Here is a 257140-nt window from a genome sequence, read left to right on the forward strand (position 1 = left end):
TGTATCTCAGTTTTGTTGTCTTTGAATGATTTTGTATATAATCAATCATTCATTTAGCAAATATCATAAGGTATATTTTCATTCATTTGAAAGTTCTACCTGTTGGCAAGAAATAGTAAGAAAACTTAATCTTTTTACACTGGGAAGAAAATTATTAAGGATCTTGTTTTACATTTTTTACCTTAATTAATGGCAAACACTTTTAAAAACATGTTATACTTTTGGTTAATAAATAGCCCTATCGCTAATGCTTTAAATGTGCCGTTAGTTTAGTAGTTAAACGACAATTATTATGCTTATTAAAGGTTTCATTGTAAAATGGCCAGTGTCAGTTTACTGAAATAAATTCTTTTATATTTTTTTTTAATTTTTATTTATTTCTTGTTTTATTTACAACCAGTTTCCCAAATAACGAAAATATAAGTAAGTCGTATAAACCAACAATGACGTGATAGAGAGAGTGGAGGTATCCAGTGATACCTCGCAAGACAATAAAGTAAAAGTGTGAACAAAGAATAATAAAATTAATTAAAAATTCAACCAATAAAATAGAATTAACATCCTCACAAATTTTGAAACAAAGCGCCATAAATCAATAAGGAATAATACAGAGAAAAAATGATGAATGGTCTACCCAAAAGTTAAATAGTTATTAAAACAAAGAAAGTATAATATTCACCGCACAAGATCTCAAATTGAAAGGTCACAAGTTTCAAGATCCAGTACATGCAACCTTTTCAGCTTTCTGACATCCATACCCTTATAAAACAGGTTAGCAACCAGATGGATTTCATGCGTGTTAACCTTAAGTATATACTTTGAACTTAAGCGGTGAATTTCTTCATGGATAGATGGCATTCGTAGATAATCGTGGATCTCCTTGTTCTCACAAACCATGCCGCCTCCGATACATTTCTCAGGATTTTTTTCTGAAACGTTTGGACGATTTCAATATTACTGTTGCTTGCCGTATCCCAAATTTTTATCCCGTAGGCCCACATTAACTTTAAAACGTCTTGTACATCACTTTGTAACTTAATGACAACAAGGACCTCCTTCCTAGTAACCAGTTCTACCGTCTAAGCATGATATTTAAATGCTTTCTTTTTTTCTAGTGATTTTTCCACGCTAGGCAGTAGTCCAAATGAAGTCTAGGTATCGTACATTGTCGGAATGAGGAATGTAAACTCCATCTAGGCAGACTCATGGACAGACTCCCTTCCTCATTGCAAACGTTACATTACTCGACTTTGTAGTATTAACAAGTACCTTTCATTTAGCATTGGCTGAGAAGGTAACTGATATTACCCACAATGTTTACTTATAAGCTTGCGCCGCAAAGATTTTCTGAAATTCCTGTTGAAACATATCAAAGGTTCTCGTTTTTGTTTGTTTGAACATTCGTACTCGAATTTAATAACACATCGTTGTTTTTAGTATAAAAAGACAATCATCTGACAGCTGATCCATAATAACTCCTAAAGAGAACAATTATAGGTTAGGTTGGTTAACCTGAAGAGCCTATTCAAAATGATTTAATTTTATTTAAAATGTAGAGTCTTAATGGTAAAACAGACAAATTTTAATTATGATATACTTCAAAAACCAGAATATTATATATTCTGGTTTCCTAATTACGGAACCTTATTCTCTATAGTGTGTAATTCAATACAATAATGCAAATCACAAGAGTACATAAATAACAAACAAATTCAAATATACATTAACTATTTAGATTTATTTTAACACGTTTTGTTTAATAATAAAGAAAAAAAACATTTGTTCAGGATATAGATAATACATTAAAATACAGTGTATTTTACTGGTCATTTTATTTTTATTTTAAGTTCACTGAAGAGGCATATGTTCTATAATTTTGGAGATTATTTATCAAAAATAACCGAGTTTTTTGTTACTACATATATTCAACTAGCTAAGAATTTATTATTTTTCGGGGAGTCCATCATTTGCTCTATGATTTAAATTATTTTAGTAAAAATATTAAAGCATAAGAATGAATGCAATTAATATTTTAACCAAGCATAAGTAGATGGCGGTAGAGTGTATTCTGCCAATGCATGGATGAACAGGCGATTTTAGGTATTTTATATAAATTAGAAATATTGTCTGCAAAAAAAAAATGAACTATAATTTTTGTAGTAAATTATAAGTTTTAGAAATCCCATTTGCGTAGACAAGAGCAGGGGAAAAAGAAATTGGCCAATCTATAATTTTATTATGTAATGTTGTATAATTTTCAATCAAAATTGTATTGAAAGAAGATTATTTTTAAAAAATATACTGTATATTTATAATCTCCGATGTTTCAAATCATTTTCAAATAAAAATTATACATTTAACGATTTTTTCATTCTCCAGTGGAATCTGGCTAAGTAGTATGTTTTCAAACCCTTAACAGTTTTGTTAGTGGACAAGCATATTTTCCTTTAGAAATAAACGAAAATATATTCATGTGTATCTTTAATTTCAAGAAGAAAATCAATTTTTGCTGTAGCATATATTTTACTTTACCAGCGGAAAGTCTTGACAAGTGACACTTCCATCCATGGTAAAAATGTTATGATTTCCCCAGGGCTTGTGGGAAGGATGTGCATTCAATGTGGTTGAGAAGGCCTTGAATTATCTTCTCAGTTATGCTGTCTATGTCTTACTGCGGTTTCAGAATACTAGATTTTTTTATTTATTTGCAACTTATCTTTTCACTAATCATTGACGGAAATAAAATTATTTTTACATCTGGACTCTGTAGAGTTATAGATCGGACCTGCAACGTCTCTCCTGTAGATACATAGAACCAAATTATAATTTGGGTGATCTGATGATGAAAACGTTGGCGGCTATCGGTAAAGCAATTTGAAGACTCAGTTTCCTGATCGAAAGAACAGTAATCCTAATGAATGAAGTGACTGTCAAGAAAAACCGGATTTCTAATGTCTTTTAATATACATAATACAAATTTTGTTAAACACACGTTGAATTTATTATTTTTAATTTTTTGGGCAAGTTTTCTATTTTTCGTTCGCACTTTTTATTTTACTTTATAAAAAAAACCATCGCTCTACAGAAGTCTTTAATGCAAATTCCAGTGCTTGTTTTTCATTAATTTATTTAAAAAACTAAATTTAACTGAAATAATTCGCCGTTCAAGAAACTAATAATTATAAACTTTTTAAAGTTAAAATAAAACAGATATGTGTGATAGTAACAAAGGAAACTCATAAATATTGAAAAATCCAAAGAACAATAATATATATGAGTAATTTATGCATGATTGTTTTCAGTTCTCGCATGTTAATGTGTCGTCAAGTGAATACAGCTGAATATATTGTCACTAGACTGCACATCAAATGGTATAAGAGTCGGAAAAGACCGCAATGCAGAGACGAATACACGCTTCGTTAATTTAAAGTCTTTTTAAACTAAACTCTCTCTATACGTTTATTCAGCAAAGTAAAATCGATACTATAGCAACTGCATTTGTAATTGTAAAGGTTGTAGTAATAAAAACAATAAACAGAAAAATAATAAAGAATGTATATTATTTTTTTTTTTAAATAAAAAGATTAATCACTTAATAATTTCCATAATCTTGTATACACGTACCTATGATTAATGTAACTGTATACAAAGACAAATCAGTAAACTCCGGTGATCTGAAATCTTCTTTTGACTAGTAAAAGACAGTAATGTAATGAAAACAAGGTATTAACTACAACTATTTAAATGATTAATAACTGCTGCTATAAAATTCGACTAATAGATTATACTGCTTGCAATTACTTCTATGTAATCCTCACTCATAAAAGAAGCTACCTTTTATTTAAATTAAGCATTAACCGAAAACTTCATATTTGATTGAAATATATATTTTTGTTAATATTTTGTGGATGAATATTTCAAAAAAATATTTTTGCAGAAAATATTTTTGTGCATGATCAGTTTTAAACACAAATAATTTTATTTTTTCTTACGATATTAAATTTCAACAAGTGATCATTGACGCACAAAATAAAATTGCATTTTATTAGATATAAGATTAGTACATTACCATTTAATCTTAATGTCTTTTTATTATTGTTTTTCATTTTTCAGCCAATTCACAAAATGCTGTTTTTTTTTTTTTTACATTTTTTACCCATTATACTGCTTTTAAAACTGGTTTTAATTATATACCCCAAAGGTTAAATATAATACGATCTTAGACAAATAAGATGATCTTATGAATTAAATGAACACCTTAGGTGAATAAGTTAAAATGAGAAAAGATTTAGATATTTGTTATGGATATTATATAATCAAAAAATATTTAATTATGTGAAAATCAACTGGTATTTTTGTAAATAATATTACTATTTTATGATTTTGTAAATCTAATTAATTTAAAAAAAATGGATTTGAGATCGGTATTGATCTACAGCTATCTCCATCATCGCTTTTTTGTAAGATTTTATCTTTCGAAATAAAATAGACAAAGAATAATTATTTCCTGTTTTTATTTTAGGTAAAAAATTTATATATATCGCTTTTTGTTTATCTAAATTAAGTTAAAATTTCTAATCTTCGAAAAATTCTTTGTTAGCAATCTTTGTTCATTTTTTCTCAAACATGGTGTACACCCAGTGTAACTTTAACCTACAAAAATATGGACAACATATTAAAAATATTTAACTATATTGTATATTATTGTTGTCAGTGATGAGCTGGTCCAAAAGTATATTTTAAATAGTACACAAAAAAATTTATTACAAATTTTTACGTTCACTATTATTATTTAATGTAAAAAATAATTGCAGTATGATTTTTGTTTTAAATTACTCACTATCATTTTCAGTTTTAATTTGTGTTTCGAAAAGACTCCATTCTTTGATGATTTTTTTGGAATAACAATAATTAATTGTTGTTTTAAGAAGCATTTTTTTTAAAATTATTCTGAATGAAATAAGAAAATTATTTTATTAACTCTGAAGTTAAGAAATACATAAAGAATTCAAATAAAAATAAGAAATATATTTTTTTATTCAGGTGAACAAATTTATGTAAGTTGAAAGCAGATTTAAAACAAGCAGCCCGAGAGAACAATCCCTCTACATCCGGAACTTTATTTTTGCCATTGTTTTATTTTACAAGGAAAAACTCGTAATGTACAAAGGACAATGACTAGAAAAAAATTAATGGATGTTTTCCGACTAAATAAACCGTTATAGTCCATGAAATATTGTTAAAGAAAAATTATTTATCTTGTTTAGTTAACTTGTGGTTTTTTCTCAAATTTTTACTAGATAAATTTCTTAAAAGTATATTTTACCGTTATTTTCAACGGTATATTTAATATTATTTGCAAAAACCTCGGAAGCAAGTGTCCTTGATTTTATATTATTTCAATGAATAATGTAGGAATTCATCATTTGTTCCTTCCATAGAGGTGTCCTTCTTTCATGACGTAATCTGTATATTTATTTATTGATAATTGGAACAAAATATTCTAGTTATTATATATTACAGGTTCATTTCGTTTTTTCACAAATTTATTCACTTTGCATAAGAATCTAATTGAAAAAAAAAACTGTTACACCGACTGACCGCACATTAAGAAACTGAAACCTCAGTTATTATTTTCAATGAAACCACGCTTATAAGATTTAAATAATGACACTAGAAGCACGCTTCTCATTAGCTTCGCTTCGCTACGCCTCTTTTACACCGCTAAGATTACGACGTGTCAAAGGTTTCATATGTATGTACGATCATGACGCTTTCATAGCAAATATTTTGCAAGCAGACTAAATTACAAGGTGCCCGTACATATCAAGTTGGAACCTGTAAATTCTTCATGTTTACATGTATGTTCATACCCGTTTGTACACTTCATACATGTATGTTCATACCCGTCGCTATCAATGTTGCTAAATGGTTTTAACTAGGTTACATTGGGTTATGGTTGGGAGGATCGCGAAATATTAGTTATACATTTTTTTTTTTTACTTTTTGTAGGTCGTGGAGATAAAAAGGTTAGAATTACTGCTTTACGATAACTAATAAATTAATTATATTACTGATACATATTTTAATTTTTTTTTTTTTTGTTATTAATATTGAATGTTTACTTTTCTAAAATATTTCTTTTGTTTTGCAATATTGAACTTTTTTTTTCTTCTAAATACCTAGTTAATATATTAATATAGTTAAATTTTTTTTTTAATAAACTTAGAGTATGTTTTTATTTAGTTTCTGTGATCTTTACTCGTAGTATTTTACTCTTAATCAAATTCTCTACAAGTTTTGGCAACATTTTTTTATATTGTTATTTCTCGTTTAACCAAGTTATTTTATAATATATATAAAATAGTTTTTTTTAATCCAATATTTCGTCTTTTAAATTAAATTAATAAATAAAATTATATATTATACAGGATATATGAGATTTAAAAACTGTTATTAAATATGTAAATTATAGTAATAAATATTTTATAATTAATTTCAATTCTCTGATGTGCAAGATTTTAAATGGGTGGTCATTTAACACGTTGTTTTAGAACTAGTCATTCCGAAACACTACAAAATCAAACTGCCGGGCTGTATATGAATTTAAACATTTTCGTGAAGATTAATGAAGAAATTAAAATTGATTAAATTTAAATATTTGTTCCATAAATATTTATAGCTAAAATTATAAATATAATGGGTTGCTTGTATTTCAAAACTTATTCATTTTTAATTTCTAAAACGTTTTTATTTCATTACAAAAATATACGTATGTCTTTGATGTAAATTGCAGCATAAGACATTATTTTGTCATTTTGCCAAGAAAATAAATAGGTTATTATTTTCACGTTTAGTACAAAATTTAAAAAAAAAATATCCGTGTTTAGCTTTAACACAAAGTGTTGCCATTTTTATTATATTGACTAATAACGAATTTAATATCAGAGGTTTCAATACGTAAAAGTTTTTAAACAGCTTCGTAATTACGACGAAGGGATGTTCTTATATATAATTTTTTTTATTTTTTTTTTGAATTGAAAAAGATGGGTCGTCCTTCAATATTTTTTAATGATATTTAATTCACGATGAACGGAGCTGCGGTAATGTATAACATTGATAAGATGCTATTAAAGGTTATTAGTTAATAAAATTTTGAAGAGCTTTGAAGTACGGGGAATGGTTGTCAAACGGTGTGCGGGGAAATTGTTGGAGGGTTTTAGGAGGAACGATCCATGCTATTCCTCACTTTGTGAAAATTCTGCGACAAGCTTTGCATCAAGGGATGATGGTAAGTAAAGAAGGAGTGGGGAAGGAAAACAGTCTTTAAAATATTCAGTAAAAATGGAATGGTTGGAGAGGGAGCAAAATTATACCACCAAGAAAAAAAAATGAATGACATAGAACGGAGATAGAAATGAATAGCTGTCCGTTTTACACTGTATACTAGAAAAAGAAAGAAAAAAATGGTATGATAACATAGGATGAGTTAAAAGACAGAGACAAGGGTAAACCTGAGATACACGCAGAGGGATGTGACAAATAAAACGGTAAGCTACACATGAAATAAAATAAGCCTATAGAAAAGTACAGAATATGCTTTTTGTAAATTTACATTTATGAAACATTTTTTTCTATGCGTTTAGAGTAATTTCGCAAAAAAGTTTTAATGTTTTATTTACACATTCGTCATTTTTATCTTCTTTTATAATCTTTGAAAATAAATTACACCAGTTTAATTGTAAGAAAAAATATAACAGAAAAATTCAATTAACAGAATTTTCACTTTAAATTGAATTTCAGTAATGACATACACCTCAAAAATAAAATACTTTAACTGACAAATATATGAGAAAATATATTAATAAATCCGCTCCCACGTATAAAAGATATTTTTTTGTTACATTACTTCCGAAAACCAACGTCTATTTTGAAATACATAAAATATTTTTCAATCAAGTTTTAAATATTACTGGAATAAAAAATTTTAGAAATTTTAATTAAGTTCGATGAAGATTACTCTGAAAAGATTTTATTATTATTTAATTACTTTTAAATTTCTCAACTTGTAAATTATATTTTTAAAACATCATTAGTACTTGTAGTTTTAATCAGCTTAAGTATTTAATCATATACGCTGGTTACAATATATAATGAGTTACTAATTATTAAAATTACCATCATTAGAGTGATTTTAAAATTATTCCGTCAAAAAGTTTATTTATGCTATTAAATTACGAACAGGCGCCATTATTTTATCCTGATAATAATTAAGATAAGTAATTTCTCCATTTTGTAAATTAACCAGGTTAATAAATAAGCAGATTGTTAATAGAATTTTTTTATAAATTCTGCTAGTTCGACTATTTAATATTCAAGTAATATTAAATCCTGCAAATAATACCTTTTCCTGTTCATTCCAGAAATTTTGTATGTAAGAATCATTAATAAAAGCGTTTTTGATTAGAGTTCATTTACTATGCAACATATATCAGCTGACTTACGTATTACACTGATAAACAAAATAGACGATTAAATCTAAACGTCTCTAGCAATCCTTTCTTTCAACTAGTGAAACGTAGCTCAGGAAATGGATTAGAAAAATAGAGATTTATCAAGAAACAATTTTTACTACTGTTAAACGCAAAGTTTTAATCAGGAATTTACTTCTAAAACCTACACCTATTTAAAAATATTTGAACATATTTTCTGTTCTACAGGTTGTAGCTATAATAGGTTTAATAGCTTATAAAACAATTATTTTTAATGGCAGACTTGTCTTATCACTAAAATTTTAATAAAGGTTGTAATTTTTTGTATGAAACGAACGAACATTTCAAATGAGAATTAAATTTTTTTTAAATGTACAGAAGAATTTCAGTACTTTCATAGGGGGTACATTCTAGTAGGTACGATCTATTTTTGAAATTTTTATGGAATAAAATAAATTCCCACTGTTCTTATGTATATATATATATATATAAAATATATATATATATATATTAGCCAAGAAGTGTGAACGAAGCGTTCACACTTCCCGTTTACCCAGGGGTCTTTTCTTTCTCGACCACCGTGCTGTGTTCATTATCCTCATGGTTGTAATAATAATACTAATAAATAACAATTAAGGGCTGAAAAGCTCTCTTTTCTCTAACATTTTCCTCATTCTTGACTTAGAAGCTCTGATACGCCCCTGTTGTAGACCAAGCTACAACTCGAGTCTAGGCAGAGCGCTCTCGTTTACCAGCCAAATTAGAATCACGCACTACAGATTTCCTCTAAGAGGATCGAGATACATTCATTCTTTCAGCAAGGCTTTGATTAATAAGTAAGATTACTTCTCTTTTTTAAAGCATAGTTTTTTCTTTTGAATTAAATATCGACGCCAAAATAAACAACCAAACCCCAAAAAAATGTACAAAAAAACGTTGCTAAATGTGCAAATATAAGCTAATTACAATAATAATAAAATAATAATTAGTACTAATAAACTAATAAAATATTTTAAAATTGCATAGGTTAGATGATTAGTATATACACCAGAACTCTGATGTTTATTTCTGTTACCATGGTAACAAATATACCGGATAATATTTAAGTATGGAAATTTAAGCTGCATATATGAGAGACATTTGGCGGCAGAAGGAAATGGGGTTCTACATAGTCAAAAAAAAAAAAATTGCATTATGGTCCGGTTTTAATTTCTGTCCGCCATATTGAATCCGTAATTATTGATCAAACTTAATTTTTTTAAATAAGAAGGTGGACATATCAGGTATGATTTTGATTTAAAATTTTACAAGAAAAACAATGCTGAACCCCGTTTTTCATTTAATGCCTTCGTTACTGAGTTATAAACATTCAAATTTGCAATGACGGAAAAATCGAGTTACAATAAAACGAGGTAAAACATGAACAATTTTATTGCATTTTACTTTCAAAATACATACAATAACGAACATCAAACAGTGTTGTAATAATAATAATAATAATAATGAATATTATAGCATTGGTGCTCCTCAGTAATTTGTTTTGGAAACATTATATGATCTCGATGTTGCAGTTGCTTTCAACACTCCAAAGCTGGATCCCGTAGGTTGAAATCTACTTCAAGATCGTCGTATAAAATAATTTTTTGACAGTGAAAGCTGTGCATCTTGTTCAAAATGAGTACTTTTCCTTAAATATAATATATAGTTGTTTTCTCTTTTCTCTTACCTGGACCTTCCAAGTCAGACGATGACGAAGATGACAAATGTACCGTACAAGCATATGGTATGAGAAGGTCATCGAGATGGGCACGGGTCATCTCACGCGTGGGAGACCCACGGGAGTAGTCTCCTTTTCTCATTGCGAATTTCACATGATTCTTCTTCGTTTGATTAACCCTATGTTCCATTTTGACAACCATCTATTGATTTGTTTAAATTCAGATTGTGCTGTTTAAAATTGTGAGGGGTGATTTTGCGTATTTATATATTATATAAAAAAATAAAAATAATATTAACAGATTTTTTTTAATTTTCATTCATTTAAGGTTTCATACATCAATCATTTGTTAAATCCATAAAACACGTTCTGATTAATAATACCTTTTATTCTCATTTTCCTACTTTACCATTAACTGTAAAACTTACAAAATTACATTAAACTATAATAATTAATATTTGTTACAGGGTATTATCTTGTTCTTTTTTTTTTATTTATGCTTCCTAAAACACAATTTATTCTAATTTTCTTTTCTTAAATAAATTATAGGAAGTGGCGATGGTGGTTAGTTACAGTTTAAGGCTTGTCTGGAAGTGAGTTGTACACTGTTGTTACAGAAACTGTGTTTGGGTTGCGGGTAGGGAGTTCCGTTGAACAAAGCGCGGTTGAAAAATAATAATAAATTTTGACATGATTAATGGGTCGCCTAATGATTAACCAAGCAACTGAGAAACCCTTGCTTTTATTATTAATACCAACCTAACAAACTGATAATCTGTAACAGATATGTTAGTGCTATGATCCAGGACATTGGTTCGCTGAAACGATATTCTGGGAACGAATAATTGTTTTTTTCTACTCCATCAATGGAATTTATAAATAATTAGATAAATATAAAATATTTAGTATAATGATTGATTGTAAAAGATCAGGTATGAGTTAGAAATCGTATCAGAAAACACACTGGCGTTCTCAAAAATGATTAGCATAACATGCCAAAGGATAAGTAAAGACAGTATTAACGTATACATTTTTACAAAATTTAATATATTGGTATAAACTTGGATTTCCTCCCTATTGAAAAGCATTAGCTATTCTCCAAAACGTTTCCATTTCTTTATAACAGAAACATCACTGCTCTTAAAGGTAAAAAGAATTAACAATGAAAAATTAATGATAGCAGCAATTATTTATTATTGTCTGTTTTATTTAAAGTATATCATTACATAATTTAAAGACATTATAAAAATTTTGACAAACATTTTGAAGTAATAAATTAATTTACCTTTTGCTGTAAAATAATCCATTTTAATACTGAGTACCAAGAACGGAAATTTTTATATTTTATTGCATTCATTTTGTAATAATTTACGTTAATTTTTTTTTATGAAACCCAAAAACTATTTTTCTTTTATTGATCATTAATATGGTGCATAATATCAGAGAATTTTGAAGTATGATTCACAGTTTCAATAATTTTTATTCGTTGTAATTAATTTTTATACAAGTGCTACATTCAACTTTTACACATGTTTTTCAGTTTGTGAAACCCTTTACAGGATCAGCAATTTACTTAACCAAAAATTAACTTTTCAATTTATAAAATGTAATAAAAATACAGGTTTTATTTTTGATGAACAATTAATTAAAAATTATGTATCGACGTTGTTCAGAACATACGTAGAAAATAATATAAATATATTTCGGTCCCCTTTTAACAGAACATGGCAGAACACTCTTAATTCAACAGTGCAGTCAGTTGTACCAGCATTGCCATTGGTTAAATTTTGGATCTCAAGCTGGACATTTTGGATGATAATTGAACTCTTACGAATGAGGTTAATATGGAAGAAACGGGAGCAAAGATGAACCATTAAAAAACATTGTTTTCAGTATTTCAGGATCACCCTATAATGATAGTTGAATCTAAATAATGTGGAAACTTCCTGATTATAAAATCAGAGTAGCTGGGTTAAAAGAATGAGAGAACATTTCGTTGACTGAAAAATTAAATGAGAGTTGGAAAACTATCATATGATTTATGTACTAGTAATATGAAACGATAAAAACGTAATAGATCAGCCATTAGTAAGATTGTATTTGGTGTAAATGTCATCAATAAATCTGTGAAAATCCTTTACTTTCGCAAAATATCGATTCCCACAAAAACAGCATGTGATATTTATTTCCTAATGAGTAATATATTTCACACAATTTTAACAAATCAATTGTGTTTAGAGATAATCATGAATATAAACCTAAATAAAGGAATCGTGAATGTTATAAAATATCCGTTTTGGGACTCGGTCGATTATAATTTATTAAAAATGTGCACCCATCGAAAAACCCATTGTGTAAATGAATGTTTAGAATTAATATTGGAGTAGAATCCGTAAAAATATATTAGATATTACACGTATTTTTTTTTCCTCGAACAGGTCTGCAGAGGATCACACAAATATCAATTCATTTCCTTCTGTTCTTATCTTCCCTTTTTCTTCTCCAGAATGCTTTCATTTTATATTTACTTTATTTCGATCTTCCTTTATTTGTTTTATGTACGCGGACAGTGTTTGTATTTCCAAAATTTATCAAACTTTTTTGTTCAATCTATCTGAATCCAATTGATTTCTCACAAAATTTAGTCATTGTTTTCGGAAATCGTTTTAAATCTTCAAAAATTTTATATATAGTGAAATTTCCTTATTCGGCTTTCCATATTTGCGATTTCGTTGTTCGCGGTGCAATATTTTGCGATGTCTTTTCTATATTAGCTGTTAAAATTTTCCGTATTCGCGTACATTACATTATGTAGTGACATAAAAAATAAAAATATTAAAAGATTTAATGGCGGAGGTAAAGTATGAACGTGAAGAGGTAGACGATCCCTGGAAAATAGTTAGTCAAAACCCTTACCGAAGGCATTAAAGTATCCTATGTTCTGATCCATCTGATCTATGGTGCTGATCCATCTTTGAGTAGAGGCTTAATCTTTAAGCGCAAAATTGAAGATGCCATGCAAGAATAAACAGAACTTCCCACCGATTTAAAAACAAAAGCGAGACAAGGAAAAACTACAAATCTTTGTAAACGCAATCTGAAATACTGTAGGTTAGTTTTATATCCTTTACAGTAATTTTAGTTTTAGTGTACGTAGTACTGTAGTGCTGTGTTCTCGACTTTTTTAAGGCGATTACCGAGTACGATTTAAACATGCATTTACAAATACAGTACATACTGTACGTACTGTAGTGAGTTTTTAAATCAAACAGTTCGGAAGTACTTACGAGTAAATTATGAAATATATTGCATTTTATTAAATATTTTTTGTATATTGTACCTATGTACTGTGCTAAATAGGTGCTTATAATTATCGTTGTCGTCTGTATTTCATCAATAACATCGCCCTAAGTAAGTAGGCATAATTTTTTATTTTTATTTTATATGGAACCTAACCATTCTTCCTTAAATGAGTAGTAGTAGTAGTAGTAGTTCCGTTCTATATTCGCGGTTTTCTGTTTTCGTGGCATTTTTACGGTTTCCTAACACCCGCAAATAGGATTTTACTGTATTTTTTTCTTTAATTTTGTAAATTTCTTTATTTTATTTCATTCTGTATCCTTCTTTCGTTTTTCTTGATTTATGAATCGATCTGAAAATTTTCCTTTCACTCTAAAAGTGGTTCTAGACTTGATATATTGGACCCATAGAGGTTTCAGTACTATATTTTAGTTTCTCCGTTTTGCATTTGCGAATAAATTTTTTTTCAAAATTTTTTTAGTTTTAAGTTTCAATTTCTCATAAACTATTTCTGCTTTCAAACTCCTTCTTATCCAAACCATTTGAGGTTATTTCGTCTGGATATTTAAATTTGTATGTGCATTTAATTTTTACAAATCTTGTTTCTACACATTTCTTGTTTTGTGTAGAACTAGCTATTATTTCTGTTTTGTGTAGAACTGGTCATTATTTCTGTTTTAGAAAAGGAGATTTTGAATCCAGCATTTGCGGTAATTATTTTCAAATCCTAAACTTGGGAAATTGTCTCTTTTACTGAATTCGCCAGTAAAGTCAAATCATCTACGAAAACTACAATTTACTTTTATTTTTCCTTTCCCAGCACCGTTTTCAAAAGCAGTTTTGTTAACATTCCAAGATGTTTTCATTATTTTATCTGATCTAAGTTAAAGAGTAAGTAGAAAGGGCACTACCCTGCCTCAGACCTATTTTAATTTCGAAAGGATCGCTGATTTCGCCTAAAAATCTTATTTTTATGACGTGTTTGTTAGATTTATTTTTATTAAATTTATAGTTGTAAAATGTTAGAAATTCAGTGCTGAAGGAAATAATGAATCGTGTATTTTTTTTTAGCTATATTGTTAATTGATACAGAATTTATTTCTTAGCATGTCTTCTAATGAAAAAAAATGTTACAACTACCTACAACTTATCTTTGGCTTCTGATCTAATTTTTGAAATTAATCTGCTATTATTTATTCAATGTGATCTATTAGATTCTCCATTTCATTCACTTCTAATAAAATATTTAACATAAAAAGCCTATGTATGTTAAATATTTTATTGGCATAAGGTAATGTATACATATAAGGTATATGTATAAATTATTATATATAAAATTATAGTAGAAAATAATAATAAATAATAGATAAGGTAGATAGTATATATAAGGTAAAATATTTCATACAGTCTTTATTTTTTAATATTTTATATTTTATTAGCTTGTATTATGTTTATCTTATGCATTTTTATGTTCTCATGCAGAAAATTATTTATTATCTTTATAGTCTATGAATTTGATTTTTTAATATCAACAGATCTTCTTCATTTTAGGATAACTCATAATTAATTTTGTGTACCCTGACATCAAAAAAGAGTTTTACAATTTGTGTGAAAATATTGTATGTAAATTATTTTTTTTTTTAAGTACAAATTTTTATTTTTTGTATAGTAGAAATTTGATATAGAACACAAATTTAAATCGTATATTTAAAAATGTAATAATTTTAGAAAAAAGAAACAGATATCTTTGTACTTTCTAATTACTGATCAAGAACAGAGCTCCATTCTACTTTATTTCCTAGATAACAGCAAGAAAATTTGAACAGAGCTCCATTCTACTTTATTTCCTAGATAACAGCAAGAACAATTTTTAGTTTAGTTTTTTAACTTATGTTTCTTAAAATTTGATAACGCATTATGTTTGATACGTAAGAAGCAAATGAAAATAGAAACAATAAAATAAGTTTAAACACAGACGGTTTTAACGAACCACTACATTTTTTTTAAAAATATTAACAATTTTTCTTTCGGATATACGAAATTATTATCTTAATTTTCATCCTTGACATTTTACTGACAGATTTATATATCATGTTTCAAAGAATTTTTATGTTTTCAGGAAACAATATATATCTTGTAATGAAAAAATGTTTAATGGCACTGCCATATTTTTTATTTTTAAAGAGGTTCTAAGTTTTCTGAAAGACATTGCGTTTTGTTTTAGAATCCTATTGAGGAATTCCTTATGTGAAAAAATAATTATAAGCGCAATAAAACGTTCACAATGGTAAAAACAAAGTACGCAGAATTTTTGATTTGAAGTATTATTTTAAAATTTTTGAATGAAATATAATAAATACTAATAATGTTAAATTTAATAAAAGTTAAATGTAAACTGTAACAAAAGTACGCAAGTATGCGTAAAAATAAGTTGTATTAAGCAATGATTTAATGGATTTTTATTAGACCCAAAGAGTTTCTTTACAAAAATTCCAAAAAATAATCCAAAATTCAATCTTATTGGTTAAAAGAAAATTATTTTTGCATTACAGTTAAAGATGGAATATTATTTTTCTCGGCATTCTAAGGGAAATGAAGAGGAAAGTAGTTTCCCGTTACCTACTTTACTGAGATGGTTTTATCAAATAGAAGATAAACAGGTAAATAAAAAAAAAGACTGAAAAAAGCGTTAAACAATAAAAACAAATATTAATAGCTTTAAAACATAAAAATATAAGCATTAATAAAATAGTAACAACAAATAATACCGGAAAATATAATAAAATAAAATATCTTCAACGACCATTACTAAGATCCAGCACATCGTCTAATGTCATCCCCGTTAAGTAACAGTTTGGATAATCAATTAAATGAATACCGATGATGATTTTTTTTTTAAGATAAAAATGTGGCTTTAGATTTAGATATTTTTCCAGGAGTTTCTGTTTGCAATAACCATATTATTCATAACCATTTTTTCAATAACCAAATTATTACAGAAAAGTACGAGTAGATATTTAAAGGCTCATATTATTTTTCTAAATAAATAAATCAATTAAACTTTTCATGATTATTAGCTTAATAAAAGCAAAAATATATTTTAATTCCTGTAATACCCCAAAAATTAATTAAAAAAGTTGTTGATAATGTGTTTTTCTTAATCATAATTATTTGCCATTAATAAAATTTCGAACTTTACTTCTCCCGTACTCTTCTATAACAGTACAGGTAAAAATAATAAAAATATTAATTTTAAGGGGGTTTTAATACTATAATTATATTGCCATTATTTCGGTACTTTTTTATTTTAATTTAATTACTGATAGTAAAAACATTTTGTCATTTTACTTGAAACAAAAAGGGAAATTATTATTTTGACTAAACTTCGTTGTAATTTTAATTATTTATAATTAAAGATTTGGTATAGTCACCAGCACAATTGAAATAGCGGAAGATGAAAGAAAGAACATGTAAAAAAAAGAAAGAAAGAGAGAGCGAAACAGAAACGCTTTTAATGGTAGACGAAGCAAGAAGGAACTTAGATTGTTACGGGTGGAAGGGAAGAAAACACCCCAAGTTTCAATAAGACAGTTCATGCGTATCGTTGTCATTAGTGATTCTTTTGTTAAAGGCCCCCCTCTCTTTCACGATCTTACCCTCGTTTCGGCTGTCACGACGTTACAGGAAAAATGGTAAATCTTATATAATTCTTTTTGAAATACCTAAGTACAGAACGTTGGCGGTGCTCTGAAAGACTAAGACGGTAGGGTGGTAGCACTGTTTATTCTGCACTGATTTCCGCCCTTGCACAGTCAATCCATCAAATCTGATTTTCTGAAAGAACGATTGCTTTCACAATAGGATAATCTGTACAGTTTACAAATGAGAATAAAACTAATGCCCTTTGTTTTTATGCATGTTGTATTTGTAGTGATTTATAAATCAAAGTCTTTTTTATCGTTAAAATAAAATAATATTATGTAATATTTTGATCTAATTACCTTTTAATTTTTCTGTTGATGTATAAAGGATCATATATGTTCAAAATAATTTTTATTTAAGTTTTTTTTTTATTTGCTTAACATTCAATTAATTTACAAAGAAAACTATACGGCTCTTGGTTTTTAACAATTACTAACGTTATTTATTATTAATACTTAATTATTCCTTCAAGTGAACAAAATTTATTATATTTTATCTTATATTCATTTTAATCTCAAAGATCAAAAGGATTCCCTTAACTTTCCAAGCGGATTTAATATATATTAAAGTGTTGTTTGTGTTCTTACATTTAGCATATAACAGCATTTTTTGCTAACTCAATAATTGCTATTCAGCTGATATTTCCAAAGAATGAGACTTTTTCTTGTAACATCGATCAATAATTATGAAAAATTATACTTAACCATGCACTCTCTTCTCAGTTTCATTTATATTTTGTTATTTATTAATGAATTTAAAATATTTTAGGTTAAGTTTAATTTCATAAATTGATATTGATGATTCTTTATCTTTAAGTCTTTTTCTTTTTCAGTTTCTTAATTTCATCTTTTTTTTCTCTTAAATCTTTTATTGTTGTTTCATGTTCTTTTAAATCTTCCTTAATTTCCGTGATTCATTTTATGTTGTATTTTTTATCCCAAAGTTTTTCTATAATTCGTCTTGACAATCTGTTCCCAGGTTTTCTGATTAAGTGGTCTAAGAAAGAAATTCTTTTTATTCTGATCGTACTGGTTACAGGTTCTAATTCTTTATATATTGCTTCAATGGAGAGAATTCTCCAGTGTCCATCTTCCTGATATTCTTTATTAATGCACATTACTGCTATCCTTCTCTCGATTTTTTTAAGATTCTACAGCCGCGGAGTCTGTTGTTTCAAACAGAGTTCCACTTCCGTATGTTATTTCGGGTTGGATCACGGTTTCGTAATGTTTCATTTTCGTAAATATGAAGTGAAATTTTTTATTGTATGTGTTTTTGGTGAAATTTTGTGCGTTTGTTATTTTGTCCACTTTGTTGTTCCGTGTAGATTTTCATCTAAATTATAAGTGATAATTTCCCCTAAATATTTAAATCTATTGTCACTTTTTATTTCCTGGTCATCTATTGTGGTATTATTTACGATTTGTGGTGGGGGTGGTTGGCATTATTTCTGTCTTTTCAAAGGAGATTCTCCGACCAATCACTGGCACAATATTTTGTAGTGTTGTTTTTTTTTAATCTTGAAAATCACTTGTTAGTAAATCAAGGTCGTCTGCAAATCCTAGGCAGTTAAGATTTAGATTTTCTTTTGTTTTTCCTATTTTAATATTCTTTGGATTTGCTTTGTACCATTCCCGTGTGATAAATTCTATGGCGCAGTTGAATAGAAGATGGAAGTGTCTATCCTCCTACCTTAATCCGGTTTTTATAGGAAATGGTTCAGATAGTTCTCCTCTAACTTTAACTTCTGAATTTCAGTTCAGTAATGTTAATTTTAATATATTTTACGCATATTTTAATATTTATTAAAATATTTAATATTTGTTTTATTATTTATGGCGAATTGGCCTAAAAAATAAGTTTAATAAAACTCTTTGAAAAATTGAGTTTTAGTTTCTTATTATGCATAAAACAAAATAAACACAGTACAGTTTAATTATATAAGGTTAGGTTACGCTAACACGATGAATGGGAGGGGGTTTGGTTTCATTGAGGATCACTTGCTCTTTGCTGTATCTTCAATTTTACATTTTAATTACGTCTATCTTCTTTGAAGCAGTAAAGCCCGGTAACGTCGGTTTAACCCCCCCCCCCCCAAACTATACACCTCTTATACCTCTACTACTGATGAGCTTTTCTATAGAAAAAATCAACAGTATCGTAACATCAGAACTAGTTTTACTTTTTCCATTTCACGTTTATATTTTCTAAATACTGGAAATTTAAATCTAAATTATCATTTTCCTTCATAACTGCTAATAATAAATTGTTGCACAATATTGATTATTAATGAATTTTTTTTTAATAATTATATTCTTATTCGTACATATATTTATTAAGAAAAAAGAGAATGAGTGTTTGATATCAGCCCTTATATACAGAAATACTCAAACCTAATAACATCAGACATTTTATGAGTTTTGTATGAAATTACTAAACGTTTAGAAAATAGTTTTTTGCAACATTATTTTTTTTTATATTTCACCTCAAAATTATGATTGAGAATATATTTTGTAAAATATTAAATTTAATAGTCTTTAAATTATTCGTCATCCCCTAGATAAGCAAATCCTGTAGTGTTAAAAGTAGTCTTGTATATAAATAATTATAAACAGTGATTTATAGTTTCTATAGTTATATTAGATATTATTTATTAAAACCATGATTTTGAACTTCGTAAGGTTCAGCCAAAAATCGTTTTTTTTTTTAATATATATAAATGAAAAAATTTAATTTCTTAGAAAATTTTAAAATAAATCTTGTACATAAACACAAAATTATGGTTTTCTCTTATTTATAACGTCTCAGACTGAGGCAAATTATATACTGTGTTGATAAGACTATGTTTTGTAACTTGATAAAGAATGATTATAAAAATCTATGTTAATTAGTTGATGAAATAATATAATATTTTAATTAATAATTATAAAGGCATGCGAATAAGATTTTAAACATGGAAATTATCTATTTTTTATATATATATATACGACGAATCTTTCCCAAAGATGGGAAAGGATTTGTCCCATCCTTCGTGTAATTCTAAACCGAAGAGAGATTGAAAAATTAGAGTTGGCTGAAAGAAAAATACTAAGAAAGATTCTCGGACCACGGAGACTGATGAGGGTTGGAGGTCATGTACGAACAAAGAACCCTATATATCTATACACAGACTCACATATGCCATTGGAAAAAGAAGATTGGTCTTCTACGCATACCTGGTTGGAGTAGATGAAAACATATTGACAAAGAAGATTATCGAGAAGACCGATAGAGATAAAATGAACATTAAGTGGTTCACACAAGTGAAAATAGATCTCTGATTGCAGGGAAAAATCCAACTGATATAAAGGACAGAGAACATTAAGGAAGAAGGTTCAAATTTGTAAGTGTTTTCAGGAAGGAACCAGAGAATGTAGCAATAAAAAATGGTCACAAGGAAGAAAGAAACAACATATTTTGAAAATGAAGGAGAGTTGGAAGAAAAGGAAAAAACGGGAATTACGTATAAAATAGTGTTATAAATAATCGCCATACAGTAGCCGGTGACGAGAAAAAAATGTTAAATATATATATATATATAAAGTAACTCGTCGTGAGTAATTCATAATCAACGCCCAGCAAAAAAACCTGAGATAAATTGATGAAAATTGTATAAATTGCACAATAAAGTAGGATTTTTTGAAATTCCGCTTTTAAAGGTTGAAATGGAATAACAATAACATTTACATTAATAAACTTCTCGGTAACAAATAAAGATATCAACTTGATTGCTGGTATGTTTAATCTTCATATAAATATCTAAAACTTTTAGATTTTCTTTTAAATTCAACCTTGTAAAAGGTGAAGAAAAGTAGAAAATTTCGAAAAGTGATTAAATATTTTTATCATTTTCCACTATGCTAAACGAGATATTCACTTTATTTGGGGTTGTAAATAATCTGCAAAAAATATCTAACAACTATTGTTGGGTTTTTAGGATTTTAATATTTTAGGATATAAAAAGAGATAAATTTGTTTTTTTTACATTTTATTTTACCGATACTGAATCAATATTTATGAGATTTTGTAACATTACGATGGTAATTTATGTTTGCAATTCTGATTATGTATTTCACGAGCTAAAACCGTGACGGGAAATCTAAAAACTAATGGGTTCTGTACTAACCATAGTGTTATTCTGAAGAAATTACAATACACTGATAGTTTTTTATAAACTGAACAGGCTTTAAATTTTATTCACCAACATTATTCTCATATGCATGAGTGTAATGAAAACAGGGGTGTCCAGGCGGCAAAGCCCTGACTGACTAAATATCCCCTGACCACGACGGGAAACGCAACCATACATCCCGACGGGAATGCTAGGCTATATATATATCCTAGCATCCCTATTTTTGGCATTCCTATTTAAAATATATTTCACTTGAGTGGTGGGAAAAATTTTAATCCTGCAAATATACATAAATATTTTAACATTTATAATCCGGAAACTACTATCAAAGAAGATTGTCATATTTTTCTACCTGCTTCAGATTTTTAATACAAGTTTCTTACGCACTTTAATATATAACACGTATGAACATGCTACAGGGAAAAATTAAATAGAATAAATATATATTTATTCATCTTCATTAAATTTTTAAACATTTAATAAGGATTTATCAATTTATATTATTAAACACAATAGTAAATATAAGTCTACCTAATAATACTTCATTTATGAATAAGTAACATAAACAAAAAAATACTGAAAGAAAATGACAATCTTGTTACCACAAGTATGAACTGAAAGTAAATGAAAACAAAATGATCATGGGAATGAAAATTAGTAAGTTCGTGTTTTAAAAGAGCAAAAGTATAAAAATACATAAGTAATTAATACATAGTCATAGATATAGCTAAGTTTTAGAATAGTTAGTGAGAAGTAAGCATGTGTACTAGTACAAAAATAAAAACACTCAGGTAGAATGTGAAATATTTTAACGTGGGATGTGTTTAAATGAAGAGTTTAAACAGTGTTTGTTTATATAAAACGTACAATATTTATTTATAATAACGTTAAAAACAGTATGATAATCCAGTTCTTTCCTCCCACACTGAAATAAGTAATAAACAAAGTTAGGAGTTAAGGGGTATTAAATGAAATAGGACTAATTGTCCCTGTTTCCATATTTTATAAAGAAAATTAAAATAAAACAACAAAATTCTAAAAGAAAATGTGTTTTGAATGGCTATCTAAGGAATGGACTGAAATAATAAGAAAGAAAGAAGTTTGATGAATAAATTCAATTTCAGTAGGAAGATAAAACTTAAAAAAAGAAAGAATTGGTTAATAGCATAAAATACAAAAAACGAAGGAGCTCCTTCAGCAAAAAAAAATTATAATGTGCAGAATATACATAGTTGTAACTCTAAAATGAAAACTATAATGGTTATTCAAAAACAGCTGTTATACATACAATGGTTCTATTGAAATTGCTTTAAAATTCTATTCCAGTTGTAGTTTGTCACGTTTTTAGATTGCTTAGGTTGTTAGACTACATTTTAAAATAGTATTTAAGATTTGTTCTCTCTAATAATAGAAAACACTTTATTATATGAATGAATGAACATGTTAAGAAACTAAAAATGCAAACTATCAAACAAAATTATTCAAAATAATAAAGTTTAATGAATATATGTTCTAGCGAAAGATAAAATTTTATAACCTAATTTCAGACGTGTTGTTCATATAAATTTGGTTTAATCCCGCTATAATTTGATGGCGATATTAATAACACCATCAAATAATAAAATACCAGAATTAAATTTCTAGGTTATTTGAACTATATAAGTGGGTAACAAATAAAATAACAGTAAGATAACTTTGCGAATTTTAAACCTATATTTGTTGGGGTGAGAGAGAGGGAGATAATGAGAGAGAGAAAGAGAAAGAGAGAGAGAGAGATGAGAAAGCGAAAAACATTAAATCAAAATTAATTTATTAAAAACTGTTATTATTATACATTGTGTTGAACTTATCAAAGATTTAAAAAAAAGTATTATAAACGATTTAATAAAACTAAAAATTATGCCAACTGTTGTTTGATGATTTTTTTTGGACAAGGAAAACAAGTTATTAGTAATTTAAAAAAATAGTTTTAAGATATAGTAATAGAATTACTATAATTCTGTAATGTAATAAAATTTCTTTATGTAGGTTACCAATGACAATAATGTGTGAATTCATAGAAGTACACTATTAAAATGACATTAATAAATTAAATAATATTTCTTTCTTTAAATATTTTAATTTAAATTTATAAGTATTTGAAAATAGTGTATAATTCTTTGTTTTCTTTTTTCAGGTAAGAAAATTATAGAATGTCTTATAAATATGGTGCACGAATATTGATCTAATTAAGGTAAACTGTATTTGTATTTAATCCAAATTACTTGTTCATAATTATTATTTGTTCTGGTATAAAAATTCAGTTATGTAGTTAAATGATTTATTTCATTTCATTGCACATTTCTTAGGAAAATTAGATAAAGAACTCTTTTTTTTCTACATGTACATCTTAAAATATGTTACTTTAAAAATATTCATTATAATAGTTATTTATTAAAAATTCAAGGAGCATAACTTTTTTTATAAAATCCATTTTTATTTTATTTCAATTTCTATGTATAAAGTAAAATGTAAAATTTTATTGCTAACCGTGGTATTTTTATAATAAAAACAAATTTTTAAATCACATTACTACAATTTAATCCAATCTCAAAATATTTAACTAATTTACGTTTTAGAATTTTCTAATTCTTTTCATCCATTTAGTTTTATTAAAAAAAGGAACGAATGCAACACTCTACAACCATTAAACAATGACAACAGTTTTAAAGCTAAAGAAGTAATTAAAGCTGTTGGTATACTCAAAAATTTTAATCCGATCTGGATCTATGGGATCCAACTTTAGGGTATTGCGAATAAATCCAATCTGAAATCTTACAGCGGTTTCAAAATAAAATAAACTTTTTTTATTTATTTGCGCTTTTTCTACTGTTAGATGTTAAATATTACTTATTCACTAAGTAAATGAACTTTCACGAAGTAATGAACTTTTATGGTAAACAACGCGTTGTTTACCATAAAAGTTCATTTTATTTTGAGAGTTTCGCTGGGAAGTCCTTATCATATAATTACGACTGTGATCCAATTTACTTAAAATTATATAAATGTAACCGATTGTAAATAAACTTGGAAAAAAGAAAATATTTATTTAATAGTGACAAAATTATTATTTTGTATCGAATATCTAACAAAGCTATATATGTTTTTCTCCGAACGAAAGAACAGATTTTTAATGAAGTAAGTCGGTAACCATTGTACTTGATAACATGTTTTTCAATGTAACTATAGATATTAAGTAACGTATGGCACGGTTAATTAATGGATATATGACTGTATACATGTTAATATTATTCCATTACTTTATACACTGTAAGATCCTATAGCAGATTTTTTTTTCAGAAATAACAATAGATCTCTTCCCGTAAGCCCAGAAATATTAAGATAAATTGATTTAAAGGTTAAAAGGAATGACTTTATTCTTAATAATTGGTTATTATATATAATTTTAATGGTTATTACAGTAAGCTGTCATCTTAGGTAAAGATTAATTAATTATTAAATAATTTATTCATTACGTAAACTTTTATTGTATATTTTCATTATATATATCTTCTACCGATATGCTTTCAATTTTAAGTAATTATTTCATTCGATTATGTGAATATAGTATTCCTTAAACTTCAACGAATTCGCTATTAATATTTATAGCACGTTCAATGTAAGAGAATGGGGAATAAAAAAATAGCTTTCATGTAACTAAATAAAGAAAGAAAGAAAAAGAAAAATAACACGAAAGAAACTAAATAGAGAAAGAATAAATGAAGAACCAGCTATGGTAGGAAATATGGTGCAGAATACACCGTCGGATAGCTGCGTGCCCTCCTCCTTCGAACCCACACTGGCGCACATTGTAAGTTGCCCGCGTGTTCCTTTTCCCTTCCTAATAATTTACCGCAACTTCATCCACCCTTTCTATTCCTCCTCCCACTTCTCTTTACTCCTTCTCGCCACTATTTCTGTCTGAAGTTAAGCCTCTTTGGCTAACCTCGACTTCGCTTGACTGGCTGGCTGGCTTTCCTGTGCCTGATCTTGTACACTCTAATATATTTCACTGTGAACGTTTTTCACCGCATGAATTTACAAAATCACTTAGAATAAGATCTATTTATAATTATTGAATAACTTACTTAGGCCTTTTATAACAAAAATTAATAAATAAATAAAAATTACAATAATAAATAGCAACAACATATCTCGTACAACCACGCACATACATGTTTATATTTACGCACTTACTACTTCGTGCAAACAAATAATAATAGTAATTCAGGATAATGAAGATAATTAGTTTTAAGTATTATTTCTGCTTTTATCTTGTAATAATCGGGTTACTGTGTGTGTTTCGTTATCTTAAATTTGGTTTTGTCAAGATGACAAAAAAAATGATTTTATATGTATATAATTCCATACAACCTTAAATCATTCGGAAAAAAACAAACATTATTTGTATGAATTTTATTCAACCTGTATTTTTAAAAAAAAATTTAACAAAGAGTAACCAGGTATAAGTGATTTTTTTCATGATTCTAAATCTGGCTGAATAAATGAATAATAAAAGCTAATCCAGCGAAATCAAGTCATGTGGCGTTTGCAGTGTGGTGAGGGGGTTGCCCACAAGTCCACCTAAATGGACTGCAGGTTTTCATCCCGCATACTGACCACATACGGTATCTAGGGCTGCATCTAAATATTTAAAAAAAAACACGTTAGAGAAAAAAGAAAACAGTTTGACGTTAAATTTAACGAGGTTTACTACTGCTGGGCAGGAGCTCAGAGTTCTCATTGTCTATCAAACATTTGCTGTGGAAAGTTCTTCTAAAGTCGGTGTGGGCCTATGGTATCCAACTTTGGGGAACGACATGTAGAAGCAACACTGATATCATCCATCGATTCCAGAATAAATTAATCATGAGCATAACGAAGGCACCGTGATTTGTGAGGAACAGAGAGATCCATGACTACCTGGAATTACCATAAGTTTATGAGGAGGTGTAACGACTCAATTCGAAATACAAATTAGGGCTAAACAACCATAAAAACCATCTGGCTGTGAATCTTAATGGACAACAAAAATATCAGACGGTTGAAACGACTCCGTGTGTTGGATCTGGGAGATATTGCGTGATATTTGTAGTTCAACATCTTTAGTAGCTTGAGTAGCCGAACGTATTAAGGCGACAGTTCAACATATTTCCTTAAATGTTATTGTCCTTCATCTCATTGTTTTGTTTAAGAGTTAGTTGATTTCGTTTGGTTTTCTTATTTCATTGTTCTGTTTCTTTTTAATATTTTTTTTTAATGTTATTCATAGTTCTGTTTATCATTTAATCACTTTATATTACTTTTCATACATGTAATGTATGCGATAACTTATTCGTATTATTTTGAAGAGTTAAAATGGAAACTTCTCTTCATGTCATTGTTTTGAGATCCAATTTACTTATGGTTTCTATACATGTGGAACAGATAGCAAATAAACTTTGAGAAAAAAATGTTCAGATGTTTTAATAAATTAACTGCTATAGCCTTATTTTAAATTTTAATTAAAATTAATAAAATCTTTAATCAAAACAAAAATAATGTATTAATTTGAATAAAATTTTAAATAGAGCTGTACAGTGTTTTTCGTTCAAATGTATCGCATTCTATTTTGGTCACATCGATTCATTAACTGGCCTGGAAACCACAAAAGGCTTGTTATATAACTTTAAACAAAAAACTCTGAGGTTGGTTTACGCTTCAAAGCCATCATTTATTTGTAAATGATCAAAATGTTTAATGGAAACAGCAGCAGTTTATTTGAACTAATGTTTTTAGGGTTAATTTTTGAAGTTTTAAAATACAGATATACTGTTCATTACAGATTTTAGATGAAAAAATTGTGTATAAAAGTTATTATTGTTAGAGAGAGTGTCGAATATTTTTAACTAATCAATCACTCATTTTCTTCAATAAAAATTAAGGAAAAAATAAACTTTATTATTTTTAATAGCAGATAAAATTTATTTTTTTGTTAATTATTAGTTAATTTTTTAAATAATTAGCACTTAAGAAAAATTAATGACCGTTATAAAATTAATACCGATTATCTTTTAAAATATTTCATTTCTTCTGGAATTTTGTCATTAGAATATACAAATAAACCGTTATAGTTCAATAAGATTTCAGCAATGAAAGATTTTTTGAAGTTAACAGAACTTCTTCAAAGAATTTAACATTAAAATTTCACAAGAACAGAAGTTCAATAACAGAATTACAGATGCAGTTTGATGGAGTTTAATTAGCTCTTCTATATTAGAATTATTAAACGTTTTAATAGTATACATTATATTCACAAGAACATATCATGAACATTTTTAAAATTGTTATTATAGAGATTAAATTTCTTTAAAATTGTGTATAAAATTTTAAAATCCAAAGATATAAGATATTATTCAAATAATGGTTGAATCTAGAATTTAAATAAATAGGTTAAAGTATTCTCTAGTTACAGGAGACAATCATGTATGGTTAAAATTCTATACTTTTAGCGTGCCACAACTATCTCAAAGGCTTAGTATGGTATTAAAACTTAATGAACTCTTGTGACGTACATTTTTTATGACTGATAATAATCTTTATAAACACAAATTTATAATGTAAATGTACGATGTTGATCTGAAACTGAAATTGTCATTTTTTTTCTTCTCTTAAAACACAGATGAATTTGACCATTTTAATCAAAGTCAGTAGTCAGATATTTTTACACGGATTTGAATAGTAGATCGTGGATACCAGTGTTCTTTGGTTTTTGGATTTCAATTAACCATACATCTCAGGAATGGTGGAACTGAGACTGTATAAAACTACACTTCATTTACACTCATACATATCATCCTCTGAAATATTATCTGAAAGGTAATTACCGGAGGCTAAATAGGAAAAAGAAAAGGTACTAAAATATAGGTACTTTGTTAAATAATAAGGTAGAAGATTACTTGTAGCGGTTGTAAAGACATCTAAAAAAGTATATTTTATATATAAATGTATTTTTTAGTATTTAAATTTATTAAAGGGGAACTTGTAAATCTAAAAATTGAGTTTTTAACCTCTGCAGAAAATGGTCATAATGTTTTTCCACTAACCTTCCGTAATTTTTTTAACTACTATCCAAGCTGTAGAACGTATTGCTAAATTCAAAATAAATAAAAAAATCTTTTAACCATAATCTAAAATTCACAAAATTTTTTTATTTATTTATAAACAATATAATAAGTACAGTATTTTCCAATTATACTGTTCTTTTACGGAAATCTATCGAACAATATTAACAACTAAATAGTGTTAAAAATAACATAAATTGAAATAACTGAGAAACATCTGAAGGAAAACTATTGTACTGTATTATTCGGGAAATTCTGTGAACGTTGAATGGTTCTTATGATGAGTAGTAAATTTCCGTAAACTACATGAATCCTCCTATATAAGATTGCCGTAAGAAATGGTAAGATTTTCGTATATTACCCCCATAAGATTCCATAAAAGTTTATGAATGACTTGATAAAGACTATATCAGACTGTGATATATCAAAAAAGAGAGAGAGAAATTATTTAAAACTTAGATATACATAATACTCTTACCAAACAGCTGAAAAAGAAATTTATGCTGTAACTACATCCTCACAATTACTGTATATTGGTATCAAGTACTGCTTTAAAAAGACGTATTACTTTGACATTCTGATGGCTATATAAACCTTAAACTCTAAAAAAAGAAACTCAAACGTTGTAAAATATATGAATTTCATGATTTTCCTTCATCTAATTTAACTTAGAATAAGAAGTTAGTAAGAATTAGTGGGATTATATAGTAAGCATATTTATTAACTTCTAGGTAAAAGTTAATTTTTCATCACTTTTCAAAGAATGCTTACTTTATCTTTTAGAATGCGAGACTGTTAAACAGAATCATCAATCACTATAGTCTATACTTCAGAACTTATAATATGTCTGTCCTTGATGGAAAAGTTTTATTGTTTAGTACATGTACAAAAGTGGATCAGCTGGTTTTTCTGTAGGTGTTTAATAAATGTTATAGGTGAGATGGGATTAGGGCTTCTCTTCACATTCGATCATAATAAATAAATAAATAAATAACGTTACTGTTTCTTTGATATTAATTCCTGGTAAAAATACGAGTATTTTTGGTAAACTATCACATTAACAGTATAATTTGACCTACTGATCATATCATTTATCGTACAAGGTCTTAGAGATTATAGATCTCTGATTGTTTTTTTTAAAAATGATTAATTATTGCGTTTCAGTACTGAATAAAATAAATTTAAGCAAATAAACTGTAGAAATTTAGTTCAAATATATATATATATATATATATATATACATTCGAATGTACGCTCACTTAAATAGTAAAACAATAAGTTAAAATATAATTTATTTGGAAAGTACAAGATTTGTTGTTGTTTTTTTTTTTTTGTTTTTTTACGTTGTAAAGGATGTAAAATATTATTGTGTAATATAATAATATATATTCTATAATGTTACATATTATTTTTTGAAGTGAATTCAAGAATAGGAGGGATATTGTTGTTGCGTGGCAGCAAGACTAAGTCAGTAGGGTTAGTTGTAGTGGTTTGTGGCTGGGCTTATAACATCGCGTGATACTTTGAATATCTGTTACGTTAACACAAACCAACCCACAAAACCAAATATATTTATATTATTTTCATATTTACAGTGAAATAAAACTCATACAAACTCCGCCCAATAGTAATTCAAAATGTTACCTTAAAATGACCGAATTTCTTTTGTTTATTACTAAGTAATATACATATATATATATATATATATATATATATATATATATATGTATAATAAACAATTCTAGTATTCTTTATTGGGTTTACCACCGTCGTCACCACCTAATGCAAAACACAAAGTGGGTTTTAGATTCTAGAACCCTCGACTCTTTCCCTCTGTTATACAGCTTAGACTCTATAGAATATACAATGTTACTTATCTAGATCTAAACGTAGTCAGATGTTATGTGCCATGCAATCATTTATGTATATTGGTATATTATGCGAGACACAGAATAAATTATTATTCTTTTGATAGCCAGTATAAGCTCACGTTTTATGGCTCTTATTTTTAGGTCATAAAATCCTATGGGTTTAGAAAATGTAGTGGGGGGGGGGGTTAGAAAGGGAAGATTACATGCATATCTTAGCTGGAAACGTTCATATGACGTAGGGAGGTTAAGGAAAAAAAGAGCGACTGAATGACGGGTATGACGAGATCCTAGAGTGCTGCTGTGAAGCCTTTCTGCCTCTCTTCGCTGCCAGCATTACGACCAAAACACACACACACACACACTTGTCTACTCGACTATAAAACTCGACTACTTCTCTTAAAGTCAGTTAAATCTCCCTCCTTTCGTTTCCTATTCTATCATCAACTTATAGTCCCTCGTATTTTTCTTATACTGCCATAGGCGGAATTAATATCATTAAAAGTAAAATGATTGTATTCTGTGCTTGAAACTCAACACGTTATTTTTAGGTGGTAATAATATTTTTATACAGGATATTCATCCAAATATACAATTTTACCTATCACATATTTTTACTTTCTTTTTAATTATTTATAAAATTTTGATTTTCTTTTTTATATTTTTAACATAAAACCTGTGAACAAGAGAATTCTTCTTAGTCTATCTTATCGTAAATTAAAGTTTTATTTTAACTACAAAAATTCTTGTTAATTTATCATTGTTCAAAATACTGTTACTATTATTAAAACAGGATTTACAAAAGTACAATGAACGGTTTTACATAATTTTTCCTAATAAACGTTTTTTTAATTCAATCAAGTTGTCATATTTGTGTCTTTTTATTATATTTCATGTTGTTGACATTGACAGTTACAATCTGCCATTTATTTCACTCACTTTTAATCATAATTTATATTATTTAATTGTACTTTTATGAAATTAATCATAAATACAAACACGTGATATTCATGTAATATTCTTTTTAACACTGTAGAACGTAGGACTTTATGAGCGTACAGGTTTTAATTTATAATATTTCTTTTAGATTAATATTTTCATTTTACCGTATTCCTGTGATAAAATATATGGAAAATCATTTACTAATTATGATAAAAGAAATTAATTCTATCAAAACTGATAGAATAATTTTTTAAGATAAATTTTATGGTTCTTGAATTTTATATAATTATCCCACTTAAGTAGTTATAAAAATTAATTAAATAATAATATTCAGTAGAAACGTTAAGGATTGAATATTTAATGTCATAATTTCATAGGGATTTATTATACAAACCCTTAAAGACAACCTAAAAATAATAAATAAAATTGGAATGAATAAAAGTACAGAACAAATATGTTCCCATCAATTTTCCAAAATATAAGAGGAAATTTCTTGAAAGTTGTACAAATATGAGAAAAAAAAAATTTACACACAAAAACATATTTAACTCATATTAGAACGATTTTAATTACATTTATAAAACTATTTAACAATTTTTTTATGAAATATCTAAATTCATAATTTTACCGACGAATATTTATTGCATCTATAGTGTTATTTTTTATATATTGGCATTGATGACATTGATTTTACTTTTTCTTCCTTTGATTTATTTGTAGTGCTACGTTAAGTATTGAACTTTACTTGTAGCACATGCGCAAATGTTTTTTGTAATATATGTGGAGTTGAAGCATTGTAAGCTTTAGTGAGGGGTTTCGTCGGGGACCTCTCTTCACTTGATTATCACGACTGAAATTTACTTATGGTCCATTCAGAAGTACCAGTTTTGAATACTAATAGACAGACAAAAAAAAATTAGTTGAATTTTTCAATCATGGCACAGTTGGTATATGAAATTAGTTATATAAAAAATTAAACAAAAATCAACCTTACCAACAAATTTATATTAATCCTGAAGTACTTTCTGTCATTCGACCATGTAATATTTTAGTTAAATAATTAGTAACCATCAAGTTACGTAACCTGATTTTTTCCCTCCAACCATTGCTATTCACAACAACTTTTTTTTCCTGTTTAGCCTCCGGGAATTACCGTTCAGATATTACTTCAGAGGCTGAATGAGGATGATATGTATAAGTGTAAATGAAGTGTTATCTTGTACAGTCTCAGTTCGACCATTCCTGAGATGTGTGGTTAATTGAAACCCGACCACCAAAGAACACCGGTATCCACGATCAACTGTGACATTCTTATGTAACGGACATAATTAATTTTATAAATTGACTATCAGTTCCTACGCTTTTAATATTTTATAATTTTTTTATTACATATTTAATTTAATGTTTTAAATTAGAAAAATTCTTTCCTGAAGATGTTAGAATGACTAAAAGTACTTGAGGATTAATTTAAATTTGTTGGTAAGGTTGATCATTATTTAATTTTTTGTATAACTAGAAGATAATTTGTTGGTTAAAATATTTAAAAAGTAGCTAATCTATTATTTTATAAATACGAATTAATCATTCTGTTCTAGACATTATTAATTAGATATAATTTTTTAGAGCCCTACTCAATTTGGATTAAAAGTTCAATAGCTTTTTTTTAACCAATTACATCAGCCATTGAATAATCAATCGGAGTAATGATTACTATGAAAATAATAATCTTAAAAAAACACCTCTAATCATAACGTGTAATATAAAAAACAATTATCTAATTCTTTCGAATATTCAGCAATCATAAGGATTATAAACTAGGATTTAAATTAAGGGTCGATTTTTTTCAGAACAGATAAAATAAAACTTTATTACCACTTGTAAAAACTATTTAATTTTTTTAAATTCATAATATAGTAAGGGAGGTTATTTCATTAATAATAACCTCATTAATAATAACCTTAATAATAATATGTATATTTCATTTAATATACGTAAAATACATTCGTAGGAGTGAATTTTTAGAATAAACATAGAAACATGATTTATTAATAAACTATACATATTTTCCACAACATATTATTATAGTGGATGCATGACAATACAAGCGTAAAAAAAAATAGGTTGCAAGTAGATAATAAATTTTCATCAATATTTAATATTCAACGATGTTCCCTTGCAGTGTACCCCGCTCCACTCGTTACTTGTAATAATTTTGAAGTAACGCTACGATTATTTTTAAATTCTTTTGTGATATTCAATGGTATTTAAAAAAGAAAGAGAATTATTTGTAATTTTATTTGTTAAGATTGTTTAAGTGTTTCAGAAGATCTAACACTTTTCTTTCTTCTAATGATTACAGTCTTGGATACCCAGTTGATAGGAACTTTTTTGATACTACGACGGCTTTTTATCGTTGTTAAAAAATGTTCCATCATTTTTAAAAGAAATTCGCTTACTTTTCTTTACGTTTGCTATATCATTTTTTTTTTAAATTTTGTTCCCGTTTTTTTTCTCTATAAAACCTTTAGTATAGTTTTATTTTCTTTGAAAAGGTTTGTTAATATTTTTACTTATTTAAAAAATTAAGTATTTGAGAAAATTTTACATAATTCTTTTTTTATATTACGGGTACGGGTATTTTTTAACATACAACAAGAATAAGGTCTCTTCAGAGTACTGAATAAACTATTCTAGTATGAAAATATGTGTTAACTGTACCGGCATAAATTAATTTAAATAAAAATAATATCAACCAAATTTTGTGTTATCGGAATAACCTCTTAAGTCGTTTGAACATTTCTCGTCTTTAATAACACATTAACTTTTCGATTATTTATCTTATAAATTGTGAAACTGTGAATGAATTATAACTACTGAAATTAAAAAAAGGAAGGAATATATTATACTGACCACATCCTATTAATATTTTATTTGAAAAAACATTACATAGTTGTCTGGTGGATATTGCAAACTTTCAGCAAAATCGAAAGGCCGGACTAATACAGAAATTAATAGGAACTGAAATATGGATAACTAAAGTGGTCCAATATGACCTCAAACGTAAAAAAAAAAAAAAAAAAAAATTAAAAAATCCACCTTTAAATTTAGATAGTGGGGTTTTTAAATACAGTCAAATTTCTGTAGTAAGTAAGAACAAATTTTAGGTTACAGGCTATAAAATATATTCATATAATTATTTTTAAGTTTCAATAGTCTTGTTTGGACGAAATTAACAGATTTTTTATCACATTGAAATTAAAATAAAAAAATTACTTCGATGTGGAATTTAAAATTGCAATGAAGCATAAAAGCCAGTGTTATAATTCAAAGTACGTTTGGATTTCGTAAATTTATTTAATATCTTCTTATACATAAAGCCGAATGTTTGTCGCCTTGTTTGTTTGTTGTTCCATTAAGCGAGAACCAACCAACCGATCCCTTTCAAATTCATGTAATCCCAAGGAAGGTTTTAAGCCATAGATCTAGGCTCAACCCCCCTGGATGAAGTTTTCAATTAAAGATAATCATTAAAGAAGAAAAAATTAAATTAATTTCTGTCACCGTGGCAACAGAAATAAGTTTTCTTGTCAAAGGTCTGTGTACTTTAATTACTACGATTTTGTCTTTTGTAATATAATTTCTTTTTTCGGGTTTCTATAAAGCCTGAATACTTTAATTATTATTTATAAATATTATTCTCACAACCATGAGAGTAACAAACTCTGCATAGAGGTCCTGACTAGACGTTAATGATGAGTGAATCGAGTTCTGGGGCCCTGGGGAGCTCTTAAGTCCTTCTTGGAGCTTGCCTACGCCGACTTGGATCCAGGGGACGGAGCACCGATCGGATTATTTTTAATATAAAATAAAGTTGAAATCGTTCAATAAGAGGCCCAATCAACAAAAAAAAGTTATTTCAATGGTATGAAGGAAAAAATTAAGAACTTCTATGAAACAAGTGTTTTGCGTGTTAATCTTGAAGCCAGCGGCGCATCAGTAATAAATTCATAAACAATATTCATTGTTTTTAAATTATATTTACAGATCTATATTTTAAATACTTTACTGTAAATTTAAAATTATTTATAAATGATTGAAAAATCTTATTGATGTAATTGGTCAGAAATCTGTTTTACTCGATTTTGTAAGATCATTAAGAAAGACTTTTTGTTGATACTGTGGATATCGCTGTTCTTTGGTGGTTGGGTTTCAATTAACCATACATCTTAGGAGTGGTCGATCTGATTGTATTTCATACAACATGATTACCGGTACATTTATACTTACATTGCAGATACATCAAGCCTGGCAAGCCGATAGCAGTAATTGTATTTGCCTATACACACACACCCAGACCCGGCAGTAGCTGGAAATCTGGTTGGACACAACAAAAAATAAAACGAGTTATTTTATATATTAAGGTTATTTAAGGTTTATTTAAGATTATTTTATATATTATTTTAAACTCTAGTTATATTAAATATGTTATGTTTTATGAAATTTTATCAGTACATTGTTAATTTCTTTCTAACGTTTGTATCATGATTATCTTCTATAATATTCTCGTTTGCCTTAACATGAGGTTGACTTTCTTTTTGCTACTAGATTTTGACAGAAACTTTCTTCAATAATTTTCTCAAATCTCTTTATTTGGTAAATTATTAGTATAATTTTCTACATTATCTTGCAGCATTTTAAAAATGTCTCTTTCTTTGTTGCTAAAATATATCTTATAACTACATATTATCTAAATCTTATCAATATATATCTACATTTTTCTAATAATTTTATCAGCATAAACTAATTTTTAATGGCTTTTTTTTTGAAAAATAAATCAATATTATCAGAAAAATCAATTTCGATTGCTTTAACAGTTGTTACTTATAAGTAAAAATGTTAGGAAGCTTATGATCTCTTTGGTAATTAATTCTTATTTTCATTTTCAACAAATAAATTTTCATTTCTGTAAATGTTTCTATAAAATGTGTTTCAAAAAAAATAAAATAAAAAATATTAAGTAAATAAATGTTCTTATACGTAATTCAAATGTAAGATTATATAAAAGGTTTATTTTAGACTTTATTTGAGTTTCCAAAAATAGAACCACCATCCACTGAAGTAAAAGTAATGTGTAAATATGCTACAGAAATAACGTTCTACGTATATACACGAAAAATAAAATATAATAATTACTCTTATTGAACTTTTATTCACTAATGATTAAACATTGTTTTCTAAAAAAAAAAAAAAAAAAAATAAAAAACGCCTTACATAATTTTTACGTAACTTGTTTCTCGTTTATTACACTTCTGTTATACTATTAATATATTCTGAGATGTAATTTTAGTAGGAATTTAATTACTATATTTTGTTTAATCTTTACAAAAAACTGCGTAGTATAAATCAGCATTGTGGGTTTTAAATGCTTACTTCAAGCCCTTTCACTACTATATAAAGAGATAACTTCTTCTTCGTTTGTTCCTGATACCCTCAAAAACTACTGAACCAATAATTAGGAAATTTTATCAGTAGCTTTCTCACGATCTCCTCCCCAAAATTTTCACCGTTACTATATAAATCTTAAATAGCATCAGGTACAAATAAATAACCTAGACCTTCTTTTACTAAATTTAATGTCGTTGTCTATATTAATCAATTTCGTGTCTACATCAATTTCGTCTTCTTCAGGCTGAATTCAGTGTCATTGTCTATAAAAAATAAATTTGTATTACTGTCTATTACTGGGAATGACGACTATGTTCATATTTAATAAAGTTTTGATGGTTTGAAAAAAGATGAATTATGGTAGACAAAACAGAGCACAAAAAATCGGGTAAAATATATGCAGTAATAACACGATAGCGTTTGTCGATTTTTCTGTACGATTTTTGTCTGTACGTACGTATGTATCTCGCATAACTCAAAAACGATTATCCGTTGATGTTGAAATTTTGTATTTAAGACTGTTGTAACATCTAGTTGTGCATCTCCCCTTTTGATTGCAATCGACTGAACCGAATATGTCTCAAAAAGCCCAAATTAAAAAATAATTGGAATTTAAACTTTTTCTTAACTGCAGACATAAGCCCTCATTGAGAGCTTTTCAATGATATACAGGGTGTCCCATATAAAACGCAACCCAACCTTATATTGGTAAGTTTTTATTATTACCATCCATTACCTTACATTTAGAGTAAATGTTGGAAGTGGCCACCATCTTCTTGAATACAAGCTTCAATTCCTTTTACAGCGTTTCTTGCAACTTTTTTTCAAAGTTTGTGGCAGGATATTTAATACAGCTTGTTCAATATTAATATAATACTTATAATACTTTCAGTTGTTCAAGTGTTCGTGGTTTGTTGCTGTAGGCTTTTTCTTTGAGGTAACCCCGTAGAAAAAAATCCGTCGCAGTCAAATCTGGAGATATTGGTGGCCACAAGCCTCGACCGATAACACGATTACTAAAGAATTCCTCAACGAAATCAGAAGTTGAACCTGCGTAGTGCGATGTCGCACCGTCATGTTGTATCCAGCATTGTCTGTCTTCCTCTTCCAAGAGTGCAATGAACTGAAATAAAATATCCTGATATCGTTCTGCATTAATGGTGTACTCGACAAAATAGGACCGATTATTTTCTTCCGCGATATCGCGCACGACACGCCCAACTTCAGCGGGTGTAATTGTTTTTCGTGATAAACGTGGGGATTTTCAGCACTCCAAATTCTATTGTTTTGGCTGTTTACTTAGCCATCCAAATGAAACCGTGCTTCATCTGTGAAAAATAACAAATCCATAACATTAATTCCCTCACGCAGAAATCGACAGAACCGTTAACAATATTGTAGCCGTTTTTTTTTGTAGGGCTCAAGAAGTCGATGAACCGTTTGAATCCGATAAGTTCGTAATTGTAATTGTTTGGTCGCCCGATGAACGAGTGATTTAGACAAATTAATTTCAGCAGACAAACGTCTGATCGATTTATTTGGCGAGACGAGTAATCGGTCTTTGATTTCAGTGACTGTATCTGTATTCAACACTGACGCAGATCTTTTGTTTTCCTTGTTATTAACAGAACCGGTCTCTCTAAATTTTGCAACTAACCTTAATACTGATGTTTTGTTAGGAGCTGGTTTATCTGGGTACTTATGGTGAAACAAATCTTGCACTGCAACCGCTGATTTCGTACTGAAGTACGACTCAACAATGAAAACACGTTCATCTAGCGAAATCACCATCTTGTCTCTAGCAATACACTGAACGTTATGATTGCATTGTTGTTTCTATCGGTAGTGTTCTACTGCGTCGCCGCGATGTTCAAATGTTGGACGAGTCCATTTCAGTAACGAGTAGGGGAGTAATCTTGACTTTTGAAATTTCATGGATGAGTGATTGATGGGTTGCGTTTTATATGGGACACTCTGTATAATGTGGTACTTATTTTCATTAGTTCAAGAGTTATAGCAAAATAAAATTTTAATTAATGAAGTATTTGGATCTTAGGGGAAGGCACATCTTTTTATTAACTTTTTTTTTTTTTTAATTTAAATATATTGAGTTATTAATAATTTTTAACATCTCATTGTAAAAAAAGTTTTACGATGAATAATACAAATTCAATAATAACAAAAACAAAGAATATGACAAAAGTCAGAAGTTTTTAATGAAATAAAAACTTATGTAATTTTCATTTAAAAAAAAAACGTTAAATCCAATCTAATAGGCGTACAAGGAAGTCATGTGTGTCCATATCAGATTTTTATTCTACAGAATTACAGTCTTTTCAAAGTTGGATTTAATAAGTAATTTGTTACAAAATTAAAAAAAAAACGGAAAAATTTTATATATGTAACAAGGATTTAGTAGGTTAACAGAAATAAAATTTATCAGATTACGATTTTACTTGAAACAAGCATTCTCAAAAAAGGGAAATGATAAAATAATACAATTTCAAATAATAATAATAAAAAATGTTATTAAATCAGAGATATGTATATGAAATTATATTAATTAAAATTTAATCTGTTAAATTTCGTATTTCCTGCTGCCAATTAAATTTTGGCCCAACCCAAATAATTGGTATATTAATAGAGCCTCTGCTGATATTTCTCAAATTTAAAAATAGCTTGCTTTATTATTATTCTTGCTGTATTAATATATATCAAAATAATGGGATCTTTTAAATTGTATTTATCACTCATAATCGTGGAAGTTTAAGGATTTCCCTAATGATTTTGCATCCTGTAAGGATTTTCGTGTGAGAAGAAGTATAAAAAACTGCATACCACAAGAGCTAATCTAATTTCTTAACCATTTACAAGTAGTCATCTTCAAATATGTAAATTAGCGGGATTTACCAGATCAACCACTACGATCAATATCCAACACCTTGCATTTTTATTAAATATGATTTTTCAATATAAGAAGACGACCGAGATGTAGAACAAAATACGAAACGTTATTAACTACGGAATTACTTTTTTATTAAAAAAATTCGATAACAGATATGTCGAAGAACAGTATCTTTGACATATTTGTTTAAGGTAACGTGTACTGAATATCTTCGAATTACGTCTATTCTCATGTAATTATGTAAACATATATTCCCACATAAACATTCTTATGGAACGTCCGAAAAATTCTTGATCTAATAATGCTACCGTAATATCTTGGTAGATGGTAAGAATAGCAGTATTCTCAGCAAACATACTGTCTATTGTTGAATTGGTACTTGGTAACTCATCAGTAAAGAGGTTTCACTACACTCTACTGATTTAAAGATTAAGGAAACCCATAAAATAAATATTGTTTTCGGATTGATGAAAGATAAATTTTATTCATTTTTAAATTAGCGTTTTATTTACAATTTTATAGTTTTATTTAAAATAAAAGTAGGTAAAACACAGCGAAATATTGTTAAGTACTTACTAACAAACGGCAGCTAAAATTATCTAATGCAATAATAAATATTATTTTCTTATCTTAAATTTTGTTAAAACTTCTCGTGAAATATTTTAATTAACGTAAATACTATATTATTTAGCATAAAGATGTAAAAATCAAGTATTAAAAGGTGATAATTAAAATAATTAAAAAATAAGTTTTAAAATAATCAGCACTGATATACCGTAGACATCGAGATTTTCGTTTAAAATATTTTTCACTGACATTATTTTCAAGAGACAACTATAACACCATAGAAACTTCCAGAAAATAAAGGAAAATTCTTTGAGGTCATATTTAAATTTAAGGCATTAATTTAAAAATACAAAAAATTAGATGGAATTGAATTTAGAATCTTCTAATTTTGTTTGAGTTGTTTAATATATTTCTCTAAATTTTATTTTCAGAAATAGAAATAGGTCTGCATTTTTTCAGTTAAATCTGAATAAAAACTTTATTTACCTACCTTTGCCTTACTAGTAGCCTAATTAAATAGTAATTTTTGCTACGGAAGTGATCAAAAGAAAATGAAGAACTGAGTATAGGTGGAATATGTATGAATTATAAGAGTATATTTTTTATATATATAAACATTTCTTTTTCCAAATAAACTCTTCAGATTATCTTTATTTTCCTTTTATCTTATCTAATATCTTGCCTATATTATATTTTTTTTTTTATTATAGTGTAACTGGAACACCAGATATACAATTGTTAAGCCATTCTTATAACAAAAAAAAAAAAAACAGAAGTTATTAACAATATTTAAAATAAATAATATCCAGCTGAATGTATTAAAACAGAAAATACCACTCAATCTCTAAAACGTATTACAAGCTAAAATTTTGTTTTAGGTGAGCACTACGTGTATAAAATATATGTTTACAAATCTAAACGCAGTTTTAGATAAAAAATCCTTTTAGATCTTTATACTTTTCATATAAGTGGATGAAATTTCAAATAATTCCTTTAATGTATATGAGCTTAAAATTAAACCATTTATATTTTATAATATTACAAAAAAATACTTACAAAACATTTTTACAAACTGTTACGGTAAAATATTATTTTTAAATTTATGAAGAGTCCAGTTTAACCCGTTTAAAATTCACACTAAACAAATATTTTTAAACAATTTTAAAATAAAATTACGTAGATGAGGTCTGAAGTGTATAAACCCAGGTTCCAAATCCTAGTCAATTTAAAAATAAAGCCTGTTTAGTTCAAATGAAATCAATTAAATTTTTTTTTAGTAATATATTACATCTAAGTGCATAAATATTTTTAAAATTTGTTATTTTTGTTATTAACCAGGTTAACATTTTTTTATATTTAATAACCCACATTAAACTTCAAGATTTTTTTGACAAAACTTGGTATTTTTATTATTTTTTTTTTTCGTTCACTTATTTATAATCGCATTAACAATAAAGTCATTAGCTACTTAGAGTAACAGAATATAGTTAAAAGCTTACTATTGTTTAAGACCTAATAAATATAAGTTGACCATTAGAACATCACCACTGTCTAAGCAGAGTTACACAATGACCGTTATGCATATTAAAATTTGGTAAAATTAGTACATCATTTTTTTTTTCATGTAAAAAATGTAAAATCGTCTTGATACCCTCCCTCGATTAAGCATCATCGTCATATTTTGACCTAATTATAAGTGTGACGACTAACTTCGAATTTTGGACAGTCTAGGAGAAAAGATCTAGGACTGCCTTGTAGATGGGCCTGGGTTAATTTAGTGCGTCCAGTCCTCCTTCGTGTCAGGATAACTTGGCTTTGTCTGTTGCGAGAGATGAATGGTTCTTTGAAAACAATCTCCCTAATTCCATGTAGGCCCGTGGGCGCAATTAGCAACCAAAATTTGTTTCACTGGGTATTTAATTTATTGCGGGTTTATTAGTCCGAGTGGACTAATCAAGTCCACTCGGAGTTCATTTACAAGGCTCTTTTAGTCGCTTCTGGTGAAGTGGCTAAAGCTTTTTATTTCCGTGAATGTCGGAATGGCTTGGAATCCAAACAAATATCACCTTTATCGTTATATATGAAAGAGAGGCATAAACTTTCTGAATTATTGGCTCGGAGTTCCTGCAATTCAAGCTTTGCAGTACACTTTTAGAGTCTCTTATAATTAGATACTTATGTTTATTGTGGTCCGAGTAATCACTAAAACAGAATATATCGTGTAAGCTTCACGAAAAAATATGGAGAAAAAGGCATTGACCTTATGTAAAAGTTCGCTGTTTACATTATATTAATTAAAGTTTTGGTAAAATTATATCAGCGTTATATTTATACTTTGAAAGGGAAATTAAATTGATGTTTTTTTGGAATTGTATATTTTAGAAATATTCCGTTTTTTAAATCCAAATTTTAAAAAAATGTATATATTTCCACTTATTTCAGTTAAAAAAATCTGATTACTAACTTTCAATTACGCAGAATGTTTGAAAGAACTAAATTTTAAGGCAAATAAACTAGACAAAGAATCTGGAATCATTCATAACGTAAATCCAAAAATTGTTTTAAGATAAAAGTAAGTTCCTTATCACAATAACGTAAATTCAACTCTGCATCTGTATTTAATGTAATGCAGCCAGTTACATAAGAACCGGTTCTGCGCGTTTTCGTAAAAGCAGTTTAATTTAATAATATTGAGTTTTATGTGAATTTTTGGATTTCGCCAACTAAGTGATGCCGTTGGATTCCTGCAACCGGGTGGCATTCTACCAGAAACCAGGGCACGACAAAACGGACACACTACACGGCTTTACAAAACTGACCGTGAGTATGACGTTGCAACAAACGTAGTTGCCAGTAGGAAGTCAATATCGTACATAACTGAAAATGCTATCCTGTAGTTTGATGTTAGAATATCAACCGTTGTTCGAAGTCAGCTGGAATCGGGAATTAAACGGAACACTCTAGTTAAATGAATAAATTTAATTAAAAATATGTGTGTCAACTATACTGAACAACATATGCAAAATAAAATTGGGGGAAACGGTATGTTCATTGAAATCGATGCGCGACTGTTGAGGAGCAAAAATCATGCTTGTTGCATCCACTTACAATGATATTTTGACTTCTTTTGCTGTGAAAACGGTGAGTGTTTCGTAGTGAAAGTTGCTGGCAGATCGTATCAAACTCTGCTAAATGCTATCAAAGATATCATTAATGACGGCAGCGTATTGCATTTTGATTCCTGGCGTACATACCAAAGCGATGCACTGTAAACGGAATGGTTGGCCATTATAATTTGAATCATCACTTCGTTGATACTCATACTCAAACCATTGAACGCTTGTGCGATCACTAAAAATGTTGGAATGAAATCACTGAAATGTTGGAATGAAATCTCTGAAAATATTGGAATGAAATCACTGAAAATATTGGTGAAATCACTGAAATATTGGAATTAAATCACTGAAATCACCATGTGGAATCCTATTTCCCCGAATTCGTATGGCGTCACAAGATACCATTCCAAAAAATACTCCATGCAATGAAGGATATCTGGCTACCAAAAATCTCCATATAGAAGTCAGAAAATAAAGTTTCCGTTAGCCCGTATATTAATAATGAACAAAGAAATTATTTCGAATTGAAGAAATTAATTCACCGATTCGAAAGAGATCACAGATGGCGCCGATCTTCGATAAAGGTAATTAAATCTTTTTTTTTTCATGTCCAATCACTCAAACATATTGTTTTGTGAATTGAAACTATAGTTATTTTTTATTTTGTTTTTACAGTACTTGTTTATAAATGGTGAGTTTCATGTAACTAACTTACTTTATCTGTCAACTACTTATATGATAGTATATATTTCAACATAGATTTTATTATTTAACTTCTATTCTAATCCACGTACCGGTAAAAAAATATAATAAAATCGTTTTGTTTATAGTGAAATGAATAATGACATATTTATCTTTATTATTATATATAATATTTTATTATTGTACATAGATTGACGATTATTAATCGGAAATTGATAAATTTCAGAGCTGACTTTAATAAAAAACTTTTTTACTTATTCCTGGATGTACAGTAACTGTTAAGAAATTAAACTCTAATTTATTAATTATAAAAAATACTGGATTTGTGACAAACCAGAATCTCTTAATTATAAACAAATTGTTACTATGCATTTTTAGTCGGATCAAAGTTATATTTCCGAAAAGTAATTTTATTTATTCATTCTTGAACGAAAGAAGCTACAGAAATGGAAGATTTAACTCAAAAAAACAGACGAGTATCAGATTATAATGTGATGAATGCGCAGTTAATTTACTAAGAGATCCCATAAAAATAGTCGGTAGAAATTTTATAGTTAGAAATTGACGATCATTTCTTCTCCTAAAGGAAAAATCATGCCGGCCTTATCTCGTTCTAGTTGTACTTAAAATAATAAGAAAATGAGTATAATTTAATTACATCTGTCTTGTGAAAACAATCCTTTCATTCAGCAAGGTATTGTGTACCCATATGCTTTGTAAAAAGATCAGTATAGAATTGTAATTATCTAATATGATATTTTAACGCTTTATTCAAATTAGTGCAGTCATTTAATCAATATTAATTATAATATAATTAATATTAATAAAATATAATTATAATATTAAATAATATATTTTGTTTTTAAATAAAAATTAACAATAATAGGTTTTTTTAGATAATTGAAAAAAGTGAAACAAAACAAACGTACATTATTTATCCCATGAAATAAATTTTCTCAACAGAAAACCACCAATGATGTGATTTATATTGCAATTAAAAGATTAGAAATCTACCTTATTTGTTGTTTTCAATTACATTAGCAAAGAAAATAATACTAACGTAAAGAATATAGTTTCAAATAGATGTCTTTTAGTCACTGATAATAAATAATCCGTAATTCTATTAGTTTATATTTATCTTTTAAAAACATAGAATTTTTATACCAATCAGTATCAGATTTACTTTATATGTTACTGAGCTAGAATGTGTGGGTAGGTATATGTGAGTCAGTCTATGTCCGCGCTCACCCATTTTGTATTTCTAAATAGTAACATTTTCTTTAAAAAAAATAAGTTTCAATCGAAACTGTGGTTAGCATTAATTAATGATTGAGATATATAATTACAAGTAAATTTTTATAATTTTTAAAAGTGTATTTCTTTGTTCATTATTCATTAATTAATGTATTACAAGATCGAACCGCATATCACAACGTTATTCCTCAATCTTATGCTACAGCTGTTGAACTCAATATCCATGCTGGTAACGAAGACAAGCTACAAAAACTAGCTGATAACATAGAATTTCCATTTCAGCAAAAATCTAATCTAATAGTGTCGCTTGATACACTGATATGCAAAATCTGTTGATGTCTAAGGATTTCTAAGGGACGCTACTTGGAATATCAGTGGTCTCGCTCAATGCAGTCCTCATCAGAAATGCGATTAAGCATCATAAAATTCCAGATTACAGGTCAAATCAAATTCAGACGACAACGTTTGAGATCCTAGAGTGGCTTGTACCTCTCAGACTGTCGGCGACTACTTTCCTGATCATCACAAGATTACGGATGGCTCAGTCTCTGAGTTCTTTTCTACGCTAGGATCCCGTTTTATCATAAATGGTGACTGTAACGTGAAACATCTTCTCTGGAGCTCTCTGCCTATAATTGCTAGAGTCAGGACATTAAAGGGTTACGTCGTTAACATTCATCTCATTGTTGTCTTTAGGTTGCAACCAACTTACTGGTCTGCGGATCCGACAAAGATACCAGAACTTTTATTTTTAACCTCTGGGACAACTGTTAGGTATTGCTTCAGAGGATATGATGAATGAAAATTTCTGTAGCGTGTAAAATGCTATGCCTGACCGGGATTCGAACCCAGGAACTCCGGATGAAAGGCCGAGACGCTACCACTCCCGACACGGAGGCCGGCAAAGATCCCAGACCTTTTTTTTTTTTTTTTTTGTTTCCCTACTCTCCTCTACCGGATATCCATTTAAGTATACTCAGTCGGGGAGAGTGTCCTTCTACTCAAAGGGGGCGTCCCCCACCCACCGGCTTTACATCCGGCACGGCAGGTTGGCCCCCCCGGTCATGGATCTTTTGTTTTATTTTTTGCCTGCCTCTAATTCCCCGCGTTAGGGCCAAGGTCCGGCGATGCCGTCCCCCAGCCCCTCCGCAGGGAACCGGGTCTCGGTCTTTACGCCTATGCCTCTAACCGACGGTACCCACCCCACAAAGCGCCTAGAAGCCCGCAGGGAGACACACCGCCGGCCGGGACTCGGTCTTTTCTTTTATTCCCATCTCCCCTGGAGTTCTCCCCCTTCGCAGGAACCCGCATACCAGGGCATACGGGCCCTCCACGGAGATACTGTCCACCCTTCCCCACTTAACTTAATCACAGTCTACCACCCTCTTCTTCCTTAGTTCTCAGGATCTCTCCAGCAAACCTTCTGAACCAGTCCCAGTTCTCTTGATTTTGTACCATCCAATTAATTAGATTATCCGGTGTTAATCGATTTGTTATAATTACCCTCCTGTTTTCAGCCCATCTAGGACATACAAATATAGTGTGCTCCATATTATCTGTTTCCTCACAATAAACACATTGTGGTGTGTCCCTTTTTCCAATTCTCGCTAGGTACTGCCTGAAAGATCCACGCCCCGATAATAACTGTGTCATATAGAAGTCAACGTTTCCGCATCTACTTCCATACCACCTACCTATATCAGGGATTAGTCTTCTAGTTCAATCCCTGACTCTTGAGCGTGACCATTCCAACTGCCATTCTTGCTCCAATTGAGCCGCTATCTTGTCTTGTGGTAGTCCCTCATATCTAAGCATCCTGCTTTTAATCTGCAGGTCTATTGGTAGAACCTCTGTTATTACGCAAAGCGCGTCATAGGACACCGTTCTGTAACTAGCGGCCACCCTCAACAGTCAAGTCTATGCGCGCTTCTCAATTTTCCTTTATTCCGTTTAATACTAATTGTATGTCCCCAAACCGGGGCCGCGTATAATATCATTGATGTTGTTGCAGCAGTTATTAATTTCCTAGTTTCTATTTTTGGTGTTCCATGGTTCTGGAAGAGTCCTCTCAGAGCTTTGACCATTGGAGTGACCCTACTACATATCATATCGATGTGTCTGCTAAGTCTCAAATTTTTATCGAGTATGACTTCCAGATATTTTGCCTCATTGACTTGCATAATTGGCTCTCCTCTGATATTCAAATTTATACCTCTAATAGGTCTTCTGCCGGAAAGGGCAATACAACTGGACTTCCCTGGGGCTATCTGTAGTTGGCTTCTTTGTAACCATTCATCTATAATTCCTAATGCCAGATTGGCTTTGCGTTCTAAGTTATCTACATCCCTAACCTCAACGAGGATTGCTATGTCATCAGCATAGCCAATTGCAGTAACTCCTTCAGGATAATTCAGTCTGAAGACTGCGTCATAAAAAATGTTCCACAAGGTTGGGCCCAGCACAGAACCTTGAGGAACGCCACCAAACATCTGGAAAACTGCCTTACCTTCCAAAGTTTTGATCTCAAGAAACCATTGATGTAGATAGTGATTAACTTGATTTATTAGATATTCGCTTATTCGCATCTCATGCAATGCATCAATTATAGATGACTAGAGTACTGATCCGAACGCGTTCCTAATGTCCAGCATTATCACTAGGGGGATTTTCCTGTCCTCCAGGTACCGCTCCTTCTATTTAAAGCCCAATTTTTAACTTTCTCTAAGGCATTTATGGTAGATCGGCCTTTTCTGAATCCATATTGTTGTGGATGTAGACAGCCCTTTTCCTGAAGCTCTGCCCTAAGCCTGCCTTCTATCAGCCTCTCAACCACCTTTCCCGTATTATTAATAAGAGTAATCGGCCTATATCCATTATTTACCCCCGCCTTGGGTATAAAACCCGTCCTGGCTGCTGGAAAGCAGCCAGGAAAATTACAGTTTTGTAGACCATAACTAGCCAGATCCACAATTTCCCAGGGTATTATTCCTGCTATAGTCTTGATGATGGCCGCAGGTATGCCATCCGACCCTGGACTTTTTCCGGTTTTTCAACTTTTTAATGGCCTCCATTACCTCTTGTTCTGTGAATCTGCCACCTTCACAAACAATTGTTTCCCTATTCAGATTTTCAGGTCTAGGGAAAAGAATTCTAACTTGTCGTTCCGCTTCCTCCTTACTCAACGTTGGCACCTGTCTACCTAGCCTTTTGGTAATTATCTTAAAAGCTTTCCCCCAAGGGTCAGTGTCAAGTTCCCAGACCTGCTGGACTTCTACGTCACTTCAGTAATTTCATCATTGTACTCTGAAATTAGAAACAGCTACGATTCGATCTGTCATTCCCCTGTCCTATTTAACATTAGTACGTTGGTGATAAAGAAAATGAAACTGCCCGTCCTCCATAACAATAGGATCGACTGGAACTCATATTGAAGCTGGGTAGAAGACGAACTGGTTTTGCCTGTACCATTGAAGTGTTCCGCTGATATCGACAGTATATGACCTCGATCGTGCAGGAAGCTTTCCAGTGCTCCTGAGTTTGAACATTTGAGGCGGGGAGGAATGGACTACCCAAGATAGGTGATGGACCTTATTGCTACTAAAAGGAAGCTTAAGAGAAAATGGCAATATTTTATTAGACTAGAGAATAAAATAATATCTTTGAACAGGACTGCCCGTAGGTTGAAACAACTATTGAGGTCTATTAAAAAATGAGAAATTAAATAATTACCTCGAGAATCTTTCTCCTTTGCGTAGAGACAGCTACGTAGAGAGCTACAAAGAATTTTCACCCTCATTTCTTCCTTTGAAGAAGTTGGATGGGTCATGGTCTCAGAACGATGGAGAGAAGGCTCACCAATTTGCTACTTACTGAGTAAAATTTTTGAGTCACTTGACATACGAGGGGCTGGTGAGGAGAAAATTCTTGAATTATTGAGCAACCCGATTTCTACGAGTCTTCCTGTAAATAAATTTTCATCATTGAGGTTCTGAAAGTAATCTGATAGGAACACGATTAGCAAAAGGCTTTGACTCAATTATTAAAAAAAAAAGCTACTTATGCTGCCTTTCAAAGCCATTCTCTATGTACCATACCACTTTAAAGGTATCCTGCGCACTATGCTTCCCGACGAATTGGAAAGTTTCAATAATAATTTTGGACCCGAAACCAGATAATCCGGTACATAAGGTGTCTTTGTATGGGAAAGTAAGCCTGTTACCCATTTGTCTAAAATGTTGGTTCAATATGTCTTTTTCTCATTTTTTTCTTCAGACTGTGCCCTATTCTTCAACATGCTCATGATATATATCATCAGGTTGGTTTCCGAGGTGGTTACTCTACTATTGAGCAAACATATAGACTTGTAGTCAGCAAGAGCCTTAAGGAGAAGAAATACTCTTTGGCTGCCTTCTTGATGTTCAGAAGGCCTGGCTGACTGGCCTGTAATACAGGTTGAAAAAAGACTACCACAACCGCATTATTGGTTCTCCGTAGTTACCTGAACGGAAGTTTTTCACAGGTGAAGGATAATTCGATGTTGGCTGTGTTTTTTACACTTAGTAGGGTGTTCCTCAAGAATCACTGTTAAAACCTTTTTTATATTCTATCTTCACAGCGGACCTTACGACTATGGCTTATGATGACTACATCACTGTCGCTTCATTTGCCGATGTCCTTGTCATCCTGTTGATATTGATCCAACTCTAGCTTCAAGTAAAATATAATGTGAGTTGAACCAAATCAACGGATGGCTGTCAAGATGAAATATTAGGGTTAATCAAGCAATGTCGAATCATATGCAGTGAGGAGATAAAACTGCCGACGGGTCCAACTCGAAGGCGTTCTCACATAACATGCTCAAAGTTTACCGTTACCGTACCTTGTTCTTCATCTTGATCGTTGTCTGATATGGAAGGTCCAAGTAAGAGAAAAGAGAGAAAAACTGGATTTTAATTTTAAGAAAATGTGCTGGTTGCTGTGCAAGAGGTTACACAGTTTTCACTATCCTACAAAACATTATTGTACACGACGATCTTGAAATCGATTTGAACCTATGGGGTGCAGCAAGCAGTGAGAACGTTGAAATTATACAGCGATTACAAAATAAATTCCGAGGAGCATCACAGAATTGTCTTCGTTCGCAAGAAACAGTGAAATCCACGAAAATCTGAGTTTACCGTATATTCGAGAAGAACTACACTGATTCGGTACAAAATATAAATTGCGGCTAAACATCCGCGTGAAAGGGTTCGGCTATTAACTAACTTTATATGTTTTAAGGTGAAACTGAATCAATATAGTGATATCTATCCTATCATTTTTTCACTTAGTTAAATTTTAGTTATTATTATTTCATTATTAATTATATTAAATTTTCATTTATTATTCTAGTTTATGATTTCTTATGACGTTTTTGTTTTCGTTGAACTAACAATATTCTGTGTCCTAACTTTGTGTGTACTTACAATATATGTTCTGTATTAGCGATATTAGTATGTAATTTTTGATGAGCTTCGATGAATCCTCACACTATGTTATGGTATGTAATCATATTTATTTATGGTTTTTGTAATATTGTAACCGATTGTTAGTTTTATTTTGAGACAATAAAAAATTATTAACGATGTTGAAATGAATTTGACTTGTTTATATTTATTATACATAAACTGTAGTACTATTTTAGTACTTTATTATTGTACGTACATTGCCGGATGAGTTTAAAATTGATATTTTTCAGAGCTGAAGTGAATTAAAACCACCTTTTTTATATATTCTTGGAATACAACAATATTCAAGAAACAAAAACTTCAACTCACTGATTATAGAAAACACTGGATTTGTGAAAAACGAGAACCTCTTAAATATAAGCAAATTCGTTACGATGCATTTTTAAGCTGATAATGTTTTGATAATATATATATATGAAAATTATACTGTTCCTTAACACTTAAAAGGTTTGAAATTAATAATGATTTTAGATTATTTGTTGTACATGTTGAAAATCATGTACTGTTAGAAGAAAGTTGAAACCAGCTAAGGTCCAGGGATGTCACTTCTCATATTTAAAATTGTTGTATTTACGAATTCTTATTTAAAAATGAAGAATAAAACTGCAATTTTCAAACAATTTGAATAATTAAAATGCACTAAATACTGATACTATACTTTTTGTTTGTTCCATTAATAAAAATCTCAATTATTTCTGTCCATAAATAACTATTTTAAAAAAGTGCTGTTAGGAATTCCCAGTTTATTAGTTTTTATTTTTTTATTTATTTTGAAAGCATTCTTTCTGATACATATTTTTAAATTTAATAGACAAAAGAATTTTCCCTTTTGTAATTATATATTTATTATGAAATAAAGTTTTATTTCAATATTTCATTAGTTGATACATATATAATAATTTTTAAAAAAATAAATAATGGTTACATTTTTTACGAAATCAAAAAATTTTTTTCTAAATTAAAATTTTTATTTTATGAGATATAAAATGAAATTCTGTGTGTCATCTTACTATTTCTTAATTTAATATGGAATTTGTAATAAAACCTGGTATTCCTGAAAATATTTCAGCCAAAAATATCAGAAAAGTAATGTGGTTTGCGTGCTATAAAAAGCAGTGAAGAAAATAGTTCAGAATAGTAAAGTGGCAGCCCTGAATTTACATTTTCCCAGTTGTTTATGTACCATAAAAATATAATTTATATAAACTACATCATTAGTAAACATACTATTTATAACGTATCATACATTATATACGGCTAACGGCAGACTGCAACATACAGTTATTTTATTTTATTTTCTTGTAAACTTATTTATTATTATAGTAAATGTATTTTATTATATTTATATATTATTGTTTATTTAATATTATTTTATCACGATAATTCGTGATAAAATAATATAATATATTAGCTGTGTTAGTTGATAATAAAATTGATTAAACCATTATTCAACATGTTAATTGAACTACATTTAATTTCAATGCAATCAGATAAATATATATATCTTGATACAATTTTTGTTATTTTATATAAAAATAAATGGTTTCATCCTTCATTTAGTACAAAACAAATCTTTTAAATTCATAGCCAAAGTAAATCAGCATTTAAAATTTAAATTATTTATTAAATTTATATATTATAAGTATTTTATTAATCACCGTGTTATAATGATATGAACTCGCGGGTAGCTCTCAAGGTTTCTTTTGCTATTTGCGTCAAGGATAAATATGTTGAATAAAATTGTAATTTTCAATTGATAATAAATAAATAAATTTTAAATGCAATTAGCTCATAATATCTCTTTTATTGGTTGTTAAAACAAACAACCTATACAAAAATATTAGTATTTATTAATTTATGTACACCTAATTAAAATATGGTATTCATACGTCTCCATTTTTTCTTCAATCAGTTGTAGTGGTAAAATTAATAAAGAAGCTTCATCGTGATGTTCACTAGTAGAGTCGACCCTCTACACAAAAGTAAACTCACTTCCCTCTTACAGTTCGGTTAGCCATTGGGTACTTAATCCTATCTGCCACTTCTTACATCAAGAACTTCATCACTTGTCTGACGACCCGTGCTATACCTTCATTTTTTTTCAACATAACTTTATTTTTTAAAGTTTCAATACTTGTATGAAATAAAACTAATTAACTATAATATTTTTAGTTTACAATAAAAATGTATTATCTATTCATCACTATTGTTTGGATTAACTCATTTGAAATGATTAAATGAAGTTATTCAAAAAATGCTGAATTTTTGTTAGCTTGCTAAACATTATCGTTTCAATAAATTGTATAAAAATCGGTTTATAAATTTCAAGTTTTAATGAAAAATTGAGTTCTCTTCTGGAAATCATATTAACTTTTTTTTTTTTTTTTTAATAATACTAATGTCTGAATAATAGAAAAGGATGAATTGTACAAAATAAAAACCTAAAAACAAAAAATTGATTCACCAATTAAAAACGATGACGTATTAAACCAAGTTACTACAATATGTTCACCAACATTTAACATAATCAATAAATTATTACAGTAGATTTCACCAATTCTAAAAATATTTTTTTTTAATTAAATGCTTTGTAAAGACTATTCAAAAAAAAAAAATAATAGTATAAAATTCTATGAAAGAGAAAAATATAGTTAATCCTACCGAAAAAATAATTAACTGATATTAAATTCTAAAATATAAAGTTTAATATAATAGGAGATATTTTTATTTAAAATTACTAATTTTCATACAGAAAAATCTTTGAAAAGCTTGATTTTTATTTTTAATCAAATCTAAATTTTTATTTCTTTTCATTTCCAATGCGTACGTTCAAATCTGTTCCAAGTGGTGAATAGCAATCCACCCATCGCCCAATGAAATGAGGATGATATGTATGTATGACGTGTAAATGAGGTGTCTTGTACAGACTTAGGCCGACCATTCCTGAGATGTATGATTAATTGCACCCCAACCACCAAAATTACAACGGTATTCACTGTCTAGTATTCAAATCTGTATAAACGTAACTAACCTTTATTGGGATTTGAACCTCAGAACTTTCGACTTCGAAAATCAGCTTTTAAACAAGTAATTTGCAACGACGAATTTAATACTATACCAGTCCGGGAAATTTTTAAATAAAACTAATTTATATATATATATAAACAATTTTATATAAATCAATATTATCTATCAGTTTAGTAATCGCGTAGATATTTTAGTCTCATCTTAAATATTTTGAAATTTTAGATATTTGAGTTGTTCCCTGAAATTATTATTTTTTTTATGAAATATTGTACTTGTATTCATCCTTTGAAAGGAACACTGTCGAATAGTTTCTATCTTCAATATTCTAATTCCAAGTTCTCACGACTGTAAATATTTAGGTTTTCATCTCAACCGACGTCTTACTTGGGCAAAACATATCAAATCTAAGAGGATGCAGTTGGATCTCAAGTTTAAAAACATGTACTAGCTAATAGGACATAGATCTCGGCTTTCAGTAGAAAATAAAATATTGATTAAAAATTTTGAAGCCTATTTGGACTTACGGGCATAAATTGTGGGATACAGCAAGGAACTCAAATATTGACATACCTGAACGATACCAGACAAAAAAAACTGCAAAAATGCTAAACATACCCTGATACTAAGCAATAACCTCATATATAACGATTTTAAATTATAAGCAGTTCGAAAGAAAATCACCCTGATCAATCAACGATATCAAAATTGTTTGGATAGGCACCCAAATTATATGGCAGTCAATTTATTGGATAATACAATCAGTGATTTTTCAAGATTGCTGAGAAATAAAATTTTTGATTTGATATAATATATGGTTTCCATTATGTTACTTTATACTCCGGCCTTGCGGTGTGCTCTTCTATTTCTTTTATTTCGTTATTATTACGTCACCAACTGCTGGATCTGTGGCTACTTAAGTTGTCCAAATAGATCCTATTTACTTATTGTTCCATTCTCTTACTGAACAGATTGTAAATTCGCTATGACAATAACAATACAATTACAATAACAAAAAATTTATACATATATATATATATATATATATATATATATATATATATGTGTGTGTGTGTGTGTGTGTGTGTGTGTGTGTGTGTGTGTGTGTGTGTGTGTGTGTGTGTGTGTGTATACGACTTTAATATAGAAGTAATTTTTTTCTAGAAATTCTTGATAACAAATTTCCTGTAAATTTCATTAGTTATTAGCTATTATAAAACTCAAATGAAATTTATAATACCAGATTAATTTTAAAGTTTCGAGAGAAAACAATTGTCCATTATTTAGAAAGTACCGCTTTTTATTCGCTACCTAGCTATAAATCACAATATGTGGTACCGAAATAAAATAAATTATACAAGACGATTTAATTTCTGTTTTTTTTTTTTTTGTTTTGTTTTACAGCAATTTAATTTTTTATTCCTTTAAAATTCATTTAAAAATTACAATTCACTATCTTCTCTTACAAATTTTTACAATGTAACCTACTGTTACGTGATCGATTGAACAAGATGAGATCTCTCTGAACACCTAAAACTTTTTTTTTATTTCACAAACAATTTTCGAATTTTCCAACTGCTGATTAGATTTCAAAGGAACTCGTAGAATTTTCCTCGTACTTCTAGAAAAAGTAATTTCATCAAAGGAGACAATAAGCCATGATGTTGGACCAAGGGACAAAATATCGATAAATGATGATCAATACATTTCTCCAGTTTCAGTTTATTGTATTTTCTTTCTTTCTCTTTTATTTTACTTTAAAAGTAGCTGATATGAAAGTAAATTATGATTAAACTCTAATACAAAAATAATATATATATATTAGTGACGCATAGAAATTTAAAAAAAGTAAAATAAACTAACAATAACGATTTTGCAGATATCCATACAAAGCCAATACTGTTTTTTAAATAAATTATAAGGATTTTATTTACTAATTCTAGATTTTAGATGTATGAATTTCTCATTGAAAAAGTAAAATAAAAAGGTAAAAAACAACTTTAGTATTCACAAGATGTTTTATAATTTTTTTTTCTGTTTAATAATAAAACTTATCTTTGATTTATGAAACAAATATATACATGCCTATTTTTTTTTTTTTTGGCAGATCACAAACACTAATTAATAAAATTATAAGTTTACCAAAAAAACAGGTTTCTAAAAAATATTAAACTAAAAATAAATTTTTCTTTCTGATAATATGAAACTTTCATTCGATACTATACAGAATATACTATAATATGGGTACCTGTGAGAAAGTAAAATTATTTAACTGACAAAAGTAAAATAATAAAATATTTTTCTAAAGTTATCTACAAAAATTAAAAATATTCCTTACTTCTCACCTTACTAAGTACATTTATTATTTTTTTAATTTCATGAATGTTTTTTTAGTAATTCAACTTAAAATTATATAAACGTAAACGTTTTGAAAATGTTCTAACGAGCTCTTGGTATTGGTTGCTTAGAACATAGGCTGATTTTATCTTAAAGGATTTTAAAAATGTACAAAATTTTGAAAATGTTTGTTTTCTGTAGCTTCCATATTACATAATTTCCATGTAAATGTTTTGATTAAAAAAAATCATTAGTTACAGATAGAACTTTATAGACTATTATACTCTTATTCATATCTTAAGTTTCTTTCCTCAGATCTTTAACTGTGTTTTAATTTAACGCATTTTGAAATATTGTAACTTTCTTCTGAAAGTATCATTGGAGGCATGACTATATTTTTTACGAAATACATATTTCTATTTGTTTATTACAGTACATTTACTTTATCATTACAGGTTATATAGTTATTCTACAGTGGTTATCTTTGCCCAGTATTATTCCGATTTTTTTTGTCTAGTATTAAGAAAATTGTATATATTTAGTACACGGTTTCTTGTGAGATGATGTGTTTCTATTTGGCGGTAAACAATTTTTTCAGTACTACCAAGCCGTGTAATTAGTATCTATCAGTTTTTTATACTTTTGTAATCTAATCCTATCATTTCAGTTGCTTTATAAGTTTCCTATATTTATAATTTTAGCTTATGGGAGAAGAATCTTTTAATATTTGCAACATGATCTAAAGTAGTTGTTACTATTATTACTTACAACTTGCTCATATAGAAATCACTATATCAATGACAATAGGCGAATAACACTCATGGCTATATTCCATATCAAAAACTAAAATTAATAACCAAACAACGGACATTTTGGTACATACGTACAGCTTAAAGCATGTATGTGAAACTGTGCTTACTGGAAACTATCAGCCGTAAAGGTATGGTTTGCCAACTTGTTTACAAAGTGAGGTATCATCAAATCAATTGAAAAGTCAATTCATAAGTAATAAGAATTTTCAAGGGTTATATAGGTAAAGCCCTTGAAAAACTTGTACCTGCTCCAGCGGGTGGACGTCGAGTGTAAAAAGCAGTGTTTTTCTATTGGCATAAGAAAATTTTCATATAATATAGCACGTAATGAAAATTACAGAATTCGGAACTCAAAGGATAATATGTATTAAAATGTTGAGTTAGCTCAAATATACAACCATAATTTAGGTATAATGCCAATAAAGACACAAGGTAACAAGTGGAATACGACTTCAAGATTCGAATATTTTTAATCGTTTCATGATATTCATGATAGATCTGTCAATATAAAATATTATTGAACATCTATCTAATTGTCTTATTAGCAGTACCGTTTTTTAGAGGTATTCCATTAAATTTCGACACTGTTTAAATGTAACAAAGCGGAAGATTATAATCTTAACCTGCGACTTGCGTAGGTTGCTATTAGGTGATTAATATTTACGACTTCCGGATGCAAGCTGTTTTTCCTTATTATTTCTTATAATCTTGTTATTTCTTCCGCGAACTCTAATAGTGCAAAGATTTTACAATCATTGTATTTTTACGGCAATAGTTTCTGGTTGTAATTAGTCTTTTAATTTTTATCCTAATTAATCTCTTTTTCAATTATAATTTACCGTTCGTTGTTGCAACGGATAAGTCGATTTTGAACAGCTTTGACAAATCTCTCATAGAAGGATATTTTATGTATATATATATATATATATATATATATATATATATATATATATATATATATACACACATTATATAAATAATAATAATAGTGTGTGTGTGTGTGTGTGTGTGTAGGTCATTGTATAAGGAGTATCATTTTTCTCATTCAGTACCCTTAAACATCAACTCTAAAAATATTTTACATCTCTGTATTTTATCAGCAATTGGATATGATTTATTAATTAAAAAAATTAAGATCCTGCTTAATAGCGCTTAATTTTTCTTCCAATTTTTAATTTATCTCAAGTCATTCCATTTCTTTTTTATCTGATATCATTTCAAATTTCGTAATCATGACTTATCATGATTGTGGTGATGCAGATTTTTATGTTTTTATTTTTTTAATATTAATTTCTGAACTTGTTAATGGAAAGTAGCGAAAAGTTTTGGAGAATTTCTGTATCTTGATATAAAAGTTAAATTATTAGCAAATTAAGTTTTGACATAACATTAAATTTTCAATTTTTGTTTTGCTTTTTGACTCCATTGCTACATCTTCCCTTTTTTGATTAATTTTTAAATCTACTTAAATTTTTAAGCATTTTTTTTATGTAGGTAAGATAATCTGTTCTGTTACTAAGATATCGCATTGCTATTACAGTACATTCATACAATATATTCAACGAAGAGCAATTAATTAATATTTAATTTTATGTACATTTAATTTTAAGCAAGTCTTTTATGTATAAAATATGGTATTTAAAAATACTTGTAAACTAATTTTTATTTCTAACTGTTTAAGATCAAACAAATAAATTTTTATAAAATAAAATGACTATTAACTAAGTTTAAACACTGTTATTTTCAACCAAATAGTTAGACTATTTTATTTTAAAATTTTATTGAGAGATCGATTTTTTTTTTTTTTTGAAGCTGTGCTAAAGCGATGGAGTTTTAACTCCCTCTAGAGAGTTGTTTAGCTCGGCACATGGAGGTGCATTACGGAAAGGTTTTTTCGGGGGTGTATTGTGAATATTTCCCAGGAATATCGTCTATATGCAAATCACATTTGGTGGAGGGGGGTCTATGCGTATGTACGAAGGCTTTTATGCAGCCAGATTGCGATTGCAAAGGTTCACAAACCGCCAGCTCACTATAAAGAATTTGCGTTTTGCGTTTCTCTTTATTAACAGAAAAAGATATATTTATTTAGGTATACGGATGTTTTTTTTCCAAATACTTTCTTATTTTAAGTAAATTGTAAAGCAATAAATTTTTGCACTACTACTTTGTTTATTACTTTGTTTATTAGCATTTGAAAGTGGTTAATAAATGTTGTTTTAATTTTTTTTTTCAGATTCCTAGAAAACAGATATATTTAGATATATTTCTTTTAAAAAATGTACGGTATCGCCTTTAAAATGCAAACGTTTATTTTTTTATTTTTAACAAAAAACAATTAATCTTATACTCAGTACAGGATGTTTAGTTGTACGTAAATATAAAACACAAACATAACTTAATGCGGTACTTACACGCATAGAGTTACACACGTATGTATATATATAAGTATACATTTTTAAAAAATTTTTCATGAATCATTTATATTCAACAGCCAACAAAAGCTGCTGAAGATAAGTTGATAAAATTTTTTATACACGTTCTTCGTACGGTGTAAATGCACTCTAAGAAATATTTTTTTGAAAATCCGAGTATAAAGGGTTAAAATGGAAAAACAATCAAATTGACTTTTTTTTTTAATTTCACATTATCAACTGAATACGAGTATATCAACTTAATATTTGGTGTGTGTAATTTTCATATGATTATCTAACAGTAAATTTATTTTTATTTTTTTAAAAATTCAAACTGATAAAATAATTGAACGCCATGAAAAAAGGGAAACAAATTTCGAACAGTAGTTGAAAATTTTTACTCATTTTCGACTACATTGAACGATATATTCACTCGATTTGGCCTTACAAATAAATAATCTTCAGACTAATATCTAAAAATAATTTTCGCGTTTTTTTTTAAATTTTATTATTTTAATGGGTAAAAATACAAGGGGTTCTGTACTATCCAAACTATTGCTCAAAAGAAATTACAATACACGTATAGTTTTTATGAAATGAACAGGTTTTTTTTTATTATTATTTACCAAACCGTGAGATTAATGAACACAGGGGGTCTGTGTAACGGAGCCCTCTGGCTAAACGGGAAGGACTCGCTTCGCTCGCCCTGACAGGCCATGCTCGCATGCATACGCGCGCGCCAAAACACACACACACTCATTGATATATATATATATATATATATATATATATATATATATATATATATATAATTTATTATATCTAAATAGATCTGGAGAGAGAATGAGAGGGTCAAAGAAGAGAAGGAAAGAAAATTACTCTTATAAACACTGTTATTGATTGGAGATACAAATTTAACTTCACGTTTTATTTGAAAATCACTTTTTGCTACTTAATTAGTAAAATTCATATGCCAAAAATATTTATTTTCCAGTTCAATTATTCCAGTTTGTGTTTTTATATGAATATATAATAATCATTCAAGCTCTCATTCAGTCAAAGTAAGCATGCCTGACTTATGTCTGTTCTGTTTATGAACTGTATTAAATTATTTTTATACTGTATAAAAGTGATATTTTTTCCGATCCGAATGAATATTTATATATATGAATTAAACCAATTTAATTCATTTTACTCTTCTTTTATTTATGACACGTAATCTATGTTAACAAGTATTTGTAATTAGAAATGAAATATGTTGTGCCTATTTATTTGTCACTTTGACAAATTATATACATTAAATTGCATTATTTCTTTAAAAAAATATAAATTAAATAAATTAATGGTCTAATTAGTACAAGAAGTTATTTATCTGGCCCGTAGAAACAAAAAATTCAAACACTTGTGCAGTGGTAAACTTAGAAAAATATAAATACATTATTAAGTATATATATATAATAATAACAATAATATAATTTTTAAATTTAGTAAGTATTTTTTTGATTAATAGCTTCCTACAAAAGAATAAAAATACGACCAGTTGAATGACAGCATCTCAAGTTTTCATTCAAAAGGTATCAAATTCAAATCGGTCATTGGCTTTTTCAATGAAGGCCAATGACCGATTTTCACAAAATTACGATTTAATATTCCTGTGCATAAGTTTTTTAAATGATGAAATAAATATCAGCCAAAAATAAATCACAACTAGAATCTATAAATTATTTCAATAATCAATTAGTGTTCAGTTAGAAATATTCTTGTACAAAAAAATTACGATATGACGTCTAAAACCGGGTGGAAAAGATAATATCTAAATAAAACAATCAAAAATAATATCTAATTTTCGAATAATCAAAGCAATACATTTATTAAATAATTAAAATTGACTTTTATATTATTTATTGAGATATATTTATTACGTTCAGTATATACTTAAAATAAGCAATTTAGCCCTAGCTACAAAAATGTCTTCCTAAATATGCTGATTTGTAGTTTGGGATAATAATGATCATGTTGAACTAAAATCATGAGATATAAAAAACAAGAAGCTCTGTTTTTTCATATAAATAAGAAAAAACAGTCAAGATATTTTACGAAATGAATCATATTCGAAGTTCCCCATAATAATAGTTTAATTATTTAATTGAAAATATTTTCGTTGACAATAATTGTAATATATAATAAATTAATTAATTTATTCTTTATATCATTATATGTTTATTTATATAATTATTTTATTATATCTTTCTCTAGAATTAAAAAAAAAACGTAAAAAGGCAATACTAAATATTAGTCACCCACCGAGGTCTAGTAGTAAATCGTCTTCGCATATTAGTTGTTTAATAACTGATTTTCGAATTTGAAGTTCTGAGATTCAAATCCTTGTAAAGGTAAACTATTTTTATGATTTGAATACTATACAGTGCTTGAGGTACAATTAATCACATATCTCAGGAATGGTCCGAAGTCCGTACAAGAGAATCTTGTTTACATGTCACATAATTTCATTGAGCAATAGAATTGTTTATTGTTCATAAGTTGAAAAGATTGCAACGTACGCATTAAGAATAGAAAAAATAAATTTGTCTGGAGGTCGGATTTCTGGTTTTGGTTAACCAAAACGTACCCAAAAACCCAATTTTTGGAAACTGTTTGAGAAATAATAGCGTTTTATTTCTACTAGGTTTTCATCATCTAATGAAGTTTCATCAGGATCGGTTAAAAATTGCCCCCACTTGATCGAAAAAAGTCCCTTTTTATAGCTCTAATTCCAGTTCCTGTGAACCGATTCGATTGAAAATCAATAGGCCCTATCCCAAAAGGTTTACATCACTCCATCAAGTTCCTTCAAAATAGGTTAAGATTTGCAAAATCTTTAAGAAATTTCCAAAATCTTTGGAAATACGATAAAAAATTACTAGTCCAATTTAAATTTACAAGAATAATCTCAAATTGTTTTAGTGTATAATAAACATACCATAAAACAATTATTATGCAGTTATATAGAATTTTATTATTAATCTCTAAATTTGCGTAGACTGAAGAAATAATTCTCAACTTAACAGTAAATTATTCGCTTAAAAACTTTCTAACTTATAATTAATTGATAAAATTGTAAAGATTATCAGCGTTCATTTAAGTAAGTTCTTTTATAGATATTTTGCATATTGTTTTTAAGGAGAATAATTTACTTGGTGATAATATATACAGACTGCATGGTTGGTTATGGTACAGATATCGTATTTGATTTAGCTCTGAACTATACCAGATTGTTACTATTGACACTATTGTATAACATAGAACAGATCAGTAGAGTTACTCTGTAATGTAACACTGCGTTTAATGATTTCGATAAAAGGTTCTTTAATATATCAGCTTTATTACATTATCTTTGTTAAAAATGTTCATAGCTCGTTTTATGAGCTGAATTTTGGAATATTGTAAATAATAGTTTACGAATTTATATGAATCCTTTCCGTGAAACATTGAACTATGATATTTTGGTAGTTATACACATGTATATGTAATTTCATAAATTAAAAAAAAAAATTCAATTAATTGTTGTATTTGCTTAATCAAAATAGATGAAACAAGTGTATTTTTTTGTTTTTGTTTATTTTTTACATATATCTGTATATTTTACGATTTCACATACATATACTAATCAACAACAATAAAAAAAGGACAATGCTTAGGAAAATGGATATGCCAAAAGAATAAAAGAAGGATTTCCAAATATTATTTCATCGAGTCTCTGATATGACGCATGATGAAGAATTTTAGTGACATATTCGAAGGAGGAGACGGTAGATGAAGAAGGCCGGGATGGTAACGGGTACGGCGGGATCGATATAGAGGCGGCACGACCAGCTCTACCAAGTAGAGGCAGAACAAGAGAAGGTAATCTCAACTTTGACCAAGCAGAGGGATACAACTCTATACTGTTGTACTGTCGGCTGGACCGAGACACTGTTATAACGTCCTTACTCAATTCTAACTATGCTGTTAGAAGAATTTGTCACTTTCATCGCTCACCTTTATTATTATTATTATTATACCTGACGCTTATTAATAATACGCTTATTAATAATTAATGACGCTTATTAATCATTTTATTATTTTTACGACTATTAATATCATAATTATCATAACTACTTTATTCTCAGAGATTATACAGTAATTAAAATGTCTTATATGATTATGTTGTTTAGTTTGAATCCAATAAATCAAAAAGGGTAAAAATAACTAATGTATTTTATTTTATTGCAGTGCTAAAATAAAAACTTATTCTAACTATAGTGAATGTCCTATGTTCAGATTCATATGTTTTCTTCATACTCTTGATAAATGTAAACTTCCTGTCATTTTCTTATTTTTTATTAATGAACCAGCTGAGCTTAAGTATTATTAACTTACAACTTCACTTTCCTTTAAACTGTGAGCTAAACAACATTACAAATTTTATATCTATTCTAAGTACAACATATTTGCATTAACTAAAGTATGAAATTATTATGATTTAATATATTAATTAATTAATTAATTCAATGTAAATTTAAAAGTAAATAAAGAAAGTGAAAATTATCCATATATTATTTATCCGGAAATTACTAGTGTATGCTATTACCACAACCAACGTATTACACCGCGGCTGGAATGGCTGTACATTAATTTTGGTCCCCGGGCCGGATCCGGAGGATTGTTTGTTTCACAAACAATATCAATAATATATTGTTTGTGAAATATGCTCGTATATGTCATAGGTTTAGAAATTCAAAATATATTTTTTTAATTTATCATCGTTTTTAAAACATTTTTTTTTTTTTTTTTTTTTTTTTTGTTGAAATTACTAGCTAATAAGTAAAATGTTCCGTTTAAAAATGTACGGAAAATAAAAATGTTAAAAATTGTAAGATTTTTGTCCGGCTAAATTGTAATTATTTATGACGGTATGAAGTGGTCTAATGAAAAATGTGTATGGCCGTTATACCTCATAATCAAATATATTTTATCATTGTATTACATTTTTGCGAAGAGTAACACTAAACATCATTAGTAATGGCATTACTAATAAATAGTTAGTTAATAATGTTAGCAATATAGGTGGGGTTATAAAACTTTTAAAAATAATAGTATAAATATTTCACTTTTTTACATTTCAAGCCAAATTAAATTTAAATAGTTCAATATTTTACTTATTTATAAAATAATATTTAAAGTAAAATTGTTAAAGTTTTTACTTTTCTAATAAAATAACAACAGCTAATTCTGTATATTCACCGAAAATTGATCTGAACTTAAATACCATATAAATACACACAAATAACCACACTCACAAACGCACACGAACTCACACAAATTACATCATGTTATAGTAATGTGTTGTTAAGCGTGATCGTACAAGTATAGGCTACCTTATGCTATGATAGATAGATGGCAGCCATTTCCTGCGAATGTCACAACTAAACACTGTTATTGAGATAACGGTTTAAATACCATTCTGATTGATCAGTTGTATTATCATCATGACCTCAATATCATATCACGGAACTTGTACGTATGAATTACAATTACCTTTCGTAATTCAGTTTTTTTTTGTAGAGTTAGATAATATTGGATATATTTTTAAATAGGAAGTTTAAATATGATTTTAAAATTATTTAACATGTTTGAGGTTGGACTAAAATATATGAATTCATTATATTATCAATATTTTCAGGATCATTTTGTCACTGATATACAAACGAAATAATTGTTCCCAATTATTTAAATACTACACATATTAATAATTGATAATGGATGACAATGTAAAAACAAATACTTTTAATAATTGAAATAAAAGATAATAATACAATTAATTATTTGTTGTTGTTTTTCTTAAAACTCTAAACTAATTAATTATAAGAAGGTCTCATTCACTGAATACACAATTCAGAAATTAAAGATCGCTTTATAAAAATTCTGTTAAAATTAATATATCTGGACTAAAACTTGAACGGAAATTTTGATAAAGTATTAGGGGAAAACACGCGATGAATATAATGTACGGAAAAAAAAGTTTATAAGTCGTCCGTATATAAAAAAAAATTATGGTGATTGTTTACTCCGTGAACATAATGATAATAATTGGCAGTTATAATAACAGTAATTAATGTTTATTTCTACTACTTTTGGTTTTTATATTTTATATAAAGGAATTTTTTAAATGCTTCTACAGTTATGAATATCTAATCTTCTAATACTCACCTAGAACTTACCTCAAAAATGGTTATATACCGATAATTTTCAACAAAAAAAAAAAACTGTTATTTTTTCTTGAGAAATTAGATTTTGTTTATAAAATTTATAAATGTCTCTATTATGTTGTTTTTCAACAGAATATCAATGCATTTCATTCAACATATTTTTCCTATTTCAAAAAATGAGTTTTATATTTGATTATCTTTACAGTAATCCTTACTTACAGTTGCTTGAAGTGATCTCAAAACCTTGTTTTCTGATCTTTACGGTATAGTATTTTATATAGATCACGGTTGGAATATGTGCAATTAATTATAGTATAAAAAGTAAATTAAATGGACACTGAGTGGAACGGAAATTTTTTTTTGAAATATTTAATTGGTATTACTTAAAAATCATCTAAGTATTATAGTATTTTTTCTTTAGATAATTTTTTTGTTAATATTTTAAATAAATTGATGGGAAGACATTTTAAATAGCTCTGAAATTTATTAAAAATATCAACAGGTGCATAATAAGGCTTTTTTCTCGTAACCGAAGTATTGAGTAGTAATACGAAAACAGTTCTGTGGCCTGGTATTTCATTTTATAGGTATTAGTTTACACGATTCATACCTGTAGCAGCCAAACAGTGGTTTGAAAGCTCATTCCTATCTTAAAAACCCTTCTTACTATTTGAGGGGGACCCCCAAGAAATGATATTATACTTTATACGGTAGTATAAGTAAGCGTAATAAATATTTAATAACTAGCCAGTAAACTCTCTCCTCTGGGCCCCCCTGAATTCATTAAAGTCATACTTGTAAAAGTAATAATTATAAAGAAAAATTAAAGTTAGTCCTATTTATAAAAACTATCAATGTATTGTAATTTTTTTAGAGCAACATTTTTGTCAGTAAATAACCCGAAACCTTGAGTGATCTGAAGATTGCGGGTTTCAAAATAGTCGGCCTCTATCTTAGAAAATAGTAGTAATCCTTCGTACGGTTAAGAATTGAATTTTTGCCGGTGTTTAGCGTTATCCGACAAACATCACTAGAAGGTGACCGTACTTCGTTTCTCATATTTAAATGTTTTTAGTCAACCACCCAGAGGTAGGTACAGCCAATTGCGTTGGACATAGAATAAGAGTGACAGTAGCTTTGTTGGTTGAGCCATCGTACAGTACACCGTTATACCCCTTAAAAAATCGAAATTAAAAAAAAACCAAAAATGGTTTTTGGATATTTTAAATATCCAAAGTTTTTGGATATCCAAAGAAGTGAATATCAAGGCAGAGTAAATATCTCGTTTAATACAGTAGGAAATTGGGAAAATTTGCAATCATTGTTCAAACATTTTACCTTTCAAGGGTGTATTTCGAAAAATCTAGAAATTATTTTTTATATACAAATGAATATTACACACACCAAAAGTTGATATCTTCATTTGCTACCGAGAATTAAAAAAAAAAAAAAAAAAAAAAAAAAAAAAAACATTCTTTGTTTTTTTATTTAATTTTATATTTATTTAATGTTGTTTATTACATATTTTTATAATGAAACGACCATTTGTGAAAAATATTTTTATAATTTTCTCTAAAATGAATTAAAAGAAGGTTGAAAATAATCTTTATGCATTGTTTGGTTAAATTTAAAAAATATCATTTTTCAAATATTAAATGACAAAAATTTTATGTTCTTAGTTAAAACTAACGAATGTCCTTTATATTCCCCAACTTTTGACGATAATATCCTTCAGAAAATTGGCTCATAAATATTGACGTCCTGTCCATTTATTGTAAAATTGTTTTTTATCAGATTTGTATTAAAAGAGATATGCTTTTTAAAACATAAAAGTAAGTAATAACAAATAGCTGATTAAAACAAATCTCTAACAAACGACACGTATAAAAAAATTGACTTAAATACGAACTTGTTATTTATTGTTAAAGACAGAAGAGAACATTGTGTGTGTGTGTGTGTGTGTGTGTGTGTGTGTGTGTGTGTGTGTGTGTGTGTGTGTGTTTATATATTTAAGTGTATGAGTGTGTGTATTGTTTGTTTTTTGTTTTGTTTTTTTTTAATTTAGTGGCTTGGTTGGATGAAAATACAAATAATCTGAGTATGATTTTGGGAATGGTCATCATTGAAGATAAATTTTAGTGTGAGGAAAAGTTTATAATAAATTCCAAAGTAGCGTTGTTTAAAACGAGCGTTCAGTTAAATGAAACAACCAATATCTTTTTAATCGCAAAATCTGAAGACCATGAACAATTTCATCGTCTTCAACGTTTTAAGAAAGTTTATATTCTCTTCCATACGCAAACAACTGTGCATAAATAAAGAGCTACGCTAAATATTTTTTTTGAAATAAATTGGTAAACAAGAATAATCACGGTATAGTCTTTTTAGAAAAGATAATTAATTAAAATTTAATACCTGTTGACCTTTTAGATTTATAAGCAATAAATTTCAAAAGATATTAAAAAAATTAGATAAAATAAAATTAAAAAAATTAATAAAATGATAATGAATAAATAATAATTAACCAAAGAAAAAACTACTTAGAAACTACTTTAGAAACATTATTATAAATATTTATATTTTTTTTCTTGAATGTTTACGTGCATCGACTACTAAGGTCATTAGCCCTCGTCACGTTCTTAGAAAGAACTTAGTATCACCATTAGGATCGTCATATGTAAGGGTGTAAAGGGCCCTTACATTTTATTTAAAAGCACAAACTACACAAAAACATTAAGACACAAACAACAAAGACAAACACAACACTTACGGGGTGTAAAGGGCCCCGATATTAAAATTTGAGATAAGGTTATCAAAAGACCATTAAATTAAAACTTATCAATACCATTTCCTTCTACCTGTCTCGTTTATAGTTTGTTTAAGCACCCTCGGGGCGACCAGAACCGCCGTTGAGCAGTATATCAGTCGCGCCAGGGCGCCGTAGCAGGTGACTCCTCCTTATAAATAGGATACAGGCATGCACCACGCCCACCCATAGCCTCGTGCCCTCAGTTTACCCTTGAGAGTCTCCCATGCCATCATTGGACACACCCCGACTCACTGCTTTTGAATGTAGACGAGCCAGGATGGCCTAGGCAAGAGAGCTACCTCCCATCACTACACGTGCCACGCTTCGAGACTCCCACATACATAAAGAATTCCACTTAGAGATTCTTTAACACAGCTTTAAAAATTTTTCAACTTTTACAGACTTCGAAGAAGTCCACTGACGTGTAAAATGTAACTATCATTTCTTCATTTCCATTATCCAGATCAGCAGTAATGTCACTTCTTAGACGGAACCTCTTTCTGAGGTCCTTATACACTCTTCTATTGGATGTTTAATTGTAAGTGTTTTATTGCAAACACCGCACATTGGTCTCTCTTCACCGATTAACAAATATGAATTTGTCAATCGCGTGTGACCGATTCTAAGTCTGGTCACAGCTACTTGTTCATGGCGAGTCAACTTAAAGTCGCTTTTCCATTTATATGGAGAAGTTTTTATTGAGTTTAATTTTGTATTTAACTCCTCCAATCAGTATTCCACTTGTTTCTTACTATGTTCGTTAGAACGTCCAAAGAATGTTCTCCATGCTGCGAACAGCCTCGTGTTTACGGAGAGCGTCGTCGCCCGTATAGCTTCCAGTCTCCGAATCGGATACCACCGCATCCGCCGACGACGACAGACATAGATCGGCGCCGGTTTCGGGCGCCGATTGAAAGGCGGCAACCTGGCCGCCCCCCCGACACGAGGGTTGCGCCGGTCACCGCCTGTGGAAGGGGGGACACTCGCCCCCCTTGTGTGGATATTTGTGGCCTCTGTGGTTTAGAGGCTACCTCAGTTGCAGGAGACTTGGCAGCCTCCATAACACACTCTTATATATTTATATTAAGAGTGTCCTTATGAAGAGTTATCCTTCTCAGCGAGAAGGATCTCGCTGAGACAGACTTAACATTCTGGTTTGGCGTCCGTTTTCTTCTCTACAGGAGAAACTTTCATTTTTATAGATTTATCTTCAGCAGGGTGAAGATAAATCTTCACCACTATCTTTGGCTTAACAAATTCTTTGCTGCTGAAAGGCTTCATCTTGTTTTCGATGATCCTTTCAATCATGTCAGCCAAAGTAGGCGAAAGTTTGTTTATAATTTGTGTATCATTTACAGCAATTGGAGCAGGAGCAGGAACAGCAGCCGCAGCCTGAGCATAGGTTGTTGTTGCTCTAGGTCTGCAGGCATTTACAATCTTCTTTGCTTCGATGTAGCTGACCTTTTGCAGGATTTTAACTTCATGCACAGCTACTTGGGTCTTTGTAGACAGGGCAGTTCCTGGATCTACAAGAATGTGTTTCTTTACAATTGATGCATGTGGGAGGCTCTTTATATGGCTCTCCCTCATGCAACTCATCGCCGCACACGCATATTTGAGGTCTCTCACATCTTACAGCGGTATGGCCAAAACGTTGGCACTTGTAACATCTCATTGGCTGCGGTACAAATGCCCGCACATCCAATCGATGTATTCCCGCTCTTACTTTCTCCGGCAAAGTAGGCCGGTTAAATGTGAGAACATGAGATGCTGAAGGAAGAACTTCTCCATTCCTTCTAATGTTCAATCGGCGACACTGTATTACTCCTTGTGCTGCTAGTTCTTCAACAATTTCTTGCTCTGAACACTTTAATAGATCCCGACAGATCACAACACCCCTTGAAGTGTTGAGTGTGCCATGGGGATCAACACGTACAGCCAATTCTCCTATTTTTTCAACCATAGGATCTTTTGCTATTGAATATCATTTACACTTCCCACATGAAGTCCTGTGAAGGTTTTTCTAATTTCTTTAACAGGGCCTCCAGGACACCTATTTATTTCTCGAGCAATGAGGAAGGGACTTACCTTCGAGAAATTACCGTCTTCCTTTGTGATTATCAAATATTTCGACTTCGGAATGTTACTCTTGAAAAAAGCTTTTTGCAAGATTTTTCTGGCCTTCTATTCTTCGAGATTCTGCACTCTTATGACGTTTCGCCTCGGGCGAAACAGCCGGTTCTAAACGAGGATGTTTTCGTGAACCCTCTGCCACGTTTGATTGTTGTTCAAGATTATTCATGTTGTTTATCCCTTCTGTAGCAAGGCTAGCCGCCGGGGTACAACCCCACTCCAGGGCTACCAACCTTGGAGGTCCAATCCGGTGGAACCGGCATATGTCCTGGAAGAGAGCGGATGAGCAGTCTCTGCACTGACTCCAGGCTCCTACTCACCGAAGCTTTCAGAGCTCCCATGCACCGACATACATGAGCACCATTGCTACATGCTTGCCATCGCAGGGGGCATGTGGACAACGGAAGGGTCTCTGTTACACCTGCAATAACATTGACCCCGGCCGCCACATCGCTAGCTCTAAATATGGTGTGAGTCCATTTCCAAATCATTACTAGTACATAACCTGCAGGTGGCTGTAAATTCCAATCCATATGGTGACCTGAAGGTGGAAACAGGTCAAAAGAAAAGAATATCCGAGGAAATTACTTGTTAGCCAGCTATATGTATTGTACATAGTTACAGCTGTTGCCGCCCTAGACGTGGAACGTAGATGTTGGGTTCCGGACGTGGGGATTATCTACCTCAGGGCAGTATTTCTATTAAATTATAGAATTACGAATATTCTTAAAATAACATACTAACAACTGCTTTGATTTTAGGAAGCTTGCTATATAGGTTCTCTTATTTACGTTGGATACTAATTTTTTTTGTTATCTAACCTTATATGAACCTTAGCAAAAAACGCATTCTTTCGTTGTAGATAATCTGAGTCAAAGCTACCATTCATTGGTTTAATTGGTTAAAAGTTATTTTTACACTTTTGATTATGATTTCTTAAAACAGAATCGCTGTTTCTATTTTTTACTTTTATTAAAAATAAATTATTAGCCAAATTCATTTTATAGTATATATATTTTAAATTATTATTGTTATAAATATTAAAATCCATTTGTTAAATATTTTATACTAGTGATCTATTTACATACATTTCCTTAGTAAAAAATGACGAAGATTGTGTAGCAATGGAAATAACCATCCTCTGTTAGATTGTAAGTAAATTTTTGTAAAATATTTATTTTTTTTTTTCCAAGGAAGACATATTCTAGTTGAATATTTGATGTAAATACATCATGGGATAGCATTTTTAACAACAGTGACATTTAGATTTGTGGGAGAACAATTTATGAAGTTCTAGTTCAGGACATAAACTATTTCTGTTGTAATATTTCACTGTGTAAAATGTTTTGGAATATCCAGCTTGGAATTTCCACGTAATCCCTCCAAAAATAGCTGCATTTCTATTAGTGACTTAAGGTCATTCATTGTATACCACGCCGGTCAATAAGAAAAATCCCAAACATTATTAAATCTCCCAATAATGACGATGTTTTAACGTGTAAACTTACTTTTATTTTATCTTTTTTTATATTTTTTTGTATTATTTATATTTTATTAATCATTTATGTTCTCTTTGAAATTAACAGAGTTTTCGGTGAATTTTTAACATGATATGTTTTGAAAACCATACTTGCAGATCGAATTATTTTGTTTTCAGTATGTAATTTCATGAAATAATGAAAACCTATCATAATTACAGTGAATTATTCTAGTTTTAACTTGAATTAATGGAATTTTTTTGGAATTATATTATATATTTACTTTATTACAAGCTACTTAGTAAATGTTATGTTTTTCTTTAACTCCGTCTCTTCTTTAAAAATTATTCATAAGAAAAAACGGCTAAACATAAAGTGAACGAATTTGAAATGTATCTACATGACGTGTTATGGGCCTATTTTATTTAAATTCCTGTTTTATTATATTGAAAACAATTCACCAGTGATGTATTTACTGAATTCAAATGTGTACTTCAGAATGGTTGTCCCATATTCTTGAAAACGGAACCGTATGTATGTAAAGTCTATTCTGATCGATCAGCATGTACATGCGTGAGTAGGTATAATAGATATCATTTATATTTATTATATGCTGTTGCCTAACCTTGAATTTCGATCGGTAAAAGCTGGAATGTATTACTCAACGATGAATTAATATTCGCTTGAAGCCGAATTCCGACTCGTTGATTAAATTGACATTCTTTTTAAAATACATATACTTTTTAGCGATATATAAAAAAAAATAGATTGAATCAAATGTTGTAATCTACGAATTTTGATTTAGTATATCACAAATTTTTCATATTTTAGAGATTTATTAATTACAGAATATTTTAATGAATAGAAGTACTTTCTGAATTTTATTAAAATTTAAGCAGAATAAAGAGTTAGTTAATCTAAAATTAAATGCTGGTTTCAGAGTTTATATAAATATATATATATATATATATATATATATATATATTTTATTTTTTAATTATTACAGAAGAAGTATCTTTTATTTGGTTTGTGAATACTATAATTTTAACAAACAAGCATTTCTTATAATTTTAAACGTGTTTTATTATCTCAACATCCTGTAGTTACCAATAATGCTAAGACAAATTACGAAATTTTTTTCTCTCGTTTTTTTATTTCCGACCAGAAGAGTTTATTATTATTAGATGTAGAAATTATGTTTTGTACTTTTAGATGGATTAGGATGACTGGTTTCCAATAGGCAATTCTCCCATTGGATTTATCATCCACCTCTCGGAGAGGGAAAAACCCCAATATGTTATAGAGGTACCTTCCATAAAAGAGCATGCACTTTCTCTTCATCTTTCAGCAGCCTCATATACACCTTACCCACACAAGCAGAATTGAATAACAGATAATCAAGGACAAGAAAACGGAGTAGATAGTTTAAAAGGACGATCTATTTTTGAAGGAGCTGGTGTATTAGACTAATAATCCTACTCAAAGGAAAGTGAAGTACCTCTTCCGAGTAATGGATTCGACTCCTACATTCAAACTCCTGAATTCAAAGAATTTTTACCGGTAACGTCGCTCATTACTAATCAATGGTTTTAGGTTGATCAATCTACATAAATGATGCAAAAAATTGCTTTCTCTCGAGAAATTAAAAAGCCAGTTATAAAGATAACGGCCCCATTTTTCCCGATATTGATTGGTTAGTGAATGAATCCAGATAAACTGGAAAGCGGAGATCATCCAACCCCCCCCCCGCCCACGACCACCCAGTACCATTGAAAACGGTAATTTAAATCCGACTTCAAAAGGCTGTAATAAATTATTGATGTCTACTTGTTGGTACAAGTCCATTTGTGAGAAAAAAAATTGTTTGTACATAAAAAATATAAAAAATTCTATCTCAAAAATATGCTTTAAAATTTTACTGAAACATATTTTTTAAACATTTTTTAAAGGAATCTATAATACTTTAGAAAAAATTATCGTTGAATTTTTCAAACTATTTTATTCTCTTCACTGGTATAACCAAATAAATTATCATAAAATATTTATTTCTCTATTATTAATTAATAACAAATATGTTACATAAATATTTAAACATTATTCACTATATGTACATTTTAACAACAATATTCATTCGACTATTTTTATAATACTTTATAAGCTAGTTACTTGCCGTAATCAGTTTTAAATTATATAATATGTAATCAGTATATTTAGGCTATAATGGAGAAGCTATTGATCTTACGTATTATTATTATTTTTTTTTTTTTTTTTATATATTGAGTACAATTATTTCTACCTTTCTTAGCCACGCCATAACTAAATCACATGTTCATACGTTTAGGGTATATTCCATTTTCAAAACTCGAGAACAACGAGTTTATTATGTATAATAATTACAAATATATAATAATATACAAAATAATAAATAATACTACAATAAATTTATATATTTATAAACACACTTTTGTAATATAAGCCTTTTTTAATGAGGCTAATACTACCTTATATAGGAACAATTTCTACGATTCTTTTATGTGTAGTCACTTTAGTACCTGTATTTGACAGAGGAATAGAAATGTTATTTTTCCATCTGTATTTCTTCCATCTTCTAAAGACATTGTGTTTTTTGTGCTAGAGAGCTTTTAAAGAGCGTTTTAGAGAGCGTTAAAGAAAGCTTTTACATACGACAAAGCTCTAGCGTTTGTCAGTTCCTCATAAAATTTTTTTATGTATTTCTTCATGATTGATATAATTACACTATTATTTAACCATGAAATGAATGTACTATTTCAATAACAGGTGATCGGATTGAGATGAAATTTGAAACAGGTTATTTTTTTTCTAACCTCTCTCTTATATAAACAATTTTTGGAGCTCACTTCTAAGAAGATCTATTAATGAAATTGTAAAATGTTTGGTATTCTGACTTAGTAATTTCAACAACAAAGCTAAACTATCATTCAAGGGAATAATACTGTATGCACATCAAGATATAAAATACATGTTCTTTGAGTATTTTCGGACCATTACTTGCAAAGAATCGCATTTAAATATAACCTGGCAATAAAATTATTCTGAAACAGAATTATTAAAAAAATCGCATTATTTCGTTTTCCTTCGTTTTAAATTTCCGTTTTGACATACTGAAACTTTTTATAATTTCACCAGTTACCCAATGCAGACCTATAAACTCAATTTCAAAAATTAATTTGAGATTTAATTTTTATTTTTCATCTTTATGTCTTTGATGTTTATTATGATGATTTAAACATTGTAGATGATGTAAAATATTTCCTATAAAGTAAAAGTAGTAAATGTTTATTATTATTGAAACTCATGATGTTTGGTTCTGTAATTATAATTCTAGGTGTGTGTGTGTGCGCGCGCGCGTGAGAGAGAGAGAGAGTGATGAGGGAAATGAAAACAATTTATTCAGTCTTATCAATGGTGATATCTTATTATTTGAGGCTAATGATCCAGCTTTATGAGTTGGTAAGTGTTATGTAAAATTGTGTACGAGAGATACGTAGGAAAAATATAAATAAATGAAGAAAGAAAAAGATATTTAGACTGAGAAGAAAATGAAAAAGAAATAAAAAAAAAGAGAGAGAAAGAATAAGAGAGAAATTGAAAGAGATTCTTGAGAACGTAGGTGTGGTGGCCACGTGTTGCTAAGAGCTATTTGTGGTGTAGGCAGAACTGCTCAGTGCTCCCTGTAACGCCCTCTGTTTATATACCACTTACTGTTAAGACTTTCAATCTGGCCCACCACCTTCTATACTTCTCTTAACACTATTAGTCAATTCTTTTATAGATGTGCTAATATCTCTTTTATTTTCGGATATTTATTTTGATAAGAGATGTCATGACACCTAAAGATGTAAAATATAACAGCTCACTTAAATTTTACAGATAAATCATCGATGGTTTTTGGAAGTAAGATATTATTACTGATTTAATCGATTCGTTACGATGAACCAATTTTAATAGATTAATCCAAATTATTTTCTATTAAGGTGAACATCTTACGAAAAGGATTTGTGTAAAAAGTAACTCGACCGTAGATAACATCCGATATACTTTGAAGAAATATACCTTAATATCTTAACTAAATTGATATATTTTAACATAAATTGGAAGTACATATATATTAATATGTTTTAAAAAATACTCTATTTATTTTATCTTTCAAATCGAGACTTCATTTTCTTTTAATATTTTCCAATTATTCTGGGTTTTCATTTGGAAAATTGGACATAAAAGAAAACATTAAGTGTTATTTGTCAAAGTTTAAAAAGGATAAACAGGTAAATGAGTAGTAGTTCTATACGGGTCGTCTGAAATAGTGTTGGCAAGTGAATAATTTAGTGGAACCCATCATGCAGCTAACAATTAATCTCCACTCTGCTCGTCAACTAAGTTTTTAAATTTTGACTAAAAATAATTAAGTAAATTTGTTAAGTACAATAGTATTTTCTTGGAGATAGCTCAATTGTCAAATTAGTAAAATAAATATTACAAGTTGTTTAGCAACCAAATAATAAATAAATAGTTACATTTGTTTTTTACGTAGATTTCATAAGAAAGCTACCTATTGTAATGGGTATTATAATTCGACTTCCGGAAAATTTCGACATACCGTCGTATTTCACATCCCCAAGAACCCTAGTGGTTAACGCGTCTTCCCAAATCAGATGATTTGGAAGTCGAGAGTTACAGAGTTCAAATCCTTGTAAAGCCAGTTATTTTTACACGGATTTGAATACTATATCGTGGATACCGGTGTTCTTTGGTGGTTAGGTTTCAATTAACCACACATCTCAGGAATGGTTGAACTGATAATGTACAAGGCTACACTTCATTTACACTCATACATATCATCCTCATTCATCCTCTCAAGAATTATCTAAACGGTAGTTACCGGAGGCTAAACAGGAAAAAGAAAGAAAAAGACGCTAAAACCACCGTCAGCTCAAAAGTTTATATATTTATATATATATATATATATATATATATATATATAGATATATACTTCACTTTCTTGTGGACACGATAACTGCCGTAATTTTACGCCAATAATTTTCAAATTGTTCCCTAAAAAAACTCGACCCAAAATCTCGGTCGAGTTTGTTAACGTCAAAAATCAAAGCTTGGGGGTGGAAATCGGGTACCATTTTTCAAACAAGAACGCAAAATATTGCTATAACGTTGTTATTAAGTAAAATATCGAATTCCGATTGTTGGGATAAGGGCCTAAAGCTTATGTAAGTAAATTTTTTTTATATATGCAACCATTGGCTCAGAGGAGGAAAAAATGAGGTTTTGAAGACAAAAAAAAATCATACCTCCCTTAATAGGCACAGTATCGCATCGATTTTAATTGGTGATTAGTTCTCTAAATATTACTTAAAACCTTTATCTGTAGCAATTTTTGATATGACCAACCATTACGGCAAGGGATGAACAAAATGTTGCTGGAATTGTTAGATGGGGCTTGTCGTATGCTAAATATGTGAAACTTTTTTTTTATATGCATTCATTGCCGTATTGAGTAAATTTGAAGTTTTTCTTAATTTTAAGTCGGAAATTTTATTATCCCCTCCTTAGCACTGGTGAAATATTATTTAACTTTTTTTTTTAATTTGATTGTGCTGATTTATTAAAAATATTAACTTCTGATTATAATAAAAAATTTACAATGAATAATAATTCAATAAAAAAAAAACTGAAAAAAGAATTAGAAGTTATTAGTGAAATAAAATTTTATTTACTTTTAATTTAAAAGAAAGGAAAGGAAATTAAGTCAAATTCAAACCGATGTACCTTCCCTTTATAAGAGCGATATATTTCATTAATTAAAATTTTATTTTGCTATAACCCTGGAAGCAATGAAAATAATTTCACTTATGATACATCATTCATAAGCTCCAATGAGGGCTTATTACTGCAGTTAAGAAAAATTTCAAAATCAAAATGTTTTGGATTTTGGCATTTTTTTGATATTTTGGTCAATTCGATTGGAATCAAAAGGGGAGGTGCTCAATTAGAAGTTACAACAGTCCTAAATCCAAAATTTTTATATTCTACACCTAATCGTTTTTCAGTTATGCGAGATACTTACGCACATATGTACGTACAGACATCACGCCGATAATAGTCAAAATGGATTCAGGGATGAGCAAATGGAAATTTCCGTTGAAATATGAAAACCGAAATTTTTCGCAATCACAATACTTCCTTCACTTCGAACAAGGATGTAAAAATCGAGATTTATAAATAACAGTTAATTATTTTAATTAGTTTTAATTATTGGTAACTGGTCCCCGGTTATTGAATTCACTGCTGTAGCAATTTGATTCGCAGATCTTGAAGAGTTGCAGGCTTAATTGGTAAACCCACCGGGTTGGTCTAATGGTGAATTCGTCATCGCAAATCAACTGATTTCGAAGTTGCCAGTTCTAAGGTTCAAATCCTAGCAAAGGCAAGAATAACATTATACAGATTTGAATAGTAGATAGTGGATACCAGTGTTCTTTGGTGGTTGAGATTCAATTAACTACACATCTCAGGAATGGTTAACCTGAGACTGTGCAAGACAACACTTCATTTACATTCACACAGATCATCCTCATTCATCCTCTGAATAATACCTTATGGTATTTCCGGAGACTAAACAGAAAAAAGATAATAACCCTGAAGTAAAAGGTTACATATATATTTATTGTTTTTTATATTCTAATGTCGACATATTACAAAATAGAATTATAAACGAGCGTTCCGGTCTAAAGCAATAAAGAAAATTATTACATTTGCTTATTTAAAAATTAGAGATAAAACATTTTATTTAATGGAACGTAATAATATTAAAAATGCCTACCTCATAAAAACGAAATTTATAAAAAAATACGAATAATTCACATGTAATGACACGCTTATAATAAATTATAATATGAAAACAAGTTTAAATTTAATATTGTATTATATTATATCATACGAATTTGATGGGGCAACTTACACTTTAACATAAAAGCTTCACATTATATTTAAATGACTTGAAAATAATGACGTGATATTTAATTATTAAAGTCTCGACGTTTACTCTAATATAAAAGAGGTCACGGATTTAAATTGACTTATACTCAAAATCAGTAAAAGATGTTTAATAATTAAAAATAAATTATTGTTTTTACTTTTATGTAAAATATCTGTTTCTCAAACCAAATGAAATCTCCAATTGTAAGGGGTTGTAAATGGGTAAAACCCCCCAAATTACAAAATTGTTTATTTCATTATATTTTTGGACAATCTAATGTATTAGATAGATTTTATAAGAAAGCTACCTATTGTAATGGGAACCATGATTCAACTTCCGGAAAATTTCAAATTATATTCGCGTTTCACAACCCCAGATCCCAAAACCACCGTCAGTTCAAAAGTTTATATGTACATTTGTATATATATATATATATTTCACTTTCTTGTTTACACGATAACTGCCGTAATTTTACGCCAGTCACTTTCAAATTGATACATAGAATATGACTCAAAATCTCGCTCGAGTTCGTTAATGGGCAAAATCGGACATTGTGAGTAAAAATAGGGGGGGGGGGTTCGAGAAAAAAATATCGCTATAATTTTCTTATTAATTAAAATATCGAATTCGTTTAAAGTTCCTGCAATTTTTTGAATTAGGACCTAAAGTTTATATAAGTATAGTTTTTTGATATTACCAACCACTGGCCCATCGGGTGGAAAAAATGGGGTTCTGAAGACAAAAAAGATCATACCTCCCTTAATAGGCACAGTTTCGAATCTATTTAAAGTGGTCATTAGTTCTCTAAACATTACGTAAATCCTTTTTCTATAACAATTTTTGATATGACCAACCCTTAGGTCAAGGGATGACCAAAATTGTGCTACAATTGTAAGAAGATTGGCTTGAAGTTTGCTAAACATGTGAAACATTTTTTCACATGCAACCATTGTCGTATTGAGTAAATTTGAAGTTTTTCTTAATTTTAAGGTGGAAACCTTTTTTATCCCCTACTTAGCACCGGTAAAATCTACCTCCGCCTTCCGGCGTGCCGAAAGGGAATTTTTTTTATAACTTCTTGTTGTTCATCGTTACTAGCTTCAAGATGATGTAATTGTTTTCTTGTGTGCTTGTTAAGTGTTAATACATTACATTTGTGTTCTAACAGTATCTTATTTCATTTATAAATTTAAAATTACAAACCCGGCGGGAATGAAGTAGCCCCTATTAATATATTAATATCGATACAGTCCACATGTTATTCCATTTTTACATCTGTCTCCAAGTTTAAAATGTAATAGTTATATAGTTAAACAATAAAACATGTACAAATAAAACGCAAACCTAATATAGTCCTGAATTTCAAAAAAGTTTATAAATTAACAATTTTAGATTCACATATATAATAGTTCAACAAAATCAGAAATTATGGTATCATAAACTTTTTTGTTCTCGTCTAATTATTGTATCGATAATATTATCGAATATATTTCACTTGTGAAAGAAAAAGTATATTTTTATTTAATCTTCTTATGTCATTAGTATATTTCATGATGCTCAATTCCATATGGTCCAATCTTGATAATAATTTGTAAAGGCAATTTATGTGATCAACATCATCGTAGTCTAAAAGAATCAAGGAAGTGATAAAGAAACAATAATGTGCTAACTCATTATAATATATATTGTTTATATAATATTGAATTATTACATAAAGTATTTACTGTATTAAGATAGAGTTGTTAAAGAAATTGCTCCCCAATTATACAGATTTTAATCCATCGTGAAAAAATAAAAGCTGCTTTACAAACTAAAAGTAGAAAGCAAATTGACTTGTAAATTAATAATACGTTACTTTATTATAACATAAGTAACCTTATGATTATTTATGCGTATTCGTGTCATTCAATTTTGAATATATTAAATATAACTGACTTATTCAGTGAAAAGTAGGATTATTTGCAAGTTGAAATAACAAAAATTAATTAACAGGAAAAATTCAGCGAAATTCTTTTTATGTGTTTATTTTATGTAATTTGAATTGTAAAATGTTTTGTTAATCCTTTCAATTTGCATTTACGTTTCGTATTTATTATATTCTAGGGTTTTAGTTTCTGATAAGAAAAAATTTTATTTTAGTCTAGCGGTTTGATGTTTTTTTTCTTCTAATTCCTACATAATACCATTAGCTTTCTGAATTATTCTACATTTAAAGAAATAAATTTTAGTTAAGGTAGTGGAATTAAAAGTAAAATTAATTTTTCAGTAAGTTTGTTAAAAAATAATAATAATTACATGCAAAAATCTTAAAATTGTTTATTAAATTTTATATTATTTTTCAGATATTAATTTTACTTTAATTCATTAATTTATTTCAGTGGACTTTTTAGTGTTATTTTAATATTTATAATTTTTCAAAAATTATACACTTTTGAAGTAGTATTGTTCTTCCCGCTTAGACCAAATAATATTGCACCATATATATTAATAAATTAACAATTAATATAATCCACCTTATCAGCACGTTGATATGTTCTCTTGATCCTTCGGCTTACTTGGAAGCCATAATCAGGAGTTAAAACATAAAAACAGTCATGACTGTCCGGTCCTACTAGTATACTCAAGAAGCGGTGTACAAATGTAACTAGTATTTAAGTATACTAGTAGGACCGGAAAGCCATAAATTTTTATATTTTTTTACTATGATTTTTTTAACTTTTGAATTTAATAGATTAATAGGTTAATTTTAATTCCTGATGATGTCTTTAAAGTAAGCTGAAAGATCTAGAGAACATATCAACGTGATGGTAAGTTAGATTATATTAATTGTTAATTTATCAGTGGTACCATGTTTGAGAAGTTAACCATATATATAGTTTTTAAACTAAAAGTAAACTCTTACAATTTTTTTATCTGTATATTTACAATAAATATATTTCTGGAAATGTTGTCTGCAACAAAATTTAAAAGCCAGACAAACTCTTTACTCAACATCCTAATCATACTTGTCACTATCTTATTCTTAAGCTAATAGCTTAATTATTTTACAAAATTTTTAATAAGTACTTACTACTTTATTAATGCAAATTATTAGAATCTTACGTAGTATTTATCTCTTGACATTTGATTTTTTGTCGTTATTATTGCTAAAAGATTCCCAATTGGCCATCTAGCCATTTGGACCCTACTGATTTTATTATCTTCATGCTCTTGAGAATAATACTGATAAATAACAACTAAACATTGTTCAATGAATTTTTCTACAGAAAATTTCCATCTTAAATAAATTAAGTGTAATTAGGAATTCAGTGAATTCCGATTTTCAGTTAATTAAGAATGAATTATTATTTATGAATTGTATTAATTAGTGGTTTTAATTCCCTTCAATTTTTCTATAAAAAGTAAGGAATTTTATAACCATATTTTAGAGCAAAGCCGTTTTAAACCATATTTGAGATAAATATAATTTAAAAACTTATTTAAAATAGATTTTATTATAAAAATTCATTAAATTTAAATAACAGGTTTATAATCTTTTGATAATTCTAAACATTTTGTTTTTAAAACCAGTCGCATTTATTGTCATTCCAGATCCATTTTTTTTATTATTTTATGATAAAAAATTTGTAAACGTTTTTAAAATATTTTATTTTTTGTTAATACCCCATGGTTTTCCGTATTTAGTGATCTATCACAAAATATTTTCCTATAAAATGAAACAATGACAAAAATATGATGGTAATCAAAGATGAATTCTTGATATATAAGACAGTCAGATTTGACTTACATTACGAATTGAGCGCAATATATCAATAAGTTTATAAATAATCTTTACAACTCTAAGATTAGCCAGAAGGGATAAAATCTCTTTTAATTGTTAAATAATTAATTAGTTATGAGGTGAAAAATGTAGAAGAAAAAAATATAATAGTATCATGAGTTACCTCGATGTATTATTTAGAGAATAAAGCAGGAAAAACAAATTAAACGTTATAAAAAAATACTAAAGGACTAAATGAAGTAAAGTTTTATATGTACATAAAAGTAATTATAAAACTAACCTTAAATTTAAAAAAAAAAGTTTAATTTTAAAATGAAATAAATAAATCCAATTAAAAGTTAAATTACCATTTAAAAAACTATGTTTGTATACAGTTAAAATTTGAAGTTGTCATTTGTAACATAAGTTACTCCTCCTCCGGCTATCAAGGCGGATCAAAGATATTTCATTCTAGTTGTGAAGCGTCTCTCGCGAAAAATTGGCTATTAGGTGTGTTATCGAAAGGTGAGCAGAAATAGGATTTCCTCCGATCAAACATCTTGAAGAACAGCTATAGGTTGCTATGAGAATATTGCTTGCTGTTGACAGGTTTCCAATTATTACTACAATATAACGTCTTGTACAGCAAACCACCAATAATATGGCGCGTTAATAAACGAACACTGTATCAACTTGTGTTTGGGACCTAAATACTCGTTTTCGTGAAATATATTTTATAAAAAATATACCACCGCTTTTATACACCCTTAAATCATCACTTTAAAAAAATCCTCCAACACAAATAAAAATTAATACGCTACGTTAGACCTCTGTAATTGACTTATGATTAATCTTACACTTAAGAACAACGTACTGATTGCTAAAATACAAAAAAAAATCTGATGTGGACACCACATGACTTCCTTATACGCCTATTAAATTACATATACTCGTATATATTTTTTTTTTAAATAAAAAGACATAAAACTTTGATTAACCAATAACTTCCGATTTTTTAAATTTTTTTTATTGTTATTGAATTATTATTTATAGTAAAACTTTTTTTCAATAATTTTTAATTAATATTTAAATTTATTATTAATAAATAAATATATTTAAAAATAAAAAGTTTAAAACTTCCCCTAGTAAGATCCAAATATTTCATTCATTAAAATTTATTTTGCTATAACTCTGGAACTAATGACAATAAGTACCACTTATGATATATCGTTGAAAATCTCTCAATTAGGGCTTATTACTGCATTTAAGAAAAAGTCCAAAATCCAATTTTTTTGAATTTTAGGCTTTTTTTAGACATTTTTAGTCAAGTTTATTGCATTAAAAAGTTGAGATGCATAACTAAATGTTACAACAGTCCTAAATTTCTACATTCTACAGCTAATCACTTTTGAGTTATACGAGATATTTAAGTACGTACGTTCCGACGTCACGCCTAACTAGCAAAATGGATTCAGGTATTGTTAAAATGAATATTTCCGTTGAAATTTGAAAACCAAAATTTTTTGTGATTATAATTCCTTTACTTCGTACAAGGAAGTGAAAATGAGAGGCTTGAATTTATTTATATTTAGTATAAATTTTTAATAATGTAATTAATATTTTATTTTATTAATAATTTAGTATTTACTTACAGAAATATCTATACTTTACTACAATATGAAGGTTGTGTAATTTTTAACTTTTATTAATGTATGAGGATCGTTAATAATTATAAGTAGGAAAGAGATGGTAACACAGGAAAAATTATTTAATAGAATAGACTTTCTTTTCCTGTTTAGAATAGACTGAAATTGCCAGACTACAAGACCACTTTTTTATATCAAAATTTAGATCCGCTTGAGGTGTGTATCGTTGAAGAACCGCATGCCGTTACAAGATTTCTTTTTCTAAACAGAGTAAAACAGTCGAGATTCAAGAGTGATTCAAAGAGGTATGGTAAATCTGTTTTCCCTTAAAGAATGTTAGTAGTGGATCGAACAGTTTACCAATTACAACAGTTATCAATTACAGTTTACCAATTACAGTCAATTACCAATTACAGTTTATCAATTACAACACTTGTTGTCACCAATTTTCATCGTAACGGATGGAAAAATGGTAACGATGAAATTCACCATATTTTCATCGAGTAAGGAGTTTCAACTGATGCTTTGAAAAATCGCATTAATGATCTTATTCGCAAGGACAGATGGCAAACTGCTGAAATTTTTAGTTTAGGTATCGATACTGTTCATTCCATATTCTATGAAAAGCTGAGAAATCAAAAATTTGGATTTCGAGGCAGCCGACTTAACATCGCTGACATTCAAATTCATTTATTCTGAACTTAAATAACGGCTTTTAATGTAATGAAAGTAATGTTTTTTTAGATCGTGTTACAACTTTTTTATGAAAATTGGATTCACAGAATGAACCGGAATGCAGATCTCAGTGAAAAACATTCCAGTTTTACGCCAGGAAAAATTCAAAACCTACACCTCGACTGGTAATGTGATGTTAACGCCGTTTTGGGGTTAAAAGGCCTAATTTATTGAAATTATTTGGAAGAAAACGTACAGTCAACAGTGAGTACTATTGTGACATGCCAGAAAATAAATTGAAACCCTCAATGAGGGGAGAACGGTTTTTTCTTCAAAAGGGAATTTTTCTGCATGATAACGGTTCCTCTGATACTGCTCAAAACACACGGGAAGCTATTCAATCGTTGAAGTGGAAGGTGTTTTCACATCCAGTTTAATGTCCTTATCTCACATCATCAGATTTTTTTTTTTTTGGTTTACTTCTTTGCAAGAGTTTTTAAGTAACATAAAGTTCGGCAACAATGTTCTAGTCAAGAAATCGGGGCAAGAATGGTTCAGACAACAAAGCCTAAGCCATTCTTGGAGCGCATTCATATAAGAAAGCTCACAAAAATATAAAAAAGATAAAAGAAAAATTGGAAAGTATATAAATATAAAAGACAATTAGCTTGAAAAATAGCGTTAGTTGTTTCTGTCATTCAATAAATAATAGTTGTTTTGCTATCAATCGCCTATTCAATTGCACTTGCTTATAACTTTTTTTATCAGATATACATATCATGACACACATTTTAATTATCTTAATTTATAAATTCTATTGTTTGTCATTTTTGCCACTTAATAAAAACGATCTGTTATCTTGTGCATTATGTTATAAACATGTCTGATATGACTAAGAGTGTGACTAATTGCAAAATAAACAAAAGCTGCATCAACTATATGACGTCATCCAACCATAATTAACTAATAAGTCATCCTAGAATAATATCTCTCTCTTTGAAAACACTCAATCTCTCAGTGCTGCTAAACCACTGGTGGTTAAAATTATGTGCGGTAATATGTGTTAAATTGTGTGAGTTATGTTATATTGTCCGTTAACTTTCTCAGTTAACAATTTCAGTTTAATTTCATATTCATAAATTAATTAAGTGTCGAATAAAGCTTTTTTTTTATTATATTTATTTTTTATTATTTTAAGTAAGCTTATATTTACGTAATTATTCGGCAAACGCGTTCGTGAAAAGATTCTCCAACTGTTGTTTATGTTGGCGGTGAGTTCCCTACAACTTTAAAATTGATAAAAACTGATTTCGGTGGTCCAGTGGGTGACTAGAAAAAAACAATATGTGTTGCATATGACATATTTAGGTGTTACGTACAGAACCCACCGGGTTGGGCTAGTGGTGAACTTGTCACGCAAATCAGCTGATGTCGAAATCCAGATTTCTAAGGTTCAAATCCTAGTAAAGGTATTAGTTCCATTTATATGGGTATGTATACTAGATCGTGGATACCGGTATTCTTTGGTGATTGAGTTTCAGTTAACCACATATCTCAGGATTGATTGACATGAGACTGTACAAGACTACCCTTCATTTACGTTTATACATAACATCCTCATTCATCCTCTGAAGTAATACCTTACGGTGGTTCCGGACGCTAAACAGAAAAAATAAAAAAAAAAGGTGTATATTCGCAGTGGTTGTAAGGGCAAAAGGAACATTTCTCTTTTGCTGAATTTATGGTTTGTCGCAAACCAACAGATCATAATGACGACCACTATTTAAAAAAATGTCACTGGTTTTCTTAAAAATGTAATATTTTGTACCCAAATATTCCACCGACTAGGAGACCAGTTGCTTATGAAGATGATTTACTTATTCCGATAGTCCTAGCTTCCTGGCAGGAGATTTTAGATTCTGAAGAGGATTGTTCTCCTAATACTGTAGTGCCAAATTGAATTTATCAAAATAGCAATCAGGTTCATGCTTAAAGGAGTGGAATTTATTGACTAAGGGAAAATTTATAAAGAAACAGAAATAAAGACCTAATGAAATATTTCTCTATGAAATATCTACTGTGTTCCTGTTGTGATATAGAAAGTTTGATGTCTGATCTCGGTACTGCTTATAAACCTGATGATTGGCGGTTATTCATCGAATCGTCAAACAAGCTTAAAATCAGTGCCACTACATAATTCAAATAAGAATTCTTGTATACTTGTAGCGCATGGTGTTGGAATGAAAAATACATATGAAGATGTCATTAATTTTGAAACAATGAATTATGGTACTCACATATGGTGTATCTGTTTCGACTTGAAAGTTATTGGTCTTCTTCTAAAAGTTGACTTTACAAATACAGCTCTTCCTCATGATCGTAGAACAGTCGTGCAAGAAATGAAAATTATGTGGTTAAAGACTGGCAAAAAGAGACACTTTCAGCACCGAAAACAAAAATTACTTATGTTCCTTTAGTCAACCCAGAGCACGTTATTTTATTTGCCACGTTCGCATATACAATATGTTAAAGCAATGAATGAAGGAATAAGATAAATATTTAAGACAAGTATTTTCTAAGTTAAGCAAAGCCAAATTAAAAGGAAGAAAAATCGTTTGACCTCAAATTAAAAAAATGCTCAACAATGAAAATTTTGACGTAAAGTTAAATAACGTAGAGAAAGCGGCACAGCATAGAAGTCATTTAAAGATGTATTCTATGATTCTCTTAAAAATAACAAAGCATAAAATAGTGATCTTTTAGAAAATTTTAGCCGTCATTAAAAATTCATTTTTTGAATTCCCATCTTTACTTTTTCCTAACTTGGGTGCTCTCTCTCTCACTCACTCTCTCTCTCTCTCTCTCTCTGTCTCTCTCTCCCCCTCTCTGTGTGTGTGTGTGTGTGTGTGTGTGAGCAGGAGAGAGAACGTTTCCCGCAGAATATATTCCACATGCAGCACCATTACCAATTTAGATTTTAGATGGGACAAATCGATGAGTGACTACTAATGGTTTCTACAAGGAGAGAATCCTACCATACTCGTAAGGAATAAGTAATTTTTTAGTTCACCGACTCCAATTATCAAAACTTTTATGTACTTTCTATGTGTTAAAGTTGTATCATTAAGGTTTTTTTTTTAATTTCTTAGCAAAATAAAATAAAATATCAGTATTGCTCATGTATTACAAAATTTATTATACTCATAAACTTGGAGACATTCAAAATTTCATACTATTTAGCAATCTTTGAACGGTGCATAACCAAAAGGTGACAGGTGATGAAGAAAAACTGACTGTATTTTCACATATAGCCCGCAAAAATGATTATAATTCAGTTATTGGTGATTTTTTTTCAGGTTGTAAACAAGTTTTGCTGTATTATCTTTGTAACTTTATTTTTTAATGGAGAACTTCAATTTCGTACCACTGGAATTTCAGTTTTGATATCAATGTTGATTTCAGCTTGGTTGATTTTCGTATTAAGTCATCTCAAAAAAAACTAACACTTATTCTTTTGTATCAAATGACAGTTTTTATGATATTTTTATTTAATGCATTGTAAGCATGCCAATTAATTTAATTGTGCTAAATATTCATACCCACACCATTCAATGAATGTTACTTAGGTCAAATAAGTAACTGATAAGAGTTTTTTTTTAGAACTACGATACCTTATGGTACCAAAATCATAAAACATTTAATCTAGTTCAGATTTTATTGCATATGAACCATAAACTCTATAATCCAGTTCTAAGGAAAGTTCTTAAAAAAAAACAAAACCTAAAAAAAGCCGAGTTATTATGCAATCAACCTTTACGAAAATAGAATCGAGTTGGTTACTATGTTTTCCGGTGTCATTTGATGATCTAAGTTAGTAAAATTAGTCTAATTATAGATTATAGTCTACGCAACTACTTAAAATTTAAACAGACTACATATAGGAGCTTTTTCAAAGAGTAACGTGTGATATGTGTGATTCAATTGAAGTGTAGTAATAGGTTCTATTTTATAATCATGATATGGTTCTTGTAATTGAGAACCTAAAAAAATAAATAATGTTCTACTCAATGGGGAATTGTGAATTTCTGAAAGACAATCCAAAAATCCGATACTCATAAGAGCTTAATGATCCACAAAAAAGAGTCTAAACTAAGTTTCATTTTGACCGATTAGTCGTTTTTAAATTTTTATTTTGATTTACAAAATCCTTATTTTTTCCCTGTACAGAGTGAACAATAGAGTAGCTATGGGTCCGTTTTCTTTTCCCCGAAACGTCCTCCGGGTTTATTCCAGTACACTGCAGATTGCTGAAAATTACCTTCTCATTCCGTTCATCTTGGACTTTCATTCCTCTTTTTGCCAACCCCTTAAAATCGGTCTTGTTCTCTTTAGCACATATTCCCCACACACTCTTTCCATATCTTTTAAAATCCACAATACCGTTTTCTAACCTTAAGATTGATAATAAATTTTCCTTATGAATAAACGAAATCTTTCTTTCAATACATCTACGACAATAAAATCAAACAAAATTTTTTTCTGAAATAAAGCTATAAATTATCCGAATAATATAAAACATAGTGTACACTTTCGTGGAATTTTTCACAAAGAGGGTGAAATATTTTTCTAGCTCAATCATTCTACAGTATTGTTCACATACGGTTTAGTCAGCATGGCTTTATGCTCTTTAGTAATTCATTTTATTAAATTTTTATTTTATTAAAGATATATTTTTAAATGAAATTTTATGATTTTTTTATTTGTCAAATTACCTGTATTTCACCAAAACATCATTGTGATAAAAAACTAAATCTGATAATAGTAGTAAAAATCTGATACAAAATTAAATAAAACATTCTTAAAAACCTTAAGTAGTCCCAAAAATAGTTAAAATAGTAGTTTCACTAATATTTTAAAATCTCATATATTGATTGCTAAGAAAAATTAGAACAAATATGTAAAATAGTACTTTAGCAGAGGAAAATATTTGAAAAAGTAACAAATATTTTTAAAAAACATTAATTTCCTTAGTAAAAATAGTTTGTTTAAATCCATGATGTTATTAAGTTCGTTTGTTCATCTTTTATTTTAAATATTATATTTTTTTCTTACATTTAGAAAAGAAATAATACAGTAATAAACAATACAGAAAATAATACAGTAAAACTATAGTAGCAGAAGATTAACTTTTAACATAATAGACACGTAATCGTTTTTCATTAGTAAAAACCTTTATAATTATAAAAATATTGTCTTACTTCAGAAATAAAAGACACTTGATAAAAAAAGAGGTTTATATGAAATACTTTATTTATTATGTTTTTAAATGAATATCAATACGCCATATTAGTATATAATAAAAAAATATTTTATTCTTATAAATTGCAAGAAAAAGCAACATTTTAAATTCGAACACATTTTACTCAATACTTTGTGGAAAGCACGTAAGCTTCTATTGTTTCTGTAAAGTTTGCGAATGACCGTGTGTTATTGTTTATTCGGTAAACGTACGTTCATTTAGGTCTGGAAACGTCCAAGGGTCTGAAAACTGTGTGTGGTAGGGGGTTGTTGGTAGCGTTTGACCGACCCGTAGTTCGTGAGGGGGCAACCAATGTTCTGTCTCGAACTATAGTCGAACACCTACTGCTTTCTCTGCATCACAAATACACAAACACAAGAAACAAACGATCACGTGCTATATATAGACATACACAAAATTACGTTTGCGAGAAAATGTTTATTTACGTTTATCAATATTATTCGTACATAAAAATTTACGAAAAATGTATTACTTTAGATTTCTTCATAGTAAGGAAAAAATTGTTTGCTCTTTGTGCTATATAAAGTTTAGCTATATTAGTTTTATTAAAGCGGACAAACATTCAGTTTCTACGCATACTAACTCTACGTCAAAATAATTATTTGTAATTTTACATTTTTATGGAAGTTTTAGAATCATGATTTGTTTATCAAACTTAACAGTATACTAAATAAAAATTATTTATTTAAATTATTTTGTGAAATTTTGCCAAAAACTTTTTATAACAAATCAATAATGCTTTCCGTTTTAAATTCGAGAATAAAAAAAAAATAATACATTAACTTGATAATTGCATGAATTTTTACGCTCTAATGTTAAAAAACTTACCTATTTGATATCGGTTCTTTTAGTTACAAATTATGACCCAAAAAATAAAACCTTAAAACTAAAATTATGTTTCATAAAATATGGTTTATTCTACTTGTGCTGAAACGAAGGTATACGTTCACTTGGAACAATAGCCATCACTAGATGCACGTATGAAAATTATCTTATTTCTATCTGAATTATATATTTTGATTGAGTTCGGTAGAATTGTACATTTCCTGAAAGTTTAACAATTTTTAAAATGCTTTCATCTTCTATAAAATATTTATGCATTATAATATCGATACAAATAATTTAAATACCCAGTAATTTTAAATTATTTCACAGTTTTACGTCTACATTTAAACAGTATATCTAAATTTTATTGACTTTTCAACCAAAAAGAATACAGACATTTAAAAAATTAAATTTAAGCTATATGATTGATTTCTATTTTATAATCCATTTTCTACATTTTTGAAACTGATATTAAAAAATTTTTCCAGCGCGGTATAATAAAACCATTCTTAATGTGGGCTCGTGGTCGATTTATTTCAATGTATGGATTCTGATTTGATATAAACAAGTTTTGGAAATGACCAGTAAAATAAACATGAATTTGTTATCACAATTTAATAATCAAACATCTATACCTTAATATAATATAATGTTAATATAATATGTATAATTTAATAATCTTGGGACGTTCCGGGTCAATCAATTTTATTAAACTTAACAGCACCGTCCGCTCGCTAGTTATCTAGTAAAACGTTTATTTTTTAGTTACAAATATAACTAATGATTTTATGTCATCGACAGCATTTTATACCGATAATCATCCAATCATATTTAAAGAATTTCAAACTTCTTAATCGTAAATTACAAAATTTTTAATGATTTACTTGATCTCGCTTTCACTTTTTCTAAAATTGCTGTATTTACGAACATACAATTCTAATAGTTAAGCATAAATTATGAATTTAATCAAATCTCAAATCCGACAAATTTAATAAAATTATATAACATTGAAAAGCAGCAGGAGATAAAATAATTTTTATGTTAGAAGTAATTGTACTCAATTTTTTTTTGTAAAATTTGTTAAAGCGGTTGGAAAATGAGGATATTAAGGGAAACTCGACATTTATTACGGTGTATCTAATATTTAAATTCATACAGTAGGCTGTGTACTGTGTCCTAGCGGCTATCTTATAATAATCTTACCGAGTAACCCCCTAGTGTCTCTTATATTAAAATAACTCAGATACTAGAGGTTATATAGAGCGTAAACTTAATGTTTGTTAAGGATTCTGCGTACGAGGAACTGTTCTAGTTTATTAACTGACCTGCATATTTTTATTGTTTGCTGTTCTACTATATGTGCATATTACAAATCACTATATTTTGTTCTCATAATTTATTCTAATTTTATGAATTAAATTATTCAATTTAACATTACCAAATGCTTTATATTAACAAACCATTTACATATTTTTTTTTTTTACATTTCCGGCAAATAAAAATTTATAAGTTGTTGGAAAGATAAGTATCGATTAAAGGTTATTAATTCCCGAGTTTTCATATTTCTTGAAGTTTTAAGTGCCACCGAATCCTACAAATCGTTGTTTAATGTTTCTATATGCCACGTGATTATAAAAATTTAACACAATACAACAATTATAAAACTGTTGATTGAATTTTAAATGAAACAGAATATTATAAGGCATAAAAAAGGGGAAAAATCACTTTGAGGAATTGATTTTAACATGGTTTCCAATTCAGATGACGAGGGGAAAACATAAATTAAAATACAGGAATTTAAAAAAAAATACATTTGTTAGTGATAATAACAAAAAATCTTTATTAATTAAATTAATAATCTTGAATGTTTTCCAATAATTTGAAAATTACATCTGGTCGAATTGAAATAATATCTTTATAGTACTTCTAAACAAATAACTCAGTAATCATAATAACGTTCTTATACCTCTTAAAATAAACAAATTAATTGACACTCAATCCGCGTACTGAGGCACTTCAGGAAAATTAATTTATAACTATTTCGACATTTTTTTTACGTTCCGCCTACTGCTGTAGCAGAGCTATAAATATAGAAAGTAAAGTATGGTAATCGGTCCAATTTGGCCATCTGCAGTTTTCACCAGATCTTTACGTTTTGACACCTAAGGAACCCAAAAAACCAAAAACCGAGATGAGTATTTTCTGGAGCTTCGTACGTACGTATGTATGTTCGGGATGGTTGTCTCTAAAGCACTTTATATTTCCAGAACTACTCGAAGGATTTTGACCAAACTTGGTCAGATTACTTCTGTATATGGGAAGTAATCCCATTAAATTTTAAACTTAAAAAGTACAGGGGCAGAGGCTATAGAGCAATGTTATCCTCAGTATCTCGAGATTTCGCCTAATTAAGGTCTTTTTTTTCTTAGGCACATTTGTTAAAAATAAAAAAATACATTTCCAAAAGCATGTTTTTCAAAATCGAACCCACACCCGAAAAAATTATTTAAAACGCTCTAAAAAAAAAGTGGCTAGGTGGGTACAGTGTGTCAGTAGTTCTCCCTCGCACCACAGTTAGTGTTAGTGTAGCATTGACGTACAACTGCTGTAGTCGTCTTTCTTTCTTCTTTTTCCTGTTTAGCCTCCGAAAATTGCCATTCAGGTATTACTTCAGAGGATGAATGAGGATGATATGAATGAATGTGAATAAAGTGTAGTCTTGTACAGTCTCAGGTCGACCGTTCCTGAGATGATGTGTATTAACGTCACACTGAGCTGTAGAATTAAATAAATTAATAATATTTATATAATATTAATAATTAATAATAATAAATATAATAATAATAAAAGTTAAAAAAGTATTTAATGTGGATGCTAGTACCGCCACACCCGCGCGAATGAAATACGGTATGCGCGCGCTTTAGTTAGAATCATTGAATTAAATTAACAAAAAATATTATATTTAATTAAAATGATAAATATATTTAAATTAAGTTGAGTGTGTAAGCCGTGCATCTGAAAAAAGCCGCCTGGCGGGAAAATCTTACAACTGGATTGTCAGCTTTTATATTTTTTTTAGTAAAGGAAAAAACGTTAATTTCGTGCTTGTATGAAACTGAATATTTGGAGCACACAGCATGGAGATTTTAAATGTATCTTCGTTATTTGAAGTAGTCTTTTTAAATTACTTTATGAAAATATTCTGGTAACCTTTTATTATACATCTACCAAGATAAATGACAGAGTATTTTTTTCAACTTCTACCCAAATTATTCAAGGCTTTACAAAGCCCGTATTATTTGGGAAGAAGGTACGGCCTCCTATTTTCAAATAAAATGTAAAACGACCAAACCAGCTTCTTAGTATATTGTACTAAACAGGTTAAATATTTCAATAACACATGATACATTTTCATGATGTTCTAGACATCTGTTAGTAAAGCTATTAGTTGGCATGCATTTACCAGTGGATGTTAGGACTAAGATATAGTTGCTGTGTTAAGATGTAAACTATATTAAATATTATCCAATACAGCACACACTTTAGTTTTTACAGATTTTTTTCTAATATTGTACTGTTTTCGTTTATGGTTACTATGGATCTGTTACTTTATCACGCAAAAATTACTGATTGAGCTGAAATTCTGAATGAACATAGTTTTTATTCATCAAAAGAAGATCGGATTTTTGCCCTTATGAAAGATTTCAGTGTTTCAAGGTGGTAGCCTTTTTCATTTCTGGCAGTAACAACCGGATTATGTTCTTTGTCGATATTTAACTTTACTTCGGTCAAACGTTGGGTCAAATCCAATGTATAGACTGCTTTCTGCAATAAAAATTAGATTTTATACAAAAAAACATGACAAAACTTGTATTTTATATTTTTCGGCAGCTTAATCAGCAAAGCTACTGTTACTGTGTATACGACTCGATTGGCTGTACCTTCCTTTCATTACATGCGGAAAATAAATAAAACAAATAAAAAATAAAAGAATAAGAAACATATTACAGTCATCTCCTCTTAGTGTTTCTCGGGTAACATTAGAAATGGTGCTAGATACGTTTTTACCCGTACTCAGAACGGTTTACCAGATATAACTACTTTTAAGAGAGAAGATAAAGAGATTACGTTTTAGTTTTTTTTTTTTTTTTAATGAACTGGTTTTAATTGTTATTTATCGATATTATTCTCACAAGCAGGAGGATAATGAATACAGTGGAGGTCCAGGAGGCGAATCCCGCTGGTTGGTGTAGAAAAGAATAACGTAGCATAACAAAAATAATAATTGCATGTCAACTTATAAATATTAAATATTGAACAAATCAGATTTTTTGTTGTACATATTTCTACGATAGTTATATATAAAAGGATGCATTGGATATTATTTTAATACTTTATTTAGTAGATTCTAATCATTATTTTCTAATACATATATTCCATTTTAATGTTCTTGTTGACAAATATGAGATTTTAATTTATTTTTAATTACAAAAATTATTTCTGGAGACAGCAGTTAACTACGAATTTATGAATTAAATAATTATAAATTACAGCACTAATGGAAATATTATTTCATTTCGTTTTTATAAAAACGAGGAAGTAACATTGCCGAGAATGGTATTTAATTTCGTTGCATGTTAAATTAAAATTCTGTAAAGAATTAAATTTTAATTTAATTATTTTTTATTTTATTTTATTTTTCGTGATAACGTTACTTTTTTCTAAGCGAAGTAATTATCGAGCTTACAGTCAGGCAGCTCGGCTGTGTTAAAAAGAGAAAGGTAATCTGAATTTTCCGACCGACGGGGGTAGCTCTAGGCTGATATCTGAACAGTAAGTACAGTCTGTTACAAAACATTGTTGTATTGTACAGTTGGTTTGGGCGGGGTGGATATCGTGTTACCAAGTGGACTACTGATTAAACTTTGCTTTTTCTTTCTCCCTTTTGGGTCATAACACACAACTGCTGGTCGGTAATTGGTTTGCAAAAACTGGACTGACGGTCGTTCGATGTTGAATTGCACATAACAACAGAAGCGTCGCGGCGCTAGACAGCCGCGTCGCATCATATGTCACCCGTACCCACCCACTCATCCGTATTATTCTCCCCTGTTTATTTTCTCTTTCTCTTTGTCGATCTTTCTCTTTCTCACTCTCTCTCCATTTCACATATAAACACGCACGAACACAAACGCAAACTGGTGCTCGCACAGAGTAAACCTTTCCTTTCCTCTCAATCAGTGTGTTTATGTCATTCGTTTGCTGTGTGTAGAGATACACGTTTGCTTATATGTCTAGTAAAAAATACCGTTCATGGTGTAATTTACCACTCCATGTTTGCGGTGCTTAAATTTGTAATAGAAAAAGAAAAAAATGAGGAGTGAAGGGATTATAAAACAAAAGATAAAGCGAAAATTTTAATGTTTTTCTTTCCAGTTCGTTTTTGAGATATCAGAAGCGTAAAATATAAAAGGATAATTTTTAATCTTCTAACGAATTCTTCAAAATTTTTTTTTTTTTATAAAATTAACATATGAATCATTTGTTAAATATTTTTTTACACAAAATAAAATATTCTTATACTGAAATAATTTTAATTTCGGTTTCCTGATATTTAAAGTAAATTAAAAAAAGCTATATATTAAGAAATTCAGGGATGGATGGACGCATTAACTAAATTATCCTTCTTTAATACTGCATCTACTTTTGTTGTTTTTTTTTTTTTTTTTTGTTTTTTACATCTATATTTTCTCCGTCCTCTGGAGCCAGACACGAAACGAAGTATAAACTCAGCTCCGGAGGATGTCATCGCCTGAAGTTACCTCGGTAGAAACAAAGTCTCACCCAGGTAGCCGGGACACACGCAATATGGACTCTCAAGGTATGTGAGGTGGGCACGCGATTCGGGGTGCATACCAGGATTCTGATTAGGACTGGATACAGTTTTCATGATGTCTCGATGAACCAGGAGGTACCCCGATGGGCAGAGCAGCGGTTTTAGCTGTATGCACTTGGGTGGGTTATTCTACAGCCACGTCACTCAGGGCCGACCAAAGCAGCGTCTTCTAGGCGATTACACGGTCATCATTTGCGTGCCACACCTCTAATGATGAGACCCCTCACCGGGACTCCGGTCTTTACGCCCTACCACTAATGAGGAACCCCCAAAGGGATCCCCCACCGAGACTATGATCTTACATTTCCTCCCCGAAGGCGCTGCGAAGGAGTCCCCGGCCAATCATTGATGGTGGGAAGCCGGAGTCTCCCACCCTTCCAACCCAAACACGTTCATCGGCCAGTAACTTGTCCACCAGGATGAGTAGCACGGCCACAGTGTCCATCTGCGTATCACCATAAACTGGTCGCATAGACAGAACCTCTAACGACTTTTACTTCCCCGCAACCTTTCGAAGTTCTGTTACGACTCATCCTGAATAGTTAGAGCACGTCCTTGACAAGGACGTCAACCCTCCTACCATCCTCTCTGTCAGTGCTGTAGTGGTGCTCTCGACCTTCGCGGAAATGTCCTTACTAATTCTTTCAGCTGCACCACTATTGGGCCGCACAATCCTGCACTTAGTAGAAGGAATCTACACACTTTTTGCAAAATATTTACTTTTACTTTGTATTCTCTGTTATTCATTTTTATTACACTTGTCAACAATGATTTTTTAATGTTTATATCATATTAATTATGTAACATAAATTTTCAAAATTAATTCATATTAAGATTCATTATTGTGAAAAATGACAAAAATAATTTACAAGAGAAAGGATAAAAAATAAATCAGCTTATACACAGGTAATAAGCTGAACATTAAATAAATAGGTTTAGTTATGCGGAAGAATTTAACCCAGTAAGCCTTCGCCTGTTATTAAAATTGACTTGTTGGAAACGCAACTCACAGTATTAAGATAAAGATTATTTCTTTTAGTGATCATTCATCAATTTGTTCATTATTTCACGTAAATGGATAGTGTATGTATGAAGAGAGATAGAGAGATTAAAAAGAAAGTGAAAAAAAGGAAATATATATTTAACGGCATTTTTAATTCTGTTTAAGGTACTAATAATTAAAAGAAAATATTTGATGATTTTTGTTTTGTATTGCCCTAATTCTTTTAGTTTTTAAACTAGGTTTAGAAGAGATTCTTGCGAGATTCCTCTCTGATGTCAGTATAGTAAAAGATGAATAATTATCAATTTTTTGACTAATTGTCAACACTTTAAAAGTGTTAGGTAATATTGATACTGGAGTATTAACTTGGCTAGGACTATTGAAAATTCAAGATAATATAACGTGAATAAAATTTAAACAAACAAGCTGTTCTTCCTCTTTAATTTAAAACAAAAAAGTAAGTAATGTTTTAAAATCTTAAATTTTTATTCATTTTCGAGACTTATCCAATATTCAGGTTATTATACCATTTAATTTTACTTATTTATATTGCAGTGTCTGTAAAAAAAATATTAAATGTCCATCATTAATTAAATGCATGTTTAGATATGTTTATCTTAATTAGTTATTCGGCTTTATTTTTGTCTAAAACTTCAAAGATGTACTGGCACAATCACAAAATAATACTGCTATAAATAAAAACGATAAATACCGTACCAATATCCACTTAATTAATAGTGATTGTGAGAAAAATTTACAATAAGTAGACTAATTTTAATTTGACCTATTATATGATTACGATGAGCGAGAGTCAATAAACTTTGATTAGAACCATTCGTCAGTTACATTCCCTATGCATGTTTAGTTCATAATTATGGTTAGATGCTAATTATAATTATTAATACAATTTTATAGCGTAGACGCTGAGTTTTTTTTTTGTTAAGCATGGTGGACGTGCGATCAATAAACCAATAACTAATTACAAAAATCCATACATACGAGGTCTATAAATAAAGTAATGAGACTGGTTCAGAAAAACTTTTTATTTAAAATCCAATTATAAATGGACTCTATCACCTTTAAAATAGTTCATTGGGAAACCACGCAACTCTTCAAACGGTTCCCCACCCTTCATAAACCATGTAACTCAGAAATCGCAATATCCTTCAGACGATCAGTTATATATATATTTTTTTTGTTTTCTACTGTTCCAAAATGGTGTCCTTTGATGTGTTTTTTTTAAAGTCGCGAATAAGAAAAGGTCGCATGGTTGAACTGAGAATGTACAAGACTACACTTCATTTAGACTCATACATATCATCCTCATTCATCCTCTGAAGAATTATCTAAACGGTAGTTACCGGAGGCTAAACAGGAAAAAGAAAAAAGGTTGAAAATAACTGGACGATAGGTACAGAGGCGTTGACAGTCATAGCTGGTGTGCCGCTGATTGATCTGCAGGCCAGAATGAGACTTTTCATTCTTTTGAGGAGTGAGAGGAAAATGGCTGTCGATGAGATGTTCAGAGCTTGGAACGACAAATCGAATGCGGCGTGGACTGGACGGTGGACACACCGGCTCATCAGTGACGTCAAGAGCTGGGTAGAGCGGAAGCACGGTGATACCAATTACGAGCTCACCCAGTTTCTATCAGGGCACAGGTGCTTTCAAGATTACCTGTCTCGTATGAGTAGGAGTACCACGAGATGCTGCTATGATATTGGGGAGCAGGATACGGCGGAACACGTAGTGTTTTCATGCACGAGGTGGAAATACATGCGAGCCGCCATGATGGGCCACGGTGCAGTAAATGTGGATAATCTCATAAGGGTGATTTTGGAGGACAAAGATGTTTGGACGAGAGTAACGATTGCGGTGTCAGCCATAATTCTAAACAAGGCAGCAGAGGAGAGGGACAGGCAGGCTGGAAGACTGAAGTTGACCTGAGGCGGAGCGACCTATTCCGGACGGTTGTAGGCGGTCAGCCTTAGAGGGTAGGCGGCGAGGGCTCCTTGGAATCGTCGTTCGTCGATGATCCCCTGGGGACTTCGCTCTGGCTATTATAATTAGGTGACAAGAGGATGATTGTACATACCATGTGGATTAGGTCTGACCCCTGTGTGACTAGAGAGAAAGTGTTTTAGCGGCTGAGAGCCCTGCACTTGCCGTCAGAGTGGACCTGGCCGTGGCTGGGGGAGCCACGGCCAGGGGGGTTTTCCTCCCCCTACGGAAAACAAAAAAACAAAGGTTGAGAATGGAACATCGCTTTTTCGACGGTGTTCTGAAGGTACATCTACCTGAAAACACAGAACTGAATGCTTATGCAGACTATATTGTCATTTTGGCTAGTGGGAAACTAGAACGAAACTAAAACTACAGGGACGAGGAAATGAGGCCTTAGTTATAGTTGATAACTGGATGGAGGCATGGGTTTGAAATCACCCCAGAGAAGTATAAATACATAGAATTAACTGGGAAGAGGATAGGCCGCATTAATCTGGTGATTAACATCTTGAGACCAAAAATACTGTCAAGTACCCAGGAGTTGTTACTGATAAAGCTGGATTAAGCGAGTACATTTTAGTTATCTGTAACATAGCTGAAAACACTCTGGTGGCCTTGAGGCATATCATTTCATCACAGGTAGCACCTAGGTCGTCCAAAAGAAAACTTATTATGACATCATTGATGTCTGCATTATTATACGCGGCCTCGATTTGGGGAAAGGCTTTGGAAAAACGGAGGAATCGTTAAAGGATGCAGAGTATACATGGCAAAGCGTTGTTGGGCACGATTAATGCATTTCGTACACTATCGTATGAAGCGGCATGTGTACTAACTTCAATGCCTCCTGTCGATCTCTTGGTATGGGAACGCATTAAAAGATATGGTGGTATGCGCAAGGCGGAGGCGTCGTAAACCACCATGAACACATGGAATGAAAGGTGGAGAGCAAGGCTCAAAGCTGAAAGGACTAGAAGGATCATTCTTGACCTAATGGTTTGGTGCAACAGAGGTCATGTTGAGATCAATTTTTACAATGCCCAGATGTTATCTGAGCGTGCTTATCTTCATCGTGTGAGCAGACGTGACACATCGGAATGTACGTTTTGCTATGCAGAAGACACGGCTTAGCATACGCTATCCTTCTGTCCGAGGTGGCTTATACTGCGCTCTCGAGCGAGCATTGTAAGTATAAGCCCTGAAAACCTTGCCACCTATACGCTAGCTTCGGAGGATAACCGAATGGTTGGAACTGAGCCGTGGAACAGTTTTTAAGAGAAGTTTTACGAACCAAAGACGTCGAGGTTTTTAATTAGGAATGGGTGGATTGCCCCAGTCGTGAGGATCGGCATGCTGAGGTGTGCCGATTTCATGATCGGATGGGAACTCCAGGAGAGTTTTAGGAAAAGGATAAGATAAATACCGAGCCTGCCGCCATGTAGGATCCGGCAACGACACAGTCGGGCCCGATTTCCCCTCGCAGTGGTTAGAGGTGGGCAATTACAGTGATCAAGTCCCGGTTCTGGGGGAGGGTCCATCCTTCCCGAGAATTAGAGGCAGGAAAAAGAATAAAAAAAGGAAAAAGATCCAATTAGTGGGCCGACCTGCCTACCTGCCTACTGAACTAACTGCCGGTGGGTGGGGAGGCTCGTTAGAAGTTGAAGGACACTCTACTGGGCCGAGTTTTACTTAACTGTATGTACGGCCTACGAGAATTCTTTTTCTATTCTGAATTATTATGGATAAGCTTCTGTAATCGAACATTTTCCTCTTTACTTCTTCATTTTTCATTCTGCACATTTAAGATACATTTAGCTTAAGAGATTAAGTATATTATCTAAACGTTTATATCTAGAATAATAATATTTTAATACATCTAAGTTTCTTTAAATAAAATAAATTATAAATTACGTATAATATTTTTTCCGTTTATTATGTAATCCAATAACAATAATATAGTTTCGTAAATAAAACAAATTTCAGATAATAGATTTATAATATATTTACTTTCAATATAGTTTATATTATATGTAATAGTAATTCTAGCTGAGAGTAAAAAATATTGAGAAGAAACGATGAATTGCATCGATTAAGTCCTTCGCAAGAACTACCACAGGAAAATAAACGAGAACAAAATAAAAGTAATGAAATGTAGCAGAAATAATGTTGATGGACTACTGAATATAAAAATAGGAAAAGAAAACATTAAGAGGTAGAAAAATTCTGTTATTTAAGAACTAGAATTAGTAAAGATGGACAAAGCAGGAGCGATATAAAATGCCGAATAGCAAAGTATAGGCGAAACGAGCCTTCAATCAGAAATAAAATTTGCTTACGTCAAACGTCAAATGTTTAAACGTCATGAAAACATTTTTGAAAGTATGTTTGGAACGTAGCTTTTTTTGGAATTGAAACTTGGACGATCGGAGTACCTGAGAAGAAAAGATTAGAAGCTTTTGAAATGTGGTGCTGTAGGAGATTATTAAAAACAGATGGGTGGATAAAGTTACAAATGAAGAAGCGTTGTGGCAAATTAATGAAGAAAGAAGCATTTGGAAAAATTTAATTAAAAGAAGAGACAGACTTATGGGCCACATATTAAGGCATCCTGGAATAGTCTCTTTGAAATATCAAATATCAAATTGGAGGGACAGGTAAATGGGAAAAATTGTGCAGCAGGCAATGTTTGGAATATGTAAAACAAACTGTTAGGGATGTAGGATATAGGAGGTATACCTAAATGAAACGACTGGCATTAGTGAAGGAATCTTGGAGAGCTGCATCAAACCACTCAAATGACTGAAGACAAAAAAAAAACAAAGAACTTTAACAGATATTTTTTTGTTTTTTTTTAAAGAAAATATATTTTATGCAAAATCATAAATGAACTTAAATTATTGCTAAAATGAAATTTTTTTGTACATTTCATTGGTGACAAAAAATAATTTAAAAACCTTTATAATTAATTAGAAAAATAACCTTTTCTCTGAATTTTTCTCAAAAAAATTATTGCTATTATTACTTTTGTAGGAATATTTACTGAGAAGTAAAACCTTATTTAGTTTGCTAAGAGAATAAATGTTTTTCGTTGCTGTTTTACTAAATTTTCTTAAATGCATTACAGCGCAATTGTGAATTATTGTTCTTAAATTCCTGCTTATAGTTCTGTAATTATTTATAATATTTTTTTTTTCATTAGGTAGTTAGTTATTTTTAAACATACTCAATCGTTGTTATTGAAATATTTTTATAAAATTATTGAATGTTTTATAAATACATATATTTTTCCCATTTATAATTTTTATTCTCTTCTCAGGTATTTAACGAAGATAAAATAATTCATTATTGAAATTACAGTGTGGAAGCTAGGAAGAATTTCAAACGAAAACATAAAGTGATATTTCCTTTGATATAAAATGTTAACCTTCATTTGAGCATTAAGAGAAATTCAATACGGTTAACGTTCAACAAGTTCAACATGTCTTTTAAGTTATTTTATACCGTTACATGAGAAAAGTTGGTACCCCTGTGACCAACGACCGGTCAAACACTATAAAGTTTTCCCTTACAACGTACGACATACATCCTTTAAACTTGATAACCGGTGTGTTTACTTCCATCGCTAACTGTCAAAGAATTTCACATTTAAACTCTAATCGACAACCTTTGTAAAACAAGATACTTCTACAGTTCAGTTTGATTTTACGATTTTTACTCGTGAAATGTCGGCTTAGTCTTTTTCAGAGAGATTTTCTTCAAACACGTAGGACATATATGCAGTTTAATCTTCTCGTATACGTGTATGCTTACTGTTTAAATAAAAAAAAAAAAATCTATGTCAAAATCGTAATGTAATACCATTGGTAAATATTTTCTTAACATAATATTGTCAGAATCACCACTAAACTTGAAAAGATGGAAAAGTATAATTTTCCATATTTAAATATGAAAAGATTTTTGCTTCTTCTTTAAAATGTTTAATGTAGTAGGATTCACTGGCCAGTCGAAGAAATTAGAAAATTTGAATATATATATATATCTTTTAAGCAATATTAATTTTTTAAAGTATGTATTTCTATTCCTGTAATTTATAAATTATCCAGTTATAATTAGTTGCTTAATTATTTTATAAAAAATTTTAACTATTGTCCTTACAACACGAATAACTGTTTTTAATTATCTGAAAAATAATCTCTTTTTTTTGATATCATAACTGGTAACAACATAAGAAATTTCTTTTGTATTTTTAGTGAACTTTATATTTTTCTTATAAAAATTTTGCCTTAATGAAAATAGTTGATAAAAATCTAAGTTAATAATGATAATTTTCATAAAATTTCTCTGATAAAAGAATTTATTATTCTACCTTAGTAAGAGGAACGGTGGAAAGTAAGGTAACTGCATCGATAATCTGGAAAATCGTATAGATAAGTTGAAAGTATGATTGAGTAAGATGAAAAAGAAACAATTTTCACTTTCGTGAAACTTTTCAGATTACTTAGTGTCAGAAAAAAAAAAGTTTTATTTATAAACTTCTTGAAATATACGCGCGTAAAGAGTTCATTCGGTAAAACAATATCTAATCGCATGTCAAACATCTGTCAAAAATTTATTATTGTTATTATATATTGGAGTGTGTTTGTTTTAGGTATTATATATATATATATATATATATATGTGTGTGTGTCGATGTTACGCCTGCGCCTGCCTGAATATAAGATCGACTTGCAATCCTCTGCTTCAGAAATAGATTGAAAACTTTTTTTTATAAAGATGAAAGATATCAGTGACGAATTTTCCATCTGTATCCCCTTTTTTTCTGCTGTCTGTCAGCAATCGATATGAAACAATAAGGACTTGAGTATCTCTTCTGTCATTCTATTTGAAATAAAAACTGAAAAAATTCTACTGTGTTAATTCTGTAACCTACTTTTATTGTTATGAAAATTTTTTCATTAAATTATTACGTAATTTATTGATTTTGTTCACAATTTTTGTATCCATAGAAACCATCTAATCGCACTGATCACTCATCTGGATTAAATGGAACTGCTAAATACTGTACAGTACTGGAACAGTAGATACTGTATTGTAATTAATTTTTAATTATTTTATATTACTAAATGTTAGTAGATAGTTTTTAAATGTATGATTTATGATTATCATAGATTTTTAAATCTATGAAATTCTTAAGTACTTAAATCTTCTAAATAATAGTAATAACTAACTTAACGTTCAACAAGTTCGACATGTCTTTTAAGTTATTTTATACCGTTACATGAGAAAAGTTGGTACCCCTGTGACCAACGACCGGTCAAACACTATTAAATTATTTTTTTAGAAATGTTAATAAATTAACATTTCTAAAAAAAAAAACAACTATTGTATTAAGTAATTTAAAACCGAAAATATGAACTAAGTTTTAAAATTAAATATTGTGATAATCTAAATAGATATCAAAAATTAAAATAAATATTGTGATAAAGTAAATAATATTAGTTGACCTGCAAATTATTAGTCAATGTGTATTTCTTTTTCCTCCGAAAATAGGACTTCAAAGACCACGCAAATGTAGTTTCTTTTTCTTCCAGAAGTTCTTCACTGTTTCGGAATGTTTAGCTGTTCTTTCTTCAGTCAGTCGCCTCTGTTGAATTTTTCTTTTCATCTACAAAAGCCTTTAATTGAAAAATTTCCTTTCTGTATTCTTTACGATCTAGGCAGTTAAGCCAATAGTTTTTTTCTGTATTGTTGAACATTACAAGGTAACTAGTGATATTTATGTACACGATATACATTTCGTGATTACGTTTTTTTACATTTTCAGTCCTTGTAATCAATTCATCTTGTATTTTGGGCCTGTACTCACTCATTCATGCTCGATTACTGCAATCTTTTTTTAACAAGTTTTTTCTTTTCTTATGGAAATTATTGATTGAAAAGAGCTTTCTTATTATTTATATTGGTTTTGCTGTTTCTTTAAATGCCCTTTCTTTAATTAAAAAAAAAGATAATTTTATTTAATATTAATAATAGCAGCTGTAATTAAATAGTATTAGTAATAAATGAAATATAATATATACAATTTTATAAAGTAAAATAGAAATAGCAGTGCATGATGTAGTAATTAAAATTTTACGATACAGTAATGCAGGATTAATTGAAATACGATCTACTCTTGTTTTTATACAAAATAAACTTTCTAAAATGAAAAATTATTTAAACTGATCGGCTCTGAATAATTAATATTACAACTTAACTGCAATTAAAATACGTGTGTAGTAAAAATATTGATAATTAAATCGGATATAATAAATCAAATTTAAATAGCTTAATATAATCCTTTTAACATGGGATTAAATTATTAAAAAAATGTTTATAAAAAACTAATTAATGAAACATAAGTATGAAATATTTTACTACACATTTACTTCAGTATGAATATTGTGATTTTAAAACTAATTTAAACAGAATACAGTATCTCTATAAAAAAGTATAATTGTACCATAAAAAAAAATGCGGAAGTAGATAAGTATACAAACTACCTAACCATCATTCATGGATACGACTCTTCAGTAATATAACTTTTAGGGCAATAGAATGCTGTGGAATATTTGTTAGGTAAGAACCAGTTTCGTTTCAGAGAAGGTATGGATTTAAGGGAAGCATTCTGTTTCTGAAAGTAAATTTTAGGAGGTAAACTTAACAATAAATTCGTGTAAATAAAATTTATAGAAGTGGGAAAGGTATTTGATATTTTAAGATGAAACAAAAATTTAACTTTTTAAGGAAACGTGAATTGAATTGTCGGAAATGAAAATTGATAGTCATTCTGTATGGGAACCAAAGATTAATTATACGAATAGAAGATGAAGAAAGACAAGGTCTGGTTATTAAAGTAATGAAACAAGTATATAATATCCCTAATTGCTTCTTCACTTCTGTATCGAAGAAGCAATAAGGGAATTGAAAAATAATTTTAAGACTAAGCGTTTACGTTTCAGAGTAACTATTTAAGAAGAAATAATAAATCTGTTATATATCAATGACATTTCTCTTTAAGCAAATACCAAACAATAAATTAAATGAACACCAAATAGAACGGATCTTTTGCTAAGTAAGAGAAATAGTTAAAAATTAAATAAGATTAATACAAAGGTAATGAATATTATAAAAAGAAGGCCAAAGGGGAATTATTATTAAAACAGGGATGCGTACTGTACTGGAAGTTGTATGATTTTCCCATCTAAGAAGTAAAATTTTAAGGAATGCTGAAGTAAGATACAGACGAATAAATAAAGAGTTTTTCCAATGAAAAATAGTCTGCTATCAATTATACGAGTAGATATAGTTATTAGAGACCATTGAAAGTCTGTACATTCAATGTACAGTTGGGCTGATAGATTGCAAAGTTTAATAGATATTAAAATGAAAGAGAAAGTAGGGATTCTTCTTCTCAACTTAATTTGAATAAAACCTTAGATTCTGACAGAAAGTAAATATTGTTTCTGGCAGAATCTATTCGAATTAGGTTGATACATCAAGAAACAGAAGGTTAAATAATTTGGTAATAGAAGAATGCGTAGACGATTAAAACTGTAGAGAAACTGAAAAATTGGAAAATATTAAATCAATAACTCAATATTACTCGTAATTGTTAAGATTAAAAAAACATATTCGGAGAATAGCATCGAGCCAATTAAATGAAAAATTACAAAAAACAAAAAAAAAACGAGTCGGTTAAAAAGAATGTTCACGCAATTTGTTTTCCTTTTATTTTAGAAATATTATTTTTATAATTTTATTTTTTATGTTGGTTTAACTTTTATTTATAATTTTCGTTAGTTTCATTTTTATTTTTTCTGATTCTTTTTTCCGTATTCATTTTTCTTATAGCAGTTACATAAATATTTCTCAAATATCAATGCTTGGATGTAAGATGTGTAGAAGTTAAATAAATAAGACATTCTCTCTCTCGTTAGTGCAACTGTCTATAGATAGTTATCAAGAAACTGCATTTTCCATGACTGTCCGGAGTTTTTTTTTTTTAAATTATAATATCCTTGTCTCCCTTTCAGATCATTCGACATTCCTATACTCCTTCTTCCTCTTCCACTCACACCCTCAACTTTGTTTCGATTATTACTTTTGAATAGTTATATCTTAGTATGTGGTCTATCCAATTATCTTTTCTTCTTGTATTGTGTTAGTTATACTCGTACTCTCATTTATATTTGTTAAGTCTCATCATTAGTTACTCTTTTTCCCCACCTAGCATTTTTCTCCATAGTCACCTTTCTAAACTTTTCAGATGATGAGCTTTTCTTTTCTTTATTGCCCATGTTTCTGCAACTTACAATATCACACTCTAAACATCTTGCAAATTTCTTTCTCAGATCAGTACTTTCTGTTGTAAGCAGTTTTCCAACCTTACTGAAAGTCATTTTACCATTCGCAATTTTGTTTTTAATTTCATTAGTGCAAACTTTACTGTGGTTTCAAATTATTTAAAAAATAACTACCGAAAAAATCTAACTTTTTTAAATAAAAAAAACCTTGACTTTTACGAATATAAATTAACGTGTTCTTATTAATATTTAAAATAACGTAAATATATATTTTAAGGCAATTTTTTTTCAATCTATTAATTTTGATAATGGTTTCTAGGCTATTCGTAAAAAATATTTGAATAACTTTCCGTAAATTTGTTTTCAAATTTAAAGAATTTTCATAACAATAATAATAATAATAATAATAATAAGAAGAAGAAGAAGAAGAAGAAGAAGAAGAAGTAGAAGAAGAAGAAAATTCTTGGATTCGAACTTTATTCACACGATTGCATAAATTCGAGGAAATGTATTGTTTCGTTCGATGTGATTGATAAAAATTTTTATTTTCGTCGCCAGGAAAAGTACAACTTCTTTCATGTATTTGATACTACTGCATTTTCATTGTTATTATTTTATAATGATCGTGAAAGTATCCTTAAAATCTACACATTACCAGAAATTTAACATACATAAAAATCGTCATTTATCTTGAATAAATAATTTTTTGGTGATCCTGAACCTTCCTTTTCTCTTTTAACGAGGATTCATATGCACACTTATACCTATTTAGATGTTTTAAAACAAATATTTATTATAATTATTCGTTATTGCATTTCTGATAATATTAATATTGTTGAGAGCTGTAGACAGGTTTAAAAAAAAAAAAATGATTTAGTATATAATTCCTGAAGGTGGTAAAAATATGTGTTAATGTATCATGTAACTTTTGTATTTCATTTAACGATATACAAACAGTATTTTAATCTACAATTTTGAAAACTAGTAATAAGCGTTTAAAAAAGAAATAACTTTTTATTTTAATATTTTGAGAAAATTGTTTGCAGGTGTTAAAAATACTTGGAAAATATATAAAAATCTTAATTATGAATATATCACAACTATGAATATTTTCTGTATTTTTATTTTTAAACAATATTCATATATGCTTAATAAAGCAAAAATAAATGTATATATACACTGTATATATTTATTTATACATGATGACAGCATATAGACAGACATCTGTTGTTGCCTACTACAGAACTTAAAAGCTTATTCAGTCTAGCATCATTTGTCTACACTGTGAGTTGTCTTTCACAGAGTGTTTTGCTATATTTTTATCAATTATTTATAATACAAAAGTGATTTTATTCATTTTTATTAGCTACATCATGACTTCTGCAAAAGTTCGTGGATGTTCAAATTATGCAAACAATTTTTGTTATGTTTGTGATAAATTTACGCCTAAATCTCAAAGAAAGACTATTTCTGAACTGATAAAAAAAAGCTTATAGCTTTTTATTTTGATTGTGCACTTATGGATCAACATAAAATCTGAGCGACTCATGTTATTTGCATATCGTGTTCAGTTCTCTAATTGAATGGTTAATTGAAAGGAGGGAAGCAACGTACCATGCCTATGCTGTACCGATGGTTTGGCGTGAACCTAAGGAACACTTCACTTAATACTACTTTTGTATGATGAATATGTTTGGATTTTCATTCAAAAATAGCAACTTCATAAAATATGCAGATGTATGCTCTGCTCTAAAGCCGGTCCCACACGGAAAGGAGTTACCTTTACCTCTACTACCATCTATTCCGACATTCCTAAAAGAACAATCCGAGAATGAAGCAGATGATGTTGAAGAATTTCTTTTTGTAACTAATGAGAAATCTCCTATTTTAATTCAGAAAAATGAACTTAATACTTTAGTTCGCGATTTAGCTTTATCAAAGCAGCAATCTGAACTTCTGGAGTCTAGACTGCAACAGCAGAACCTTTTAGGGGAAAAACCAAAAGTTATTACGTTTAGACCACGAAATAAAACTCTTCTAACTTATTTTACTATGAGAAATAAGTGTGCGTACTGATGTTGTTCACTTGATGAAAAAGTATGGAATTCAGCATATTCCTGAAGATGGATTTTTTTAATTGACTCTTCTAAAGTTAGCATGAAAGCAGTTTTACTGCATAATGGTAACAAATAGCTATCCAATCCATTAGCTCATGCAGTTGATATGAAAGAATCGTATGAAACTATGGCATTAATATTAGAAGCAATAAAATATATAGAGCATATGTAGCAAGATTGCATTGATCTGAAAGTAATTGCGTTGGTTTGGACCAAGATTTAATCATTTAGAAATACGTTTTCCCAAAGGTAGTGATGATAAACTGAAGAAGAGTATATTTATTGGTCCGTAAATTAAGCTACTGATTAAACACTCAACCTGTTGATGATAAACATTTTGTCTAAGTTTATCATCAACAGGTTGAATAGAGTAAATGTGAACTAGCTGCATGGAATTCCTTCAAAGACATTTTTGGTGGTTTTATAGGCAACAGAAAAGAGGAAAACTATGCTTATGTGGTTAATAAGCTGTTAGAAAACTACAAACGTCTAGAATGTAGGATATCAATAAAAATTCATTTCCTACACTCTCATCAAGACTCTTTTCCTGAAAATTTGTACACTGTCAGCGATGAGCAAAGAGAGTGTTTCTATCAGGGCATTCTGGACCGTGGAACATCGGTATCAAGTAAGATGGGATCCTGAATTGATGGGTGATTATTGATGATTTTTTTAAGAAAAACTGAGCAAACATCGTAAAAGTGAAAAGAGTTTGTCAACATATTTTAAAAATTAAAGGTAAGAAATTACAATGATTTAAACTTTAAAATGCTATTAATGTATTTCAATTTATCTCTGTTCAAATAAATAATAATTTACTTAAATGTAGATAAAAATTTTAAAAGAATACATATTAATAATATATTTTTTTAAATATTGATTTCTTATTGGTATTTATTGATAAATAAATGACATACTACACAAATTCTGATAACAGTTACAATAACTGAAATAACAAAACTTGCAAAAATAGGTTGGCAATAAATTTTTTTTTACTCCGGCTGTTACATAAAATATCTGAGGTACAACCAGAATTAGTAAGTCACACTTATTATCTCAATATATGATGTTTGTTGTTCATCCAGTCTCTGTAATGAATCTGAATATCACCTCATTTCGTTATTTTTGGGATGTAAAACCCGAATTGTATACTTTATCTCTCACTAAATTAGTCAAACACGTAATGGTTGTTGCTCTTGAGAATGACTTTCTACCACTTTTGTGAATATCTTAATATGTGTAAGTATGCAGTGACTTGAGATATCAAGTCACTGCATACGGTTTGTTAAGGATTTTAATACAGTAGTATTAGGATTTCAAATTTGAAAATTTTGATCTCCAAATTTTGTATTTTAAATTCATCCTATAGATGAATACATGAAAATAGATGAATATAGATTTTAACGTTATATATTTAGGGATCAATATATGTCTTGTTTATATGTACGAGTATATATATATGAAGACCAGATTAAAATAAATATACTACTGAGTATCGATAAAAATTTTAATATCATTATCGGTAAGTGGTATTAAAATTTATCAATTTTTTTTTAGAAAGGCGGTTAAATATTTAAAAATATAATTTGGAGACTTTGCAGAGCACATAAAATGTAAGGTAATTTTGTTTGAACTCGATTTCCCAGAGCTCCATGACAAAACATATTATAGAGGTTGTAGAGTTGTATGAGGTGTGGTAGAATGGTGCAGAGCCGTTAATAAATAACTATGAGGTGAACTAGATACAAACTACATCAACTTTGCGCTATAAAGTTTACCACAATATACTAGTAGGCAAAGTATTAATTAATTTTATTAATATTATTATTAGAAGAAGAAACTAATTTATCTTAATATAGTAAACGTTTTATTAATATGTTAATGAAGAAAATAATAAATGCTCTGTATAATATAATAAAATATTATGCAGTACTGTAAATTAAACGACATGTATTATAACAATAATAATTATATATGACCAAATCAATCACTTATAAAAATTTACCACAAACAAAGGATAAGTTTATTTGATTAATAAAAGTTCTGGAAATAATATTAAAGTTCCAATATTTGCACGATATTTTGGTAAAATATCTTTCATACAAAAAAAATATATATATTTATATGCAATAAAAATAACATATATTTTTTTTTATAAAATACACCTTTTTTGGAACACTAAATTTTATTATTTACAATCAAAATAATTAAGATAATAATATATTTACTTTGCCGACCACCTACGCTGAGTAGGTAACGTCTCGACATTTAGTGCGAGGGTCCCGGATTCAAATCCCTCAGGCATGGCATTTTTTCATACGCTATAGATTTCCACCAAACTAATACCATAGCTGTTGATTCCCGCTCTTTCATAACGAAAAATTATACAAAAATACGTACTAACAAATACCTATTTTCCACGTGTGTACTGAATAAATTCGATTGATATTCATGAAAAAAAGTAAATTTCCTAATCAACATACTTCGCAAATTTCCATATTTTCCCTGAATTAAATAAAATAAGATAGAAAATAAAGATATTTAATAAAAGTATTTAAGAAAACCTTTTTTTTTTTATGAGATTACTTCTGTAATAATTACCATTAAAAAAACCTGACTACAAAGTTGTTATACTTTCCTGACATTTGGTATTATTTTTATATAGTGGAAATTATATTGAAAAAGTTTAAAAATATCAATTCAAAAAATTGATATTTTTAAACTTTGATCAGTACCCCAACACCCAATATTTTCGCAAAAGTATCTTATTCAGTCACTTGCAATACTACTATGCTTAGAAACACAAATAAAATCGTTCGAAAAATAGTTTTTTTTATTTTGGGGGAAGAATGGTAAAATCGTAATAAGATAAGCATGCACGTATGTACTGTGTTTAATATAAAGTGGGGTTATGTTTGAAAAATTTTGGGAAAATTGAACCCAAAGAAATTATCTACCACCTCACCTCTAAGAGATATTCACCCCAACTTTTAAAAACAATTTTTCCCATATATAAGTCAGCCTCTGTGCCAAATTTCATCAAAATCGGATAATCCATCAAAAGTTATTAAGCTTCAAACACACAAACTCATACTTTCGTACTTTCCAACAATACCCCATTCCTTTCATTTTGTTCTTTTAGTGTTTGTTTTTTTTTTTTTTTGAGTCCCTGGATCATGAAACGTCAAGAAAAGCAAAAAATCCATACCCCTATTTTCTGACTGATTACCATATTTCCCCTCTTGCAGCGCAGCTCTAGAGCTATGATGCCAGTAAAGTATAAGATAAATTTAAAAATCTAACAACCTACTTCTCAAAATTTCCAAACTTCCTCGGATTAAATAGTAGCACAAAGTAAAAAACAAAAATATTTAATAGGATATAAAATCTTAGTTTTTTTTTATGAAAATACCTCCTGTAATAATTAAAACTGAAACTTAAATGTTATAGAGAGATGTACTAATCTACACCAGTTACTCTAAAGTTATATCTTACGTTTATACCAATAGACTACTACTGCTACTCTTCCCAATGAAGGATCGTTTAATCATTCACCATATTGGCTAATGTTACTAGTTCTAACTAATCACCAGGAAATTGATCAGTACATTTAAAATTTATCTTGATTGCATTATAGTAAAAAAAATTATCTTATAATTTATGTGAAGCATTCATTTATATACACAGATGAATTTCTCATATTTTCATCATATTCTAGTAATATGCATATTACTTTGGATAAGTAAAAACCTTTTGCAAAATTGTATAACGTATAATAATTTGGTTATACGTGACTTCAGCGCCCCGTAAATAAGTTTTAATTGTTCTACCATTGGTTAGGAACTTAAAAGATTTCAAACGTTTATGATTGTGTTTCATATATATAAATTCGATCAAAATTTTTATTAATAGAATATTGTTGAAATGATAATGGAATAAAACAAAATCATTAAACAGAACATTAACATAAAACAAAATTAGGAGATAATAAAAACAAATGTTATTTTTTAACATTTGTGTTTATTATTCTCTAATTTGTTTAATATAAACATCTTTTTAATTCCAAAACTTTTGAAAATGTTGTTGAGCATAGTTAGTGCAAGGTTTTCTAAAAATGGCTTTAGGATTTTGTTTCTGTGTAAAAACAAACTCTACGAAATATTTCGCGTTTCTTTATTTAAAAGTAAAATACTGTTAACTAAAATTTAAAATGAAAGATAATGTCGTTTAAATGTCCACCAAGACTACGTTGGTTGGCATCGATGTAAACATTAAAATTTCGTAGGTTATTTTCTAGCATGGGATCTTCAATCTCCCTTATGATGACTCGAATAATATCTTTTAGGATTGAAATGATTGCTCGATTAATATCATAAACTGTATTTTTCAAATAATGCCAAAAACAGAAGGCGAAGGTGTTTGGTCGCAAGATCTTGGTGGGTTATTCACATCATCATTCCGTGAGATAACACGTCCATGGTATCTCGTGCGCAATAACATGATGTGTTCTCATATTGTGTAGCATGTAGCGGTATCTTATTGAAAATAAAGACCATTAATATCCATTCCATTTAATTGAGGTAATGCAACGTCTGTTTTCATCTCAATATAACTCTGCATTCACCGTAAATGCATTCCCTTGACTGTTTTGAAAGAAAAATGGGTCGATAATTACTCGGGCCATAAACCGCACCAAACCGTAAATTTTTGCTCAAAAGGTGAACCTTTATAAATCATTCGAGGATTTTCTTCTCCCCAAATCCGACAGCTTTGTTTATGAACTGTACCGTTTAACGAGAAATGAGCCTAGTCGTTAAAGATGATTTTAAAGCAATAATGATTCTCATTTGATTGCCAAAGATCGATTTTGTGATGGTATATTAGCAGTGGAAGAACTACTTTTCTGCAAACCAATAGAACTCAAAGTAACAGCACTCACATTATTTGCTATCTTAAATGATTTTATAGAGGCAAGCACAGAGTGGAAAAATTGCGTCGGAATATGCAACAATAGTGCTCGTTCAATGTCTGGGAGATTCCAAAGTATTCAAGCACCTGTGAAACAAAAACCTCCACAGTGTGTTTGGACGCATAGCATGATCCACTGGCTTCTTGTAAAGAAATGAGCCCTGGTCTGGATATTGTGATAACGACGATTGTAATCGTAGTAAATTATTTAAAAATTAAACCCCTAAAATCAAGAATCTTTTCTGCACTTTATAAAGTCATGGGAGCAGCGTTATCATTTTATTTCGAGGCAAGATGGTTATCACTTGAGATATTATTGCAACGTGTTTATGAATTAAGAGATGAAATCGCCGTTATTCTAGAGGAGTAAAACCAACCGGAAACCGAAAATTTTCGAGATGATTTATTTGTGATGGAATTAAGCTACTTGGTCGACATATTCGAGAAATTAAATACCTTGAGTTTTCAAAGAGAAAACACATCTATGTTTAATATGAATGATAAAGTTAATGCTTTTTTAGAAAATTGGAATTGTGGAGCAGAAATTTAAAGCAAAAACATCTTGAAATAGTTGCAAATGTGGATGTTTGTGTTAAAACTTACAAGGCTGAAAAACAACATGGTAAAGTTTTTTTTGTAACTACAGAAAATCATTTAGCCATGCTGGCAAAGAATTTTAAAAAGTATTTTCTTGCTGACGACAGCTTGGTTGAAAGTTAAGAGTGGGATAGGGATCCGTTTCAAAATACCCCGGAAGGGCTCTCAACTGCCAAAGAAGAAATCTTCATAGACTTCACGGCAAGTGGGGAAATCAAAAGACAACTTAGTAATAAATGACTGTTTGAATTTTGTACAGGGATGGATGATGAGTTTCTACACTGAAAACCAGACCATTTCGTATACTATTACCATTTTCAACATGCAAATCTGGACTTTCTGCGGAGGCTGGTTTGAAGATAAAACATATCTCACCTAATATTAAACCGTCCTTCGAAATAGTTTGCTCTGCAACAAAGGCCCGAAGGAGTCACTAATAATTATAAAACATTTTTTTAATTTGTTTGATAAGTTATTTAATAAATGCATTGTGCAGTACTGATACAATCCTATTTATAAGTATATTATATTACTGTAAATGTGTATTTTATTATTTATTATGTCAGAACGTATTTTGTTTTGCTTTCGTTTCAGTAAATTAATAAATGTTTTTAATATCTTCTTTTCGATATGCTCGCCCCCCACCCCTATTTAGTGTTATCACATCCTTTTAGGGGGACACGTCCCACAGGTTGAGAAACAATGTCTTACATCATTAATTAGTAACCTGATATTATGAGCCGGCAAATCAATCTAATTTTTGTTTGTTAATACCTATTGTTTATGAGAAAAGCAAAAATCAGGGTAACTGTTATTCACAAGTCTGGTAATGCTTATTTTATAATTAAATATTGTCTGACATCAATATTACGTTCATTCTTTGAGGTATTTGAACATATACTAGAAGCAAGGATTTTATTTATATGAGTATATGCTCGTTTATCTCTGAGATGCAAAATGATTTCCTTTTGAAAGATCTACGATAATTAATTTACTTTAATTCATTGAGTTCCGCGTATTTTATTTAATGGTATTCAGAAACATTTTCTTTGTACAAACTTTTTTAAAAACTTCGATTACTTAAACAACTAAATTCTTTTGGGGAAACTAATCAAATCAGTGTTTTTCAATAATGTAAGAATATTTTTCTGTAGTTATCTCAGTAATAATACTTATTTTTTTAAATAGATTATATTGCACTAAAACAGGATAACTGCAACTCTTTGAGGTTCCACAAGTTCGAATTTCAGAGCTCTATTTTTTAATATTTTTAGTATTTTTCTTCTTTAACGCTGTAACTTATTCGGAATGTTCTGTTTTTGGTAATTTTGTCAAAAACATCAAAGTGTGAAGGTTTATGAGCAGTTTAAATGATTTAAATCGAAATACGTAAAATAATTAACAAGATCTAATAATTTCATACAAATGATTAAAGAACTAACTTTTATATTATAAAAGCTTCACTTAAAAACTCACATCATCGAACTATCACAGAAGTCACAATAACTTCAATTGAGAACGTATTACAAAGTTCTCGATACTGAACTAATATTTTAAAATTACTTGTCATTTCATATCTTGAGTAGGCAGCTTTATTCAGTCAGTAATCAGTCAGCTTTATTTGTGCTTCGTATATACTCCAATACGTCTGTAATTTATTAGTTTTTTATAAAAACTAATTATTTAGAAAGTCATGCATGGATTACATGGCTTTAGTTTGCAATCAGTTTTAATTTTTTTTTTTTTTAAATAATCCGAAAGGAAAAAATAACAAATAAAAGCGTTTCTTAAGGTATATTTTATCATATTTTCGAACAAATGTTCTAATTAATAGTTTGGCGTTTATTATTCCTTCTTTTAAGTATCACTTAAATGATGGGCTGTGACGTTACTACATAGCTAACAACTATAACAACCATAACACACCGTGTTAGTCTTGTGGTGAACTCGTCATCACAAATCAGCTGTTTTCGAAGTAGAGAGTTCCAAGTTTCGATTCCTAGTAAAGGCAGTTAGTTACTCATAAGTAATCGGTGCATATACCGATTTAAATACTTCATCTGGATACCGATGTTCTTTGGTGGTTGGGTTTCAATTAACCACACATCTCAAGAATGGTCGACCTGAGACGATACAAGACTACACTTCATTCACATTCATACATATTATCATTCATCCTCTGAAGTAATACTTTACGGTGGTTCCGGAGGCTAAGAAGAAAAATGGAGATAGTGACGACTACAACAGCTGTTGTTAGTGTTACACCAGCGCTCCTTGTGGTGAGACGGGATAATATTCATGCAGAATACCAACTTAGCAGCTAGTTATTTAGATCATTTTTGGGGGCCGGGTGCGATTTTGAAGAAACCTTTTTTGAAAATATTATTATTTTTTAATTATTAACTAATGGTTTTAAGAAAAATAAGACCATAATTAGGCGAAATCTCGAGATACTGTGAACGGGATACCTTGCTGTACAGCCTGACCCCCCTTGACATTTTAAGTTGAAAATTTAATGGCATCAATGCCCCATATATAGAAGTAATCTGACCAAAATTGATAAAAATCAGTGTAGTTGTTTTGGAAATATAAGGAATGCAAAACCGAACACAAAGACGTGCATATGATCATTCGGAAAATTTTCTTCCGGTTTTTTGGGTTTCTTAGATGTCAGAATGTGTAGATCCGGTGCAAACCGCATATGCCCGAATTGGACCGATTGCAACACTTTCCCTTCTAAATCTATAGCTTTGTTATAGCACTAGACGGAAAAGTAAAAATTGTGTTATTTATTTTAATATTCAACTGGACGTTAAAAAGGAAGGTAATGTTTTATATAATCTTGTATATTGCAAGTTAAATAATACCTTTTAGGAGTAAAGGATGGGTTGACCGATTTAAATAAAACAGGTAAAATATTTTTTTATTAATAATTATTATTGCTTTTTACAAAAGTCAATATTAGCATACTAATGGAAATATTACACAATTTTGAGTAACAAATAATGAAATTGACAGGAATCACCTTCAAGTATGTTTACAGGATTGCAACTTTTAAATGTCTTTACTGCCTTGATTACAAAACACCTCACTATATTCCATTAGTGATAGAAAAAAAACCATTTTTATGGAAAGATAATATATAGTAGAAGACCATTTTTATGATTTTAAAACCATTTTTATGATATGATTTAGTCATAGAAAACTGCAGCCATTACTTCGTGGTAAATAATCCTTTCCGTAAATTTCAAATCTTTGTGTTTCCTTCTCCTTTGATGATGTATAATATGCAATTTAATTTGGATATAAAAAGAGAATTAATGAATTTTGTGATTTTTCTATAATTAGATTTTTTGTTAATTTTATCTTTCTACAAATTTTTGTGTTTTTTTTTTTTATATTACACAATTTTATGTAAGGATGCAAACCTAATCGTTTGTAGTTTTTACGGTTGTAGTTAACGGTTAGTTTTGAAACAGAAAAAAACTTTTAACTACTTTCCGAACATTTGTGATTTGCCGTTCAATTTAACACTTTAAAAACGTCTGTCTACTTCGTTGAAATAAGTTCTATATATTTCACAGAGGTACTGTGGTGAACTAATTGTTTAAATTTGATTTATATAGTAAATTAAATTAAATTTTATTTTATTTTACAAGATTTTATTTCTCCTAAATACATACGATGGCAGGTCTTGTGAATCAAAAATTTTTAAATTACGATTTTATGTTTATTACAACTATTTCCAAGCATTATGATGTGATTGTCAGAAGTTACTTTGGGTAGTGGACAAGTACAATTAGCATCCTGCTTCCGTTTAAATTAAACACTTTCCTTAAAATCTTTATTTTCTTTATTCACTTTTTTTATGAGCATACATTTGTATTTGAACGGTACGCGCAACTTCCATTCACACTTTTAATTCGGAATTTATTGGATTCTTACATTTATAAATGTATCTGCATTGATATTTTTTAAAAACTATTTTTCTTAAAGCCGTTTATCAATTTTATATATATATATATATATATATTTATATATATATAAAATTATGTTTTTACTGGATTAGCCTTATTACAAAAAGCAATCTCAATAAGATCAACAAGTATGCTAAAGATCGTGCTAATTAAAAAAAATTAAGTTGCTAGTATTGATCATTGAATATGTGAGTTAAGGTTTAAATAAAGACTGTAACGTATGGAAAATTATAATTGATATATATTTATACTTAAATTTGTTTTAAGTGTTAATATTTTAACCAGGTTGTTTAGTTATTTATTATGAAAATCATAAATCATTAAAGAGGAATAAAAAGTTACTTGTTTAACGAGTACTACAAGCCTAATCGATATTTTTAGAAAATTAATTATGTACTTGTATATTTGTTTTTTAATATTATTTATTGTTTTATTTTTCTCTTAAAAAGTTTTCTCCCACTCAGTTATCCCGCAGTTTAAGTTAAAGTTTTGAATGTGAATTATATTAAATGTAACAGGAAAAGTGTTCGAGATGAAAGAGTGAGAGACATAAGAGGCGAGTTTACAGTGAAGTCTGTACGTAGTCAGTAATACACCGGTACGCAGCGTACCAGAGAGAAATTGTATGTTATTAGGTGCAAGTTTAAATGGAATGGAGGGTGAACAAACGCTCGACGGTTTCCAAGGTAACAGGTGATACTTGTGTGTGGACCACCTGAGTCCCACCGATCATACTGCTCCTGGTGGAACAGATAGGTATTCATTCATTCTCTCTCACTTTCTATATCGTCTCTTTCATTGTTCAACGATGTTATTCTCTCATCTACGGTAGTTCCATTTGTACTTTTGGAATAATAAAATTTACGTTACAAATTCTTTGTTAGATTATTATAAATATTTTTCAGATATTTTAATCAAATCAGCAACAATAATTTAAAATAACAAATTTATGTATATTTATAATTAATTTACTCTCACAGGAGAAAATCATATATATTTGGGAGGTTGTTTAAATTTTTGTAGTTCTGTGTTACATCAATTAATAATTATACTACATAATTATTCTAAACTTTTCTGTATGAATATATGAATTTCTTTATTAATTTTTAGATATTAATTAATAAAAAAACATGATTTTTTTATTTTAAAAGAAATACTGCCATAATTCTGAATTTTTTTTTTTTTATAAACAAATATATAGATAAATAATTGTAAACTGAAAGGTACCTCATCACATTTATATTATTTAATTCTACGCTTTTATTTAATATTACTGAAAATTTACAAAATTGTTGTTATTAATATCACGAAAACATTTTTTTATGAAAAAATGAAAGTTATAAAATAAAATTTTGAATAAAAATTAAAATCAGATTGTTTTACACATGCAAGATCATAGTAAATAAAACAGATGCAAAAATATAATATAGGTGATGTTTTCATTAAGTTCCCTTTAATTATTTTTTATTTCATTATTAAGCGTGTATTCTTTTAGCTATCCATAATAGGGTTGCAGTTTTTTTAGTAAGTATAATCTGTCAATCAATGTTTAATCTGTCAATCAATTACATTAAATGCTCTAATTTTTTTAACTGATTGAATATTACAGCATAATACAAACCAGATTGAATGACTTTTTTATGTCAATAAAATCATTATGACTTAATTTTAATAAAAATAGTTAAACTCATTAATTTACTCAGTTCTATATTTTATGTTCATTAACATTTCAATATATAAATCAAGGGCATTTTAAGACAGAATATTTCTAAGTAAAAGTATTGTTAACTGTATTCCTACGTAAAATTGTCGTTTAGAAAGTTCTTAGGCTGACAAAGAAAAAAAAAATTTATCAGAAATTTATTTTTATTTTTCAACGTAGTCACCTTACAGTTGTATTTAACACTTTTAGTCCAGAGAATTTTTATATCCTGAATATAATGAGTATTATAAATACTGAAAAAATAAGAGGTGTCTTCAGCTTCGATCTCTTCATTTTAAGTAAATATTTGTACAGCCATTTCTTCCGTTTTGGGAAGAAGAAATAATTCTTGGGAGCTGAATATGCTGCATGTGGAATAACTTTAAAGCGTAGGTCATGAAGTTTTGCAACAACCCAAGACGTATGTGTAGGCGTATTATCGTGGTGAAAGAGAAGTTTTATTTTTAGATGTATGTGGATGTTTAGCATGAATAGCACCCTTTAATCAGTCCAGCAGTGTAGTGTAATAATTCCTACTGATTTTTTCCTTTTTCCAGATAGTCTAATATCAGCACATTACGAAAATTTTAAAAAACAGAACCATGAATTTTTCTGCAATCTTCGATTACTTTTGGAGCAATTCCACTTGCTTTCATTCACAGTTTGAACTGTTGAATATTTCTGTCATATAATGTAAATCCATGTTTCATTTCCTTTTATAAAATATGGAAGACACCGAACAGAATTACCTATAAATAAATCAAAACATCCTCTAGAAGTATTCAGTCAAATGCGTTTTTTGTTGTCTGAAACAACTCACTTATTGAAATGCATCACGTAGTGGAATGTATCTTTATACTCGAAACTCCATGTAGAATGTAATAAAGACAGTTTATTAAGATGCTTGCAATTCTGTAAACTTTCGAACCTTCAGCTTGCGATCATCTAATATTTCATTCTGAATTTTTGTGACGATTTCGTCGGTGATAGCGGTCATCTTCACTTTTATATTATTCTTTATCTTAAATGTATGCACCATTCAAGATGTTCTTTACTGTCGAAACGAAGGGAAAGAGTCCGTTAAAGTGGAGTTTAAATGTCCCTCTGTGTTAAAAATTTTAATGCGAAGTACTTTTTTAAAACAAACAGATCGAACTACAATTTTATCAATTTTTTCAGGAAAAGTCAAAAGCTTTTTCTTACTCGATCGCTACAAACCACTAGCTTCCCCTTGTCTGAAACTTCATATAATGTCATATAAAAAAATCATACTTTATATGGTAAATATCATAGTCACTTGGTCACACTTGAGACATTTATTTGTCTTGTCAAGAACTTTCAGAACAACCCTGATGTAAGCATAAGTTTACCGTAAATGATTTAATTTAAGTAATGAAGTACTAAAAGTAGGTTATAAGAATCAGGTATCACAAGAAATGAATGTATGGTCGCTAATAATTTCAAGCATTATTAGCAAACGTCTGGTATGATACATTATTGAGTATTAAGTAAAAACCAGTAAATGAAAATGATTTGTTCATCAACTTTTTTTTTTTATATGTTCAATATTAAAATAGTCAATAATTTAATTTTTTTTGTAATTGTATAGATAACATATATTAATATTTATTATTTAGGAATTATGTATATAATTTGATGAAAAATTTTACTATTTATATTAACTACAAACAAATTATATCAGATAGCTTGAAATTAATTTTTCTAAATCCTGTTAACAAGATTTTAGTGCAGTGGAACAAAAACAAGAAAAATTCAATAGATAATTTTTCGGCAAGGGAAAAATGGAGAAACTTAACGAAATATTAAAAAATGTCTATTTGACAAATACAAAAGCTTTAGTTTTTAATGCCACTGTATTTTTTTTATAGAAGGAAAAAATAATAAAAATAAAAAAGGTAAAAGGAAGAATATAAAAAGAAGGTTAGAGGTGACAGTTAATTTTGTATCACAAGAGAGTTGTAAAATAAGTCATACAGAATTATCCTTTAAATCTAATTTTTAAATTTATATGAAATTTAATTTACTCCAGTAAATTATTTAATAAAAAAAAAAAAAAATAGAAATATAGAAATGCAGAAAATGTGTATATTTAAAAATGAAAAATATTCTTTATAGTTATAAATTAAAATTTTTATATTATGTATAAAGCCATTTCTCCGGAAACAGTTCTTTTGAATGTTTTTTTATTAAATGCTAAATAGTATATTAAGCCCCTCTAATGGTCAAAATTTTCAAGCTAAATATTCATTCATTTATAATAGTGATTACAATATAAGCAACACAAAAGAAAATTCGATGAACCAATTTTTAATATAAGATAACAACAAAAAAGATTTTAAATATATATAAATAAAAAAATGATTAATAATTCTCTTTCTTGCTTTATTTTTATAATAATTCTATTAAAGTTGAATTATTCTGATCATATTTTATCGACATACTTAAGAATAATAATTATTCTAGCTAACATGATGATTGTTGAATATTTACTAATTAATGTTCAACAAATACAAAGGATTCAATATCAAAGTGAATATGTGGTACTCAAAGAACGCCCTACTATTAAAAAGACAATGATAAATCAAAACTGCCAGACTATTTAATTATTGGACAGAAATGTATTTTCCAATAACTTTTCAGTTATTAGAGTTAAAGACTGCAGTCTTTTTTCCAGTGTAGAGTAAAATATTATTCAAAATAAACTGAATGTCTTTTCTACTATAATTGGATTTTTATATTTGTCTATATGTAAATATTACATATATGTATATATATATATAAATATATATATATTGTCTATTTATATTTTTCTCAAGGATTTTTTATAACAAATTTAAATCTTGCACTTTAGTTTTACTCCAGTAAAAAGCTCATTACGAAAAAATTGTACTTTTTCTAAATATAAAAAAAAAAATAAATAATTTAATAAAATTGTTGATATTATTTATATACCTTTCTTTATTACTAATTTTTTTTACGCTAAATAGGATTACTTAGTGATTCTTTTCACATTTAATTTAATTGCATTCCTTTTTTTGAGTATCAGATTGATAATTGTGTTATTTTGACAGCTATTGAAATTTTCATCCGCTTATAAAAAAAAAAAAAACTTGTTACAGTAAGCCGTCCTGTCTAACAAAAGACTTTCAATTATGGCAGAAAATTTAGTTTAAATTTTAATATGTATGGGTAGGTAGTTGATATTATAGCAATTTTTTCATCAAACTTTATTGAATATGAAAAAATAATAATGATAACCGAAGAGATAGAAATGTTTTCTGTAAGTAGCCATTACCATATATATATATATATGTTGTGTGTGTGTGTGTGTGTGTGTGTGTGTGTGTGTGTGTGTGTGTGTGTGTGTGTGTGTGTGTGTGTGTGTGCGTGTGTGTGTGTGTATGTATTTGCCACTGAAATATCCTCCTCATGAGCTTACATGAGTGTAAAAATTTTAATAAAATTATTTTATTTTAATTTTTAGGTAAATTATCAAATACCTAATGAAATTTAGTCGCACACGATGGACTTTAAACCAAATTAATTTCGTAAACTATTTGATATTTTATATTTATTTTTCAATTCTTTTTCTGTTATACTTCTACAATCAAGTTTTCTAAATAATGAAACTAGGTAAATCGTGTAAAGCAATAATGACGTAACAAATAGCTATGGGGATAGCAATTTTTTGAATGATACTTCCCAATACAATGCAATAAAAGTCTGAACAACGCAAAATACAATAAAAGAACAAGGAATAAAATATAACTAAGGATCACACAAAGTCCGTAACAAAGTACATATATATCAAAAAATAATCAAGTAGAGCAAAAAAGGATAAACGGTCAACAAAACAATAAAATAAATAAAAGGTCAATATTTACCGCACGACCGTCTCAAGGTACAGTACATGCAACATTTTTAGTTTTCTCTCATTCTTACTATTGTGCAATAGATTAACAGCCGGATTGTTTTAATGTGTGTTCTGTATACTTTAAGTTTAATCGGTGAATTTCTTTTCGAATAGACGCCTTCTCCAGGTAATCTTGGATTACCTTGTTTTACGCAAACCAGGGCGTTTCCGATATACTCCTTAGCACTTAGTGCAGAGAAATAATTTTGATAATGATTTTATTCAAAATCGTTTTTCAATAAGTTTATTAAAGTTCTAAACGTAACCATTACACCAGGGGTTTTCTAAAATTGATATTAAATAAACACATAAATATGTTACTATTTTGAATTTTCAAATACGATTTGGCATTGAGTTATAACGAAATTATTTTATATTTCAATCGTTATATATTTTTAAAGTTGTGTGCAAAAGAGTTAGTTATAGATTAGCGCGAGTTTATAGTTTTCCAATGATTTACTGATTAATAAATTAAAAGCTTAAGTTAATATTAAAAGCGAATAGTACGTGACAAAAATAAAATTAAATAAGTGTGAATACAGAAATAGGATTTAAAATTTTATTATACGTTCATTATTGGATAGGATATGAAAATTTAATGCTAAAATATGCAATTGCCTTTTTTTTTTAAAGTAAACTTCATACGTAATGACTCGGTTTGGTAAATCTAAACGAAGTCATTACTAGTTTTTTTTTTTTTTTTTTTTTTTTTTTTTGTTTTTATTAGTAACACCCGGGTGCATGCACGGATTGTAGAGACGTAAGCGGGTAACAAATTAGCCTGTATTTTGTTAGCGTTTAACTGTTGCCCATTATTATTCATGCAGGACACAAACGTGTTGTATGGTATGAGGTGAGGTCGTAATAGCACGATGAAGGGATGGAACGGTTAGGTATGTGAATGCGGGGGCCAGTAATGAAGAACTATTGTGGGATGAGAAGTTTACCCGGTAGTAGTGAGGTAGAGGTGTGCTGCAGAATGGATTGTAGAATACAGCCGGTGAAGTTTGCTTCAAAAACATGAAAATTTCACGCCCTCCCCGGGACCTGTTACCACGTATTGGTTTATGTAAATGGAATCTAATCCGTGATTTGCATGTCGGCGAGCCAGCACCGTCGGAGTACCACCCTTGTTGACTTTCACAGCCTATCTGTGTGCTTAGGCGGTGACTTGCAGCTGCTGGCTAGGGATGGCAAACTGTTTTTTTTTTCAAACGATATTCCTTTTTTTTACTATTAAACTTTATACTTTATATACGTTTTTTATATTTTCTAAACAAATTATATATAACACAATTCTTTATTGCTTATTCCATAGCAAATTTCAAATATTTAACTTATCTGGTTGATTCAATAAATTGTTGTAATGTATAACTGATCTTCCTTTTTTCAGTAAAATAATAATGGAAATAAAACCAGCTTTATTTACAGTTTGTTTTATGTTAGCTTTATTCTTTAAACAAAACCAAAAAATATTACAGATTCTAGACAGCTTAGTTATTATAACGATGATTGTATAGAAGGAGTTGTTGTCACCTCTATAGTGAACCAAAGTAGATCAGATATTACTGTAATATTTTGAGGTAAGAAAATTTTCCTAAAAGAAAAAGCGTTAAAAAATGCAATAAATGCAATCTGCAAAAAAACACAATATCCAATGAGTAAATTACATCAGAGTAAATTACATTAAATTAACAAAAGATCTTGCGAAGAAAATTTTTACTGTCAATTTCATTGATTTATTTTTTCATTTTATCCTAGCTGATTCAAACGTATTTGAAATTTACGGGATTTTGATAATAGCTGATTTTTAGTTCCGATTGTGCCCTATAACTTGTGTTATAAGGCAAAAATTAATTCTGTGTTGTTGCGAAATTTTTATTTATTCTATCTACAATAGATACTGTATTACGTATTTCATTTTTTTAAAAAACATTATTTTGCTATGCCCAGAGTTAAAAAGTTTGACAAACGCAAATTCCATGGTAAAAAATAAAATACAACGACAAGCAGTACAGAAAGAAAATTTTCATCATCACCATGGGATGAATATACTGCAAATGATTCCAATAATGTAGAAGTACATTGTATTACAAATTTATATAATTTACTTCTACCAAATCTTGAATTTGTAAATATTGTCTGATAGGTAAACTTACTCTTTCTGTAGCTTGTACATTTGGCTTTGTTGTTTCAATTAAAACATTGTAGTAAAGAAACTCGGTTTTGGAGTTGTTACCCAGTTGAAGGTGCTAAATATTATGAAACTAATGATAGCCCTAGGTAGTACTGTCCAAGGAGTGGCTGTAGGTAGAATATTATGTTCTATGCTTGATTTTCCAACTCCTCCTCAAGTTTCAGAGATATAAAGGAATTATAGGGTCCGGCTATAGAAATTGTTGTACAAATTTCAAAGAAGCAGGATGCTCCTGAAGCTATTGAAGAAATTATGGATGCAATGAAATTCCTGCTGCATTTGATGGAACATGGCAGAAGAGAGGTCATACTTCCTTGGCCTTTTCAATGAAAGTTTCAACAGTTGTATATGGTAGCGAGTGCTAAAACCAGTATTTGCTGACAGTAATACATTGAAAATCGGTCGTTTGGATGCTGTGACGACATATAATGATGGAAATATTAATAAATTGAAGGTCAGTATGATGTATAAACTCAAACAATACGGCCCTAAGACTGAAAAAATAAACAAATGAGAATTTCACGTTCGTAGTATGCGGTGGGCTTTCTGGTGAAAGAAACTAGAAAAGGAAAATAAATGTAAAAACCTTTTGATGAAGAAAAAAGTGGTAGTGATCTATCGTAAATCTCATTTTTGAACATTAGATATAATTTTCTCAAAAATTATTCCAGATATCTTTTTTTTTTGTTTAACCTTCTGGTCCACCGATAGGTATTTCTTCAGAGGATGAGATGAATGATTTGTAGCGTGTGTGAAAATGCCATGCCTGACCGGATTTCGAACCCGGAACCTCCGGATGAAAGGCCGAAACGCTTACACTCGCATCACGGAGCCGGCAATATATTCCAAATACCTGGATGAAATTTTTGTCACATTATCAGCCCTTTCTGCTCTGTTAGGTAGACTAAATAAAATTCTAAAACTTTTTTCATATAAAATTGGTAAAAATGTAAATCGGTGAAAAAAATGTTCGTTTTTACTTCATTGTATGAAGTAAAGGAAGTATTGTGATCGCGAAAAATTTCGGTTTTCAGATTTCAACAGAAATATCCATTTTGACCATCCCTGAATCCATTTTGACTAGTTTCGGCGTGACGTCTGTACGTACACATATGTACGTATCTCGATCAAAACTCAAATACGATTAGCCGTAGGATTTTGAAATTTTGGATTTAGAGCCCTAAATCTTAAATTCAACAGCTAGGTGTGCATTTCCCGTTTTGATTGCAATAAAACGGAAACCAAATGTGTCCAAAAAAGCCCAAAAGTGTTTGTTCAGTTAATGAGTGACAACACTTTTTTGTTTACCTATTGATGCTCTAAATTAAAAAAAAATAATATAAACTTTAAAATAGCACTAAAAATTTAAAAACAAAATTATACTTTTATTCTTCTATAAATTACATTTTTTTAAGTTGGCGTAAGTTTAAAAACTCACAAAAACCTAACTGAATCATAATTTAAGAGCTTTTAATAAGTTAAAATATTAAAAAGAGATGGAAGAATGATATTTTTTCATTCAGTTTTAAAAATAATTTTTTTCTTTTCAACTATTTTAAAAAGTATGCAGAATTGTATTTTTATATAGTAATTGGCATACTTGCCGTAGTATGTTATTAAATTCAAGAATATCGCGATCGTTAATTTTTTTCTTTTTACTTTACTTAAAAAACAGATATTGATCACAAAGCCCACGGATCTACATCTAAGCTGTATTATAAAAGATATTATAGAAATTTAATTCACCAGAAGAAGAATCTGCACTATAAAAATATATTCAAAGCACCTTACTTAACTTTAAACGTGAACAAGTTGTAAAATTTCTCGCTATTAATAACAGATAGTAGTACTTGTTCATATTACGATTTTTTTATTGCATAATTCAGAAGTCTCAATAATTTATTCTTTTAAATACAAAGAATTAAGAAAATTATAATACATAATTTAGTATTATTTTTAGCAGTAGCCAGCAATTTTTCGCTTTAATACTTCACCAAAACATAGTGTAGAATATCTTAATGTGTATTACTTAGATTTACCGCGCGCAATATTTTACTTTTTTTTAAGAAAATTTTTAAAATATAATCCATTTTCAACAGTTGTGTATTTCAAGGATCTAGATTACAACAAGAAGTATTTTAGTATAACAAATTCTTTAGGTTTTAATAGATTTTATTTACTAGTTTTAAACTATTTTATACCCTAAAAAATTCCTATCGATACTTCAAATTCCTTAAAATAAGAAGTAAATTTATAACAGCTTAAACCATAAATTCCCAATTAAAAATCACACAAATATATATATATTTAGATTATTTTATTGTTTTTCTAAGCTCGGACATGATTTTCTCATATGAATTGCTTACTTGAAGCCGAGTTAATACAGAAAATAAAGTATGAAAATAGATAAATTTTCAAAAATGATCAGGATTCGAACAGGAACTCTCTAGATGTACATGTATGATAGAGACGCTACGCTAGCATTACACGATATCGGTCGGAGTTGCGTAATGATGAAATATTCTGTCATTGTTCCCTGCATTTATTTGTTTATTTCTGGTCAGTTCTCAAATTTATCCATTTCAGAATACAAGAAAATAAAATCATTTTATAGACAAGCTATCAAAGAAAAGTTAAATCTGATGTATTTACATTTGGGTAATTGCTTTAAATAAACATCAATTTCAAGTATCTGAAATTCCGAGCCGATGGCGACCTTTTCCAGTATTTTGTTAGGTTAAATAGGAGCTTAAAATGGGATATTTAAATTTCACACCACTTCAATGACTGTTCGTAACTTCGTCGAACACAGAATTTACATTGCCATCAGCTAACAGCAAAGTTAACAATTAGAGATACGCATTCGTATGAGTTAGTTTTCTTTTCCCCCTTTTATTTATTCTGTTTATATATATATATATATATATATATATTTTAATGAATAAAATTCTTTTTTTTTCGTTGTAAGTTGTTTAATCTTTTTACCACAATTACTAATAGTTGCATTTAATATTCTTATTCCACTCTAATTACGTACATACTGAAATTAAATGAGATACATGTTTGTAATACTTTTAAATATTAAGTAACGGAATAAATTGCAAACGTAAAGAAGCGTGTTTAATTTAAAAAAAGTATTACATATATATTTTAATTGAAATTCCTCCATCTGAACCTTTCATCCTTTTCTGGTGCACATTTATAAATTTTACAAGATCTTTCACCATTATTCTTAATTTTCCATGAATGTGCTGTACGTAATTATATACTGCTTTAAATAATTTACTTATCCTTTCGTAAGATCATTATTATTTGCGACCCACAAACTAGATATTTTATTTTACAGTTTATCTCCATTGATCTTTCCCTCACCAATAGGAAGTTTCTTTTTTTCAGTTAGCAAATGATAATCTTTGGAGGTAATAGAAAAAGTTATTTCAATTTTATCCCTATTAATTACATTTTTATTTCCTTGTACAAAGTAAAAAAAGTATTGTGATCGCGAAAAATTTCGGTATTCAGACTTCAACGAAAATATCCCTTTTGACCATCCCTCAATCCATTTTGACTAGTTTCGGCCTGACGTCTGTACGTACGTGTAAAATTACTATTTATGTACGTACGTATCTCGCATGACTCAAAAACGAATAGACGTAGTTGTTGAAATTTCGGATTTAGAACTGTTGTAACATATAGTTGTGCTCCTTCCCTTATGTTTGCAATCGACTGAACGAAAAGAGTCCAAAACACCGAAATATTTGGATTTTGGACTTTTTTTTAACTGCAGTAATAAACTCCCATTGAGAGCTTTTCAACGACATATAAGTGATTTTTAATTTCATTGGTTCCAGAGTTATAGGAAAATAAATTGCAATTAATGAAATATTTGGATCTTCTAAGGGAAGGCACATCGGTTCGAATCAGACTATATCCCCATTTTTAATTTTTTTTTTTTTACAATTATTTTTTTAACATTTTTTTAAAAATGTTAAAAAAATGTTAATTGTTTGCCTGCTTTGATGCAGCTCTCCAAGATTCCCTATCTAGTGCTAGTCGTTTCATTTCGGTATACCCCCTACATCCTACATCCCTAACAATTTGTTTTACATATTCCAAACGTGGCCTGCCTACACAATTTTTTCCTTCTACCTGTCCTTCCAATATTAAAGCGACTATTCCAGGGTGCCTTAGTATTTGGCCTGTAAGTCTGTCTCTTCTTTTAACTATATTTTTCCAAATGCTTCTTTCTTCATCTATTTGCCGCAACACCTCTTCATTTGTCACTTTATCCACCCATCTGATTTTTAACATTGTTCTTTTACAATTCTTTTAACATTGTTCTTTTACAATTCTTTTAAATTGTTCTTTAACAATTAACTGCTAGTTCCATGTAAAGATTAAAAAGCAACGGGGATAGGGAACATCCTTGTCGGACTCCCTTTCTTATTACGGCTTCTTTCTTATGTTCTTCAATTATTACTGTTGCTGTTTGGTTCCTGTAAATGTTAGCAATTGTTCTTCTATCTCTGTATTTGAACCCTAATTTTTTTTTAAATGCTGAACATTTTATTCCAGTCTACATTATCGAATGCCTTTTCTAGATCTATATAATGCTATGTTGGTTTGTTTTTCTTTAATCTTACTTCTAATATTAATCTGAGACCTAAAATTGCTTCCCTTGTCCCTATGCTTTTCCTAAAACCAAATTGGTCTTCTCCTAACACTTCTTCCACTCTCCTCTGAATTCTTCTGTATAGAATTCTAGTTAAGATTTTTGATGAATAACTCGTTAAACTAATCGTTCTCTTCACATTTATCTGCCCCTGCTTTCTTTGATATCATGACTATAACACTTTTTTTGAAGTCCGACGGAACTTCGCCTTTTTCATAAATATTACACACGAGTTTGTATAATCTACCAATCGCTTCCTCACCTGCACTGCGCAGTAATTCTACAGGTATTCCGTCTATTCCAGGAGCCTTTCTGCCATTCAAATCTTTTAATGCTCTCTTAAATTCAGATCTCAGTATTGTTTCTCCCATTTCATCCGCTTCAACTTCCTCTTCTTCCTCTATAACACCATTCTCTAATTCATTTCCTCCGTATAACTCTTCAATATATTCCACCCACCTATCGACTTTACCTTTCGTATTATAAATCGGTGCACCATCTTTGTTTAACACATTAATAGATTTTAATTTATGTACCCCAAAATTTTCCTTAACTTTCCTGTATGCTCCGTCTATTTTAAAAATTTTCATTTCTCTTTCCACTTCTGAACACTTTTCTTTAATCCACTCTTCTTTTGCTAGTTTGCACTTCCTGTTTATAGCATTTCTTAATTGTCTATAGTTCCTTTTACTTTCTTCATCACGCATTCTTATATTTTCTACGTTCATCCATCAGCTGCAATATATCGTCTGAAACCCAAGGTTTTCTACCAGTTCTCTTTGTTCCGCCTAAGTTCGCTTCTGCTGATTTAAGAATTTCCTTTTTAACATTCCTCTATTCTTCTTCTACATTTTCTACCTTATCTTTTTTACTCAGACCTCTTGCGATGACCTCCTCAAAAATCTTCTTTTCCACCTCTTCCTCAAGTTTCTCTAAATTCCACCGATTCATCTGACACCTTTTCTTCAGGTTTTTAAACCCCAATCTACAATTCATTATCATCAAATTATGGTCGTTATCAATGTCTGCTCCAGGGTAAGTTTTTCAATCAACGAGTAGATTTCTAAATCTTTGCTTAACAATGATATAATCTATCTGATACCTTGCAGTATCGCCTGGCTTTTTCGAAGTGTTTTTTGCTTTTTCCAAAAATCTTCTATTATGATTTTTAAATTGGGTGTTGGCAATTACTAAATTATACTTCATGCAAAACTCTATAAGTCGATCCCCACTTTCATTCCTTATGCTCAGCCAGTATTCACCCACTACATTTCCTTCCTTGCCTTTTCCAATGCTTGCATTCCAATCTCCATTATTAAATTTTCATCTCCTTTTACGTGTTTAATTGCTTCATCAATCTCTTCGTACACACACTCTACTTCATCATGATCACGGGCGCTTTTAGGCGTATAGACTTTAAAAATCGTTGTCGGTTTAGGTTTTAATTTTATCCTTATTACAATGATTCTACCGCTATGCATTTCGAAATACTCTACTCTCTTTCCTCCCTTCTTGTTCATTACAAATCCTACTCCTGCCTGCCCATTATTTGAAGCTGAGTTAATTATTCTAAAATCACCTGACCAAAAGTCGCCTTCCTCTTCCCACCGGACCTCACTAATTTCTACTACATCCACATTTATCCTATCCATTTCCCTTTTTAAATTTTCTAGCCTACCGACCTTTTTTTAACTTCTAACATTCCACGCTCCGAATTGAAAAATGTTATTTTTTAATTTTCTGGTGACACCATCTTTAGTAGTCTCCACCCGTAGAACCGAACGTGGGACTAGTTTACCTCCGGAATATTTTTTTCCCAAGGAAAGTGCTTCCATCCATCATTGCTACATGAAAATGCAGAGAGCTACATTTTCTTGCAAAAAAGCAGCTGTACTTTTCCGTTGCTTTCAGCTGCGCAGTACTCAGAGGATTGAGTGGTGTTGATATGGCCGTTTAAGTCGTCCTGAGTTACGCTCTTAACAACTACTGAAAGAGCTGCTGCCCACTTTCAGGAATCATTCCTTAGTCTGGCTCTCAACAGATGATTTAATTATATCCATTTAATAATAATTAACCCGTGATTGCAAAAAAAATTACAATAAATATTATTTCAACAATAATAAAAAAAATATCAAAAAAGCAGAAGTTATTTGTGAATAAAATTTTATGCACTTTTAAAAATAAGTATATGTAATTTAAAAGGCATTATTACATATGTTTGCATGTAATGGATTTGGTGAAACATCTGATTATTTAATATTAATTGAAAATTATGATTTAAAATCGTATTGTTTTTGGATTTTCTAGTTAATTTCTGTTTAAGTTTATTTAACTATTTTGGAATTTCCGTTGAATTTTATCTACATTAAAGTTAACTACAGAGTAACTGAAAAATAGACCTTCAGACGAACAATATGTCCATTGATATACATGGCCAATCTTCAATAAATTGCAAAAAATTCTTATCTTCTGATATTGTCGGACAATATTCTCTCTAAGTCGGAGTTGATCATCATTTCGGAGATTTGTTTTTTGTTGCCAATCATTTAATCGCACTGTGTTTTGATATAATTCTTCTGTTCTTAATTTGTGTACACGTTCTCTAGTTTTCAAATTTTCTCTCTTTATATTCATCATTCCCTCTTAATCGTTTTATTCTTTCCTTGATCTTAACGTTTTCTTCCTTTTTATATTTATCATCTTCTCTTATTGTTTCTATTCGTTCTTTGTTTGCAACATTTTCTTCCTTTTTATTTTTTCTTTGATTTTAACATTTGCTTCCTCTTCATAATCATCTTCTTGTTATTTTTTGAGATATTTTTCTTCATGTTATCTTTATTTCCTGTATGTTTGTTTTTTTCATTTTTGATTATTCACCAAATAATCCAATAATAAAAACTGAATATTTACACAGTAAGGTCGAAATTAACATTTGCAATCAGTATATAGGCGTTTACTAAACGGAATAGTTTAATTATTATTAATTTTTAATTATACGACGCACCAGAAATCTGAAACTTCTGTTAATCAGCAACTCACGAAGATACGAATAATACTCATCCAGTAATACGAGTAATAAAGGGACTTTTACTCTATCCTAATATTTCATGTACGATTGTTAAATAATTAATTGTATAAATATTTGATGTTAATAAAAACTAATATTTCTTCAGTTGTGTAACTGTCCACTTTATTAAAGAATTGCAGGATCGTATCTCACTTTCAAATTAAATAAGTTAAATAAAGAGCAGCAAAAAATGTGTATATGTAATTTAATAGGCGTACACGGTAGTCATGTGGTGTCCACATCAGATTTTTTTTAATAACAAAAGGCTCTTTACGTTGAATTCTGTTAACTTCTTTTCTTAGGATTGTCTATTTAAATAAGACTACGTATCTAGGATAGACTTTCCTCAAAATTTGTGATCGGATTTATATTTTCAATATACTACTTTGTATTACTTTTGTGGATTAAATGTTTTATTTTACTACCACTACTAATATAAATGTAAAATCTATGCGAATCTAATAATGTACAACTATAAAAAAAAAACCTTAATAACTAAGAAGAGACTTGTAACTGGATTTAAATTTATTTCTTTATTTATTTTCATTTGAAAATTATATTCATTCTTACATATTGGCGATTACTATAATAATTACTATAATTAATTAGTAATTTTATATAATTAGTGTTATTAATATTTTTCCCGATTATATACTAAATTAATATATATATTTTTTTTAGACTTGAAAGCTCTCCAGAAGTAAAAACATCATGATCCAAGTGCTGGACATTTTTGATTGTTTGCTTTTCAAAAATTCTCTGGTTAGTGGACGACCCTCTTTACAACTTGTATTAATTTTCAATCCGTACACGAGATTATCCTAAGGAACATGAATACATGTCTACTACTTTAATCCAGTTTTAAGGTATTACACTGTATTTTCAAATTTAATTGTGTTTTTTGTGCCCTTCATAAATTTTTTATCTAAATTCAATAAATGTTTCCATAATATTCAACAGTTTGGAATTTTATTGTTTGTGTTTTTAAGTAATAATAATAATAATTATTAATAGTAGTTCGCTTTAAAATTGGATACTCATCCTACAAAATAATCAACTTGCATAAAGAAATTACATTTTTAATTACATATCCATTAGTACATTCTTACAGTGTTTCGAGAGGTAACGGCCAAACTCTAGAGACTTGCCAACGTATTCATAATAATAAAAATTATTATTAAGCATCTTTAATTTAATTATTGAAGGAAATGAAAACAGTTACAAAATTACAGGACTCCGTAATCCTTTTTAAGAATTTCTGCCACATCTTTGCTATTTATATATACCAACTTGAACAAATCAGGTGTAATTTTTTTCATAATGAAAGGCTTAATATTTTTCTTTTTTAAACAAAATATGATTTGATTTTCAAATGTAAAATTTTCAAACTTCTTTCTTTTGTATAAGGTACAGTTATACCAAATTTCATAAATATCTCATCCCTTTCTTAAATAAATATTTATATCGAAAATATAAAATGGTGCACACAGTAAAAATGTAGCGAGTTAGGGCATTTGTCCGTATGAATTGCTTTTATATTATTTTGATGTCCTGAATCAGTCCTTTAAATTTGGTCAACGTCTACGTTAAATTTGGTCAACGTTTATAAATTAGCGTTGAATCAGCATCGTACAAGGTTGATTGGTAGGTTTGATAAGTCTAGGTTGGTAATTCGTGAATTGTGTTTGCAATTTAATTTTTCTTTAAAACATATATGTATCTAATAATATGGATTCTAAGAACCTGATGTTTCAAGGACTTAAAAATTAAAAAATTCCAGGTATCTTACTTCTTTTGCCTAATTTTATGTACTTCTTTATCCCAGTTTTGTATAATTGTATGTCTTTTTATGCTGATTTAAAAAAAATAAATCTGTCGATATAAAAGTTTTGGTCCTTTCTTGGTTCAAAAAGTATGATGACGGATAAAAAATATTTCATAAACATTTTTTGTCTTTTTTTTAAATTTATTTGAGGTTATTTTAAATTTTAACAAATAATTTTTATGTGTTATCTACCTTTAGAGATCTACTACATTAGCTAGGTTTAAATTCTTGACAAGAATGTAAGATTATTTTTTTACAATTATTTCATCTCGTAAAACTACATTTTATTGTTTCAGTTTCTATTCGTTGTTGTGAATGGAAAAGAAAAATAGTTAATATTTATAAAAATGTCTCCAACCGGCTGATTAATTTTATTACCAATTACTTTGCACGCAAAACTAAATTTATCAAAAAATATTTATTGGATAGTTTTAAGATCGAATGTATTTGCTTTTGGGTCGGAAATATATAATACCAAATTAAAATATGTTGAAATATCTGACGAATTATTACTATTCTAATTTTATCTGTCTTATCACTAGAAAGAAGCTTTTCTTCCATAATAAACTAAAATTTTAAAGCCATATCACGACTCATACTTTTAGATTATTTTGTATTAAAAAAAAAAAATTATTGAAGTTATTAATTAAAACAATGCCTGTAGTTTAATATGTTAATATGTATGATACACCAGTTAAAATTTGTTTAGAATAATACAGCTATGTTAATAATTGCTCAATTACTTGTCTAGTTAAATATTAGTTGGAATTAACATCATGTGTTATACATCGTACCTAGTCCACATACATAAACACATCACATTGTGTGACAACAGGTGCAATACTCCCTTTTAATGGACTCATAACAGGTCTGAAACTATTCCGTTTTACATAGCTGCAATGTTGTAGCATTAATATCGGTACTATTCTACATTGCACGTTAATGTACATCTGTAAACATTCCATAGTAAGCTTTAATGTTCTCTTAATGCAGGTAATAGTGTTATTATCAGATAACGAATTTAATCAATTACTCTTTTTATTTATGTTTTATCACTAGAACCGTAATTCATTTTAAATTTCAGGGAAAAAATTGATTTCTAATAAATAATGATATTTATAGAAAAATATTATTTATGACACAAAGTAATATCCATTATTTTTTACATTACCTGTAATATTATTGGATATGCTTTAAGAAAACGAGCAGTTAAAATTGATTTCCAATATCAATGTGGTTCCAATACTTTAAATATTATTGCATCATTCAATGATACTATGATATTACGAACGAAATGACACTTTCATGCTAACCTACAGTGTAAATCTAAAATAAATAATATCTCTTGAGAAATATACGCTACTCAAACGTACCCTAATATACGCGGATATCGGTATATAATATTTCTTGATACGGGAATGATTAATCCCCGTATAATGTATTGAGAAATCATTATCTTATGAACAAATAAATATTTTATTTGCATTTAATAAAATAATTGGACTTATATTTATTTTACTTAATTGAACTTCTTTCTTTGAGCTTACATTTGTCTTTAAATAAATACTACATTTGAAATTTTAGAAAATAACAGGAATACTTGAATTAGAAACACCTCTTCAAGCACCTTTGGGAAAAGAATTTAACAAAAGTCTGAAACCATGAAATTAAAAAGATCTAAAAAAAACAACAGATGAAAAAACAGAAAAAGATATGTTTCGTAGGAAAGTTCAAAAAATATTCTAAGGTAGGAAAGATAAGAGAACTTGAATAAAGTAGTCCGAAGAGAGGAAAAAACGCATAACGAAAAGGTGAAAGAGTATTGGAAGATAAGAAAACAACAAAGGAGAAGGAAATAAAATTGTTAGATGGTCCTTAGGCGATCACAATGAAAGCGGAAGAAGGAATACTTAAATTAAAATTTCAATCACATATTTAAAAAAAAAAATTATTTGAGATTAAATTAAAATAATTTAGTTTTATGTAATATCTTTATAAAATTTTTAATTCTTTTTTTTTTGTAATATTGAAAATTTTGCTTCCTTTAATCCTAGTTAAAATCTTCTTCATTTTGATATGTTTTATTTTTAACATATTTAGGAGTTCTTTCGTTTGTATTTAGTTTCTGTAGACTTTATTCATGACATTTTTCTCAGAATCGAATTCTCTGTAAGTTTTGTTTTAACTTTTATATGTTTGTTAGCTATTTAACAACGATATTTAATGTCAAACATAAAATAGTGTGTTTTTTAATACCAAACTTTTATCTTTTACCCCAGATTACTAGAAAACTATTAAAAATACAGGTCTGGGAGCTATTTATTTATTTTTAAATATTTCGGTAAGCTTTCAAATAACACCACTAAATTTTCCCTTTAATTTGTGTGAAAAGGATTATAGTTAGCTTAATTTTTTCCGAAGAGGGCACAGAAATCAGGCCGAAATCTTTCGCAAGCCAATGCTCACCAACGAAGCGTTTCCAAACCTACATTAATATAAACATTATCCTTTATTTTCAGAACTAGAACATGTCCTAAATTTTTGTTATTTTGTTCAATTCTTTTTTGTTACATTTCCTTGCCGTGTATATTTTTTTTAATTTCAAACATTTTCGATCAGTAAGCTTGAGAAATCATCATTTTTGTAAATTTTAGTATATTAATACATAAATAAATTAGAAATCCCTATAAGGCTATCATTTTTACATAGAAACTCTTCAGCAAATATTTCTAGTACCCGGTAATTTTACAAATACCAGGAAAATATGATGTGAACATAACTTTACTAGTTAAATAAATTATTTAATTATACTTCCTTATTAAATATTTCTTAGTTTTTTAAATATTATTATAATTGTTATTTATTTATTATTTCAAAGTTTGAACACACACGTTATTACAAATCCTTATTAGTCATATGATGTGAAAAAACATTTATCGTCCTTCAAGATTAGAAAATTACTGTATTTTTTTTTTTTTTTTTATAGTAGTTACGTTATAGCTTTGATGCTTAGCTCCATTCCTGTATATTTGTTAACTTAATATTATTTTTTATCATAACAATACATCAAATCAGACATATATGAAAAACAATTAAAATATATTAGTAATAATTAATATATTAAAATATAAATAAATTTAATGAAGAGGGTTCACGATAAACCAGAGTATTACAAAATCCACTTAATTAGCTAATCATTTTGTGAATAATTATACAGAGTGTATCGCGAAGTTTTCCCAGTGCTTTCAAAACCTACTCTACTCGTGAAAATAATGAAAAAGTTCACATAAACATATGTCCTAAAGTGCTTCGTTTGCGAGTTACAGCTAGTGAAAGATTTCCCTCGGACTTCAGCTACTCCGAGAGTAGATGAGAGATGGGAGTAAATGAGATTGTACTGGAATTTTTAAGACGTTAATTAAGCAGCAGAATTAGTGATGATTTCTTATGAGTTTGGCCTGAAAAATTGAATAAAATAGGTACCAGAACCTAATCTGCAGTAGTTTTTGAGAAATCTGATGTAGCAACTAATAAATTGGGGTAAAAAGCCCTATTTTTTATGTTTTTCTTACAATAATTTTGCTAAATGGGCAATAAACACATAAAACCTATAAACAAAACATGTAGAGAATTTAATTCTGAACAAAATGTTGTAAGATAATTTGAATAAAGTAAAGGAAAGTTAGAAAAATTCGAATTTTATTTAGAAACAGTATACTAGACCAGTTTGTAATGCATGTTGAGAAATGAGCTCGAAATTTTCAGCACATTTCTTGGCACGCTTCTGTACTGCTTTTGTTGCTCTTTTTAATTCTTCCTCATGAGAATGTATTTTTTTTTTGTATAAAATATTTTTCATCCATCCTCAGAAGCAAAAATCTAGATCGCCTATTTTGGTGGCCAGGAATATGGAAGAAATGGATATTGAGAAATGAATCAGTCTCCACGACCGATCCATTTCTCAAGGAAATGATGATTTAAGTGAGTGGAAATAGCATAAGAGAGATGGGGAGAAGCACCATCGAGCTGGAAGTAAATTTTATTTCTGACCGCTAGAGAATCAGCCAGGAAACATGAACGGTCCAAATTGCTTATTGTGCAAGAGACTGCACTATACTTTGCCTCCCACCGTTTCATGAGGATTTACTTCTGCCCATGTTTCCTAATTGCATAAGTTTTTGACGCCATTACGACTGCCTCGTCGTTAAACAAAGCATACTTGTAGAGTTGTTGATTTTTATTCGACCAGATGCAGAATTCCAAGCGAAACGTACCGTCTCTTCGGTGTAGATGTTGAACTGGCTGTTTATAGATAACCATAAAACTTTTTTTGTTTACGTGTTCTCCAAAAAATCAAATGCGAAATTTCGGTCCGCTTAGAAAGACGACTGCGCTGGACTGCATCATTAATAATTTCATCAACAACAACGTCGTGCTGGATAGATCATTTGTTACGAATACTAGGTAGTGAAGTTGTTTCCTGAAGATTGCAAAAAGTCACGGTAATTGTTTTGAAATCTGGAATCCTACCATTCGGATAACTTATTTCACATTCTACTGCAGCATTACCATTACACACACCAAAAATGAATACCATGTCAGCGTATTCATCTGCTGTAAATAAGTACAGTATTACTTCAACGGCAGACCGATCACATTCAAACTAAAATTCACAGAAAACCTTCGCCAATGACAGCACAGTACACAGATATATTTTATGGATCTTACAGAATATTTAAACACTAATCCATAATCGTACAATGTTGATTAGCTACTGTTATTTTATTGTCACCTTTGAAATAATAATTTTTCAAATACTTTATTTTATTTTCGTCATTAAAAAAAAATTATATTCTAAGTAATTTTTATTTTACAATGGAATAATTTTCAGTTTTTTTTAATTTTCAACAGTAAATTTTTTTTAACAAATTTTTCACATTATCAAAAAATAATTTGGTTTTTGTTTTCATTAAATAAGTACTTTTACGACAATTTTTGTAATACGCTATTTCTAATTAAAATTGGAATTTCCTTATCTTATCTTCGTTTTATTCAACTTAACTTACACCATTTTGATCAAAATTAAAGTTTTTACAAGTTTTTTTAAATATTTTTATATATTTATTACCCATTTAACAAAGTTGTACGTCAAACATAAAAAACTTGGGGTTTTCCCCAGAGTTCTTAAAAACTACTGCAGATACGGTTCTGGGACCTATTTCATTCGATTTTTAGGTAAAAACCATAAGAAATCACTAATTCTACCCCTTATTTAGCGTCTTAAAAATTTCAGTACGAGCTCATTTCACCAGGGTAGCTGAAATCCGAGCTAAAAATTTTATTAGCCGTAACTCGCAAACGAAGCAATTTAGAACATATGTTTATATGAATTTTTTATAATACTTTTACAAGTAAAATAGCTTATGAACGTTCCGGGAGAACTTCATGATACATCCGTGTATGTATTAATAAATGTTACTTTAATTTGTAAAATTCTTGTTTTTTTTTTTTCATTTGTAGTAATCCAAAAATTGATTTAAAAAAACTGTTTAGATTGGTTGTTGATTTACGATGGCATAAAATAATAAAATCTTTCCTTCAAAATTAAAAATAATTGTGCGATAACTACGTATAATTAATAATTTGATCGGTTATAATGTTATAATGAATAGATCGCATTTTCTTTAGTAGCTTTGTGCTTTCTTTTGCGAGTAAAATTTTTCCTTTTGTTTTATGAATGCGTATATTAGAATATAATTAACTACGTGAAAATGTCTTTTACTCTACGGTTATTCTAAAGTGCGTTACCATTTTTAAAATTTCTAATTAAAATTAAAAAATAAATTGAATTGGGTCAACATAATTTAGAGCTTTCCTTTGCTATTTATTTATTACCATAAATATATTATTTATATTAAATAATTATTTTTTTCAAGTATTTTTAATTTAATAATCATTTTTCATTACTTAAGGTTATTTTGTTAATGAACAGTTACAGCATCATACCCCAGCTACACATTATTAAAAAAATGAAAGCATTGTTATGTTGAAGGTAAAATTACCAGTACTATCCTCTTTGAAGCATCACTTCTTCTTTCTTTTATCATTTTTACCTACTTTGTCTTTGGGCTGTTTGTTAGATTTCCTATTGTATGTGTTCAATACAATCCAATCAGTATTCTTACTTCTCCGATCCCCTTTGCGTATTTTATTATTAAATTCTCATTTACCAGTACTGATGTTCTATTTTTTCATTTAAACATTGACATTTTCATTAATTTCATTACCTAAGCTGTATTGTATTAGACAAAAACGTTTTTCTTATAAATTATACTTCTGCTTATATTTTACTTGAGAATTTAAGTTTGATTACAAAAAATAAACATATTTACATGTGTGTATTCACATATATATATATATATATATATATATACGTATATTTTTTATCTAAATTATATTATTACTAAGAAGGTTTTGTCTATTTTGGGCATCATTTATGCCATTGATTCTTAAATATTTTCACCCACCGCTCACATTGGAAATTAAAAATATTCTAGCGCCCCTCCAAAATTTATAAACTTACAATCTGTTAAAAATTATAATTCTAACTGCTGTTTTTTTTTTTAAGAGCCATTCATAAAAACAGCAATTTCAATTATTGTATTTAAACCTGGCATATCCTATTTCTGAGTTGAAACTTACATATTACTTTACATTTTAGTTTGAAATATCAGGAAAACATAATTTTTCCTTTTTTTTTAATAAGCCATCGGCTTGGTAGATCGCCTGAACGCCCCCAATTTTGTTTGGGCCTTCTACTGCTCCCCTGATGACCTCCAGGGCCCACAAGGGAGCGTTATCGACCAGCGAATGATTTACACGATGATGCCAAAAATATTTATATTAGCTGCTTAGTTATTCTGATTATTTGGACCGTTTAGGGTCATTCATGTACACCTAAATCATGCACATATTAAAAAATTTACATAACTGAAAAACCATTTTCGAGGTCGTATCTCCAACATTTCTTCTGTTCAGTAAATATCAAAGTCAAACTTCGTAAAAATAAATAATAAATAAATTTAAATCATATGTTTAGATATATTTATTTGTATATAAACCGGTTGGTCAAAAAATCAGTTTGTCAGTTTTTATTAAAAAAATAGTTGATAAAAAAGCTTATTATTTTATGTTATATACACATCTGAGAAATTGTTCAATCTGCCTTTATGTACTCATTGACAGCATTTAACAAGTGAATTTTTATTTTTTTCAAAGAAATTTTGTCTCATTTTGAAATATTAATTGATTTTTCAATCGACATCATAAACCAGTTGTTCAGGTTGTTTGGATTTGAAAAAAATACCGTGATATAAAAGTTCCTAGAATAAAAAACCTATTGAAACAATCACACAAATGTTGTGGCTATTTAATTGTTCCACAGTAAAACACATACTATATTTAAAACACATACGTCATGTTCGGAAGATGATTACACCGAAGCGTATTTCATCCAAAAAAAAAAAAAATGTATTTCAAAATTATGCATAAAATGTTTCATTTTTTCAAATTAATATATAATTATTCTACGATTAAATTTTAACTAAGTTAATTAATAAAATCAAATAAAAAAACAAAGAAAAATACTAAAAATAAAATATAATCGCTTAATAGCTCCGCATTTTGATTATTAAGCAATCATCACCTGTAGATAATTAATAAAAAAATAATAATGAAATAACTATTAAAAATACATATAAGTGTGAACGCAGAAGGTAAAACGTAATAATAATAATTAGTAAACACTTGAAAATTATAAAACTTCATTTTTATACATTTCTCCACTAAGAGTAATTGGTAGTTCAAAACTGTTTGTTTGTTTTTTTTTACAATAATTCGCTTTTATTTACGAACTTGCTTTTATTTAATCTGAATTCATTATTTGATATCATTTTATTATTATCACTCGAAAATTTAACAGGGAATTTATAAAAATTATTATTTTTGTAAGCGGTTAGTAAACAATTTTATTTATTATTTTCTCTCAATATTCATTTACCATATTAAATTGATATAATTAAAATCATTACTCTGTAATATTGTTTTTAAACACTTCTATTTATTTTTAAACGAACAGCTCTAAAAAAATTATGAAATTTTTAATATATATACATGAAAATTAAAATATTTTATAAACAAATGAGTGCAATACAGAATAAATAAAATCAAAACAGACACTTTGTTCTCTGTAATATTGTACCAAAAGGTTATTAAAAAGTTCTATACCATAAATAATTCCACTAAAATACTAACAAAAAACAACGTGAAGGAAAATTATAAAATGAAGATAGTAAAGTAAGAAATGGAAACATTGTGAATTAAGATAATGTTTAATACGTAGTTTTTACGAAATATATAATTATAAGATTTATTTAAGAATTCTAATTTTTTTATTTTTGTTTTCAGGTAAGCAGATAAATTTATGAAAATTTGATATTCAGGTAACCTAATAACATTTTTTATTGTTATTTTTATTATAGATAAATTATATTTTTAAAATGTTACTTTTTAATATTATAATTAAAATAAAATATAAAGTATAATTAATACTTTTTTGTAGATTTTGGACGAAAGTTTTGTTATTTATAATTGTTCGGTAAAATTAAATCTTTTTGTAGTACAGTTAACGTTTAATTGATTAAAAGATGCACACTTGATCAGTTGATCTGATTAATTTGTCAATTTTGTTGTCATTTTCAATTAAGCTATCGCTCCATCACTCATCTGAATTCCTGTATAATGGATTTTATCTTTCCATAGAGCTGATTTTTCAATTGACATTTAAATTATCAATTTCATTTATACGTAAAAAATTAACGTTAAAAAATACATAAATAAAATCATAAATTAATTGTAACAATAATTTTTATTAAAAAAACAATATTTTTAAGAAAATACAGATGGATTCTTTGCATATTAATTTGAACATTAACTACACAGTTTATCATGTGAAATTGTTTTCACTTAATAATTTTCTCGCTTAGAAAAAAAAACAAACAAATTAATAAAATATAAAAGATAATTTATTTTATTCTAAAATATGCAAATTTATAAAAATATATTATTTACTAGTATATTATTACAACTATACAAGTATATTATTTACTATTTTTCTAGAGGATAAAGGATAGAATGGAAATTACCATTTAATGACGATATCTGAGCACAATTATGCAGGAATATTGCAATAGAATTTGCTTCAATCATTTCCTTCAGTGGTTTAATTATAATTATTTTTTTCTTTTAAGTCTCTTTTTAATGCTTATTATTTAAAATGATTACATAAATTAAACGTTGGTTTGTTTAAATTAACATTATAAAATAAATTACATAATTAAAATGATAAAATTTCAATTTATTGTGAGAGTTAAATTAAATATACTGATTATTTTGTTTGTCGGTAAACTACAAATAACTACTATATCAAAGTATATTTCATAAAGTAGGTAGGCGATTCCTGTTACTGATTAATCTCATTTATTAATTTATATTGTATACGAGTACATTAAAAGTCACATATTTGAAACTAGTTGGTGATTTTTGTAAAATAATACTTAAAACAATCGTGATTGCTTATATTCCGATAGTTTTTCAGTGCTATGAAATTTAATCAAAACATAACTTTTATTAGAAAATAAATACTTAATAATACGTAATATTTTCAACAAAATATAATTAAAGTTTTATTGTGATTATGTTTATAAGATTTTTTTTAACTTTCCTGTTCAGATAGCGCTGTAGCAGAGCTATAGCTCTAGAAGGAAAAGTATTGCAATCGATCCAATATGGAGATAAGTGTTTTTCGACGAATCTTAACGTTTTGACACCTAAGGAACCCAAAAACCGGATGGAAATTTTCCGTCCGTATTAATGTTCGTATGCTCGTGTTTGTGTGTTCAGTGTTGGCCTCTAAATGACCTTATATCTCCAGATCTGCTGGACTGATTTTGACCAAACTTGGTCAGATTACTTCTATATATGGATTATTAATGTCATTAAGTTTTCGACTTAAAAGGTCAAAGGGGTGAAACTCTAGTCCAAGGTCACCCTCAATATTTTAATATTTCCCCTAATTAAGGTCATAATTATCTTATGCACGTTTTTTAACAGTTAAAAAAAAAAAAATATTTGCAAAAACAAAAATTTGCAAAATCGCACCCTCAACCTAAAAAAATATAAACTACTGCTATGTTGTGACGTCACAGGAAAATGGTAGAATTAAATAAATTAATTAATAACATTTGAAGTGTGAAAAAAGGAACTTGGTCTGGCTGGGTCTGGGACTCGATCGCCCGGTTGACTCGGTATCTGATGGGTTAAGCTTAACGAAATTTGTTCTATGACAGTTGTGAAGTTACATTAGGTTAGTTAGTGCTGATTATCGTCGCTAATACCGCCACATCCGAGCGGATTAAATACGTTATGCACGCGCGCTTTATATAGAATCTTTGAATTAAAAAAATAATATATTTAAATAAAATTATAAATATTTAAAATTAAGTTTTGTGTGTGTGTATGTGTATGTAAGCCGTGCATCAGAAACAATATAGAGTTAGATGTATGCTGATCTTGGGAGCGGTTTTCCACATTTGGAAATGAATACTGTATCACGTCAAATTAACTAAAATTATATTTTTTGCAAAAACAAACTATACATAGACCGTATATCTGCAGAAAAACATCGTCTGTTGTAAGACATGAATGATGGAAATATTTTCTATATGTCATTAAATTATTTATTTGTGGAAATAGTTTGACTTAGAACACTGAAAGTTAATGATGTTTTCATGTTTTCATTAGATAGAATCGAAATGTTTATTCAAAATAACGAAAAGTAAATTAATTCAATATTAATTACAGTCAACAAAGAGATCTGATGAATTGTTCTCTTTCATACAAAAAGATGAACAGACTAAAGATAAATAACAATATTTTATACTTTTAATCAAATAATTATAAAAACTAATTTTATTTTTGTAATTGAATTCATTATGTGCCAGTATAATAGTTTAAAGCAGAAATAAAAGAATAGAAAATAAAAATTGAAAGTAACAGAAAAATGATTTTTGTAATTGCTAGTAAAAAAAAAAAAAAAAAAACATTTTTCAGAACGACTAAATAAATTTATTATAATTTTAGAAAAATTTTCAATAGTCACAAGATTAGGTTTTAATTATCCAAATTTAATTCTAACATAATTAAATACCGGTTCATAAAACGAGAAAAGGAATCAAACAAAGATTGAATGGATTTTATGTCACGAGACAATTCCTTTCAGAATGAATGAATCGAATTATCATTGGTCGATGGTTCGGTTTTGTAATAAAAATAGTTTGGATTGAGGTTGAAAGGAGTTGCGCTGTTAGTCCGCGTGGAGCGCGCATGTCGCAATAACAGTCGTTCTTTGCCCAATCACCCTTCTACCCACGTAACCAAATCTCTATCTTTCTCCTTCTGTCTCTCTTTCGCTTACGTTACACTCCTTTCTTGCAGAAACTGCTTTACCTTGCCTCTCTTTCACATCTCTTTACTGTGTGACTGTGATCCTTGGCTTTACGATAACTTCTTTTGAAATGAGATATGAGGACCTTTTACTTTAATATTGTGCTTGTTGTCTAACTCTCTTCCTTTTTACTTCACATTCGTTTAGGTTGTCTTCAAATCATTTTTTTTTAGTCATCATTTATATTTAAAGTATATAGTTACAGTATCAATTTACTGATGTAATATACTAATAAAAGGTAACCTGAGTTTAAGCATCGAAAGTTCTTCCTTTTTTTTTTTTGAAGCAATAGACTGAAATTTCTTCTTTGAAAACAGTAATAATGTTTTCATTAAATATCATTTCATTCCACATAACTAAAGGAAATGGATAGTACAACAGCATGTGTATCATATTACATCCGAACTGAGTGAATTTACATCATTCCACATATTTGACATAAAAATATTTTGAATATTTTTCCTAGTGAAATCGATTGAATTGTAAGTAATAAAAACTTAAAAGCACGATTGTATCTTTAATGCAATATATGAAATATATATAGATCAAATAAGTATTATTTTAAAGCGTAAAATGCAGCATTTTGTATCATAAAATTAATTTATTTTGAAACAAAGAACTTTAAAATGAATTCAGGTGAATACTAAAAGATTTATTTTTCTCTCTTGATACGTTATATTAGAAAATTCATTCTTTCTCAGATAACAGGTTAAGTGTACAAGAAAAGGATTATTAAATTTTATTGTTACTAATTGAAAAAAAAATCTCTTTTTTATATGTAGTTCGCCGTTTTCATTAAGCACTGTTTTATATCTCATACTAATTACTTGTACTATATCTCATACTAATACTCTTGTGACTAGTTTAATTTCATTTACAATTAATATTGGCATGCTTAGAAAACCGGTTGTCATGATATTGGAAAAAAATCAGTCCTGAAAACATAAAGAGACTTACAGCTTGTTGTGTGAAGAGGTAATTAAATATTTAAAAATTAAAATGATATAACACATTAGAGTTGCTAATTTATATTGGATTTTGCTTACAAAATCCATTATAAAATCTTAAATATTCTGTAAAATTGTTATGTTTTCTATTACTTATTCTAACAAAATATATATTAATTAATAAATATTTCATTTCTTACTTTTTAAACCTTTTAAATAAAGGTTTATTTCAATTTCTGTGTTAAACTTTTTTTTAAAAAGAAAAAAGTACAAAGAGTCATGCAAGTATGTGAATTTCATCCTAGATCAAAGAATTTACGAAATACTCATTACAATATGCTTCAAGAATTTTTATTTACCACCAAACATATTAATTTTGAACAAAACACCGAAATTTTTACAATTCGCATATAAAAAATTATTTATCTACATAAATCTTAAATATATGTTAATTCGTGTATGTCAGATATTTATATTCTCTTTAGGTTAGTATAATAATATTTTGTAATGAATGATATTATTAGGTTCCATATTTTTGAGTAAGAGGTCTGAAAATTTACACGTATGTTTCTTCTCTTAGAATTTTAACACAAAGAATCTATTAAAATTTTAAACATACAACCTAGTTAACAATTGGTTAGTAAAAATTTATTTCAAATAAATAAATTTCATGGATAATTTAATTAAAATAAATTTTTTATGATGAAATAAATAAATTTTCACAAAAATATTTTTTGATTTTCAAAGGTAAATGCGGACACGTCAGTGAGTGTAGCTACTGACGCATAATTTGTTATATTTTTACTTTTTAATACGTGCGATAATTTTGTCCCTCCTATAGCAATTCTTTATAATTTTTATTAATTAATATACAGTTTGTCTTTACGTAAATAAAGAAGGTTTTTTAAAAAGTATTATTAGCTGCATTAGTAGTCATCATACTTTGAAAATAATCGAGAGAGCTATAATTTTTTGGTTAATTAATAAACAGAAATCTTATAAAATACAGAGAAAAATAATTAAATAAAACGTTTTTGTAATTTTTTTCAGACTTTCTACTGACCACGTATATAACTACCCTTATTTTAGTTTTACTTCCTCACTGCTTTCCTTCAAGATTAGCCATCCTCCACTTCTGTTACTACCGTGAAAACCTTCAACCTTTTTGTTTTTCTTTATAACTTCCTCTGTCCAAAATTGTTTGTTCTATAATGTTCTTAATTGTTCTTTCCATCTACTGGTTTTTATTTATGTTTGGAATAGAAATAGGTGAAGATAATTTTAGTTAGTCTTCTACCACCATTAGACATGTGTCCAAAGTAGTTGATGTTTCTATATTCTCACTGGGATTTCTATTTCATGTATTCCTTCAGTTTTATATAGTTCTGTTTGTCTTAATCTGTACTGTCTCCTTACAATCACTGTGGGTTCCAGAATTGGTTCTTAGTATTCTATTCCCCACATTTTTAATCCTTTAAACATATCAGTTCCGTTCATAAAACAGCATTCTATTACGTACAATACTTCTGGTCTTACTACTATGCAATTATGTGTTATTTTTGCCTTGATCACAATAGATTATTTGTTGTTGAATTTTTATGATAGTTCATACGCTTCTTCAATTCTCTTAATCGTTGTATCTCCCTCTATGATTCATGAGATCTTGCGGATTGTGAGGGGGCCTGAGTTCTCAGTGATACAAAACAGCTGGACCGAAAGGGCAACAATATCGGAGAGGTGTCTGTTGATAGCGAAACTAAGGAGTGATTCCTGAAAGAGGGCAGCAGCTTTTTCAGTAGTTGCTAAGGGCGTAGGTCAGGAGGACTTAAACGGCCATAACAATATCACTCAATCTTCTGAGTACTGCGCAGCTGAAAGCCATGGAAAACTACAGCTGTTTTTTTTTTCAAGAAAATTTCTCTCTCTGCATATCATGTATGAAAGATGTAGGAGGCGCCTTCCTTGATAAAATATTGCGAAGGCAAACTAGTCATTCGTTCGGATCTTCGGGTCACCTAATAATTAAAAAATAACATTCTACGACTCTGAAAGTGAAATGTTAGAACCCTAAGAAAGGTTAGTCGGTTAGAAAATTTAAAGAGGGGAATGGGTAGATTTAATGTAGATGTAGTAGGAATTAGCGAGGTTCAGTGGAAAGAGGAAACGTATTTTGGTCAGGTGATTTTAGAATAATTAAATCAGCTTCAAATAAAAGGCAGGCAAGAATAGGTTTTGTAATGAACAAGAAGATAGAGAAGAGAATAGAGTATTTTAAAATGCATAGTGATAGAATCATTATAATAAGGATAAAATCAAAAACTAAGCCGACAACAATTGTTAACGTCAATATTCCTATAATTTCCCTCGATAATGATGAGGTAGAATGTGTATATGAAGAATTTGATGAAGTAATTAAACGTAAAAGGCGATGAAAATTTAATAATAGTTGGAGATTGGAATGCAAGCATCGGAAAAAGCAAGAAAATAAATATTGTGGCTGAATATGAGCCGAACAAAAGGAATGAAAGAGGGTACCGATTTATGCAGCGTTGAACAAAGTGTAATTTAGTAATTGCCAACATCCAGTTTAAAAATGTATAGAAGAATATACCTATGGTGTGAGATAAATCGGTGGAATTTAGAAAAGCTTGAGAAATAGGAGGTAATCTTTGAGGAGGACATCAGAAGATGTCTGAGTAAAAAAAGATAAGGTAGAAAATGGAGAAGAATGGGAGGATGTTAAAAAGGAAATTCTTAAATCAGCAGAAACAAATTTAGGCGGAATAAAGAGTACTGGCAGGAAACCTTGGATATCAAAAGATATACTGCAGCTATGGATGAATGTAGAAGAATGCTAGTGAAGAAGAAGGTAAAAAAAACTATCGACAACTAACAAATACTATAAACAGGAAGTGAAAATTAGCGAAAGATGAGTGAATTAAAGAAAAGTGATCAAAGTGGAAAGAGAAATGATGATTGGAAAGTAGACGGAAGATACAGGAAAGTTTTGTGGTACATAAATTAAAATCTAATAATGTGTTGAACAAAGATGGTACAACGATTTATAATACGAAAGAAAAGGTCAATAGTTGAATGGAAGATATTAAAGAAATATACGGAGGAAATAAATTAGAAACTGGTGTTATAGAGGTTGAAGAGGAATTCGAAGAAGATGAAAAGGGAAATACAATACTGAGATCTGAATTTAAGATAGCATTAAACGATGTGATTGGCAGAAAGGCTCCTGGGATAGGCAGGATACCTGCAGAATTACTGCGCAGTGCAGGTGAGGAAGCGATAGATAGATTTTTACAAATTCGTGCGTAATATTTATGAAATAGGGGAAGTTCTATCAGACTTCAAAAAGAGTGTTATTTTCATGATACCAATGAAAGCAGGAGCAGATAAATGTGAAGAATACAAAACAATTAGCTTAACTACTAATGCATAAAAAATCTTAACTAGAATTCTGTGCAGAAGAATTCTAGTTAAGAGGAGAGTGGAAGAAGTATTCGGAGAATACCAATTTGGTTTCAGGAAACCTAGGACTTATAAACCACATATTAAGGCATCCTGGAATAGCCGCTTTAATACTGGAGGGGCATGTAGATAGGAAAATATTTGCAGGCAGGCAACGTTTGGAATATGTAAAACAAATTGTTATGGATGTAGAATGTAGAGGGTATACTGAAATTAAACGATTGGCACTATATAGGGAATCTTGGTGAGCTGCATGAAACCAGCGAATTGACTAAAGACAAAAAAAAATCGTTGAATATTTACACTATTATACGCAATTTTATGTTGGTTATCGTAAAAAAGTAATAAATATAATTCGATAAAATGTTTAGTAAATTTGTAACAAATATAAAAATTGCATTTATAATTTATTTTTTATTGTTACATTTTGGTTCATATTTCCAAAATATAGTTTCATAAAGATTTAACCCACCGGGTTGGTCTAGTGGTGAACGCGTCTTCCCAAATCAGCTGATTTGGAAGCCGAGAGTTCCAGCGTTCAAGTCCTAGTAAAGCCAGTTATTTTTACATGGATTTGAATGCTAGATCGTGGATACCGGTGTTCTTTGGTGGTTGGGTTTCAATTAACCACACATCTCAGGATTGGTCGAACTGAGAATGTACAAGACCACACTTCATTTACACTCATACATATCATCCTCATTCATCCTCTGAAGTATTATCTACAAACGGTAGTTACCGGAGGCTAAACAGGAAAAAGAAAAGTTTCATAAAGATAAAAGGTAAAGCTATATAAAATATAGTAATACAATCTATATTTTGTTTAACATAAAAATAGCCCTCGAATAATTTTATACAAAGAAAACCCGTTTCCATTGATATTTTGTAAAAATACTGATAGCATTCCACTATCTTTCTAAAAAAGGATAAGTAATTAAAAAATCTGGTACAGTTTTACTTAGTTAATAATCATAGCTGGTTACGACACGTATTTATGAACTACCAATGTATTAAATTATCGTGGATCTGTTTTACATTTTAAATTTATCCGAGCCCGTACTTGTTGGTAACATAAAAACAGTAAGAAATAGTAGCTAAGGAGACCAGGAAACTCAGGAAAAGATTGTGTTAAAATCTAATTTCTATTACCAGATCTTGTTCTGTTAACCTTAAAAATGAATACTCAACTTTGGGTTATCCTAAAGAAATACTAGAAAAAAATGTATGAATAAATATGCTTCTAATTGCCGTATGTGAAAAAGGTTTTGGTCATAAATGTTTGATAGAATAATGTAGGCACTATCTATACTTAATAAATTCATATTAGAATAGCTGAATACTGTATATTGTGATTATAAATCAACGCTAACAGAAAATTTCACTTAGTGTGTCATTGATAGTATTTTATTAATTTAGTGATAATATCAGTGTTATTATTTCCCGTTCATTTAATAAAATGATTGTATTTTCCCTTGAATGTTTTTTACCGCTTTTATCCAATTAAATTTTCATGATGTAAGATATGATTTACGAACATAATAAAATCTATGTTCAAGAATATAGGCAATATACTATTTAGGGGATAATTACTCTTCGTAATAAGAGAGCCGAAGAAGGGGTATATTTGAGAGAAATTCTCAAACGCTACACCGTTAATCAATCCGTTATAAAGTAATTCAGAAGCACTAAAAGAGTAGGGAAGAATGTCCATTAGCTCTTTCATTAATGCTCACTGCTCCAGATAATTGAATACAGACGAGGATTTTGGGGTTGAGTTTAGTGTATATCTAAGATTTAATGAACAGAGAAACGATGTTTGTTCAGTTCAATATTTTTGCGGCGGCGGCAAGCAGAAAAAGGGATTGAGAAAAAATATTAGTAGCAAGTTTTTATTATTATTATTTCATTCAATAATTCATATTTACTTTAAAACATCAAACGTCCCCATTTATCGCATTACTCTACTATAATTTATTCATTATGATTTTTACATAAACTATATCCAAGAACTCTCTTTTATCCGTAGAAGAAAACTAAATAAAGCGATGATATTATAAAAACCATTTAATTCTCTAAAAAGCTTTATTAAGTTATAAAATTATCCATTTCCTCATTGCTTTATATCATCAATGTTAGTTTGAGATGAAATTAGAAAATATATTTCCTGTTCTCTTCTATATTTAATTAAATTGTGTTATTATAATGATCTCATAATGATTTATGCAAAGCAATTTAGGAAATTTTCCATCAAATTACACATCAAAAAATAAGTTTAAATTTAAAAAGAAAAGTTTAAATCTATTTAAATTTAAATTACATTTACTTCTGGTATTTAAACGTTCATTGTGATATGAATATCATTTATGTTAAATTTAACAGAATTTTTAAAGTTATAAGCCGTATTGATATAAGCCTATAGTTACCGGATTGTAATAAATAGATTAATTCACTTCCTGTCCATATTTAATGTTTTTCTTCCATTAATAAAATAAACCAGTTTAAAAAATTACATTTTGACCGCAAATGATATGTTTAGGTGTGTTTTCTTACCAGAAATATCTCAACAGTTCGGTAGTTCAATTAATAACTGCTTAGGACTTTAACTGGAAATGATTATAATGTATATATATATATATATACCAATATATATATATATATATATATATATTGTATATATTGTATATATATATACATATATTGTATATATGTATATACATATATATATACAATGTATATATGGTATATATATGTATATACCATATATATATATATATATATGGTGGTGTATCAATATTTCATCTCTTTAGTTTCAGTATCAATGACGATATTTCATATATTTTACTTTCTGCTTGAGTTTCGGTTGTTTTAAGTTAAGGTGGATGAAATTGAATTTATTGAAAATATTATCATTGAATGATTGAAAGATGTAATTAATTGTAAACGAAAAGTCAATGCAATCTTAATTTTTATGTACTTCGTTCCAAGTTAAATTATATTATAGTAATGAATTATATTAAATATGAATACTTGATAAGTAAATTTACCTTTACAACACCTCATACTACTTTTTGAATTAATTCTAATTTGTTCGTCTAATTTTGTTTTTAATTTGCATTGAGTTATTTAAAATTAATTTGATATTTTTGTATTAAAGGAAATTTTTTCTTCCTAAGAAAACATGATATTAAGAATAGTAATAATGGAATTAATTTTATATTTAATTTTTTTTACCACACTGTTAAATTATTATAATAGAATTACTAACTAATGCACTTATTTCAATGATAGTACTATATTTTTTTTAATATTCCACCTTTCCAGCTGACGATTTTTAAATTAAGTTGTAGAATGTCTGCTTATTATAGATGTTGTAAATTATATACTATAATAATGATTTTCTTTCTTTTTTTTGTTAATAAAAACGAAATTTTGAAAATAAAGCATTATTATTATTATTTGGGGGGGCTTACGGGCATCGACTACAGTAGTTATTAGTCTTTTTATCAAACAAAAAAAAATTCTTTCCCTTCCTGAGAAAATAACTAGCGACCTATTCAGAAGACTTGTTTTGTCAGACAAATCATCCAAAAATATACGTGTCAAAGAATATCAAAACCCAAAAAAGAAACAAAAATGACAAGTGTGTATAAAGGAGCCCTTACCACTTAAAAACATACATCCATTTAAAAATAAACGTTGTCATATCTGTCAAAACTGGTGTAATAACCCCGCAATCCTTAAAAACTCATCCTTAATTAGCCCTCATCACATTCTTTAAAATAGGGGTAAAATAACCACCAGATTCGTAATATGTAAGAGTGTAAAGGGCCCTTACATATATTTAAAAACACCAAAATAAAAACAGAGAACATTTAAACACTCATATACATTAGTACACTGATAACACTTATAGAGTATAAAGGGACCTGATACTAAAATGAAATAATAAATAAAACATAAAACAAAATGTAAAACGTTTATGACATTATCATTGTACTATTATTATTATTATACTGACGTTATCATTGTATTGTTGATATTGTCAAGACGTTTTTAAAATATATCCATATTCATAGAAAAAAAACTACTTCACTTAGAGATTCCTTAAACAGAAGTTGAAATGACTTACAGACTTCTTAATAGTCCGTTGGCTTGTAGGTAATGAACTATTTTCCATTTTCCACAGCAGCAGCAATTTTATTTAGTAGACCGAACCTGTTTCTAAGGTTCTCATATATGATATACTCTTCCATTTGATGCTTGAATGTAAGCAGATTATTACAAAGACCTCACACTGGACTTTCTTTGTTGATTCACATATATGAATATGTGCAACCGATTCTGAGTCTGGTCACTGCCACTTGTCCTCGGCGAGTTAATTTCACGTCGCTCTTACATTTATATAGAGAAGTTTTAATCGCGTTTAGTTTCGTATTTAACCTTCATTCCTTAGTTCACCTGTGTCTTATTGTATTAGTTAGATAATTTTTAACATCTGTCACTTGAACAGAAATTATATACAGATTATCACAAACTATTGCCGTTGAGGCAGCTTCATCTACGCTTTCTTTTCCTGCGAAACCAGCATACCCTTGACTCCATACAAATACACATCGCTGTTCTCGTCGATTTAAAACGTACAAAATGGACAGGATGTTTGCAATGAGGACGTCCTTAATGTTTTTGTTCCGAATTGCAATGTGGTTAGCTAATCGGAACATATAAACACTTTCTCTTCCCGGAAACGTTCTGAATAGCGACGAGCTTGCTGTATGGCAATACGTTCTGCCGTATAAACACTTATTATATCTGGCGATTTCCAAGAATGGGCTTCTCCAATTACAAACATGGAATATCCAACACGGTCTTCAGTTTTATAACTATCAGTTTTAATGTATTCTTCAAAACTGCTGATTGTTGATAAAAATTCCTGTTGGAAGATTAGTACTGGTTTCTCTTTTATTTTTCGACGAACGAGATTCAATCTTGTATTTACCGCTGGTAAGAGCCATGGCGGTATTTCTCTTGCAGAAATTGCTAATGTGTCTGCGAAAGCAATTTCATATTCTTGTCAATTCAGGATACAGTATTCCGGCTGGTCTGAAATAGCTAGCTCGACGTTCATATAACGCAGCCAGACGATGGTTGTTAAACATTGTATTGCTTATTTGGGTAGGAAAAGCCGTTATATTTGCCGAATATTTTAACAATAGGATCTATGTTCTACAATGTATTGGAATTATTCCGACTTGCGACATTGAACTAGTCACCAGACTTGTACGGAATGCACTTGTGGCATACCTAATTCCGCTGTTATGTATGACGTCACAGTTTAGTAGATGCGACTTTTTAGTGGATAAATATACAGAGAGTTTTAGAGATTATTATAGCATTTTCAATATTGCCGAGAGTTTTTTTTTAAGATTAATAATTAATACTATTCCTGATCTAATCTTAACTTTTTTAGGAATACAACTTTATATCAATGAAAATCCATAAAATTTAAATGGTCTTTTTATTCAACTTAATGGTTAGGAAATGTATTATTTTTTATTTCATCCAATTCGTGTTGATTAGTTGGTATTTTATGTAATTTTGAAATAGTCAGCAAGAAATGATTTATTGCAACTCCAGTATTATTGCTTAGTGAAAATAACTAATTTCTGTTTAAGTTATTTAAGTTTTTTCTTTTTATTTTATACAAAACGTTTAAGAAATAAAGTTAATTTTTTTCTAATGTAGAACAAACTGTAACAGGATGTACCATGATCATGAGGATGATGGTGACATCAAAAAAATTACTATCCATTTTAGTTGAAAATTCTCTTTTATTTAACTGAATCTTCAGAATTTTTCGTAAAAATCTAGGTTTATTTTTAACTATACTACTTTAATCTAATCTGTGTAAATACCATTATTTTTTTTCAAAATATTGCTTTTGATTACTTTTTAAATATTAGACAAGATACGGAAATGTATGGTCATCTTTAAAGGCTGTAAAATTAATAATAGTATTTTCTAGTACTTTAAGTTGAGCAACAAATAAAATATATCCAAAACATCTGAAAACCTATTTCGTAAATACCTTTGGAAATTGAGGTAAAATTTAATTACAGAAAAACTGTGTGAAACTACCTGCAGATCCCAAACAAAATTTTTTTTTGTATGTCTTAGTTAAACTAACGTAATATCATTAAATAAATGAAAAATTGGATTTACTAACGCATATCCTACATATGGAAGTAGAGTAAATTCAGTGATCAGGTTTTTTAGTGTTGAAGCTTCTCACACTTTTGGGAACAAATTCCTATCAGATTCGTTAGAATATTGAGCAAAACTCTATCTTCTTATTTGGGTACTATAATTTTTAAGTTAAGTTTTGAATATTATGTTCTCAGTCAAAAAATGAATAACTTTCCTAAAATGTACCCATTTTGCCTGAATCAAGGTTTAGCCATTTATATTTAGTAAAGAAAATATATCTTTACTAGAAAGATCTATACATTTTTGTTACAGTTTGAATTTTTAGACTTCTTTATTTAGCTGAAAATTCACTGTTTTACTGCTGTTCTTGTTGAATTTACTAAAAAAACAAGTTCAGCACCAATGCATGAAACCTTGATCATTTCTTGGCCAGAAAGTCACCCCTCACACTTTTATAAGGTACTGAGTATCCACTTACTAAGGTTAACGGTACAAGAGATCTAATAACAACAATATACTACTGCATTTCCAGAGCATCAAAGATTTAAATAGCTTGAGACAAAGTTCTTATATGTATCTAATTGTAAACAAATGTTAATATTAATTTATTAATACATCCCAAGTTCAAAACTAATGTAGAAAATCTTGTTTACCTAATTATGGACATTGTAATAAAATTTCTAAAATTAGAAGTTTGAAATTTGAGTTTTGAAATACATTATCCTGAATTCTAAAAATAGATGTAACCTGACTCTCAAATTTTTAAAAATATATATATTTTTTTTGATTAAGTGGTTTCATTGGGGATCACCTTTTACGTGATTACTGTTAATAAAATTTACATAATCAGGTACCGATTGGCTAACTGATAGGCAATTTTTTTTTTTTTTTTTGATGAGATTTTATTAAACAAAAGATTATCCACTGAAAATGTATTTTGGTAAATAGAAAAATATTATCGTGCTGGTGCAACAGGGGAACTCTCACTTTACAAATTAAAAATTAGGATGTAATATCCACTACAGGTGTATTAAATTTAAGTTTTATATGAAAGATAACACACCGTTTTTTTCTCATTGACTGTAATAATACAACAAGAAAAAATTTCTAAGTATAAATGGTAATTAAAAACATCATTTTAAGTTTGATATTTGTTGAAACTTAAATTTTAGTTGATGAAATATGTTGGGATTATTTTTTTTTTCTTATAGACAAATTGTGAATTTACAAAATATTTTTCGTGTAAATAGAATATATATATTTTTTTAATATTTCCAAAAACTATTTCGGTTGATTAAACATTGATTAATCTGCGTTATAATTTTTCATCCATAGATTCAAATTATTATTTAACAATGTATAACTCTGTCCAGTTTTTGGTTTGAAAATCAAGGCCTATTAAATCTTTGTGTTTAGTGACTGGTATCAGCTGATGTTTTTCTTTTAGAAAAAATGAAAAACTAACTTGGAACTGTTAATGTTTACTTATTGTATTGGCATGGTTACATGGATTGTTTTTTAAAGAACATGTTTTTACCTTCCATTTGTGGCTCTTATATTGTTTATCGCAAATAGTTTTCAGTTATAATGATGTTATTATCTGTTTATCTTTTTTATAATTATTTTTTTGTGAACTATTTCTTTTTGTAATTGTCTTTTGCAACGGCTTTTCTTTAATGTTATTTTTAACGATTAAACTGCATTTACATTAATCTAAATTGGATTGTAATTTTGAATTGTTTATTAATATTGTTTGTTTGAACGTAAAACTGTGTTGTGTTAATAAAATGTATACAACTTTGGATCGCCAGTTGAATGATGTTAATTATTAGTTAATTAGTAAAAGAACACATTATTTAAAAATGTGTTCTTTTACTTTTTCCTTCGTAATCGCTACCCAATCCCAGACCCTAAGATCTTCTCAGAACAAATTCCAGATAAATATTCTGTAAAGGTTTACAGTTTACAGTTTAGTGATAAATTTTAATTTTTAATAATTTACTTATCCAAGTTAAAATTGGTTATTTTTTTGTTCCTGTTAAATAAGTTCATTTTTTTATTGTAAAAATATTCCTCGAGATTTTTAATAATTAATTAAAAATACAAGCTCATAAAGTTTACACACTTTCATTTCTATCATCAATTTTTTATTACGTGTATTTTTTTGTGTGTAGGTTTTTAACAATAGTCTCATATAACTTATATTAAATTTACAAATATTTTGCTTAACTAATATGTTGCTTATACCCATGAGCGTTTATGAGCTAGTCTACAATAGAATTAAGTTACACAGTTATTTCTGTTAACTTTTTTCCTTGTATTCTTGTTATTCATCCTCCTTTTCCTCCCTAACCTAAAGCATTATCATCCTTTACAAAGCAAGCTTCTATGGCTGTCACGCGAACAAGTCCCACGTCCGTCCGCACGCGTCCTTTCTCATCCTCTTCCTACAACTCCCATGTACGCCCTTCTTAAATAACATCACACTGGCATATAGTGTTCCTTCTTTTCTATCCCTTCGACATTTTGTGGTCCGTCTGTTTTTTTTTTCTTTTTGTTATATTATTTATTTTTTTCGCATTTCTTCTTCCGTGACGTTAAGAAAAAAAAGGAAGAAAATGCGGTGAAGTTTTTTCCATTTTCATAAAATATGTCATTGTCAAAATTCTTTCCCTGTTTTCCCTGTACAATGAAATTCGTAACATATTTCTGCGCTTGAGTGTGTAGGTTATATATTATATACATTTTTTTTAAAATGCCATGTTTTACTAAAAAAAAATTGCATGCAAATTGTTTTATCCAAACTAATGTTTTTTTACGTAAAATTAAATTTATTTTATAAAGATGATTTATTTTATATATGAAGAAAATTATTTGATATTTTATTGCCTTATTTTTAAATTGAATTTCTTTATTAACTAAACGTCAGTAATCTGTATAATTGGCTAAAATGTATAATCGTTTACAATTTAAGAATGAAAAAACTCTTTTTTATCATTTCCTTTTTTTTTAAATGGTATAAGAATGGTTTATCGTTTGAAACTTCAAAAATCACACTACCTCTTTCTTAATACGTTGAATAAAAATAATTTTAATTTCACATAACTGTTATTAGAAACATTTATTAAATAAGCTTGCAATAATTAAATAGTTCATCTTATATAAAATCGATATAACACGATTCTTTGTCAACAATTGTGTTGTGCAATAACAATCATGTTATTGCAGACAATAAGCCCTGCAGGACGCTTGTGCACGGTAATGCAAGTTGATAATTTATGGCCTAATATCATTTCCTCCAATAAATCTAATAAAACTTATTAATGATAAATAATAATCGTAAATTGATAAAAATAAATTAATAATAAAAATTATCAACTTGCATTACGATACGGTAGAGTACTTCTGGGTTAATTGTCTCTAATAATACGATTTGTTTGTCAACGGAATTTTAGAAATCTGATGTCATTTTGTTTAAAATAGAATTCTGAATATATTTTGTAAATGTAAAAATTTCATCAAACAAATAATTACAAATGTATAAAAATTTTAAAAATTAAGATGGCCACCATTTTGAAATTTTTGAAGGTAATGTTTTCAAAATTGTTTATTTTGTAGAGCAAGACATTAGTCTTAGATTTGCCAAATTTAATTAAACTAGGTTTACACGTTTCTGAGAAAGATTTTTTTTTGTCTTCAGTCATCTGACTGGTTTGATGCAGCTCTTCAAGATTCCCTATCTAGTGCTAGTCGTTTCATTTCGCTGTATTCCCTACATCCTTGATCCCTAACAATTTGTTTTACATATTCCAAACGTTGCCTCCCTGCATAATTTTTTCCTTCTACCTATCCCTCCAATATTAAAGCGACTATTCCAGGATGCCTTAATATGTGGCCTATAAGTCTGTCTCTTTTTTTAACTATATTTTTCGAAATTCTTCTTTCTTCATCTATTTGCCGCAGTACCTCTTCATTTGTCACTTTATCCACCCATGTGATTTTTAACATTCTCCTATAGCACCATATTTCAAAAGTTTCTAATCTTTTTTTCTCAGGTACTCCGATCGTCCAAGTTTCACTTCCATATAAAGCTACACTCCAAATATGTACTTCCAGAAATGATTTCCTTACGTTTAAATTAATTTTTGATGTAAACAAATTATATTTCTTACTGAAGGTCTCGCTTCACCTGTGCTATTCGGCATTTTATATCGCTCCTGCTTCGTTAATCTTTACTCTTCTACCAACATATTCTTTTTCTCTTCATATTTTTACATTCAGTGGTTAATCTTCATTATTTATGATACATTTCATTACTTTTGTTTGGTTCTTGTTCATTTTCATGCGGTAGTTCTTGCGTAGGACTTCATCCATGCCATTCATTGTTTTTTTCTGAAGTTTTTTACTCTCTAGAATTACTATATCATCAGTAAATCGTAGCATCTTTGTCTTTTCACCTTGCATTGGTACTCTGGATCTAGATTGTTTTTTACCATCATTAATTGCTAGTTCTATGTAATGATTAAAAAGTAACGGGGAAAGGAAACATCCTTTTCGGACTCCTTTTTATTACGGCTTCTTTCTTATGTTCTTCAATTATAACTGATGCTGTTTGGTTCCTGTAAATGTTAGGAATTGTTCTTCTATCTGTATACTTGATCCCTAAATTTTTTTAAATGCTGAACATTTTATTCCATGTATGTTGGTTTGTTTATCTTTAATTTTTCTTCTACTATTAATCTGAGCGTTAAAATTGCTTTCTTTTTTTGTTGAAAATCACAAATGGCGTCTGGAAGGAAAACTAAGCAAAATAGAACTTATGTTGATATAACTTTTTGCTCATTTTTGTGTCTTGAATTAGTTCCTGAAGTTCGGAAATACGTCCGGGAACACTCCTATGTATATATATACATATATACATAAAACGTTACTAAGCCAATTGAGCTGAAATTAATATAGACATAATTTTTATAACTAGAAAGAAAATAGACTATTAACGTTACGAAATATTTCAGTTTCACGATTTTAGACATTTTAATGGCCTGCAGTCTACCGAATTATGTTCCTTGCCGATACTCAGCTTCACTACGGCCAAACCGTTGATCAAATAAAATTTCCAAGACCACTTGTAAATTTTAAATTAAATTTTCTACTATAAAAGACTTTTTCTTTTAACTTTAGCAAGTAACTTTCTCTTCTTTTTATTTAGCGAGAAAGAAAGTTTGAAATGTGCGACGGTGTACGGCACGACCATCTTTTCCCACTGTTTCTGTGTGTGTGATGCGACTGCCTACATCTGCCTCCGCATACCTAGCTAAATAACATAAAATATAAAACAAAAAAAATTGAGAAACGAAGTACGGTCACCTCTTCGTGCTGTTTGTAGCGTTGTTGTTTATACGCTAAGAATCGTGCAGAATATTTATTTACCCGTCCCTCGTTCAGATAACAACTATAAGTACTGTTTTTATGATGTACATACCTTTAGATATCGCAATCTTTAAGAACAACAAACACGTTATTTAAACAGTTGAAGAAAAGAAAGAGAAATACAGACAACTAGCTGCTGAGGTCAAGCGTTTGGAATATGTTGTCAGTAATCTTAGTGCCATTAGTGTTGTACGAGTCTTTGGACTCGTGCCAAAGGAAGTTTTAGAAAGACTAAACAACCTGGGATTGCCAGAGGTGCTATAAATATCCATCTAAAAGGCTGTAATTCTAAACACGTAGAATGATTCGCGAATTAATGAGTTCTCATTAATTTAATTAAAGATTTTAAACACATTTTTTTTTTCAACAAATTTAATACATTTTCAACAATAAAAAATAGCTTCTTTTTTTCGTACGGAAAAGAAGTATTTTCTTTTCTTGTTTCTGTTTAGCCTCCGGGAATTACCGTTCAGGTATTACTTCAGAGTATGAATGAGGATGATATGTATGAGTATAAATGAAAAGTAGTCTTATACAGTCTCAGTTCGACCATTCCTGAAAAGTGTGGTTAATTGAAACACAACCACTAAAGAAAAACGTTATCCACGATCGAATATTCAAATCCGTATAAAAATAACTACCTTTACTAGGACTTCCTTTACTAGAACACTGGACCTCTCGACTTCCAAATCAGCTGATTTGGGAAGACTCGTTTGCCACTAGATCAACCCGGTGGGTTGGATATCAAATATCTGTTGCATGCAAATTTTATCACTGAACAAAACCTGATATATCAGTGATATTATCACTGGATATAAACTGATGTATAAACTCCTGTGAATAGGATATAATAATTATAATATTAACTAATTTATTTAATATAAATCGTTACACCAACTGTTTAATTTTTTCAGAACAAATTTATACTACCACTATAGGCATTACTGTTAGCATTCGGTTAGTAGCAAACTAATAAGCCAAATTAACCTAGTATTTTTTGGTTAGATATTGCTGAAATAAAGTAATATTTCGTAAATTTGTTAGGGATAAATTGATATTTTATACAAAAGACTAAAATCAATTACAGACTATGTTACTAAAGGAAAACAGAGTTTATTTTTACCAATATGGAAATATGCCATAAAACTTTACAAAAATTTTAAGATATTTCTTCAAGACTACGATTTTCACTTTCAAAGGCGAAATAAAATAAAAAATACTGATGTGGACAAAATATGACTTCCTTTTTCGCCTATTAATTTACATTTACACATTAAAAAAAATGAAAGTACATAGAATTTTATTTCATTAAAAACTTTTGATATTTTTTCTTCTGTTATTCAATTATTATTTATCATAATTTTTTTTTTTCAATGAGAGGTTAATAACTATTAATAAATCAATATATTTAAATTAAAAAAAAAAATATGATGTCTGTTTCGAACCGATGTGCCTTCCCATAAGATCCAAATGTTTCATTATTTTTTTTTTTAGCTATAGCTGTGGGTATCGTTGAAAAGCTCTCAATAAGGGCTTATTACTGCAGTTCAGAAAAAGTACAAAAAACAGTTTTTTTTTAATTTTGGGCTTTTTTGACATTTTTTGTTTAGTCGATTGTAATCAAAAGGGGAGGTCCACAACTAGATGTGATAACAGTCCTAAATCCAAAATTTCAACATCCTACGGCTAAATTTTTTTGAGTTATACTAGATACATACGTACGTACAGACGTCACGCCGAAACTAGTCAAAGGATGCAGGGATGGTCAAATTGAATATTTCCGTTTAAATCTGGAAATTGAAATTTTTCGCGATCCCAATACTTCCTTTATTTCGTACAAGGAAGTAAAAATCAATACAAAAAAAAAATTCGACTGATGAAGTTTCAAATTTTTTAATAAAATATTTGAAAATTTTATGGGATTTAATCTAATGTTCCTTAAACCTTTTTTGGGATAAACACTATTTTAAAAAATAAGTAGCAAAAGAAGTTTATTTATAATTGAATATTTTTTTTTTTATTTTTCTATACGATGATGTACAGCATATTTTTTCCTAATTATTATATTGAAAAAATTATATTTAGATTATGTTTATTTTAAATTTCATTGATTGATTCGTATTAGTTGACTATAATATTGAAATTATTATATATAAAAGTGAATATCAAATTAATAAAAAGCTTGGAACAAGTTTTATAACCGGTAATCTAATATTGCCTACCTGATTAATAAATGTTTGGTTTAAATTACTACTGCAGTAGGCAATGTATTCATTGTTATTATAGCCAACTGTATTCAAAACCACAGCTATATATTTGTAACCTACATAATTATACTCAGCTACATTTACATTAGAAATATTTCGGGTAGTTTCATTAAACAAAACAGCTATAATTTTATCATTACTGGTACTTCATCTTAAATCTAATTAAAGTATTTTTAATTGTGAGCGGGAATTTAAATTAGAATTGCTGTAATTAGAGTTAGACGGTGAGAAAAGGAATGGAAAACAGAGAGAAATATATATCCAGAACGAGAGAGACACAGTAAGTGAGAAAGAGAGAGAATTAGCTTCTGTTGAACGAATCTACACGTGGTCGTAGAGGGTGGTTGTCGGTTACGGAAGGGGGTTAGAAGGGCGGGTTAGCTTATAACAGATGAAGTCAGGAGGTGAAGGTCTGATCTCTCGTATATACTGCAAGAACAAGTAAGGGTAGAAACAAATAGAACAGGGTTACATTTGGGAAAGTTAATTAGAGGGGAAGACGCCAACCATGTGATCAGAATTCTTTTTCAACAGAAGCTACTGTAAAGTACAGCATATTTAGTACCGCTACATAATTACAGAACCAGGTAATGTAAAATGAGTTCAACTAACTGTAAGAGTCACTTACATTAGTCTTCGTATAGGCTGTGTATGAAAATAAAAAGAGCAGAACCTTTTTTTTTTACCTTTTGAATTTTATATTTCTATGTTTTTTATTCGTGTGAAAATTACGGAGTAGCCTGCAGTTTAATTAATAAAAATATACGAAATTAAAATTGAAAGCGTGGTTTTTAAATTTATTTGCTTCTTTATACTTGGGTTCTAATTACCAACGCATACTAGGCCGGTGAACAAAACTTCATGTACTGACACATCACAAATAAGGGTGATGTGTACCTAGGGACCTCCGTCTAAAATTTCACCAAACAACCCTAAATGGTGACTTACGGGTTATTACACCAGTCATTTATAATGACTTTATAATGATTACCATCATTTATATCATTACACAAATTACGATGAACATGTATCTTATTTCTAAATAGGCAAAAAAAATAAAAAATAAAACAGAAAAGTTACAAACAAGGGGGAGTAATACTAGAATAATCATTATCCTTTCATTTCTGAGATATACTCCAGTTATGTATACTCATGGACCTCATTGAATGCCGTATAATTCATGAGAATATGTCACGCACGCAACCAGACAAACCTCTTGCTCAAAGAATGAAGAGGATGTTGTTATAATTAAAGTTAAAAAATAAACGCTGTAAATAACATGTTTATATCACGTTTTAATTAAGAACTCGTTTTACATAAAAAAAAGAAGAAAACTATTCGTTAATTTTATTTTTTATTTTTTTTCAAAAATATAGAAAAACTTGATAATATGCATATAATTACGGACTTTTAAATTTTCACCTCGTTTAAACCTTAAAATATTGGTACCATCTACAGGTACTATAAAAATACTATTCTTCCAATGAATAAACAGTATAAGAAGAGCAATTTGATCTGAAGTTGTAAAAGGTGAATCATTTAATTACGTTCAATCAAGTGAATAATCTATTTTGAAATGAAATATGTTCACTGCCTAATGATAAAAATTCTGTGGATTACTGTTAAACACATACTGCTTAATTGTAGAAACGTTTTCAAGCTAAGTTTATTGTTTTACCGATATATAGTTAATTATCTTCTCATGAACAATCTGTGGATTAATTTTAAAAATTTAATGTTTCATTTTTTTAGTTTGATATAAATTTTACGACTAATATTTTTAATTTCTATTGTAAAACTGCTTATTACAGTGAAATTAATCTGATGTGAACACCATATGACTTTCTTGTACGCCTATTAAATTACATATACACATTTTTAAATGAATATAAAATTTTATTTCACTAATAACTTATGATTTATTTCATATGTTTTTTTTTATTGTTGAATTAGTATTTGTAAGATTGTTTTTACAATCACACGTTAATAATTATTAATAAATCAATATATTTAAATTAAAAAAAAAGTCGGAAATCAAGTCGGATTTAAAACGATGTGCCTTCTGACGTGAGCAACACCTGACTTCCTTGTACGCCGCCTATTAAATTAAATTTATAAATATATATTTTTTTTAATGAAAAGTACATAAAATTTTATTTCATTAAAAACTTCTGATATATTTAATTTTTTTATTTTAATATTACTGAATTATAATTAATCGTAATTTTTTTTTTACAACTAGAGGTTAATAGTTATTAATAAATCAATATATATAAATTTAAAAAAAAAGTAAAAAAACAAGGAGATGAAGTCTGATTCAAACCGATGTGCCTTCCCCTAAGATCCAAATATTTCATTAATTAAATTTTTATTTAGCTACAATTCTGACACCATTGAAAATAAGTACCAATTATATGTCGTTAATGCTCTCAATTAGGGCTTATTACAGCAGTTAAAAAAGTCCAAAATCTAAAGTTTTGGGATTTTGAATTTTTTTTGGACAGTTTTGGTTCAGTCAATTGCAATCAAAATGGGAGGTGCACAACTAGATGTTACAACAATCCTAAATCCAAAATTTCAACATCTTACAGCTAATCGTTTTTGAATTATGTATATCATATATATATATATATATATATATATATATATGTATGTATGTGTGTACATATATACACGTACATACATACATACATACAGATGTCACGCTGAAACTAGTGAAAATGGATTCAGGAATGGTCAAAATGGATATATCCGTTGAAATTTGGAAACCGAAAATTTTCGCGATCACAATACTTCCTTTACTTCGTAAAATGAAGTAAAAAGGTTTTAATACAGTAGGTGTCCTTTTTGTAAAGGCGTAAAAGTGAAGTAATGTAAAAAAATGACAAGATAAATAATATCCATCCATGTACATGTAAATGTGTATTAACCAATGTAATCTAAAATCGTATTTAAGTTAAGATAACGAGTTAAAGCGGGCGAAAAGGTATATATTTTTATGATTTTTATTTCTGAAATGAGATATTGAAAACATAAGTTTGTAAAAAAGAGGCGTAATTTGCCGTAAAGTAAAAGGTATTATTTCTTTATTATAAAATTAAAACAACTTAGCTCATATTTTACATTTCCTGGCATCATAGCTCTAGAGTTTGCAAGAAAGTATGGCAATCACTCAATAAATATGGATGGGTATTTTTCATTTCTCGACGTTTTATGACCTAATGACCCCAAAAAATAATAAAATTGGGGGAGTTATTGTCCTACGTATACGTAGGACGTATATTGTCCTACGTATTACCTAGGTACGTATATACGTGTTTGGACGCTTAATAAACTTTTACTGAATAAACAACTTTGATGAATATTTTTACAGACTCGTCTAAAAGAGGAAATATTTTGGTAAAATTGTTGGGATCAATATCTCCAGGAGGTGGGTTAGATAGTTTCTTTAAGAACAATTTTCTAAAAATTTTGCAAACATAATCCCATTTTATATTAAGCACATTGCATAAGTGCACGTTTATCTTACCATTTTTTTTAGATTTGCCTCAAAATTCCCCTTTCCCAAAAAATGGTATGTAATTATTTATTGCATATTTTTTTTAGTTTTTTTATGTTTTCCTTTTGGAGCAGTGCAAGTAATCAAAAAAATACTTTGGAGGCAATAGTGAGGGGGGCGATCAGATTTTAAAAATTTCTTTTTTTTTAAATTTATATAAATAAAATACTAATGCCAGGAAAGTAGAACTTTGTTGTCAACTTTTTTTTTAAAAGCAAAACAGTGGCAGAAATAATGTAAAAAAATGAGAAGATAAATGGCCATCCACTACTATATTAACCAAGAAAGCCTGAAATTGTATCAAAGTTCTGAACGTTAGAACATTCATATAACAGATAAAGAGGGTTAGAAATTTTTTTTTGTTTTTTATTTTTAAAATGAGATGAACACAACTTAGAAAAAAAGAAGCGTAATTTGGCGTGCAGTAGGGGATTTTTATTAATCATAAAACCATAAAGCTCAGATTATATTTATTCTCATATTAGCTAAACTATAGAAGCTATTTTAATATATGATCGTATTAAATTACGATTTAATCGCACGCCACTGCACCCCAGCGATACTGTAATAAAAAACTTAAAATTATTTTTATTCAATCGTAATTTTCCTATCGATTTGTTATCTTGATGTTAAATGCTCTATGGATTTAATATTCATATTATTGATACTTTAAAATAGTTTTTTTAATAATACTTGAAATTACGAAATTTTTCAAAAATTAAAACTTAATTATTTTAAGCAGTATTATTTTACGCTGGTAATATTCTAGTAAGATAGTGTGAAGAAAGCACTTGATAATAAAAACATATAAAACCATTAGCTCTGTTGCAGAAATGCAGACATAGAAAGAAAATAAAAATTATACGCGTATTTCGATATTTCATGACTGGCACGAAAAGATAAGGCGCCAACGTGGATTTAATTTATGATATCAATGGATATACATTAAATTATATTATTGTAAAACCATAGGGTCTGTTTTAGGTGAAATAGAAATAAATGAACTAGGACGATGTGGAATGAACAGTTAAAATAAAAATTTCTAGGTGATCGCCTTAAGAGAAAATGTAACTATGGTGACATCGACAAAGTTACATATGGATTGCAGGACACGTAATCTTAGTGTTGAGTTACTTTCAGCACCCCTACCAATTTTGTTGTATCGTATTTGCTCTGGACAAAAATTTTGCCGACCTCATATTTTTCAACTCGACTTTCTACACTGCCTACTAATAAGAATAGCAAGAGAAAATTCCAGAGAAACGTATTACCGTGAACACGTTTCCTACACCCTACAACTCTTTCAATAGTTATGTATGTGCTAAAAATTAATCAAAAAAAAATGCATTTCTTTGTTATGAATGGAAATAGATTTTTAATCACATGTCTTAAATTATATTTTCCCACCTTTCCTGTTACTTTGTCTTTCTTCTTATTTACATGTATCCTTTTCTCTTTGTCTACTACTATCCTTTATGCCGGTTTATTTGTTAACTTATAAATACAACTCGAATTTTGTAAAATTTTAATGCGGATTTTATTGCGGCTTTCTGTGTTAAACAGAATATTTGTCCGAAACATCATACTTCAAATACAATAATTATTAAATTTTTTAATTTGATAAATTTAATATTTCCTATTTTAATTAACTTCTTTGTGAGTTGTTTCTATAGGAAAATAAGTTTTCCCATTTTGAATAGTTTAGAGTGCTAAACTAATCAAAATGGATATTTCCGTTGAAATCTGAAAACCAAAATTTTTAACGATCCTTTATACTTCCTTTACTTCACTTCCTTCCTAACGAACTTTACTTTATTTTCTTAAGGTTTTGAATAAATATTTTCTAAAACATTATTACGTTAGGTTACTGTTTGTCAGGAAATTTGTATTTTTCTTATACGAGATGATACAACTAGATTTAAAATATTGGGTGTAAGTTATACTTTTTTTTTAAACAATTAGCTAATGATTAGAAATATATTAATTATTAAATAAAAGAATGCAGAAAATCATAAGATTCTGATAACGTAAAATAATTTGTAAATAGTGAATTCATCCGTAGTAATACAATAATTATAAAGTTATTAATTTTCTTCTCAATTTAAGTACGTGTAGTTATTTAAACTGTGGGAAAAATTTGATATCTTGTTCATGAAAACTTAAAGATTTAATTTATTTTTTATATAATTAATTTTTTAACAATATGCATTTTTAATTGTTTAAGAAGTCGGTTTTACTTTTTTCTTAATAATAATAAATCTTCAACTTCTTATAGGTTTCAAATTTATTAAATCATCTTCAAGTTTATTTTTTATTATTATTTTAATGGTTAATATGAATTAATTGTTATTACCTTGTTGAGATTCAAGACTAGTTTTACAATTTTAACACCTGTAAAAATTCTACACAATTTAAATATTAGAATTTTTGTAAAGGTGAAAATTAAATATGTTTTTAAATTAGGTGAATATATTTAATTAAATTTTTTATTGTATATTTAATTAAATTTTTGTTGAATATTTTTATTTTTCTAGGCAATTAATCGCACTATCTTTTAAAATGTTGTTTATGTAATTGCCAGTTCTTTCAAAGATATCTTCAATATGCTTATCTATATATTTATTCATATAAAACTTGTTTAATTTGTTACATCGTTCTTGTACCTTTTTGTTCAGTGTTTAGGTATTTTTAAAAATTATACTTTAAAGATCTGTGTTTTAATTCCTGTTTTATGAATTAGAAAGATTAATATTTTATTAATAATGTGAAATGTTCCGATAAGAGTAACATAAATATAATGATGTTCATTAATTCTAGGAGTCACATTTTAGAGAACTTATATTATGGTGTTCATTCATTATACAGTTATGATGAGTTAAGATATCAGTTCTTTAATGTTCATTATCAACGATTGTAAGATTGTATGATTATTCAAGAAACTGTTATTATTGTCGTCGTTGCTTTATCTCTATTCAAAACTGAGTTGTTAATGCTTTATTTCGCTTCATTATTAGTTATTTAAGTTTGTTATGGTTTCTTGCAATACCAGAACAATGTTTCAACGAACATTGCATTATCATATTAAAATAGTCTGATATTAAATAAATGTGACAAACATCTATACGTTCATTGTTACACTTTATTGTACTATTTCAAATCTAAAGTTTTTAATTTTGTCATCAAAAATATTCTGCGAATAGAAAATCTGTTCTGAGTATTATTAAAATTTTACAAATTTTAGCCCCCATTTATGGAATGGGATACAAAGTTGGCGGGAGTTTCACAAATACTCCCTACAAATCGCAGAACCTGGACAGAGTCCCTTGCTGCTGGATGATTCCTAGAATCGGGCGTGTTTAAGGGTTATTTTTTAATGACGGGTCTAAATTAGAAGTTTTCTGTTATTTTATATTATAAATTTTAAGGAAGGATTTAATTGCATTCCAATCCGTTGTTAACCAGCGTTCTCGAACCCATTTTATTGGCCGGGAGGCTAGGCTTTTGAAACCTGTCTTCCCGACGTGATGCCCCTTCAGACCGTCCACTGAAGTCCTTTCGGTGCTAACGCTTCACAGGCTAGCAGGAACACGCCACAACGGGGCACTAACTCTTTGGAGGGAGCAATGCGTCCCCTTCTCCCGAGGGAGTCGCAATTGCTGATTTAATTTAATTCCCCCTATTTATTGTTTTATTGAGTGCATTTTCTAAGTACTTGTCTAATTTTAATATTTAAATAGTTTTCTTGAATTTAGTTTTAGGTTACCGAAAATTTAATTACATCATCAAAAATAAGCCAACAAAAAACTATATCTAATCACTGTTATATTGATTCAGATAAATCAGTTCTAAAATAATTCCATTATTAAAACCAAATAAAATTGACACCTATTAAGAAAATACGTTATATGGATTGGATGTTCTATTCAAGAAATAGCGTCATTAAAAAGTATCTGACAAATACAGAAAATGGACAATTATTATAACTAATAAACCCTTTGTCTTTCCTTATAGTTCTATTACACATCTTTAAAGAAATTCTTGAAAATCTTGTTTGAGAAATGTGGAGATTCAATATAAAATTTATAATCTGCTTCAATTCAATACTTTAAACGATTAATGAATCTTTGAATCTTTTGATGAAGTGTTGAGCCGTAGTAAACTTTTTTAATAAATTTCATAAAAAATCAGATACATCTTTCGTATGAGAAGTGAATACAATGGACTATAAGACTGATTATTTCAAAAAGTGAATGATCAACATTTAAGTACCAAGTAACCAACAAATATTCAGTGATATATTAAATTTATATATACACAAGTATATAAAAGTACGTATAAAAAATATATATATATATATATATATATATATATTTAAGATTTATAATATTTGCAGAAAACTGATTATCATAATCAAATGATTTCTTAAAAATGATTAAGAAATCATTTGATAAATTAATTCAAATTGACAGCAAAAATATGCAAAAGGTTTCTTAATTTTTTTTTACCTTGAACTATATTTACAATCGGTTTTTAGATTAGAAACCATAAATAGATTTTATCGCAATAAACATGTTATAAAGTAGTTTCTCTTGAAAAACTTTAATTAATTTCGTTCTAGACATCAACAATAAATCGAAGGTAACATAACCATTGATAAAGTCCAACCAGCAATGAATTGGAAGTCATAAAAATGTCCAAGTACTACGAATAAAACCATAACGTTAAAAGACTCTGTGGTGGAGTGGTAGCGTCTCAGCCTTTCATCCGGAGGTCCTGGGTTCGAATCCCGGTCAGGCATGGAATTTTCCATATGCTAAAAATGTTCATTCTCATTCGCCAAAATGACTGAAGCAGTCGATATCCGTCATCTTCATGATATAATAAAAAATAAATAAAAAATAGAAATAGGAACAACTAGCATTAAAAACCGTTAATAATATAGTAAATATTAAATGATCATAAATATAAATACTTTGATTACGCCCAATTTAAGGAGAGAGGCGACATTCTGAGGATCACTATTAGGTTCTTAGGTCCAACAAAGTACCCGCTTTAATCATCTTATATCTTCATTGTTTAAGAGGTTACCAGCTAGACAATTTACGCGGACATTAAGTCTTATTTTGTACTTTCAGATCGATCGAATTCTCCTTGAATGCATTGTAACTAAATGTACTCGTTAATTTAGTTGTTTGTACGCCATGCCAGGCGCTGTTTCGTTAACCATGCTCCCTGTGTAATTCATCTAGCAAGTTTTTCTGGAAACGCAGAATAATAACTATGTTGCTGGTACTTGTCGTACCAGAGTTGGAGTCCATATATCCAAACTGGTTTTAGAATCACTTTCTACAAACGTAGCTTGTTCCATAGGTAGTTGGATTTTTTACCGAATAATCAGTATAGTTTTTAAATTTAATATCTAGCTTTTCCTTTTTTCTTTAATGTGAACCTAACAAGTTAGACAACGATCTTGGTAAATATCTAAATACCGTACATATTTAGCTCGCAGGATGTAACCTCCATCTAAAGGGATTCCTACGCAGTCACCTCTTCTCATCGCGAATGTCATTCGTGTCGATTTCTCTTAAATACCTTTTATTTCCATTTCATTATCAGCTAGAAGGTATTAAAACATAGTCGGGGCATAATCGAGTAGTGGTATTGTCTGTAGTTACAAACAATATCACTACTACCTTCCAGTTGGAAGGTCCCTCAGTGAAGATGGAGTAGAGGTGTTGAGGATAGGTCTCAACAGTGAGCCCTGAGGAACACCAGAAGAAGTGCTAAAGAATTTTGATATTTAATAATTTTAAGAATTATTTAATTTTAAGAATTTTTGATATTTTGTATTTAATCTTGGAGAAGCGTCCATCCAAGTACGCAGTATTAAATTAAAGGGTTGAGGTAATTTTATAGCATACCAGGCAGCCAGACCTTATCGAATGTGGAGAGGATGGTGGGAAAGATCCGGAGGACCAAGGAAGAGGCGGGTAGGCTCAGGGAGGCGGCATTACGAGCCTAAGGACTGAACCCGTCGCACGCCCGAAGAAGAGAAAGTAGCCATGCGATGCTCGATGGTGCTGAGTAATATTTATTTGTTCTTTTTTGTACTGAGATTCTTCTGATAATTTCATCATTTCTGTGTTTTTTGTATTGGATAATAATATTGTGTATTTCTTTTGATTGGACTTGTTAATATTTTTAATGGGAATGTAGGTTGGGTCTATAGGTTTTCTGTGTCTGGGCGAGGGTCAATGGAGCTGTTCAGATAAAATTGTTATTAGTGTGTCTATTGTGCTCAATGATAATGCTGTGCGTTCTTACTTTGTATTTCCTTGGTTAAAGAGCAGTTTGTTATATGATTATTTTTTTTGTAAATATCCATGTTTGGTTTCTGAGGACAAGGATCATTGAGACTATCCTGATAAATGTGTGATTTCTCTTCTATTGTAGTTGATGATAATATTGTTTATTCTTTTCTTTTTAATGTTTTGTATTACTTTGTGTACGGGGCTACAGTTTCTCATCGACACAGTGACGGAGACTACCGAGTTACTAAAGACTGGGGGCAACACCAGTGTGGCATAAAGGTGAGTATTTAATACTGGATGGTGTTTCGGTCTCTGGGAAAGATTGAATGTGCAGCCTGGTGAATTGTAAGAGTGGCGATGGTCCCGTGGTACATTGCGAGCGGTAACGGTGTATGCTTGGATGAGGGGCACCCTGACGTGAAGATTGTGTAGGAGTCTGCGTGTTGTTAAAAAAAAAATGGAAACAACACATGGCAACGTTTAGGGCCAGGAAGGCAGGTTATATGCCTAGGGTGATTTCAAGAGTGGGGTGTCAGGACTCCCCGATGATGGCATAGAGAAACCTCAAGGTATGAGTGGCTCGCGAAGCGAAGGATGTGCGAAATGTACATTTGGAGCTGGTAGAGTAGTGACGGGCAGGGTAGCTCCTCAGCGGAAGGGCATACCGGAAGAGGGAGTCGGTGTGTCTCGATGAAGCTGAGGAGGAGACCCCGATGGGAAAGCCCCAGAAAGGTGCTAGCTAGAATGGGCAGAGACTGCTGCCACGATACTCTGATGTGACTTTTTTCGTGAATTTTTTCTCCTTCAAGCAGTTGGTGACAAAACGAATAATCCTGTTTTTCTGTTCAATGATGGAGTGATTACCGTTGAAAACGAACTGATGGAAAGTTTCCTAATGAAATAAAAAAAAATAAAAAACTTATACATTGATAATATCGTCAATTTGAAAAAAATAATTTCAAAGAATAAGATACCTAACCGTTTTTTATCCTATGAATAACATTGGGTACATCAATGTAGTTTTTTTGTTATTTACAGCCAAAGCTTCACTTCCCTTCAAGAATTATCCTCAATCAGCAGCAAGGTAACATCACATTTCTTACAACCTTCAGAGCGGCGTAATAACAAAAATACTGAATAGAAAATTAAAAATAAAAACCAAGACCCAAACAACTGTCTTAATATCCAACCGTTTGTAAGGAGATTTCACCCAGTGAAGGTACATTTTTTAAAATTATTTCCCTACCTTAATAATTGTATACAAAAATATTTAAAAAAGCTTTAAATAATATTTTTTTTATTCTTGATCGTCATTAAAATTATTTATTTAAACAACCTGACTGACAAATTTTATATGTTTTTCAAGTTTCATGTATCTGATAATAAATATTTTATTTACCCTGTAGTAGATGTTTATTAAATAATCACGATCGCGGTCAGTTTTTTTAGTCATTTACGTGTACACCAGTAACCAGTAAAAAGGAAAATTTATTCTTTTTTTTTCATTAATATTTATTTTAAATATTGCGCAAGTTATATTTATTGAATGTTCTACATATATATTTAATTTTTACTAATCTATATTTAATTTTTACTATTTAAGTGAGAAAAACACAAATAATCTATGATTACAAAGGTGTGGCGCTCATGGTATATTTTTTAAAATGCTGTACATTCTAAGTTCAAAAGTAAAAATTCAGAATCAAAACCAAATCAATCGGAATATTTTATTAAAACCGATAAATGTTCAAAATCTGAATAGAAAGCTAAGTAAACTTTAGTGTATGTACACATAAAGAAATCGTTACTAGTACAATAATTTTATACACATATCGGATATGTTTTAAACTTTCTTCTCCAGTTTTTTGTCTTTTTATTATTTCAATTTATTAAACAAATTTTTTAGATTATATTTCTTACGCTAAATTTTTTATTGGTTGGCACGTGTTGTAATATTTTCAAATCATACTAGTAGCGTGACATTTTTTACACTATATTTATCCTGGGAAATGACAACGTTATTTGTAGTTGTTTTATTTTCGACCGATGACCTCTTTCATAAAAAGAAAGTTGAACAATGCTAGTTTTATATTTTGTTATACAATAAAGAAAAGAAGAAAGAAAAAATTACTTTTACCTGTCAAGAACAATATACAAGAGGTACTGTATGACAACGCATTGGTTAATGCAAAATTCAGTACCTTGCAGGAAGAGAGAAGTAAAATAGGAAAGGTACAACGAGTGAGAGGGTACTGGGTTTGAGGGGGTGGTACGAGTGAGACAGAAAGTTGCGGTAGAAATCTTGGGGTGTTCCTTGAGGCGCTCAGGTGGGGCCCTATGAAATATTGCTGAGGGTGTCTGCGATAGCTTACATTGCACATAGGGGGAAATCTATAATCGAATTTCTAAACCCGCCAACAACTTGCCCGCACTCTCCTCGCTTTAAGTTCCACATCGAATTTTTGATCTAGCACGTTACAAGCATCACTTCATTTCAAATGAAATATACTGTCTGGCACAGGGTTCTGTTTATATATATATATATTTCATGTTTCTCATCGAATTCACTCAGCACATATTATCTTTCATATTATTTTATAAATCACTTTCTAAATAGAATAACAATTTCATTTTCTTAAAGAGAAAAAACAATGATTGCTTTGTTATTTACGTTTCGTAAAACATCAATTAATTTCAGTGGTTTTGCATGTACACATAATAGCCTAATTTTTAATTCAAAAACAAACTGGAATAAAATCTGAAAATTTTTATTGTAATGAAAATATCTTTAATAAAATTTTGTGATATGTTATGCTAAGGTTTTTTTTTTAATGTAACTTTTATGTTAACAAAATATATATAGTTTAATGAGCAACTTTAAGAAATCTTATGAAAAACTTTTCAAGTTTTTCAAGTTGTGTACGCCTCTAGGGTCTATTCTGCTATGAATAATACATATTTTTCTTTTGAAAAGTAAATCTAATTGAATAAGTCACTTTTTATACAGAAATAAAAATAATATATATATATATACATATATATATATATTTAATTAATTTTCCTAGATAAATTAATTCAATATTTTAATTTAAAGTAATATCAATCATAAAAGTTATAAACTTTGTAGAATAATTATATCATTCCAATTAATTTTCAAGAAATTTTTGTTTATCTTACAGTTATTCTATTAGCTGCCTAAGTAAATTATGTTATAGATTTTAAGAGAGAAGATTACAAAAAAACAAAAAGGCTGATTGAAAATATAACTAAAATCCATTATTGGATTTTTTAATTTACATACGTAAATCATTAACCTCCTTCACATGCAGTCCTCTATCCCTCATTTCTTCTTAAGACTTCCATTACAGCTCTCCTCCAGACCTTCCTTACGAAAATGAGGAATGAATTCCAGACAATTATAACTTAATGCATTGATTATGTTTTATTTGACTATCTGTAATGTGTTATAACAATACACAAATATTTAAAATGTATTTAAATATTAGAAAATAGTTAACGATAGATTTTCTAACAGTAATCTTAAAAAAACTTACTGTAATTTCAACCGAAATAGATAAGACAAAAGAAGATTAACACCGTTGCTAACTTGTAAATTTTTTTTTTTTAGTGAAAAAGTCTTAGTGACGGAATTAATAATGAGAATTATAATGCTTCGTATACACAGTGTATTAATTTTTAATCTTCAGTAAAAATACTTGCTACTTCATAGCTCGAGAACAGATACTGTAATAGAAATATTCATCAGAACATCATTGTTACCTAGAATAACAATTGGTAAAATTTGAATAATAATAATAATAATACATTTTTCTGAAAAGGAAGCAAATTTTATCAGTTATGGATTAATATTTATTTCCGATTATCACACTTTGAAAATCTATTTACAATTATGAATGCTTTTCTACTTGGTTCAGATGGTTATGGCAAATTCTAGTCTGACAATAATCTACGGGGAATAGAAAAATTAACATATAATGATAGAGTTCCGTATTATTATATTAAGAAATTTACAAATATTGTGACTCAATTAGTCAAATTTCAGTCTGTTATTAACGTCATAAATTGTTGAAATTAGATTTTCATAAATTTTTTATATTTTATGAATTCTGGATATTAAAAAAAAATCATGATGACACAAAATAAACCCTACCTTACTGCCATAATTTTGATTTCTGATTGTGAAAACATCATGAAATTGCTCCGTCTTAAAATTAGGGTTTTGCTACCATAAATTCGTCTATATAATAAAACCGAAATATCAATATTTGTACGATTTTTTAATTTTTTTTACAAAAAAATTACTATGTAAAATTAATTTAGGAACGAAAATTTATTTATAATAATATTTTTTTTTATCTGTTAATATTTATAATCGGTATCTCACTGTGGACCATACGTAAATTTTATTAATAATAATCACGTGAAGAGAGATCCTCGACAAAACCCCTTCTCATTAAAGCATACAAAGTTTCAACACCTCATATATTGAAAAAGGTATTGTATAAGCGGTCCAAATTAAGTTCAGTACTTAACACAGCACTAGAAACAAATCACAGGTAGAAAAAAATAAAAATAAAAACAATGTCATCAATACCAATATATGAAAATATCAATAAATAAAAGTATTAAAAATAAAACAAATATTCGTCTGTAATATAAATTGCGGTAATTTGTAGTCTATCAAAGTGAAGTTTGATAATATGCAGTGGACAGTCTCACTCTGTGTTCCCAATCCTATGTTCCTTTGGTTACATCTGCCAGGTCCAGCATTTGAAAAAATTTTAGTCGCCTAATGTCATCACTGTTGTCCAGTAGATTTACTGCCAAAAAATTTAAATGTTTATCTAACTTCTGTTTGTACCGCGAGCTAAATTTTTGGATCTCTTCGTAAACAGAGGGTAATCCTATATAATCATGAATTTCTTTATCCCAAACAAACCACGCCGCCTTTGTTATGGTCCAAACGAATTTATTTTGGAATCTTTGGATTAATTTAACATTACTATTACCCGTCGTACCCCAGAGCTCTGCATTCCATATATATATATATATATATATTGTATGTATATATATATATATATATATATTGTATGTATATATATATATATATATATATTGTATGTATATATATATATATATATATATATATATATAAACACAGTTTGGCTAATGTTTGTTTTACAGCTCAAAATGTAAAACATAATGTTATGATTTCAGCTAAATTTTATTACAAAACTAAAAGGCAAGCTTGATAAATAAATTGTGTGAAAGAAATTTACCCAATTTTGTGAGTTCACAAATTAAGACCTAGTTTTGATCTTCCGATGGATGTTTTGTGCTTGCAATACCATGACTAGCAAATCAAATACCTTTGGCTGATTTTTACTTAAATTTGTAATATATATTTACTTTCCTCAAATCTAAAGCTGATGTTTTGATAAAAACTTTTTTCTTGATTTGTAAGTTACAGGTATTTACTTAAATACTCTTTCTTTTACTAAAAATTAAATGATTTTGAACGTATTTTATTAAACCCGTGAATAAGTCTCGTATTTTCCTGATGTGTTTTGAATCATAAATATTGTACGACCATAATGGCGTTTTGCATGATCAGCGGTACGAGTCTTGGCAGTAGCGGTTGTCTTAGTGGTACTTGTGGTTCGGTTAAGATGGTAGGAGGAAAGATCAGCAAGGATAAAATAAGATGAAGAAGGGTAGAATGGGAAAGACAGCGCGCGAGATATCTGGGATGAGTTTCTGGAAGGGAATAGTGGTTGTAGGTTTCTCCAGTAGCGGCAGCTAGGATTAATGGCAGCATTAGAGAAGCTCACTCGTTTCTAACCTCTATGCACCAACTGCCTGCCGAGTGCTTTTTAAAAGGCTTCGTCCATCATGGCTTTCTTCCTTATTCCCCCTAATTCACTCCACCCCTCTTACCGTCTCAATACCCCAAAAACATTACAACTCTAAATTATACAAATGTGAAAATATATATACATATAAAGATAGATAGTAAGAAGTTGTGTGAGGCTCTAGATTTATCCGAATGTGGAAAATTAAGTTGTTTTAGATTCAACTTTATTACCTAAATAATAATGCTGTAAAATTCCGGCAGTATAGAAGTTGTATTTGCAGTAGAAATATTAATATATAATTTATAAACATAAACCATGAATAAGGAATATAAGTAAGATATAAGTATTTGTGTGTAAAATGCATTCAACTCAGTAAAAAAAAAGACTCGATTTTTTTTTGCACGAATAAATTTTTTTTTTTTTTTGTAACTATTCTAATCATTATAAATTGCTAGAACGTATTTCTTTATCAATTATAATATGCGTATTAGGAAACCATAAACTGATTTACTTTTTGAATAGCTGAAAAATATTATTTAATCACTTTCGTGTAAAAATAATTTTTTTTGTGGGATTTTGTTTTATTTTTTAAATCTAAATATAATTAAAAGAAGAGACAGACTTATAGGCCACATACTAAGGCATCCTGGAATAGTCGCTTTAATATTGGAAGGACAGGTAGAAGGAAACAATTGTGTAGGCAGGCCACGTTTGGAATATGTAAAACAAATTGTTAGGGAAGTAGGATGTAGGGGGTATACTGAAATGAAACGACTAGCACTAGATAGGGAATCTTAGACAGCTGCATCAAACCAGTCAAATGACTGAAGACAAAAAAAAATCTAAATAATATTTTTTCTGTCTTATGGTTAAGTCAAGCTTTTTTGTTACGGAAGAATCACAGAATTAAAACACAACAGAATCAATTATTTTCTATGATTTAGAAAAAACTTGTATATCATAGCTATGTATACTGTATAAATATATATAACGAGCTATAATTCTTCCTCAGATTTTTTCCTAGTTATTTCCAGTATTTATCTTATTAATTTAATAAAAACGAATCATGCCAATTTGGTTTTTAATGTGCTAGAAATCTCATTATAGAACTTGTAGGAAATCAATAGGTCTGGTTTTCTAAAGGTGAAAAGAGAAGTATTTGCATTTGGCAAATTTGAGGTAATTATGGAAACAACAGCGTGTTTTATAATTCAAAAATTTCAAGGACAGTTCGGTAATGTCAGTGTAAAAACACGAATTGCAAAATAAAGTTTTAAACATATCTCCTAATCCTAATAGATAAATTGAATTTTTTTTTAAAACGTTTTCTCTTTTTATTTCATAATCTTCAGTACTAAACAAATTAATTTAATTAAAAATAATCAACCTAATCAAAATGCGTCTTCTAAATATTTTCTAGAAAATTTATTAGACAATAAAGTAGTGTAATAATTATATTCTTACAATATTAAACCACGTTCTAAAGGTTATATTACTGTTTGGTAAGTGATATGATTTAATTTCACAATTATTTTATTAAAATGACGATTTGAGGGAGATTTTTTTTGTATCATAATTTGTTGGTAGCGTGTTTTTTTACCATAAAGTGGTAGCGTCTCAACCTTTCATCTCGGGGTTCCAGGTTCGAATCCTGCTTCTGATTATTCATACGCTACAAAGTTCTATTTTCGTATTCTTATATACAAGCTTATCTGTAAGCTTTTGTAGTGATGTATTAATTTATAAAAAAAATAAATAATTAAGTTTTATATATTAATTATTTCTAATATATGAATCATTATTTGGCCTGTATTGTAGGTGTTTTAAAGAAAAATTTGCTCTCCAAAGATAGAACTTACCTTGATAAGATTTTATGATTACCTAAGTGTGTACTTCTATTTCTAATTACACTGAGAAAATAAGTTGATTGTAGCATTTAAATTGTGAAGCTTCCTTTTATAATTCTGATCATAATCACATAACTATGACATCATTAATCTACTGATTTCTTTTGATTTGTTTTTAATTACACCTATAACATAATAAAGAAAATTAATTTTTTGAACTGGTTATATATTTATCTTCATAAAACGTAAATTGAAAAAAAGAAACAACAAAATTTCTTCTATTAACCATTGATTTTAGTATATAATTTGGCTTTTAATTTTTAAAAGGTTGTTTCAAAAGTAATTTATTCGTAACTTTTAGTTTGACATTTCTTTTATATTATTGGCAATGTAACTTTATTTTAACTACTGAATGTTAGTACATTAATAAACATGTTCACAAAAAAAAACATAACTGGTATTGTGAATATTCATTATCATATATATCTTTTCATAAACCTTCATGATGAAGAGGTAGTAGCATTTCTACCTTGCATTCTTAACGTTTAGGGTTTAAGTTTTGATCAGCGTAGACATTTTCATACGCTACAAAGTTAATTTCTTCATTTCAAATCCAATGGGTTTATTTATCATCCCCAAAAAAGCGAAATATTATTAAATACCTTTAGTTTTATATGTTAACAGAAGAATAAATAATTAGAATGAAATAGTAGGTTTTGTCCCTAATAGTTTTACTTATTACTAGAATGTAAGTATTCAATAATAATTGATATAAAAACAAAAATATGATGTAGCTGGTTGGTACCGATTAAACATTTTCAAGATAAATCACTTCGAATGAATTTTTTGGTTAATATAGATAAGGAATATGGTTAATGTAGAACAATTTTTTGTTCATAAATTAGAGGTTTTTCTTGTAAAAATTGTTAAAGAATTATATTTTTGTTTTTCGGAGGAAAAATCAAGTGCAAAATTCTAAAAGTTTTAAAAACTTTTATTTTTTTTTAGATTAAAACAAAATTTTTCAATTATTAGTTGTGAAATTTTCGAAACAGAGCATGTATTTTATAAAAAAAGAATATGTAGGTTTTGTAAACTGCTGTTACTAAATTTTTTTGTTTCTTTTAAGTCAATAAGTAATAATTATTAAATTATTAAACTGTTTGTAAAACCAAATATCGAAATTGTAAGTTTGATTTATTTATTGTGTAATTTTAAATATTATTGTTTTTTTTAACGAATATGTGTATCGTTCATACGTTTAATTTTAATTGTAATTATTAGAAGGTTAATAATTTATAAATAATAAATTAATAATTTTGTACAGTTTCACTGTTTGTCAGATAGAATACAGTTAGCTCATGTTAATTCCAGAAATCTTACTCGTCCGGGTTAAATTGAATGGGTGAAATCACAGGGGGAGCACATTTTATAAACGGCCGGTTGCATTCGCATTTTGAAATGGAATCCTGTCACACTTCTCTCTTCCCTCTCCTATCTCCTACAGCGTGTTTCTATCCGTACCATGACCCGGTGACAAAAGAGCAACGATATGCAAATGTCGCTATCAAGCGCATCATGTGGGATTAATCCGCTGCGTGATAAACAGTCCCGGGTAACAGAAACAACAGTGAAAAAACGAATATAGTAGAGTATACTTTTTTTTTATTTGAGGTGTTTAGGGAGGAAAATTACAAATAAAAAAAAAATAATAATAATACCGTTTTCTTTTTATGAAATACTAAACTGAAAGGAGTACGAAATGTTAACGTCACTTAACATCACCGTTGTAAGTGAAATCGACGTACTTAAGATAAGAGTTTAATCACCCTTACTAGCAAAATTCATTACAACTATTACTTCTGCAACTGACAGGTTTCATATGAAAGGGAAAAAATCAATAATTCCTTGAGTAAATATGCCCATATACTTTTACTGAACCTCTTGTTTATAAACTTAGTAAACGCATTCAAGAATTGCACAAAACATATAAACACAAACACACGCACGCACACACACACAAACACACACACACACATATATATATATATATATATATATATATACACGATTATGTAAAACAAATGAATCATGGGTTTTTTTATTTCAAACATTTAAGTAGCATCGACTTCTACATCATTAAGTTAATAACAGTACAACATTGCACAATTTACTGTTTCCTGTTTCTTAAATTTTGTTTGCCAATTTCGGGATGTTACCATTACTAAAATTATCGTATACCAGAACCAGTGTATGAATGGAGTTCATGATCTTACAATTCATTAATTTCTTTTAAGAGTAAATATCTACCAATACATGTAGTAAAGATATTAATACGTCTATAGTACTAAGTTGTAAATATAAAAGGAAATTACAAAGTATTGGTTGCTGAAGTTTTCCCTTAATGTTTTTCTAAAAATGACCATGTTGCAAATATACATATCATATAACAAATCTATAACATTTTTATTTTCTCATATTATCTGAGCTGAATAAATTTATTAAATTCAATAAAATTACTATAACTTCATCAAAAGCGATACTATCTTCTTAGTCTTCTTTTAACTTCTTCATTTTTACTTCCTTGTACGAAGTAAAGAAAGTATTGTAATCGCAAAATATTTCGGTTCTCAGATTTCAACCGAAATATCCATTTTGACCATCCCTGAATCCATTTGGATTAGTTTCAGCGTGACGTCTGTACGTACTTATTACGTACGTATGTATCTCGCATAAATAAAAAATAATTAATCATAGAATGTTGAAATTCTGTATTTAGGACTGTTGTAATATCTAGTTGTGCACCTCCCCTTTTGATAGCAATTGACTTGACCAAAAATGTCCAAAAAAGCCCAATATCCAAAACATTTGGATTTTTAACTTTTCTTAACAGTAGTAATAAGCCCTTGAGAGCTTTTCAACGATGTATCATAAGTGGTAGTTATTTTCACTGGTTTCAGAGTTATACCAAAATAAAATTTTAATTAATATTTTAATTTTTTTCTTTTTAGTTTAAATATATTGATTTACTAACAGTTATTAACCTATAATTGTAAAAAAAGTTTACAATAAATAATAATTCAATAATAAAAAAATCAGAAATTATTAGTGAAATAAAATTTTATGTACTTGTCTGTATTTATTTAATATGCGTGCTAGGAAGTTATGTGGTGTCCACATCAGATTTTTTATGTTATATTTTAAAAACTAATACAGATAAAGATATTAGATAACCCAGATCTTGCAATATCTGCACTAAACATAAATCTGGACCCTTTCTTCGAACAAAACCTAATATCTTACATGTTAAGAGATTTATTTATTCGTAAACAAAGTATAAATATTAATTACAATTAATTATTTTAATTATAACTAATATTCATTTGGAAGAAACATTATGTTTATGAATGAAAAAATAAGTTTAATACATGATAATTTATTATAAAATAGATATTTTATAAAAATTGTTTTACCTGAATCACTTTGGTTCTAGCTTCCAAACCCACTGGGTTGGTCTAGCGGTAAACGCGTCTTCACAAATCAGCTGATTTTGATGTCGAGAGTTTCAGCGTTCAAGTTCTAGTAAAGGCAGTTTTACTTTTATACGGATTTGAATTCTAGATCGTGGATACCGGTGTTCGTTGGTGGTTGGGTTTCAATTAACCACACATCTCAGAAATGGTTTTGACCAGATACTGTACAAGACAGCACTTCACTTACATTCATACATCATAGTCATTAATCCTCTGAACTAATGCCTGATACCTGAACGGTAATTTCCGGAGGCTAAACAGGAAAAAAGGTTCTAGCTTTCAGCAAATTATCATTATTAGGATTGATATATCATTAAAGATAGTTAGTTTATCAAGCATTTATTGAACGGATATATAAGAAGATGATTTCGTGTGCATTGAGACAATATTTAACATTTAATTCATTAGTTATAATTCTTGTTTTGGGTAATAAACTAACTTCTACGTTTTCCACCCAGTTTATTGATGTGTATATAAAAAATGTACATTCATTCTCCGATTCATTAGGAAATACCTCAATTGTTTAAAGATTGTTATTTGACGTATGAGTCTGTCAGTGTGCATTATAAATATTAATTAAGCATAATTAGATACCAAAAAATTAAAAATTTCCGTCCACTCGTTTTCAAATTCTAATTTTATTTATTGCACAAAGTTTAGATGACATAAATGAATGTACATAATTCACATGGAAATTGTGCCTATGTATCTAGACTTAGAGTTATAGAACCCTCTCAGAGAATTTCCATACTTCTCATTCTTCAGAACTTAAAGAAAATTCAATTTCAACCCCTCCCCCCCCCCCCAACAATAACTAACTGTGCGACTAAAATTAATACCGCTCATTTCTTCAAAAAATCGGTAAAAGAAATCGTATTGAGTTAACATGAGAAATGTGTTACACAATGATCTTTGTGCAGTGTACAGAGATACTGTGACAGCGCAGCTATAGTTTGGAAAGGAATTATACACTTTTTTGCTTGTGTACAGTTGCATCATGAACTGGTAAGAAAAATGCAGGGATGAAAAATGCCTATGCATTAAGTCAGCCTTGGATTTCAGGGATCACTTGTCCCCTGAAGTCCAAGGCTGAAGATTAAACTCTACGAACTTCAGCTGGTGTATGCTATCAGGATTAACTACAAACGTCTTCAATTCTGTATCAAAATTTGGAACTGTTTAACAGTTCCACGGAATCGCATATCTTTGTAAATTGAGCAACTTTTATTGTATACAGCATTGTGAATCACCACAACGTTTGGATACGCGAGATCAGAAATATCCGCTTAAATAAAGAACATATGTGAGACTAAATCTTACTGGTTAGTTTTAATAAATATATAAAAGTATAAATTTATGTTAAAAAGTTTACTTTATAACAGTTTTTATTTGTTATTTCTATATATCTTAAACATAAAAATAAAAACTGAATATCATATTAAGAATTACTATAATAAACAATATATTATGAAAAAATTATTTAAATCAGTTCAGTAGGTTCTCTTATGTTAAATTATAGAATATAAAATACAGTTAAAATCAAAGTCAGTATAGAAACATTTTTCGATTTGTTACTTGAAAACAATGGTTAGAATAATCATATTATTCATACAATTTTACAGGATCGTAAATTTAAAGCTAAACAATTCGAAAACCTGTCAAATTGCTTTAAATTAATCCTAACTTATTGTTTTGAAGAAATAAGCACAATTAAATCTATTACATTTTTTTTTTTTTTTTTTTTTTTTTTTAATTTTAAAACCAATTAATTACCGCAAAATTCCAATTGTTTATAATTTTATTTCCAGACATTAAAATCACTTTTTTGTCATTCTTCTATCTAAATATAATTACTATCGATTTCTTAATTATTTTTTTTTTGTTAGTGCTGGAATTTTTTTAAGTACATTTATGTTTTATTATTTAATTCATATATATATATATATATATATATATATGTAAATTTTTCATTTTAAGGTATTAGAATCGTTTTTAGACGAGAAGCATAAAATATAACCTCTAGGTCTCTTCATATAATTACAAAATATTTCTTAAATAAATATTCTTTTTTAGACTTAGCAATCAAAAAATTAAATCGTTGTAGGCTAATCAGACAAAAAATCAAACTTTGGAGAAAGATTTTGTATAGATCTCCCTCTCGATCTCACTCTCTCTCTCTCTCTCCCTCACGCTCACTGTGTGCGCATGCGTTTGTTTATGTGTGTGTAAAAAGTGTTTATTTGATAATTGATAATATTTTTGTTTTATTAGAAACTAGTGACATGTGGGTTATAAAGGTCATGAAGACAATAAAAAACATCTGACAAATGAGCTCCAGGTTTAGGCTGCACATGTTCAGTCTTTTGACAAAATTTTCCAAACCATACTGACATAATTGCTGGGAAATGTTGGCAATGTGTCAAATTTCTCATTTGAGGTCCGAAATTTTTTGTGGTTTATTTATGTACATTTTTTTATTTGGGGTTATCTTAAGAATAAAGTCCAACGGTGTCACGTGATCTTGGCAAACTAATTTTTTTTTCAATAAATGCGTGGTTTCATTGGCAGTATAGCATGTTGCACCGTCTTGCTGAAACTACTAATCTTCCACATTCATATCATTAATTTTAGTCCATAGGAAGTTTGAAATCATCTCACTATATCGAACTCCATTGATGGTTACGCATCTCCAGTTTCATTTTCAAATAATTAAGTTCCAATCAATCCCCCAGCCCAAAATCCGCTCCAAACCGTGACCTGTCGAAAATTCGTAGGAAGTTCAATCTTTTTTGGATTTTCTGATCCCCAAATTCGTTAGTTTTGTTGCTTGACTAAGCCGGTAAGAATAAAATGTGTCTCATTGCTAAAAATAATTTTTTTTTCTCGAAAATTTGATATCAACACTCTATAGCTATTTTTACAATTTCTACGCGTTGTTCAAATGTGTACTTTTCCATAAATTGACCTCAATTTTTACTGATAACAGCATACAAAAATCTCTACTCTAATTTTATCGCGAAAAAAATGGCGGAAAATGAAAAATATCAGTTAATACTGGAACAGTAATATTGTGTAAATACAATTTTTTAATACCTCCAAATAATATAACCATTTTTTAAACGGACTTAGGAAAATACTTTTTTCATTTTTGAAATAAAGTATCACAACTGTCAAAAACCTTAATTTATTCTTGAAAATTCTGTTGAAATTTTATAAATGTATCTTCCATCAATCGAAAAACAAACATTATATTTACTAAAGTAAATAAAACAAAAATAATGAGAACAGCAATGAATTAGGACAAACACATGATATATTCTCGTAGTTTCTTTCATTATTTGCTCATTTTTTCTTGGTTAATTGAAATTCTTTTGTAACAACGTAGTTTTTCAATATGTAATAGATTAAATCTTTCTATATAGATATTTCACACTTTACCGGTTTTTATTATTCATTATTACTAGATACTTAGTTGGTGTTAAGCACTGGTGACAGAGTTGGGTGTCTCTTAGGTTAACGTATAGTTTAATAGAGTATTTATGTGAAGTGCTTGGGAATGTTGTATAAGGGTGGTGGAATACTGAATAAAGTGATATGAAGTGAATTGAAGTGAAGCGGCCCTGGCTTATCTATAGTGAATGTTACTGCTTGCTCCACGGTGCAATTACAAAGCTAACTCGAGCTGTTCCAGCAACTAACTCGAGTGACGCATACATTATCTGAGTTGATCTGACTTAGTCAAAGGACCGGACCTGCTACGGAAACGGGGCGGTCTGGACTCCGGAAACCGGCCATTCTACCAGTACTTCCGTTCTAAACCCCCTTTAACCAATCCCCTCGTTCTGAGATCCGACCCCAGATAAATAACATTAGTAGACCGTTACTAACCCGGCCACCAAACCCTTCCTGTCTCGACAACCACTATCCTATACTATTCTCTAGGCTTGCAGTCTAAAATACTTTTCCTACGGGAACCAATAAAAGGAAACGTAGAAGCACGATTTAAATGTTTACTTAAAATTATTATACAATTCTTTACAAGAATCCCTATGGCGTTTTCCTTTTTTTAAAGAAAAAACACATTTTAGATTCCACTAGGGAGAAAGGACGGAGCCTGGTTTAAAGTAGTAGAATAAAAGTAAAGATAAATGAAAATTTACTATTCTAAAAGCGTTATATTATGGAATAATTTTAACATATTATAAAAGGTATACTAAAACAGATTTATTTTAACTAAGTCGATGTAAAAACAGAAAATAATCAAATATTTTATTGAAAAATAAAATTGGTATATACTTTATTTATTTACGTTGATCGTCTAGTCTTAACAAAGGATTTCTAGTGCATTATTAAGTAAAACATTAATGTAAAATTTTATGGAATGTAATCTGGAATTTAACTAGTATTTAATTGCTATTAATTAATATACAAGAAGTAGTCAAATACCTAATTACACACAGCAAACATTATTTAATTTACTGCGACATGTTAATTAAATTAGAAATGTAATGTCTCCAGACAGAAGATGTTTACTTGCACATTGAAAAAGAAAATTAAAAAACGTATTTATTTTATAATTTATACGAAGCAGGTAAAATAACTTACTGAAAAGTAACTTTAATACAAAATTAAAAACAAAAATTACTTCTAAATTAACATGTAGTAGACCATTTCTGTATTTTATTGTTGCATATCCTGAGTTTTTGATTGTCGTATCTTTTAAGTAACAACAATAATAAGTGATGAATAATAATAATAATAATAATAATATAGAGTACAAAGTACAGCAATACGTACCGCAAAGCGCAGTAACGAAACAATGTGGATTATTGATCACTGCCAAGATTAAATACATCCACAATGCATCTTTTTTGGTATTTTAGATATTGTAAATAACCAAATTAACTATTGTAATATTCGTTACCTGCCTGCAACTGGAATAAAGAATGTAAATTCCTTAGTTTCTTATTTTAATTTTGTAAAAAACGAGGAAGATCAAAAAATGTTTCAGAAAGAAAAACTAACCAAAAATATTAAAAAAAGTGATCTAAAAAGTTCTAAAAAAAAAATTTAATAGATTTTTAAACGTTTTTATTAAACTTGGTTTGATTTGTCGTTCAAGTTAATACTTTTTTTAAAAAATCATTACCGCTGACCACCATATCGAAATCATTGAAAAGTAAAAGGCTTTTATTTATTTATTATTTCAATAAAAACTCATTTAAAGAACGTAAAATGAATCGTGTATACTTTTTTCCTTTCGATTTGGCTTCTAAGGATCACGTTTACATAGCTCAAACTTCTTTCTTTACCAAAAACTCTTCATCCTTTCACTTACCTTTCTTTTCATCTCATCACTCCATTTAACAGTTTTTTTTTCTTCTGCTCTTCTGGAAATTCAGATTCATTTATCCTTTTTCTGGTGGTTTGTTTGTTCAGAATTCTGTTTTGTGATTTATTGAGCATCTTCAAATCCTTTCTTCCTTTCTAAATCCTAAACCCTTTCTTGTGTTTTCTGTTTTTATTTTTTTCGAAAAATTGAAATATTTGTTTGGTTAATCCGACTTTATTCATTCTGAGCAGATATCCGTAAATTTTAATCTTCTTTTCTTCATTTAGCTTCTATTTTCTTTTTATTTTTTATAATTTTCCTGTCTTTATTTATTTATAAATATTTTTTTTTATATTTAGATTGTGTACTTTTCTTAAAATTGTTTTTCAACTTTTTTTTTTGTTAACTCTCTGGGCAAATATAGAGCTTCAGGAAGTATTACTGTCTTGTAATGTCTCAAGTCTCCATTTCTGGAAAGAGATTTCTTGTTTTGTATATTTTTTTTTTTTTGTCTTCAGTCATTTGACTGGTTTGACCAGCTCTCCAAGATTCCCTATCTAGTGCTAGTCGTTTCATTTCAGCATACCCTCTACATCCTACATCCCTAAAAATTTGTTTTACATATTCCAAACGTGGCCTGCCTACACAATTTTTTCCTTCTACCTGTCCTTCCAATATTAAAGCGACTATTCCAGGATGCCTTAGTATGTGGCCTATAAGTCTGTCTCTTCTTTTAACTATGTTTTTCCATATGCTTCTTTCTTCATCTATTTGCCGCAATACCTCTTCATTTGTCACTTTATCCACGTAGCTGATTTTTACCATTCTCTTGTAGCACCAATTTTGAAAAGGTTCTAATAATTTCTTCTCAGGTACTCCGATCGTCCAAGTTTCACTTCAGTATAAACCTACACTCCAAACATATACATTAAAAAATATGTATCTGTTAAAAATCAGATGGGTGGATATATATATATATATATGTGGATATATATATATATTGTATATATTTTGTATATATATATTTATATATTCTTTGTTAAATGATTTGCTACTTTCATCTTCTATATTCTAGCATTGATCCCTGTTGTTTCTTAGATAATTGTTGTTATATATTTTTCCTACGATATTTACATTTTTGGACTATTTTAATTACTTTTTCTTTGGAGATTTCGAAAGTTTGAATTTTTGCTATTTGATCACCACACTTTTTTCATGTGAATCTATTTGCGAATGTATATATATTATATATGTATATAGTATAATGGAAGAGGATTTTCAGAATATAACAAGACTCAATATTTTATTAAATGCAGATTTTTTTTATCTGTTTTAATGGAATTTACAGAGGTTGGCACAATGCATACAAAAAAAAGTCCATAAAGTTATGCTTTTTTTTAAGTATGAAAGTTCTTTTAATTTTCAAGATTTAAAAAAATATTATATTTGAATTAATAATTTAGATTCATAGGTTGTTCGTTTCTGTTAAAAGCTTTCTCAAATAAACGTTTGCAATGCGAAAGTTGTAAACAACCTAAAATGAAATATCATATTTATTGTTTTTGGACTGATAGGTGTCAAAATAATAATATATGTATACTAATTTATCTCTAAAACATTTCACGGCTTAAATAAATCACAATAAAATTCTCGAATGCAACAAAAAATTCTATATTAAAATTTCCAACTTAAATTCCTCTTAAGATTTAAATTAAAGTATTGTTTATTCTTAATATTATTTAGTTTCTGATGCCATATTAAAGTATTTGTTTCAATTGATAGAAATTTCATGAAAAGGAAAAAATAATACATTAATTTAATTACATGAGAAAATCAATATATAAATTTTTACTTTGTAAATAGGAAAATTTTACAATAACTAATAACGTAAAGATATTGCTAAGTATGATTTCTTGTTTGCAAACAATTTTAATGAATTCTTTCAAAATAGCTACTTTATTTGTGGCTTTCAATTGCTTCTGAGTTAAAAGCAAATATTCTAAAAATCTTATTATTATGTTTAACTGTTATTAACTGTTACTCATAACTAGGTTTTGAATTAGATATATATATATATATATATATATATATATATAAAGGTCATTTTGTTATTTTTATTGTTTATATTCCAATTACTACAATTAATCTCATTTAGTAAGTGGATGATAATTGGTATGAAAATAATCGTGAGGAAAAACTGATAGCAATAAACACTTATTTCGTTAGTAATTTTTAAAGTTTTTTTTTTTTTTTTGCTTTTAAAACAAGTTTTAAAAGAAAACTCATTAAGAAATTAAGTAGACTAATTAAGAGAGTCTAAGAAAACTTTCTTCAAGATCTAAAATTAACCAAGTTTTATTTTTTTATGTATCCGCTTTATGAATTTTATTCTAACCATATAGTGCTTCGAAAACTTTGTCTAATCGATTTTAAAAATACATAGGTAATAATTTTTTAAGTTATAGTTTCAGAAAATGAATGGCATAATCTGTTGTTTCTAAAATTGCAGCAAAAAATGCGAAACGGTTTACATTAAAATGAAAACAATACTTTTTCAATTTCTGAAAAATATCCTTTCTAAACGTATTGGTGTTTTAACCAGTAAAGCATTTATTTTTGTTCATATAAAAAATATTGTTCTTTTTAAAATGATAATTGCAATAGAATTTTATGTTACAACATGCATGGATGTCTATAAGTTATACAAATAAAGAATTTTATTTCAGAATTCTACGGAGGATATTTTTTTTGTTATTATTATTTTATCTCAGCTAAGTTACATATATGGTATGAAGCGATTGTTTAAAATTGTTTTAATGATGGATGAAACAGAACGGTTGTGTGATTAATGTTTTTTCAGACCTGATGCATGGTTTGACTGCTAAGTGCACAGTAGGGAAGATCTACCACCATCTCTTTTTCTTCAAAATTTATTGCTACAATGAAAAATATAGCATTCTTATGATGCTCAAAATATACGAAATAGTTAAAGTTTTTTCTTATGTTAAGTTCCACATTCCATTCTCACAAACGCAAAAATTTATTCAAAGTTCTAGCACCGTTACGGACAAATCGGGGTTTTACCTATTAATTTACATTATTACTTTTCCCACACACAAGTTGCTTAACCCTATAAACAAGAATTGAAAAAGTACAGACGAAAGCAAACAGATATTGTAAGCAAGCAAAAAGAAAATGATTATACTCATCTAGATAACCAATTAATAATTAATTCAACTAATTTACCAATCAAATATTTACCAAAATATTTTATTCAACATTTTCTAACAACTGATTGGCAAATAAGAATTTTCCAGCACTAAATTTTGTCCAGAACTGAATGAATTTCAGGAAGATTATTAAAAGTAAAGTTACGTAACTTGATTAATCAAAGAATACATTGGTTTTGTAAGGTTATTAGTACTACATGGACTACAATTTAATTTATTTCACAAAACTGCGCCTTTGGAAATAAAAATAATTGTATGTATGGATTGTTTTTTTTTTCAAATTATTTCACTGTGAAATGGAAAAGGTTCTTACTGCTTTTATACATAGTTCTTTATTTTGGTCTGGTGCACTTTCGAAGTCAATTGTACAATGTTCTGCCCATCTTATTAAAGAATGCCTTATCCATTCTTCGTTTCATACAATTAATATCTTTACATCTCCTTCCCCTTCATGTAGAAGGGGAATTTTTAGGGATCAGGAAGGGGAATTCTTTTTTAAGAATTTAGGAAGGGGAATTTTCAGAATTCGTAAGGCGCATTTATCAAAGTATATTACTTTGATAAATGCGCCTTATGAAATCGAGACCATATTATTGGTCAAGTACTGACATTTTTATTAAGATTTTGCATATTTCATTAACTTACTTCTTTCAAAATTCTATATAACCAAGATTTCTTAATATTGATTTAATTATTTCTCGAACTGATGGAGAATAAACTGAACTACTTGTGATTATATTAAATCCTGGATGCCTTTGTTAGTTAGATCCTAGAATCCTAGATGCCTTTGTATAGTTGAATCTCCTATTGAAAAAAGGGACACAAAATCCATGCTTTGGACTCTAATCGGTTGACTAAATATGAAAATATATTGCTCAAAATGTGTTACCTGAATGTCAAATTTTTCTCAAAGCTGTTGTAATTGTTTATTTAACTCAATCATTACCATTACAACTCTCCTGCCATTCAAAATATTCTTATTCAATTTTTTTTTCACTTAAAAATTTCGCCTTCTAAAGAACAGCTTTTAGTGTATATAGTCGAGAGCCCGTTTTTATCAGCTGTTGAGTCTTCATTCGTGCTGCTCTTCCCATTTCTTAAGTAATTGATCTTGCAGACATTACACTAGTTGCATAAAACTTACCAAAATATTTTATCACTTGAAGGTTTATAATTTAATCAAAAAATGTTTATATCTTCTCTAAGAATAAAAATATAACGAAGATTATTTATTTTATGTTTTGCAACATTAAAAGACGGGCAGTAAAATTTAAAAGCCAGCCTCCGTGGCGTGAGTAGTAGCGTTTCGGCCTTTCACCCGGAGGTCCCGAGTTCGAATCCCGGTCAGGCATGGCATTTTCACTCACGCTACAAATCATTCATCTCATCCTCTGCAGTAATGCTTAACTGCTTAACCGGAGGTTAAACAAAAAAAAATTTTTAAAACATGAATTTTTTTAAATATTTTTCGAGTATTGCAGATACATTAAATGTTTAATGGTGACTTTTATTATTTTTTTTTTGTCTTCAGTCATTTGACTGGTTTGATGCAGCTCTCCAAGATTCCCTATCTAGTGCTAGTCGTTTCATTTCAGTATACCCTCTACATCCTACATCCCCAACAATTTGTTTTACATCCAAACGTGGCCCGCCTACACAATTTTTCCCTTCTACCTGTCCTTCCAATATTAAAGCGACTATTCCAGGATGCCTTAGTATGTGGCCTATAAGTCTGTCTCTTCTTTTAACTATATTTTTCCAAATTCATTGTTTCTTCTAAATCCTTTTTACTCTCGGCTAGAATTACTATATCATCAGCAAATCGTAGCATCTTTATCTTTTCACCTTGTACTGTTACTCCGAATCTAAATTGTTCTTTAACATCATTAACTGCTAGTTCCATGTAAAGATTAAAAAGTAACGGAGATAGGGAACATCCTTGTCGGACTCCCTTTCTTATTAGGGCTTCTTTCTTATGTTCTTCAATTGTTATTGTTGCTGTTTGGTTCCTGTACATGTTAGCAATTGTTCTTCTATCTCTGTATTTGAACCCTAATTTTTTTAAAATGCTGAACATTTTATTCCAATCTTCGTTATCGAAAGCCTTTTCTAGGTCTATAAACGCCAAGTATGTTGGTTTGTTTTTCTTTAATCTTCCTTCTACTATTAATCTGAGGCCTAAAATTGCTTCCCTTGTCCCTATACTTTTCCTGAAACCAAATTGGTCTTCTCCTAACACTTCTTCCACTCTCCTCTCAATTCTTCTGTATAAAATACTAGTTAAGATTTTTGATGCATGACTAGTTAAACTAATTGTTCTATATTCTTCACATTTATCTGCCCCTGCTTTCTTTGGTATCATAACTATAACACTTTTTTTGAATGACACTTTTATTATATATATCGTATACTAAATTATGTATATTAAATTTTACACACAACAGAAGTAAATGAAAATTATTATGAAATATCAGAGAAAGCCACCATATTTTCGTGGTTTTTCTGAGATAACAAATTAATAATTTATTTTACTAGGTCAAAATTTGTATTATATCATAAATTTTCAGTTAGAAATAAAAAATTTTGGATAATTTACTTCATTGTTAAGTCCCTTCTGAAAATAACAATTATGCTTAGTTTGTAACACTGTTTCAATTTAAGCAATCTTGTTTTTATTTCACATGCATTAAGTACGTGAATTAAAGGAATAATACTAGTATATATCACGCCATAACCATGATCTACGTGCAGTTTAAGTAAAATTGCATATTCCGGTAAGAGTACGTATTGCATACATTAGAGTCCACATTTATGTATCTGTACTTGTACAAAGAAGAGAGAGAATCAGAAAGGGATATAACTGAGATGGTAGTTCATATTTGGTTAGCGGAGAGCAAACATAAATCATGTGGGTGGTAGTTTGTTTTTAGTAAGTAGTGGTGTGTTTTTTGTTGTATTTTACATCAATGTAGTTGTATAGCGTGCATTCACCCATTTGGATTCAGAACCCCTCCTAAACTCGTCCTTCGTTACCTAAAAAGTACGGTGTGTTCACTTGCTGTAGGGTAGGTACACTACAAGGTTATATTTATTGCTGGATACAGAGTTATTAGGCATCTGCGTGACTCAATTTGCATCTTTTTATCTAAGATTTTGAAAAAAGTATAACAGACCTTTAATGCACCCTACTTAATAACTACTACATTTTTTTAGTCTTTATAGATGTTTTTGTGTAAAATATTTGTTTCAGCTGCATTTTGATTTATTCTAGTTTTACTACCTGCACACCACTAAATTTGTACTATCTTTTCCCTTCACATTTTACATATGAAGTTTTACTATGCTTTGCGGTACACTTTACAGAGCACGTATTGTTCACATCACAAAGAATACATTGTTGGTTATTTAAAGTTCAACTGCAGATCAACCAACTTGCACAACTTTTCTTATAGCTCTAATAATAAACCGAAAAATAAAGTCATAATTAAAAAATTTCTTTGTTTAATAATATAAGAGTGGATCCAGTGAGAGACGAAGTTAGTATAATAGCTGTGATAAATATGAACAAACTCTTTTTTCTAATCAAGCTATCAACATTTTCTGTCTGTCTGTATCGTGAAGAGAGAAGTAACTCTATTCCTTACATATCTCAAAATTATAGAAGTTGCTGTGTTTTTTGAAGTAAGGTTACTTAGCTTTCAGTCTTATTAGATGGTAAGTTTTTACAATTTCTGAATCCTTTAATGAATAATCTGTCATTATTTTTACAATCCAACAATTTCTCATGGATATCAAAGCCGTTCTTTTTTCTTCTTCATTCTCATCAATACTCGATTAGTAAACCGACTAAATTAAAGCATTTCATTTTTTTTAAATTTATATCTGATAAAATAAACCATGATAAAATTAGTAAAATATTTAATGAAACGCGAAAAAAGTTAATAATTAGTGAAAAATTGAATTTTACTGAATTTTCTCGCACAAACTTGGTTAGCATGTCAGTTTAAGACGTTCTAAACATTTTTTAACGTATACTGACTCCCCTAACGTATTTAAATCGTCTATTCTATGCGGTTTTTGTAGTTAATTTTTTTTTCTAAACTAATTAACTCTTCAAAACCTAATCATTAAAAGCTTATTGCATAATTTTCATTTTTCTTTTTGTAGGTAATTTGATACAAAATTTAGCGTCGATATACTGTTTGCTTGTTACCTTAAAAGTCACAAAACTAGTGAAACCCTAAACCTAGTTAAGGAAATACAGATTGATGCCTATCTATGATAGAACAGCTTTATAAAGAGAATACAGAACTTGACCTCTGGAAGTGATTAATAGATAGATGCCTACTGCTTCTACCTAAAGCAATCGGTTTGTTAACTGTATATGTACAAAAACCAAACTGATCTTATTCGCGAGAAAAATATGTTTTAAAGTAGCAACTTTCTGATTTTAATATCTGTTTTATGTTATACATGAAAGAAAATACGGTATACCTAGCCAACAATAATAAAAATTCAAAATGAATTGAACATCAGTAGATAAAGAAAAAATTAACTTATAAATTAACATTATAGTGCTCCATTTCTATTACATTTAATAATCAATTAATTTAATTTAAAAAATCCTATTATTTTCTCGTAATTTTTTAGTAGTTGTTGTTTTTCAGTGATATAGAAATGTAACTACCAAATTAACTGAAATATTGAATGTTCTTGATTCACTTACTAAGGTAAAAATATAATAAAAATGTAATATTAAATGTCGAAAACATAAATATATGAAAAAATACTATAACATATAAATTGCTAACGTATGAAGAATACTGATACTCCTCTATAAGGAGTGGAGTTTTGTTCTGTATTCTGTAAAACTACAAAGAATAGCTGAAGCAAAGAATATAGGAGAAGAAGACTAGCGTAGGTTAGGAGAGCTTTCAAGCAGAAAGCTCTGTAGAAGCTTTCATGTGGAAACCTCAAGCAGAAAAACCTGCTAGTATCAGACATAGATATAACTAGAAAAAATATTTTAAATATTTTTTTTTAATATAATACATTATGTTCACACTCCAGATGTGGGTAAATAGTTAAATCTATAAAAGTAAGAATATAAATTTTGAAAATGATTATTAAAATAATATTATAAAAACTTAATTTGAAAAATATGTTAAATTTTTACAAAAAAGTTCTATTCTGGTAGCTTATAGTAGCTTACACAAAATAAATACATAAAATATTTACTATAATTGCATATAAAGTATCTGCTTTACTTATTACTATAAAAATTAAATAAATAAATAAATTTTCTTAACAACGTTACAATGTAGTACCAGGAAAATTATGCGAATATTACCAAATAAAGACCTGACTAAGGACTCGGATAATATATATTCTTACCTGCTGGTGTAGACTAATAACTGTATTTGATAAAAAAAATTTAAAAATTAATAAATTGGTTACTAAACAAACTAAGATAACAATGATATTTTTAATTCTCAATAACAAAATTAGAGTAACATAAAATGATTCATTTGTCGATTTTTCAAGTGAACACAGTGTAGATTAATAAACAATGACAATTCTACGTACTACTCATGAAGCACGAAAGTAGTTCTGTCTTCACTAGCTGCTTAACTGCGTTTATAGTGGTACGAAAACAGATTTCATACATGTACAAAATGATATACAAATCTAATAAAACAGAATTGTCACGTCATACACTATTGTTTTTTATATTGGATTAATTTAAACATAATAATGTTGAAAACTTTCTCTTCACATTTTTTTATTAATGTAATTAAAAGTATTTAATAAAATATTTTGTTAGCATCTCATTCATTAATTCATTCACTGATTCATTCATTATTATTATTTGTGTAGTATTTAAAATTATACTAAAAATCTTCATGTACAATATCCATGTACTTTCAAACATCGAAGTTGATGTTGCCCCGGAAACAGACAATCTTGTGTCTCCTAATGCACTTCATGATCTCCTTGGTATTTATATAACTGCTCAGGAAGTAGGAAGCAGTTTCATCAAATTCCAAGAGGCTTACTTTTAATACTCTTACCTCTAGTTCAATGCATATACATAAGACAAATTCCATAACCTTGCAGAACCAGAAAAAAAGCTAATTGGGGGTCATACCGTGGTGACTGGATAAAGGCAGAGTTGCTCTTGAATATTCAACTGAAGTATACAGATGATATCAATATGCGTAATAGTGGATATTACTTGTACCTTATTATTTAATTCTACAAATAAAGAAGAAACTAAAATCACAGATGATACGTTGATCAAAATATAACCATAAATAAAAAATGAAAAATATTACCCAAACAACGAATGAAACCGTAACGACTTAATGAATACGACGTTTATATTAATAATCCTACTATAAGTATGATTATTAATATAAAAATTTCTGTTATAATTTTTCACAGTTTGTTTTCGTGGAGGGTCATCAATGGATGGCCCTCTCACTATAATATTTTTACTATATTATTTATTTATACTTTCGTCAGCAGAAACCGATTGTAAATTTTGGTTCTACAACAAAAATAATAATATCAAGTTGACTATTCTGCTGGTCTTTATGAATCTGTTAGGCAAATGGACTAAAATACTGTATTTTCTTCTACCGACATGTATTTATTTGCTTTTTATTTTGATGAATCAGTTTATAAGCATATAGAACGTCATATTTCTCATTAAAAAAATCCCTTTTCAAGAGATTTCCTGCGTAGTTTTCCATTGGACTAATACGGTGTTCAAAATTAAAAACATTGAGCATAGAAATTATAAAAGAACAGTGCATGTTACTCATTATCAAAAGTTTTCAGTTTCGAAAACAAGCCAAAATATTTTTAACGGAAGATTGAATTTCTTGAGCAGCTAAAACTGCAGAGACTGATCTAAAATATAGACCACAATACTATTTCATAGAGTTAAAGTCCTTTGTAAATGAAAACGAAGGTGTTAAAAAGCAATAAAAAAAGAATAGTAGGATAATTTCTGATGCCGAAGTGTTACTAAAGGAATTTGGTTTTTAGTTTCATTCTTTATTTCAGATCCTGCATATACTGTTCTCTGTGATAGAAATTACAATACGGATGCTGTTAATGTGTCTTTTGTTTCAAAAAGGGAAATAAAATCCATAACTGAATAAAGGGTACTGCATTTTGTAATTATGGTATCCCACAGTTTATAATCAAATTTCTGGTATGGTTCATTATTTTTAAATTGTTTGGCTAGCAAATCGAATTTTTCTTGTTGGAATGAAACTCTGGTTTCCCTTATTCTTAAACTCTGAGTATCCATTTAATTTCGAATTATAGTTCTGTATCAGCATTGAATGAGGTTATAAAACTCTTTGAAAAAATTATCCAGTAATAATTATATTCTGTTCTCTTTCGTAGTATTCTGCTTTATCAACATGGTTTTGTGTTTATGAGATTAATCGTAACGAAATTTTATTGTTCTTAGACCCTGAGGTAGGTAGGAAACGCGTTCATGTATATTTCGAATTTCAGAAAGCATTTGACAAGGTAACTCATGATTTAGTTTTGAAAAAATCTGTCGTTTCAGTATCAAAGGTAGTGTACAATGTTGGTTAAGCTCCTAAACTTTTGATGTAACATTTAAAGTTAAGGTGCTGGGTAAGTTTTCTAGTATGTACTGTTCCATCAGGTGTTCCTTAAAATTCTAATTTTAGCCTTCGGTTTTACATTTTTTAGATAATTGACAACGCCATCTTTTTTTCTTCTGAGATAACTTACTTTGCGGATTTTGTTGAAAATTGCATTAAGGTCAATTGTAAAGATGATCAGTTGATTTTTCAGAGTGAAATTAACAGAATACAACTACAAAGTGACATTGATAAAATACGCATTGTTACTAGAATGCTCTTCAATGTAAAAAAAAAAAAAACACATCTTCGTTACGATTTTATGAAATTATTGAAAGTTAAATATTTCTTTGAAGTGGGTCAGTGTCAAATATATTGAGACGAAACAATTAAGGATCTGGATATTTTGGTTAGTTGCAAAACTGTCTTTAATGAACATGTTTTTCGAACAGCATCCAAAGCAAGGTTAAACACTGGACTGCTTTAATGTATCTGTTGCTTGATACAAAATGTTCAAAATATCCTGGATCTATGTAGGGCAATGGTCTTGTGCAGATGCTTAAATACTGCGTTCCAATATAAAGTAATAGTAAAGATTACTACACTTTATGAATTTTTTTAGAGACTTCCTTATCCTTTTTCACCCATAGAGATTTTAGTGAAGCGTCTTATTATAATGCCCATTGTAGTTCCTGAAGGTCTTAGTTCCCTGAAGGATGGCGGTTGTATCAGGATGATATTTTTGCTAATAAGGTATTCAAAGGAAGTGATATAAAAAATATTGGTTTATCAAGTGCCTCATTTTAGATCCAGAAAGAATCGTCTTTTTCTTTGAATGCAGCAGCCTACTTCGTTGGTTCATTTGACAAGGTTCTTGGAGAAAATTGTTTTTATTCCAGATATTATATAATTATTTGTAATTATTGTAGCTTGTTTCCATAATTTGACCAAGGTTATAGCCCTTAAACATTTTCCATAATCTTATTGTACGTAACTTTTTTCTTGATCGAATGAATTATAAATTAATTTTCCAGAGATATGTGTAACATACTATATGTTACACATACTTATTACTTCTGTCCAAAATATTAAATTTTAAACTACACTTTAGTGTTCTTCCAGCCTAAATCATTCCAGCTTTCCACTATTTATTTTTCAGTTGCAGATTGTGGATGGCTAAATGGAGGTGATGTGGAGACCATAAAAAGAATAATTATTGTTTTTTTTTCGATGATCACACTGTACTGATATTACAATTAGATTTTATTTCAAGGTCTAAACAAAAATGGTGAAATTTAACCACACTGTGGGAATCGCGATTAAATCAGTAAAATCATGTTTCTAGTAATGGTAGACAGTAAATACAATACTTTAATTTTGAAGATATTCTAAGGAGGATTTAAAACTAATTCGATATAACATATAAAATTTAACTTTAGTGATTGGTGATAGAGTAAATACTCTATCAGACTCCCCAAGAATAAGTAACCTCATCAACCCATAAGTACCCATAAAGTACATCCTCATGAATATACTTCGTGAGGGTGTACGTTGTATTCGTAATATTACTATTCTTCATATTTCTATTACACTAATTTACAAACTGGGAAACGTTTTTCAGAACAGAAGTAGTGAATTTTATTCTTTTTTTGTATGCTAAATATAAAAGTGAATTCAGTTTTTCTCCATCGTCCGTAACTTCTTTGTTATACATTCTTTATAAATTGCAAAATTATATAAACTTTGAAAGTGTCCAACTTTTTAAATAAAATAGACTTTGTAATGTGTTATACATATATTATCAGTACTAATGTTTTATTTAGCTTATTAAATAAAAAAAAACCTTGTAGAATATTACATAACAATATAAAAGGTACCTAAAATGTTTGATAACTGTAGTGTACAAATAAATTATTTCTTCCTTTTACGTACGATTGGCTGCTCTATTTGCAATGTATCATGGTGGAAGCGTTCGACTATAAATGACACAAAGTATCCAAATTTGATGAGAAAAATCAATATGGGAATACAAAAATTAATTTTTTATAACATCCGGCAACTTAAATTTTTATAGTTTAACAAAAGAATTTTTACTAAAAAATCACAATTTTCTGTTTTGTTATTTCCAAGAAAACAAACCATGGAGTATCCTTAAATGGCTTCCATACCGCTAGCTTTAACTTGTTAAAGTTTTTATCAAAGTTTTCACCACTGAGTAATTTTCTAATTTGAGGTACAACGAATACTGCTTTCAAAATTAATTACTTACATTCGTATGTCTCTTTCATTCCAACAGCACGCGCTGCTGGTGTAGAAGAAGGATTCTTGTTTGATTTAAGCAGTGGCACTGCTTTTAAGCTACTTTTTTATGAGTCAGTGAACAACTTTCAATCATAAGCATTATAAACAATACCAAGATCCAGACATCAAGCCTTCTGTATCATAACAGAAACTTTCATAACAGGAAATCATCCCTCTTGAAGTTTATGACGTTGCAGGTTTTTCAGAACAATCCTCCTCAGAATATAAAATCTCCTGCCAGGAAGCTGGCAATATAGGCTGTTGGAAGAGGTAAATCGTCTCCGTAATCAATTCGTGTCATAGCTAATGGGTCATTAGGGTGCACAATATTACTTTTATTTTTTGAAGATAAACCAGTGAAATTTATTAAATAGAAGTCGAAGTCGTCATAATGTTCTATTCACTCCGACCGTAAGAATAGCAAAGTCAAATGCTCTTTTTTCCATTGTAATCATTGAATAAGTTTATCATACTAATTAATCCAGCGCCAGTTGTTTTTCTTAATCTACCGACCGATTTATCTTAATCTAGACAACCGAATAAAGCCCATAATCAGTTTTCATCATTTTGAAATTGGCATTTATTTTGAAATTGGCCTATGCTAACTTTTTGTAAAGAATTATCAATGACATAAGAAAAAAACATTTGGAAATTTGTTAAACGTACGCGTTTGCCGGTACATTATGTAAATATAGGCTGTCGTAAAATAAACAAAAACGTTAATTAATTTATGAATTAAACTGAAATTCATTACTGAAAAAACTAACCGATAAAAACTAACTCAACTCGTACAATTTAACACGTACTACTACTACTAGTACTACAGATAAGTTTGCTGTAGTTAAAAGCCACTGGGTGGCTTTAACCACACTGAGAGATTGAGTATATTCATAGTGAGAGATATCATTCTACGATGGCTCATCATTAGTTAAATAGCGAATGATTACTCAAAAACCAATAACAAAATATTAGATAAATATTAAGATAACTCAAAAACGAAGTGATAAAAAATACTTTATAAAACACTAATATTTGTTCTGAAAATCCTGTGGAGCAGTGTTATATTTTTTTGTTAAATTTAAAGTGAGTGTTGAACGTAAATTATATTTTTTAAAAAAATCATTAAAATTGTCATTACATAAAGAATACGCCAATTAATTATTCACATGAGTGTCTGTAAAGGCAGTAATCATGATCGTTTTATAAATTCAATTTACATCAATTTAATACATATACACATGTAATTAATTATACAAATAAAATTGTTATAACAATTTCTACATAAGCAGACCACAATATCACGCAATTCATATGTATTAATGAATTCAACCGGGTTAAAAATGCACCCTGCTGAAGTAACAACTGAGATCCAGAATTATTCTCTATCAATATTATTATTGCTGACTATATAGATGGATTGACATACGAATAGACATCAATTAAAATTAAAACATTATCATAACATGAGATAAAAGTCTGCGTAGTTTTTTATTACTCCTTGCTATTAAACTTGCCGTCTATATAATGTTTTCAATCTGATAAAATTGTTATTAGCAATTGTATGCAACGAACTTGTGTGCAATTCATATGTCATTAATATGCATATATTAATGATATATACATATATATATATAGGTACAAATGCAGAGTTTATTAACCCTTAAATAACTTTTTAACAATTAAAAATTAAATTTAGAAAATGCTAAAATTTCGAAAAAATTTCATTTTTTGTATGGAATCAGCACCTCACGTATCCTGGTAGCACTCAAGCAAAGGGACAATTCAAAAATATGAAATGGAAAGGATAGGATTTTGACTCATCATTTTAAAAAACCTTGAAAAAATGTAAGAAACTTCAAACTATTACGGTCCTAAATACTAGCAATTTAAAGTTTTTTTACAGCTAATTTCAAAAGTGGTCTATGCTGTCTCTTATAGCTGCTCAATAGTGAATCATTAAGAATAAAATATTTAACAGTTACCCGACCTCATAACGCTCTATTTTTTACACTACTGGAGATATACTACGAAGTACATGTACATATCCACACACTGATAAAACATACCTAACTCTGCAGAACGTTTGCGCTTTGCTTTCATTGATGATCGTTTATCACCAATTTCAAACGACTTAGCTCAAGTGCTCGGCTTTCCGCTGCATAATGCATGAAGAATACTTCCCGTTGCAAAACCTTTATTCTCTCATATCAGTAACGTTTGCCATGATGGTGACGATTTCCTAAAACGCTCACAGAAGTCATTCATAATGTTCTCCAATAATTTACCAGAGTGTGAATGTTCGTCGACCCACACACACACAACCTACAAATATTCTTCGACAGTGAACGCACTCGTATCCGCCATCGTTCTGTACTCGATTATGTCAAAGGTCATCCCACCACAAATGCACACCGTACGATCCCCATCAGGGCTTATACTCCCCAACTTTTCCAGCAGTAGTGAGCGATAACAGCGGTGAGAATTAGCAGCAGTAAGGCCCGATTAAACCCACCGGGTTGGTTTAGTGGTGAACGCGTCTTCGCAAATCAGCTGATTTGGAAGTGGAGAGTTCCAGTGTTCAAGTTCTAATAAAGGCAGACTTTTTTACTTTTATACGGATTTGAATACCAGATCGTGGATGCCGGTGTTCTTTGGTGGTTAGGTTTCAATTAGCCACACATCTCAGGAATGATCAAACTGAGACTATACAAAACTAGACTTCATTTACACTCATATACATCATCCTCTGATGTAATAACTGAACGGTAATTCCCGGAGGCTAAACAGGAAAAAGAAAGAAAAGGCCTGATTTATAACAATGCTAACGGACTTCCCGGCCATTCCGTACACCATGATTGAAACTAGCTATGAAAAATATTAAACGGTTGCCATTTTTGTAAGGATACTTACAGCCCAAAGTGTTTTACATTAGTTTTTATTTTACTTTTAATGTCCTTGCAGTAATGCAGTAATCTATCACGACCGTACTATTTCTATTTAAATGTTTTGAGTTGTTTCTCCTTTTGGGGGCTTCTGGATGCTAGGATTAATGTGGTCTCATATCGAAATAAGAATAACTTTTCGAAGTATAAACATTTGCTAAATTTAATTTTTAACTGTTGTAAAGTTATTTAAGGGTTGATAACATTCTCCATGTGTAAACCTATATGCCTTCGCATAAAATTATTATTTAAAATTAATATTATGATGATATAGGAATCCTATGAAATTAATTCTAAATCCTACAGTTAATAATTACTGTTTTAATTTTAGAATGAAAAGTAATATTTAACTTCGATATGACAACATATTAACTAAATATTTTATTTGAATTTTCAGTTTTTTATGTGTAGTAACCATGTGCTGTCAATGTTTTGATATTTTAATATTTTATATATGAAATATTATCGCAATGTATATTTATTTGGCAATGATTTTATAATTACGTAGGAATAATTTTTATGAATAACTAGTATAATATTCAAACCAAAAAGGAATTTTAATAGTTTTTATAATGACGTAACCTGATATGAATTAATTAAAGGCTTCCAGTTTTATATCATTAGCGAGGAATGGATACAAGTCAGACACTGCTCATTATTACTTACTCTATATTGTATAATAATAAAATATGTTGACTTTATTAATTGGTTAGAAATAAAAATTAATTTAGAATGTATGTCTTAAAAATTAATTTTGTTCGTTAAGATTAAATTATCATACTTTCTTTTTTCGATATTTTTAACATTAAACATATTTTTATTACATAATAATCTTCACAAAATAAACCCTAGCTAACCCAACATTGCTCGGTTTCCGTTATTAATTTTTTTTTAAATTTTATTAATTAAAAAATAAATATAGTTTTTTCCTTTAAATTTTGTTACTTCGGGACAACATTCCGTAAAACTGTTATATTTATTGTAAGCGTATTTAATGAGTTAAGATTTTTTGATTGATAAAGTGTTCTTATAGCAGATATTTTGGTTAACAAATAAATGTGGTGAAACATTAATATCATATTTTAAAATTATCTAAAAATGTTTTTAATAACTTTTTCATTTTCATTGAATAATTTCTTTTTTGTATATGTATTTTTATTTAAAAAGGGTTAAAAACCTTTTCAAGGACTGTAATTTCAATAAAAGTATTAATAAATTGTAACTCAAAAGGGTTAAGAATATTTTAGTTTAACTTCAAATAAAGTTACATAAAACAATGAAAAAAATAATAAAGCAATTGAAAATTCATCATCATTAAAAAATTAATCTTAAAAAATATCTTTGTGTTTATTTATTAATAAAACTAATAAAGTTTCTCATACATGATATTTTATGAGTTATAAGGTAAGTTTGCTCTTAATAAAAAATTATCTTTTCTACGAAGACAAAGAATTTTTGTTTTATTGATCATTTCTTGACTGCAAAACTTTTTTATGGTATGAATAAAATGAATGTCAGCCTTTTATCCTTGTTCTAAAAATCATTCTCTAGTTTTTCTTTTATCTTCCTTCTTTGACTATGTAACCAGTCCAAATGTTTGTCTTCTCTTTTATTTTTTCCTTCCATTTTGCACTGTATGATCTTTGGATGAAAATAATATGTGACTCAGTCAAGTTTGTCTCTCCTTTACAATTTCATCAGGTTCTCTCTTATCATTTCAGTCACATTCATTAATCAAATCTTCATTTTATTTTCATTAAAAAAAATAATAAAATAAAAAGATAAATTGCAAACCTTTCTTAGAACTTCACATGTTTTTCTTTTTACACCTCCTTAGACAATTTTTGTTTTAAATTAATGTAATCGATTGTTTGCCTGATCATTATTAATAATTTTTTGATAATTAAAATACATTAAAATATTTTCTTTAAATTTATTTGTGTGCAAAAATTATAATCGCACCTCAAAATTCAGCTCTTAGTACCTTGAATAATTTTTTATTTAACTTATCATTAAAATGCAATTCCCGTCAGCGTTTTATCATAAAAGATCAATTTCAAATTTAGATAGGTTTTTTTTTATTTTGGCGAGTGAGTATGGGAAATATAACTGAAAGGAAATGTTTGTTAATGTATCAATAGATTTTTTTAATGAACTTTGTTTTATGATTTTAATAATTGTAACATATTGTAAGCCTTTGTAACAATCAGTCTTGTCATACCATATTCCGTCTGATATAATTATAATATCAAACATGTAAACACCAATTTAGTATTTGCAGTAAGTGGTTATTACTCAAGAATTTATTATTTTATAAAACTTGTATTATTCACATTTTTTCTTTGCTAACTGTGTAATTTCAATCACAGGCTCGATTATAATATAGTGAGCAGAAGTATGAATTCTGCCGTTTATTGCCCTTTTATTTTTCCATGCTTAGTTTACACCGTCATTATAACTTCTATGTTTTGTATAAATTTCAAAATTAATTCATATTGGGGTTGTTTACTCATAGTTTGTAAAAAAAATCGTTTGTATACATTCGCATAGTTGATTATGTTCATAAATGTTCATGCGTTTATTGATAATTTTACATTACAATACTGGCAACAGTACATCTGCATACTGTTTATATTAGGACTGGAACATTCATGTTTATAACATGAACATTCAAGTACTATAATGCTAATTGAAGTTCTGTAATGCTTTAACATCGAGTACGTTATGAAGGGTAATTTTAACGGTCGATGATAACAGTTATTAAATAAATTTATACATTCATTATACTTTTCCTATATTGTATTTAGTATTTCATGAAACAATAATTTTGTTTTTCATCCATTTTTAAATAATAATTATGCCACTGTCAAAAAAAATATATAGACGAAATGTAAATTATTATACACTTATCCAAGCTATATAATATGTACATCGAAATAAAAAATTATTTTGTTTTATGATTAATTTGCGTACCGTCATTTACATTTTTTTTTACGATAAGTTAATTTTTTCAACATAAAACATTCTATTTGTTAAAAATAAATGTTAAAACGGTTGAAATAGTTTATTGTAAAATTTAACCTAATTTTCAGTTATGAAAAGATATGTTACAATCCTGAATGTAATTTTAAACCTTTTCGGTAATAATCACAATTAGATTAGGACATTAGACATGTAGATTTACTAAAGAAAGATGGGAAAAAAATGTGTGAATAAAATAATAAACGAAGAACTTCTAAAGAGAATTAAACTGATTAAAAAACGAAAAACTGAATTAAAATGAAATGAAGTAAAATGAAAAAACTGAGTAAAGAAAAGAAAAGAAATGAAAAACAGTTTGATACTTGGATAAGTATCAAACTGAGAAGGAACAGTTCTTGGATTGGCAGTTCCTGAAGGAACAATGGAAAAATAGAGCAGAGAAAAGAAGAACCGGAATTTATTAATGATGGCAAAAATATTGGCAAGTATTACATGAAGAGAAGAGTGTACAAACAAGAAAAGGCACTACTATTATCTCCATTCAGTAACGGAAAAGAGCAGTAGTAGTTAGAAACCGCCGCTTGGCGGAATATCAAACGCTGAGATGATTATGATACGATAATAACTAGTTGATGAGAGAATTGTAAATTATAAAAAATAATACGAAAGTAAATCGTAATGAACTTCACAAAACCTGTATAGAAATACAAATATTTTGAAATATTGGTAATAAATTGGAGATGTGAAAAATTAACTTTATTTTTTTATCAAGAATTTAACAAAAGGAAGTAACCCAAATAGATTTTAATTTGAGTTATAGTTTATTAAAACACTACCTGCTATAATATATTGTTGTACAGATTGACGTATTGAAATTTACAAAAAAAAAGTAGTTGAAAATGTATGTAGAAATGTTCAAAGTTGACCGATTGAGTAACGAATAAGGTGGAGCTTAGATGAAACGAAAAGGACAGACGTTGTTGAAAGAGTTATTTGGAAAAAAAATTGGATAAGCAAGCTTTTGAAAAGGGTTTTTTGATAAAGGATGTGACAATACGGGTGTTAGAAGATGAAAGAGAAACAAAAAGTATAAGAGTACAAGATACATTGGAGAATTGGGAATAAATGAGAAAAAATAGTACATTGTAATGGAAAAGGACCCTTAGGCCTATAACCACGCAAAAATTAAAGCTACAAACATTATATGTCATATAAAAATTAGATTTTATAAGACGATTTCTCACACCGTTGGTAAAATTTGCTCGTCTAGTAATCCGGTTAAATACTACATATATATTTTTTATGTTAGTGAGAAGATAGTAGGCAAAATATTTTGCTGTGTGTATGTAATAAACCTTATTCAAAAGGTTGCTAATTACTGATGTAATCTTATCACTTTCTTAATAATTAATTTTAAATAATTAAAGATATATTTAACAAATTGAAGGTTAACTAGAAAATTATCTTTTATTATGTTCATTAAAATATTCTTTTTATAAAGATTTTCAGACCCGTATTCTATCATTTTTAAATAAAAATTAGATATAGCTTATATCTGTCTATTAAGCAGTTTAAATGAATTTTGAGTTTTTAGAAAAAAAGATCATAAGAATAAAATTAAATAAATTCTTTCCCAGTTCTGTGCAAGAAGACCGACTTTTCGTTATTTTATTTTGTGTATTTTTTTTTTGTATAATTATTATGCATATTTTTTAGCGCAGGAAATACACAAAACGTAAAATGAAATGAGAAAACTAAGAAGCGGTTAATTTTTTTTTTATTTAATATTAAAATATACTTTTTTTATAAGAAAATTTATTTATTCTAAGGGTAATTTGATGAAATAATTAAAAATAACGAGTTGAACCCTACGCACAAGCATCAAATTTAGATTCACTTAGCACTGTGATTAACTGCATACGCGCGTATGAATAATACACAAAGTTGACATAACCTCAAATTAAGATTATTTTGTCTGTTTAAAATATCCATAGTAAAATTTGGATGAAAAACAAAAAATAGTTTGTAATATTTATATATAAAAAAATTTTTTGTGAAATGACAAAATGATTCTTTAAACCTATTATGGAAACTAGACTGAATAAAAATAAATATTGACATCAATAATAATTCTAATCAAATTTTACTTTTAGTATTAAATCTTTTTTTCTACATAGATGCTGAGTCAGTATCATTCAATGACTGTTACTGTGTTTTTTCTTCTTTTTTTTATTAGTATTTACGTATAATTTTCTCTATTGACTTAATTTATATTTCTTTTATTTCACTGGGTTTTTGGTTTATTTTCATTTCACTTATTTTTATTTTCGCAAATTTGCGTTAAGAATTTGGTGAAATATTAAGGAAGGTAAAATGCAACTACATTGGTGGAAAGGGCAAATTTCCATAAGCAAAGGGAAATTTGCTCATGGGTCAATGATAATATTTTTATTTATATAAAAATTTAAGGATCTTGTTCGAAATTCCTTCGCAAAAAACCGCTAAATTTTTTAAACAATCGGCCAAAAATCGATGTATTTTTAATATCCAATACATATTAAGTGGGAATATGAATTATTCAAAATAGCAGGAAATATTCATATTAACAATAACCAGATTGGAGAAATAACCCGATAACACACTACATGCTCTTTCATACTGGTCATTTTAAACATTCACCATATTAACATATTTTAGATATTAAAAACTAACTAAACTTAATCTACGCTTGCTTCCCTCGCTGACCTCGATTAATTAACAGTAATGTTTTGATTGTTTTAATAATAAATAATTGCAATAATTACTGAATTTATTTAAATATTTAAAACATTATTGTTAATTAGTAAGTTTAGCAAGCTAAGCGAGCGTAGGTTAAGTTTCGTTAGATTATATTTATAAAATAAATAAATATAAATGGTTATATCTGGTTATTGGGTTATTTCGCCAACCTGGTTATTGTTAATATCAATATTTCTTCTTTTGGAAACTTTTAGAAGGGAAGAAACGACTAAAAGTACCAATTTTGATTTATTTATTTTGCCACATTGATATTCCCAGCTAATTCTTATTGGATATTAAAAATACATCGATGTTTGGCCGATTGGTTAAAAAATTAAGTGTTTTTTTTTGGGTGGGGGGAATTCCGAAAAAGATCCAAATTTAATTACTTATTAATTTAATGATAAATAATTTTTAACTTTATACAATAGTTAATTTTTATTGTAATATGTGTATCCATGGCAATAAATTTCAATTTAAATTTAATAATAGTATAGAAACTAAAAAAGTTGATAAAAGAAAAGTTAATCAGTTACGCGACTCGCCTAGGAATGAACGTAATACTCGTATTAAAAAAGAATGAATATTATAAGAGTGAAATATAAATTTTACTTACAGTTTTCTTTCAAGAAGAGATCAAATAAAGTAATTGTAAGACTGTGACAGTGATAGAAAGAAAAGAATTTTTTGAGACGCAAGAAACTAGGAAAACTATTATGCTAAGACCAGCTCTTCGAATTATTGAAAACTATATGTTTCTGTTTCTTTTCATTTTTTTTTTTATTGTAAATTTTTATCATGATAGTTTTTCATTATTTTTATAATGTAAAAAGAAGATAATTTGTTTCCTAGTATTTTTTTTTTAGATAATACTAAAAAACAAGCTACCTTTATTCATTAAAATTTTCATAATGGTAATACCCATTACGTTAACCTAATTTCCACCAGCGCCACTACTTTCTATTTACCTAATAGCGTATTCATATCTAGTTTCGTATTTACATTCAAGAAAAAGAATACGAACTGGTTTTGAAAAATTGAATTATATTAAAAAACAAAAAGCCATTATAAATTAATTAAAAAATGATAATTAAAAGATACTGGTAATCCCTACAATCCTGGAAATAAATCTTTTAGTTAATTGTCTAAATTTTAATACCTTAATCTAAATAGAAATATTTATTTTATTTTAAGCACCGATGCAGTTTTAATTAGTCACAATGTAAATTTAAGGAAAGATATTATTTTTCCTTTTTTCTACTCGAATTTATTGATTGCTTCCTTAGAAAATACCGGGTAATTCAAAAAGGACCTCACAACTTTAAAAGCATATAAAAGTTTATTTAGATAACTTATAAATTTGGTTCAGATATCATTTCATAGGAAAACTCGTGAAGTTTTGACTAGTTAATTTGTACGAAATACGGCCACCAGAGCTGTCACCAGTGTTGTTAAAAATGGATAGATTTACTGATACGAAACGTGTTCGCTGTGAGTTTTAGTTTTACGATTTTTAGTCAGCATCTACAGTTCAAAGTAATTTTCGTACAGAGTATTGTAGGGAGCCTTCTATTAGGCACACGATTTAAACTCTTTTACTCTTGGCACCAAACCTTCGTTGGAGACAGATTGTTATTCATCCAGACAGAACGGCCCGTTTCAAAACCGGACATGCTTCAAAAATTACTAATTCCTCAGTTAGAAAGCGATCATCAAGATAGTCTTAATATCAGCAAGACAGGCACCACCTCACTACCGCTTAACAGTCCGAAATTTCTTGATACTCCGTTTCCAGGTCGGTGGATTGGTTGTGAAAGTCCAATGCATGGCCACCTCGCTCCCTAGATACCCAGCAGCCTGCGCAACAGAGTTATTCTCAATGTAGGATTTAAACGATGCGTTTTTACATGCCCGAATTAACCTTTTTAGTTCTTGAGAGGCCCTACTAAATTTTCCCCTATCAGCAGGGTAACGAGTTCTCTGCCATACGCGTTGTAATCTCCGGCGTTCTTCTATATTTTCTGTGATGAAGACCAACTACGTATTTTGAGCAGGGGGAGCAATATCCAGTTGGGCCTGGAGACCCACAACGCTGATTGAACTAATTTGATTAACTCGTGTACTGAATTTCCCACGTCGGCCGGTGACTTCAAAGGCACGACCAATCGTACAATCTCCTCCAGAAAGTCTTGAAAACGTCGTTTGTTGGTAAATCTATTAAACAAATTTTGAGACCTAGCAGTTACCTTAACGACAATAAATATTGAAAGTTCAGCCGGTGTATAATCCGACGACAAATAAAAATTGTGGTTCGACATGCAAATAGCTCCTAGAAATAAACTTGAAAACGAAAAAATCCAGGGGATCGGAAATTTTATTTAGATCCGTAAGCCAGTAGGTTGGTCGCCCCGACGACAAACACTCCAAATTATTATCAGCCACTGACCGGAAAAGTTGTCTGCTTTTTGGTGATGTCAGTCGCGAACCTCATTGTAGGTACTTAGAATCCAATCTTCACCACAGATGAATCTTGGACCAAAAGATCTAAAGAAACTCGTAAATTGATCCGCTTACACAGCATGTCGTGTTGGTCAATAAATGGAGGAAACAGAAAACCTTGATCATCCACCGTGGACAATTACGGTAGTGGTCTGTAAAACGTCCTGCTTGTGTTCAAGTGATAGTGAGAAAACGTACTTCTAATAATAATAGTGGTACCGCCGTGCGCATTTCCTGATGGGTGGTTCGTGCAATACATTGTATAGCCATGAAACTTGATTAAATGTCTATCAGTGAACCGTGTTTCAGACACAAGCATTACGTCTATCTTATTACCATTTAAAAAGGCTTCCAAATCCAGCTTTTTGTCAGACAGCCGTTAGCTTTCTAGAGTGCTAGTTTGAAAAAGTTGTACATTATCTCTCAAAACGAATCAGGAATAGTCCAAACATCCTGTCCATTATAATCCCCATCATTCGCTCAAATCGTTGAAAAGTATGGTCTACGATATACATGAGCCGTTGAAAATTCTGTTTAACAGTTGCTCGCTGACTATAGGATCCATCCATTTTAACTCGTTCAGCGTAGGTAAGACCGAAGCATTCAGCCTATCCTTATATCCATTAACATTTATATCAGAGCGTCCACACATTGTAACTTTCTCAGCGTAGGTAGGACCAGAAATATTCAGTCCATTAATAAAGCCATCATTATTGCTATCATCAATTAAATAAACGAATAATAATTAAAGTATAAGGAAGAATTTAAAGTGGCTGCTAGTACCGCCACACCGATGCGAATGAAATAAGGTATGCGCGCGCGCTTTAGTTAGAATCATTGAATTAAATAAACAAAAAATATATTTACATAAATTGATAAATATTCTAAATTAAGTTGTGTGAGTAAGCCATGCATTAAAGAAAGTCGCGTGACGGGAAAGTCCTACAACTGTGTTGTCAGCTTTTTTTATAATTTAGCCTTTAACGTAAACTGAATGATTTTCTTCAACAATTGTATCTGAGGTGATTGTAGTTATGTGTAATATTAAATATTTAATGATGTTTAAAAATTTTCAGGTAAATTAAAATACCACTTTTTCAGAACTTTTTTCCTATTTTGGTTATATTTACTGATGAAATTTAGGAGTCTATGTTACTTAATAATTGCTTTATTAACTTATTACGATTTATATTTCAAATTTTATCATCCTTTAATTTTGACTAGATAATTCCAAAGATGTTTCTTCAGTAATCAGCCAAAAAATAAAATATATCAAAATATTTGAATAAAAATGAATTACAAAACTTTCAGGTCATTAATAAATGCTTTACAGGCGTATTTTTCAATTAAAAATTACGAAATGTTCACTTAAATAAGTTTAAACACTTTGTTTTTGAGTTACAACTAATTAGAAATGTTCTTCCTTTTTGATCATAAAAGAAACATGCGGAAATTCCACTTATAGGAAATTAATTTAAAAATAATTTTTTTTTCAAACTTTCTCTGTAGAATTCTTTTTTAACTGGTCTTAATTAAATTTTCTATCAGCTCAACAAGTTTTGTTTGTTTTACTGATAATTTAACAAAGTTGATTTACGCCAAATGCAAAAAATGGTGTTTACAACTAATTTTTTTTGTTTATTACACCTTATTTCGTAGAAAGTAATGGGGTTACTGTTTTTTCTGGTACCCATTTTTGTTTTAATTTTTCATGTCATAAACTATAAGAAACCACTATATTCGTTCCTTAATTTACCTTCCCAAAATTTAATAGGGCTTCATTTCAGCGGAGGAGTAGAAATTGGAATGAAATATTTCACACGCTGTAACTCGTTAACGATGCATTTTCGGTTTCATGTATTTATGAAGTTTTTTTCATTACTTTAATGAGAGAAATACGCCTAAGAGATTTAGCAAATCCTTCTCGGATACTCCGTATGTATATATATATTTCTACCTATGTACACTATGTACATAAAAATGAATGTTTGTTTGTCCCGTATGCGTTTCTATACGATTCATCCGATAGCGATGAAACTTTGGTGAGTTGTGCGCACGTTCACGAATGTTTTTGAATTAGTTTGAACCCGTAGTTGGCTCTGGGGTCGAGGTATTTCGAAAAATTGTATTTATGGTTCGATTCGGCTCACATTCAAAATATACGTGAAAAGAAATATTTTTGCAAAAAATAGACCCTCTAGATGACGCTGGTGTTGAAATATTTGGAAAAATTGCATTTTTGATCCGATCTGGCTAATATTCAGTATATATATTAGTTGTGTGAAGACCATACCCGCTAGGTGGCGCCGGTGTCGAAGCCACCGGGTTGGTCTAGTGGTGAACGCGTCTTCCCAAATCAGCTGATTTGGAAGTCGAGAGTTCCAGCGTTCAAGTCCTAGTAAAGCCAGCTATTTTTACATGGATTTGAATACTAGATCGTGGATACCGGTGTTCTTTGGTGGTTGGGTTTCAATTAACCACACATCTCAGGTATGATCGAACTGAGAATGTACAAGACTACACTTCATTCACACTCATACATATCATCCTCATTCATCCTCTGAAGTATTATCTAAACGGTAGTTACCGGAGGCTAAACAGGAAAAAGAAAGAAAAAGGTGGCGCCGGTGTCGAGATATTTACGAAACAAACAAACAAACTTTCTTTTTGTTATATATAAAAGGAAATGTTTGTATGTGTGTCCGCTATAGACTAAAAAACTACTTGACCGATTTACGCGCGAATTTTTGCAAAATGTTCCGTGTTGCCCGGAGAAGGTTTAAAGCTATTGAAATCCTCGATCTGACCAGTAGAAAGTAGTTTAGGGATATTTTTATCCGACTACTGTGTTTAATAAGTAGTTTGAATTAAATCCGATAGGTAGTGCGGTTTTGACAATTTGATTTAGTTACATTCTGACATATATAAAGTGAGAGGTTAAATTTTGTGAAGTTCCGTAATGTTTTGTAAGTTTCTTAATGTTCAGTATTAATTGTGATGATTTTTCAGCCACATCTTTTTTGGTTAAAAAGTTATTTTGCACTGTCTACTGTGTTTAGAGAGTGGTTTGAATTAAAAATGGGGAAGTTCCGCAATGTTCAGTTTTATCAAAATTTCAATTGTATTAATTAAATATATATATATACATGTATATAAGTGTGATATAGATATACAGGTAGTGATATTAAGTATGGAAACGACTTCATATTTCAGTACGACTTATACTAGGAAGTAAGTAGAAACAAGTACCGATCTACATAGTTATAAAAAAACTAGTTTAATGTTTGTTAGAAATTTCTATCTGGCATCCTGGAACCGCCATATTGAAGCAATATGGTTTTATTAAACCATATCGTTTTATCGATTATATCGATAAAACGATATCGTTTTATTAAACTGGAAGGTAGACATGTGAAAAACGATTTTAATGTAAAACGAAAAAAAACGACGTGAAAAGTGGTTCTTCATAAATGCGTTTGTGTTTAAGTTACATATTTTTATCTAAGTTAAATATTTTACGTAATAATAACTTTTTTATTTAATATTACCTCCAGCATTACATCGAATAACAAACTTTAACCGGTTAACGCTAAAATTGATTGCCCAAACACACTAAGTACAGCGTTCACAATAATAGCACTAATAATACAAAATAACTAATAATTACTTACTTTAATTATCATAATATTTAACATTAAAATCTATTTAAGCCTTTTTTATCCTAAATTACTAAATACAATAAATTTTTAAAGCATATAATTTTACAAGAAATTATCAAAATGTTCCCTTCTGCAGCATGTCTGTGCGCACACATTACATAATATCCGTTTACAACTTACTATTTCAACGTTATTAAAGATATAATAAGAATTATTAAAATTTCAAATATAATTACTGAAAAATATGAAGAAAAAAACTTGTGCATAGGATTCTAAATTTAAAGTGTGTATATATATATATATATATATATATATATTTCTGAAAATATATTTAGCAACTTCAAGCAATCTTCTAAACTGTTTGGAAAACAAACAGAAACAAATTGGATGGAATCTATTAGCAAAATTGAACAAAATTGCTACCATTTTTTTAAAAATTAATAATGTTTTAAAATATGTCTAATTTTATATTACTCTAAAATCGATTTAATCAATTCATTGAATTGAATTCATTAAATGTCATCAATTTTTAAATATACTTCTTCAAGTAACTTTAAGTAAATTACATTACGATTAAAAGTAGAATTATTTTTGTCAAACTAAATTGGGAGTTCTCTTTTGGTGTTTTATTATTAAACAAATTCCTTCATTTAAGTTACACATTTTGTTAATATATTAGTTTTGTCGTCCTTATCTACGTTGTTTACTTACATTCTCTGTGTATTTATTGTTTGGTTTTATTTTTGCGTTGAATAACTTACATTTTTGCTCTAATTAAATGACATTTGTTACTTAGTGCGTACTTGAAATTACATTACCGCAACTTAAATAGTTCTTTCAACTTCAGTTATTTTATAATATTTATCTGAGATTTTAATATTGCATATCAGTTAAAGAGACTCTGCCTAATTAACTTATTGATACAATTATGAATAATTAATTATATATGCAAACTTTATATCAGTCTTGTTATTCCAGTTGAATAAATTAACATTAGTGGTCAAAACCGCTTAGAACGGCAATTGATTGACTGTGTACACTACGTATACAATGTATGCAATATGAAGGATTTGTGTGCCTGTATGTGTCTTTAGTGGTCAGTAGTTACTGCATGCTAACAGGATAGCACAATAAGGGGATACGATAGTGGGTACACACTGGGCAAGGGTTTATATGTCGGACAGTGGTGAGGGCCATTAGACATGGAATAGCATGTCCTTGCAGCATGTTACCTATTATCCTCAGCTTAACTCTGTTTTCATTAGCAATCGCTCATTACACCACACGCATTCATAATTTTGTAGATACATATGCTTATTTCTCGTACACTTTACAGACCTATTATTTATCTGTTATGATTTATTATTATTATTAGATCAGCAATTTAACTGTCCCGTTATCAAATCGAGTAGAATTGACGTTTATCATAAATAAATATTGCACAACACAGTTTAAAAAAAAATGATTATCTCACTTAGAATCATTCGGAACATTTCTGTAAAATATTTTAACCAATAATAAATGATAAATATATTAAAAAAATTTACAAATCCATTACTACTAATACTACATGTAGGTAGATATGTACATCATAATAAATAGCACCAAAAAGTTTTCTAAAATACTGAAAAAACCCCAAAAATTCATATCTACGATTTATTTACCTCAGCAAAAATAATGAAAGTTTCTCTATTTTTTTTATCACTGTCATTTAAAATTTTCCCATTATAATATATCCATTAAATTTGCTTGAAACTTAAATATCACGGATGCTTCAACATAATTTTCACTTACTTGAACCTATGAAACCCACCAAACAATTGTATACAAACAATTTATTGTATAAAATACAATAAAAGATTATTAAAAACAATTTTTAACTACTTTACAAGCAAAAAAATATGTATTTTCTCAAGATCTTTCGGTTTTTTCCAAACCATCATCGGGAAATTAAAAAATATTATAAAAAGTCAAAAATTAAAATAATACTGTCATAACTGTTTGAATTTTAACAGCAGGATCTTAGTATACTGTTGACATTTAAACAGTCTTGACTATTATCGTTTTAATTTTTGACATAATATTTCTTTAATCTCCTGATGATGGTTTGAAAAAACCGAAAGATCTTGAGAAAATAGATTTTTTTGTTGGTAAGGTGGTTAAAACACCTTTTTAATCATTCTAAAAATACATCAGCGGAAAACATGTTTAAAAAAAATAAAATATATTTTATTGACCTTTTTTAAAAATCAATTTTTAAACATGAAGGGACTTTAAATCCTCTCATCGGATCACAAATAATATCAACAAAAAATCACTTTTAGAAAATTTTGAAATATTTTATAACAAATTATAAAATATTTTCCATTATACAAACATTTTCGAATTCATATTTCCACGCATAAAATTTTATTGTATGTGGTAAAGTAATCATAAAAAATTAAAAATGAGGGCTTTTAAATGTATTAAAAACATCCTGGAAAGGATTTAATAACTTTCCGGGCTTCGAAATTGACCGACCTTTATTTCAAAAACATCGTTGGATTTTTAATTTGTGATAATTTTATTATTTTTAAGTGAAATCGATAAATTAAACTATGAAATACAATAGAAAAATATTCTGGAAATCAAATTTATATAAAATATTATAGAAATCGGTTTCTGAAGAATGTTCCTGAGGATACTGCTGATATTTCACTAAGTGGGATCGAATGTTCCTCATTTAAAAATTAATAATCCATTATATATTTCCCTTACAAGGAAACATTTAAACAAAATCTCGCGTGTTAGTACACGATATATTTAATAATAGAAGAAAACTAATAAATCTGAAATCGTGTACAATCTTACTTCTTTGTAGGGTTGCAGACTGGAATTATGCAGTCTGAAAATTTTAAATTATTTTAGCTATTTGTTAATCCAATTTAACGTATGAATAGTCATTTTTTTACATAAGAGGCTAAAAATTTTATCCAATAAAACCGAATAGTGTTTTAAAACTACATTTACAGAGTTAATTAATGATTAAAAAAACAAATTCCTTTTTTTGGAATTTTCAGACTTATTTATTTTTTAGGAGATTGTTTGAGTACTTATATATTAAATTTCATTAAAAAATATAATTCATTCTTATGATATAAATTTTTATTGAAAAAAAAACATAAAATGGCAAAGACGGCGAAAATAAAGGGAAATAGAGCTTTTCCTTCATGAAGTTTTTAGATTATTTTAGTGTCTGAATCAGCCCCTTAAACTTAGCCGACACATTTTTGGAAATCTATATAGTTAATTCTGTGGGGAAAAGTGGTGTTCAGAGGAAAATTGAAATTATATTTCATTTTATTTGTACACATGAATTTTTTTGATTACTTTGATGTCCTGAATCAGTCCCTTATGTTTGGCCAACGCCTCCCGAATATCTTTCAGTAGAAATAAATAGATAAAACAATGGCAATATCCCTTTATCTGAAAAAATTATAAATAGCTATAATTCAGTCCACTTTAGACTGGATTTATAGCTAAATCTTTGTTTGAATATACAGCTGAATATTTCTACCCAAATTTCATATTTTTTATCAACTGGATTTCACGATATCAGGTGAAAATAGTTTAGAAATAATGTTAACCTGACAGCTCTGACTCAGAAAACTTCAAATTTAAAAATTTTAGAAAACTTAAGAGTACTTTCATCGTACTAAAACTCATTTTTCTAAGACTACTACACAAAAAATCAAAATTCAAAATTGCGGAAAAGATACACATCGCCTTTTTTAATTTTTCCCAAAAATGAATGCCAGCAATGCCTCATGCATATGTATATGTAGAGATTTAATGAGTTATTTTCAAAGAACTTATTGAGCCACCCCGGAGATATTAATAAGAGATGTGCGGAACATATATACGTACATACATCTTCCGGGAATTTCTGTTTTTATTTTTATTTATTAGACTCAACGAAGGTCATGAAGAGTCAAAATAAGAAAAAATCCGATATTTTTTACCAATGAATTTTGGACCAATACATTCCCTTTTAGCTATAGCTGGGAAAGTAAAAGAAAGTTCTGTTCGTTATTCTGAATTAATAAGTAAATTTAAATGTGTTTTTCTTTGTTTAGATATTTTTTTTCTAATTCCAATCCAGATAAATTAATTAAATTTAGTTGAGAAATTATAACTTCAATTTTGTGTGATCAAACATTTCTAAAACTCAACCTTTTGTCAAGGATTTTTTTTTATCTCGTTAAAATTTTTTTTAAAACATTTTGAAGAAAATTTATTTTTCGTTTCAAAACGATTAAAACTGATTTCATACAAATATTTTTAAGACGGTGGACATTTATTAAAACAATCTTATAATATAGGCTACAGTATTTATTATAAAGGAAAATACGTTTCCATATATATATATATTAATATTATAATAAATATTATAATTAGTTTTTTAATGTAAACTTCATCACATAGACAGACCAAAGGAAGATTTATTTTTTCTGAAGAATTTATTTACAATATAATTCATACTGTAATTTCAAAAATTAACAATATTTTTTGTTACATATGTATTTAATTAGTGAGGAGTTAGTTTTTCTTTTTAGTGTACGTTTAATTTTTGTTAACAAAAATCCAGAAGTTCATTTTATATACGACTACTACTTATACCTGGGTTTCTTATAATACGATATGAATGAAGTAATAAGTCTATTAACAGTAGATAAAATATTAATGGTCTAATAAAAATGTTACGAAAGCAAACCTTTTTAAGAAGATTATTCTACTACGTAGTACTTATAGAAAAACACACAATTGGAAAAGCACTTTCTCCCGCGTCCGCAAGTAAACACTCTCTTTCACTCAGTCCCTCCCGATCTCTCTCTCTCACTCCCTCCCACTCTCTCAAACGTCATGTAAAAGATTTTTTGTTTCTGTAATTACAAATTAGTTTTAGTTGTAGTAATTTATAAATTAAACATCAATTAGAGTTACATTTTATTTTTTCTTAAAAAAGAAAATAAGGAAATTCTTATCATATTTTATCAGGTTCCTCGTAAAAAATTTTTATATATGTATTTATACAGTTGCACCGTTTTAGCATAAAAGACATTTCAATTTTTTGGTTAATTTACAACAGTAAAATAGTCAAAAGACTTGCCTATAGATCACAGTAGATCATAAATAGGGTTGCCCATAGATCATTTCAAACTTTTTATTTAATTTAAAATTGTACGTATGTAATTTAGATACAAAAAAATAACGTAATTAACATATATTTAATTTCATTTACTCAAAGTGTAACAAATTTTATTTCTTAAATAAACGTTAAGAGTAAGCTATTTTCATTTTTACAGTATTCTTTTAGTATTGTGATCGCGAAAAATTTCGGTTTCCAGATTTCAACGGAAATATTCATTTTGACTAGTTTCTGCGTGGCCTCTGTACGTATGAATGTATCTCGCATAACTCAAAAACGATTAGCCGTAAGATGTTGGAATTTTGGATATAGGACTGTTGTAACATATAGTTGTGCACCTTCACTTTTTATTGTAATCGACTAAACCAAAAGTGTCCAAAAAAGCCCAAACTCCAGAACAAAATTGGTTTCTGGACTTTTGCTTAACTGCAGTAATAAGCCCTAATTGAGATCTTTTCAACGATATGTCATAAGTGGTATTTAATTCCATTACTTCCACAGCTATAGCCAAATAAAACTTTAATTAATGAAATATTTTGATCTATAGGTTCGAATCAGATTTTTGTTCTCCTTTTTTTTTAAGTTTTTTTTTAATTTAAATATATTGGTTTATTAGTAATTATTAACCTCTCATTCTAAAAGAAAATTTATGATGAAAAATAATTCAATAATAAAAAAAAAAAATATGAAAATATATCAGAAGATTTTGATGAAATAAAATTTTAAGTACTTAATTTTTTTTTTAAATGTGTAAATGTAATTTAATAGGCGTATAAGGGATAGGCATGTGTTGTCCACATCAGATTTTTTTCGGTCAGGAATATGCATAACAAAAATATTTTTAGTAATAAGAATATTTTATTAGTCTACTTTAGATATTAACTTTGTGTTCAACGTAGCCAAACTTACATACTCTATGAGTCTGCTTCTGCTATATGATTCGATGGATTCATTACAGATAGGAATTTCTGATTGTAGTAAACTACATAAAAATCAAAAGATGTTTATCCTTTATCAGTTAAAGAAAAGGATAAATAAATCAAAAGTATTAAAACATCTTATGGGACTGTACCCAAACCTCTCATTCAGTAATAAAACGATCATAACAATACTTTTAACTCTGCCGTATTTAAAATTAAAATTTTGTGTGTTGCAGTGTGATTGGCTATTTACAAGCAAATAATGTACTACGTCAGAGTACTGCACATAAAACATTTCTGAACTACAATTACATCTCCCCTTCTTCTTCGCCGCCTCTTATCCCTCTTTGTCAATCACTCATTCTCTCTCTTTTCCTCTCCTTCTTTCCCTCTATCTCACTCTCCGAAAACTCGTTCTATATCGGATACCAGCGAGAGGAATTCACTAAAACATTGTTAATCATCCCAGTACGAGCCTCTTCTGTGTTCTATATAACTGGAGTTATTTCAAAATTGCCTGCTTTATCACTAGATATACTGTTTATTAAAACAAAGTATTTTACTAATTTAGTAAATTCCTTTGTCCCTTTTTTAATTTTGTTTTCTATTTTCAATAAAATATTTCAATATAATTCTAGTTTGTAATGCTTGCTGACTTTTGAGATTTTTCGATTGAGGGTTTTTTAATTTTGTTAATTAATTTACTATATAGAAATACATATATAAATTTTATATTGTATAGATTTATATATATATATTTTTTATTTGATAAATAAAACATATGTTAAAAATTAGATGGGTGGATAAAGTGACAAATGAAGAGTGTTGCGGCAAATAGATGAAGAAAGAAGAATTTGGAAAAATATAGCTAAAAGAAGAGACAGACTTATAGGTCACATATTAAGGCATCTTGGAATAGTCGCTTTAATACTGGAGGGACACGTAGAAGGAAAAAATTGTGTAGGCAGGCAACGTTGGGAATATGTAAATCAAATTGTTAGGGATGTAGGATGTAGGGGATATACCGAAATGAAACGACTAGCACTAGATAGGGAATTTTGGAGAGTTGCATCAAACCAGTCAAATAACTCAAGACAAAAAAAAAACATATTTATAAATAAACAGTAATACATATATATGATTTTTTATTTATCATAAGTTTAAATTTAATATTTCTTAAAAAAATTATTTATTTGTTTTTTTTTTTTTGAAATAGTTCTTTGATTTACCTTTGAGGTCTAGAGAGTTATCTATCTAGCTTGAAAAGGCTAGATAATTTTATATAAATTTAGTAGTAAACATTGTAAAAATTTAGTTTCTGGAGAAGCGATATAAATATATATGTTGAAGTGAATGGTTTTAAATTTTACATATTATTTTTTTTTATATATTCAAAGATTATTTAATAACTTAAGCAGAAACGTTTTGCTGTAAAATACGTAATAACTGTCATTCCAGTTAATCACTGCAATTTACTACACCAAAATACATTAAAATTGTACCAAAAACATACACCTGCTCTATCACATTATTTATACTCTGTTGTTAAATAAATTAATTTCGCTACATTGTAACATTTATTTGTAGAAAGAGACGGTCGAAAACCTAATTTTTATAGTAATTATTTATGGGTGAGAAAAAAAGAAATTGTATTGTATTGTAGGGCGCAAACGTGGAGAGCCACAAATACAGATCAGTTTCATCTGTAAAATCACTTAATGCTATTGAACTAGTTAAGTAAACTGTTAGTTTCAAATAAAAAAAAATGTATTCAATAATTTTTTTAATTCACAGAACTTGAACTAAAGCCATCAACTTACCTAAAATATTTAAAAAATTCATTTTTGTAGTAAATAGCCATTTCTATGAGATCTTTTTACAGCGAAAACATGAATACAGTTTATTATAGACTTCTTTTGTACCTAATATTTCTAAAAAAAAAACAATATACATTAGTATTAAGCTTACACTAAAAAATTACTGATTTTGCATCAATAATAATTTTATAAAAATACTTATAATGATCAGTAGGTTTTTAGTATTCATGAAAATATTTAGAATTCCATATAACATTGAAAACGTTTGAGTTTTAAATTTATCAATTACAAAATTCAAATTCTAATATCGACCATTTTATCTAATTAATTCATTATTAGACAATCGTAAAAAAATACTGTCCTGACAATCTTAATGAATTATTTCATAAGTGTTGTTTATACAAATTTCTAATATTGTTTTGTCAAAAATATACTATTCATAATATCTTGCGAATGACAAACACAAAATAAATAAAATTTATTTTAAATTATAACGAAAAAAGACTTATTTTCCATTGTCACCGGTATTTTTTTCAATAGGTTTTTATTTACTTTTTTAGCGTAAAAAACATCAAAATTAATTAAAGGATTTGCGCTAAATGAAATTATTAAAATTATACCAGAATCATCGAAATATTAAAAAAAATTTAATTTTGAAACTGATCACGTTTTATATATTACAGTTTAACGAAATCATAGTAAACAAAATCAATTAATTATATATAAATTGAATGATAATAATAAAAATATTGTACTAGGTGTAACTATAAAATGTAATTTTTAAGATTTTCTAATTTTTATTTTCCATATACAGTCTCCTAGAAGATTTCTTTTTTAGCTTTCTTTAAAAAAAATTTATTAAACTTTTCAGCAAAGGATCATGTAATTTGTTTCGTTAATGTATTTTTAGCATGTATTAACTAACTTTTACTTAATTCTTTGTTTCTACATAAATTTTGTCTAATTTATTTATTATAAGCGTTTGATTTTATAAGCAAATTTCATATTACTAACTTATTATTACTTACTAACTTATTACTTAAAGATATATATATATATATATATATATATATATATATCTATATCTATCATTCTTCTACTTAATTTGTTTTCTATACCTTACATTCTTCGATTCTTTAAAATTAAAAAAAATTGCTGAAACTTTACTGTTTTTTGGCACAAAATTATATTTTTAATTTTTTTTTTCCTAATGTGTACGTCTCATTCTGTTCAAAAAGTGAACAATAAGCAACCCTCCCTAGCTCAATGAGATGAGGATGATACGTATGATATTTAAATGAAGTGTTATTTTGTGCACACTAAGGCCTACTAATAATCCTTATATTATCCTTGCAGTAGTAATCCATCGGGTTTTCTAGCAGGACCGGCCTTGGGAGGATGGGTTTAAGAAAAAGGTTGACCATTACTGAGACGTGTGGTTAATTGAACCCCAATCACCAAAGTATACCGGTGTGCACTGTCCAGTATTCAAATCAGTAAAAAAAAAAAGCTAACTTTTACTAGGGTTGGAACCTTTAACTTCGAAAATAAGCTGTTAAATAACTGATTTTTTTTTATAACCAATTCTAATGAGCCTTCAGATTAAACCCTTCTCATTTAGGGAGGTGCTAAGAGTGATGAATGAAACTCAAATAAAGCATCTGGCTTTGACTTAATTACCAAAAAACAATATGCTTACTATGCTCCCATCTAAGGGTGTAATTTATATGACTCAGCTATTTAACTGTACCCTTCGAACGAGATGCTACCCGTCAGAATTGAAAATATCAGAAATAATGATGATCCTTAAGCCGGGTAAGTCAGCGCATGAGCTATCCTCGCACTGGCCAATAAGCCTGTTTACCTATTATGTCCAAGGTATTCGAAAGGCTATTTCTTTGGAAATTGTGGCACTTTATTGCGATCGTTTGAAATAATGTAATAATGATTACAGTTTTGACATCTAGAAAATAACGTGAAAACCATAATAAGGAGTAAATATTCCGGTTCTCTTTAAAAAGACATTGGAAGCTATTCAAAAGTCGGGTCGGAAGTGTTGTCATATCTATATTTTTGTCCGATATCACGTAAGATTTTTTTTTTTTTTTGTCTAGACCTCTCAAAGGGTTTTTACGTGGCATTGTGTTTGACAGTAAAGAGTGAATCAAGAATGGCTCAGATACTCAGATGAACAATCCTTTACTACTGGAATAAGAAAGCTTATAGAAAGATGGGATAAGTTCTGAAATTTAGGCGGAAATAACGATGAAAAGTAAAGTTATTGCCATTGAATCAACCGTAATTTGTTTTCAGTCATTGGTCACTTTAATTAATAAATGACCTTCGTAAAATAAGCTTCTATATAATATTGCTGTCTGTGTTCTATGACACTAAATCGGGTGTTCCTTAGGATTGCTTTTAGGACCTGTTAATATTCTATTTTCCCAGCAGACCCTCCGACTACGGACTTTGTCACTGTCGCTTCATTTTCCGATGACACGGCTATCCTGGCTGCCCTGATGTTGATCCTAAACTAGCTTAAAATAAACTACAATCTATTGTCGAAATCAACGGATGGCTGTCGAGATGGAAGATTAGGGTTAATTAATAATACAAGTCGATTCATGACATATGCAATGAGGCCAGGAGGCTGCCCACGGGTCCATCTCGATGACCTCCTTATACTACATGCTCGAAGTGTATTGTATCTTGGTCTTCATCTTGATCGTTATCTGATGTGGAAGGTCCATGTAAGAGAAAAAAGAAGACAACTGGATAATAAGTTTAAGGAAATGCTGTGCAAGAAATCACTATCTAACAAACAATTGTTGAACATAACGGTCCTGAAACCGATTTGGACCTATGGAATCCAGATTTAGAGAACAGCAAGCAGCGGTAACGTCGAGGTTATATAGCGATTTAAAAGAAATTACTGAACAACATCATAGAGGCGCCTTGGTTCGTAAGAAACTGTGAGTTCCAAAAATATCTGATTTTACCGTATCTTCGAGAAGAAATACAGCTATTAGGTACAAAATATAAATTGAGGCTAAACAATCGAGTGAATTATTTAACTAATAACCTTTTAGGCACTAGTAAAGACGTTAGAAGACTGAAATGACTCCACATGTTGGACCTTGGTGACTTTATGTGATTTGAGATGGAACTAGATCAACTTTATAGTTGATCCAACCACTAGCAGTAACTATTGTTACCCATCATATCGTTATTTCACTTCCTTCAATTTTATTTATTATTTTTTCATTATTAATTATTATAGCTATATTTTCATTTTTTCTCTTGTTTGTGAATTTTTATGATTTTTTTATTTTTATGTTAAGCAACCAATTTCACTGTTCTCTGACGTAATGTTAAAGTATACTTACAATAAGTTCGGTATTTCAAATTTTTACAAACTTCGATAGAAGCCTCTCTACAAATAATATATTCATGGTTGCTGTATATAACCGATTGTAAATTTTATTTTAAGACAAAGAAAAAATTAATTGAAACTATTTTTAAGTTCCTTTACTTAATAACTATATTTCAGTTTTAAAAATGAATGCATTTGTTAATTTTTAGTACTTTTTTCTTTTGTAATTAAAAAAGTGCTACTAAATAATGTTATATACAAATTAACAGTAATATTAATCACAAAGTAAACAATAATAAAAGGTAAAGGTTAACTACAATTGGACTTCAGTATGTAGGTGCTAGAATGAATAATTTATTAAATATAATAACATATCTCATAAAAGTTCTAAGAAAATTATATTTCAGTCTATGATTATGCAAATAACTTTTAAATATTAGCATTAATTTTTACATTATTTTAATATACGCAGAATTTAATTTTTACGTAAATTATATCTTTTTTTTCTCTCTAGAATTTACAAATATAATTTTAATTCTTCTATTTCAATTCCACATAGGTTATACATTTGATTTAGAAGCAAAATTATTATACATATTCTTTTGAATAAAATGAATGTACTAATAGCACGTAAGAATCATTGTATTCGAAATCAAGATTAAGTACTTACCTTAAAATTTATTGTATTACTGTTATACATTTCATCTGTATACATAACAATTTTATAAATATTAACATAAAAATTTAAATCATATTGTTGTTAGCAATTTATATTAAAATTTCTTAAATATTTAAAGGAAATTTTGTTTTTTCTCCGAATTTATATGATAATTAAAATTATTTAGTATAGAATTATACAAATACTTTATAGAAATAAAATATATTAAGACCAGTCACGCTAAATTACCAAAAGAAAAAAAGTAACATTAAAATTCAGTTTCACACATTGGAATATTTTCCTAACAAATTTTTCTTTAGTTTAAACCTTAAATGTTTTTGATAATAATAAAGAAATGTAATAATAATTTATAAACCGTTATAGGAAAGTAAAAGTGGCAAAAATTTAATAGTGTGATATTGAATACTAAGCACTGGCCTAAAATACAATCGCATATTTTGTTTGAAGTTATACACGCCTTTACTTTTATAATCTTATCGAAAATAATATATTATACTTGTTTTAGTTTATTTAATATTTATATAAATGAAATTAAAAATTAAAATCGAAATTGTTTCCTGCTAATTTTCCATAAATAAATATTTTGTTATCAATCGTACTGTTATAAGTATTTTGTCAACGTTTTATCTAAATAGGCTTAGAGCTACTTAACGGAATAATTTTCCTTATAAATAATTGTTGGAATTCGTTATGATTTACCTCAATTGTTTATTAATAAGTCAAACGCATGACATTATTTTCTTTTGTTTTAAATAAAATAATTTTATACGTAACTTGAACTTTTTTCAGTTAAATACAATTCTATATTGTTATATATCATCTGAGGCTTTGGAAGGTTACATCAAGTGAAATTTGAACTTTTAATTTATATAAATAAAAACTGTCTTTAGAAATTTTGTTATTAATAAAAATAAAAACATTTTCGAAACACTTTTTATTTGCTCTTTGAAATATTAAAATGATATTTATTAAACATATCCTCAAAATACTCACTATTATACATTTATTTTTCTTTTATTTATACAAAAAAAAAAAATAATTTTTGATGAAATTTTCAGTTTTGGACTTATATAGTATTAACATAATTAAAAATATTGCATAATTAATATATCATATTAGTTTTAAGACTATAACACTATTGCTTTTTTTCAATTGATTTAAATTGAATTTTCATTCTTTTGAAAATGTTTCAAATAAATTAAATACAATAGCAAAGGTTATTTGAGATCGATACAATTATATTAAATCTAAAGATAATAGTGACATTAAAAAAAAGAGAAGGAATCAAAAAAGAAAAAAAACAGCATATTATTTCCGCTGAATAGATATAGAAACATGCTTAAACGTAGAAATATCTGGGTAATACTTAAGTTTTTAACTATGCACACAATTTAATCCTGAGTATTTTTATACACATTTAATACCCGAGTTTTACATTATGAATGAAGACTTCGTGTGTGCAAGAATTATATTTATATGTTACTTTGTTTAGTAAAAGAAAAAAAAAAGAAAAAAAGTCGTTATATTTGTTGAACTTTCCGCCCTTCTAAATTATAATACTGTATATACTTCTTGAATAGGGTATCTTACATGGACGTAATGTTAATGACTCCAATTTGAGGCACGGCTTCGAAGGTTTTGAATCGTCAATATAAAGGAGGGGGGATGAAAATGTTGATGGTGATGAAGATGATGATGATGATTTTGCGGCTCTCCACAAGTATAAGGAATGACGACGGTGGTTGCCAAAGAGTGAAGCGTAAGGGGGGTTAACACTTAAGACGATAATTTACGGAGGTCTTAACACAGTATAAACGCGAAAGATATGCAAATGCGAATTCATTAGAAGTCATTCTATACCCACCCTATACTGCTCTCTCCTCTTCATTTCTGTATAGAACTCTCCTCAAGTAGAATCTCAAAACCACAGCTATTCTTGTACGTGTATTAAAATATACATATATAGCATATAAAGAGTACATTGAACACCGTGTTTTAACCGCTAGCCTTCATAACGGTAACTGTCGACTCCACCTGCCAACGATGATGTTTGCATTACTTGTCTTTATCTATTGAATATGTATGTATACTACTAATATGTATATACATCGTCCATAGCTATAGTATAACATTTACTGCGAGTAAATATGATATTTCTCCGGACGGAAGAAGCCGCCATTCTGTGTCACATGGGTTCCGGTCTTATCATATCGCAAACAACAATCTAACTTCGCATCTCCCCTACTGTATTATTACATTATATAACCGATATTCACTTCTATTGTTATTTCATTGAATTATTGAATTGTAACGTTAAATTTTCAGCTAAAATTTACGGTATAAATTATATTTATATAGAATTCATTGTTAAATATTAATTAAAACAACTAGTAGAGTGTTGACAGGAAGAGTATTTATTCGTAAAAATCCAACCTTTAGCCTATTCCCTGAAAAACTTTATAAAAATGATTTTAAAATAAAAAAATAAAAAATAAATAAATATAATTTACTACACTTGCATTAATGTAAGTTATGATTAAACAAAACGATGTTCTCTTTTTAAAAATAGGAACATTCATTTATTTCAATTAATATTTTATAAATAATAAGCATTTACTGGATTAATATTAATTCTACAATTATTATTCCACGAACATGCTAATAATATAAAATAGGACGTTAATAATTTAACAAACGAGTACAATAAAAGCACATCTGTACATGGAGAGATCTTAAGTATTACTGAACAATTATTATTACAATTATAATAAAGAAACAACAAATACTGCAACTGGATTACTTTCTTTCACACGGTAGGTTTTTCTGGAATCTAGCGATAGGAAACACACGTGTCTTATGAAATATAATGCATCAGGACTATACTGTAACATAATTTGTATGTATAAGTATTTCTAGGAGCCGTATGACTAAATAATTTTTCAAAAATTATGTAAATTTTACCAAAAAATTCATAAATCATTGTTCTTGAATTTAAAAATATAGATTTTGAATTTGATATCCAAACACTAGTTTCTTATTGCATTTGAATCGGACTTGACAAGTGGAGGTTTCAGTTATATTATCAGAGTAGATGCTGTATTTTTACTTCATGATATTAAAAAAAAATTGCCAAGTGATAATTACAAAGACTGTTTTCAATATTCCCTTATAAATGTTTATTTTATATTATAAAATCATAAGTTCTGGATCAATTGAAACAAGATTATTAGTAAAAAAAAAATTAATTTTAAAGAAATATTATTATATAATATATATAATAAAATATAATGATATATTATTATTATTATATATATATATTTTTTTTTAATTTATTATTGTAACATTATTATTGCGTATTTATGAAAATCGTTTCTTATTTTGAGTAATTTAGTCTTCCTAAGTTATATTTTATTACACATATCATTATTTTAACATAATTTTTGAAAGAAGTTTTAGAAATTTAACAATTTTTTAGAAAGAAATATTTTCTTGTGATTTTTTCCTAAAATAATTCAATCAGTAATAGATGAACAAAAATATTAAAATTGGTTTAAAGGACCTAATATATATATATTTTATATATTTATATTTATATATATTATATTTATATATTATATATATTTTAATTATTATAGACAATATCGCACTAATGAACTCTTAATCTTAAGAGACTTTCCAAGTTCGTATCTAAAAAAATTTAGTACAAAACAAAGCAACTTTAATGTAAAAATGAAAAGCATAGTTTTATTTACAACAATGGGGAGATAGTGTTTAATTATTTCTAACTCTTGAATAAAAATATTTGTTTAATTCTCATAATCAATCATCACTGGTATAGAAACGTATATCAATTTTTTCCCTAGTATTATATATTTTGAAAAGATTAAAAAAGATTGACTGTCCTTTAATGGAGTCTTTATATAAAGGAATCAATGATTATACGACACATCTGATTGGGAATCTAAACCATAAATGACCACAATCTCCTAATCCCCTCTCTTCTTACGGCGAAATTGATTGTTACTGTAGTATTATGCTGCGCTGTTCTGGACCCGGTCGACTGTGAGTTCAGCTTTAGAGCAATGGTTGGATGGGAGGGGGTGCGGTTAATGGAATTCGGGTGATCTCAACGCCCCCATATATTCTTCTACCCTCTGATCTGAGCCTTATTTATCTCTTAACGCCAAGGCTACGACTTCCTGAATTGAACTGCGTCGCGCCGCCTTACAATCACTATCATGTCTTTTCCCTCTCTTCCGAAATTTGAACAGACGTTAACTATACATTATTGTCAATGACATGAATAAAAAATAAAAAAAATCAATTTTCATATCACCCTTCATAGATCGTAAAATATAAATTGAAATTTTGATGAACTGTATGTTTTTTACACACAATAAAACACAGTATTAAAAAGTTTGATTTAAGTGAGTTCTTTTTTTTATAGATTATCAAAACACATTAAAGTATAATTAGGTGCATATATTTATAATATCTGTATAATTTTCTGATATAGATTCTTAAAGGAATATACACTTAAAGGAATATATTTGATAATATATTGTTAAACGATTAAACAAGTTTTTAAATAATCGTTATTATAAAAAAAAACATGTTGGCATGAACACAAAATCTATTTTGTGTTATTATATTATCTTTTTTTCTTCTGAAATTTCTTGGAATCTAACCACTGTCGATTATAAAATCTTTCTTCAGTTCTAGAGAAATCTTTGTTCAAATCTTGTTTAAGCATTAAAATGTTACTTTAACTGGATATGGATACGAAATTACTTGCCTAGTTTGCTAGGAATTTGATTAATGGTACTCTTTCAGGAGTGTTTGATGTAAACTGAACAAGATACCCTTATGAATTACGAGTGGACTTACAGCCAATTATAAGGCAGTAATCAATAACAATTGTTATAAATAATAATTATGTAATAAATTTCCCAACTTGAATAATCGAGCTATAGTCCAATCTAATAAGCTTCAAATATGGGCTTAGTATATCAAGAGATAACATTGCTGTTTAAAATTATTCTGAAGTATTATGTAAAATTTATTTAAAAGCTTAAGGTAAGATTATATCAAATTGAAACTGATAATGGATTTAATAAGTAAAGTTAGAACTAATGATCTAATGCTCTATACCGTTTCGGGTAAATTTCACATTTTGCAAAACGTAATTTTATTTTTGGCCAACGTTATTTTCAGTTTACCAAAGATGACTTATTATGAAAAATTTTAGGGTATGTATTATTTGTAACAATATTTATGTACAATATTGAAATATGTTTTACTTACTAGAATATAGTTTTTTGGATTATTTTTTTCTATAGGAGTGAAAAGCTCTGCCAGCCGCCGCCAGGCCCGATCTGACGGCAAGTGCGGGGCTCTCACCCGGTAAAAAACCTCCCCATCTAGTCACGCAGGGGACAGACCTAATCCTCATGGTTTGTACACAGCCCCTGTGCAATCATCCGGGCGTTCTTGTCACCGAATTAGAATAGCCAGAGCGACGTCCCCAGAAGATCATCGGTGAACGACGACTCCATTACAACCAACGACCAACCCACTAATGCTGGCCGCCCATAACAGTCCGGCATCGTTCTCTCCGCCACAGGTAAACTGCAGTTTTCCAGCCTGCCTGTTCCTCTCATGTGCTGCCTTGTTTGGAATTATGGCTGATACCGCAGTCGTTACTCTCGTCCAAGCATCTCTGTCACCCAACATCACACTTATGACATTATCCTCGTTTACTGTGCCGTGGCTCATCATGACAACTAGAACATAGTTTAACACTTCTTAACTAACTGGAAACATTTACCCAATAATTATCAAGTTACAGAGGGTCTACTTTTGTCTTTGTTGAGGTTTTCAATAATCTTTTCTACACAAAATCGTTCGCTTGTATCAAACTCTAACATAATGTTTTCACCTATTCCTGGCTTTGACTTTATCGCCTGGATCCTTAAACCTGTTCAGAAATTCTGTATGCATTCATCCGCTAAACTAAACAATTAAATTAAGAGACTTCAGTTCTATCCTAAGACAGGAGTTATTATTGTAGCACACAACCAATACAGGTTTATTAACCTGAAATTTTTTCTCATAAAACAAAACTTCCAAAAACCGAATTTTAAGGTCAAAGCTCTGATTTTTAATCTCTTAAGGCTGAAGTTATGATTTACAAACACTTATTTTAGTAGTAGAATAATATGAATTTTTAAAGAACCTTTGTAACTTAAAAAAAATTTTAGATCCTTTTGCTGAATGAAATTTTACGTGCATCACAATAAATTCCACCATTTGTTAATGTTTTATTTTCCATTGCTAATAATAAGTATTCATATTTAAAGTAGTTGAAAATATTTGTGATCCCCTTTTATCTTTTAAAAGCGAGTCACACTTCCACATTATGAAAATTTTAAAAGTTCCTATAACCCCAGTGCCGTAATTTTCATTTGAGGCAGGTCCCTTGTCCAAGTCCGTCTTCATTCGTTTTTATCTCTAGATAACCTTTGGATTTCCTGAGTATTTCTATTTGCTTTGACACCGTCGTTTATAATTTTTACACTTTTCCACCCTCTCTTCTTTGTTCTTTTAACATTGTTTTAATCAAGCCTTCTCTTCTCATGATATTTCCCGACTAATTAGCTTCCCTATTCTATATTGTTACAGCTAATTTCCTGTTTTCGTTCGCTCCTCATTTCTTTATTCACACTGCCTATTTAAACTTTTCCATTTTCCTCCATACCCAATTTTCAAATGCTCCAGACTTTCTTTTACTCTTGTTCATAGTATCCATGTCTTTCGTCTATACATAAGGGCATTTCAAGTGTAACACTTCTATTCTACCTGTTGTTGAATTTTAATTTTTGCAATCCGCTGTTAACACAGTACTGCTTACCGTGTACTGTTTTAACTGTTCAGTTCTCCCTTCTGTTTTGCTCCATTGACTTATCGTCTAATTCCCTCATTTAGAATGTTTTCTGATACTCAACTCAGTTTCTTTGAGTTGATAAGACTTTCAAATAGGACTTAAATAAGACTTTCTTATTACGTCTTCTCATTCTGAAATAATTATGTGCTTCAATTCTATTCATGAATTAGCACTAAGAAATCAAAAAACCGTTATAAAATTAATTTTTCTTTCTCTTCCCCTGATCTCTTAATTCCCTAACAAATACTTTTTTATTATAAATTTAACATATATATATATATTTTTTAAATAGGTTAGACAGACCCGTCCTTACAGCTTTACGTACATCAACCTAAATTTTTCATCCCTATTTTTATAACTGTTTTCTAATTCAGGAGCAATCCTTTTATTAAGCTCCTCTCTTTGAAAGTAGCCTCCATTATGCAATTCACATAAATGAATACGACGTTGCATGCTCTTAAACACATTTGTAACGTTTGTTGTGGAAGTGCAACGACCCCTCGTTCAATTTCGCTCTGCAATTCGGAAGTGGTGTGAGGATGAGTTTGGTAAACAGCAGTCTTAAGATATCCACACAAGAAATCGTCAGGAGAGGATAAATCAAGAGACCGAGTGGTATACAACCCCATCGAAATTACTTATTCATGAAAGCACTGATCCAAGAAAATCATAGTGTTGTTGGCTGTATGAGCCGTAGCATTGGCCTACTGAAACTGCGTGTACTGTAGCCGATCTGCCGGTTTGGTGTTTACAAATTGTTTTATCATCTGTATGTAGCTTTCACTGTTCACTATGCCATGAAAGTATGTCATGAAGATTCGCCTACGTGACATTGCACACCAAACACCCGCTTTTTGTTCGTGCAGCTGATGTTAATTTTCCATACACCAAATGCGTGAATTCTATGCATTCATGTATCCATCAACCTGGAATCATGTCTCGTCAGTTTAAAACCATGCATCGAGTTCTTCCCCATCTGGCGATACAGATGACCTGAACCACTGACAAAATGGTACACGTTTTCGATTGTATTCTGGTAACAAACGAATTTGTACAGTTGCATCTTAAAATATTTGTGCAATGCCGTGTGAGAACTATCAACGACAGACCAGACTGGCTAGATAGTTGTCGCACAGATTTCTTGGGAATAACAGAATATACAGCTTCCGCATCGATCAATTTTTCTGGTGTTAGCACTTATGGTAGACTTCGTTTGGATGCATGTACCATATTCCCTGCCTTTTGGAACTTGTACAGCCGCTTGATGGAGGACATATTTGACGTATTCACACCGTATTTTTCCGCGAAAGCATTCTGGGTCTGGACTTAACTGGCACATCTAATGTAATGGGAGACATTGAATATTCTCTCTCCTACATTATGTAACCATTTTTTTCTCAACTTTCCTAGTTACATACGCAACAAAAGAAGGAAACATTCTTCCATAAGGTTGCGTCTTTTTTTAACATTCTGTATTTCCTTTAATTATGTTTATTTATCTTCCACCATTAACTGTTCTTAATCCAATTACATCTCTTTTATTAATTCCTTCCTAAATCTAATAAATGATAATTGGAATTTATAAGCTATAATAACATTAATAATCAACAAAATTAATTTCACTTCATCAAAGAAGAAAGAAATGTGACTGTATTTAGGTTTTTGTTACTGAAAGAATATATAAAATGTAAAAATGGTAAAGGAAAATTATAATGGCAAAACTAAGAATAAAAAAAGATGTTTTAGTTAATTAGTTTATTAAAATATGTTAATAACCAGAAAATATTAATGGAATTAGAAATGAATCAGCCACAATGTGAAAATTTACTTATATTTCTTTCCTTTTTGTAGGAGTGTGAGTACTTGGATTATTGGATCTGTTCTTTAGATATGCAAACCTTAATTTTTTAATTACACCAAAACTTCTTGAGATATATTTTTGTAAAACGTTTAGGCAAGATTATACAAATTGTTCTTTTAAATAAAGTTTTTCGTTGAATGAATCGTTAGTTGTATATTTGCTCCTTATTACAATTAGCTTTGTCACGCAATTCATTAGTATGCTAAAATCCCTAATAACCAATATAATTACTTCCTTATCAGTAACTATGTTTTATCTACTTCAAACAGGATATCTTATAGCAATTTCAAGAAATAATTAATGACTTAATATAGCATTATTAGAGGAATTACAAATTACTATAGTAACTCCTTGATTTACTCTGTTTAGCTGAGTAAACTGAAGATTAGCGGTTGTTATTTCATGATATTACAAAAATTAGTAAGTTTTAAAAAAATAAATTATGCAGTCCAGTTTCACTATGAAGGCTAATTAACTTTTATTAACTTTCATTAACTATTCAACTTTTATTACGACAATTAATTTACATATTATAATAAAAGTGAAAATTCATTTTCAGTTTTGTATATTATTAGAAAATTAAAACAATTAAGATATTCTTTAATTAAATAAAACATTTATTTTTTAATTAAGTTAATTTATTACTATTTAATTCTATGAATGTTCTGAGAATGGCACCCCTCGGAGTTGAGTTTGTGCGTAATTGTGGATCCGCCTCTAGGGGGCGGAGAGATTACAGACGAAAAAAATTCTATAAATGTTATCAAAAAAGTTTTTTAAATTTAATCCATTAAAATATTTAATCCGGTATGCAATAAAAGTACTGAAAAATTGTTGGTCAAGATTTTTATCTGATAAAATGTATTAATTCCTGAAGTAACACTGAATTTTCTTGATCAATAAAAGTTATGAATTGAGATTATTTAACAATATATTTCCTTTAAAATATGTCTTTCAAGTCTATTCTTAGAATTTTTAAAAAATTCTGCTTCATTTCTTAAGAGAAAAAGTTTGCTTCTAATGAATTTTCTGCTTATTATTTGAACAAATTTACGCCAAGTATATTTAATATATAAAGAAATATCTCATGTTTAAAGTTAGAGTTATCTCATTCACTAGACTTGCAGGAGTACAGCAGTATTGGAATATAGGAAAGACATCCATCAAATTTTAAAATAGATACATCTCTCTCTAGCCAAATACTTAAGTTTTTGAGCCAAAAAGTGGGAAAAATATACATCTCATTACTGTAAATGATGACTGAAATTATTAACTTAGTGTAAAAACAAATTTATACTCGACTTTTCCATAGTACATACTCGTACATTTTATTATGTTTTAGATCGGGCAAAGTGTCTTGTGTCTTTCATCAACTAATTCATAATGTCAACTAGTAGACATAGAAAAAAAGTACTACTTTCCCGTCTATTTGTAGCTATAGCCATGTAGAAGGGAAAATAAAGTGATCGCTCAAAATTAGGCATATCACTTTTTCTCCGAATGTTGACGAATTGACCCCTAAGGATCCCAGAAAACTGAAAAATGGCATCGAAATTTCCGCGAAAAAATGTGCGTATGTATGTTGGTGTGTAAATCGCCTTATATATCCAGACCTACTTGACCGATTTTCACCAAACTTGTTTATAATAGTTTTATAGTAGGAACATTGATGCTGTTAAATTTTCAATTCAAAAGGTCAGTGGGTGGAGGATACAGGAGGAAAAACGAAATCATATCCAGATTTTTTTTTTTTGTTGTGACAAAATTTACCATTTTATGCTTTATTAAGACAGTAGTTATTAATTGCTGCCTTAATGCGTTGCTAAATTAATTTTTTTGGCAAGTCTGGACGTTTATGAATGCTCACTTAACGTATGAAACTAATTCTGTGATTAGTGAAATTCGGCCAAGAGTACTTTTAGTCCAATAGTATTTTTTTCTGTTCAAAAAACATGCTCTTCAAAAACTAAAAATACGTAAATTAATTTTATACATTACATAATACAAAATTAACATATTATTTTTTCTGCACATCGCTCATGATTGCGTAGGATATTACACGATTAATAATTATAAACATTGTACTAAACAAGCAACTCTGATGAGTAGTCTATAAATATTATACCAACTCCGTGTAAGGAAAAAACTTTACTTTTCATATCTCAAGGCCGGATAATCGAATTTTTTTCTGGAAAGGATGTGTTTATTTTTAAGGAAGGAGTGGTCAGTCTGAAAATTTCCTCATAAAACTCGGTCGAAGTTTAAATTGAGGTCATTCAGCTCTTGTTTAAATTGAGGCCCTTTCAGCAAATTTATTAAAAATTGAATATGCTTTAAAATAAATGCATTACTTTAATGATCTTTATGAAGTGTTGTGATATCGTATTTAATGTATCATATCATATCATAAATTTATAAATATATAAAACCACCTAAGATAAAATTTTTAATTTTGACAATAAATTAATTAAAAGAGACTAGACAAATATTTAATTAAACAATAAAATTATAAAATAAGAACTTAATTAATATTTACGAATAGTTACAATTACTTTGAAAAATCATTTAAAATAGCGTTTTACAGTTTCTTATCTTCAGATCTTGTCAAAACAATTACATTTAAAAAAATTAAAATATATAAAACTTTTCATGAAGTCCTACGCAAGAACTATCGCATGAAAATAAACAAGAACAAAACAAAAGTAATGAAATGTATTAGAAATAACAAAGATGAATCACTGAATGTGAAAATAGGAGAAGAAAAGTTTATGGAGGTAGAAGAATTTTGTTATTTGGGAAGTAGAATTACTAAAGATGGATGAAGCAGAAGCGATATAAAATGCCGAATAGCATAAGGGAAACAAGCCTCAGAAATTTAATGCAGTCAGAAATATAATTTGTTTACATCAAAAATTAATTTAAAGGTCAGGAAAAGATTTTTGAAAGTATATGTTTGGAGTGTCGCTTTATATGGAAGTGAAACTTGGACAATCAGAGTATCTGAGAAGAAAAGATTTGAAGCTTTTGATATGTGGTGCTACAGGAGAATGTTAAAAGTCAGATGGGTGGATAAAGTGACAAGTGAAGAGGTGTTGCGGCAAATAGATGAAGAAAGAAGCATTTGGAAAAATATAGCTAAAAGAAGAGACAGACTTATAGGCCACATACTAAGGCATCCTGGAATAGTCGCTTTAATATTGGAAGGACAGGTAGAAGGAAAAAATTGTGTAGGCAGGCCACGTTTGGAATATGTAAAACAAATTGTTAGGGATGTAGGATGTAGAAGGTATACTGAAATGAAACGACTAGCACTAGATAGGGAATCTTGGAGAGCTGCATCAAACCAGTCAAATGAGTGAAGACAAAAAAAATATAAAACTTTTACGTATACGTATTAATAAATTATTTTTTCCATTTTTAATTAGTAAATTAGACATAAAGAGAATTTTAAGATCAATTTAAATTAAATCATAAGACCTTATTTAAAAACTATTCTGCGAAAATTAAAAAAAAAATTTTTTTTGTTTAAAAAACCAAGAAAAAACACATGTCGATAACAAAATAATACGGGAAAGTTTTTTATTGTTACTTTGACAGTTGGGACTTGGTTTACTTGAATTTTAACGATAACAATGAGATAGATTAAATGGTAAGTTAAAGAAAATGCCAGATCTTTACCAGTAATCGAACCCGAAACTAACTTACGTAGAAACCAACATTTAAATTACTACACTAACTGTATAGCCAATATGGTTTCAAAGAATATTGATTTTATAACAGTTAACAACAATCAGACTTCTTTAATACTTTTCAATTTTTTTCTTAATGTATGTAATATGGAGTACTAATGGATTTTAGGAAAAGTTGAACAACTTTAGAAATACAATTCAGTATTGCGACAGAGTTACAGATTTATAGAATCTCGTCGTTACAAATTAGTCGTGATATCTGATTCTGATAATACCTTGACAATGCCATCATAGTATGGTTTTTCTACTATGTTTTTATAATTACATAAATAAACTTATTTTATGCAAGCTTTCTATAGATTTTTAATTGATATAATTATTATAGTAGTCTATGAGTATATTTTGCCCCTAAATTAAATAACAATCACCAAATATGAACAATGAATTATGAACTATGAAATGTTTATATTAGTTTTTTTATTAAAACAATATAACCCCCACGTATTTTTGAAACGCAGTTTATTTAATTTTGAATCAAGGTCAATATCAAATGAACTTGATTAATGTTAAACAATATAAATATTATTCAATTAATTTCAGATTTAATCTAAATTTGAAAAAACAAATTTTTAACAGTTAAAAAAATTGTTCTGGCAAAAACTTTTTATAAGATTATTTTTCTAAAGTAAACTTTATTTCTTTTTATGAAAATCTTTCAACGTATTTGGTATTGCTTTATAAATAAAAAAAATATATTTGGAATTTTTTGTATGCGTTTCTTATTTAAAGACAAATTCGTGGAATAATCTGAGAAAGATAAATCTAAATATTTCATTTCGTTCAATTTATAACGATTACAGTTTTATACGGTTCAGTGAACCGTACAGCATATTACTGTCCAGAATAAGTTAACATAGGAAATAAGAGTTTCTTTCTTGATTCTACTTTTGTGCCTTGTATTCAATTAAACTCAGCATAAAAAAAGAGCACATAGTGTCGTCAATGTTAGGATAAGTATGAGTGGGTATGGTGTGAGAGAGGGAGTTTGATCGGAAGACAGATTTAGCTCGTGTTTGAAGGGTAGTGGGAGTGAGTTGACGCTCATGCTTTTATTTATTTGTCTCGTCCAAGCTGCCTCATCCCTCTCTGGTACTCTGAACCCCCTTCACTTGTATCAAACCCAGAAACCCCTTTTACTAAAGCCATCAATACACTCCTCTCACTGTATAGCTCAGTGTTCTATGTCGGAGTTAGAACTGAACGGTACGTGATGCTGAAGCCCGTTACCCGCTCGCCGCTACTCGTTCTATCTTCTGATTCTACCGTTTTATTATCAGTCACAATAACATCTTGTCTCGTTTGCACTACGTTTTTTAAAAACATCATTTATAAATCAACATCTGGACACATTGTTAATTCGTTATGGGAATAAAAATAAAATTTTACCATGTTAAATATTTTTGGCAGTTTTTGTTTTGATCAAGAGATTGTCAATCTTTATTTCCTATTATTGTTTTACATTTTCCTAGTAATAATTTTATCTCTCTTTTCAGTTTTAACTGTAAGTATTAATTTGTTCTTTTGTATTATATGGAATAGAATTAAATTAGATCATTGCATCATTTCCATTTCACTAATCATTATTAAAAAATGTGCACAATAAACCACTAAGAAATATATTGTTTTTAGTAATTTTAAAGAGATCGACTTGACTTTACCACAATTAATAGATGTGATACATATTAATAAAATTGATATGCGTATAATGTGACGCTATATTTGTAAGTAGATGTTTTAAGAATTAAATAAAACACCTTGAAAAAACGTATACAGCAGATTAAAACTTTAATTAGTCATCAATTTATTAATTTTAAAAACTATAACTGATGTACCTTTAGCAGAAAACGAATAGATCAATTATAAAAAGGAAATGAAACACGAAAGAGTATAGATAAGTTGATAAAATACTTTGTAAAACAAGAATATATAACTGTACTAATAGAGAAAGTACGAATATATAAATACAAACGATGATTTAAGCAGAAAGTTTTACTAATGTAAATAAAATTAATAGAAATAGACAATACCATTAATTAATGTAAAATAAACATTAATAATGTAAAAAAATAATAATAATTACAGGAAACATGATATATCGTAAAGAAACTTATGAAAATAATTTGGCGAAATGAATCCAAAATGTAATAATAAATAACCAGATAAAAATTCGCCGTTATAGATATTATACAGAGTTTACTAATTCTTCATTTACCTACCTACTGATAGTAGGAATAAATAAAAAGATATGCTATCTGATAAAATGTTAGTTATTGGTGTTTAGGAGAAGAAGGATACTATATATAGAAGCTCACATTAGTAATATAAAATTTTAAGACCAGAAAAGCAATCTTAAATTTTAATAAAAGTATTACTTTTACTTTAGCAAAGAAAACGTATTTTATAAATATAACTGCTGTTACCACATTTTAAGTTTAAAACTTCATGTTCTAAACTGGAATAGAATTAAAAAAATCGAATAAGCTGAAAAGTACAAGGACCTTTTTCGTTTAAGAAAAACAAACTGTAGGGAAAATTTAGTTCTTATATTAATTTTAAGAGGTATTTTGAAATAAAAAAACCAAAATATTTTTTATATATCTTGAAAAAGGGATTGAAATTGTAGAAATTAATAAAAAATTAGGTTAAAATAAGTATGTGTTGTAATTTTTTTGAAATAATTAGATAAAGGAGTAAAAACGAGGAAAAAGGGAGAGTTCTGTACAAATAGGAATGAGACAACATCCTGATCTTGTCTCAAAAAAAAGGATAACCCAAAAGAGATACACCATCCTTTCTCTTTTTTAATTTTTATTACAAAGAAGCAATGAAAGAGACAAACGAAAAGTTTCAGAGAGGAATGATAAACTTCATTGGTAGTACTGCTATTTGAGTTTCAAATAAGATCGAGTTAAATAAATAAAAGTAATGAAAGTTATATTTGATTATTAAGGAAAAAATCAGTTAGAAAGTAGAAAAGAACAAAATATATAATTAAATGCAACAGAATACCGCATGTTAAGAAGAATAGATGTTAAGATACGCGTAGAAAAACGCAATATAACCAAAGTGGCAGAATTGTGTTATTTAGATTTAAAATTAAGAAGGATATACATAAAAAAACACACCTAAAGCAGGCCTGCAAAATGAAAGGGCCACTATCTTAAAAACAAAAATTTTATTTATCGAAATTATTAAGGACATTATACATATACATTGTTTTCTAATTATTTTCTGCTAGTACTAAAAAATGTTAATACGTGTGAAATTTAATTACTACTAATTAATTTTTATAAAAACTTTTATAATTACTTTTTTAATTCTTTTTATTTATTTTCTCCTTTTTTTGTTATTTACTACTAAAAAATAAATCATTATTAAAGAAGGTAAAGTTTTATTCCATCTGAACAAATTTCAGGAAAAACAGTAAAAACTTTTCTAAATTAAATACTTAATACATGTACAAGTGATTTTATTTTTTTGTTTTAATTTTTAATAAAAATTATTAATAGGTTTTTATTTAAGTACGAAATTATTAATACGATTCCTTTACAATGATTGCTATTAAGTATACTTACTCAACATCCGATAAACAATAATAAAGTTTTATGAGATTCTTACTATTATAATGAACTTTTAACCTTTTCAGATCAGGAAGCCAGTAAAGTGGCTCTGTGCGGTGACAGTTTTAAAACGCTGTTACAAAAACATTTTATATGGGATCTAAGTCGGTTATATTTTTTTATATTCACAAAGAAATCAGTTTTATTATACAATTTGAACTATAGTTATACGAATTAAAATGTTTTATTTGGACAAGAAAGAATATGACCATTTTTTTCTCAGAAATGTGCTTGTGTGTGTGTGTGTGACTGGTGTATTATAATTGCTATGAGGGTTACGGATTTATTTATTATTTACAAAACTAGCTTATTATATCAGCAACATAACGATGTATTGAAACACATAATAAGTTATGTTATACGGCACACACAAAAAAAAAAGGAATTTGTGGTCATAAATGTGTCACTTTTATTTGAGGCCTAATAAATCTTTTCTGACAAAAGATATCGGCATCAATGAAACACATACCGATTCGTAATGAATAACAGTATACAGTAAAAATAGTTTTTTGTCAATCCGAATAGCCTTTTAAGTGGAGGGGATTTTTATAAAACGTAGTTTTTACTGAATCTCTTTCTTTATACTAACATATGTTACTTTATTGTGTGAGTGAGTACGAGTGAACTGCAGTAAGTAACTTACTATCGCAAACCGGCGTTCCGTTGGTAATATATTATTTCATTATTTTTTTCAAAATTACATCGGTTTTTTTTTATTCAGTGCGATTTTTTTCACATATTGGGCGTTTTTTTTAAATTTGTGATTTTTTTTTATTTGCCGTAATTTTTTTTTTATCGAGACAATGAATGACGAACAGATTAGGTTTGCTCTTGACGAAGAACTTTCAGATTATGACGAAAATGACAGTGACGACCTTGAGGGCTTGGATGACATCAAAAATACTGAAATTAGGAGTAACGATTTTTCGGAACCGCATCTCCTGAATTTTAGTAGCGACGATGATGATCCAGGTCATTCGATTAGTGATACTGACACGGAACAGAAAATAAATGTAGCCGGTTCAGTTCTACATCCACATGCTGAAGGAAACGGTAATATATTTCATGAAATCCATTATCGTTCTCCAGTGCAGTTGGATGTTGAAATGCAACCAGCTGTTGAATTTCCTCTCCAAGATGAGGAACTTGACACGGCGGAGTTACAAGAAAATCCAACTGACCGGGCCCAAAATGACGAAACAGTTACAGATGACGAAGGTTACGAGTTGGAAGGTCGTCTGCCGGTTCTTGGAAATCCCTGGTTAGTTTGTACTGATAGGTGTAAATATGACACACTAAACAGTTTGCCTTTTACGGCTCCGGAACCAGGTGCATTTGTAAAGAATCCCGACCTTTTGGCTAAATCCGCTCCTCATAAGAGAGGTCGGCCTAAGAAGCGTCGTAGGAATTTACACAATGTGCCTGAATATATTCCTGATCCCCGTATTAATGGGCAGACGCCGTTTGCCGTATCTATGTTGTTTTTTGGGGCTATCCTTGAAAAAGTAACATCACAAACTAATTTGTATTTTCAAAGCCGTAGACCTGATAGGCCATTACCTAAGGACAGAATTCAAGGTGACGTTAGTCTTGCCCAGATGAAACGTTTCTTTGCAATCATCCTGGAAATGGGTCATACTGTAAGACACACTTTACAAGAATACTGGTCGACTGACGAGGTTTCCCATTTCGCTTGGTTTGGGAATACATTACCGAGAACTGTCTTTCTTCATATTTTGAAGTATTTACACTTCACTAACCAGGATCCACCGATAGAATCAGAAATGCAAACTGGTAACTATGACCGTCTCTGGAGAGTACGCGAAATATTTTAAATTGCTCGTCAGAAATCTCGTGAACTCTGTAATCCACGACAACAAATTGTAGTTGATGAGGTTTTATGCGCCTACAAGGGTAGAGTCTTGTTTCGGCAGTATATACCTAGTAAACGAAAGCGCTTTGGGATAAAGGTTTACAGACTTTTCGATAATTCTGGGTACACATTCGATATGAATGTATATCTCGGGAGACAACGAGAGGAACAAAATGTAAACGAAAAAATTACTGAACGTACAGTTATCGATCTAATTGCAGGTTATGAAAATTGTGGATATCATTTGTATATGGAAAATTTTTTTTCATCCCTGCAATTATATCGACGACTGAAAGATGTGGGAATTCTAGCTTGTGGAACAGCTCGATCCAATCGTGCTGGAATGCCAGCTGAATTCACACGAAACAGACGTAAACAATTAGGTTTGACCAGACACCGGTTAGCCTGTCGTACGACACTGGATGGAATATCTTGTATTCTATTCAATGACAAGCGAATGGTAACACTTCTGTCTTCTATTCATGGGCCTGCTGAAGAGGGTAAATACAGTGTAACAATTCACGGTACAGAAAATGTCGTGTGACCTGTAATGATTGTAGATTACAATAATTATATGGGGGCTGTTGATCAATCTTATCTTCTGTCTTCAAGCTATTACTTACATAGGCGCATGACAAAATGGACGAAAAAACTTTTTTTCCACATTTTTGACATGCTCTTTTTCCACATTTTTGATATGCTTCTTGTCAATGCTTATACGGCTTACAATAAATAATAAATAATACGGCAATAAGATGGAGAAGAACCAATCCTTCTGATGGTTTCGAAATGAGGTTTTGAAAGGGCTTGTTTCATCATCTCCTACGAGATTTTCTGCACGAGGATCTTATGTAAGAAATCGTGAATTTTTACGTCTTGAAAGTTGTGAAGCAAGACATTTTCCTAAACGTGAGGGAACAAACAGTTTTAGACAATGCGTTGTGTGCTCGGCAAACGGCATTCGCGTAAGATCAGTCTGGAGGTGTGTGGCTTGTGAGGTACCACTCTGTTTAGATGGATGCTTTCTCGTGTATCACACACGCCAAAATATCACCAACTAGGGGTAAGAGCTTTTTATTTATAAATTTATTACTTCATTTTATTTGTTTAGGTTATTTATTATTTTTCATCTATTTCATTCTTTTGTTTTTTTGGGGAATCTCCCATATTGCGATTTATATGTTGGTGTAAAAACTAGTGCGCGCTCGTAATTTCTTATTTTATATATTATATATATATAATATATATTACGATTTTATATACATAGTAACATAAAAAATAACTGTTGTTTGTACCGAATAGCTTGTAATTACTGGGGTAATTATTATGCGTTTCATGAACTCTATTGCCCCCCCCCGTGGCGTGTAACAGCAATACTCTGTTGTAAAAAAAGTTTTTTTACGTAATAAATGCTCTAAGGAAGTCTTATAATTTTTAAAATAAATTTTACATTATATGTAACGCTAAGAAAAAATAAATAACAATAAAAATTTCTCGAAACTGATATGCTAATTAATCTGTAATTTATGACACGGGTTTTTCATCATATTTTGCCCAACTTTCAACCGATTTGCTTGAAAGTATTTTTTTTTTAATCAGCAAACTATGTTTCATAAACACAAATCAAAAAAAAAAAAATTTCGCTAATAAAAAACGCGGTAGAAATGCGCAAAAAAAATTCTGCAATTAAATTATCGTAATTTTTGTACGGTTTCAATTTTTTTGTTGTTACAGGCATAAAAAATATCCAATCGTAAGGTTTTTTTTTTTTTGTCAGAATCTGTTAAATCTCGTTAATATACTGTAATTTTTTGAAAATTTTTTCACAAGAGGGTAGCATAAGACTATGAAGAGAGGCAATCAGATACCAACTATTTTTGCGGAGCGCTAAGAAGCGCGGAGCATTGTGATGGGAAAAGGTTAATTAGTATTAGTGAAAAGGCATTCGAGTATTTCATAAAAAGAGGGGGGTTTTCTAAAAAGGGTTGATAAAATGAGTTGTAATCTTCTTTTCTACCCCTACAACTTTACTCTTTCCTTCATCTCACCCCTTTTAGGTTTTCCTAAAAGGAAACGTTCACAACCCCTTTTCAACAGTGTTTCTATCTTCTACTCTTAGCCGCTGTAGCCGCAGACTAAATGTCCTGCAGGGTGTGCTTACTACGAGTTGCCTTTCTTCTGAAAATTGTTATAGCAACAGCAATGCCAGCATGACACAAGAGTAAAAGTTTATTATAATTATTTCCTAGGATTGATTTTTTTTTTTTAACAATCGATCTGTTTACAAAAAATGTTAGTACTATTCAAATAACATACACGCAACCCAAATGATTCTGTGCTACATTTAAATTTATTTTTTTAAATGTTTTTCATAAATTATTTTTTTAATATAGAAATTTTAAATATTAAAAGTTTTTTTTTGTGTCATTAAATTACTGGTACCATTTTTATTTATTTTATTGCCATTTTGTTGAAATTATTTATAAAAAATAATTTTAATATGGTATTTAAAAATATACAAAAATCAAATAAATTAACCAGTATTGATGATTATTAAACTAATTGTTATTAAAACATAAAATACGTTATTGAACTAAGTAAACATAATTAATAGAAATATAATATGTTTACGTTCAAACTCCGTGGCGGAGAGGTAGAATCTCGGCTATTCATCCCGGAAAAGAATCCCGGTCAGGCATGCCATTTTTCATACCCTACAAAATTCAATTTCCGTATTCCCTCGTAAAAGCTTTTCTGTAATCTCTGTTGAAAATTAATTGATCAAGCAAAAACTGGCTCATTATTTTCTCACTCACATACACACGCCCGTGCGCGCGCATACATATATACATATATATATATATATATATATATATATATATATATATATATATATATATATATATATATGTATATAAGTTAATACGTATATATTAACTTCCTGACATATTAAGGTAAACAAAGTGTTAAAAATCACATCTCTTCTTAAACGAAATATGATTAAAATATTAATTCTGTTCAAGTACTAGTAAAAACAGACTTTTACACATATTTACCATTTCCAACATTTACTCTAAATGTACGGTAATGGATGGTAATAATAAAAATTACATTTCATTTACACATGCCTTTTTATTATTTCAATACCTACCAATATAAGGTTGGGTTGCGTTTTATATGGGACACTCTGTATATCATACTCATACTAATCACAAACAAAATAAAGCAAAATTAATGTACAACTTGAATTTCCGGAAAAATCATTTAGACCCTGCTATGCTGTTCTTTGAAACTACAGGAACCTGATTCAAATCTGATTTAAAATCATTAATGGATTTAAAATTCCTGTGATGGAGATATCTCAATTATTAGAGTTAAATTAGAAATACTGCGTCCGAGAATTGCTGATCTGAAACGAACAAACTGATATTTTATACACTAATAGGGATTGCAGTCTGATGTGAGCAATTCACTCTTAAAAATAAATAACTAATATAATTTATACATTTCAGTTCTTTATATATGTTATCATAATAAAAATACCAATAATTTATTTGACAGTGAGATAAAAATTAATTTTATTTAAGTTTTGAAGTTCCAATTAAGCATGTTGAATTTTCTGATTACTACATACTAGTTAAGAAAAATTTGTTAGATGAACTAATAAAAATATTTTCCTTCTCTTTTTAATTACACTAAAAAAAAATAAATAAATAAAATTAAAAAAACACTGTAAATATACCTTACACACATTTAAAAAAAATGATTACCTATAAAGAAAGTTGTAATATTTATTAAAGTTTTCCACATTAAAACATTTTATCCCGTTTTAATTTCTGTAATTTAAGAAAAATATAGAACTGAGGAGCTAAATTAGAAATACTGCGTCCGAGAATTGCTGATCTGAAACGAACAAACTGATATTTTATACACTAATAGGGATTGCAGTCTGATGTGAGCAATTCACTCTTAAAAATAAATAACTAATATAATTTATACATTTCAGTTCTTTATATATGTTATCATAATAAAAATACCAATAATTTATTTGACAGTGAGATAAAAATTAATTTTATTTAAGTTTTGAAGTTCCAATTAAGCATGTTGAATTTTCTGATTACTACATACTAGTTAAGAAAAATTTGTTAGATGAACTAATAAAAATATTTTCCTTCTCTTTTTAATTACACTAAAAAAAAATAAATAAATAAAATTAAAAAAACACTGTAAATATACCTTACACACATTTAAAAAAAATGATTACCTATAAAGAAAGTTGTAATATTTATTAAAGTTTTCCACATTAAAACATTTTATCCCGTTTTAATTTCTGTAATTTAAGAAAAATATAGAACTGAGGAGCTAAGTAATCTCAAAGATCATAAAAATAATGCATAAATCTGACCTCTTACGGAAAAAAATAAACAACGGCCGGTTCTATACGTTCATTAATCATCCTTAAAAAAAATATTTTTTTTATGACATCTGTATTCCATTTACTTTATAACACATAGGATATATACCTAAATTACGTATGTAATTTCAAAACAATTGATAAACGGTTGTTTACCCGTCAGTAACGTAAAAAAATTTTCTGTTTGTAAATTATGATAAGTTGTATGCATAATCAATATTTTTATATTTGTCGCATAATTGTATATTCGTCATAAAATGATATTACGCAATGGTGTTACAAAATAAAAAAAAATTTCCCACTTTTTCTGAAGAAGAGCAACTTTTTGTTTCCGACACTCACTATTTTACAAGCAGAAACGCACTGATACAAGACTACAACGCACTATATACTTTTTATAACTAGTAGATCTTAGACACAAGCATCATCTTTCAACTCACTTACGCGTGTGAATCACTGAATAACCGTGTATGAAGAAATATACTATTACGCAGTCACAACATAACCTAAAATTTGGTTTGTTTGTTATCTACATTAAATTGAGCGTTTGTCAAGAATGACTCAACCAATCCTTATAAAAATTTCACATGCACAACTTCAGATAGACTACTAAGCATATCTAAATTTCAATGACATTAATAGAGTAGTTTTGGATATATTCGAGCCACAAACTTTTATATTTTATTT

The 257140-nt window shown here is 28.9% G+C and overlaps 1 long non-coding RNA gene across 4 annotated transcripts; it reads right to left on the bottom strand.

The window, feature by feature from the left end:
- Positions 1–31888: 31888 nt before the first annotated feature.
- Positions 31889–228284, bottom strand: LOC142324455 (uncharacterized). Of its 4 annotated transcripts, none has more exons than XR_012756293.1 (3): positions 228114–228284; positions 35622–35708; positions 31889–32228 (listed from the first exon to the last, which is right to left on the bottom strand). It is a non-coding gene; the product is annotated as an uncharacterized LOC142324455 (long non-coding RNA). The 4 variants fall into 4 exon arrangements; XR_012756295.1 differs by lacking the exon at positions 228114–228284 and adding an exon at positions 226770–226865; XR_012756294.1 differs by lacking the exon at positions 228114–228284 and adding an exon at positions 185145–185311.
- Between the last annotated feature and the right edge of the window lie 28856 nt (positions 228285–257140).

The sequence above is a fragment of the Lycorma delicatula genome, chromosome 5, assembly GCF_047948215.1.
Source record: "Lycorma delicatula isolate Av1 chromosome 5, ASM4794821v1, whole genome shotgun sequence".
NCBI lineage: Eukaryota > Metazoa > Arthropoda > Insecta > Hemiptera > Fulgoridae > Lycorma > Lycorma delicatula.